The sequence below is a fragment of the Triplophysa rosa genome, linkage group LG7 (genome assembly GCF_024868665.1).
Source record: "Triplophysa rosa linkage group LG7, Trosa_1v2, whole genome shotgun sequence".
Taxonomy (NCBI): domain Eukaryota; kingdom Metazoa; phylum Chordata; class Actinopteri; order Cypriniformes; family Nemacheilidae; genus Triplophysa; species Triplophysa rosa.
Window position 1 is genome coordinate 12,092,993 of NC_079896.1, and position 250,169 is coordinate 12,343,161.

General features: G+C 40.2%; 11 protein-coding genes and 1 long non-coding RNA gene across 17 annotated transcripts; 4 read left to right on the forward strand and 8 right to left on the reverse strand.

Annotated features, from left to right (window-relative positions):
- Positions 1-1,895: 1,895 nt before the first annotated feature.
- On the reverse strand, positions 1,896-16,466 carry jade3 (jade family PHD finger 3). Its single transcript, XM_057338711.1, has 12 exons — positions 16,264-16,466; positions 12,321-12,383; positions 10,414-10,473; positions 10,213-10,292; positions 9,962-10,119; positions 9,600-9,790; positions 9,297-9,508; positions 7,880-8,047; positions 6,402-6,518; positions 5,862-6,320; positions 4,794-4,911; positions 1,896-4,681 (listed from the first exon to the last, which is right to left on the reverse strand). Exons 3-12 carry the CDS (start codon positions 10,460-10,462, stop codon positions 3,837-3,839), a joined length of 2,397 nt encoding a protein of 798 aa, XP_057194694.1. The 5' UTR covers positions 10,463-10,473; positions 12,321-12,383; positions 16,264-16,466; the 3' UTR covers positions 1,896-3,836.
- Positions 16,467-16,762: 296 nt separating this feature from the next.
- Positions 16,763-25,799, reverse strand: rp2 (RP2 activator of ARL3 GTPase). The gene is made up of 5 exons (XM_057338939.1): positions 25,405-25,799; positions 21,438-22,106; positions 18,342-18,456; positions 17,863-17,948; positions 16,763-17,771 (listed from the first exon to the last, which is right to left on the reverse strand). Exons 1-5 carry the CDS (start codon positions 25,579-25,581, stop codon positions 17,688-17,690), a joined length of 1,131 nt encoding a protein of 376 aa, XP_057194922.1. The 5' UTR covers positions 25,582-25,799; the 3' UTR covers positions 16,763-17,687.
- A 2,431-nt stretch (positions 25,800-28,230) lies between these two features.
- On the forward strand, positions 28,231-87,259 carry slc9a7 (solute carrier family 9 member 7). The gene is made up of 16 exons (XM_057339095.1): positions 28,231-28,627; positions 39,210-39,412; positions 40,165-40,242; positions 46,619-46,695; positions 48,159-48,271; positions 48,375-48,480; positions 49,521-49,661; positions 49,868-49,974; positions 50,383-50,471; positions 52,805-52,918; positions 55,331-55,442; positions 55,795-55,948; positions 69,645-69,708; positions 74,791-74,873; positions 76,313-76,418; positions 86,884-87,259. Exons 1-16 carry the CDS (start codon positions 28,252-28,254, stop codon positions 87,145-87,147), a joined length of 2,187 nt encoding a protein of 728 aa, XP_057195078.1. The 5' UTR covers positions 28,231-28,251; the 3' UTR covers positions 87,148-87,259.
- A 116-nt stretch (positions 87,260-87,375) lies between these two features.
- On the reverse strand, positions 87,376-95,826 carry chst7 (carbohydrate (N-acetylglucosamine 6-O) sulfotransferase 7). The gene is made up of 2 exons (XM_057339096.1): positions 94,013-95,826; positions 87,376-90,106 (listed from the first exon to the last, which is right to left on the reverse strand). The coding sequence occupies exon 1, from the start codon at positions 95,277-95,279 to the stop codon at positions 94,020-94,022; it is 1,260 nt and encodes a 419-aa protein (XP_057195079.1). The 5' UTR covers positions 95,280-95,826; the 3' UTR covers positions 87,376-90,106; positions 94,013-94,019.
- Positions 95,827-95,948: 122 nt separating this feature from the next.
- tubgcp5 (tubulin, gamma complex associated protein 5) lies at positions 95,949-114,982 on the forward strand. Its single transcript, XM_057339094.1, has 24 exons — positions 95,949-96,616; positions 97,168-97,310; positions 97,504-97,557; positions 97,643-97,751; positions 97,837-97,933; positions 98,023-98,102; positions 102,659-102,794; positions 102,878-102,995; positions 103,117-103,206; positions 103,480-103,573; positions 105,366-105,627; positions 105,842-106,044; positions 106,161-106,276; positions 106,378-106,646; positions 110,217-110,415; positions 110,608-110,796; positions 110,888-111,070; positions 111,199-111,283; positions 111,380-111,500; positions 113,197-113,348; positions 113,489-113,614; positions 113,838-113,926; positions 114,080-114,180; positions 114,380-114,982. Exons 2-24 carry the CDS (start codon positions 97,177-97,179, stop codon positions 114,424-114,426), a joined length of 3,054 nt encoding a protein of 1,017 aa, XP_057195077.1. The 5' UTR covers positions 95,949-96,616; positions 97,168-97,176; the 3' UTR covers positions 114,427-114,982.
- An 862-nt stretch (positions 114,983-115,844) lies between these two features.
- Positions 115,845-153,797, forward strand: cyfip1 (cytoplasmic FMR1 interacting protein 1). Of its 2 annotated transcripts, none has more exons than XM_057337283.1 (31): positions 115,845-116,076; positions 123,447-123,567; positions 123,702-123,791; positions 124,506-124,583; positions 124,936-125,037; positions 125,115-125,296; positions 126,344-126,440; positions 126,638-126,766; positions 126,948-127,052; positions 127,663-127,754; positions 127,888-128,005; positions 129,802-129,924; positions 131,210-131,335; positions 131,701-131,867; positions 134,355-134,502; positions 136,417-136,570; positions 136,668-136,824; positions 137,002-137,098; positions 137,209-137,285; positions 137,892-138,000; positions 138,072-138,191; positions 138,596-138,795; positions 141,648-141,735; positions 146,246-146,389; positions 147,830-147,920; positions 148,652-148,782; positions 151,766-151,838; positions 151,957-152,051; positions 152,519-152,757; positions 152,839-152,986; positions 153,073-153,797. In XM_057337283.1, exons 2-31 carry the CDS (start codon positions 123,451-123,453, stop codon positions 153,235-153,237), a joined length of 3,762 nt encoding a protein of 1,253 aa, XP_057193266.1. In that variant the 5' UTR covers positions 115,845-116,076; positions 123,447-123,450; the 3' UTR covers positions 153,238-153,797. The 2 variants fall into 2 exon arrangements, with proteins under 2 accessions (XP_057193266.1, XP_057193265.1); XM_057337282.1 differs by having other exon boundaries at positions 115,845-116,072.
- On the reverse strand, positions 141,857-147,919 carry LOC130556362 (fibronectin type III domain-containing protein 9). 3 transcript variants are annotated; one of them, XM_057337289.1, is made up of 4 exons: positions 147,808-147,919; positions 145,207-145,526; positions 144,050-144,200; positions 141,857-143,799 (listed from the first exon to the last, which is right to left on the reverse strand). In XM_057337289.1, exon 4 carries the CDS (start codon positions 143,706-143,708, stop codon positions 143,058-143,060), a length of 651 nt encoding a protein of 216 aa, XP_057193272.1. In that variant the 5' UTR covers positions 143,709-143,799; positions 144,050-144,200; positions 145,207-145,526; positions 147,808-147,919; the 3' UTR covers positions 141,857-143,057. The 3 variants fall into 3 exon arrangements, with proteins under 3 accessions (XP_057193272.1, XP_057193273.1, XP_057193274.1); XM_057337290.1 differs by lacking the exon at positions 144,050-144,200; XM_057337291.1 differs by lacking the exon at positions 144,050-144,200 and having other exon boundaries at positions 145,207-145,370; positions 147,808-147,902.
- Positions 153,798-153,923: 126 nt separating the features above from the next.
- nipa2 (NIPA magnesium transporter 2) lies at positions 153,924-159,914 on the reverse strand. 3 transcript variants are annotated; one of them, XM_057337286.1, is made up of 6 exons: positions 159,805-159,914; positions 158,288-158,515; positions 156,708-156,764; positions 156,522-156,612; positions 156,026-156,186; positions 153,924-154,919 (listed from the first exon to the last, which is right to left on the reverse strand). In XM_057337286.1, the coding sequence occupies exons 2-6, from the start codon at positions 158,424-158,426 to the stop codon at positions 154,270-154,272; spliced, it is 1,098 nt and encodes a 365-aa protein (XP_057193269.1). In that variant the 5' UTR covers positions 158,427-158,515; positions 159,805-159,914; the 3' UTR covers positions 153,924-154,269. The 3 variants fall into 3 exon arrangements, with proteins under 3 accessions (XP_057193269.1, XP_057193268.1, XP_057193267.1); XM_057337285.1 differs by lacking the exon at positions 159,805-159,914 and adding an exon at positions 159,197-159,319; XM_057337284.1 differs by lacking the exon at positions 159,805-159,914 and adding an exon at positions 158,597-159,130.
- Positions 159,915-160,269: 355 nt separating this feature from the next.
- Positions 160,270-162,383, reverse strand: nipa1 (NIPA magnesium transporter 1). The gene is made up of 5 exons (XM_057337287.1): positions 162,108-162,383; positions 161,957-162,004; positions 161,771-161,861; positions 161,452-161,612; positions 160,270-160,999 (listed from the first exon to the last, which is right to left on the reverse strand). Exons 1-5 carry the CDS (start codon positions 162,220-162,222, stop codon positions 160,494-160,496), a joined length of 921 nt encoding a protein of 306 aa, XP_057193270.1. The 5' UTR covers positions 162,223-162,383; the 3' UTR covers positions 160,270-160,493.
- Positions 162,384-186,446: 24,063 nt separating this feature from the next.
- LOC130556646 (polyadenylate-binding protein 3-like) lies at positions 186,447-203,617 on the reverse strand. Its single transcript, XM_057337841.1, has 9 exons — positions 202,824-203,617; positions 199,653-200,261; positions 199,460-199,575; positions 199,296-199,377; positions 199,113-199,208; positions 198,809-199,030; positions 198,601-198,718; positions 198,415-198,512; positions 186,447-186,773 (listed from the first exon to the last, which is right to left on the reverse strand). The coding sequence occupies exons 2-9, from the start codon at positions 199,833-199,835 to the stop codon at positions 186,447-186,449; spliced, it is 1,242 nt and encodes a 413-aa protein (XP_057193824.1). The 5' UTR covers positions 199,836-200,261; positions 202,824-203,617.
- A 15,315-nt stretch (positions 203,618-218,932) lies between these two features.
- LOC130557280 (uncharacterized) lies at positions 218,933-220,473 on the forward strand. Its single transcript, XR_008963285.1, has 3 exons — positions 218,933-219,557; positions 219,926-219,961; positions 220,256-220,473. It is a non-coding gene; the product is annotated as an uncharacterized LOC130557280 (long non-coding RNA).
- Positions 220,474-242,023: 21,550 nt separating this feature from the next.
- LOC130556860 (zinc finger MYM-type protein 1-like) lies at positions 242,024-245,370 on the reverse strand. The gene is made up of 3 exons (XM_057338179.1): positions 243,559-245,370; positions 243,378-243,480; positions 242,024-242,785 (listed from the first exon to the last, which is right to left on the reverse strand). The coding sequence occupies exons 1-3, from the start codon at positions 244,380-244,382 to the stop codon at positions 242,258-242,260; spliced, it is 1,455 nt and encodes a 484-aa protein (XP_057194162.1). The 5' UTR covers positions 244,383-245,370; the 3' UTR covers positions 242,024-242,257.
- Between the last annotated feature and the right edge of the window lie 4,799 nt (positions 245,371-250,169).

Below are 250,169 nucleotides of genomic sequence, written 5' to 3' on the forward strand. Positions count from 1 at the left end.
CATTGCCCTGATGTTGGAAATGAGATTGTTTATTGTTGTAACTATTTCCTTAAAGCCATTTTGTATTTTGTGTAGCTCAACAGAACTATATTGCACATCAGAACTATATTCTTTGGTTTTATCCATTGTGATGAATGATTAAGGGGGTTTGGGCTTTGTGTTACTAATATTTATTCTCCTGTGCAACAAGAATGACTGGACAACATCATGTTTCTAGTCACCTTTGTGTGCTAAGAAAATTTAAATATCAATGGGAATATACTTGGGAGATATTTTACTGATAAGAATTCTAAGGGTACCAATAATTGTGACCAGTGTATAAGAGAAAAACATTTTTTCATAATGTGATATTCCCCCTACTTCAAATTGTTTTATTTTAATGAAATGTTGGAATATTGTAGATTTTTTGAATAAAAGATCAAAAGGAGAAACAATGCAGATTTATTTTTACAGCCTACTTTGCTCATATTTACCAAGGGTGCCAAATGCCAATAATAGTGGAGGGCACTGTATCTTGGCTAAATGAGCTCAAAATATTATTTCTACTCTAGTCTGGGATTTAAATTATATAGTTATATATTAATATACAATATATCACACTTTTATTATTACAAATGAGTTTGGATTAGGGTTGGGAATCGTTTCAATTTTATCGATTCTGATTCCAATTCTGATTCTGCTTATCGATTTCGATTCTTATCGATTCCCAGTTTCGATTCCACAGTTGAAGTAAACATTTAGATATCAACCTTTATGGTCATTTAGCCTGCTTATTGACTTGTTTGCAAAATATATTTATATATTTATGAGCACCGTTTTGTGTATATTTACACATAGAAACACACCTTTTCTGATTTATTACAATTTGTATTATCATAGTTGAACTACATCATGGTTAAACTGCAGTTACTATAATGCAACTATGGTTAATTTGTGATTTCTGTGCTTTTAATGCAAATTCTATAGCTAAACTATGCTTACTATAGTAAAAAATATTGATAATTTTCATAAGGGCTTTTATTGAGATATCAGCAGATCATGCAACGCATGTACTTTTCTGAAAATATGCACACAGGAATTGATGAGAGGAATTCAAATTTTAATCTCAAGTATCCGATTCCTATTCCTTTCGATTCCGATCCGATTCCTAGCCTTTCGATTCCGATTCCAAATTGGAATTGATTTTCGATTCCCAACCCTAGTTTGGATGTTCTTACAAATGCTTCTTCAGTGGAACACAAAATTAAATGTTACATAGTTGCTGCATCACTTACTCATCCTCATGTTATTCCAAATCTGTATAACTTTCTTCCGTTGAACACAAAACATGATTTTATTTTAGAAAATGGCTTAGTGGTTTTGTGTCCAAACTGTGAAAGTCTGTTTGAATTTAAACCGAATTTTAGAAATGTGACTCTGGAATTATAGAATATTGCTTTGCCGTAAATAAAACAAGTAGTTCTATCGAGTGGTGTCAAAGTAATAGGAATACAATGTGATTTCTTTCAAAAGGGACAATTTGCAGGGACAATCTTGCTTGGATGTTGCTTATCACCGTGTAACACTGCTGGAGTCATTTCCCGTAAAGCTATTAGAATACATAACAAAAACGACAGATTGATGAATCTGTTTGATGTGAGTGCACATACAGATGAAAGTAGCACTTCCTTTAGGATTCGGATACGAAATAAGCTAACAATATCAATAAAAAATGTAACTGGAAAAACTGTATAGAGAACATGTTTTAAAAAGTACAAAGCTGGTTTTACTGAAAACTATACCACTTTATTTGGCTACTTTGGCAGGTCATGTTAACACTTGAGTAGTCTTTAAGGCCAAAATAAGGTCAATTTCTCCTGAGCTAAACACTGCAATGCATGACATGGTTGTAAAACTTCACTTCATTACAGGTCCAATTAACAGACCATTTCTTGTGCTGCCAAAAGACATAAAAATGGATTGGAGTAAAACGCACACTGATTATTAAAATAATAGAATTCCAAGTAAAGAAATTAGACTGCCACTTTCTCTTTAAAACTCTGGGCTGTCATAATAAAAGCTTTGATGCCTGTGATCAAATAACATTGTTTATGCGTTTATTCAATCTGATGTGATTCGTTCTGTATGCGTGCGAATGCACATCATACAGCACCGGATTACTGACAAATGATACAATTAACAAGTCATTTATTAATAAATGAAACCCTGACAGGGTATTTAAACAAAGCAGTCATCTTTATGGTGAAATTGTATTTATTATCAAAGCTCAACAAATAACGTTTTGTTGATAATATTAACATATGGCGATGGATGACTGCCTCTGTAAATTAATGTTTAAAAAGGGTATCATTATATTTAGCATTTCCACATATTTGTCGTTTGAGTAGCCTAATATGTTTTTGTGAACTTGCTGCATAAATTTAAGCTAGCATCATGGCTAACACTTTACAATAAGGTGCTATTTGTTAACAATTAGTTTATGCATTAGCTAACATAATGAACAATACTTCTATAGCATTTATTAATAATAATTCCTGTTAATTTCAGCATTTAATAATTTTTTTAAATCAAATGTTGTCACCGTTTAACATTAGTTAATGCACCCTGAACTATCTTTAATAATTGTATTAACATGAACTATAACATTAAAAAGAATTAATAAATGCTGAAAAACTAAATTATTTATTGTTAGCTAATGCATTTACTATGTTAACTAATAGCACCTTATTGTAAAGTGTTACCGCATCATCCACCAAATCTTAACATTTATTTTAAGAATGCTGTTTTCTCTGACATAAATGCATTAATTACAAAATCATCAAATTAATAGCGATTAAATATTTTAAACTGCCCCAGACTGCAGATAAACATTTTCAAATAAAAAATGTTGTCCCTGTCCCTGCCATCAAATAGAAGACTTTGAGTATCACATGCTGAGAATGAAAAGACTACGGAAATCCTTTGTTTATCAGTCAATAAAATGAATAAATCAGAATTGGGGATCTAAGTAGACCTTACGATTTAGGAAATGGAAATTGCAGTTGGACGTGTATGTGTAGGTATTGTGGTGTCTTTTTTACATTGATGCGAATTATTGTAAGACAGTAAACGCTGTGGGACGTGAGAGAAGTTTTGGAAGAAATTCCAAAAATAAAGTGAAAATTGAATTGAAACACTTTCTGTAAAAAAGCAGCAAAGATGACTAATCCTCACATTAAAAACTGGCAATGCAACAAAGCAAAAAACGAGAGAAAACGGCAGAAAGGGAGATAAAATAGACAAATGAATTGACAGCCAAACTCAGATACTCAGAACAAACATTTGTCCCAGAGTTCTTAAGTCTTTATTTATTTGCATAACCATATCGGTAAGAAAGTAGGTTTCATCGCGTGGAAATCATCTCAACAGATTCCACATCTTAACACAAACTACTATGTACAGTCTAAAAACTGAGGTTCATTATTTTTTTAAGTCATTATGTATTACATAAAACCTACAGTACAAGACCAAGTTTATATGGTGTTCTTTACCGATACACTATGGTTTGGCAGCAGTGATACCCATTATGAAAAAAGACAGACCCATCGTGAAAACACACGAGTCTGTGCCAATCGACCAGAGAGAATTGTTTGGCACTTCTTTTCAGTGAGAAGTGATTCTACACGGCTCACACAGGAAGGCTGAGGTCTGGTTCTGTAACGCCTCTTTCCAGTGACTACCGCCTGATCCTCAACAGAGGAGACCTATTTTCCAGAGGGCGAGTCCGACAGTTCTGATTACCGGAGTATTTACGGTAATTTGTGGCAGTGGGTTTGAGCTTTTGCTTTTGAAGATTGTCACCTTTGCACTGATGTCCTAGAGCCAAACGACAGTTTTGTTCGTCCGGATGATTTGACGTAATCCCCAGCAGGACTCCTCTGGTTTTGCACTCGCCCTCCCTGCCGGGACCGTCTCTTAGCCTCGGGCTCAGAGTCACTGAGCTCTGCGTCTGGGCAGTAACCATCGGTCTCCTGGTACGCTCTGCTGCCCCCTAGTGGCCGCTCACCCGAAACAGGTTTGGTGAAGCCGGAGGACTTGCGTGCGTTCTTTTCGAAAGCCCGGAGGTCCTCAGTCCGTACTAAACTGACAGTGGCCTCTTTTAAGGATCTACTGAAGTGCTCCAGGGCGGTTTTGTGGAAGCCACCTGCTTGAACTTTCTCTGGAATGTCAGTACCCGTTTCCTGTTCGGTGGCCACCTGGCAGGAACTGTCTCTTTGACGTACAGGCTTCTCAATAATGCCATTGGATTTCGGTTGACGGGATTTCTCCTGTTCGGGTTTAGCTTTCTCATTGGATGCCTGACCGTGGAGGGCCGCGTGCAGCGCCAGGGGTTTGCCCGTTTGCTTCACGGCCAAGGGGGGAGTGCCGCCGTCTCTTCGAATGTAGATGGAATTAGGGATGAGACCGTTAACGCGCTCCTCCGTCCGGGCCCGACCTTGATGGAGCTGAGGCTTTCCCTGACCGATGCCTCCATCACTGAGGTCATACACATTACCACTGTTATCTGGGCACAAAGGTCCGTTGCCAGATTTGGTGCTGGTTTTGCCATTTCCAAGCGACACTTTGGGCATTTTGAGTTTTAAGGTTAACCTGGGAGGAGGGTGGATTAAGAGGTTCTCTAAACAACCAGAAACTGGAAGCCCTGTCAATGAAAACCGAAGAAATTACTCAGCAGTCCCGCACTCATCAGCATTTCATTTATCATCACTTAATCATATCATTTGTGTTTCCAAAAAATATCAGGAAAGCGTTACCTGCAGACAACTCTTGGTTGATGAGCTTGACGTGAAGATTGAAGATCTGCTCCTGAGCTTTACTTTGAGACAACTTCAGTTTTTCTCTTCGACTCACCATGTAGCACAAGTTCCTCACCTGATAAAACAACACAGGCATAAAGATCAGATCTGTAAGCATGCATTACACTTCCCGCATCTGTGGAACGTACATTTCAGCTGACACAGCACCATATTATAATATTTACACTGCATATGTACGCAGTTTCGACTATTTTTGTTGCCCAATAAAGCCATCTTTTTGCAATAGTTATCTTTTATGAAGGCAACATAAAAAATAAGCGATTTATAACTTGGATATGCTTCCCAACCAACCAGAAAACATTCACTGTGAAGGCATGAGTTTACCTGTTAGTAACTGATAAACAGAAAACAGTTGGTTAGTAACAGAAAACAGTTGGTCCCCATTGACTTGCATTGGTTTTGTGTCCACAAGTCAATGGGGACCAATGGTTTTTGGTTACCAACATTTTTCAAATGATCTTCTTTTGTGTTTTGCAGAAGAAAGAAAATCACACAAGTTTAATATGACAACAGGGTGATTAAATGATGACAAAATTACAATTCCTTTCATTAGTAATACAAAGTTTCAGTCACATCGATATGTTTGCCAAAAAGTTGGTCAACTAAACTGAATCTGATTGAGGGTTCAGACACAGAAGTGGTGACTGAACTTAGTAGATAAGCTTACACCCCCAGTTGTATAGTTTTTTATGATTTTAGCCACTCAGTGTAGAAACTAAGAATATCAAGGTTTAGCTGGTTGGCATTGCCCTGTAAGCCTTTGTTGGTAAATGCCATATCTACAACTGGCAGCAAAAAAAGCTTATTTATGCACTGACAAAATTATGCACATCTTGTATTCTGATGAATTACATTTTTCAAGCAATTTTGAATAATATATTTTTCATTTCATTAAATCACGGTAAATATTTTGAAGTGACCAATTTGTTTTGTAGGGACAAAAGGAATAGTTTTCCCAAACACAACACGTAAAATCTTATTCATGCCAACACCAGGAGTACCCACCCGCTCCAGGTCCTGGCGCAGATGCATGAACATGCGCATGCGTGTGTGGATGCTGTCCTCCTGCGGCTGCAGCAGAAGATTTTCATTATCGTCTTTAGGTGGCAGCAAAGCCTTGTTGAAGTTGCTTTTCCTCTTCAGCTTCCAGTACTGAAAGATGAAGTCCAGAAGGTGAAGAGGGAGCCCCAGATCCTGGGCCACTTCTTCAGGATGCGCAAGCGTGTAAAACTCCTCCTCTAGCTCTTGGAGCTTCTGAGCCCTCAGGCCCAGTTTCTCAGTCTCGGTTGGGGGTTTGTGTCGGGCCGGACTCAAGCCCGGTTCTCCGGCTTTGGGTTTGCTGTGCTTCAGGCAGTAGGATTTAAACTTGACTTCGTCACCTTCATCCAGGATGGTCTTCATCTCCAGATTGTGCTCGAAAGCGCAAGTGACGTGGAAAGGGATGGTGCAGTTTTTAACCGAGCACTGGAAGGTGAGTGTTAAAAATATTAATAACATACATTCTAGAATACAGAACCACTGTTTTTTTTTGCTCTCCGGTGTTACCTGAATGCAGGCTCCTGTCTTGATTTTACAGACACTACAGATGAGTGACCAGCGACTGGGTGGAATGTGTGACACTTTGGTGATGGGTTCCATCCTTTCTGGACATGCGATGCTCACCTAAACACACACACACAAATATTTAAATGTATTTACTTTGATAGAAATGTAAATAAATACATACAAACAACATTAAAGGGATCATAAAAACCCTAATTTTACCTGGAGCAAAAATAATTTACACAGTGTAACACATTTTTTTCGCCCGACCTTTTTATAGTTCTTGTACAATTCTGTGGTGCTAATTATTGTGGTAATATTTATTTTCATGTAGCATCAATGTTTTCGTGTAAACAAAAACTTTTTTTACAAATTAAAAAAAAGATTTTCAAATTGTCACTGTCAGAAAATTCTAGAAATTTCTGTAGCACAGGAAGGGGGGATGAAGCGATGATGGGTGACTACGTCTGGAACCTGGTTCGTAAGGACAGTATAGGCCTTTTTAAACTGCGATTAACCCCGGGTTATCTTCATTCTAAAGCCCGCTTTTAACCCCGGGTAAACGAATGTTTCACACTTGTAATTTTAAATTTACCTCATTTCACAAGATGTGCACAGTCACAGAAATTCTGTGCGGTGTGTAAACAATCCTTGGAGTTTTTTATTTATTTGAGCAAGTAATGTCTTGGAAGCTTAAAACAGCTAAAAAAGAATTTGCTAGGCGTCATCTTTTCCCGGATGCGGAACGAGGTATTCGGTTATTTAAAGGGACCACACACTATTTTTATTCAGTCAGTTTGACGCTGCAGTATTTATCCAATCATGACTGTTGACACCGCAAATATGCAAATAAGAATGTTAACCCAGGGTTTAGTGATGTACAGTGTGAAACATCAGGTTATGAATACCCAGGGTTATCTCTTAACCCCTGGTAAATTATAAGCAGTGTGAAACAGACAACCCAGGATTCTGTTTACCTGGGGTTAAGAATAACACGGGATTAACGATTTCAAGTGTGAAAAGCCCTTATTAGTCATAAAAGACAAAAACGATCAAATGTACACTTCTGAAGTTTTGGACTACTCATTTGAGTAACTTATGTTGTTTTGAACTCAGTGTTATGCAAGTACCTTGTAATTTCTGTTTATGAGTAATAATACTGAAATGAATAAATGTGTGAAAATATTTTTTTGCTTTTTTGAGTACAGTCAATGGTAAAAAAAAATGTATGTGATTTTTGTATTCAGCATGTTAAACTTCATAAAGAAGCAGTAAAATTTTAAGCGAAACACAACTTTAAAAAAAAAGTGACATTGGGTTTTTTCCCAAATCCAGGAAGATTAAACTGCAAAAACAGCTTGTTCTGAAATGAACTTTGTGACTTTCTAAAGTTACAATGATAAATATACCAACACATTCAAGGGCGTAAATGCTAAAATATAGTGTTGCTGTGATTCCATTTAGCTTGTGACACAACTTACTTCAGGTATCCAGAGTGCACAGCTCACATGAGCCCATTTGGTGCCCGCCCTGGTGGCCTTCATGGCACCCCCTCTTTTGGGACACAGAAGGCACTGAGGAGTGATGCCAAGCACACATGTCCTGCACAGCCAGTTTCCAACTGGCACTTTTACAATGCCATAGCAAGCCTAAAACAGAATAAAAAAATACGAGTTTTTTAATTTCAGGGCTCAGAGCGTTATTACAAAAATGTGATTTCAAAAGCATACAGGATACAGTTAGACAAAAAGCATCCACCCGTTCAGAACTTCCTGTTTTTGATTAAACATTCAGACAATTTTTTAAAATTGTATTAACTGATGGCAATATTAAGCTTACTTTATATGAATAATCATTTATTCATTTAGCAGATGGTTTTATCCAAAGAAAACAGAAAGCATTTAACGTTTTGCCTCCAAGGAATCTTGTAGTTAAAATATGTAGAAACCTCCATAACATTTCCATGACTTGAAAAGGATAGTTCACCCAAAAATAACAACGCTGTCATGATTTATTTACCCTTATTTTGTTCAAAACCTGTGTGTGACTCTTTCTTCCGTGGAACACAAAAATATATATTCTGAAAAATTTTTGCTTTTGCTTTGCGTGCACCAGTTGTGGCCTAATGGTTAGAGAGTCGGACTAATGACCAGAAGGTTGCCGGTTCGATTCCCAGGGTCGGCGGGTTACAACTGAGGTGCCCTTGAGCAAGGCACCTTACCCCTACTTGCTCCCTGGGCGCTGCAGTGATAGCTGCCCACTGCTCCGGGGGTATGTGTGTTCACTACTCTCTGGATGGGTTAAATGCAGAGGTCACATTTCGTTGCCTTGTACTTGTACATGTGCAATGACAATAAATTGAATCTAATCTAATATAATGAAGTAAATGGGGCCAACGTTGTCTGAGTACCAACATTATCCAAAATGTTAAAAAGAATATTTGGGTATACATGAGCCAACAAAAAAAGCATAAAAAACAAACCCAAGGAGGATTGTTTACAAGAAGGATTATTAATGAAACTAAGGAAGTAGAGAATGGCATAAAACGTTTTTATTATTATTAATAATAAGAAATCATTAGCAGTGTTAAACAGTTAAAAGTTAGGTATTAGTCAAGTGTATTTGGAAAAGGTGTGTCTTCGGTTGTTTTCTTAAAGTTTCACTACTTGCCGAGCAAACAGAATTGTTTTAGTTTCACTCCAAATGGTGACTGAATGTAATAAAGTCTGGTGATTTTGCCCGTTTGCAAACAAAAGCGTTTGTGATTTCCTTCATTTAATGAGTCCATTTTAAAACAACGCTGCACGTATGCAAACGTTGACTTTGTTCTTTGTTACTCTGTCTGGAAAAAACAAGTTTGGCCTCATTCTTAGTACAAACCAGTCTTTAGTGTCTCACCTGGTGTACACAAATGTTGCATTTGTCACAGAAGACCATGTCATTGCCTTCCTCGCTGTCAGGCGAGCGACACACATCACATATAACATCCTCATCGTACTCTATTCCCAAGCCCTCCTCTGTCTCAATGGCGTGGTTCATGTTATCATGGCACTGCCTCTCCAGGGCCTCCATCACCCGCTCCACTGTCAACTCATCCACCGGCCCATCACCTAAAAGAAACAAATCATACTATGAAGATTATGTTGGGTTTTTATAAGATCGACCTCATCAAACTGAACATGGTCTTTTTTACTGGCTTACCCATCTGCCCAAGTTCTGCATTGAGCTGCTGGAGCCAGTATAGATCCATATCATCAAGATCGTATTTGCACATAGCCTCTGCCAGCTCCTTGATGTTGACGTAGCCCGTCTCCGTAGAGTCCTGACTCCAGCACTGAATATACTTCCTTGGTTTGGTGAAAAGGATTTCCTTTGGCTTCTCTGTTATTACTCTAGAAAACACAGTAAGATCACATATAAGTGGTCTCATCTATCGTAAAACCATGGTACTTTTTCATTTGTAACTTCTATCCAAACCACCCACGTTTTTACGACCGTATAAAAACAACCATTCGCAGGTGAATGGCATTGTGGGTAAATAAAAATGGAAGCGAACATCATACCTCACAGACGATTGAGGGATGGTATCCGGACTGGCGGTCACCTGCACGCCTTTTTCCCATTCCTGCTTCCAGGTGTCAGCCAGCAGGTAATAATCCTCTGGAGACACATGATGAGAGTCTGGCAGCTTCATGGCACTGATCAGGTCTTTTCTGAACACCTGCGTAGAGAGAAGGTCCACACATCACTTTAGCTACTGACGTTATGATCAGGGCAAATACAAGGTGATACAAATACAATTTTCTGTTCATACCTCTGCCGGTTTCTTCTGAGCAGAGGCGGGGGTGCCCGGTTTGCTCCCATACTTGTTAGATGAGAAGGACGTTGAGGGACCTTTCCAACACAGTGGGAGAAAGAAGTCAAACAGTATTCTGTACTACTCTATTAATGCTCCATGTATGGTTGCATGACAACTCAATTCAGGAAGATTTCAGTATGGCTCAGTTGTACTTACTCTCATTGTCTGAACTGTCACTGCTGCTTGAAGCCCTGAGTCGTTTCATCCTGACGTATCCTGCAATGACAGATAAAAGCATCCTTTAACTTGCCCACTAGAAGATGCAGTTCCAAGCAATGAGGGTTTAATATACACTTTAGACAAGGGGCTTTCAAACATTTTTGTCAGCCAAACCTCTTTGACCTAAATAATTTATTTGAAGTACCCCCTGAGAGGTACTTCTATCTATTGACTTGGAAAAATAATGACAAAAACCCTTTTTAATTTGGTTTATCTTGAGTTTTCTCCTTCTGGCCGAAAATGTGAGTTTAGGGAGGCAGAGAGACACCATGTCTGCACCGGATGCGGCACTATGCGATGCAACATGTGGCTTGTTCTAATGGGATTGTCGCGTCGCACCGCATCCAGTGTGGACAAAATGTTTAATTATAATGGGTTTTAATGCGTTCTATTGTCTTTTGTCGCATTGCGCCGCGTCCGGTGTAGACATGGTGAGAGAGTTTGTAACCACTGTCACTCTTAAAGGAAAATCTCAAAATCAAAATTGTGTTCTTTTTTACTCACCCACATGACGTTCAACATGTTTTAAGACCTCCTGGTGTTTTCGGAACACAAATAGATATTTTAGGTTAAATCCGAGAGATTTCCAGGCCTCCTCATAGACATCATGGTTATAGTTGTTGTCAAGCTCCAGAAAAGTACTAAAGACATTAAATTGGTCCATCCGTTCATAGTGGCTCAATTGAAATTTTTTGAAGCGACGAGAATACTTTAAAAAAGTAGTAAAAATGTAGTAAAACAAACTGATTAACCGATAATTTCTCCTCTGTCTTGTCAGTCTATGGTGCGCGTTCACAAGAGCACTTCGACGCATGCGCATTTGGTGGGGGCAAACGCCGGCGTTCTGACTGACAACCAGGAAGCGCAACTCTGTGTTTAAAAGCAGACGCACGCTGTATATAAGCTGATCTTCGCAAAATGTCTGATGATTTCGATATTGAGGAAGACACTTTTTTGTACAAACCGAATGTGCATGCGTCGAAGTGCTCTCATGAACGACTGACAAGAAAGAGGAGATATCGATTAAAGTCGTTATTTTGGTTTGTTCGCACATAAAATATTGTCGTTGGGTCAAAAAAATTTCAATTGAGCCACTAAGAGTGGATGGACCCATTAAAATTGTCTTTAGTTCTTTTCTGGACCTTGACAACAACTATAACCAAGATGTCTATGAGGAGGCCTGGAAATCTCTCGGATGTCCCTAAAATATCTTTATTTGTGTTCCGAAGACGCCAGGAGGTCTTAAAACATATTGAACTTCATGTGGGTGAGTAAAACCTAACAATATGAACTTTTCCTTTAAGGTCGTCACGTTTTTGCTTCTTTGCCGAAAGACGTATTTACGAAATGCGCTCTGTAGCGCAGTTTGTCCATTTAGGGCTACTGTAGAAACAACATGATGAATTCCATGCAATGGGACCTGTGGTGTATGTAGATAGAAATAGCTCATTCTAAGGTAATAAAAACTTAGTGCTTCATAACGCTAAAAACCTCCTCTGAAGACATAGTTATGTATATTATATTGCATTTCTGTCAGTAGATCCTCCTAAATATTATACATTGGACCTTTAACATGTATAGTACTAAGTGTATCCAACAGAAATACATTTGACAATTCACTTTAATGTGGTAGTGGTGGAGTACTGTACTGTAACACAGTGTCTACACCGGATGCGACACAACACGACACGCGGCTTGTTCTAATGGGATTGTCGCGCCGTGCCGCATCCAGTGTGGACAAAATTTAAAATTATAATGGGTACTAATACGTTCTATTGTCTTCCGGTGTAGACACGGTTTGAGGCGGTTTAAACGGTTCCTGTTGTTCAGCAGTTTCTACTCACCATAAATTTAAAGCGCATGCTACTGTATTCATCTGCCGTGCTTCTTCTGCTGCCTGCTCATGCCTGGAAAACAAAGAAACACACATGGGGAACAAGCTGTAAATAAAAAAGTGAGATGGTCAGTCAGTAAAGGGTCTATGAAACAGTCTGCACAGAAAAGGCTGCGATTTATTTTGCCTTAATACCCGAGAGTGGCCTCCTTAAATAAATATTAACCTGTCTCGCTTGGAGCAATTGCAGCCAACCCATCCCACATATATAAAAATATGCCCAGACACACTTTTAGCGCAGTTTACTAGCAAGGCTCCTGAAAGTAATGACATTTCAGATTTAATTTTTACTTAGAAAAAGATAAAAACTACCTCCATTAGTTAGGGGATGCACCAAGCTCATGTACTCGTACTCGTAATGACACGCCGATACCAAAGACCGATACCTCACGTGACATACATGGAACCCTATGATTTCCGCAATGCGGAAAACGCGGACGGAATCTAGGAATCCAGGCATTTCCTAACAAGAAATTAGCGCTGAACAGCTAACGTAACAGTTAACGAAATATTCAGATACTGTTTAAATATGTATTCTGCTTGTTTTACGTTACCGTGTGTGAAAGAGTGGTGCGGTTGCGTGTACTGAACCGCTCTTTGCAGCGTCCCGTCAAAATAAAAGTCCGGTTGACTTGAACAAGTTATAACACACTCACATTTTACCACATCACCCCCCTTACATTTTTTATAATTTGACCACAGAGAGTATTGTTTACTTTAGTAAACTGAAGTAAATGTGCTAGTAAAATGTAATGAAGTAAATGTGCTAGTAAAATTGTGCTATCATAAAAAATAGAACTTGATTAAAAAAATAGTACTTAAATTTAAGTAGACCTAAAAACAAAAGAAGAAAATGTACCAGTAAGATACTGGTTTATTAACATTATTGTACATTATACAGGCATCGGTTATAGGTATTGGCGAGTACCAGAAAAAAAATATCGGTACTCGTACTCGGTCTTTAAAAAATGGTATCGGTGCATCCCTAATTGTGCATAAAGGATTCTGGGACCTATCATAAAACCTTAATGTTTGTTGATGAAAGGCAAACTTGGACAGTACCACCTAGCAGTTATGAATATGAACATTAAAACAATAAATACAATTTATTTTACATGCGGTCATTGTTATCACGGAGTTGGACATTTTTGTGATAGTCTGACACATCAGTTGTTTCAATATAAGCATCAGTGTTCCAGTACTGACACTATAAATACTACAGACTGGAAACGGCACAAGAAGAGTTGAGATGGAATTTGCCTACTTGGCAGCATGTACCACAGTGAATTAAAAGCGGAGGCATGGTCACTTAATACACCCACACAAAAACAGGAACCCAAAGGTTTTCCAGCAATTTTACTGTCTGCATATCAATCCTAACAACACCTTATAAGAAAAGAAATGAAGCTTGCATTACACAGCTATAATTTCAGCCCACAGGAGAAACCGCCCGATTCTGACATAAAAGATACAGTATTATGTAAGGGTTTGGTATACAGGATGTAGTGGAGGCGTCAAGCCAGACCCCCTAGAGTCCAGAGACTGCAGCTGAAGCAGCGAGTGTAATAAAAAAGCTTGAACAAAGTTAAAAGTGTGCTCCTACACATAATGACCTACATTCACAATAATAAAAACAATATGAGGAGTATTCAGCATAGGCTCAGTAAAATAAATAGACAGGCAGTAACAAGCACCCACATCTTAAGTAAATACAGCTATATAAGAACAACAGTGTGCTTTTGTGCTACATTAATACGCAAGTGGTCTCAAAATTAGAGATCCGCTCCTTGAAATCTGCCTGAAAGTGGTTACAGAAGCTGCATTTAAAACATTACAACCAGGCATAAATGCCATCATTGTATATAAGCTGAGCATTTGTAAAATAAATTGTTCACGGTCACCTGAGATGTTAATATTAGGTGTAAACAGCTTTAATCAACAATCATTTTCATTATTATTACCAAGTGAATTCACTTTAACCTTTCTAATATTTGATGTTTTGTGATATTATAGATTTATTAGCATAATTTAAAGGGACAGTTCACCCCCCAAAAAAATCAGTCATCCATATATCCTCATGTCTTTTATTACCAGCGGAACACAAAAGAAGATATTTTGAGAAATGTTTGAGAAGTAGTTGTGTCCATCCAGAAGTCAACGGATGCCAAACTGTGTTTCTGTACTAACGTTTTTTTTTAAATAGCTTGAGTGTTTTGCAGAACAAAGTCGTGCAATTTTGGTATAATTTTCGTTTATGAGTAAACTACCCCGTTAATAGCACAATTATAGATCTGTATATATATAAAAACAAGTTCTCCATAAGATCAAATCGATCAACTTGAGCCCGTTTCAATGAATTAAGTGCAGACTATGACCACCGGTTTCTGTAACGTCAGACTACGTAACCAAAATACATGCATCTTCACCCGCTACCTGAAGGACTTTTGACATGGAACTAAAGCCACATTTGTGACAGCAACAGACATGCGGACATCTGCTTCTGACGCACAAACTACTTCACACACACAGTCTGGATGATTTTAAAAGAAGCATTATTAATAATGAGTGCGAAGGATCTGCTAGCCTGCATTTTAGAAGTGAGAATGGCAAATGATGTAATAGAGATTTGACCAGGCAGAGGCTGTTTTAAAAGAAAGTTGTGGAAAGGAGAAAACCTGTTCTGTTGATCACAGGCTCGCCTTGCTTTGTGGTCCAAAATGGCAAGACAAAATGACAACCATGGAAACCAACCCCCACCCCTATGGTGCCACGATAAAGCACAATGCTCTGCCCAGAACGACCACCCCACACCCCCTAGCAGATCATCGACTGTTGAGAGCCATTTCACCCCACAACCCATCTCACAGTGGGTGTTCCAGCAAACCTCCCCATTTACACACGCGTGTTTTCTATCTTGTTTTGTAATCTGCTTTGTTTGATGCATCTTCTTAAATATTTGCATTATGTTAAATGAAAATGACTCTCGATAAAAACCATGCTGTGGGTTAAAGTCTACGGTCAGGGATTTCGCGGGAACCAGAGAGGGAGGACGGAAGCTCGGGGAGGGCATTCCCGCATTCCATCAACTGTACTTCCGCTCCAAACTTTCTGTTGCACTGCGGGTGCAACTCGCATCTGAATTACATGAATTTTTGTAGTGTGCCAGTTTTTAACATTCGACAGTACATAACACTTTATATTTTTCAAATTTAACGTCTTATCTCTCATCTCGCTTTAATGCCCATTCAATAATGCTCAACGTGTATACACATGTATCGGGGACAAATAAGTTTGTGGATGCAACTACCACAAGACATAAAACAACACTTTCTAAACAACTATCACCCCCTCCCTCTGTAAACCGAAAGCCTGATGCAACGAAGAGAAATATATTTAGCAATCCTTTGTACACTGTTATGAGGATTTACTTAACAAAGTTAACATGCACAAATGTACATTCATGCCCATGCAATTTATCCAGACCATGCTGGGTGAACTTTTAAGTTATCCAAGTTCACAGAACCAAATAAATATCGGAGCACACAAAATAATGGTCGGTGTAACGTACAATAGCTAACGTTGTGTGAGCATTAGGTGGTGGTGTCCTCCATTGCTGAACGCTTGAGGGATTCTTGACGGCCTTGGCGCCAAACTCGAGCCGCCCTACATGACGAATACTTTACAGTGACTACAATCACTTCCACTCCCGTAATAACCCAAACGTAAAACTTAAACGCAATGTATTGGTATCGCTAATAACGTGTCGGTTTTCCGGACGCTGAAATCCCAGTCATAAATGATCTGTAGAAAGCAGCAGGCCTCACTGCCTGGATAACTGGAACACTGAGCCCTATGTGGAGACACGAGCAGTATTGTTCGCGCTGCACCCTTACCTCGTATCCAAAAAATCCGCTGTTACCGGACGATCACACAACGCAATGGGCTTCGCAAGGCTGTCTTCAAATCAGCAACGGTGAAATAAACAGAGCAAAAGTATTTTCCTTATTTTTTTCTTTTCTGTCCCACTGTCAATATCCCATAAGCAGCAATCACCCTCTCTCCACGACACAAGAGCACTATTGTGCTGGCCGACCGCTGGGTCCTAAACTCCGCCCAGTTCATGGCTCTACTAACTGAGACTATTTAGCATATTTCTATCCAGGGAAAGTTAAATGTCCCCAATTGCTACTTTGGAGGGCCAATACGTTAATATTCAGGACGCATGGCAATAGATAAATCATAATGTTACGTCCAACAAAAAAAGCAGGGGAAAAAAATCAGATATTTTGTATGAACAGTTGCAGTATGCACTTGATTTTCTTAATACATTTGTTTTCCAGATTCCTGTAATTTAGCTTGGTGAAAAATGAGGCATGAGACTACATTTTTGAACAAATGAATGTATTGACAAATCACAGCTTAGATTAAATTCTAAAAAAATTGTCTCTCACAAATAAAAAGTACACTGTGGTTATCTTAAAAGTACAAATTTGGTCACAGCAAAAAACATTTCTACAAAAATAGAAGTGTACAACTAAATCTCCTGTAGAATGTTCATTTCAATTTGATAAGTAAATGTATCGGTTTCTATTTAAATTCTTTTGAGTGTCATTTGTGGGTTTATAATAAAAAAATACTGAAACAAAAACATTACATATCGAACACAAAAGGTTGGTCAAAGTCATGCTATTATAACAAAATGAAATACATGACTACGTGCAACCTAATCTAACACATTAATATACTGTAGATACAAAATCTAATTCAGGACAATTAATGTTTTCTGGCATGTGACATTTACAACATTATACAACAACTATAACAAATTTTACATCTATCCGGTATACATTAATCAGTTATACAGATATGTAATGGAGACATGGATACAAACAAATCAAGGTAAAACTCTATTTCCTATACATTCATAAAACAATTCAATAAATATCTTTATAATCAATTGTACGGTTTTCAGCATAAATGACAAAAGTGTCCACAGCCAATGTTTGATTAGACTCCAACATTCCAGTTCTGTTGGAGCTGATTCTCCATCTAAAGGCACTTGCCTTCCTGGTTTCATTCAAATGACCTGATTGATTACATGCCATTATAACATTATGAAAATAGAAAAAAATATTCGTCACACAGAAAAATACAAATTGTATGGAAAAGTAAAGAGTGGTTGTAACCCCTCAAACTATTTAGAGAACTCTGGCTTGCCATCAGTGTTATGCCTTACTAAAAGTAATTCCAATTCACAACACTGAAATTACAAAATATACAAATAGAAACCCACATCAAGGTGAGATGACCCTCAGTTTCAAAGTCCCATCTGCATGTCAGCAAAGTTGAAAAAGTTGTCAACGTCATGCGAGGACGTACTTTTGCTCTCAGAAACAAACACCTGCAAGAAAGCAGCAGAAAAAATGTATGCTGATCTGAGCACATCCTCAACAAACAGACTTGTGAAATAAACAACTTCCTGTTGAGTTTACCTTAGTCCCATTGAACATTTCGTCAGCCATGGCTCGGCATGCCTCCACCACGCCATCTCCATTTAGCTCAAGGGCTACCACAGATCCTGCAGGAATACGGATCAGAACATGTAGATCAGTGGTTCTCAAACTTTTTCGTTGTAAGGCCCCCTTTGTGTTAAGTGCATCGCTTTGCGGCCCCCCATATAAAGACGTATAATCTTAAACTTAGAATTTTAATTAAACCAAAAACATTCAGTTATACAATGCTGGAACCTCAATTCTTTTGGTTGGTGGTGTCATTTTTCTGATGTTTGATTGCATAAAATCTATGATAAATTTCTATATTTCATAAAATGCCAAAAAATCTGTGGCCCCCTGGATCCATCTTGGGGCCCCCCAGAGGGCCACGGCTCCCAGTTTGAGAACCACTGATGTAGATTAATACCTACAAATGGGATTTTGTGTGTGACCTTATAAATTATATTGCATTATGGCACCTTTGGTGATCCACTCAGTGAGGCCTTCAGCGCTATTCTGGAACACTCGGTTCACATCTTCAGGGCGCATGGAAACCTCTTTGGTTTGAATGAGGACCATATCTTTTGAAGTTGCCTGTTAGATGGTGGATACAGAGAATATTTTGTTAAAGAGTAATTATTACAATGTCCTTAAATTTCATGCAGTGTGTAATGTTGCTTTTTGTGAATGTAAGCAGTCTGCCAAGTTGTAAAGCCGAACGTGAAAGAATAACAAAGTTACTGGCTTGGGCCTTGGGGAAAAAGGTGTTGTCTCTGAATCACGCGAACGAGTCGTCTGTCGTTCTAATTTCAGTTCCGGGTTAGAATTGCGTCACTCTGTGTAATGCCCGTCTACGTTCCATTTGCGACACTGCACATGGTAGACCAGTCGCAGCAGAGTAGACCATCTGACCAGTCAGATAAGAGTAGGCTGACAGAAAGGAGGGGATTAGACATATGAATCGCCGACCGAATCATTTGAGAGTCAGTCAAGAAGTGAGGTAATAATTATTGCCTATTATTAGAAAATGAAAGTGTTTTTACACCGTGTATGTACGTAAACTTGTTGTTGGACACTCCATAAACCAAAGTAGGACCTTAAAAATCACGAAATATTTACTCTTTAATGTAAAGGATTGGTAAATTAGCTTAGTTATCCATATACTTGCTAACTATTGGAAGTGGGTGGACTTGGATTTTTGTGTTTTGTTTAGAACTAAAAGGAAAAATAACACAGTAACCATTATATATAAATGCTGATTCCTGTCACAGAGTAATTCATGGTAACCCAAAAAGCATTTGTTGACTATGCCTAAAATAATTTTACTGCGGATTATCAATGTAAAGCAAAGCTTTAGCCTTCCTTTTTTGTTTACAGCCAAAGGAACAGGGGTTCCCAAAACCTATTTTTATTTAGATAACTTATTGAAGTAATAAACTAAACCAGTGGTTCTCAAACTCTCTTGGGGGGATTACACAAAGGGGGCCTTACAAGTCTGAGAACCACTGGACTAAACATATATTACAAAACCAATATGCAGCCTGTTTTTACACATACTTTATTAATAACCAAAATCAATCCATTTTTTGGCCACATGCCCATTAGTAAAAGAAGAATAAGAGTTAAAAACTGAAGTAGGAATAACCCATTTCCGTTTTTCTATTTATATAGGCAGAGTAACTGAAGAAAGCCAATTTCATTTCCCAATTAGCATGGCAAATGCTAAACAACAAATTGCTATAAACAACATTATTCCATTAGAAATTAAACTGGTGGCATACCAACTAAAAGCCTCTACTGTGGCAAGCCTTTCTTTAGAAAGGTGATGCCATTCTTCCTGCTTCACAAATTTCAAGCTCGTAACATGAATAAATTCATTGCTTAAAGTGACAGTTCACACCAAAATGAAAATTCTGTCATCATTTACTCACCCTCAGGTTGTTCCAAACCTGTGAAAATTTCTTTCTTCTGCTGAACACAGAGAAATGTATTGGGAAGAATGTCAATAACCATACAGATCTCATCCCATTACTACCGTATTAGGGAAAACAAATACTATGGGAGTCAATAGGGGATGAGATCTGTTTGGTTACTGACATTCTTCCAAATATCTTCCTTTGTTTTTAGCAGAACAAAGAAATGTATACAGGTTTGGAACAACATGAGAGTGAGTAAATGACAGAATTTTCATTTTTGGGTGAACTATCCCTTTAACAAATGAGCCGCTGTCATACAAGACCAAATTCTACGAATTTAAATGGGGGAAGACCAATATCTTCAAAATCACTTGTTAGGGTCACAATTATATATTGCCAACCAAATATTAAACTTGGCCAATTGTACCGTAAATTATGTTTCTTAAAGGTCCAGTGTGTAATTTTTGGGAGGATCTATTGACATAAATGCAATATAATATAACTATGTCTTCAGAGGTGTATAAAAAGCTTACACAATGAAGCGTTATGTTTTTATTACCTTAGAATGAGCTATTTCTATCTACATACAACGCGGGTCCCCTTGCATATAATTCGCCATGTTCTGTCAGCCGTCGTAGTGTATTGAACGGGAGGGGGAGGGGTGGAGTGAGCGGTTGGTTGCAATTTGCAACCTTGCTGCTAGATTTAATTTACTGGACCTTTAAACTCAAATTATGCTACAAAACACTTTTTTAAGGTTTTAGTGCATGCGGCAAGTTGGTCAGTATGTGAATATATGAGCCCCTCTTTCAGAAAATCGTTACTCTTTAGCAATAGGAACGCTCAGAGATGACGTATTTTTGTATGCAAAACCCAAAAGCGAGTTAGCAGTTTAGGACTTCCGGTTCCATCGCTCCAAAGTCTATGGGTTTTTTGAATGGGGTTTTGGTAAATCACCCGAAATAAGGTCTGTGGTAAACAAAACCTCTGAATATGTTCACGTTTTAATCTATGACATTAAACACACCAATAATAACCCGCTTGTGATTTTTTTGAAGCCTTATTGTGTCTTAACAACGGCGGTTGCTAACAAGTTGCTAAAAGTGACTACTTCCTTTGGCAGGGACGTAAAACGTCATCGCGCATATCAATTTCACAAATAATGCAACATTGGCACAAATCTCTTAAAACGTAGATGCAGATTCATTCACGGAGTAATTACTTACCAGGGAACACATTTTTTGTGTTAGTCTGTTTATAGCCTTGTGCTAGCTTTTTACTTCTGGCGATTGTATTTCGGCTTCAAAAGTAACAAATGTGGTGTTCATTTGTAAAGATTATCTTGATAGACAAAACGTGTAAACATCATAAACCGTTGTTAATCACAGAGCATATTTTTTGTGATCTTCCAAAAGTCTATGGGAAAATTTCATAGGCTTTCGGGTCGAGGGGACCACCACGGCACTTACTTCCAGGTTAGCCTACAAAAATACGTCATCTCTGAGGTACTGGATTGGCTCTTTTAACTGGAAGACAGAGCATATTCAGCATTTTTCCCCATTCATAATAATCGAACTACCACGTCTTGTAGTCTGTGGATAAGCACCCATTGTGGCACCACAAAATTCTACCAGCAAACTTTATGAAACCAGCTCTAACCTCATCAATAAGCTTGCGGGCATTTGCCGTGGTGTAGTCTCCAGCAAAGAACACAAACAGGCAGGACTCTTCGCTCTCTTTACGCCGGCCTCCTTTGGTCAAGGGAACAATGCTACGGCTTGCTTCAGTAGAGATTCTCACAGACTTGAATTCAGATTCAGAATCCGGTAGAGGCACATGCTCCAAGACAGAAGCATCCTCGGGCAGGAGACTCCAGTTGGTCTCTCCAGAGACAGGTGTAAAATCGTGAATATTGCTCCAGTTGTTGTTGAAAATGCTGAGGCCTGCGTCTTTAAAGTGGAAAGCCAGCTCAGGGTAGTAGTACTGGAAACAGCCAAACTTCATGCCCGTAGACGACTCGATGATGGGCTGGGTGGCGCAGCACAGAAAGATGTCCATTTTCTTGCAGTCTCTGGTGCGGAACTGCTGGCAAGCCACCACACACTTGATTTCCTTGCAGTCTCTGAAGAATACGCTGCCTTTGACAGGGCCTAACACTATGCGGCAGTTCACACAGTCATCGATGGTTATAGTTGCCGAATGGTCAAAAACATAGATGTTACAATTCTCACAGTCCTGAATGACAAACTGCTGGCCGTTGAGTTTGCCTGGTAATCGACCCACGGTTTCATTCTTGAGGCCTGTCAGCATGAAGTCCTTGGGATCAACCTGCATTAAAAAACACGCCAACATTAGAGAAAAGTTAATAAATTAAGAACTTTAGAAATCAAGTCAAGTTTATTTTTCATAGCACTTTTACAATTTGCATTGTATCAAAGCAGCTGACGCTATTTTTGGTCTCTGATTTCACAGTTTTAAAACAGGATGTCCTCTCTATTAGAGGTTTTATTCATAACATTTCCTTTTTTTGAAAAATTCTAGAGGTGTAAGGTGTGTTGTAAACTTTAACCCTAACTATTAAAACTGGGGGGGGGTAACTTATCCCCCACCATTTAAGCAATGGACACTCAAAGGATACTTCACAGTTATTTGAATAGAAGATGCTAAAACCTATAGACTTAAAAAAGCACCTGGGGTCACATCTAGCGACCCAAATGATTTGGGGGTGGAACCTTTTGACTAGGGCCAGTAAGCATTGTGCCAGATACTTATTCACAGGCTTAATATATTATCTCTTCAAAATATGTTTAGTCACTTTTTTATTTAATGTACGTTGGAGTACACACAGTACAGCATCCATCCTCATGCAGTCTCTCTAGACTTGACTAGTTACCCCTGCCATCCAGGGAACAAATGAGACATTTGGGAATGATCAGCCTACCATCACATCACCCCAGTGTTGACAAAATGCGGTAGTAAGACAAAACAAGCTTCTAATCCGTCAGATCAGATACTATCAAGGACAATACTGCCAAGTCAATATGATCGAAACTAAGGGTGCGTTTACACTTGGCATTAACATGCGACCTGTATCTGGATGTTGTCCACATACACATTGAAATGACAAGTGTAAACGCGCTTCTGATCGGTCATGTCATCCGATCAGCGTGTCCTGATCCAGAGGTAGTCGAGGACGCATTGTGATCGGATCTCAGTGTAATGTAAACGCAATCCAGACAGTTTATCTACATTTACCGGTACAATTTCACAGAAAACCCCACCCGCTATCATTATTCTCTCGTCTGTCCGAAACCTGTCAGACTGCGGAGCAGCTGAAAAATGCAGCGGAAAGTTACTCTTGCTCCCGAACGTTGCACAGTCGTTCATTTTCCCACGAAATTATCATGGATACTTTAACCTACAGAGGATTTATGTCAAATCACACGAGATGTTTTACTTGACCATTTCAGCTGTATCACTGCATTTGTGACTGCCATGAATGGCGTTGACTCGCACACACAGCGCCAGCTTAAAACGCATCATTTGTTTATTTTCATGTCACAGACACGAATGGCAACACTAAACCAGCTTGTTTCTAACATACGTGTGTGTGTTTACTGTAGCCTATACGGCGTAATCAACTCTCCGGTTCCTCGAGGGCTGCTGCCGCTTGTGTCTCGTACGGCTCTCACTAAATCGTTGGTGTTTCGAGTCTGACGTCATCACCCAAACGTGTTTTTTCATCAATTTTAACAATCATAGGTAGTTTAGATGGTTAGAGTAAGGTTAGGGTTGGGGTGTGGGTTAGGGTAAAGGTTTCGTAAGACTTGAAACACCAAAGATTTAGTCAAAACCAACAAGCCACGCCCACAGATCTGACTCGAAAGTACCGTCCCCGGAAGACAGATTAAGCGGCAGACGGGCAGCTTGAAACGGAGCTCTGAATACACCGTATATCATTTACACACAGAAACAAGATTGTATAGTGTTGCTAATAGCTGATGTCAGTAAACACGCTATTTAGGGCGCAGACCAAAGAAACGACGCGCTGTCACTTTCAGCCGAACCAACCCAAATAGACGAGAACGATGTAAGTCGCTTTTGATCATAGGAACTTCGGCCTACTTATGTGATTATTTTATGTGTCTGTGACATGAATAAACAAATGATGTGTTTAAAAACACCGTTAGAGTCTGTGTGTGCGCGCTAGTGAAACCCGCCACCGCTCAAGTACAAAAGCTTGTGTCATTTTACAAACGTCCTCTGCTTATACTTTCACATATAAAGGCGTCTTTACACAGGCGAGTTAATATGCGGTGCGGTGCCCAAAGAGTGTTTGTTAGCTAGGAAAATCATTTAAAATGTTGCATTTATAGCCTATTATTGCTTTTATCCTAAAGTATGCATTGTTATTATTAGTGTCAGTATATATATATTTTGAGTTTATATTGTTTAATTTAAGATATTATTTCATCAGCATATTGTTAGAACTGTGCTTTTGTGGTTATGTTCAGCATTATTTCGCATTATTTTAATTCCTGTGTAAATGCATTTATGCCGCTTTAGAGCTGCATTAACGCTCTGTGTTTTTGTGGTTATGTTCAGCATTATTTCGCATTATTTTAATTCCTGTGTAAATGCATTTATGCCGCTTTAGAGCTACATTAACGCTCTGTGTAAATACTCATTTTCGTGGTTTTAAGCCGCTTCAGATTCGGTATCTGTGCCGCCTTTGCTGTGTAAAGACGACATAAGATCATTAATCGTTTTAACCGCTGTTTACTTCCCACCGCTGCCTCGAGTTCAACATGGCTACGTATCAAATCTGTAACATGCTCATCCTCCCCGTTATACGTGTTGTGTGAAATCTCCCCGCACCGGGGCTATTTTTAAATTGCAGGCTTATTAAAATAATGGGCGGGAAACTATAGAGATCCGATTAGTTATCCAGATGTGGAAGCCACTTGTTGACAAGTGTAAACGCGCTGTGTCCTGATTGTCTGAAGATCCGATCTGCTTGTTCGGATCACCGAGATCGCATGTTAACGCCAAGTGTAAACGCACCCTAATAAAAGCTGTTTGACTTGTCCCATTCCTATTCTGGCTTCCAATTTGAACTCCAAAGCCTTGACCAGGCACCATACATTCATACATCCGGACATCTCAAAGCTTTCGATAGTATGAGCAGACAGACACTCCCTCACTCCCTTCCTCTGATATATACAGTCATACATTGATGTCGACACATTTCTTTGCTAATCCCTACCGCAGCGTTATCTGGACAAGCAAACAAGTTACGTGCACTGACTTTAAGCCGATAATAAGCTGTGTCTATAATTTACCATAGCATGTGAGAGATCGTTGGCTATCGAAAGCAACAGTGGCTGGTAATTTAGGAATAAACACTGACCAAGAAGGGCCGAACCCCTCGCTACGCATGTCGTAACTACATTACACGCACCTCGGCTAGTACGGGGCTTTAACATGGTGATTTCAGCTAACACATATGTCATTACAGTTCGCTACGTTTACGTTGGTTCAAGCCTAACCTGAAAAGAAGTGATATTTGTGCATATAGCATATCATGTTCTGGATGTATGTGGGTCTTAAAATGCAGCTCATGTACCTTTTCTCGTTTGTCCCAGCTGTATTGCTTTGGAGCCTCTTGGTTGCTGTTGCTGCCGAGCGCAGTGTTGTTAGTTTCGGGTAGGTCACTGCCCGTAGCGCTCTCGTCCCCAGCGGGCAAGACACTGTCCTTTTCAGGAGATTTTCTCCTCGGTTTTTTGGAAAAGAAGCACCCCATTTATGAAGTCAATAGGGCGAGTCTCGAAATGTACGCGCAAATATTCAGCGATGTGTCAGCGCGCTCCTCCTGTCGTAAATGCCACGCGTTTGTGAAATACTCTCGGTCCGCAACAGCAGCAGATGTCTCTAACCCTCCCCAGAAATTACTCAAGTACACGGCACGCAACCTGCGTGCTTCCCGTTTCCTTGACCCGCGAGTCAGCCAATCGGTTAGGCGGACCGCGTTACCAGGTAACAGCGAATCAAAGCTGACCCGCATCTATGAAGTCATTGGGGGTGGGTTGGGGGTCTTTTATTTTACCGCTGCCCTGCCTTGTCTGTCTACCTGACCTGTCTATTTTTATGCAAATACAGCATTTATGGGCGTGAAATATAATATTGGTGTACATGATTGTTGTTTGGTTTCGTATAGTCTACTTGCAGTCGATACCAGGCACAAACCACAATACTGATTATTGATTTAAAGGGATAGTTCACCCACAAATGACAAATGTCATCCTATACTAATTGCAAAATCTTGTCTTTCTTCTGTAGAACACAAAAGAAAATGTTTGCAGTAGTTGACAGTCCTGAAAAACCGCACCATAAAAATCATACAGTAATTCACTTTCTGTACTATAATCTGTAGCCATGTGGTAAAGATTTAAAAATTAAAAGGGATAGAATGAAAATTCTGTCATCGTTTACTCACGCTCATGTAATTTCATACCTGTATAGATTACTTTGTTCCGATGAACACAAAGAAAGATATTTGGAAGAATGTTAGTAATTTTCAGTTCTGGGACATTATTGACTGTAGTAGTAGGAAGAATTAGTCAAAGGTGCCCAAGAACTCTTTGTTTTCCTAAATTCTTCAAATGATCTCATAATGTGTTCAACAGAACAAAAAAAGACAATATTTTTTCCTATTATGGTAGTGGATGATGTCCCAGAACTGAATATTGCTAACATTCCTCCAAATATCTTTCTCTGTGTTCATTGGAACAAAGAAATGTATACAGGTTTGAAACAACCTGAGGGTGAGTACATGATGACAGATTTTTCATTTTTGGATGAACTATCCCTTTAAAGATTATATTCACTGCGCCTCAACAAAGCTCTAAAACCCTATGTGATATGAGTATATTATTTACATTTGGCATGTGACAGTGATTTAAAATGACAGGAAGATAAGTAATGTATGACATAATTAATTTTTAAAGTGAACTATTCCTTTAATTATTTATACATCAATACACACATCCAAATTTTTTAAATATGCACCCAGTTAATAGATCTACCTCTCTGACAACCCCTTCATCAAATGTGTCAGTTTGTCCTGTCAAATAAATATCAGTTCAGTACACACCAGCAAAGAACCGCTAACATCTATTTGTTATGTTTTCACTGTGAGGTTTAACTGCCTGCTAAGCTTTTTTTCATAATAAGAGGGAAGTAACACAGCAGCTAGGGGTCATTTGCTCTATATCATGTGGTTTGAGAAAAAGCACCCTTTCACTTTCAGTTGTATCACAGCCTATACTTTACAATAATTTAATTGCATAAATAACCACTGCCACTAACTTTGAGACGAATAATGTTAAATATATAAGCTTTTGTTTGAGGATTATGAAAAGTAAATAAAATAAATAAAGTAAAATACTTAAATGACAGATTATGCAATATAGTATATAGTTAGGATATGTAATATATATTTGCTAAGAGATCAGAAAATTGGTTAAATTTTGCCTTTATAAAGTGCAGAGATTGTTGTTAAATGCTGAGTTTAACATTACACAAACTGTTGTTTTGGCATCTGCTGTATGTGCACCATTGCACTTTTCTGTGAATAAACATTATACAAAACCATTATTTTGTAGATTGAACTACTTTTGAAAATACATTTACCAGTAGACATTATGAACTTACTTAAGGCTTTAAGTGCCATCTGATAAAAACAGTTAGGGATAAAATAATTTCAGTACTATAAAGTTCGTTTTTACAATAGTTCACTGAAATATGAAAATACTCTGCCATCTAATAATATAATATGCCATCTTAATTTAATGATAAATGTGCTTTTTGGAGCTTTGGCGTGTTTTCTTCCATATAAGAAGATAACGTTACAGCATTTCAATATGTTCAAATGTGTTTGTTTCAACAAAGTTATTTACATCATGGGATGACATGAGGGTAAATATCTTTTGAGTGACCTATACCTTTAAACACGGAAAATATGATTTAGATTTTTCATATTGCAGAGGAAGTGTGATAACATGCAGAAGAGCAAAAGGGAAATCTTAAGTTCCTGTTTGCTTCCATCAGTTTGACAGCTAGACCTTGGAAGCAGTAATAGGGCTTCAACAGCTTCAAAACAAGCTCATAAGTGATTGAGACATGTAGATGGTATTGCATCAATCTTTTAAAGCATTTGTCTTTAAAAAGTAATCAGAAAGCCACCCAAAAAATAAAACTGTTTTAGTGTACATTGTGAACGATTGACACTGACGTCAGTGTGATTTAGATACATTTTTAAGACACTATAACATTGTTTTTATGTTGTTTATGAAATTTTGATGTAATGTGCTGTGTCCTCATCTCCGGCATTTTCCTCAGCAGGCGTTTCTGCTGAGTAGCCTATCAGTGTGTGCGTGTATCTTTAAGAGCCTGAGCTGCTGGCTGCTGTGTGATGCCTCTGCCTCATTTTCTCTCTGACTACCTGACGCAGCTGAAGCAGCGAGAGTGTGGAACTGCAAACCCGCCGCCAGCATCCAGCACCATGGAGGCGGCCACAGCACCAAAGCCATGGACAGCCTATATACTCGGACACAGCTCACTATTTCCTATGTTAATCTTCATTATAAGCCAATGCTGTCGGATAAGAGCAGATGACGGCGGCATGGAGGAACTTGCCACGGAGAAAGAGGCAGAGGAAAGTCACAGGCAGGACAGCGTGAATTTACTCACATTCATTTTGCTTTTGACACTCACCATCCTCACGATATGGCTCTTCAAACACAGAAGAGTGCGTTTCCTGCACGAAACCGGGCTGGCGATGATATACGGTGAGTAATAAGTGTTTTCAAAGGCAACGAAATGCGTTAAGACATCGGTTGTGTCTTTAAACCTACTGAGCTGTCTACCTAGGCAGGTTTTTTGGGGTACCGTAGGCGCGTTCATCCAAGCTGACTCATTTGTAGACATCACGAGCACATATTTTTGGTGCATTTATTTACTGTCTAGGTAGGAAGCATGCTAGGATTTGAGACACGGCCATCATGTAAGCGCTTAGCTAAGCCTCATATGAATGAGCTTGTGTAGCCGCTTGCTAGCTAGAACGAGTGCTAATGGAAACCTGATGGACCGTATATCACTATTATATTACAGTAGTATTGCTGTTGGTATTGCGGAGTGATTGTTTATATGGATGTGGAATAGTTTTATTTTCTAGAACGTAACATAAAATCTGACAGACACTGGATTTACAAGCAACACATCGTATTGGTAGTGCATAACATCTAACCCAATATAGATGCACTTGCATTTTTGTGATGACATGTGCAATGGTCACAAAACCACTTTCTAACTTTCTTATTCTTTCCTTATCACTGTGCTGACAGTCATGGAAATTGGAATTCAGTTTTTGATATATTAGGGAATTGTAAAATGATATATTCCAGGCCGGGGAAGATGTCCTGTCATGGCTCTTCCAAGCTTGGTAATGGCATTGGAGAGTGCCCCATTTTTTGAAGCCTTAAACGCATATATATGCGTTCAAAACAGTACTTTTTGAGTACTTGTATATAACATATATAGATGAGAAAACTACACATGTAATTGTGACACACTGGGTTCACATATTTCAAGGATAAATCTCATTGGTTCTCGGATACGTGATTCATTTTTGGGTACTTTTCCTTTAAAACAGATTCATTTTCAGTGTGCTAAATCAGACCTCTCATATAACTTAAAAGATTCTTATCACTGTTATGTCATCCCATTGAGCCAGTTGTAGGATGTATGCATGTAATTTCATTGCTTTTTGCTGCGGCTCAAACGTTGTTTTTGGTTCTAGATTTAAAGCAGAGCTATCATGCTATGTCATGCATCCTGACTTCTTTACACTGTTAAAGGACTCATCGGATGAGCACTTTCAACAAGTTGGTATGATTTATTAGGGTCTTCATGAAATGTCTGGAACATATTTTGCTTAAAAACACTCAATGGCTGTGTAAAAAAAACCTTTTTGCCTCATCAAAAACAGCTTTGCTCACAGCAACCAGTTTTGGTGCATGTCTCTTTAAATGATAGTGAGTTACAGCGCACCCCACCCCCCTTCCGTCCTGTGTGTCAACACAACACACATGTAGTACTGCCATGGCAATGGTTTAGCTAAATTATGTTTCCTGAACTCCTCTGCGGTTAGTTTCGTTTTAAACGTCTCAAATCATTCGTCCGGAGACTAAAAAATCCATCACAGCAAACAGCGCATCCTAATGCGCTCACGTTGTGGGTGGATGCTTGCCTAAAATCCACAGAATGCGCACCTGCAGATCTTAGAGGTATTACGTGGATTTTAGCGCTTACGTTACACACAAGAACGTCAGAGCATAACTAGTATGCTGTGACAGATTTTTCAGCCTAAGGACGAATGATTTGAGACATTTAAAACGAAACTAAGCGCAGTGTTCGCCCCTGTTCATTAGCAAAACAAACAGCGTGCCACAGCTGAACATATTAACGCACATAATGTATTAAAGGAGTCATATGGCGCGAATTAGTGTTTTTCTGTGTCTTTGGTGTGTTATAAGTTGCCCATGCATGTATTAGACACGTAAAATTGCAAAAATTAAAGTGTCGGAACAAAAGATGCATTCTACTTAAAAGCGAATGCTCACCCACCAGACCTGCCTGAAACGCCTCGTGTAACCACACCCCCACAAATCTACGTCAGTTCGTGGTATGATTTGACTAAGACCGCCTAAATGTATACGCAATTAAGGTGGGCGTACCGGTCAGTACAATTGCTTTGGAACCTGATGTTCCAAATATGGTAAGAGGTATTACATTTCCGTCACACGCTTGCAGTATTCGACCAATCACTAAGCACTGGTTAACTGGCCAATCATAGCACACATCGCTTTTCAGAGCGATGAGCTTTGTTAAAAATCTGCGCGTTTCAGAGAGGCGGAGCAAAGAGGAGATACAAACATGCATGGTATGTGGAAAATACAGCATTTTTTAACCTTAAATCGTGTATACACATTGCATTACATATAAAACAAACGATTATATTAGTTTCAGCCATGTCATACGACCCCTTTAACATACATACAGCTAAACTCCAAGTGCCCATTTGCCAAATAACATATAAATATAGAGTAAGTTTAACACTGGCTTTTGAATATGTTTAGCCCGTGATTGACTTAGCTCCCTTCCCTATCATATGCTAATGTTATCCTCCTATATATACGGTACATGTACGTCAATTCAGACTGTTGATAATATTATAATAAGATCCTGATTTTATGTCACAACAGGAGTGAAATTTGAACGGCTCGATTATTCTCACATGTTTGCAGGGAAAGGCTCATCAAAACAAACTTACTGGGATCTTGTTTTTCACGGTTTCTGGTTGCTAGATGCACCGGGGACCCGATTATAGCACTTAAAAACAGAACAATTTGGACTCCTTTAACATGCTGGCTTCTCATGCTTAACATGATCAACTGGTTAAAAAACAAGTTGGACCTATGACGTAGTATTTCTGTACTTGACACACACCCCCAGCACTCCCAACTTGTTTCGTAAAGTTTTTTCTAATTCTGGATCCCTGTGTCGTCGAAGGGATCCTATTCCTTTTATTGGCCAAAAGCAAGGCGAAGGCGAGAGAGCCTGCCCACGAGCCAACCGACGAGCGAGACCCGCTTACCATCAAGGTTATCTGCACTGCGTCAAGATGGGCTGCGCTGCAACTCGTTACTCTTGCGATAGTGAAGTTTAGGTGTGTCTGCTTGTTCACGGCATTTCAGTGATAGATGTTATATAAACGGTGGATATAACGCAGAACTTGGAGATAGTTCGAAACTGATAGATGGCGCTAAAAGATGCCGGACATGAACTGCACGCGGTAAGTCAAACTAAGTCATACGTCTGTGTTTTGTTTTGCAGTGTACGTGCATAACGTACAGAACACTAAGGGATGATGTGATGATTTCCGCACGTAAAAAAATAAATATGACCTCACGTTGTGTCAATCACATTTACACACTGCCTCCGATATTTTCGACCGTCATAAAAAAAACGGACTGGGTTCGATTTTCTGCTTTTTCGCATCCATAGCAATCATTTTGAGAGGCGTTTTAACATTTTGAAAGGCGTTTTCAGAGACACCGTACATACGAGCGCCAAATACGAAAAAACGCATATGAAAATTTCAGACTGTATGTGCAAAGACCTTAAGACTGTGCATGTAAACGCACTCATTGTGTCTGTGGGTATCATCTGAACTATAATTGTAAGTGTCTTGTTTGTTTTCATGGTTATTCTCATACCTATCCTGTGTAATTGGACTAATTACCATTAATCACATTCAGTATAAAAGTTTGTGTTTACATAATATATGTCTGTGTACTGTGCTTTTTTGTATTTATAAATACATTCACGTACACAGACATGGATATATTTAGGAAATATTTGCATGTGTATATTTATATTAAACAATTATTGATTTTTATATTTAATATTATTCTTAAATATATACGTGTGTGTGTGTATATTCATAAATACAAAATTAATAAAATGGCCGATATGTTATGTAAAACACAAACCTTTACGCTGCATCCGATTAGCCACGGTTAATTGTTTAGCAGCCCTAAATTAGACAACAATTATTATAATATTCATGTCTCCCTTTCTTATTATGCCAACTTTTAAAAGGACCACATTCAACAAGTTGACATTTGCTATAAAATCCTGGGAATACAGTGTAAATGTACAGTCTAACTTGTCAGGTTAAGATGTGCTGAATACATCCACAGTATGTATACACTTACAGTATATGGTAAAATGTACAGATGTAAAACATTTTTGTTAAAATCGTTGCTATTTTAAACGGTATAGTACAAAATGATTTTAAAAGCCATATGTTTTAATGAGAATTAAAGGGGTTTCTTGCACAACATTTTGCTTTTATCAGGAATGAATTTAGATGCTTCTGACCAAAGCAAATGTTTACGTGGTTAAAGGGATACTTCACCCAAAAACAGATCTCAACACCCATTGACTACCATAGTAGGAAAAATTACTTTATCATTTTTTTTGTTCTGTTGAACATAAAAGAAGACATTTTGAAGAATGTAGGACAGCAAACGGTTCTGGGGCACTTTTGACTACCATTGTTTTTTTTCCTACTATGGTAGTCAATGAATGTTGAGATCTGTTTGGTTATAAGCATTATTCCAAATATCTTTCTCTGTGTTCATGAGAACAAATAAATTTACACACATTTGGAACAACTCAAAGGTGAGCAAATGATGACAGAATTTTCATTTTTGGGTGAAGTATCACTTTAAGGCCAGTTTTGCTTTAAGAAAAGGAATTCGCTGTATTACTTCCTGAATTTACTAACCCGGCTCTTATACTCTCATGCTTTCCTATCCATCAAGCGTCAGGGCTTCTTCTATTGTTTAATTAGCTTTGATAGTATGCACTTCTGTGCTATTAATCTGCCTCATTCTACTCCTCATCATTGATTAATAATTTGTCTATCATCGATGTGTCTTTTTGAGATGCATAATGCACAGCAACATAAAGCAGGTTCCAATTCATGTGTTGTTGCATTAAACCCGCTTGGCTCAGGGTTGTATTTTTTCCATTTTGAATGGAGCTTGACACGCTCTCACAAATGAGACACCTGCTCACGGGTTGGACAGATGCCTGTGTTACAGTTGCGTGGTGCGTTTGGTTGGCATTCTACACACATTTTCTACTGTTGGAAAGTATGTTGGAAAGGGCAGTCAGGGGCTTTCTGCTCCTCCATTTCTGTCTCTGGAGAGCATCAGACGCTCCCGGTAATTTTGTGTAATTTTGTCAAGCTGTGGTGTACTGTAATGTACTCAGCTGTACGTTGGAAGACAAACACTAAGCTGCATTAGCAGGATTCTGATTGGACAAGAGATGTCTGAGGTCACTCATTGTCTTCGCCCGTTTCTAAATGTGATGCTTACCCAATTACTAAGGCCATGCATGCATGTGCTCATTTAAGCCTAAAAGCACACAGTACAAAAATCAAAGGAGCTGAGGGTGTTTGTGCCTTTTTGTCCTTCAGCTGTAAAATCGCTCTTCTGTATGTTGAGTTTGGAGTCATACGTTGTCTGGATGCGCTCATACACACTGTACCGTCCCTGAACATTCACATCTCTCCAATCTAATTCAGTTTTAGGGCAGGCATTAGGCTAGATGAAATATAATATGTTTTGCTAAAGAAAACAGGATTAATACAAAGGGCTTGACAATTTTTAGTGTCTCCATGTTGTAAATGTCACACTATCTTATCCTTTTAACTAGATCTGTACTTGTATCTGGGCCCAATGTTATGCAAAGATTTTGGCTTTGGGATATAGATGTATTTACATACGCAGTGTATTTATGTAATGATCAGAGCTGTCATTCTGCATGTTCCATGTGTTCCTGTTTATTTAAAGGGGTCATATGGCGCGAACACATGTTTTTACGTGTCTTTGGTGTGTTATAAGTTGCCAATGCATGTATTAGACACGTAAAATAGCACAAATTTAAGTGTCGGAACAAAATATGCATTCTATCTAAAAGCGAATGCTCACCCAGACCTGCCTGAAACGCCTCGTGTAACCACACCCCCACAAATCTACCTCAGTTCGTGGTATGATTTGACTAAGACCGCCCAAATGTATACGCAAGTAAGGTGGGCGTACCGGTCAGTACAATTGCTTTGGAACCTGATGTTCCAAATATGGTAAGAGGCGTTACATTTCGGTCACACGCTTGCAGTATTTGACCAATCACTGCGCACTGGTTAACTGGCCAATCATAGCACACCTCGCTTTTCAGAGCCATAAGCTTTGTAAAAAATCCCAGGGTTTCAGAGAGGCGGGGCAAAGAGAAGATACAAACACGCACGGTATGTTGAAAATACAACGTTTTTGAACCTTAAATCGTGTAAACACATTGCATTATATCTAAAACAAACGATAATATTCGTTTTCGCTTTGTCATATCACCCCTTTAAGCTAATAACGATTGTTTTAAAGGGTTAGGTATGGCACTCTTTGACTAATTGTAGATGGGAGTATTTGGCAAAGTTGTTTGATAACAGTCATTATTATTTAAATGTTTTATGTGTGATACTCTCAGCTCATTTAACATATTTTGTCATTTCACAATGAATTTCACAGTTTTCCTCTCAAATTTAACCTTTATAAAGTGAGCTTCTGTTGTTGTGACACTGTATGTATTAGGTACTTTTAAAATGAAGTTGTGCGAAAAGGTGGTTATCACCTTTGTTCTTGTTTTTTGCTCTTTAGCCCATACTCTGTGTGCTCTTGTCTTTCCCTGGTACTGGTATGGAAATACCCTCCAACAGATTTTACACAGCAGCGTTATGTTTTCTCCTTGGCATCACAGAAATAAATCTGAGATTTACAGGGTAAATGCGCAAGTTGCAAATGGGCTCTTCCAGCATTATGGATGTGACATTTTGCGTTATGGAGGTGACATAAACAAACGCGTGAATGTATTTGTTACCAGTGTACTAAACCATCTCTTTATATTTGTTGGTAGAGTCTAAAAATCATAAAAATATCAGTTTATGCTATGCACTAGTTTTCTTTAAAAAAAAAAAAAAAGGGAAATAAACCTGTGTTATGGATATGACAAAAAAGACACTGTTTTTGAGAGACAGCATAGGCTACTTTGTAGGATTTCTGTTAATTAAAATGTACAAACCAGAAGCAATAATTACCAACAAAAACAAATTGGGAAGGGGTGGCCCTTTATTGAACAAAGTGGTTGCTATATTTTTATTTTCATTTGTCCATTCATGAGGAATATGTACTGTTATGGATGTGACAATCCTGAAAAAGGCACTTACCTTAAAAACTTTGAGATCTCACATGAGTATTTAATACTAAATATTGACATCTGTGCTATCAATGTAGTAAAAATCATTGGTAAAAATTATTTTTTTTCATGGAAAAGTTGACTTTTACATGAAATTGCCCAAATATTATTACACTTATATTAACATTGCTAACGTAATGCTCTATCTGTTGAGCTGTAGGATTTTTTTTTTCAGAATAACACCTTTTATCAGTCCTTATATCCTACCCTCATCTTTCAGTATTTAGGGTAATGGGAAGTCCCTCTCTAAAGTATCCACGTCATTGGTTAAGCCAGACGTTGACAGGTTAAACCACACAAAGTGCCTCAGTGTTTACAGTCTTTAGGGAAATCCACCTAAAGATATTTTACTTGGTTGTCTCTTCACATTTAAGTGTGAAAGTATTGTAAGTGTCTTATTGCGAGTCTTACACTGCAACAAAATGACATTCTTACTAAGCATTTTTGTATTGTTTTCTAGTAAAAATACCTTAAATAGGGATGGAACAATAATATCGATATCGTGTTATCGCAATAGCAAAATTGTCTAAATATTATCGTGGTCACATGACTGTATGAAACGATAGGTCTTCCGGGTCTAATAGGGGTGTGACGAGACACTTATCCCACGAGACGAGATGAGACACGAGACTGGGTTCACGAGACGAGATGAGATTTTTAGACTTTTTTAAAGAAATCCTCAATGCTGAAATATATAGGGGAAAATGGTCTTTTATTCACCTTAAAACACAAAATCCAAAAAATGCAGTCATTATAAAATCAACTTGTACTTTATGAAACAAATAAAACTTCTATGGTAATGAATTATATTAGTAATAAACAATATGTAAATACTGCAAAATGTTTTGTCACAAACTCACCTTGGCAGTAATTGCACAAAAACATGCTTTGTTTTCTTAACAGGTGCAGCTTTTAGTAAAGAGCTGTGGCTGTTTTCTCTATATGCTTTTGCATAGTGCTCGACTGCCGTGTTAGCAGAGGTGGCGATCATATCACAATGTCAGTCCTCCTTCCTCCACTGACTGAACCCTCATAGCCTTCAGAGAAACAGTTAAAACTACATAAACACATCATGTTTTATCCTTACATTGCACATAAGTAAGAGACAGATTATCTGTTTTTGAAGAGGTTTGCCTGTGAATGTATTTAAAGTGGCCATTCCCTGTGATGCCAAATTTCAAACTTTAGTTAGTGTGTAATGTTACTGTTAGAGCATAAACAATATCTGCAAAATGATAAAGCTCAATGCCAAGCGAGATATTGTCTTTAACACAATTCGCTTTTCAAGGACTACAGAGAACGGCTGGAATCGGACTACAGCCCTTTACTTCCCAGGTACATGATGTCACTATTCGGAGTTTTTGAAAAACCTCCGTCCAAAGGAATACGCCAAAAAAGGGGCGAGGCCTTCCTTAGAGAAGAGGAAGAGCTGCTGGAGTAGTGTTTGGTTATCAGAGATTGTAAACATTTGACTGAGCTGCGCGATTATTTCATTTCACTTTCATCACAGTCCTACAGCTGGTAATAAGAATTCAGCTACACACATTCTAAGATAACCAACGGTCAAATAACAGCTTCCATGACTTTATCATCGGCTGTGAAAGCTGTTCTGTGTAACACTGATATTGTGTGTGTATTGCGCATACCTCTAAAGTCCTGCTTGCAAATGTCTCCTGGTCAATCTGTTTGTTTTATTATCCAACTTGGGTCCAATATAAAAAGGCAGAAGTAACGCTTCTGTTATTAGTGTTAATTAATATAACCGGTGATGCCAATCAGTCCAGTGTCATTTCCCTCGCCATTCACAACAGCCTGAGAAGCGGAAGCTCGCTGATATGGTGTGGGTGGGACATCTTCAGACAGACGCTCTAAGCGGGGAACCAATCATGACAGACCTGGTCAGCTTTACCAATCAGAGCGTTTCGGAAGGAGGGACTTTATATAAACTGGAAAAAATCCAGTCATTTTGTGAGAAGAGGGACAGCGGTGAAAAATAGACTTGAAATACGTGAAATATAAATCGTTTTTTGAAACTTGAAACATGAACATCCACTGTTAAACACCCAAAAAACATAATCAAAGCTTCAAAAACAGCAAAATAATGCCCCCTTTAAAATACCGTAATGTCAAATTGTATGCTCCCAAAGCTCTGCTGGCAGTGCAAACCACCGTAAACACTCGTGCTTATGCACGAGGCACTGCAGACGCAAAAGATGCAAGCGAACGTTGAAACCCGTCCGTCTAGCGCGTTTACATAAAAAAAAGTTGTGTATTCTGGCAATGGTCTTGCGATACGATACATATCACGATACAATATATTACAATATATTTCGATACAATACATATTACAATATATTGCAATAGTAAAAAAAAATGGAGCTGAAAATACAGCTTGCTGTGGACCACCTTGGGTATTTTTTAACCTCCCAACACCCACCAATAGAAAACATAGTAGATACCATTATACACTCAACAAAATTATAAACGCAACACTTTTGTTTTTGCCCCCATTTTTCATGAGCTTAACTCAAAGATCTAAGACTTTTTCTATGTACACAAAAGGCCTATTTATCTCAAATATTGTTCACAAATCTGTCTAAATCTGTGGTAGTGAGCACTTCTCATTTGCCGAGATAATCCATCCACCTCACAGGTGTGGCATATCAAGATGCTGATTAGACAGCATGATTAATGCACAGGTGTGCCTTAGGCTGGCCACAATAAAAGGCCACTCTAAAATGTGCAGTTTTATCACACAGCACAATGCCACAGATGTCGCAAGTTTTGAGGGAGCTTGCAGTTGGCATGCTGACTGCAGGAATATCCACCAGAGCTGTTGCCCGTGAATTGAATGTTCATTTCTCTACCATAAGCCGTCTCCAAAGGTGTTTCAGAGAATTTGGCAGTACATCCAACCGGCCTCACAACCGCAGACCACGTGTAACCACACCAGCCCAGGACCTCCACATCCAGCATCTTCACCTACAAGATCGTCTGAGACCAGCCACCTGGACAGCTGCTGCAACAATCTGTTTGCATAACCAAAGAATTTCTGTTTAAACTGTCAGAAACCATCTCAGGGAAGCTCATCTGCATGCTGCGTCCTCATCGGGGTCTCGACCTGACTGCAGTTCGTCGCCGTAACTGACTTGAGTGGGCAAATGCTCGCATTTGATTGCGTCTGGCACTTTGGAGAGGTGTTCTCTTCACGGATGAATCCCGGTTTTTACTGTACAGGGCAGATGGCAGACAGCGATCATGGCATCGTGTGGGTGAGCCATAACCCTAACCCAACCATTGAAGAGGAGTGGACCAACATTCCACAGGCCACAATCAACAACCTGATCAACTCTATGCGAAGGAGATGTGTTGCACTGTGGTGCACTGTCGCTTTAACAGTTGTGTGATCAGTGTGTTTGTGACAAAAAAGTTTTTGTTTGTGTACTGTATATGTGAGTGCTTTATCATCGTCTCTCTGTCTGTGGGCAGGTCTGTTGGTGGGTGTTATTTTGCGGTATGGCATCCCCTCCACCAGCTACCATAACAAAACTCCTCCAAGCTGCTCTCTGAAGCAGGGCCCTGTCAGCACGCTGCTCCTCAACGTTAGCGGAAAGTTTTTCGAGTACGCACTCAAGGGGGAGATCAACTCCAGAGAGATCCATAATGTGGAGCAGAATGATATGCTGCGCAAGGTACACACACATGCACACACACACACGCACACATGCACACACACGCACACATGCACACACACGCACACACACACACACACACACACACACACACACACACACACACACACACACACACACACACACACACAGCACACACACACACAGGCTTTGGTTGACTATCCCCGTGGGGACAGTCCATAGGCGTAATGTTTTTATACTGTACAAACTGTATATTCTATCCCCTAACCCTATCCCTAAACCTAAAGATCATAGAACACTTTTTGCATTTTTAGATTAGTAAAAAATATTGTTCTGTACAATTTATTAGCTGTTTTGCCCCTGGGGACCTCAATTTTGGTCCCCACAGTGACACGAGTCCCCATGTGTTGGTGTGTATTCAGGTTTAGGTCCCCACCGGGATATACAAACATGAACACACACACACACACACACACACACACACACACACACACACACAAACAGTGACGTTTGATACACCTGCAGTACAGGTTAGACATGCTACATGTTCATTTTGAGGTATATCTAATTAATTTAAATCAATGTTATTTTTGAACTTTGACTAAAAAACAGCCCAAACAAAAACCCTATGAAACAAAATTGGTGAATGACATGAGGATGAGTAAATAAGGACATATTTTCACAACATTTGATTGAAGTTTTTCTTTAACTACTCAATGGAATAAATTATATGAAACCTACAGTTAAAAAACACCAATAAAATGTTTTATTTATCTACTTTTTGCTTGCAGTTGACCTTTGACCCAGAGGTGTTCTTTAACATTCTGCTACCTCCCATCATATTTCACGGTGGATACAGCCTCAAGAAGGTATGAGTTACAGCTTTCACTTCACCTGTTCAGTAGGGTGTTCATCTCTGAAAGCTCTTCTTTTTCTCTGTACATTAGCATATTGTGAGATATGATCTAGTGCAAGGCAACCTGATATCTGTTATCTCACTGTTATGCTCAAGTGGAAGTTTAACTGCAGGGCAGATGTGTGATTCAGACCACGTTTATGTGATTTGAGTGTGATTGGCACCTTCTGATGTGCGTCATTGTGTAAATTATACTGGGCTTATTTTAACACGCAGTCAGTCTTAACCTTTGTGTAACCGGGTTCGGTTTTAGTGTTTAGCATTATTGCTCCTCATGACCTCTTAATCAATGGCTTACAGTGTTTTTGGAGCCTATTTATGGAACTATCACAAAGCTCATTGGCACAAAAACAGTTTTGGCATGAAGACCTATGAATTACCCACATACAGTATCTGCTTATGTATTTCACCCTTTTGTTGCTTCAGCAGCATGTCAGGTGTATCATGTATATCATTTCTGGATTCCAGAGATTAAAGGAATAGTTCACTTTCAAAATGAAAATTCATTCCTTTTTCATAGGCCCTCTTGTCATTTCAAACCTGCATGACTTTCTTTCTTCTGCAGAACACAAAAGAAAATATTTTGAAAATGTTGGCAACTGTTGGTCCCCTTTGACTTACATTGATTTTGTGTCCATACAGTAGAAGTCAATTGGGGACGTTTTTTTGGTTACCAACCAGGGCTGGACGTTAACTTTTTTTGCACATAGCACCGTTGCTTCAAAGGTTTAAAGTTTTGTAGAACAGGCCAAACAGTTGTAGCCAGTGCTTAATTTGTAAATTCAGAGGTGCCGGAATAAGGGGGCGTTGCAGATCTGGCAAGTTAGAGGGTAGGGAGAAGTAACGGAATATGCAATCTCTGTATATAGTAAATATTGAAGTATACGCACTTCACACAAACAGCGGCTCTGTCTAATGCACCCGCCAAACTGTATCGCATGTGTGCTACACTATTAAATTTATACTTAGCACGAACCGATTTTTTCCGTAGCATGTGCGACATGTATGAAGGTGAACTGTCCCTTTAATGTGAAGTTTCACATAGTGCTGAGTGAGCAGGGAGGCCCTGAGGAAATGAGAGGAACAGGTTTCTGCCAGCTGTCTGTCCGCGATAAACAGAAACACACACAGGCTATGTGGGTTTTGTCAGTTATGACCATGTTTCTGGGGTCAGGAAGAGAGACTACAGGGATTAGGCCGTGGTTTTATTTATTTGTGAAATAGGTTTGGTGTACATGTGTGGCGTTATAGGGTTAGAAGGTAACATGTCATGTTTTAGACTATTGTAGCAGAACTAGTGACTGAAGTATTTGCTTCTTTGGATGTACCCTAACCCTTCTCTTTCACACTATGAACGGCATTTGCGTTGGCCTGCCGCAGATCCGTGTGCCACGATCAGCTGTGAGACGCGCCTCTTTTGAATTGTTTTCAGTTGGCAGGGAGCGTTTTGCGCGCTGCGCCTCGCGTTTTAGGCGGAGCGCTTGGAGCGCTCGAAGTTGAAAAAACTCAAGTCTGAGCAGAAAGCGCTTGACGTCATGTGAGCTTTTTTCCATTGTCCAATCGAATGAGTGGAGAGGCGGGGCTTCCCTTGTGGCAACAGAAGTTTACAGATGCTCGGAACGCCTGGAGACATGGAGGAGAAACTTGTTGTGTTGAGCTCGCGCTATAATCCTTGACTGACAGGACAGCGGTTTCGGTGGTTACGTAGCAACATTTAAAAAAACATCTCTTTTCAAAGAGTCACCAAAAGAGCAGCGTGGCGCGCCTCGCGTTTTCGAACATAAAAAGCACGTTCTGTGTGATCGCACGCTTACTCTCTTCCGCAGAAGACAAAAGAAGATATTTTGAAGAATATTGTTAACTGGCCCCCATTCACTTGCATTGGTTTTGTGTCCATACAATAGAAGTGAATGGGTGCCGCCGCTGTTCGGTTACCAAATTTCTTCAAAATATCTGCTTTTGTGTTCTGCAGAAGAAAGAAAGCCATACCGGTTTAAAATGACAAGAGAGTGAGTAAACGATGACGGAATGTTCATTTTTGTACGAACTATCCCTTTAATGCCATTAATGTACTGTAATTGAGTTCTCGATTGTTGATGAGTTGATGTGATAAAGTAATATCATTGATATGAGGAACATGCGTCACAGTTTCAGTTCCTACTTTACTCGCTGAATGGTCACAGAAAGCCCAGAGCAAGCAAACAGCAGTGTGGGAGTTTACAGTCAAGTGCTGCACAATGAGAAACTGTGAAGGAGAGGTCTTAACATCAAATGATCCAGTAGTCACTGAGCTTTCGAGCAACACAGTGACTCAGCTTGCTGTGACTGATAGTCACACAGGGAAATCTATGTGCTTTGACCTATAAACACATTACAGATAGACAAACAGAACTGTCAGAATGAGTGTATTTGCCAGGCTAAGTGCCTTCCTAACGTTCTAAATTAAGATTTCTGTCCTATAGTGCTAAATATATTATTATACATTGTGCTAGGGATGCACTATAAATTATCGGCCATATTGGTAACGGCCTATAATAAAATTTAGGCCATCCTTCGGATGAGACGTTAAACAGGTCCTGACTCCCTGTGGTCATTAAAGATCCCATGGCATTTCTCATAAATAGTAGGGGTGTAACCCCAGTGTCCTGGCCAGATTCCCTCTACTGGCCATTGTCAATCATGGCCTCCTAATAATCCCCACCCTCTGAATTGGCTCTACATCTCTTTCCTCTCCACCTATAGCTGGTGTGTGTGGTTGTACTGTGGCTGCCATCGCATCATCCAGGTGGATGCTGCACACTGGTGGTCGTTGAGGAGAGACCCCCTCATATGATTGTAAAGCGCTTTGGGTGTACAGCAATACACAATAAAGCGCTATATAAAAATGCCTCATTCATTCTTTCAATATATTATAGCCAATAAATCATAAATCATTTCCTCTGGTTAAACTTCTTCAGCTGCACGCTGCTCACAGTTAAAATCCTGTACAGTACTGTCTTTCTGTCACATGTGGCTATTAAGAACATTTTTCTGGGTTGTATAATTTGTTCATTAAATAAAAATATACCAAAAAAGTTGGAAGGTTAAAGAATCGTTAACTAGTAGGGCTGTCACGATTATTAAATAATCGTCTCATCGCGATTGTTTGACCTCATCGCGATGGTTTCAGATCATCGCAATTATTGCAATTATCTCTATAGAAGACACTAGGGGGAGCTATAGTGCATCTGCATATTGCATATTTTATTGTATATATTGTAACTAAAGCATGGTAAGACTTGTAAAATGTACCACCACAACACAATCACTTTAGAAAAACTAAAGCATATACCATAAAAATAACCTGCAGTACAATTTTATATTATTTCAGTGTGAAAACCAGTCTACCAAAATCTCATTAACATAGAAGTAAACTTTTGTTGTAGTCTTTGCAAGTGAGAAAAAAACAGACTAGAAGCTTTTCTATGACTGATAGCATTTTAATGGTGGCTTCACTTCAATGGTGGCCTGATCATTTTTCCTTAATTTACAAGTATTTGGCAGTTGTATTGTTGACAGGTAAAAGCCTAAACCTTAAGTATGATGACCCAATTTTTTCCTATGTATTTCCAAGAAAAAGAACATAGTCTTTATATTCAGAACAATATGGTCGTTTCAAAGCTGAATAAAAAATGTATGAGGATTAAAAGTCAAAACTCTAAAACTGACAATTAATCGCCATAATCACAATGATTTATTAGACAATTAATCGTCAGCCAAATTTCATAATCGTGACAGCCCTATTAACTAGTGTAAAGTAGGCTTGGAACATGATTTTCAGGGAAAAAAGAGAACTAATGGTTACCTTGTTTTCAAATAAAAGCGGTTGTCCACTTTTTGCCTTTTGTTTCAGTCTTGGGGAATTTTATATTTATTTATATTTATATACTGTATATTGGCTAGTGATGCACGATATTGGATTTTTGCCTATATCCGATATGCCGATAATTTCCACCTCAATTAAGCCGATAGTCGATGCCGATACCGATATATGCTGTCTATGCACTGGGCGTTTTTACGCAGCTGAAAGCACCAGGCGCTGGACAGCGTTTTTTCAACCAAGGTGCTTTGGTCGCAATTATAAGCTGCATGGGAAAAAAATAAGCGCCAGCACTGAGCCCGTAGAAAAAAACAAGGGGGTATAGCCCAGTCACTTCAGTGACTGTGCCTTTTCACAGGGCTTGACATTAAGCATTGTCATGTGGTTGTCCTTCGGACAAGTAAACTTGTCATTCACTTGTCCGAGTAAAAAAATTACTTGTCCAACGATAAAAAAAGATATTTCATTTGAATTCTCAATATAATTGTTCCGGATCTAGATTGGTAAAGTTTGCTTCTAAGCATTTTAACTAGTGTCCGCTTTGGCCACATGAATTTGGTTATAGGCCTACTCTCCGTGACTGCTATAAAACAATGGCAAGCAGTAATTATTATTAGTGTTAAGGCTGTAGGTTAACTTTTTTTGCACATAGCACTGGTGCTAGAAAGGTTTAAAGTTTGGTAGCACAGGCCAAACTGTAGGAGTTTAAATCGTCTGTTGTCATCATTAAAAAAATATGCAAGTGCAGTTCATCATGAATAGACAGGTAACTGACAAAAGACATTAATGTTACATACAGATGAATAAATTAGGGCCGTATCCTTTTTAGATTACCTAAATTTGTTTGAATATTTCTCAGTTGTGTATTTTTCCTTTTTAACTATACAATAGTGGTATATTTGTCCACATAAATTACTGCAGTATACTATAGTAAACTGCAGTAAAATTCTTAGATACTATAGTGTTTTTGAACTTTACTATAGGTATATAGTGTTTATCAATTCACTACAAGGGCACTACAATTTTCAAAAGCAAATACTATAGTACACCACAGTATTTTTTGTCTGAGTGTTCAATTTAACGGGACTTTTATTTTCACGGGTCTTCGGGAAGACGCTTGTTTGCAAATAGCTTCACTCAAACAGTAAAGCGCTCGTATAATAAACTCTCAGAGCAACTCTGACTGGAGATGCAGTTCATGTGTTCATATCCTCATACAGCGTTCATATCCTCATACAGTGCAGACGCAGACAAATACTCGACCATTACTCGTGTTGTATGTTAAACTGTGCACGTAATTCACTCAGACACGCAGAACAGCCATTTAAATAAAGGACTCCGCGTCGACATGTAGTTATATGGACTCAGTGTGATGCGCCATTGATTATTGTAACACACAACAAGCACCACCACGACAAACGCACTACACACAAACACACAGCTCTGTCTAATGCACATATTCTTATTATTCTACATGTCACACTGTTGTTATTTTTTTTCAAGTTACTTGTCCAGTCGGGCAAGTAAAGTTATCTCTCACTTGCCCATACAAAACATTCACTTGTCCCGGACAAGCGTTAATGTCGAGCCCTGCTTTTCACATTTTAAAATTATGATAAACGAAATAATTTTAAAACATTTGGAAAATGAATTTGGTAAATATTAATTAAAGAAGCAACAAGAGCATAGGTGTCTTTGAAATGGAGACTACAAAACTGCAGAGACGAAAGTCACAGGGCGGCGCGTTGCATATTATGCACGCTTGAGCTCAAGTTCAGAGTCTACTCCCGATGGACGATGGGCAGGATTCAACTTTATTTTTACTCTGTGTTTTAGTTAAAAACGTTAATCAATAAATAGGCAGTGCGCGGCTGATGGGCGCAGAGATGGATTTCTTTGCGCACTCAGTTAATGTAAGAATGTGCTGCTTTTACAAGCATGATTTAATTACAGCTTCCTTTTCTTTATCGGGCCGATAATTCATTTATAAGCCATTATCTGCCGATAATATCATGCATCCCTAATATCGGCCATATATCAGTTATCGGCTTGCAATGTTTAAGAATTATCGGTTATTGTTATTGGCCAAAATGTATATACCTCACATTGTGCCAGTGTTCCGATCTTTCATTACAATGCATTTTGTATTTTTTGTTTTCTATACTACAGTATAGTGCTGCTATATGCATACACTCTAAAATGTGCTGGGTTGTTTTTGACCCATTCTGGGTCAATATTGGACAGAACACAATGCTGGGTTAAAATCACCCAATGCTGGGTTATTTTCAACCCAATTGGGTTGTCTTTACCCAACCATGAGAGGAAACAAACAATCCAGCAGCTGGGTGATCTGTGGGTTAAAAACAACCCAGCACTTTTTAGAGTGTATGCATGTAAATACATTAAAGCTTTATAAATCTGACAAGAGAGATTATGTTGGATAGTAACATGCTCTTCCTTGTTCCTCCAGAGACATTTCTTTAGAAACCTGGGATCTATTATAACTTATGCTTTCCTGGGCACTGCCATTTCCTGTTTTGTCATTGGGTAAGTCCCCATAGTTTCTACATTACCACAGTGGGGTAGTTGAGTTAACTTGTATTAAATGTAATTTTTTTGTAATGAAAGCAATAAATGTATACCATGCATGCAGCTTTATATACATCCGCGGAAAATATTAAGAGACCATTCCAAATGTATTTTCTGTTATTTAGACCTGTTTCTCCTGTTTTCATTTTCTGCAAATAAATGCAAATAGAAACTATATTTTTGTTTGAAATTTGTTTAAATATTGTTAGTAGTTCACAGAATGAAAACAAAAACTATCATTTACCTAAACACATACCTATAAATAGTACATTCAGAAAAACTGAAAAGAAATTTGAAATGGTCTCTTAATTTTTTCTGTTGCTGTATATATACAATGATTTTATATACATATTCATTTAAACCTTTAAAGGTTTGCTTGTTACTTGTCAAACCTTAAAAGTTACTATAGTTGCATAATATGGGGGCAGGTTTAGGTATGTTTTCACGTGAGCGTCGGATTCTTCTAATTTTCTGCCAGTTAAGCATGATGATGAATGAAGGAAAAGGTTTCTCATTGTTAAAATGCACTCAGTTTAAACTACACGTACAAAGTGTGGGTACACTCATTTTGAACTACATATTCCACATTGTAGAATAACATCAAAGGCATCAAAACTATGTAATAAAACATAAAATGTTTTTTCTATGGGGTTTTTCTATACCTGCACACAGTGCCAAAGCTACCAGTACCTGGTTTAAGGACCATGGTATCCCTGTTCTTAATTGGCCAGCAAACTCGCCTGACCTTAACCCCATAGAAAAGCTATGGGGTATTGTGAAGAGGAAGATGCGATATGCCAGACCCAACAATGCAGAAGAGCTGAAGGCCACTATCAGAGCAACCTGACCTCTCATAACACCTGAGCAGTGCCACAGACTGATCGACTCCATGCCACGCCGCATTGCTGCAGTAATTCAGGCAAAAGGAGCCCCAACTAAGTATTGAGTGCTGTACATGCTCATACTTTTCATGTTCATACTTTTCAGTTGGCCAAGATTTCTAAAAATCCTTTCTTTGTATTGGTCTTAAGTAATATTCTAATTTTCTGAGATACTGAATTTGGGATTTTCATTAGTTGTCAGTTATAATCATCAAATTAAAAGAAATAAACATTTGAAATATATCAGTCTGTGTGTAATGAATGAATATAATATACAAGTTTCACTTTTTGAATGGAATTAGTGAAATAAATCAACTTTTTGATGATATTCTAATTATATGACCAGCACCTGTATACACACGTTACACACACATTACACGCAGGTCTGTGTAGTTATGTTCAGTTAAATGTTCATGCTGAATGGGAAATAGTTTTTCAAGTTGAGTGCACTGCACACTGTTAAAAAAGCAGTTTCAGGTGTGAAAAGACATCTTCTAGGTTTTGTGACTGTAACCGAAACTTTTCTGTTTTCTATTTTAGAAACCTCATGTATGGTGTGGTGAAACTGATGCAGGTTTTGGGTCAACTTACTGACAAGTTTTACTACACAGACTGCCTCTTCTTCGGTGCCATCATATCTGCCACAGATCCAGGTACACCGTCACCATTATCATTCTGACTGCAAAGTCAAAAAACTCTGGTAACACTTTAGATGTTGACAGATTTTTTTTGTCTTTGTTTTGTGTACGATTTTAGTCACTGTGCTTGCAATCTTTAATGAGCTTAATGCCGACGGTGATCTCTATGCACTGCTGTTTGGAGAGAGTGTCATGAACGACGCGGTCTCCATCGTCCTCTCGTCGTAAGTCTCCATATCACTTTCCCGTTCCACTTCTGTTGCTGGAAAAATGACAGTGAAATCACAGTGTTTTCCACAGCAGTTGGTTGGGTTTCCCAGCTGTGTGTGTGTGTGTTGAGGAAATTTCTCACCGTGCTGTTGGAAAGTAGAAGCTAAAGTCTCTGCAGCACTTTGTGATTCAGACCCGTCTAATGGAACTCTGACTCCCCCTTTTGGACAAAATGACCACAATCTTTTCTTTGTCTGATATGTAGTCAAAATGTCACAGCAGAAGTATGTACAGTGTTTAGACTGACATTTATTCACTGTGCATTCTTCTTTTAATTTATTTAAGCATAATCTGAATGTTATCTCAAACCATTTTTTATGCAGTCTAAAGTTTTTCCGTTTTTTTTTAAATGTATTTTATATATATATATTTTATGAAGTTAAATTAAATATGTCATTTATTAAATGACATAAATGTATATCTTTCACAAACGCTCATAAATAACCAGTCAATAATCAGATGCAGATTTAGGTTTAAACACACTTTAAGTTTGAAAGTGAAAACTTACACCTGAATCTAACCAGATTCATTCATACAGCCTCAGGAATGTTATAGACTTGATCAAAAATAAGACTTAATGCAGTGACAACACGTGTTGCTGTTATTTAATTGTAGATCTCATCACATTAAATTCAAAGTATATTTTATATTCAGAATAATATATATACAAAATTGTTGTGGCAGGAAACACTGAATTCTTATACTATACACTGTAAAAAAAATCTGGGGCGCCAGAAATAAACCGTAAAATAACCGTTTTTCTGTAAATTACACGTTTTCCCCATTTTTCTTTTACATTTGTGGTCTTTTTCTGTAATTTTATGTTTTTTGATGGTATTTTAAAAAATACATGAAAAATTATAGAAACGTTTTTTACATTATATGTGGAAAAACAGTGGAAAAAAGATTACAGAAAAATTCTGTAAAATTAGTTTTTTACAGTGTATTTCATTGCTTGTTTTTTGGTAATTGTTTGTTTTGTGTTTGATCGCAGGTCGATTGTGGCGTATCAGCCTACAGGAGCCAACACACACACGTTTGATGCCTCGGCTTTCTTCAAATCAGTGGGGATCTTTCTTGGCATCTTCAGTGGCTCTTTTGCTATGGGAGCTGTTACTGGAGTGGTCACTGCCCTCATATCCCATCCAAATATTGATCAATTCATTTTATCTTGAATGTATTGTGATGTTGTTTTAACTCATTTGCGAAATTAACACTGTTAACATTATCTCCTTAACATCTTTTTGATTTCTTCAAAAGTGCCAGTTGAATTTAATATGTATGTTTATGTTTAGTATGTTAATATGATTGGGATGTGGTTTAAGTTCTTAACTCTATCCACGTGACAAAATTCACCAAGCTGCACTGTTTTCCTCTGCTGGAGACGGCTCTGTTCTTTCTCATGTCCTGGAGTACTTTTCTCCTGGCTGAAGCTTGTGGATTTACAGGTGAGTGATATTATTTAGGGTAGCGAAAACATCAATATCTTCATTTATTTTTTCCCAGAGGACATAAAAAATCACACATCTTGGATCCTCTTTTAGCAGCTGTGTATCCATAAATGAGATTTCCAGACTGGAGAGAAAGTAATGAGTCCGTAAAGTTACTGCTAGTGCACACAATACAATTAACATTTCATTTTTACTGCATGACTCTTTTAAAAGTGAATCTAAAACAACAACGGAATCATGGAATCATTAAACCACATGGGCATCAGTCTAAAGATCCTGAATGCTTGTGGTCACATGTCTTTGTATTGATTGATGGCTTAATCGCTTGTTATTTAGGAGTGCAATCCTGTATTGAACCTGCAGCCCTTTCTGCGCACAATGCACTGATTCTCTTCATTATTTCAGGTGTTGTGGCCGTGATGTTTTGTGGAATCACACAGGCACACTATACTTACAACAATCTCTCCGAAGAATCCACCAAACGCACCAAACAGGTACAAGCTTTTCTCACTGTTACAGGAAATATATGTGTGTGTACATATGCTTTTACAGTTGCTGATAGTTACTGTGCAAGTAAGAACTGACACAATGTACCGGTTTTGATATTAAAAAACATTATTGTCAATATTGTGTTTAAACTATAATGTGGTAAATTGAAACCCATTTAAACTTATGTCTGAAGAGCCACAATGGTTACGCATGCTCTTTTTTTAGCCTTCATACACTTCATATATTGAGTCTGGTCCATGGACCAAAAGGAAAAGAAAACACAAAATGAACAAAATTAGATACGCAATTCTTTTGGCCACAGTTTTCTACTGTAGCTGTATAGAGTAGGAAGTGATGTACATGCAAACTGTATGTGGTGGAACAATGGAACGATTTTGTATACAGTATGTAAATGTTTCTTTAAATATTGTACAAATACCATGGTTCATTTGTATCATACTGTTTATACAGTAGGTTGTACTTTATTTTACAGTATGCACACTTAAAGTTTTCTTACAGCGTACCAACAAAATACTGGTAACTACATGTTACTTAAAGGCATAGTTCACCCAAAAATAAAAATTCTTTCATCATTTACTCACCTTCGAGTTGTTCTAAATCTGTATAAATGTCTTTGTTCTGATGAACACAGAGAAAGATATTTGTAAGAATGCTTAATATCCAAACAGTTCTTGGACCCCATTGACTACCTAGTAGGAAAAATTAGTAAATTACTTTTTTTTATTTTTGTTCTATTCTATTATTGTCTGTGTGTTAGTACGTGTGCATATTGTGTGTGTGGAGTGTTTTGTATGTGGGTATGTCTGTCTTCTTTGTTTTCACCTTTTTCTTGTTTTTGCAGGTACAACTTTAATTGGTTTGCTTATAGTCAATATGTCTTATGTACAGCTGCTTTGTAACAATGAAAATTGTAAAAAGCACTATATAAATAAAGTTGAGTTGAGAGTTGAGTTAAAGGGATAGTTCACCACCAAATCAAAATTTCCACATGTTTTACTCACCCTCAAGGCATCCTGACTGAATATGGGTTTCTTCTTGAAGAATAATGCCGGTTATAATACCCCGTATCATTTTACTTCCAAGCGGTAGAATGGGAGTGAATGGGTGCTGACTTTTTGAAGCATCCATCGATCAAAGAACTGCTCGACATGGCTCCGTGGTCTTAACAAAGGTCTTCTGAAGTGAATCGATGCGTTTGTTTGAGAGAAATATCCATATTGAGATCGCTATTAACGTTGATGTCTAGCTTCCGTCATCTCTCGAATACGTGTGAACCATGTCGAGCCGTGTCGAGCAGTTCTTTGATCGATGGATGCACTTTTTGGAGCTTCAAAAAGTCAACACCCATTCACTCCCATGCTACCGGTTGGAAGTAAAATGATACGTGGTATTATAACTCCGACTGCATTATTCTTCAAGAAGAAAACCATATTCAGTTAGGATGCCTTGAGGGTGAGTAAAACATGGGGAAATTTAGATTCAGGTGTGAAGTACCACTTTAAACTCAAAAGAAGATATTTTGAGGAATGCAGGGCATCAAACAGTTCTGGGGCACTTTTGTCTACATTTGTAGTTTTTCCTACTATGGTAGTCAATGGGGTCCAACAACTGTTGTGTTACAAACATTCGTCCAAATATCTTTCTCTGTGTTCAACCAAACCAAGAAATTTACACAGGTTTGGAACAACTAGAGAGAGAGTAATTCATGACAGAATTTTCATTTTGGGGTGAACTATCCCTTGAATATGTTTTAGGCTTAGAGTTGGTGGAAAATTAAGTTCAATTCATGTCTATGACAAATCCTCAAATAGCTTATATCAATGTTTAAATCAAAATTTAAAATCTTTGCTGTACCATCACACGATGCTCTTATTAGGGTAAAACGTTGGTTAAAAAAATGAAACGGCAAGAAGAAGAAGAGGCAAAGTTGTTGTTTTTTTAGAGCGAGACTGTACACGTCTACTTCAAAAGACGCTTTGATGCAGAGACCCACCAGTGGAGGGATAGTGTTAAATGAAATCCCAGCACCCCCGTGGTGTCGACAGATCAGTGTGTAACGCGAGGGAGAGCAGTGAGGTGGGTGCAGTAATTATGACACCTCTGTGGCACCAGATCTCTCTCTCCAGGGGGTCAGACCCCCGTTATCAAAGCGAGAAGATATTGAGTCACACGGATTGAAAATATCGACCTCTACATCACTCGTATATTTCTTTAGCTCCTGTGTGGTAAAGGCCAGACAGGATGAAACTTTAAAAGTTTCTTTGAAAATGTGATGTTTTTTTACAACTGCAGATCACATGTTTGTTTGTCGTTGCAGTTGTTTGAGGTCCTGCACTTCCTGGCGGAGAACTTCATCTTCTCGTACATGGGTCTGGCACTCTTCACCTTTCAGAATCACGTCTTCAGTCCTATTTTCATAGTCGGGGCATTTGTATCCTCACCGTTCATTTGAAATGAATATTTCAGACGTTGTCTGTCACACGAGCGTGTGCTAATGTATATTAGATGAGGCTTTTGAAATGTAATTAGATCTCGTTGTATCAGAGCAGTGCCAGCTTTCTCCTGTCTACCACCAACATGCATGTCTGAGACCGTATTGAGCGGAGATCAACAGTCTTTGTGCTGAAGCAGCAATGCAGTGTAAATCTCAGTTTAACAGCGCGTTACCGATAATGTGCTCGTGCAAAAACGCAAACCCAAGCAGTTTAAGGGCTGAAGCTAGCTTGCGAAAATGCCTTTTATCACCTGCTTGAAGTATACTGTATACGGTTGTGACTGCAGCACCATACACTGCGTTCCAAATTATTATGCAAATTGGATTTAAGTGTCGTAAACATTTAATTTTATATTGTTCAATTAAACTTATGGATGGTATTGTGTCTCAGTGCTCTTTGGATCACTGAAATCAATCTCAGACACCTGTGATAAGTAGTTTGCCAGGTGAGCCCAATTAAAGGAAAACTACTTAAGAAGGACGTTCCACATTATTAAGCAGGCCACAGGTTTCAAGCAATATGGGAAAGAAAAAGGATCTGTCTGCTGCCGAAAAGCGTCAAATAGTGCAATGTCTTGGACAAGGTATGAAAACATTAGATATTTCACGAAAACTTAAGCGAGATCATCGTACTGTGAAGACATTTGTGGCTGATTCAGAGCACAGAAGGGTTCGTGCAGATAAAGGCAGAATGAGGAAGGTTTCTTCCAGACAAATTCATCGGATTAAGAGAGCAGCTGCAAAAATGCCATTGCAAAGCAGCAAACAGGTATTTGAAGCTGCTGGTGCCTCGGGAGTCCCGAAAACCTCAAGGTGTAGGATCCTCCAGATGCTTGCAGTTGTGCATAAACCTACTATTCGGCCACCCCTAACCAATGCTCACAAGCAGAAACGGTTGCAGTGGGCCCACACATACATGAAGACTAATTTTCAAACAGTCTTGTTTACTGATGAGTGCCGTGCAACCCTGGATGGTCCAGATGGATGGAGTAGTGGATGGTTGGTGGATGGCCACCATGTCCCAACAAGGCTGCGACGTCAGCAAGGAGGTGGCGGAGTCATGTTTTGGGCTGGAATCATGGGGAGACAGCTGGTGGGCCCCTTTAGGGTCCCTGAAGGTGTGAAAATGAACTCTGCAAGGTATGTAGAGTTTCTGACTGAGCACTTTCTTCCATGGTACAAAAAGAAGAACCATGCCTTCCGTAGCAAAATCATCTTCATGCATGACAATGCACCATCTCATGCTGCAAAGAATACCTCTGTGTCATTGGCTGCTATGGGCATAAAAGGAGAGAAACTCATGGTGTGGCCACCATCCTCCCCTGACCTCAACCCTATTGAGAACCTTTGGAGCATCCTCAAGCGAAAGATCTATGATGGTGGGAGGCAGTTAGCATCAAAACAGCAGCTCTGGGAGGCTATTCTGACATCCTGCAAAGAAATTCAATCAGAAACTATCCAAAAACTCACAAGTTCAATGGATGCAAGAATTGTGAAGGTGATATCAAAGAAGGGGTCCTATGTTAACATGTAACTTGCCCTGTTAGGATGTTTTTGATTGAAATAGCTTTTGATTTCAGTAAATATGACCTCCTAATGCTGCAAATTCAACAAATGACCATTTTCAGTTTTTTACAACCTATGAAATGTTTTCAAACTCTGTTGTGCATAATAATTTGGAACAGTGCATTTTGAGTTTTTCATTTTTTAAATAAATACTGTTGTCAGTGGGAGGTTTGTTCAATAAAATTCCAAATGTACCCTAACTGTTGATTACTTGAAAATTATACTGACTGTCATTTGCATCGACAAATTAGGAAAACCAGAGAAAGATATCATTTGCATAATAATTTGGAACCCAGTGTATATACGTTTTTCACTCTTTGATTTGTATTTCTAATCTCATGTACCAATTTTTCTGCATGAAGCAAAACGATCTGTGACGCCCCGTTCACACCGCCAGCGACTGGTAGCGACAGAGCGACTTGATCTCATTCATTTCAGTGGTAGCTTAGTGATATCTGGCGAGACAAACGATAGTGACCGTTGGCGACAGGAAATGGGCGTGTCGACAAAGTTGAGAATTGCTCAACTTTATGCAAATGATGAGCGACTTTTGGGAGTGACTACCAATAGTAGTAAAGCCGCGGAGCTCACGTCATCCGTCTCTTGTCAGTTACTGCTGGGTTTGTTTTTAACTGTTACTAGAGCAACCAAAGCTCAAATGATCGTCTTCTAGTGGTCCACCACCAGAGTCGCTGGTGGTAGGTACGCAGCTTGAGTGACGTACTTTTTCCATCAAAGCCATCAAAATAGAAAATTCTCCTTAGACCACAATTTGACTTCCAGCTAGCCATCTTTATAGGTCGGGCGTTAAACATCTATCCCCTGTCCTTCCTGATAAACCTGGGCCGAAGGCACAAAATCCGTGGAAACTTTCAACACATGATGATGTTTGCAGGTAAGATTACATTCACTTTCTTGCATGACATCAAAACGGTATAGTAATAACGTAAAACGTTTATCGAAACTTTAGGGAATCAGATTTGTAACATGTCCTTTAGTGTCAGTCTGATGTGAACTCTCAGTAGATTCGGCAACCTGCTGAAACGTATTGAAATCTTAAATAGATTTGAAACGAGGTATCGAAATCAGAACGTATCTAATAAGGGCTCTTGATGTGGAGCGGCTCCCTGAAGATCCGCTCAGATTAAAGGCCAACGGAGTGCAGTGCTCTTCACACAACTAAGCGAATGTGATGCTTCTTCTCTGTTTGCATGTATTGTGACCACGTGTGTGTGTTTGTTCTATAGGGCTCAGAGGGGCGATGGCGTTCGCGCTGGCGATCCGTGACACCGCCACATATGCCCGGCAGATGATGTTCACCACGACCCTGCTCATCGTCTTCTTCACAGTGTGGGTGTTCGGTGGAGGCACCACGCCGATGCTTTCCTGGCTGCATATTAGGTCAGAGTTCTGTGTTTTGTTGTCGCCTTGATCTTTAGTTTTATTGGTGGAGCTTGAACTTTTCGTAGAAACGTTTTTTTTATTTGTGCTAGTGAGCAACCCCCCAGAAACATTTACATGTATTTACGTAAAGTCAATGATTGATTGAAGATTTGGGCCTGGCACATTCATGCTAAAAAAGGAAGTTGGAGTTACATTTACATGTACTTACGTAAAGTCAATTTAGCAAACACTATTATTCAAACATAATTTTACTCTAGCAAATGAGAATACTCTACTCTAAAAACATTCAGAACGTTTTAGCAACGTCATAGCAACGTCCTGGCAGCCTGACAATGCCCTAGCAATCACTCTTGAAAATAAAGGTGTTACAAAAGGTTCTTTACAGCAATGCCATAGAAGAACCATTTATGGTTCCTCAAAGAACCATATCTTTCTTATTTATTGTCTGAAGAACATTTTTACACCACAAAGAACCTAATGTGACACAAAAATGTGAAAAAAAGGGTATTTTACCGAACCATACATCCTAAAATGGTACTTTTATGGCATTGTGAAGAAAATGTAAAAACACAGTCCAGCAGGTGGCGGAAAAGCTCAGCGTGATAATTGTTTATCCACAGGCCTGATCAAGCAGGCTTAAACAAATTAGGTCACACATGATAGCCCTTGGAAGACCTCTCATAAGTTTGGGGTGCCGCATGCAGGGTGTAACAAACATCAGTTCGCAGATGATTTCGTACTGCGATCGCATCTGGTTCCCCCCGAGATTTGCTTCCAGATTTATGCCCCTCGTAGAAACAATGCAGATGGGAGAAGAGCTTGAGTTGTTTATCTGGCCGTGCGCTGGTGTTTGTCAGAACATCTCTCAGCAGGAGCTGGCCGGCCTGACTGGGCCATTAATAAAGCTGCGAGTTTATTAGAATAAAGAGGATTATTGATGACAGCTGCTGCAGAGATTGAGAAACTCAGGTTATAATCTACAAAACTGCTGAGAGTTACAGATGCCGTTCGCTGACCATGGTACAGTTAACTAAGACAAAAAACTATCCTCGGCAACGTCAATAGCATTTCTGTAAATTAGTCGGTTTTGTTTAATGCTATCAAATTGGGTCAATACACCTTTAAATTGTTTTCAAACATGAACTAAATGGCTTTGCATGATGGAGAGCTAATGCGCTGGTCTTATGTTGGCTGATTAGCATTAAGAGCGCTCAGGAGTAAGAATAGACGGCACTTATAATTGTAATTGTCTTGAGACTCCCACTGCTAAATAACACTCGTACTAAAGATGCCTCAGTGTTTGAGTCTGAATACATCATGGTTCATGATCACAATGCACAAAGATCTTCTCTTTTCCAGCGAAAGCCCAGCAACCACAACAACATGCAAAAAGCATGAGGAAGTTTGGCGTCTAGCTCTAGGTTGAAGAATCTTTTAAAGGGTTAATTCGCCAAAAAATGATCACACATACCCTGTTTTGTTGCAGTTGTAGTTTTTTGATATAACAAAAGTAAATAGTAAACAGTGGCTGCCAAACTATAAAAGGGTCAAAAAGCACTATAGAAGTCAATACGACTTGTTCTCTGTATGTGCTCTGTTTCTTAATATAATTCAGACTTCAGACAGATGAATATGATATGTGATATGAAATATGAAAATTGGTCATCATCGTGCCATTCCAGATTCGTATATTTTATTTCGTGGAACATGCTGAACCCGATCAATCAGATCTGACTTAAAAGTGGACTGATACGAGGGAGAAGCAATTCTTAGATGAACTACTTCTCAAGTCATCTTTCATTCCAAAAATCTCTAATGACAAACAGAAAATATCATGCCGCCAAACATTAGTCCAAACATCAACGTATAAAGTAACTTAAGGTGTGTAAATCCAAAGCAAATATATGAAAAAATAGAAAAAAGGAACCTTACACTTACAAAAAGGCTTGACCAAAGAAATGAAAATGTGTCGCACTTGAGCGCATTTTTGGCCTCCGTATTATTAAAAAAAAATTTGGTCCAGCCTTTTTTAAAAGTGTCTGCATCTATTTTTATATATTCCAAAAATCTCTGAAATGTCTGCAATACATACAAGTAATGATAGACCGATATTTATCACTGTGGCCGATATATTGGCGATATTTAATAATTATCTGTATCTGCAGATACATTTTTATATGTATCTTGTATGTATTCTGTATACAGAAATTATACATGTGTATATATACATAACATATGTAGGCCTACATAGCGTTAGCATTTTGTTAGCATTGAGTCGTGTGATTGTATGGTCAATTTTAATAATGTCTAAATTTCTATTAATATTTTTCATTAAGCCATGTTCAACTGCTCATGATAATATCAAATGTGGACCTCTTTTGTGTGTCCAAGTCTGTTTTGATGATAAATGCTACTTTACTAGCCACGTAATATGCAATAACTGTTGATTTAGTTTCAACAATTTTCTGTATGTCTTGTCATTTACCTTTATGTTGTATCGATCTCTTGTATCGATGTTGTATCTATCTCTCATTGGCCATTGGTTTTGATCTGCCATCAAAACCCATATTGGTTGACCACTACATACAAAAACTTCTCACCTGGAAGATTACTTGGCTAAATGACTCATTTTGCTAAATGACGCAGCTAAATTATTTATTTAATTAAATTTATGTTATATCAGTCGCTTATCGGCCAATCGACCAGAGTGCTTTCTTAATATCGGTATCAGCCATTAAAAAACATATACACTACAGTACATACAAAAACTTCTCACCTGGAAGATGACTCGGCTAAATGACTCATTTTGTGTCCCTTAAATCCATGCAAATTCTAAAACTGAGTCTTTATTAGCATCTATTATTAGAGGTCTGTATTTTTGCTGCTTTTTAAATGTTTTAAAGGTTTGTTTAAACATTTCAGACATGCGTTCGTGCACATCTGGCACTGTTTGTGTTGTGTATGGAACCAGTGGGTTTTAAAGTAAACAAAATGTGTTGGTTTTGTTGTGTGGATGCGAGGATGGGCTATGTGGTCAGCGGGCTGTTATATTAGCACACGCCTGCAGATGCAGGCAGGTAAACAAATAATTAACTTCTTGTACCTTTAGCTAGAGGAACAGGAGGATGGTAGTGTTTGTTTAGTTAAATTAGATTATGCGTGTCTTGGAACACTGTATTGAGGTAAATGAATCACATCTGTAGACCAGCAGTATATAACCTTATTACATTCACTGGCAAAGGTTTTGTTTTATCTGGAACTTTATTCTGATTTGTTGGTTTGCTTACATTGCTCATACCTCAAATTCTGTTAAATGTGGTTTTAGTAGGTAATGTAAGGACTGGAATATTATAGAGGGAAGATCTGGGGCTTGGATGTTTTGTTTACCATTAGGCAATGACTTGATAGCCTTTCAGAGTACATTAGCAACCACCAAGCAATTCCGCTGCATCCACGACGAACACCATAGCAACCACACAGAAACAAGCTAAAACCCACTTGGAACACCTCAGAAACCACATGCTGCCCACCCGCATCACCCACGGTGACAGGACATAGAGGAAGAAGCACCAGCTGCATTTTTTTTGAGATGTCAGACTTAGTTCAGTTTATCAAATTTAAGCCCTATTCGCACGGGATTAGTATTATCTGGGGATCTCGTGTGATTTAGAAATTACCTCCCCACATCTGTATTTCATGTGGCGCATTTTCACGGGATAAGTGAAGCCTGTGATTTTACTCAAATTTATGGACTTATTTCCCAGACATGATGGCAAGGCTTTGCATATAGTTTGTATAGCCTATAGTTGTATGGTGTATAATGATATATGACCATACCTGTCTGCATTTGAGACCCTTATGGAAAGTTACGAGTTTCCATGGGAAATAACAAAACGAGAGACTCCCGGCCAAAACGACAGTGTTGGCAGGTATGGGTATGACCCAGCACCCGAAATAATATCAAAACACTTCAAAACAGCCTCCATTATTCGCAACCGGTGGATAAAACCTTGAAAAATGATATATGAGCCCACCAAATCAAAGAGATGCCGATTTGCACGGGACTAATATTATCACAGGACCTCGGTGTTCGTCAAAATATGGTAGGTCATTTGTGGGGAAATTTTTACTTTACAAATTACAGACATGGCCGATTCGCACGGGATTAAGATCACAGACAACCTCTGCAATTATTACAAATGACTAGAGGTCCCCAGGTAATACTAATCCCGTGCTAAAAGGGCTTCATCTAAGTTTCATCTTGATGCCAGCAGTGATTTGTACCTTTATGCAAGTTCCAAGTTTTTGAGCTATCAGTAGCATTCTGTCTATAAATATTGACGCTGTACATGCGATTCCCAGATTAAATTTATTTACATTGCACATTTATGATTCCACATACTGTATACAGAAATTGTGGTAGACCTCTGCAAAGAATCAATAACTGTTGAGTATTTTAAATTTAAATTAATACAATTAATATACAGTAAAATATGAATCTAAATTATTATTAATATAAAATATTTTTTTTTATTATAACCAAACTAGGGGTGTCCTCGACTAAGGATTTACGTAGTCGAATCAGAATTTTCATGTCTTGCCTTGTATGTGGGGTTAACAAGGGTACAGCGCAACATTGATGCACCAAAAAACACTCAAACATTAATTTATAGAATTTGTTAAGAACAGGATATACCTTAAACGAAATGCAAAATAAATGTGTTTAGGCAAAATGTCTGATATTCAGGGGAACATATATTCAAAACACAAGCCACAAATAGTAAAATGAATGGACATTTTCCTTTAACATCACGTAACAATGCTGGGCCACTTACTAGACCAGATCTCACCTCAAAACCATTTTTAAAACTACTCGATAATAATGAATTCTTTTTTACAAATGGGAATACAGCACGTTCATTACCAATAAACTACCAATAAAGTTACTTTATTTACCGCATGTAAAGGAGGAATGCAATAAAGCATCTTACCATTTAAACAGTCAAATGTCCCTTTCACCTTTTTTTCTGCGCATTCTTTCTCCGTCCTCCTGACACGCACGCTTGCTTTCAGTGCAGAGAATGACAGGTTCCGAAAGTGATTTTTGTTATATGACTTTATTTTTCTTGTATCATGCAGCGCAAAGTTCAGTCTAAGTAACGAAGTACGTACATTTACAGACAAAGCGTTAATTCATGTTTATATGTCCAAACATTCAGTAAGTGAAAATGTTTGGAAACGGTGTACACATTCATTTGCGAGTCATCTGCGGGTGCGTGCTGCTTCTCTTTACCGGTCTCACAGAAGACGCGGAGAGGCGCGATCATCATATGCGGCAGCGGTTTCGGTAACCAACCCTAAAAACGTCTCATTTCTACACATCATAAATAATATTTTTGGCGGCGCAGTATGTGCCTGTCTGCTATGCCACTGCCCATATAACCAAAATGGCATGACCCCCATTGCATAACACCTCTGTGAAGATTCAACTGTGAGATTGTTAGTCGAATCAGGCTCCTCGTATCGAAGCATGAATCTTCAACTATTCGGGGTCACCTCTAAACCAAACACAGACCGGAAGTCAACTTCAGCCCAGGTGCATACGTCCGATAAAAACGTCTATACCAGAGTAACAATAGCATTAGCATTAACAGGGCTCCTTAACTACCATCCCTCAGACCAAATGTGACATTACTTTACTTTAGTCTCGAAGAACTTTGTTGCTGCAATTTTAAAGATGCATTCTCGTGTTGGAAAGGCAGATAAAAGCACTTGTAATATAGTATATAGGATATGAACTACATTGTCTCTATCTTTCTGAAACCTTGCATGTCCAAATTTGCTGGGTTTTTTTTTTTTTAGGAAAAAACTGTACTTTTTCAATGATTAAGTACTGTGTTGTCACTTCTAAGTTACTAAGTTGACAGGCACTTTTTAATACTTTTTGTTGATAAGATATTTGCAAAACCCATTGACAAACATAAAGGGTGTCTTGTTTATATGGATATATGTCAAAAAATAAAATATTTCTAATACTGACTAAGGCCATGTCAAAGATTGCAGTCTAGTGTTAAATTAATCGTTGAAATTGTTGTTGTTGTATTTCGATGATGAGACTTTGGGTCACATATTATTCGGGATAAAAATGCAGTTTAGGTTTGTACTTTTTAAACATTTCAATGTTTTTTTACAAGATTACATGAAAATATTGACTCTGAACATTAAAAGAGGAAAGTAAAGTAATGAAACATTTGTTGTTTTTTATTTTGTTATTGTCTTATGGCGCGTGAGCTCACTCATAAAAGACATTAATGCAAGCGCACATGCATGCAAAGCAGAAAAGTGAGAGCTCATGCAATAGGAAAATATAGCAGCTATTAATCATTTCCTGTTTCTCTCCCCTTGTAACAATAGCTCACAGCGGGCAGTTGCTTTGAAGTGGTATCATGGTTCATTTGAATGGTTTAGGTAGTAAGGTATTCATTGTTTACAGGTAAAATGTGCCGTGTTTCTTTCACTGTTTCTTCCACCTGAGTCAAAGGCACTCTCAAGAACAGCTGTGCTGAGAATCAAATCACTTTGTCAAGTTACAGGTCAAAGAGGTTTTGAGTTTGTTTATTTTTGCTTAAGATGATCTTGCAAAGTGATTCTTCATTCATATAGTGCACTAGTGTATGGACAGAATATTTCAGGCAGCTGTGTTTTCTGAGCGTTTTGGGATTCCACCTTTAGCCTTGTTCAACAAAATTTGATGGATGTAATTCTCTCCAACACTGGAAAGGGTTTCCATTTCTGCAAATGCACTACAGATGACCCCTGGGCTGGCTCATGCTACATTTGTCATGTTGAGTGAGTGCTATTCTCCAATACTCTATACATGCGCACACATACAGGACAATCTTTGCTTTGGGCGACTGCAGTGTAATCAATGTACAATTAATAAACCCTGATATCTCATTGGGAAAAAATGTAAGAGGAAATGAAAAAGAGGCTTGTGTTAGCTGCAAGAAACAAGCATATTTCGTTGCTTTTATTATAGCTGACCAGGTCACCTGAGATTAAAAAAGGATTTTGTGTAACTCCCTTTTAAAACTGAAATCAGTGTATATTTAGTCTCCTGGTCAATGTTATCTCCGAATGCTGGGGAACAGACACTTCCCATTTTTCTGTCAAGGTCTTCAAATGGACATTGTGTCAGTTGTATCCATTTTATAAACTACAAAAACTACATTCACAGTGGAAAATAACTTTTTACCAGGTTACCAACCCATTGGGCGTCAATAAGCCTATGCTGGGTTGTTTCAGTCCATGGTTGGGTCAAATATGAAAATTTGTTGATGAAACAAGGCAGCAATTTTAGAGTGCTGGCATCAAATCTTCAAGTCCAGTATTAAATACAATGGTACAGTCTTGTACAGATCAAAACTTGTATGGATACTTGAAGATATGTTTTGAGGAGAGATCTACTAATGTATTAGCTGCTAATGTGTATGAGCAGATTTTTTATCAGTTTAAAGTGGGCATGAAACAGAAGCAGCGATTGTCTTCTTTTTTTTTGTATTGTGATGTATATCCAAGTTAAATTGCTTCTAAATTGAGAAAACATGTAGACTTGGTTTTGTCCACTGATTTGATGGAGCGTACCAAACGGACCCTTCGAAGGGCCCTTCGGAAAGGGGGCACCGTACAAACCGTCACTCCAAATAAAGAGGAAATGACGTTGTTTTTATTGCCCCTTTTGCCAAGTGAATTTTAAATGGACGGATTAAGAGGTACAATTGCGTTTTTCCCCTCTAGAGTTTACACATTCCAAGGGAGTAGGGCTTGAATCGTTGTCAATTGCTAATTGCTATGCAGCTAGTCTCTGATAGCCCCGTTACTCGTTACAGGAAGTGAAAAGGAAGTTTGTTTCGAGGGGGGAGGAGCTTAACGATTATGTTGGCATGTGAATTTTAAACAAATAATGAAGTGCACAGATACGCAAGTAATATATAAAAATTACATTTCAGTTTCACAGTGACTTTAAAACTTAAACCTATGTTTAACGACCTGAACAACGACCAGGTAAGCCCAAATTTCAGTCAACCCTTACTTGTAATAAACACTAGCTTCCGTTAAAAGAACGAGCCCTTATTAAATGGATCAAGTGGAAAAATCTCGCGTTAAGCGATTCAGTCACTTTCATCTCCGTTTCTCAGTCAATACTCACATTTTCCACTTCGTGAACATCAACTTTTGTTACACAATAAAAACAATCTTCATGGTTTGATCGATTTAAACAATCAAAAATGACTCAAAACATAGGTATTTTGAATTTGTTATAGTGAATTCCTATGGAGAAAGTCACATGCTTCCACCATCTGCACTTCGTGCAGTGTCGTGATGTCATCAGGGTTTTTCCTGGCTCAAAATGAGGCGGAGGTGGTGCCATCCTGATCTTGTACACACACACACACACACACGTAGGCCTACCGTGCCTTTAAGTGGCTTAACCAAAGTGACTTTGAGTTTGATATATTAAAAGTTCTAACAAAATTAAAAAAAAATGATTTATTTGTATTTGATTTCAATTTGAATCAAATAAAGCATTTTTATAATTTTCAACTAACTTTTCAGCCCACAATAGCCAACTGAATTAACCAGTCTTTCTAAATGAGCAAAGCTCATTCACATCTTGCATTCTCTGTGGTTCACTTTAAATGATTCAAGGATCTCTTATATTCGCTAGTGACTGAAAAGTTCAATAGTTTAAACGAATCGGTTCGAATGAGTCATTCGTGTGCGAGTCGTTCTAAACGCAATGTGCATTCATACTGGCAAACTCGCTGTGTACAGTATACGCTGATTCAATGATCCAACTGCACAGCTTAAGACATTACAATGATGTACGTCATTTTAATTTAAGAAATTTCAAGAAATTAAAAGTACTTGGATGCAAAACAAACAGCCGTGAAACACAGGCTGGCTCTTGTTCTGCAACTCTTTTTAGCACCTCAGTGTGCTGATAACGAAACAGCGCCTCCACTGTGTCGCGTCGTAATGTCGCAACTGTAGTTACAAATGACAGTCTGTTAAATGCACGCAGCATTTCTTGTGAATAGGGCTGTCACGATTATTAAATAATCGTCTCATCGCGATTGCTTGACATCATCGCGATGGTTTCAGATCATCGCAATTATTGCACATCTCTATAGAAGACCATAGGGGGCGCTGTAGTGCATCTGCAATTGCATATTTTAATTTATATATTGTTACTAAAGCATGGTAATACTTGTAAAATGTACCACCACAACACAATCACTTAAAAAAAAAAAAACATATATAAATTACCTGCAGTACAATTTAATATTATTTAAGCAAATCTCAGTGTGAAAACCAGTCTACCAAAATTTCATTAACATAGAAGTAAAATTTTATTGTAGTCTTGCAAGTGAGAAAAAAACAGACTAGAAGCTCGACTGATAGTATTTTAATGGTGGCTTCAATTCACTCCTGATCAATTTACAAGTATTTGGCGGTTGTATTATTGACAGGTAAAAGCCTAAACCTTAAATATATGATGACCCAATTTTTTCCGATGTATTTCCAAGAAAAAAACATAGTCTTGTATTCAGAACAATATGGTCGTTTCAATCGCTGAATCAAAAATGTATGAGAGTTAAATGTCAAAGCCCTAAAACAGACAATTAACCGTCATAATTGTCAAAGCCCTAAAACAGACATTTAATCGTCATAATCGCAATGATTTATTAGACAATTAATCGTCAGTCAAATGTCATAATCGTGACAGCCCTACTTGTGAAGACTCACAATATAATTTTGGCGAGGGCCTGAGGCGGCATGACATTTGACGGAGGCGGCCGCCTCCAATTTCTCTATGAAGGAAAAACCCTGGTCATGTGCAAACAGCTTATATACATAATGCATGTGTTTTTGCTCATTTAAAACATGATCAAAACAGTGATCTATGTTCAAATAAGTGAACAACTGACAAATATGCCTAACAAAATTGCCCAGTTGTTGTTTGTTTTCAGTATCTTTATTTCAATGAAATGTCTATTCAGAATTAAAATGAGATGCCAGAAACCAGTCAAAACAATAAAAACAGAAGCCAGTTGGAGACTCCAGACTGTTTTTCTCAGCATTGGTTTAGATTCGCTTTCTCTATGTTAGCCACTTCTCTCTTTTCTAGAACAGTTCTGGGAGGTTCCACTCACTTTGTAAACATTGAGCTCAACGCACAGAGAGCAAATTCAGAGCAGGAATGTCAAGGACCAGATTGTGACGCAGAAAGCTCTGTAAGCGAACATAATGTAAGACCCAAGTGTTCTGTTTACTGTCATGTGTCATGCACGTTCGTGATGACGTAAGATGAATGCAAACACACCTGGGTTCGATAGAATCAAGCTGAGACCCCAAACCAACGCTGCGAGGGGCATCGGGAACAATCCCGCTCGGATACACACATATTGAGACAGCAAATACTACAGTGTTTCCTCTACATTCCTGGATGTTTAGCAACGGCAAACAACAGGAGAGCACAAGCTCCAGTTTTATACAAGTATTTGCGAAATATGAATGAAACATAAAAAATAAAAATAACGTAACATAAAAAATAAAAATAACATAAAATACACATTACGTATAAAACAAAGCCATAATTAAAAGCCAACCTGTATAATATGCGTGTCATTGTGGAATAACTCCCCTGAAATATTCCGGATGACATGATGAGCTAACTGCTGCAACAGCTAAGGATCCCGCTGCAGTTGTTTCAATCGCAGCACCGATGGTAGCCAATGCGAGGTGCCAGTCCTCCTGCCGCCATCTTGGTCACATTGGTCTTTTAACCTTTGTATTTACTATCTTTCAGACATTTTGCCGCCATGCCGTCTAGCAATAGCAGTGACGTCAATGAAAATTATTTACATGATTTCACCAGCAGCTGATTGGACAGATGTGACCCAAATGTCGCATCTGTCCAATCACCGGCTTATTTTTTGTTTTATTTCTTATGGGCCAATGAGGGTCTATTTTTGGTTCGCGCTCAAGTAAATTTAAAATAAAAAAGATCTGGCCAATCAGAGGCCCCTAAACAAGTGGGGCCCCTAGGCAAGCCTGTGCGTTAATCTGCGCCTGACTGTAGCAGCTATTTGCAAGCAACTTCTTCCTCGGCGGATAATCTCCATGTGTCAGTTCACTTCTGCAGGGATGTATTTAAAACAGGTGGGAGTCACTTTGAAGGAATGTGAATATTCTGTATGTGTGGGCTGTCACTGCAGTTCACATTGAGGTGTCAGAGGGAATGTGCACCCTATCACCCTCTTAGCACAACAACAATCCAGACAAATACGACCAACCAGCAAGAGAAACAGTAATAGACACCTGAAGTGGATCAGTGTTGTCTTAAAGGAGTCTGCAGCTCTCAAAGAAGCCAACAGGAAGGAAATGTTGAGCGTCCACCGCATTCATACTCATCTGCACACAGGCATCAGTGTGCTGTGGTTTAAAGCGAAGCTTGTTGCCGCTTTTTTACATAAAAAATATTGCCTTTGTCATATTCTGACCTATTTGTGACCCTGCATGCCTGGTAACTACAGACCATTTCTCCTCGTCTACGTACAGTTATACATTCATTGTTCTTTCCCTCTTAATTCTCTCCGTTTGTCGTTTTCCATTGTTAGCTCTTCTCAACTTCCACAAGTGTTTGGCTTTATGCCTTTTCTTGTACACAGTTCAAGCTCCCTGCTTCCTCATAATTATAATTTCCCCTTCCCCTAGTAACTTTTGCTGTCTTGTTTCTCAAAAATTTTCAGGGGACCCCTTAGAGCATTCTGGGGTCCCCGGACCCCAGTTTGAAAACCCCTGACTTGTGACAGTGGTTTCTGGGACACAAATAAAATGGGGTATATAACAATAAAAACATGTTATTTTTAAAGAACACGCCATAATGTCTTGGTATCCAAACTAACTGAAGGCAAAACTATGAAATTGATATTTGAGGTTATTTTAAATTTTTAATTATACTTAAATTAAATATGTATGCGTATGTATATATATATAAACCCTCTTTTAGAACAAAATTTATTATTACTTATTCCACATAAGAAAAAAATCACAGATGCTTTACAAAGGTGACAAAATATTTAAAACATATCCCGTGGACATGAGATGGACTCGCAATTCTGGAATGACCCAGGGTATATTTCTGTTTAGACAATTCAGGCCCCCCTCACTATAAACCACCGGGGAATAAAACTCGTCTTTTGTTTTTCAGACAGCCCTACAGACGTGGTAGAAATAATAGCAGCTTGTTAAAACACCCAGTATGTCGCAGATATGCTTCACTAGATCTGGCAGGAGTATGTTATCCTTTTTTCAATCCTGTCCTCACAATTTTAATTAATGTCGCCCACCTCTTGAGAAACTGATATTCCTCGCTCGCTCTGAAAAGATAAGACATTCAATAACGGTTTAACTACTTGTGAGAGAGGAACGTATAATAAGTCAGCTCATTCTGTTTAAATTGGCCCTTGTTCACGTGGGCGGCACTGGATTTCCCAGAAGCGTCTGTTAAACCTCAAGCCAAGTCTAACTTCACAATGAAGTCTCTGTTTGTTCACTGGGTTCAGAAGGCAGCATAAATTCGACCTCATCATATAGCCACCGCTTTAATTGACATGAGGAGTGAAAGACAAGCTATTGCGTCGAGGATCAGCAAATGTACTCAAAGGCCAGAGTGAAAGTTCACCTAATGTATCAATTCTCTCGGCAGGGTCTCGGCCTCTCTGAGGTCTCATGGGTTGTCCTCATATTTCAGCCAGGCATGCAAAGTCTGGAACATGCCGGACTAACAACACAAAGCAGATGTCTGTGTGTGTTTGTTCTCAACAATGATGAAGTAAAGATGAGTTAAAGGCATAGTTCACCCAAAAATGAAAATTCGGTCATGAGTTATTCACCCTCAAGTTGTTCCAAACCTGTGTACATTTCTTTGTTCGGTTGAACACAATGAAAGATATTCTGAAGAATGTTAGCAGCTGAGATTTCTGGCACATCATTGACTACCAAAGAAAAATGATTGTGCTGTTTTTTTTGTTCTGTTGAGCACACAATAAGATATTTTGAAGAATTTAGGAAAGCGAACAGTTCTGGGGTACCTTTGACAACCATTTTAATTTCCCCTACTATGGTAGTCGTTGATGTCCCAGAAATCTCAGTTGCCCAGTTGTGTTCAACAGAACAAAGACATTTATACAGGTTTGGAACAACTTGAGGTCGAATTATTCACGCAGAATTTCATTTTTGGGTGAACTATCACTTTAAGTAGTATGTTTGTTTCCGCATTTCCCACAATATACAATTTTTGTGAAAAATGTAATGGGAAATATTGCCATTGTTGCAAAGCAGCTGTACATGCTCATAGAAAGAAGTAGTTTTGATAATAGAACATTTATAGAAAATATAAACTATATTTTTTGGTTACTATATGGTAAAGTGATATTGATATGTGATACAGTGATATCTCTTTGGTCATGTACGCGAAGTCCATCAGACAGCAGCTGAATAGTGTAAAGGGTTACTTGTGCTGCACACAATGTGTCTGCATTGTGATGGGTCTCGTATTTGCATAAAAACACGCAAGCAATTATATATTTTAAAGACCCTAACATGCATTTTCTGTTTCTTTTAGAGTCGGCGTGGACCCAGATCAGGATCTTCAGCCATGTGGAGACAGTTTCCAGGTCCTGCAGGGAGTAAGTTTGGATTGAACTTCAATAATGTCTGAATGGCAATCAAAGGGATAGTTCACCCAGAATTAAAAATTCTGTCATTTATTAATCGTCATGTTATTCAGAACCTGCATAGAATGTTCTTTTGTGGAATGTAAAAAAACACATTTCAATAGAAGTCAGTAAAGGTCCATTGTTTTGTTACCAACGTTGTTCAAAATATATTCTTTAGCTTTCTGCGGAAGAAAGAAAGTTATACAGGTGACATGAGGGCGAGTAAGCAATTAAAGTATTTTTATTTTGGGGTGAACTATCACTTTAAGAGTTTGGCTACACAATACTGACACATATACACACAGCTATAAATAAATGTAGTTTTTATTAAGCTGCCAAAACCACATGTAAATGTTTCCACAGTTTTACATCTATTCAAATGGGTGTAGGCCTTTACATTTACATTTAGTCAGTAAAAGTAAAAGTTTTTATTGTGTTGCGGAAAGACGCGTTTTCCTGTAGCCTATCTGTACTCAACTGTTGGCAGCCGCGTTGCTATTCTGGAAATATTATTGTTACTTAATACGTCCTAAATAAACTAACGAGGTCAAATGCCTACTACAGCCATTTTGCTTATATATCTAGGATTTTGGATGCAAGAGAAACACAAATTGATAAAATACTGCGGTCACTGTGGTACAATTCCTTATTATTTTCCGTGTGTCAAGAGTGACACAATAAAGCACTTTTGAGAGGCTAACGCCATCGAATTTTAAGTTTGACGTCGCAAATTACAAACATGCGATTAATAATTTATAATTACTTTAATTTAATGACAGACTTAATTTAAATTTAGAGACAAATAATAAAAAAACAGTGCTGTTTCCACATTCTCAGATTTAAGTCGAATAACAGTTAACATCTTACAAACCTTTTCTTTTTGAAGTGTCGATATCCTGCCTTTGTAAATGCATACAGCAAATCTTCTTAGGCAATATTGTCAGTGTCGAAGTGTTTATATCGAAAAGACAACCTCTTGGGAGATTCCTTTACTCTCTGTATTTGGCGCGCTGTATTTCTGTGCTCATGCAGCGTCATAAAACGTGCACTCGCGCAGACTCAGATCATCGGTTCCGCTCCATGTCTTGCATTTTGTTTACCAATGTTGCAATGTATATTTAAAAGAATTAATCACAGTTGTTATAAAGTAAAGTCTTGCCAAGTCATCAAGTTCAAGTCAAGTCAAGTCACGAGTAGACATGTGCCCGGTTAACCGCGGTTACCACCAAATCCTGCTGAAACCGAGCTGGCTGCGATAATGCAAGGTATCGTTTATTTTATTGATGCGTAGCTTGTCCGTGAAGCACGGCTCTGGGATCAGTACAAATGCTGCTCGATCTAAAAGCAGTGCGAGTTTGAGTCGCTTATAACGTGCATTTAAAAAAGCAACACCCATCAAACATGATCATTATAAATATGCTTTATTATCATAAAAATACCTGAGGAGGCTTGAGGATCGGTGATAAAAACATGTCCTTAGGCATTTCCTACTACTACGTGTGTTATGGTCTTCTTCTGCAGTGCGTATTTGGAGTTTCTGCACGAGAGCGCCCTCTGGCTTTCGGATGCAGCAGCATTTTACCGTACTTCACTCACAAGTTGTGCATAAATCACGTGATATATATTTTCGGTTAACCGGGCATATGTCTAGTCACGAGTCACTGGATCCCAAGTCCAAGTCAAGTCGAGTCATTTTCTTTATTTAGTCAAGCGAGTCACAAGTCCTTAAATTTGCGACTCGAGTCAAGTCATGTTTTAAGTCGTTTTTTGAATGTTGTGAGAGATGTGGTTGACTGGACTGAGTTAGGAAGAATGTTCCACCAGGAAGGAGTTGTGAAGGAGAATGAGCAGGAAAGCGACTTTTTGGGTCTTTTTAACTATCATTTATAAGACAATGCCTTTTAAAGGCGCAGTTCTTGAAAATCAGCGGCCACAAGCGTTGTATTATAGTTTTGCAACGAATCTCTGAGTCATTTGCCCACCCCTCCCTTTCGAATTACGACAGTGGCCGCAACAGTAAAAAAAATATGTCGTCTACTGAGACCGCGGATAGCAGTGATACAAGCAACGATGTTTCTTTACAAAGGTAAGGCAATATATTAACGTAATTAATCATTTAACATGTATTCTATTGCGAAAGTTACTGTTACAATTCTATAATTAGATATATTTCTTGCGTGCTATCTAGTACACGCTGAGTAGTGAAGTAACTAAAGTTAGCTAATTGTAAATAGCAACGCTGTTCAAAGCGTTTGATCTGACAGCGACATAGGCAGTTAGGTGTAAGTTAGTAGACGTTTGTCTCCCCCTTTGTAAAGTCAGGAACAACCGGAGTACGTACCGCAGGGACGGAAAAACATTATTCGGAGGTTATATGGCCATTTGTATAAAATGCTAACGTTACCGTTTCAACAAAACAGTTGTTTGGTAAACATTGAAAAAGTGGAAACATTGAAAATGTTGAATTATCTCACCAGTCTAGCAGAAAACAGACAACTTCGGCGTCGCCTTGAAAACATTTGTCTTTCAACAGTGCCTTCCATCTGGTAATAGATACACCGATGTTTATCCTGGATTTCTGCCGCCGTTTGTCTCTAATTCGTCTGGCAGCATCACGTTTGCGCTTCTTTGACGACGGAGATTCACGCTCTGTCGGCTCTTGTGCACAATACGCATGGTCCTCCATTTTATCAAAACTTCTAAGACAGAACAATCAATTGCTTCAGCTAGACGATGACGACTCCTCCTCCTCTCCGTACTACGACTTACTACTTTGTGCGTCTTCAACTCAGTGATGACGCAAGCTGCGTCTAAAAACACACACGAAGACCAACATATACAAAACGCGCTCTGTAGAGCTGTTTGTCCGTTAGAGCTTACTGTACAAAACATGGCTGCGCAACATAACAAATTCCATGTAGATAGGCCCGCTCCCTATGTAGATACAACTGGTTTATTCTTGGGTAATAAAAACATAACTTTTCATTACGTAAGATTTTTATACACATCTAAAGACACAGTTTTGTATGTTATATTGCATTTCTGTTAATAGATCATACAAAACATCCCACACTGGACCTTTAAGGAGTTTTGGACATTTTCCAAAGCATTTTGAAAACAATGAACACAAGCAACTCAAGTGATTTTAGTAGTCTGTCAGCACTGTTGGCCATCCTGGATTTGAAACCCATGGGTCTGTTTAAAGAGTGCATATACTGTACATGCAAGCATTTATGTACAGAGACAGTGTGCTTTTATATCACAAATAGTTACTTAATGGACAATTATTAGAATGGACAAGGCTGTAAAGAACTAGAAACTAATGACATGTCTCTTTACTCCCTGGTTAAGCGCATGTGCCTTTACCAAAGCAATGCAAGCTGCATAGTCTGCAGTGTTTGAGCACACCAGCTTTTGTTTCAGGTGTTTTCATCACGCATATAGGCCCTTTTCACAATGACGTCACTTAACTTCCGCCTTTTCGCAAAGCAGTGTATCATAACATCCGTCTTGCAACAAACAAGAAGAAGTACTTCCGTTTTGCCGTCGCGCTGGAATTTAACAACAGTGGAAAAAACGGACAAACACGTATTCAAGTACTTATCCTAGCACCTTCGCTAACACAAAAAGAAAACAAAACACTTACCTTCATAATCAAACAGGTACTGTTCAACGAAGAATTTGTATCCTTTCTCTAGCTTTGATCTTGCCGTTAACGAAAATTTGTCTGCAAGACGTTGTACATCATCTAGACATATTTGTGGCAGATGTGCAAGGGACTTGGTCAACTCCATTCTGAGGTGCTAGCGGAAGTAACTTCTTCTTCTTGAGTTTTACTGGCGGTTGGCAAACCAGCTTATAGGGGCATTACCGCCACCTTATGAACTGGAGTACTAGCGGAAGTAACGATACACTGCTTCGCGGCAGAACGGAAGATGCGTGACGTCATGTGAAAAGGGCGTATTGATGGTGGAGGACCGGGGTGAGATTAGGGTGGGTTGCAGCGTAGCATTTCTGTGAGTTTTATGTGATAGCATTAATCTGTAATCTCTTTAAGTGTAATGTTACACACTGAACTCATTAGATCAGTTTGAATGAAAACACTGATTGTCGGGAGATCAGAGCAAGATTTGAAGTTTCACTGGCTTAGTAGTGAATGTCAGTTTATATTGATTCATGTTGTGTGTTAATTATTGCTTCAGTTTAAATATCGTTGCTATCCTTCCGAAACCTTGGATGTCCAAATTCACTGTTCGCTGTTCAGCAAATGGCAAAAAATACTGTACTTTTCAAATGATTAAATACAGTGTTGTCAGAGTTGTCAAGCACTTTTTAAAACTTTTTATTGGTTTTATTGGTTAGTTTTTTATATTTGCAAAACCCAGTGACAAACGTAAAGGCTGACTAATAATAATGATTTATCATATTTCATATCACAAAATGTGGTCAATTTCAGAAATCAATTTATAATTCGATCTGTGGGGTATGATTTTGCGGAAAGAGTCTGTTTGACCTCATTTGACTTCAACCCATTGAGTCCGTAAAATTACCTGCAATTTTATGTTTCTAACAGAGGTGGCGATAGAGAGGCAAAGTTACAGATTGCTGCTATACAGCAATAAAAAGGCTTATATTAGATCTATTTAATTATACAATTTACATTAGTGATAAAAAATGAGATGCAAACAACCAGCTCTGTTATTTGGCTAAACTGATGGTTTTCAAATGAAAATCTCAAACGGACAAATTGTCACCTTGAAATGACAAGGTTCTGTCTGACATTTACACATTCCTATTCTTTTGGTTTGACACTTTGATTTCTGCAATTTTACGTGTCTAATATATGCACAAACTACTTGTAACACACCAAAGATAAAGGAATCATCACGTCATATGACCCCTTTAAATCATCTGCAGTATGTTTGTAAGCAACATTTTGGGAGTTTTTCCACATGAAACTACACTAGATTACATAAATACCCCAAACCTAAATCCAGGGATTTAGATTTAGGATTTCTATTATTCTTCCACCTTTTCTCTTTCTCTCCTCAGGACGGAAGCCAGTCAGAAGGGCAGAGCAAGACGAAGCAGGAGAGCGCCTGGCTCTTTAGACTTTGGTACACTTTTGACCACAAGTATCCTTTCAGCCATTCAAAACAACACACAAACACTTTTGTGGCTTTGTCATTAAGAACTCAAGCACGGTTGAGCATTACCTCACTTTCTCCCCACTCTTCTCTATGCTAGCCACTGAAATAACTCGCGAAGAACGTGACATATGCTCCAACGCCTTGGAAAAAAGCATATTGTCAAGGCCTGGAAAACTCTGTAAAGCGCATCTGCATGAATATAAATGTAAAGGGAGAGAGCGGAAGTGATGAATAATTCTGAGATTTTTATTAGGGCGGTTGTTTTGATCAATGATGGAGTTCCTCCGAGACCCTAACTGGGCCTCAAAAGCCCAGATCCGACAGGCTCGCCCTCCTCACACAACTCGAGCTCCGAAAATTAAAACCCGAGCTTTGCACCTCGGTACAAGCGATTGGAAAAGTCATTATGGACGTTCTTTGTACAGAACGTCAAATGAAATAACTCCGTCCATTTGTGCAACGTGTGAGTCTGGAGCTCTCAGCAGGTCTCTCCCCGCAATTATTTTTGTGCTGAGTGCTTTGCTGTAGAAACTGTACCTTTTCAGTGTGACGGTCGTGGGTGGTCGAAAATCTCAAAGAAACGAGGTTTATTTTAACGTTCTGTCGTTGGAAATAAAACGCAGGTGAAAGTGAAAGTACCACGCACGCTGACTTGCAGGTCCTTAAAGCGTACGTCAGTTTGCGGTTTTTTGTGCATTAAGGCTTGTATTTGTGTTACCTCGTCCAAACAGGTATTTAGATCCTTTTCGTAGCCCCTTGAGAGCGTGCTAACTTGTGTGTATGCTGCAAGAGACTCAGGTTGGCAACCAGCCCAAAGTTCTTTCTCTTTGGGTAGCGAACCGTGCTGTCGGACATCCTACGGAGATATTTATTCAGAGCGCATACCTGGCAACCTCTCTAACTCAGCAGGAGACATCCTGCTCTCTGATCCCACTCAAACATATTATACGCTTCCAAATCCATCACATGGTGTACTTTGTTTTAAGCCACCAACACTTCGTCGCTCCTTCTCCATTTGTGTCTGTCAAAAAGATGTTTTAACTATGAACTGACCTGGTTAGAGATGTGTTTTATGTGATGGTAATCTGTTTACCATCATGAGGCTCAGTCATATCTGTCCTGAGATGAGTCTTCGCTGACACATTTGGTGCCGTGCTGAATTTGGAAACTTCCATTTTGAGCTGTGCTATTTTTTATGTGTTTGAATAGGTTTGTTGCTTTGCGTAGCACCAGGTCACTTCAAATGCTTGCTTTAGACGGAAGTCACATTCATAGTTTTAACCTTACCTATTGTCACTCCAGAAGCTATTTAGGATATGTGTTGATTTTTTTACTTTATTATGGATTGTGTGAATGGTTCCCTGGTTCTTTTGCTGCCTGGCATTGGCACTTCTGCAGATCTTTTCTCCTTAACTCAAGCACAGTTACCTGAAACCCATCCTGACTCACAGCGGCCCTCCTCTGACCTCCACTCTTCCAGCCTGCTGTGGTCCGCTGGCTCGCTGTCTGACCAGTCCTCAGGCCTATGAGGTAAAAGCTCACATGCACCAATGAGTCATTCAGTCTATTTATTTACTTACAGTACTGTGCAAATGTTGTTTGTATGGCCAGCTATATTTATCTTTTGGTGTCTTTATTAAGATTCAAACAGAAAGTACAGGAAATATGTACACAAAATGTAAAAATAAAAACACAATTTTAGAACAGAATAGCTTCTTTTGGCAAAAGTCAGTATTTAGTGTGACCTCCTTTGACACTAAGCACATCTTGAACTCTTTTGGGGAGACTGTCCTGAAGTCGTTAGATTAGAATTAGAAATTAGTATTCTATTCCACTAAGGTTTAGGAGAGACAGATTCCTGCTATGATCAAGTGTAGAAGGGGAGGTCACACTAAATAGTTGCCACTTAAGTCTAGACAGTTTAGCCTATAGACACTTTTTTTTTAAACTCAATTAAAATCAATATTTTCGGTTTATATCATAAAAAAGAGATGAAATAATTATATGGTGATTATACCATTGTGTAAACCCCATTGTTAAAATCTAATGGTGGCCTAAGACTTTTGCCAAGTACTGTATTACACATTACTGTATTAACTAGAGATGCACGGAGATATCGGCCAACAATCGGTATCGGTTGATAAAAGCAATTTTTTACGCTATCGGCCAATAGTTTAAAAACAGCTGATGTTTAGGGCCGATATATCCTGTCAATCAAAAGAGGACAGAAAAATGCAATAAATTTGTGCTGTATATAGAAAATGTTAAGAAACATCACCAGTTTGATGTTGAATATTAATAGTCATTCAATTAATTAATTAATAACATTCAGAAAGTTAAGAAATATTAATTTAATCTTCAGAATCAGTATCGGCAGATATCACTGAAAAAACTGCTATCGTTATTGGTGGAGAAATTTGGTATCGGTGAATCCCTAGTATTAATCAGAGGTGGACGAAGTACACAACTTCCTTACTTGAGTAAAAGTACAGATACTACTGGTCAAATATTACTCCACTACAAGTAAAAGTTGTAAAGACAGTTTCTTAAGTAAAAGTACAGAAGTACGTGCTTTTAAAAGTACTCAAGTATTAAAAGTGCATTTCCTTTATGTCAGTTGTGCATTGTTTTATTGTCGTATACCTTATGCTTCTGAAGCAACCTACTGAATACACTGAGTAGCTCACAGTATCAGTGGTATTAAAGGAGTAGTTCACTTCAAAATTTGCCCCCATTGACTTTCCATAGTCATTTTTATTCCTACTATGGAAAGTCAATGGGGGCAAATTTTCCAGTGAGCAACTCCTTTAAGAGCTTTATATGTTTAGCACATGTGTGTTTAGTTTAGATATAATCCTGTATGATCATTTAACCTAATTATCCTCATTAGCCCCCTAGTCCTATATGTATTTATGAGCAGTGTTCTTTTATTTTGTATATTCCCTTTACCAGTTTTAGCAGCAATACGCCCTTTTCACAATGACGTCACTTAACTTCCGCCTTTTGCAAAGCAGTGTATCATAACATCCGTCTTGCAACAAACAAGAAGAAGAAGAAGATCGTTTTGCCGTCGCGCTGGAATTTAACAACAGTGAGAAAAAAAACTGACAGAACACGTATTCAAGTACTTATCCTTGCACCTTCGCTAACACAAAAAGAAAACAAAACACTTACCTTCATAATCAAACAGGTACTGTTCAACGAAGAATTTGTATCCTTTCTCTAGCTTTGATCTTGTCGTTAGCGAAAATTTGTCTGCAAGACGTTGTACATCATCTAGACGTATTTGTGGCAGATGTGCAAGCCACTTGGTCAACTCCATTCTGAGGCGCTAGCGGAAGTAACTTCTTCATGAGTTTTACTGGCGGTTGGCAAATCAGCTTATAGGTGCATTACCACCACCTTATGAACTGGAGTGCTAGCGGAAGTAATGATACACTGCTTCGCGGCAGCACGGAAGATGCGTGACGTCATGTGAAAAGGGCGTATTTACCAGTAAGTAGTAAGGTTCTTGTAAATAGTAAAGTGTAGAAGCCATGTGTTTGTTGGATTTATTACCATTTGTATTTCCATAATTTAACAACAAACATAAACTATAGCTAGTATAATGAAACTATGCTATGTGTAGTTGCTGTGGTTTTACTAAAGATTATTAATTGGATTATGGTACCTATATATAGAAAATGGTAAATTTGTGGATACTGTGGTTTTACTGCAAATACCATCCCTGCCGAAAACAAACAATGAATTTTTTAATTAGAATGAGATTTTTCAATTAAATTCCTCTTTGTAGTGTGTTTTGGGTTTTATTCCAATAGGATTTACCATCCCACCAATAGAATTTACAAGTAGACAACAAGTATCCATAGTACAATTCTCATTATAACCATTAAATCCATTACGTTTTCTGTTGTATTTTGGGCAGGATTCTATTGTTTTTATTTCAACAGGAATACTTCAACTATAGTTACTTCAGTAAAAACATCATTCATTTTCCAAATCGCTTTTAATGATATAGCAGCAGATCAGAAGTTAACACGCACGCGTAGCTCAAGGTGTATGTGATGCTTATTTACCGTTTAGCCATTGTGTCGATCATTTTCATGACAATGTTTCTACGATCTTTGACTGATTGTAACCCACAGATGATTACACCACACTTTAACATGTGCCTTTTTCCTCTTTTATTATTCTATTTGCCTTTTTAGAGCGCTATCAACGATGTAGCAGCGCCTACGTTTACATTAGTTTAGCGGGGAAGATCCCAGAGTTGCCAGATTTGCGTTAAAAAAAAACTGCCAAATGGCCATTCAAAGCTTGCCGGAAAACCGTGAGCTTAGAGAAACTGAAATACTTGGCAACAGTAAAAGGTCCTGGCAGTTCGCAAGCCAGATAAATTGCGCACACAGGAAACCCCGCTGCATAGAAACCATTTTCTACTTTTGGACCTTTTTATAAATGTAGTGGAGTAAAAAGTATGATATTTGTCTTTCAAATGTAGTGAAGTTAAAGTACAAGTACTCAGAAAAAATAATACTCAAGTAAAGTACAGATACTCAAAAACTTGTGTACTTAAGTACAGTACTCAGGTAAATTTACTTCGTTACTGTCCACCTCTGGTATATGGCACATTACCGTTTAACATTTTTATGAATACATTCATGTATGTATTCAGTATATACATTATATATGATACATACACACACACACACACACACACACACATACATATAAATTTATGCATGTACACGAAGGGGAAGGACATTTTCTATGTATCTAATTATGTGTTTCAATATGTTAATGATTGACCGACATTATCTACAAAAAATTGTCATGACCGACTCACAAGCCATTACAAAGCAGACTACCTATTGGATAATGATAAAAAAGCATATAATTTTTTATTATAAATAAAAAAAACACAAAGAGAAGAGAGACCCTCAAGAATGATGGGAAACTGCCAGCGTAATTTAAAAACGACATCACTCAGCCATCTCAATCCTGCAAAACAAAAGAAGCAAAACACAAATATGACCCAGAAAGTTTTGATAACAGTATACATAATACAAATTAACACAAGAAATGTAAGAGTACTCAAATGGACACCCTATTTTACACCCTAATAGTAATTAAAATGAGAAAATGTGCATTGCCAGTTGAAAACGTGGATCTCAGTCTGTCATTTTTGGAACTTACCCAAGCAGACATTAACACTTCTATTAATCGGCCAATTGGTATAATTATCGGCAGATGTCGTAAATCTGATTCCTGGACAAATATTGCCTGATCTGTATATCGGTCAATCATTACCTCACACTGCACATTGTTCTCAGTCTCTAAGGAAGTAGCTCTTTCTGAGTTCCACAACAGCATGTTTTGGTTTCCATAGCATGCTTTCTAATGTTATTGCGGCTCTGTAAAGCCTCGTTTGAAAAGGGAAGAGAGAGAGAGAGACAGACGCACAAAAGCACTGGGGCTTTTAGACTGGACACCGGACTCAGTGCGGCCCGTCACAAAAGAGCCTTTCATGGATGGCACTAAGATGATCGCAAGCCTGAGAGGCGTTTCGTTCCAATATCTCAAGCATGGAGAACATTGCTATTCACAGCGGTCACTGCCCTATTCACTCCCGCAAATTCCACCATTCATCACAAAGCTCATACTTTAGCCGGGAGCCGCTTGGCTGAGCTCACAAACGTCTTGCAGTCCTGCATTGTGTTGTCGGGTCACGGCGAGCTTAAATGTTCTACGGGGCTTTGCCCACCTAACTTCCACTTAACTTTGTTATCTAAACATAACAATGATAACACCAGCAGGGGCAATTGTTATTGGTTTTTAAACCAATAAAGATGATGGTTTTTGGCTTAGGATGTGAGTCATGTGTGTCATGTACATGCTCTTGAACTGGGTCAGTCTCTATAAAGGCCTCACTGTTATTGTATTTCTCACTATATCTCGCTATTCATCTTTAGCCTGCCCTCCTAAATCCTTTTATGTATATCTCAGTTCACTGTCTCTCGCTCTTTCACTTGAATAATCTTTTTATAAAGCTTGTTCTCTTTGTACTTTTCTCACATGTTCCCCGCATCTCCATTCTGCTGCCACGTCACGTTAAAACCAAAGCTTTCATTTCCGTATTCACTTCCTCAGACTCTCAAGTAGTTACTTGTTTTTTTAAGTAGTTGCTTGTGGTTTTTTAATTTATAGTTTTAGGGGTTAGTATGATGTGTATCTAAGGTAAGGTTTCCTACCATCTGATAACATCTTTGATACTGTAGTACAACTTACAAATTACTTTGTAAGGTTTTTCTCTTAAAGAGTACATAACTAGGGATTTTTAAGGTCCTACTTTGGTTTATGGAGTGTCCAACAACAGGTTTATGTACATAGAAGGTGTAAAAACACTATTATTTTGTAATTCAATTCAATTCAATTCAGTTTTATTTATATAGCGCTTTTCACAATGTGCATTGTTCCAAAGCAGCTTTACAGGAGCAAATAAGAAAAACACAGAAAGGTAAAACACAGCACAGTGCATGGTGTTTATAGACCAAGCAAGATCATTATAATAAATAATATATAATAAATAAATGAATAAATAAATAAATGCAGTCTCCCGGTGAGCAAGCCAACACTGCACTGCTCTGCTGTGGCGAGGAACCCAAACTCCAATGATGAATAATGGTGAAAAAAAAACCTCGGGAGAAACCAGGCTCAGCCGGGAGGGCCAGATCTCCTCTGACGTGTCATAGCTGCACTCAGTGACCCCGACCAAAGCCACCGAGCAACGTCCACGAAGAACAGGGAGAGCCCACGAGCCGCGACCCAGGAAGCCCCACCCGCCAAAACCGTGCAGGTCCAACCCGGTCCCATTCCGTGATCAACAACAGACAACAGAGGGACAACCAGGGAAAAGTAGTAATGGCATAATTAACTTTATTCCTCTGTTGTCCGACATCGACCACAAAACAAGACCAACCAGACCAGATCCACACAGTCCCAACAAATGAAACGCCCCGAACCACAACCAACAAGCCCCCCCACTCCCTACAACACCCACCCAGCTACCTCCAATCAAAGTCACTGAGTGCAGCCATAACTTCAAACTGCTGTCGTGTGATGTAAGTTTAGCATTAAATACCAAGTATTGTAAATTTAGCATTTATGTGACAGGTAGTCCGTCTTTGCTCTCGGTTGGGGATGGAATTGTCTGAGCTGGGCCGGCCAGATGGTCGCCTTTTTCTTGGGTGGTGATGGAATTGCCTTGGATGGAGCTGGGATGGTCAGTCAGTCCGCAGGCTCTCGCAGGAGGATGGTACGGGATTTTCCGATGTAGCTGGCGTAATCTCTAGTTGTGGATGGGCATATGACGTTCATCTGGGCCTGGCGGAATCTCTCCCTACCTCGGGATGGGCATCCCGAGGCGAGGGCAGAAACAGAAAGAGAATAATTAGCGTAGCTGCTGTTCATTAGCTATGTATTAGTGAATGCTTGGCTGAAAAGATGTGTCTTTAATCTAGATTTAAATTGGGAGAGTGTGTCTGACCCTCGAATAGTATCGGGGAGGCTATTCCAGAGTTTAGGTGCTACGTATGAGAAAGCTCTACCCCCTTTGGTGGATTTAGTTATTCTAGGTGTTATCAAAAGTCTGGAGTTTTGAGATCTTAGAGAGCGTGATGGGTTGTAGTGTGGTAGAAGCTCTGTTATGTAGGTAGGGGCTAAACCGTTTAAGGCTTTATAAGTAATTAAAAGAACTTTAAAGTCAATACGATACTTAATGGGTAACCAGTGAAGGGTTGATAACATTGGGGTTATGTGATCGTATTTTCTGGACCTGGTTAGAACTCTGGCAGCTGCATTCTGAACTAACTGTAGTTTGTTTATTGATGCTGCAGGACAACCACTAAGCAGTGCATTACAGTAGTCAAGTCTTGAGGTCACAAATGCATGAATAAGCTTCTCTGCATCAGCCACACATAAAATATTTCGCAATTTGGCAACATTTCTAAGGTGGAAGAAGGCTGTTTTTGTGACATTTGAGATGTGATTTTTAAATGACAGGTTGCTGTCTAATATAACGCCAAGGTCTTTAACTGTATTTGTTGGAGTAACAGTGCAGCCTTCAATTTGCAGGTCATAATCCGAAATATTCTGCTCACGTGTCTTTGGTCCGATAAGTAATATTTCTGTTTTATTAGAATTTAAAAGAAGGAAATTACAAGTCATCCAATGCTTTATATCGTCGATGCACTCTGCCAATTTGGATAGTTGGAAGGAATCATCTGGTCTTGATGAGATATATAGCTGAGTATCATCTGCATAACAGTGGAAGCTAATTCCATGTTTTCTAATAATGTTTCCAAGGGGCAGCATGTATATGGAGAATAGCAAGGGTCCTAAAACCGATCCCTGAGGTAATCCATAATTTACTTGCGTTAGATTTGATGATTCCCCATTTAAATGGACAAATTGATGTCTGTCTGATAAGTAAGATCTGAACCATTGTAGTGCCTGTCCCTGAATACCGGTATAATTGTGTAAGCGATCTAGAAGTATTTTATGGTCTACAGTATCGAACGCAGCACTAAGGTCGAGCAGGACTAGGAGTGAGATGTTACCTTTATCTGATGCTATAAGCAGGTCGTTTGTAATTTTAACGAGTGCAGTTTCAGTACTATGATGCGGTCTAAAACCTGACTGGAATTTTTCGTGTATGTCATTATTTTGTAAGAAAGAGCACAACTGAGTGGACACTACTTTTTCTAGTATTTTAGACAGGTAAGGGAGATTTGAAATCGGTCTATAGTTTCCTAGTTCATTGGGGTCTAAGTTTGGTTTCTTGATAAGAGGCTTAATGACGGCCAGTTTAAAGGCTCCTGGGACATGGCCTAGATTAATTGACGAGTTGATAATGTTATAAATGGGCTCAATTGCAACGGGTAATAACTCTTTTAATAATTTAGTTGGTATGGGGTCTAATAAGCAAGTTGTAGGTTTAGATGTTGCAATAAGTTTAATTAAATCTTCCTGTTTTATAGGTGAAAAACACTGTAGCCTTTCTTTTGGGGCGATGGTTGGTACTAATTTATAGGACAGACTTGGAGGTTGAGTTTTTACTATTTTGTCTCGTATGTTTTCGATTTTCTCTGTAAAAAAATTCATGAAATCATTGCTACCAAGGTGCGGCGCAATACCCAGGTCAGGTGAAGTCTGTTTATTTGTTAGTTTAGCAACTGTACTAAATAAAAACCTTGGATTGTTTTTGTTAGTTTCTATGAGGTTACGGAGGTGCTCAGCCTTTGCTGCTTTTAGTGCCTTTTTATAACAGTTTGCACTCTCTTTCCACGCAATTTTAAAGACCTCTAATTGGGTTTGTTTCCATTTGCGCTCCAGTTTACGTGTTTCTCTTTTAAGGGCGCGAGTGGTGCTATTGTACCATGGTGCTGCGTTTTTCTCATTAATCTTTTGTTGACTTCATAGGTGCGACAGCTTCTAATGTATTAGAGAAAATAGTACCCAATTTGCTGGTCATGTCATCGAGCGATTCTGTATTTATTGGTATGGTTATTAAAGGAGTCAGATCTGGCAAGCTCTTTGCGAAACTATCTTTAGTAGTCGAGGTAATTGTTCTACCCTGTCGATAACGAGTTAAACGGCTGATTTCTGCAGTGCGCAGTGTACATGTTATAAGATAGTGATCAGTGACATCGTCGCTTTGAGGTATAATATCTATATTGGTTAGATCGGCTCCGTGAGATATAATCAAGTCTAGTGTAATTATTGGCAGTTATTGTTACCTTACTTCTTGACTGACTCTCAAATGATTCGTTCCGCGATTCATCTGTCTAATCCCCTCCTTTCCGCTAGCCTAGTCTGGTGTGATTGGTCTACCGTGAATGAGGCTCATGAGCTACATTGTTTGGGGGAGAAAAGTGAATTTTTCACGGGCATTCCTAGCAAAACGTAGGCGGGGACTATATGTAATGACGTAAATCCGCGGCGGTTCGCGAATCGGACTAGGGACGACTCGTGATTCAGAGTCGACTCCATTTTTTCCAAGCCAATAACTTTGTTATTCATAATTTTCATGATCTCATGTTATGTACTCTTTAAAATATCTCTGTCTGAAAGGCTGTTGTGATGAACTCAAGGTTTTGTTTCTGTATAACTAAAGGGCTGCAGGTTAACTAGTTCCCGATAATGCTTTCCTTATGGAGGTCAAGTAAGGGATAACGTACAGTTAGCCAGTCATGATTGCTAAATAAATATGATTGCAAACAGGGTAATCTGGAGCCCAATTTGAAGGAATCGCCCTGAGGGTTTGTTTCGCAATAATGCATTTTTTCCTGCTTTTGTTTTATTGACTATAGCCATTTATAAGCATAATAATGGCTATTATTACACAATGCTCTGAATTACTTGATTCTGATTGGCCAATCGCGGCATTCCAAGGTCTGATATTCCCAGATAACAACCGCTCAAAACTAATAACAGTAACTCTGATGCTGCAGATCATTTTGACAGTTTAATATTACACAAAAAATCATTATAAATATGTCCTTAAAAGCAACACTATAGTTTTTCGACCTTAAAATAATGTCTCTAAAATTATTTCAGTGGTAGAACAACTCTTAACTGGACGAATTCTACTCCCGTTGCTAGTTCTGTGTTCGGGTCGGTACACAAAGCCCCGCCCATCCCATCTGCGGAAGAGTGCGACATGGTTTCCAAACTACGTTTCTGCATTCGCGCCATCGTTTCAGCTTAGTCAACAAATTCATGTGTATTACAGTGACAGTATTTACGACACTAGTAACAGATGCACTTATCAACCACATGGGGAACCCTTGAGCAAATGTTCCACAGTGTTGCCTTAATAATATAAATGACATAATATTTACAAATGATTTAACCAAATCGTCTGTTCCTGGCATTTGAACGCCATTGTCTAACCTTAACACCGAAAGCAAACGGGTTTTCTTCGTGGAAGGTCTGCATTCATTTAGCATGTGACCACCTATAGTTCAGGGTTTTTAGGGATTTCAGCCAAAATGAGAATTCTGTCATCATTTACTCACCCTCAAGTCGCTCCAAACCTGTATAAATTTTGTTGTTCCGCCAAACAAAAAGATATTTGGAAGAATGTTTGCAAGCAAACTGTTTTGGGGCACTATTGAATATATTTTTTTAATTAAAAAAAACTTGTACAGGTTTGTAGTTGAGGATGAGTAAATGATGACAGAATGTTCATTTTTGGGTGAACTATCAAAGGATTGAACAGCAGCTCTATACAAATTAAATGGATAGTTCACCACAAAATAAAAACTTTTAAATAATTTACTCACCCTCATGCCATATTGACTGTCTTTCTTTTCTAGAACACAAAATAAGACATTTGGAAGAACGTTGGCAACCAAACAACATTGACCCCCATTGACTTCCATTGTATGGACACATTAAAACATTTCTCAAAATATCTTCTTTTGTGTTCTGCATAAGAAAGATATACACAGGTTTTGAGCAACATGAGGATGAATAAATGGTGACAGAATTTTTATTTTTGGTTGAACTATACCTTTAACTGTTATGTAACCGTGTTTGTTTGATCTGTTGGCACACAGTTTAATCCCTGCTTGTATAATTGTGCTCCCGTCATTTCAACAGCATTCAGTGACTATACGAAGTACCACTTAAACCCAATGATCCATCTATACTAAGGGTTAGGGTTGTACTCCGCTCCACTCACATACTGATTTTCATTTTGCTTAGTCATACACAGTTAAGTGTGCGTACGTGTTTATGAATATGTGATTTAACTGTCATCTAAGAACATCAAAGCATAGCTTCACCTTTTGCTGTCTTTTTGTGACCCCACAGTGTCCCTCATGAACCTTTGTGCTGACCTTTATTGCGTATGTGAGAGTGTGTGTGTCTGTGTACTCCAAGCATTCCTGCCCTCCCTCCTTCACGTTCGACTTGTCACTGTGCCCCGCAGAGCCACGAGCAGCTGCGAGACACCGACTCGGACATCATCCTGAACGAAGGCGACCTGACGCTGACGTACGGCGACACGGCCATCACCGCCAACGGAGCCTCGTCTTCATCCGGCCCCGAGGGATCGGCGGGGAGCTGGGGCGTCAATGGCAAACGCAGCGACAGCACGTCGGAGGACGCTCTCGAGCGAGAACTGGATGCGCGCGAACACGAGTTCCTGAGCCGCGGCACGCGTCTCGTCTTCCCCATCGAGGACAACGCTTGACCCCGCCCCCACTCACATACCACGCCTTTCCACATGCGCTCCATACCTTCACTTTTTGTTCATCGGAACCCCCCTCGACGCCTACAGTGATACATGAAGGGGGATGACAATGTGAAGGAATAAAAATGGAGTTGATTTGGGACGTTAAACAGAGTGGAGGTGGTGTTATTGATGCTGAATCTTGAGACATGATTCAGGAAATCCCTGTGTTAATGTGAGTTACAGGATAGAAATGTAAAACTTTTGAGAATGATGACAGCTCGGGCTGTTGAATGATGTAAGCCCTGTCGTATATGATGATGGACTGATGCTGAACACTAGCTGTGTGTTCCCAAAACCTTCACATTCATACCGTCACACAATGCTTCTTGCTACATTCTAACAAGTTAGCGCAATCATTCTTTGTTTTTCTTTTGCCAACAAACGTAAAAAATTTGAAAGAAGCTGGAACACACAAAGATGGTATTAAAGAAAAACTGTTTTGATGTTTACGCACCAAACCGACAACTCGGTATTATATCTAATCTTATTCAATCTTTTGCATTGAATTAATTCATCATTTTAATCATTTCTTGGATGACTAACTGTAAATACTCAAGGCTGTATGTGACAGGCTATCGAAGTTTCATCTCACGACACATACTCGCAAGTACACTTATCCCGCCCTGTCACCCTTCAATGCACCAGATCAAGTTTACATGCAGCTGCTTCTTGACGTCAAGTCCTGGCTCGTGGCCAAACGTTGTAAATACGAATCCGCAGATCCCCGCAGCTGTGGAGTTTTGCACAGCTGGCCGCAACCCGAGTGTATGACCCATGCACTTTAGCTGCAGCTGAGCTGCGGTCCTCTCATGCATGCATCGCATTTGGAAGCGTTACTTATAATATTAACTTCTTATCCACTTACAACCAGAACAGATACGTGCTGGAAATGGACGTGTGGCGTTCCCTTTGCACCTTTATAGAATATATTGAGCGTTTGTGAAGATGGATGACTTTTTAACGTATGCAACGAAAATTGACAGAATGCTGTTTCTCGGTGGCTTCCTGCCATTTGCGTTCGTATGCGTGTACAGAAGAATCTCGTTGATAATGCAAGTCTAAAGTCCACGCGGATAGGATTTTTTATTAGTTAATAGCTAACGTAACCTCGTCTTAGCTCTGATTGTAGACGTTTGATTCATATTTGGATTTGATGTATCCATCTTCACAACAAATTAACCATTCACTCTCTCCGTTCGCCTAAATAGTCGGGATGATGTTACAGCCGACTCAATAATGCTCGCGCCTGGCCCGACTACTGTTTGCTTTTATCAGGGCCATCCAAGATTTAAACGGAATTGAGTTTCAATGCCATTTTGTTTCAAAGTGGGGATTGAAACATGCGTTAAGGAGATATGCACTATTTAAGACGGAGTTTCTGCTGATGGACTTTGTGTTGCGCAGGTGTTTTGAACCTCGGACCGGTGTTCTGTCGATTTTTGATACCCATCAGATTTTGCTACCCTCGTATTGTGATTGGGTTGGGGGAACACCGGCTGTAGCAAACGACCGAAAAGTGGTGTAATCCGGGAATGAAGTCACGCTGATGTGAAATGCCATTTCCAACCTGACTTATAGCTTTTATCTTGACCTTTGAAGAACTTGTATGTAAATCTCCTAGTAGCATTCCTATTTTCCTTGCTGTCGTGCATGTGTCTGTATCTGCCATATAAACAAACATACAAAGAATCATAAGCTACCATTTTTCATGTCTGTGATGTATTGAACTACTGAGATGCTCTATTTTTCCCCAAGAGTCGTCATTATTGTTTATAATAATTATTATTATTATATGTAAAGATGCACTCGGCCTGTCAAAAATGCATTGAAACTGTGGTATGCTTTGTGGTTTGTTTATAAAAAATAGCCAATGTATCAAAGTGGTCTACGGTAGCAATATCAAAATAAGGTGTTTGTTTTCTTTTATATGTCATTAAATAACCACGAAACAAGACGAGTACGGTTTTTCCTACAAAAATTTATTTACAGGGTTTATTTATAAATAACAAAATTGTTCATCGAGCTCATTTGTTAATTCCTCAAGACACAAGTTCACATGGCTTCGAGTAAATATGTGTGTTTTAAAGGTGCAGCAGACTGAACAGTGAACACTAGTCCACAAAATAACTTTTTACAGCAAATGATAATACTGTCCGTGTTATACTTTGATCAGTAGAAGCAATTCAATTAGATCTCACCCCCACCTGTTTTGTATGATTGCTTCAACAGGTTTTCACCTCTTTAGGTATGCAAATTGTAATCCAAACCTCTGTATAGCCTTCACGTTTACATGCAGATCGACACGGCCATTCAGCGTATACAATAAGAACCAACTGGTGACCTCCAGGGGGAACGGGCACATTTCACACCAGCCGAGGTGTTTTGCGGGTTGTTGAAGAGAAGCTACAGGTGCTTTCAATTCCTTCGACAGGCCTCTCTCAGGATATTCAGTTCATTGAATTGCACTTTATCAGGATGTATAAAGGATCAGGATGAAAAAGCGCAGGCCTAACGTGTGTGCGAAAACACATGTGCGCTCACACACAAAGAGCCGGGCGTCTGTCTCCTGTGGCTGATTATGGGCTGCTGGGGATTGGGGGATTATTGCTGATGAAATCTGGCTGTCAGGACACAGCCAGGACTGAGGCATTTGTAGATGATCCATTCTGTTGATCCATGTATTCACGTCTTCCCTCTGATATTTTTGTTAGTGTCTGTCACATTAGATTCTTGTCAGTATCGTACGAGGTTGGTAGGTTTGTAAGTCTCTATCATAAACCCTACTGTCTTCCACTGTGCGGCACTGCGAGGGCTCGTGGTTCCTCGGTTCCATCAGAGCCTCCCTCGTACCTCCTGCTGTATCTTCATGTCAGGCTCCATTTCTTCTATTCTCTTCTGCTTCCTACCCATTGATCTCCTGCAGCCAAGAGTGAGAAACAAAATGACAAATAACAAACAGATCATAAATGTCATCTTAAATGTCAGAGGTTTGTTATTGTTATGGCTTCATGGTCTGACAAAGGAACTTTGGAAGTTACAAATGACAGTTTAGTCTTAAAGGTGCAGTGTAAAATATTTGTGCCACTTGCAGCAACAAAATAACTGATTTTAAAGGAGTAGTTCACCTTCAAAAAAATGCTGTATAAAGTCAAATGACAGGTATCTTGTCATTTCAAACCTGTATGACTTGTAACAAAAGAAGATATTTTGAAGAATGTTGTTAACAGCCCCCCATTTACTTGCATTGGTTTTGTGTCCATACAATAGAAGTGAATGGGGTGCTGTGCTGTTACCAACATTTTTCAAAATATCTTCTTTTGTGTTTTGCAGAAGAAAGAAAGTCATACAGGTTTGAAATGACAAGAGGGGGTGTAAATGATGACAGAATTTTCATTTTGAAGGTGAACTACTCCTTTAAAAAGGTTTCCCAAACACTACCCAACATGCCATTGTTTGGACAAACAGTTAGTACTGCCCCTAAACTCACACCATTGGTTGAGACTCATGTCAGGTCGCCGAAACAAACTGATTAGAATTCTTTCTAGTGTTGCTAATGGCGAAAAAGAAACTGTGCCTTTAAAGGAATAGTTCACACGAAAATGAAAATTCTCTCATCATTTATTCACTCTCATGTAATTTAAAACCTGTAAGACATAGTTTATTCTGCAGAACACAAAAGAAGATATTTTGAAAAACGCTGGTAACCAAACAACACTGAACCTTATTGACCGCCACTGTATGGACACAAAACCACTGAGACATATCTCAAAATATCTTTTTGTGTGTGTTCCACAGAAGAAACAATCATACACAGGTTTAAATGTCACAAGCGTTAATTCTGACAGAACTTTTATTTCTGGGTGAATTATTCCTTTAAGACCTATTCCCACAAAGAATGAATAGTTACCTAATATTTTATGTAAACAAACATAAAAAGAACCATCCTTTCCTCTGTGGTTTATAGTTGATCAGCCAAAAGTTGCCTATATTATTTATAAAAAGTCTGTTTAACGTTCTTCTTCAGCCTAACAGATGTTTGCTTCAAATGTTTTTGTTATACAATATATCTATAAATATACAGCGCATGTGATCAGGACTATATCACAGAGGTTGTCTTGTGTGCCACCGAGGGACAGACAGAGTACTATACTGGTCAACAGTGTGAATCTGGTGCCAGCATGTCTAAGTTTAGTCATGGCAAATGCTCTAGCGCTCACAGACTGAGCTGGTGACAGGCTCAGGTCAGGGAGGACTGGTCCCTCCGGGGTCTATCCGACACAAAGCGCTCCCTATTCCAGCCTGTTTTAATCACGTGTGCTAGATCTGGGTTAGGTCATACCAGCCCCCCATCACATGCCTCTGATCGCTCTAACAAGTTTGTGTCATTGTCCGTTTGTCTTTTACGCAGCACATCACTATGAAATTAGCATAATTCATTTGTGACATTTTCGCAGCGATGCTTCATACATACTAATGTCACTATGATATTTGAAATAACTGCTGAGTAGATCATTTTGCTGGAAAGTGGAAATGAATTATATTAAGTGCTGAGTCCACAGCATTGTTTGGATTATTAAAGGCTGGATTCAAAATAAAACCGTGATTATGCTGTTCCTGGGCTGTTTGACAAGTTACACCAGCATGGAATTTCCCATAAAGAGAGAATTAGAGTAACCTCATCCAACTGCACCGGTGGACATCAGATCCAAAGTGGAACAACTAAACGCTTCTTTGTTTTTTTTCTAGAACAATTCATGCTAAATGTCACTTGCTTGTGCAACTTTTCACCTCGCCATTGATCTATTGAGAATACAAATTCTAGATTGAATTTGTGTGATACTGTACCCTGTCCTACTTCCTTTAACCAGACTTATTTCCATACCGGCTGTCAGTACATTGTAACATCACTAGGATAGCCACCTGTTTAACCCTCTGGTACTTTTATGTCACTTTTGGTTGAAAAATGTTGCATTTTTATGTTTTCTTTGTTGTACAAAACTTGGTGACATTTGTGGCACTGGCTAAGTCTAAATCAATAATGGATGTGATTCGAAAAGGCTAAATGGTCCCACAAAAGACCCGTATATGAGAATGAATGGGAATATGAAACATGTTACACAGTAATAATAATAATAAAAATGTTGATATATACACTCACCTAAAGGATTATTAGGAACACCTGTTCAATTTCTCATTAATGCAATTATCTAATCAACCAATCACATGGCAGTTGCTTCAATGCATTTAGGGGTGTGGTCCTGGTCAAGACAATCTCCTGAACTCCAAACTGAATGTCAGAATGGGAAAGAAAGGTGATTTAAGCAATTTTGAGCGTGGCATGGTTGTTGGTGCCAGACGGGCCGGTCTGAGTATTTCACAATCTGCTCAGTTACTGGGATTTTCACGCACAACCATTTCTAGGGTTTACAAAGAATGGTGTGAAAAGGGAAAAACATCCAGTATGCGGCAGTCCTGTGGGCGAAAATGCCTTGTTGATGCTAGAGGTCAGAGGAGAATGGGCCGACTGATTCAAGCTGATAGAAGAGCAACTTTGACTGAAATAACCACTCGTTACAACCGAGGTATGCAGCAAAGCATTTGTGAAGCCACAACACGCACAACCTTGAGGCAGATGGGCTACAACAGCAGAAGACCCCACCGGGTACCACTCATCTCCACTACAAATAGGAAAAAGAGGCTACAATTTGCACGAGCTCACCAAAATTGGACAGTTGAAGACTGGAAAAATGTTGCCTGGTCTGATGAGTCTCGATTTCTGTTGAGACATTCAAATGGTAGAGTCAGAATTTGGCGTAAACAGAATGAGAACATGGATCCATCATGCCTTGTTACCACTGTGCAGGCTGGTGGTGGTGGTGTAATGGTGTGGGGGATGTTTTCTTGGCACACTTTAGGCCCCTTAGTGCCAATTGGGCATCGTTTAAATGCCACGGCCTACCTGAGCATTGTTTCTGACCATGTCCATCCCTTTATGACCACCATGTACCCATCCTCTAATGGCTACTTCCAGCAGGATAATGCACCATGTCACAAAGCTCGAATCATTTCAAATTGGTTTCTTGAACATGACAATGAGTTCACTGTACTAGAATGGCCCCCACAGTCACCAGATCTCAACCCGATAGAACATCTTTGGGATGTGGTGGAACGGGAGCTTCGTGCCGTGGATGTGCATCCCACAAATCTCCATCAACTGCAAGATGCTATCCTATCAATATGGGCCAACATTTCTAAAGAATGCTTTCAGCACCTTGTTGAATCAATGCCACGTAGAATTAAGGCAGTTCTGAAGGCGAAAGGGGGTCAAACACCGTATTAGTATGGTGTTCCTAATAATCCTTTAGGTGAGTGTATATATATTGCATGCACATTAAATAAAAACATACAATTCTCTTAAAAATATGATTGAATAAAAAAACGACATTGATTTCACTGAAAATAATAATACAAGTTAGATTTGAAGTGTTTTGTCACTTTTAACAGGGAAGACTTTAAGTCAGGTCCCCAAATAAAAAGCACCATAGGGTTAAAGCACAAAGGACCAAAAATGATTCAAATGAAAATAATTGTCTTTTTTTTTAACTGTAACCACGTTACTGCAAAATCACTTTAAAGTAACATTGTACAGTATGTACAACTGTTAATGACGTGTTGATGTTAATGTAATGACCTGACGTTACATAATTTGGTCTCAAAACCCAGTGAGCTGTCTGCCTGGCATCATCATCATCAAAGCCTACGTAGTTAGCGTCCTGTTGCACTCGTGGACTGTTATGCAAACAGTAAAAAAACATTTACACACCATGCGCTCATGTTTTGATGTCCACGTTCCTCTTCCGATATCTCAGCTGTCTCATAACCTCACTGCAGTAAGCTTCAACCTGGTTCACCTGCTCCACGTTCAGCCGCTCGCGCCAGGCATATATCGCCTCTTTGGCATCTCTGGATGATATGAGGAAGGGTTTATCCGAGGAATAGCCCTGACCGCGGGTCATGTTCACCACAAACCTCTCCATGTCCGGCGAGAGGGTGAGGTTGGAGAAACGGTAGAGTTTCCGCAGCTCTTCCACAGGACTCAAGACCAAATCTTCATATTTGATCTGCATGTAGTTTCTCCTCACCCACGACGGCGCGTTCGCGACCAACAGCATATCGTTGAGCCAGTTGTCGCAGATCAGCTCCATCGCGCTGGAGACGTAGCTCTCTGCACGGTTGACTCTGTTGCTAGGTATCAGAAGTCGCTTGTATTTATCCGTCTGTTTCTTGCTCCTCAGCACCTGTATGCTTTCCTTCACGAGAGCCAGTTTCGACTTCAGCCGGGAATTATGCACAGCCCTCGGGTCGCGAAACAACTGCACGATTTGGAGATTTACATTGGGGTCGCGCATTAGAGGAATCAAAACGCCCAGATCTAAAACCCTCACGTCTTTAATAACCATCACCGGGTACTTTTTACACTCCCTCTCCAACTCTTTCAGATCCCTGGGCTGGCATTTGCCACACACGTCTCCTTGAATCAAACCGATTTCGTGCTTTTTGTACGCTTTGCACAACGGCTCGGAACAAATGACCTTGTTTGTTTTCCAGCCGAATATAAAAGAAGTGCTTATGTTGGTAGATCCCGCGTAGAGTCTTAACACGGAGAAATCGCACCTAAAGAGGGAGTTCATCATATCCCTGACTGCTCCTTGTAAACTACCCGCATCTCCTGGATAAAGAGCCTGCCACATATTCCACATGGGCTCGTATAAATAAAACACATCGGGATGTTGATTAAATAGTTCCCCTAAAAATGAAGAGCCTGTCCTCCAGGTTGCATGCAGGTATATGTGTGTTCTGGACTGACTCCTGTTTCCATCGTCCTCCGTATCCGATGAGTTGCCCGTCCCTTCTCTGGTACTGCTCCACAGGGCGATGGTGGTCTTCAGATCGGGACACTTCTGTTGCTGAAATCCATCTTTTACATGAGGCGATTTGCTCCGGTAATCTAGTGCGTACGGAATCAAAAGCAGCCCTACGGAATATCCTAATATTAAGATGATGTATTTTTTCTGAAGCCTTCTCTTCATGGCCTCAGTGGAGTCTGGGACGCGAATCCCGGCGAACAGCTCGACTCCAGATGAGGCGCCACTTCACGAAGACTACACCACTACAGCGGCAAAGTTTAGCGGGTGGAATCTTCTGTCTCACACCCGTTTCATGACAAATCCCACCTCTCGCGCCATGATTGGCTCGTGGCGGTTTTGTGTAATCAGCATGTGATTGGGCAGACGAGAAGTCATTTATACAGCCGACCCAACCATGGCAAAGAGCAAAATCAAGGCGGGACTTGGGTGGGTGGAAAAAGTACGGGGTGTTGGAAAGAAGTAAACAAGTAGCGACCTATCAAAATTAAAGCGCATATTCTGACATGCTCTACAACTCGTGCACAACAACAATGTCGATCTCAACTGCAATAATAACAATATTTATTTTGATGAAGTATTCATTTAATGTATATAACAACAACATCCCCCTTGAATACAAAATTGAACCAGATGTGTGGCTGCTGACCTTTAAATGACCAACTTCTTATAATACGGAAAACGCTTATAATAATTACAATATATTTACAAAATTATCATTTTGATACACAATAACCAGATGTTTAAGTTTGTTAAACACCAATTTTTAAAAATTGCAGTCATTGAGGTACTTTTCTAGGTGGCATTTACTTTAAGTTTTAATTACTGAATGTACATAGATACAATGTAATAAAACAACAGTACAAGATTTGTACATTTGTGCATTTTCATCATTTATCACCAGAATCAACATTTTAGACCTAAAATAGGCCAAAAGTTATAAAATAGGCCAGAATGTTATAGTTAAAACGGTGAAATAGGTCGAAAACATGTGACAGGGTGATTTAGGGTAAAGTGGAGCACTTTTTGTCAACGAGGTTAATGGAAAAGAGTGTCCCATTTACTCTTAAATGCTCATTCTGTGTGACATGACAATTTAGACGTATAGACAATTGGAGCAAAATGAAAATGATTATAAAAATGGAAAACTATTTATATTGAGGGATTTATAAGGAGATCAGTTGATATTTTGCGTCTGCTCGATAGGTGGCGAGAAATCTCCCGTCTGCTTCATCAACGTTCTTGCGGAACCACAGAAGAAGCGACTGAAGTCATGGAGGCGGCAACGGGGAAAATATTGCGTGTAAAAACAGAAACCGCGATAAATATATTTTGAAGTCACCCTTAATGCCGTCTTCGCGTATTTTTGGGAGACATACAGCGTTCTGTCGCCTTATCTCTGACACGTAGCGAACACCCTTTTCATGGGTTTGTTATTTTGTTAGCCTGCATCCGCCGCTGTTGTCAACGGCTCGCCTGTCACAGCAACACAACGGAACCAGGTTAGTGCTTATACTGGACAAACTACATATGTCACCCTGGACAACAAAACCAGTCTTATGGGTCAATTTTTCGAAATTGAGATATTTACATAATCTGAAAGCTGAATAATTAAGCTTTCTATTGATGAGTTGTTAAGGATAGGACAATATATGGCGGAGATACAGACGTTTATAACTCTGGAATCTGAGAGTGCAAAAAAATCTAAACACTGAGAAAATCGCCTTTAAAGTTGTCCCTCAGAGGCGCTGTAGCAGGCCATCCACTCACAAAAATAACGTTTTTATATATTTAGGGTAGGAAATTTACAAAATATCTTCATGGATCATGATCTTTACTTAATATCCTAATGATTTTTGGCATAAAAGAAAAATCGATCATTTTGACCCATACAATGTATTTTTGGCTTTTACTAAAAATGTTCCCGTGCTACTCAAGACTGGTTTTGTGATCCAGGGTCACATATAAAATACATGCATCTAGAAGTTGAACCCGTGACACAAAATAAAAGAAAGTGAAAACACAAATTATTCTATGCGTGTCTTGTGTTTAGGTTGGGAAAATGGCTCACTGGAGCAGGTTTGAGAAGGATCTGGACTTGGAGACCAGAAGACTCATCTCACATTTAACTGGTATTCAGGATGAGGAAGATCAGAACTATCAAATGGCATTGAAGTTTACCGGGTCCAATTTTAAGTAAGGACTGTTCTTCCGTGTATTTATCACCTGCGCGCGCTTACAATTGCATATAATGAACAGTAGAATTAATTTTCATTGAACAGTAAGATAAGTGCAATAAACAAAGAGATACATAACTCATAAGGAATAATGAAGAAATGAAACAAATAAAACGAATACATTTCTCATCCTGTTTTTTCCCTTTAAACAGATTTCATCGTTTTCTTGACGTCAACAGGCACAATGTACAGCGCTCCATTAATGGGTATTATGCCTGTTTTTACAATTTTCATTTTATTTTTTGCTATAGTTTATTAAACCTAAATGATTGTGATTTCTCTTTCTCTCAGGATTCATGAGAAACTCATGGTCCACTCTGACTTGAGCAAAGCAGACAGCTGGAAGCGACTGACTGAGGAATTCCTCACTTCTCCTCTTCTCAACACTGAGGGAACCAGGGTAGATAATATTGATATTAAACACAGCCTAACTCACATGGATAAATATGCTGATTATCTCTATTACACTGTGCGTGTGTTTACAGACTGATGTCCACTACAGTATGCTGGCATTATTACTCCATCTGTCTGACTCTCCATCCAACACCAACTACTGTGAAAGGCCCAGACTGAAGGAAACAGGTGAGAGTTGTGTTGTGTCACTGTAAATGCTAAATGACTAATATATTCACCCGATTGGTATAAATAATTAAGAATATTGTTTTCTACAGAGAGAGAAGACACATTTGATTGGCCAAAATACTTAATGGAAGGGGAAGATGTTGATACTGGACCCTTTCCAGACACACCAGTAAGTGAACTCATTTACACTATTATAAGACTGGTTCTGTGGTTTCGTAAAGTATTCTTTTTCTAGACGATGCGTGGGTCATTCTCACGAAACCACTAAAACATCATGGCAGTAAAGATTTTAATTATAAAACACAAAAATGTGTTCTCTACCTTGCACAAAGCATAACTTTGACATAGGACTGAATTATTTATGTGTTTTATTGCTTTTTCTGCTGAAATTCTCATTTCCGTAACACGTCCCGATTTGTCTGAGACTCTGAGTGCTTTATGTGTCATAATTTAAACAGAGTAAAATGAAAACATTCTGAAAAAACAATTAGATGTATTTTTAGATGTTCTCAAATGACAAAAAAATCATTTACAGAATATTCATGTATAATAAAAATGAAGAAATAGTGGAAAAAGAAGCGTCAATGACTGAAATTCTCATCCTCTGTAATATTTTTAAGGGACTGATGCTTACACACACACAAATATATTTGCATTAAGTTTTATGTGAAGAAACACATCTAACAGTGCCTTTCAAACGGTTAACAGGTTAGCAGATTACTTTATAAATTACTAGGGGTTTTTTTTAGATTTATTTTTGGCGTTTTGCCTTTAATTGTATGGCTTAGTGATAGAGAGGACAGGAAGTGAAGTGGGAGAGAGAGAAGGGGGTGGGTTCGGGAGAGGACCACGAGATGGGAATCGAACCCAGGTCGCCCGATGCGCAACCGCGCCACGTGTCGGAGCACTGCCCCTGAGGCTATCGGCTCTGACAAATTACTAGTTAAAAAAACATAGAGAGATACTGTATATTTTTGAGAATATCATGTTTGACATCAACCAAGATTTCGTAAGAATCATCCACGTGGATTTATGATAACAGATTAAGATTAAAGGAGTAGTTCACTATAAAATTAAATTTTCATGATAATTCACTTACCTACGTCATACAAGCCTTCCGTGTGTTTATTTCTTCTGTCGAAAACAAATTGAGGCTTTTGAGGAAAGGTTTCCAGTGTTCTTATTCATATACATAATGCACTTAAATGGGGAGCTGTTGGTTAAGGTCCAAATTTCAGTTTCACCGCAACTTCAAAAGGCTCTACACGACACCAGCCGATGAATAAGGTTGTTGTCTAGTGAAACGATTGGTCATTTTCCAAGAAAAAAAATATACACTGGTATATATATACTTTTAAACATAATTATATGGCTTGCTCTTCCTCGGAGTGCCTCCATGTAGCGCGTCCACGACTTCTTGTATGGCGCATGGCGTAAGCGGAAATTCCGACCCAGTGTTTGCGAGTGTGGAGAAAGAAGACCGTTCAAAAGTTCTTGGATGTTGAATGACACGTTATATGTCTTTGTGCAAGATTATTGTTTAAAATGGTCAGGTTGTGCATATCAGGGATGTTTAAATCTTTTGAAACCTACGTCACGCGTAACTATTCCAATGTGATTGTGTAATACGAAAGTCGTGGATGTGCATCGCGGATGCAAGGCAAGCTGTGTATTTATGTTTATAAAGTATCTATTTTTTTTGTTTTCTTGGAAAATTACAAGTCATTTCGCTAGATAACACTCGGCTGGTTTTACAAATTTTACAAATTTTTGTAAGCTGATGTTAACATTTGGACAAGGCATCAGAGATGTGCAGATGTTCTGAATTACATCTGGTTATGATATTCAATACCAACGTAAAATTTAAAAACAGATCAATGCAGTCAAGGCAGGGATTCTCTCAGTTACGCCTCTAAGAAACTGTCGGGATCCATCCATGCATCCAAATGTGCTATGTAAACAGAATCATCTTGAAACATTCTCTAAACTCAAACTTTTCAGAGCATGTACCACCGTTAATAAAATGAGTTGTTCCAAGTACTACCTAATGACCGCCATAGAAAATCACACGAATAAACACTAAAATAAATAGTAGAGCTGTAAATCTTTACTTCCCTCATGATAAGATACACCTCGTCCTCCAATTTTAATGTATTATTAATAATACAAACACTTCATTTATCAGCTGTTTTCAAACTAAAGAACATGTTTTTTCCATGTTTATCAAGTTAGTCAGCAGTAATAATTAGGGATGCACGATAAATCATTGGCCATATCGGTATCAGCCGAGTTGCACTTTTTGCCTTCTATTTCAGTCTTAGGGAATGTTATATGAATATTTAGATACGGTATATCGGCCAATATCTCAGATATCGGCTTCCAATGTTAAAGAATTATCGGTTATCGTTATTGGCCAAAATGTACATATCGGTGCATCCCTAGTAATGATGGACACAAAACACTTTTCTGTATTGCACTGTAAACAGGGCTCTGTAAATGACTCTCATGGAGGATTTAATTAACTGTGTGGGGACTTGCAGAAAGACTACAATCCTTTATTAAAGACAAACAATGTGGAAAGAATATTTAACAAAGAAGATAAGTAAATATATACGTATACATAAACATCAAGAGAACAGCTGTACAGTAAATAACAAACAGATACTAAAGGCTTACACTTCACTGCAACGGCTCTTGTCAAAGTGGCACGTCAATAATAAATCGCAACGCATGCTTCATTGATTTAATCTCGAGTAGATGCAAACCAGTGGTGTAGTCGGGGCCATACACACGCATACGCCGTATGCTTACTTTTTCCACAGCTCTGTTTGTGTATAACAACTTCTAAAGATAGACACAATAGTCAGAAACAAATGTATAATACAGTGCAATGTAAGTCGCTTTGGATAAAAGCGTCTGCCAAATGCATAAATGTAAATGTAACAATTGGTGCATTTCTTAAGAAAATTCACAATATTTCTTGCGGCCCCACCTCCAAAAACCACGTCAAGCGCATCATCTTCAGTGTTGGCAGCGCGCCAACGAGGAGTTCGTCCTGTAAGTGACTGTAAGTGTCCCGCTGAAGCCGTTAGGTAATATTGATAAAACGGCTCACTTTTAGTCAAAGCTGGTTTAAAGGGCGCTCAGCGGCAGTGGCTACTCTCATCTGTTCCGGGCCTCCGGCTCGAGAGAGATTGACACTGAATTCACCTGTTCTCTTGGTCTACTTTATCTCTTTATGATATTAAAGTGCATTGCGAATCTTTGATATCTGTCACAACTTTTAATTCTAGCTTTCTTTAAATGACACGCGGTGAAATGAAACAAAGTACTTCCATAGCCCTACTGTTTAAAATCGCGAAAGTCATAATCCTTACATTTTCTCTGCATCCTCATTCCCTTTACAGTCGTTTTAAACCTCCTCGTTATACGTTTATTCTACATTTAAAATAATGTAGTCTGTTTTTTACCACAACGTTAACTTTATACATTAATATCTTCCCCTTAAATTATTAACAAGTATTGACACAGAGATTGCAGTGAAGACAAAGTTACATCTGTATTCTGTAAAATCTTTCATATGTTTTTACCCAATCTTGTATATGTGAAAATATGTGACGCTTTGTAAAAAATATTGTATTGTGGTCAGCAGTACTGGCATAGACCTTTTTCCACCAACTTGTTTTTTTTTCCAGTTCTATAACTTCATATTCAAAGCATAAGTGAAGAATTATGCATAAATATTTAACTGAAATAATTGTCATATGTTACTAGAAAAACAAAACAAACAAACACACTGACCCCTGTCTTTTGGCCATTTGAGGTCGGGGTTATGGTTGTATAGTATAGTACACCACTTTTTTTGTTAGGACTACACCACTGATGCAGACGCATGTTGAATTAGCACTTTACAGCATTAACAACAGCTTCAACAGCGGTTCAAGTTCATAAATGCATTAGAAGCTTAATGTACACGCAGCTCATCGGAAGAGAGAGAGTGAGAGACACACAAGCGTCTGTCCGCTCCCTCTCTGTGTTTGAACTGTCTTTCACAACTTCACAACTCTTTTCACAAGTTACATCGACCAATGATAAATAAACGATAATTCCTACAACTATATTAAAATTGTACATAGGCAGTATTAAATATTTGAAATTGTATTTAAAACACAAAATGCAAATTAATATATAGCGTTTATAATTTTCTGTCATGTCATGTACCACCAAACATGATATCTGCTCTTCGAGTACCATTAGTGGTACGTGTACCACAGTTTGAGAACCACTGCTCTAAACAATTCATCCATAGATCTAAATAACTAGATGCCGCATTAGCGTCTGTTTCTATGGGCTGCTATACGTAAGTCGTCTGCCATATTGGAATGGTGCGAGCAGGTCCGTTAACTCTCAAGAGCAAGCTGACTGTGTATGATTATGAAAACATATGTATTGCTGTGTAAACTCAAACATGATATCTGCTACACTAACACATGACAACAACAAAAGGTTATCCCATTTTTCGGAAATTTAAATCCCTGTGGTTTTCACAGCCATGGCTCCGCAGTGTTGGGGCATTCTAGCAAACTGTGTGTGACGTCAGTGGACTGCTCCAAGATGGCAGACAAGTCTATGTGCCTGCTTGAATGAGGCATCTAGTTATATATATATTTATGAATTAATCTATACAACAGGGTGCCAGAAATCATTTGGTATTTATCGTAACAGGAATGGTCTGAGGATGAAAGTGAAGAGGATGATAGTCAGCAGCCTTTGAGCAGAGAGGATTCTGGGATACAGTTGGACAGAACTCCACAGGAGGATCACGAGCAGAACGACAAGACCGTCCAAGTTACGTGGACTGGTAAGGGATAGTATTGTCACAAATGTTTGTAGTTGCCAGTTTATGTCAAGACTTCAAGTTCTTACCAAGCCTTGTTCTTGTAGTGGGTGAGCCTGATTCCAGGGCCTGGCTGGAGCAGCATATCGTCACCTCATACTGGGTTCCCAACTCTCCTCGCTTTCCACACAGCCTTCATCTGCATTCCAACCTTTACAATGTCTGGTAAGAGATTCACAGTTAGACACGTACAAAATTTTTATTTCATCACTGGAATGATTTCAAGATTTCATTTCATAAGAATCCTATTCAGGTTGTGTAAGAGTTGTACATTTTATCTTTCCAGGGATCAACACCTTTATAACACTGGACCGCTTTACTTGCCAGAGGAGAAGTCTTTTGTTACAGAAACTCAAGTGATTCGGGAAACTCTATGGTAGGGTTATATCTGCTGCCGTGTTTACATTTCTAATCTTAACAGAGACTTTTTTGACAAAGAAGAATGGATATGCTATGATTGTGAAACTGACGGTATGGGATAAGGGTTGGTATACATGTTGAAACTTGCATGGAAGGAACAGCTGTGGAATGAAGATGTTTGTAATGGTCGATGATGTATCAGTGACATTATCTCAAAAGAAAATGTGTCACACACTGATAGCTTTTACCAGGATGCAGGAAAGATCATGCATTCTTCTCTGCTTCTCAGGCTTCTTTCTGGTGTGAGGAAACTGTTCATTTTCCAGCACAATGACGGCAAGGTGACCGTGAGGAATGATGTGGTGGTCACACATCTAACAAATGTGAGTGGAAGCTGATTCTTTAACATTCTTTCCTTGTCTTATTTTAGAATTTGCAGTGTGGCACATTCAGTCTTTCCAAATCAGACCCAAATATATGGCGTCTGTTTTAAATGTACTGTGTTCTGACTCAGAACTAGGTATAATATAATAATGACATTATAATATAATGTTCTGTTGTTATAATATTTGTAATTACAGTATACAAAGTATTTGAGTTTCATTTATTAAAAATGAAAACAATTAAGATAAAAAGAGTATTAATGTTGAATAAGTATTCTTGCTTAAAGTGATAGTTCACCCAAAAATTAAAATTCTGTCATCATTTACTCACTCTCTTGTCATTTCAAACCAGAACACAAAATATATTTTGAAAAATGTTGATAACCGAACAGCTATTATTAAAGGAGTCATGAATTAAGACATCAATTTTAACCCTAGCTTTTGTTATATAAGAGGGAATCGTATTCAAGCGAACATCTTGTAAGTGTCAGAACTGAAAACGCCCTTGTTACTGAAATTACAACTGTTATTGACACCAGGCCCAGCGAACACCAGGTCCTAGAATGCACCTATCTATCATAGATAGGTTGAACACCGCCTCCACAGAAGAATATCAACGACTACTTCTCTAGCCTCGCCCACTCTATCTGCGCGGAACCAGATAGAGCGAGCAAGCAATAAACATGCCGTTAAAGATGGCAAAATATTGTGCAGTCAGTGCCTGGTTGTGGAAGAACACAGTCGCTGCATAACCTTCCTTCGGATTCCGACATTAGTAATGCGTGGTTGAAGTTTATTTTTCAAGACGATCCAGCTCACGTGGGTAAAACATTGAGCATTTGTTCGCGTCATTTCACCACGGATTCCTTTGTGAACAAGGCACAGGTCGATGCTGGATTTGCGGACAGACTAAAATTAGAAAGCAGTGCTTATGTGAGTAAAACATATTTGTACTATGCGTACAAATGCGTACACTATTGCTTTGTTAGAGATTGCTTGACATGCCCTGATAGCCCTATTCGTACGGGATTAGTATTACCTGGGGACCTCTAGTCATTTGTAATAATTGCAGATGTTGTCTGTGATCTTAATCCCGTGCAAATCGGCCATGTCTGTAATTTGTAAAGTAAAAATTCCCCCACAAATTACCTACCATATTTTGACGAACACCGAGGTCCTGTGATAATATTAGTCCTGTGCAAATCAGCATCTCTTTGATTTGGCGGCTCATATATAATTTTTCAAGGTTTTATCGACCGTTTGCGAATAATGGAGGCTGTTTTGAAGTGTTTTGATATTATTTCGGGTGCTGGGTCATATCCATTAAAACCGAGCGTTTGTCGAGCCGGCCTCAAAACCCGGGTAGAAAATAGCCTATTACATATTGATTTTGATGTTTTTGAATGTAAAAACCACACGAACGTCATAAGTAGACCTCATACAACAGTATAATAAACAAGGCCAATTCATGACATCTGTAATTAATTAGCTTCTATTGTATGGACACAAAACCAATGCAAGTGAATGGCTGCCATTGCTGTTCGGTCAACAACATTTTTCGAAATATCTTCTTTTGTGTTTTGCGGAAGAAAGAAACTCATACAGGTTTGACATGACAAGAGGGTGAGTAAACGTTGACAGAATTTTCCTTTTTGGGTGAACTATCACTTTAAGGGATATTTGATATTTACATCTATGTTAAAAGCTATAATTACATACATGGATTATTAATAAGGTAATATTGCATTACAGTGTGTTACTTTTAACTGATTTGTTATAATTTTATGAACAGAACTGTCTTCACTCAGTCCTGGAGCACATAGCGGCTTATGGACAAGCAGTTTCTCGACTGCAGAAGTTCATCGATGAAGTGACCGGTCACAGTGCTGAGCCCTGCCCTCCAGGTCTCAACCCTTCGTCATCATTTTCATCCTCCAAGAAGAGCTCGGAACCTCCTTTCAGGACATATCAAGCCTTTGTGTGGGCATTGTATAAATACTTCACCACTTTTAAAGAGGAGCTAACTGCTATAGAGAAAGACATTATTGGCAAAGGTTGGTATAGTATACAGTACATTACAATACATATTATTTTACAGAGGGATTAGGGTTTTAAAAGACGTAGAATCATTCCTTTTTATTAATATTTTTTAACATAGCAAAGTAGGGAGGGTGTCTAATAATACACTTACAATCACTTTTATTTTTGTGATAATGATGGTAATGAGTTTAAAAAATGAATGTAATGAAAAACCCTGCTGTCATTTAGATGAGACAGTGACTCTGTCTGCTGTGCTGGAACGCTTAAATCCTCATCTGGCCCAGATTACGATGCTCCACAGAGTGTTTTGCACAGGAGTGGCTGAGGTCCCGTCCGGAACGCCCAATGTGTTACGAGCCTCACACCTACTCAACACCCTCTACAAGGCCATCATAGAGTATGACAGTGTAGGCGAAGCATCCGAACAGTGTGTAAGTTTTTCTGTGATTGGCATTGAGCGGTAGATGCTTGACTTTGTGTGTAATTGCACTACTTCATCCTTTTTGCTGCGTCTGATCCAAAATGATGTCCATTGTATTCCTATCAGGTGGCACTCCTTTTCTCTCTGTGGGTAGAAACGGTCCGGCCATATCTTGAGATTGTGGACGAGTGGATTGTTCATGGTCACTTATTTGACCCTGCCAAGGAGTTTGTAATTCAAAGGTAAAAGAAACACACACCTATATACACTATCATTCAAAATTCTGTCTTTTCATTTAACTCAACACACGTATTTGTAAGTCATGTTTGATGATGTTTATCAGGAACAAGGATGTCCCAGTAAACCACAGAGACTTCTGGTATGCCACTTATACGCTGTACAGCATTTCCGAGACTGTGGAGAGCGAGGAGAGGCTCAGCGACGCAGCCAGCGGAAGCTCTGGAGGAGAGCAGACCTCCAGCAACAAACAGCACACTATGGTGTCCTTCCTCAAGCCGGTACTCAAGCAGATCATCATGGCAGGCAAATCCATGCAGCTGTTGAAGAACCTGGACTGCAAACAGGCAGAGCAGTCGGACGGATCCTCCAGAGGTCAGTGTGTATGAGAGGATGCACCTCAGGCAGTTTATGAGCAATCCAGGTTCTGAATTTCACCAGTATTTGTTTATTTATAAATATTTTAAAGGGGTCATATGACATGGCTAAAACAAATATTATCGTTTGTTTTACAGGGTGGCTGCGGATCCTTAAAAAGTCTTAAATTAAGATTTCCTAATATAAGGCCTTTAAAAGTCTTAAAAAGTATTAAATTCAGATTCTACGGGTCTTAAATATTTTGGTCTTATTTCTGAAAAAAATCTTTCAGTCTGACGGACCAAATGACTGTAAAATCATTGAACAGACCTAAGATTTTTCTCCCCGCAATAGTGACTGCATTGTCACGACTCATCAGAGAGAACTGAGGTCGCAGAATACAGATTAAAGTAGCCCAGCTAGTTTACAGCATCCTAGCTAAATTGTTTTAATGAAAGCTTAATAAAAATGGCTAGAATGATGAGTTCCCATGGTGGTTAAAGCCGGTGCCTGGAAATGTCTACGAGGCAAACTGTGCCGTTTGTCGGAGATGTTTTAAACTCTGTATGAGCATCGAGGTGGTGGAATCACACAGGCACAGAGGGAAGCAATGAGCACGTGAAAGGCCTCCAGCAGATTACAAGGTTTCTTTTCCACTCTTTTTAAATTGTAATGGATAATGTACAGCCGTTGATATCGCAGAGTAAAACCCGACAGGAGCCTGATGCGAAGCGGGGTTAACGTTACAATCGTAACGTAATCGTAACGTGTACATATCCCGCACATTAAACGGCTAACTTTACTTACCACATGAGCAAATTATTGGACCCGAAATTTGTAACAAATACAAACCTCATGCGTGGAAAATGCGTTTCCTAACGGCTTTAATCCAATGCGACATTCAAACAAGACGAACATGCAATTTGGTTAAATCATTTGTAAATATAATCTCATGTGTTATTAATTAGGCATTTGTATTTGTTTTCATTGGTGAATATTTAACTAAACCCGTCAAGATGACTCGCAGCACCCACATGACCCTGTGTTAGTTTATAAAGAGCACTTACACATGTGCACTGTAACTTATAGCCATGGAAAAAATGAAGAGATCACGCCAGCTTTGCCTTTAATTAGCATTTCTGCATGTATTCCAGTCCAGTGTATCTTGAATTTCAACAGAAACAAACCTCAGGAGTGACACAGTAAAGTGTATAATTAATGAAAGCTGTGATTAAAAATCAGGCTTATTCCATCATATTTGACCCAGTCTGTGAAAACCCATCTAAAGTATTTTTTCGTCATTTGCTGTTTCTACATAAAACCATCTCGTGTAAAGTAAAGAACATTTTGTAAAAATATAACCTTGATATATTTATCTTCTTGATATCTTATACTGAGTAAGGCCATGTCAAAGATTGTAATCATAGTGAAAATAATGCTTGAAATCAAATTTGATGCTCGTTATCTCATAATTAGATTCAGAGACTTTAGCCTGGTTTTCTCAGACTGGGTCAAATACATTTATTTTTACAAACATCTTAATACGTCTAAAAAACAATTACGTATTCTGAAAACCAGTTTTCCTTTTTAACTTTGTGCAAATTAATGCAAATATAAAACAATATTTTTGTTTTGAATTTGGGTGAAATTCGGTCAGTAGTTAAGTCTTTAACTTGCTTATATCTAGACACCCTGATTTAGATGTAATGCAATGTTTATACACGATTTAAGGTTCAAAAACGCTGTATTTTCCACATACCGTGCATGTTTGTATCTCATCTTTGCCCCGCCTCTCTGAAACGCACAGATTTTTTACAAAGCTCGTCGCTCTGAAAAGCGAGGTGTGCTATGATTGGCCAGTTAACCTGTGCGTAGCGATTGGTCGAAAACTGCAAGCGTGTGACGGAAATGTAACGCTTCTTGCCATCTTTGGAACATCAGGTTCCAAAGCAATTGTACTGACAGGTACGCCCACCTTACTTGCGTATACATTTGGGCGGTCTTAGTCAAATCATGCCACGAACTGACGTAGATTTGTGGGGGTGTGGTTACACGAGGCGTTTCAGTCAGGTCTGGGTGAGCATTCGCTTTTAGATAGAATGAATCTTTTGTTCCGACACTTTCATTTTTGCAATTTTACGTGTCTAATACATGCATGGGCAACTGGGTGTTTTAAAGACACCCAGTTCGTATTCACGCCATATGACCCCTTTAAAAGATAGATTTTGGGTAGAGAGAGACAGGAAGCAATAGGGAGGAGAGCTTAGACTTGTGTCCTGTGGTTATTTCATTTGGTTACTGTTTAAGTTACTTATTTTAGTTTTGTTTTTAAAGTGCGTAAATTCTATATGTTTGGTTAACTGATAAATGCTTTCTCATTAAAGTCACAAAGTGTTTTACACCGTGTTGCAGTGACAATGATAAATTATTTATCCGTGCACACCTTTATTTTTTTTATTCATTTGCACTCACTATATTTAATCAAAAACATTAAGCTCCCTTCCTCCTCTCAACAACAACTCTTCACCACATGATGTAAGCAACAAAAGGGGGGTAGGACTATACTGACTGTCCAATGGCCAGGAATTTGTAGCCCTCCCCTCCACAACAGACTGTAAACTGGCGTTCAAACCTGCTTTCATTTTGTTACCAACGCCCAACTTACAACAAACCAATCAAAACAGGAAGGTCAAAATAAAGTCCCGCCCTACATTTTTTTTTTAGTCAAAAGCCGATGCACTCGGATATACGTCACGATATGGAAAAGAAGTCAATCGTAACTTCCGTTTCATGGTGACTTTAATAAGTCACTTTGGATAAATGTACATGTAATTTATTTTTGGAAATGATTAATCACGATTAATCGCATCCAAAATAAAAGTTTGTGTTGACATAATTTATGTCTGTGTAGTATGCATATTAATTATGTATTTATAAACACCTACACATACATGTATACATATTTAGGAAATGTACATGTATTTATTTATATTTACCAATAATTTAAATTATATGTAAATGTTTATTCATTTTATATTTTTCTTAAATATATGCATGTATATGTAGGTGTTTATAAATACAAAATTAAAATGCATACTACACAGACATAAATTATGTCAACACAAACTTTTATTCTGGATGCGATTAATCGTTTGACTGCCCTACATTTTTTATGTTTTGAAAATGACTAATTTTTGTGTAGTTTTAGTACGAGTTCTCCAATAGTTATTAGTTCTAGTACGTACAGAGAACATATAATCATATTCAAATAATTAAAAATATTAAAATATTAAAATATAAAAGAATATTAAAATTGTATCAAATGCAGAGCACACAGCAAATGTAAATGTGCTTTACTATCATTTGTAATGTCAGCTCAGTGGCACCTTCCTGTGTAATAGCAAACACTTTGACAATAAATGTAATTCTATTTATTACGTATTGTAATGTACATTTATACAATCTTCTGTTTTGTAGATATTGCATAGTTTACGGTTTTTATTATTTGGTGCATGTTTAATAATGTTTGTTATAGCAAATAGAAAATGTAATAGTCTTAGTATTTCTCTCACTTGTGTTCCTTTGCAGATGCTGAAAGGAAGAGTCTGTACACGCTGTTTCTGGAATCGGTGCAGACACGCCTTCGCCATGGAGAAGAGTCGCCCACAAATACAGTTACCGAGCAACAGGCCACTAAGAAGAGCCTGATCAAAATGCAGTCCATTGTAGCACGTCATTTGGAGCTGGACGACATTCATGACCCCCTGCTGGCCATCAATTTCGCAAGGTAACTAACAGCTGGGACAGAACGTACAGCGATTTGACATCATTGACGATTTGACGTCATTCAATGAGCAGAGGATTCTAAATATGGTTTTAAAATCCTAAACCCCACATTTGCAGAGACAAACTGTCTAGTGTGGATTGTGATTACATTAGCTTGTTTTTCTATCGAGATAATGTGTGTTCTCTCTTGCAGGCTATATTTAGAGCAAAATGACTTCCATGAGAAATTCTCTGGTGGCAGTGTGATTTTGGACCGCTCCTCGGAGTCTGTGACGTGTCAGACATTTGAGCTCACGTTGCGCTCTTGTCTGTACCCACATATTGAAAGGAGATACATTGAGTGCTGTGGGAACCTCATGAGAACTCTGAAAAAAGACTACAGGTGATATGCCACAGAAAAAGCCCTAATGTGTGAAGCTTGCAATGGATTTGTTTTGTGGAGCATTTAGGAATCAGCACGTTTTTTCCCTCAGGCTGCTGGAGTATTTGCAAGCTATGAGAAACTACTTCTTGTTGGAGGCTGGAGACACTATGTACGATTTCTACACGGCTATCTTTGACAAAGTTCTGGAAAAAGAGAGCTGGCAGCAGCTGGCCTTCCTCAAAGTGCAACTGCAAGAGGCTGTCGGGCAGCGCCACCCAGAGGACAGCAGCCGGTAGTGCTTTTTTGTTCATTTTTATCATGTGGTTTACCTCAAACCTGTTAACACTCAGTATCCTCCCCCTGTACTGTACATGGCTGTTGTTTGCCTCTGATTCTTACATCTTTCTTACAATTGTACAGGTTGTCAATATTTCTTGAAACGCTTGACCCTGGAAGAAAAAAACAGCCTGTCAATAACCTTGATGGCCTCACATTGAGTTATAAGGTGCAAACCATCAAAATATTATTTGACAAATGCAGCTTTTCCGTTTGGGCTAAATATTTCTGTTTATAATAATTGCTTTTGAATTTCTCTTATCAGGTTCCATGGCCTGTAGATATTGTTATTAGCTCAGAGTGTCAGAAAATCTACAATCAGGTCTTCCTACTCTTGCTTCAAATCAAATGGGCTAAATATAGTCTAGACACATTGCGATTCAGTGGTGAGTTACATCAGAATATCTCAGTATTTCTTTCTTTGCAATAAAATTGAGAGGGAAGTTTGAATGGACCATTGCTAATAAAAGACACATCAAGAAAAAGGAATAATATCAGTATACTTGAACTGTTTTTAAAGGTGTCACGCCTAATTCCTTGATCCATTGCAACTCTTCAGATGCCATAGATTTTCTCTATATGTTCCATTATGACTTAAGAGTATTGGTGTATCCAGATGCTTTTCAGCAGAGGTGGGTAGAGTAGCCAAAATCTTTACTCAAGTAAAAGTACAAGTAACTAGAGAAATTGTTACTCAAGTAAAAGTAAAAGTCACCATTTTAAAATTTACTTGAGTAAAAGTAAAAAAGTATGCAATGAAAAAACTACTCAAGTAGCTAGTTACTTAGTTACTTTGTATCTGATTATATAGGCCTACTACATAAAATTAATATTAACGCCAATATTTTAATATGACATTTTAATCAATATTTTTAATTATCATAAGCAGATATCTTTGCAATATACTAGAGAGACTAAAGAATAGACAAACACAGAAGAGACAAGCATTTCTGTAAATTTCATCTAGTCCTGATGTCAATGTAGTTTACACAACTTATTTAGAATACTAGACCATGTCAAACTAAAGCATGAACTAAACTCAGAGCATTTCCTAAGATGATCTAGAACATCTGCAGTGCTCTCTTGAATGAAATACACACTTCTGAACAAAGCTCATGTTTTCTCGTGTTGTGTCACGCGTGTGTTGTGAAACGCTCTTACTTGTAAACAAACAGTAAACAGTGAACCACACGCCCATCAACAGGTTTTCTTCCTTCTGTTCTTCAAATGTATATTTCTGCAAGGCCACGTTTCTGTGTCTGACAGGTAACGCGCATGTTGCTGTGTCTGACGAACAGGTCGCGCGGGTGCGCGCATATGGCGTTCATTTATCATTGCTGGCAAACAATATGACACATTTGCAGTTTTGATTGTATAGATATAGATTAATATCCACTTCATCCAACGCTCTTTGTGTTCTGCGTGTTCTTAAGTTTCGCGCTACGAGGAGTGAGTAATCCTGCTTCAGATGATTTATTTATTTATTTATTCATTTATTTATTATAATGATCTTGCTTGGTCTATAAACACCATGCACTGTGCTGTGTTTTACCTTTCTGTGTTTTTCTTATTTGCTCCTGTAAAGCTGCTTTGGAACAATGCACATTGTGAAAAGCGCTATATAAATAAAATTGAATTGAATTGAATTGATGATTCAGATCGTGCTGCGAACTGAACAAATCATTTGAACGGATTCATTAGCCTATTCAAATGGTTTTGCCCATTGTTCAATTAATGCTTTCAAAAGAATCGACTCAAAAGAATCGATCACTCGGGAATGCCCGTAAAAAGAGACGACAACCTTGAAATAAACAACGCGTTTTAAAAAGCATATTTTAAAATGAAGGAACGAAGGAACGTCACGCAATGTAAGTTATGTAACGAAGTAAAAGTACAGATTTTCTATTAGAAATTTACTCAAGTAAGAGTAAAAGTACACACTTTTAATTTTACTTAATAAGTACATATTTTCCAAAATGTTACTCAAGTAAATGTAACGAAGTAAATTTAGCGCGTTACTACCCACCTCTGCTTTTCAGTTTACATGTTCATATGGGATCTTAAAATAATATCTTCCCACAGATTTGACTGCAGCTGCTAAAAAGCAAGAAGGAAGCCAGTCTGAAGAGAGCACAACCAAAGAACCCATAAACCAGCAGATTCACAGGATGTTTCTCCTGAAAGTTAAACTCATGCACTTTGTCAACAGCCTGCACAACTACATTATGACAAGGGTAGGTTTTACAGTATGGAGGTTGGACTTTACATTTTTACATTGAAATTAGGTTAATATAATTAGTTTCTACATTTCTGTATTTGTTTCTTTTTAAGCATCTTTTTTACTTTTGACATTACTAACATCTTTCATCTGCAGATCCTACACAGTACAGGTTTAGAATTTCAACACCAAGTACAAGAGGCAAAGGACCTGGACCAGCTTATCAAAATCCACTACAGATACTTGTCAACCATTCATGACCGATGCCTGCTCAGAGAGAAAGTAAGCCATTTTAATTTTCCTGCCTAGAGGGCACTTCTTGTTTTAAACAAAAACGAAACGCATACTCAAGCGGACATCTGAAACTCTCTGTGAATTTCTGTGTAAGAAAAGTTCAAATCGTGTTGTTACATTCCCTGAAGCAATAAACACACACACACACACACACACACACACACTGAGGTCGTCATAAATTCATGTATGAAACTTATTTTTGTGTCTTCAGGTCAGTTTTGTCAAGGAGGCCATCATGAAAGTGCTGAATTTAGTTTTGATCTTCTCAGACAGATGGCAGGCTGGTTTTGGGGCCTGGAAGTAAGTCCTGTTACATCACTTACGGTTCTTTATAGATGTTCTAAAGTGCAGTTGCAGTTTTCACTTCATTTTTTATCTGGTTTTACTTCCCTTCTTTAGCTTTTTCTATGTCTTTTTGGATTTACAATTACTAATGTTTTTTTCTGTCCTTAGAATCGAGTCGATTGACAAAATGGAGTCGGATTTTAAAAACTGTCACATGTTTCTTGTGACTATTTTAAACAAGGCTGTGTGCAGAGGCTCATTTCCTCACTGTAAGTTTGATAAACATTGATTTAAATTTCCTAATTTCAACACAAACATACATTTATTTGGAAGTATTAATGCATGTACATTTTAAAGGGAAAAATCAACAAGCTGAGAAAACGATTCAAATCTACACTTAATGATACCAAGACAGGTTTATATTTATGCAAACTTTTTTATGGTACATTTTGCTGTGTTCTCTTACAGTGGAATCTTTAGCACTGTCACTGATGGCCGGGTTTGAACAGTGCTAACGCAACAAGGTTATGTAATCCTGAACACTGAACACAAGGCAGATTATTTATTGTACTGCTGTATGATGGCTGCTGTGCTTTTCCTGTTGTCTTCACCAGCATGTCTGACATCACAGGAGACAATGGCTTTTCATTTCTATAAAAGTAGTACTTTGTGTCTGTAAAAAGTGTGAAACTTGTGTTAAATTGGCCTGTATACAGCACAAATGTTGCTTTGTGATACTGTGTAATGTTTTGTGGAGAATCATGTTGTCGGGTATGAAACGCAAATGTTTACCACCGGCTAAAGTGGACATGAGAAAAGTAGACAGTTAATGTGAAGATATTCTAAATATGTGTAATGAAATTGATAATAATTGACTGAAACTCAAATGTAAATACTGTACATAATTTAACCTAACCTGCAGACCACGTGTGTGCAGTTTAGGCCTATATTTGTATGTGTTGTGTTTGCCTAAAGCTGTTTTTCATTGTGCTGAAAGGAAAGTTGTACACATTAAACCGTCATTTTCCTGACTTAATAAAATGCTTTTTTATTTTAATAAAAACGATAATTCTTGACGACTCCTGCTTTAGATACAAGGTATTACATTTCGCATTTTATAATATAACACATAATTAAGCCAACACACACTGCTGAGCTTGGAGCCAAACCCCCTTAAAGACATATTTATGGTTTTCGCATGAGACAGAGAAATTAGTCATTTTATCCAGTGTAATAATGACCCCTGCCATTGCATTATCTCAGTTTCAATACTTTCAAAAGGTCCTTTCCAAAGTCATCAACCTACACGTCTTATTGTTTTGAATATGCAACCTCTATCTGAAAACTACATAGTGTGCCATGAACAGGGGTGTTTGGCCTTAATCAGTGGTTCTCAAACTGTTTTTGTTGTGAGACCCCCTTTGTGTAGAGTGCTTTGCGGCCCCCCAAATAAAGATTTATAATCTTAAAATTTGAATTAAACCAAAAACATATTCAGGTATTCAATTCTGAAACATCAATTATTTTGGTTGCTAGTCTCATTTTTCTGATGTTTGATTGCACAAAATGTATGATAACTTTCTATATTTCATAAAATGCCACAAAATCTGTGGCACCTGGCACCATCTAAGGGCCCCCAGTTTGAGAACCACTGACCTAAATATTATATCTTTTTTACTATAAATTTCATCTTTTACATTCCAAACATGTGAGACAGACATCCTAATGCAAACCACACAAAAAAAATATTTTGTAGAACTCTGGTAACAAAACAACACTGGCCCCCCTGACTTCCACTGTATGGCACGAAACACTGACACGTTTCTCAAAATATCAGCTGGCGCACACACGAAGATGTTCCTGACTGGCTCTGATCCTGAACGCCCCCTGTTGGCGTGTACGCGACAGCGCGTTGCTGGAGTTTCCTGTTGAATTTTCCTGTAGAGCACAACAGAAACCCCAGCTCGAGCTCTGCGCCTGCTACAACATTCACCGCGGGCAGGATTCCTCCGCAAACTTTCGGAAGCGCTCCAAACTTCCGAGGATTAACCGAATAAAACGACTTTACGGGTTTGCCGTCGAACTCCGCAGACTTCGAGATCACTCCGAAAATGCAGTTTTGAATAGTTGGAGCGGATAGTTTGTCCTGGGAAACGTAAGGGTGGGTAAGAGCGGAGCTGTGAATTACTTTCATTCTGGGTGTTGTCTGACTCTTTTTCAACGAGCTTCTTTGGCGTTACTTTAAAACCATCCGCTTTCTGGTAGTTTTCACTGTATTTTGATGTTTGGAGGCATATAATAGAAGCGGTATAAAGGCACGGTGTGTGTAAATTCCATTGAGTTGTTTGAAGTTTCAGGTCGTGGGTGAGGTGGGCCTGAGCGCGAGCGTGCGCGTGAGCAAACGCGACAGAAAGTTGAAGCTTTCGACGCGACAAACTAGAATGCTCCTATTATAAACTAAAGTCGTGTCTTGCGTTTGTGGTTTATTGCGCTTCGTTTATTATAATGCGAGAGTCGTAACGTTAGTGTGTCGCGTCGCCTCGCTCGCTGGTGTGGAGTTGCGGTGTCATCTGCATAGCTTTACTGAGGCTTTGCTAGACACTCTTCAGTAGTGGTTCTGTTTAGGCGTGTTATTATGATACAGTGTTGTATGTTTTAGAGGTATCGTGTATTTGTGTTGAGATCATTTCATGCTCAATTATAACTGTTCATATGTACTTAATATGATTGCAAATGGTCTGACAGTTGAAATAGTAATTAAAATAAAAATTCTGTTATAATTCATTCATACAAAACTTGGATATGACTGTGGGACATAAAACAAGATATTTTGAGGAATGTCTCTGGTTGTGTCCATACAATGGAGGTCAATAGGAAACAGCGTTGTTTGGTTGCCAACGTTCTTCGAAATATCTTTAGTGTTCTGCAGAAAAAAATCATACAGGTTTGGAATGGCATTTATAAGTTATACAAGTGTTTTATTTGCCTCTTTATTGAAGGATTTGCCTTGGATTTCATGCTGGTTGACAAACCTCTAATCCGACAGACAACTTCAGCCAAGCACAGCACTGTGAATTTTTCCAGTATGAACACTGTCCTCAATAGAGATTAACACTAAACATGGATTAGCCACTTTGTCAGAGGTGGTTCTCCATTGAAAATCCTTTTAGTCTGGAACTAAGATTTGTCTTTATCTGTAATACCACCTTTATGGTGTCAGTCCTGTTCTCATCTCCTCAGTTCTTGCCTGTGCTGAAAATGGCCAAAAATGAAGAAAACCTTCACAGCTCTATTTTTGAGATAATGATGATGATGATGCGGATGCTTAAGGAAGTTGTTTGTTCCTTTTTGGTAGCCCAAGTGAACTTCATGATTTAAGCAAATCGTCTAGAACAAATTGGCTTTAATAAATCCAACCAGACACAGAGGCTTTACCCTGATGTACTTTATTGCAGTGGTTCTCAAACTTTTTTGTGTGAGGGTCCCATGCATCCCTGTCGAATGCATCCCCCCCACCCAAAAAAAAAGAATGACAGAAAACTATCCCAATCTTTAATTTAACTTTAATTAAACTAAAATCATATTGAGTTATACAAATCTTTATACAATGAATTGTTATATGTTGCTGGTAATAGCATTGCATCTCTGATGTTTAATGTTAAATTCTGAATTTACTAAAATGTCACTTTTTCTGCCCACCCGGTGCCATCTGAGAACCACTGCTTTAATGTAACGCATTTGGATGTTCATCATCACATGGTGCATGCAAAGGCATTACTGACACTGTATTTCTTTGCAAGCGTGAGTGTGATGTGTTAGTATTTAAAAGAGGAATGTGTCAAAATGTGTTTTGCTTGTGTGGTAAACCAGTGCTCGGTTTGTGTTGTTAATTGTGTGCCACCACGGCTGCCACGAGAGATCGGTGCGACTGCCTGCTTGCTGAAAATGTTTGCGCATACATGAACAGTTTAGAGAGCAAGACGGCTGCATGGTCTGTGCCACAGGTGTTGATGAAACTGTGAAAGATTAGTTTACAGGATAGTTTACCCAATCATTTATTCACCCTCGTGTCATTCCAAACCTGTATGACTTTCTTTATCAGAAAAAAGAAGATATTTCGAAGAACGTTGGTAACCGAACAACACACATTCAACAAGACATTTCTCACAATATCCTCTTTTGCGTTCCACAGAAAAAAGTTGAACGTGTTTTATGTTTTAAATGACACGAGGGTGTATAAATCATGTGTGAATATTCATTTTTGAGTGTACTTTTCTTTTAAGGTCGTATTATGTGTTGCCTTGTCTGATCACAGTCATAAGTACAAGAGGGAATCCTGTTTTCTTTTTAAAAGGGAATTGCTGTAATTTAGTCTCAGTGTAAAAGCTCTCAGGGCAGGTGGCCAGACTGAGGCAGATGGGCGGTTGTGCAGAACGTGACATTGTCTGAAATAGAACTGTTTAGTCTCTTTAGTGAGTAGCTATGACTGTTGCAGATACAGACAGCTTTAAAGTGCAAGTTAATCCCAAAATCAAATTTGTGTTTTTTTTTTTACTCACCCACATGACGTTAACCATGTTTTGAGCACAAATATAGATATTTAGGTGACATCCGAGATATTTCCAGGCCTCCTCAAAGACATCATGGTTATAGTTGTTGTCAAGGTCCAGAAAAGTACTAAAGACATCTTTAAATTGGTCCATCCGCTCATAGTGGCTCACTTGAATTTTTTTGAAGCAACGAGAATGCTTTACGTGGGAAAAACAAAACAAAAGAAACGACTTTAATCGATGTATTCTCCTCTGTCTTGTCAGTCTATGGTGCGCGTTCACGAGAGCACTTCGACGCATGCGTATTCGGTGGGGGCAGACGCCAGCGTTCTGACTGCGTGCAACTGTGCACGCTGTATATAAGCTGATCTTCGCAAAATGTCTGATGATTTCGATATTGAGGAAGACGTGCACTTTTTTGCCCAACCGAATGCGCATGCGGCGAAGTGCTCTCGTGAACGTGCACGATAAACTGACATGACAGAGGAGAATATATTAATTAAAGTAGTTATTTTGGTTTGTTTTTCGCACATAAAGCATTCTTGTTGCTTCAAAAAAATTCAATTGAGCCACTTTGAGCGGATGGACCAACTTAACGATGTCTTTAGTACTTTTCTGGACCTTGACAACAACTATAACCATGTTGTCGGATGTCACCTAATATCGGTTAACCGAAAATATATATCACGTGTTTTATGCACAACTTGTGAGTGAAAGACGGTAAAATGCTGCTGCATCCGAAAGCCAGAGGGCGCTCTCGTGCAGAAACTCCAAATACGCACTGCAGAAGAAGACTATAACACACGTAGTAGTAGGAAATGGACATGTTTTTATCACCGATCCTCAAGCCTCCTCAGGTATTTTTATGATAATAAAGTATATTTATATTGATCATGTTTTACGGGTGTTGCTTTTTCAAATGCACCTTATAAGTGACTCAAACTCGCACTGCTTTTAGATCAAGCAGCATTTCTACTGATCCCAGAGCCGTGCTTCACAGACAAGCTACGTATCAATAAAATAAACGCTACCTTGCATTATCGCAGCCAGCTCGGTTTCAGCAGGATTTGGTGGTAACCGCGGTTAACCGGGCACATGTCTAGTGTATACACGATTTAAGGTTCAAAAACGTGGTATTTTCCACATACCGTACATGTTTGTATCTCCTCTTTGCCCCGCCTCTCTGAAACGTGCAGATTTTTTACAAAGCTCATTGCTCTGAAAAGCAAGGTGTGCTATGATTGGCCAGTTAACCAGTGCATAGTGATTGGTCGAATGCTGCAAGCTTGTGACAGAAATGTAACGCCTCTTACCATATTTGGAACATCAGGTTCCAAAGCAATTGTACTGACAGGTACGCCCACCTTACTTGCGTATACATTTGGGCGGTCTTAGTCAAATCATACCACGAACTGACGTAGATTTGTGGGGGTGTGGTTACACGAGGCGTTTCAGGCAGGTCTGGGTGAGCATTCGCTTTTAGATAGAATGCATGTTTTTTTACGACACTTTCATTTTTGCAATTTTACGTGTCTAATACATGAATGGGCAACTTATAACACAGAAACACACGTATTCGCGGCATATGACCCCTTTAAAAGACAGACTTCTTCTGAAATGTCATCCTTTTTCAGTTTGCGTTGTCTGAATTACTGTAGATCAAAGACATGCTGCTTGCCAGTATCAAAAAGGAACCATGGTCAGCTGTCTCAATATGACTTCCTTTCTGCCTCATGGCAGTTAAAAAGTATTATATGTTATCCAATGGATTTGTGGTTTGTATTTGACCAGCAGGCATTTATATTTGGCTACTTGTTTATATTTATCTGGTGTAATGGAGTTGACAAGTACAGGTCAGGTGTTACATTAAATACTGTCTCAGGGAACTAACACCAACGACCAATGAAATGTTAGCTCATACTGCACATTTTAAAACAGGAACTAGCCAGTATTTCGCCACCTCTCAGCGTGTCACTTTTATTTCTGTGTTGCTGTAAGATCGCAGCTGCTCGGTAAAACGGCCTCAGCAGAAGCAGCTGTCTAGCATTGTGGGTGTGTGTCTGTGTTTCTCCAGTTTATTCTTTGTAGTTTGCAGTGCTTTAATCTCAGACTTTCTGTTCGTTCTGCCCCTTTCCTGCAGTCCGACGCTTCCTGGTCATTTTGCTTTTGACTTCTATCCACGTCCTCTCTGTTTCTCTGTCACTCTCTCTTACACAGAACTGGCCTCTGTTTAATCGTGGCATTAGTGTTTGTCTCAGCTAATCCAATGTGATCAAATTACTTATATCTCAAATGCATCTACTGTCTGTAACCATTTGTTGTTTTTGGCGTGTGGTCTCTGATCACGTGGCTACATGCATCCCTTATTTCACCATTTTATTGCCACATGTTGATCAAGTATAAACATCATAAGTTCATAACTTGATTATATCAATGATACAGTGAGGGAAATAAGTATTTGATCCCCTGCTGATTTTGTAAGTTTGCCTACTTACAAACAAATGAAGGGTCTATAATTTTTATGGTGGGTTTATTTTAACTGATAGACACAGAATATTAAAAAAATCAGGAGAAAAAAATGTTATATAAAGGTTATAAATTGATTTGCATTTCAGTCAGTGAAATAAGTATTTGATCCCCGAGCAAAACATAACTTTGTACTTTGTGGAGAAACCCTTGTTGGCAAGCACAGAGGTCAGACATTTCTGATAGTTGTCACCAGGTTTGCACATGTGTCCGGATACATTTAGTCCACTCCTCTGTCAATCTTTAAGGTTTCTTGGCTGTCGCTCAGCAAATTGGAGTTTTAGCCTCCTTCACAGAGGTTCTATAGGACTAGGGTCTAGAGACTGGCTAGGACATTTAATGTGCTTCTCCTTAAGCCACTATTTGGTTGTCTTGGCAATATGTTTTGCGTCTTTGTCATGTTAAAGGCTCATCCATGACCCATCTTCAGTGACCTAGTTAAGGGGAGGAGGTTCTCGTCCAAGATTTTACGGTACATGGGCCCGTCCCTCAGCCCCTCAATGCGGTGAAGTCATCCTGTATACCTGTAGCAGAGAAAAAGCCCTAAAGCAGAATGTTTCCAACACTGTGCTTCTCTGTAGACATGATGTTCTTGGGCTCATAGTCAGCATTTCTCTCCCTCCAAACACAGGAGTCCATTTTGGTCTCACAGCAGTGCCAGCACTTTCGCCAAAGCCTTTTCTGAATCATTTTTATGTTCATTGTCAAACTTAAGACGAGCCAGGCGGGCCTTCTTGGGCAGGAGGACCTTGCGGGTGCTTCAGGATTTCAGTCTACTGTGGCATAGCGTGTTACCAATGTGTTACCAATGTTTTGCTTGCTAACTGTGTTCCCAACTGTCTTGAAATCATTAACAGGCTTCTTCCGTGTAGTTCTGGGCTGATCTTTAACATTTCTCATGATCATCTTTACCCCATTGGGGAAATATTGCAGGGAGCTCCAGAACAAGGGCATTTGATAGTTATTTTGTATATCTTCTATTTCCAAATAATCACACCAACAGTTGTCTCCTTCTCACCAAGCTTCTGTCTGTAGCCTATTCAAGGTTTGTGCAGGTCTCCAATCTTGTCGCTGACATCCTTTAAAACCTATTTGGTCTGGACCATGGTGTTGGAGAGGTTGAACTGGAAGATACAGATTCTGTTGGCAGGCATCTTTTATATACATAACAAGCTGATTTAGGAGTACTTTCTTAAAGTGACAGGACTAATCTGTGGTCCATATAGGCACATAACCAATCTGTGGAGCCAGAATTCTTGCTAGTTGGTAGGGGATCAAATACTTATTTCACCGACTGAAATGCAAATCAATTTATAACCTTTATATAACATTTTTTCCCCTGATTTTTTTAAATATTCTGTGTCTATCAGTTAAAATAAACCCACCATAAAAATTATAGACCCTTCATTTGTTTGTAAGTAGGCAAACTTACAAAATCAGCAGGGATCAAATACTTATTTCCCTGACTGTATATGTAGTGCCGTTTGTGAACTTTCTGAATTTTAACAATTATAAAATTGTTTCCTTTATTGATCAGGTTGCAGAACATTTCAGAACTTGTCTTCACCTTTATTTTGAGCTAGTCATCACATGGTGTGGAGTGTGGAACTCTGGACACTTCACACACTCAACGGTCGTGTAGCAGAAGGGAGGCGGAGCTATCAGACGCTGCTCGAGCAAAGTTCTCCTATGTGAGAGATTGCAGTATTTATGTGAAACAAGAATAATCTTTTTTAATAGATTTCTTTCCTCTTTCAATCTCTCGTCGTTTCAGTGTCCTGTCGGCCGCTTCTGTGTATGTGTCATCATTATTAAAACAGGCTTAATGTTTTATTCTGAAAGAGGAAGAGAAGGAACTTGGTGTAGTAATGTAGATTTCTAGCACTGTAGTAGGAAACTTTCGTGTTGTCAGATCTGTGAGGTGTGAAAAGTTGCCCTGCAGATGCAACGGTAAGGAAGAGAAGTCAGGCTTGTTTTATGATATTTTTTCCTGTCATATAAAACCTCTTGCTTGTCTTTACTCTGTTGCCATGGTTTCAACAAACAGTTCCTTTATTTTGATTGCTCGATATCAAAGCCTCTGAGATGGTGTTTTGTACAGAGCTCTGGTTATGACGATGATGAAAGGAAACCGTATCTGCAATATTGTGAACTGCCAACTAAGTGGTTTTATATTCTAGAAATAACAGTTTTTATTCTTTTGGCATTTTTGAAGTATTAAGTAGCAAAAATTCTATTGTTTCCAATTATGTCAACACTTTTAAAGTAAAAGGGCAATCCAAGCACACTGCATTGTGGGATACAGCATTTATTAAAAAATAAAGCAGCATACCAGCATACCAATTTAAATGAAAAAAACAACTTGAGGTTAACTTGTATATAGCAAAAGCAAGTATTAGCATGTTTAGCCAAAGTGTGTTTGTTACTCACATTCATGTCATGTATTTTGTTTTCTTTAGAGTCATGACGTCTGCAGTGACTCTAGAAGATGCTCTGTCCAACGTGGACCTGCTGGAGGAGCTGCCTCTTCCAGATCAGCAGCCCTGTATTGAACCTCTGCCCTCCTCCATCATTTACCAGGTAACACCTGACCTCAGATCAGCTCTTCAACCAACAATACATTATAATACATTCTTCTCTAACTGTTGTAAATAAGTTCAACAACATGATTTATTTCTTACACTGCTTTTAACCGTCTGTTTTGCCACCCTCAGCCCAACTTCAACACCAACTTTGAGGACCGCAATGCATTTGTGACAGGCATCGCCCGATACATCGAGCAGGCCACGGTCCACTCCAACATGGTAAGACCATCTTCAGTCTATTAGTTTGAGTGATTAACTCCACCTCCACACGCTGTCCTGCATTAAAGTGATAGTTCATCCAAAAATAAATATTCTGTCATTATTTGAAGATTGTTGTTAACTGGCCCCCATTTACTTGCATTGGTTTTGTGCTCATACAATAGAAGTGAATGGGGGCCAGTGCTGTTCGGTTACCAACGTTTTTCAAAATATCATCATTTGTGTTCTGTGGAAGAAAGTAAGTCATAAAGGTTTGAAATGACAAGAGGGCGAGTAAATGATGACATAATATACTGTTTCATCAGAGCTCTAAAAATCTGACCCAGACTTTTCCACCTTGCCAGCTCCCTGGAAGCCCTGCTAAAAGATTCTGTCAGTGGTTTGAATGGTTTTAGGTCGGCCCATTAGAGGCCTTCATTGTTCTCATCCACCGTGCTGATTTGGGAAGCTGGCCAGATGGACTGTGTGGCTCTGAATCGCTTTTGTATTGAATGTGTACTGCTGTGGGCTGTTAGTGAAGGGTTATAGCTGTCAAGAAGCGTTTGGCATCAATGGGGAATCGGTGTACACCAATGTATGTAAAACAATGTGGGTTAATATGTTTTGTAGGAATACGTTTAGTATGTTTTGGGAGGGTTTGCTACACTTTTGTATGTTCAATATATCTGTATGGATTTAGTTGGTTTTTCATGATGAGATCTTGCTGTGTTGCAGAATGAGATGTTAGAGGAAGGTCAGGAGTATGCTGTGATGCTCTACACATGGAGGAGCTGTTCAAGAGCCATTCCTCAGGTAACGGAGTTCCCTCACATACAGGCTCCCCATGGCACAAGGTTTCTTGCCCACAGGCTTTAAAAAACTGACTCATAGGACTGCTCTATTATGATAAAAACAATTAGATTATTATTAAATTATGTTAGTCAATATTTCACAATTATTTAACAGGGTTACTCATTGACTTGAAAAAGGTATTGTATTATTGCATTAAAAAACATAATAAACGTGTCTTTTTAACACTGAATTAAACTGTAATACATTATAAAAAAATAAACATTAATTCAATATTTTGGTTAACAATATTCAACATATCTGACTATACACGCAGTCTGATGTAATGACCCCTCTCCATCTGCCTTTGTTTTAGGTGAAATGTAATGAACAGCCCAACAGAGTGGAGATCTATGAGAAGACCGTGGAGGTGCTGGAGCCAGAAGTCACCAAACTGATGAACTTCATGTATTTTCAGGTAGGCTTGGATCTGATGTCCTGGATTTGAATACCAACGCACGAGTGCTGATGTCCTGTCTCACGTTTCTCTTTCAGCGGACTGCGATAGATCGTTTCTGTGGGGAAGTGCGTCGGCTCTGCCACGCCGAGCGTAGGAAGGACTTCGTGTCTGAGGCCTACCTTCTCACGCTGGGGAAGTTCATCAACATGTTTGCGGTGCTGGACGAGCTTAAGAACATGAAGTGCAGCGTGAAAAATGACCATTCCGCATACAAGAGGTAACCACATACTTTTTACTGAGCACTAGTTCTGCCTGTAACCTTGGTCATTTCCGCATATGGCCTCTGGATGGCAGTAAAGCTACACCTGGATTTTGCTGGTCAATCCTCATCTGCATTGACTTCGCATTCTTAGTTTTGTGGTCTCTGTCAAGCAGAGATGTAAGGAGTTGATCTCGAATATATTTAGAACTACTTTAGAGTAACTCAAGTTGAATACCAAATATTCAGATAGATATGTATATTTACAAGATATAAAGATTATATGCCTGATGGGAAAAAATGAATCGGTGATGTAAATATGGATTTGTTTTTCTTATAGTGAGGACAAAAAATCAGTGATAGAAGGCAATGATGATAAATAATGCAAACAGTCCTATGTATTATGAGACGGTCATATTAGCTTGTACATCATAATTGAAGTTGTCATGTAATTACGATGTTATTATGGAATGTGCATAGTTTGTTGAATTTACATTAATGCATTTAGAGCAGTGGTTCTCCAAATGTTGGCCGTGGCCCACTGGGGGGCCACAAGATGGATCCAGGGGGCCACAGATTTTGTGGCATTTTATGAAATTAGACATTTTTCATAGATTTTATGCAATCAGACATCAGAAAAAAGAATTGATGTTCCAGCATTGTATAACTGAATATGTTTTTGGTTGAATTAAAATTCTTAGTTTAAGATTACAAGTCTTTATTTGGGGGGGCCACAAAGCGATGCACTCTACACAAAGGGGGCCTTACAATGAAAAAGTTTGAAAACCACTGATTTAAAGAATAGAGATGCTAGAGGTGTTTTGTGCTTTCTTGTACAAAGTGTGTGGTGTGTTAGTGTGACTGTGTTGATTTATTATTTTCATTGCACCCACTTTCTAAACACACTGGAAGAAATGTCATATCTGACATCCTCTTTTTCACCTAATGCCAACAATTTTCTCATTTCTCTCTTGCTGCCTCATTTTCTGTCTTTCCCACGTAAATTTCTGCCTCATTTGATTTTTCTTTCTCATGTATTGTATAACTGTTTTCATCTCTTGTCAGAGCTGCTCAGTTCCTGAGGAAAATGTCGGAACCGTCCTCTATTCAGGAATCACAGAACTTATCAATGTTCCTGGCTAACCACAACAAGATCACTCAGGTACATTAATGCATCTGTGAAGTGACTTCAGTGTATGTATTTAAGCACATATACATTTAATAAATGTATGTGTATGATGGATATAAAACCCATGACCTTAGTGTTGCTAAGGTTAATAGCTTTTGTGAGGTTTGCCACCATGTCAGGCATACACAGTATGTGTAAGTTATTAACATGATCTGGTGTCTGTGTTTCAGTCCTTACAGCAGCAGCTTGAGGTGATCAATGGATATGATGAGCTACTGGCCGACATTGTTAACCTCTGTGTGGAATACTATGAAAACAAGATGTACCTCACCCCCAGCGAGAAACACATGCTACTCAAAGTAAGCATGGGCACGCATGACATCACCCGCTACCGGATAGAACATCCAGTAAAACTGATGTTTACTGTGTATTCACTTAGTTACATGTATCGTACATCTTAAATGTTGTCAAGTGGTTTTTTCATCAGGGTCATTTTTGAATGTTTTGAATCATAAATTTCTTGTGTTTGATGTCTTATAGGTGATGGGCTTCGGTCTCTATCTGATCGATGGAACCAACAGCAACATCTACAAACTGGATGCTAAGAAAAGAATCAACCTTACAAAGATTGACAAGTTTTTCAAGGTTTGTATGTGTGCGTGTGCTTTTCATGTGTATGGAATAAAAGGCAAGTCGAAGTTTAATAGCTTTTATATCTAACACCTGAAGAAAACAAATTGCTTTTATTCACCTATCCATCAGGATTGCAAACACAGTGACTCAGGGATCCAAAACATAATTTTAACCACATTTGAAGGTGGTGAGAGATGCTTGTGACCACATCGCATTCATACAGTAAACTATCGTTTGTCGTGATGCATCCAGTGTGACAAAAAAGGCCGCTGACCTGTTGCTTTGAAACATATGCATATGCTAACACAGAACATATAACTCGAACACATCAGAAACTTAGTTAATAAAGTCCAGATCAGAGAAGTATTTTACTCAGAATGTCATCTTGCAGAGGGATAACATTTGAAAGTGTGTTCGGCAGCAACCATGTGCTTTCTCATTACCTCGCATGTGGTCAGCTGCCCCCCTTCTTGTCAAACCACAAGTGACATGCTTGATGCATGTTAATGACATGCAAACAGCCATGTGTCTCGACTGGTCACATAAAACAGATGTCAATACCAGGTGTAAATGGGGCCAATCTGATTCAAATCAGAATCTGAATTCTGCGGTGTCCCTACAGCAACTGCAGGTGGTGCCTCTGTTCGGTGACATGCAGATTGAACTAGCCCGCTACATCAAAACCAGCGCTCACTATGAGGATAACAAGTCCAGGTGAGTTCCCCTAGAAGACACGGTGCTTATACTGGGATGTGACCTTAAATTGGAATGTTTTATCTGCAGATTAGTTTTAACTTGCTTATACGCTTCTGTTCTTGTTTCAATCTCCTCCTTCTGTATTTTCCAGGTGGTCGTGCACATCTGCAGGCAGTAGTCCGCAGTATAATATCTGTGAGCAGATGATTCAAATCCGTGATGATCACATGCGCTTCATTTCTGAGCTGGCCCGGTACAGCAACAGCGAGGTGAGTATATTGTTACGTAGACTGATGCCCAGGTCTTTTTGAACAAGTGCAGACTCTCTGTTCAACGTCCACTGACTCATGCTGCTGAGATGTTGGCAGGGGGTGAAATGACTGGTACCAATCTGCCAAATGACTTCCTCAACTTGGTTGGATTAGTTCTACGATTAGTTGGAGATTTTGGTCATTTGTTTCGTCATCCGGTGATTGGCAAAACCAAATGGTCCTTTTAGCATCACAAAATCAATGACTCCTACTGTATATGTATTATGGTTGGGCTGACACCAAAATGTAATCGAAACAGAAAGCGATTATAATGCTGCTGCGGAGCAGGGTGTCATGATGACCCTGTAGTTTCTTTCACGATTACAAGATTCCACATGGTAATATATTATGTAAAGGGAAGTTCACCCAAAAACGAAAATTCTTTCATCATTTACTGACCCTCAGATTATTCCAAACCTGTAAAAATTTCAAAGGAAGATATTTGGAAGAATGTCAGTAACCAAACAGATCTCATCCCCCATTTACTGCTAGAGTAGGGAATATAAATACTATGGGAGTGAATGAGGATGAGATCTGTTTGGTTACTGGCATTCTTCCAAATATCTTTCTTTGTGTTTAGCCGAACAAAAGAAATGTAAACAGATTTGGAACAACCTGAGGGGTGAGTAAATGATGAGTGAATTTTGAGTGAACTATCCCTTTTCTATGAATTTACATTTGAATAATTTAAGTTCCAATAGTTGGTATCAGTGTACTCTTTTGTTATGATCTATCTTAGTCTTAACTTTTATTTTCTGTGAACATTTGGCAGTTAAAATTAATGAGCCTTCGAATTAGATTCTGTAAAACTAAATCTCCTTTAGACATGCTTTAATAGTTGGATTCATACAGCTTAATGAGAAGCAGACGCTACCGTGCCTCCGCTGTTATTGCCAAACTCATTTTCGCTCATGTTAGAACATCAATACGTGCAGGAATATTCATTAACTGTGGGAGGGCGAACGGCTCCCGCTTCATAGAAGATTCCCTTTTCCACGGCTGATTGGTTTCACAGCTCAATCTTAGCAGCTCAGAACTCGCGGTCGATCAGAACACTCCCGTGGTCTGAATTCACATAGATGAATATGGAGATGTGAGGGGAGGTGGCCATTCTGGAGTGAAATTAAAATAGTAACGCACACAACTAATGAGAAGGTATCGTCATCCGGAGGAGTCTTTCTTCAGACAGGCTGTCTGTGATGGGAGAAGAGGGATGGATTCTGTTCGCATTTCCCAGCTCTGGTTGTCAGATGTCAGAGGTTTTGACATAGTTCTTGTGCAGCAGAGGCACATGTAGAGGACATTTTGTCTTCGGTTTATTCATTTGAAATGCTTCTACTGTACCTGTAGTATGAGATCAGATACTGTAGTGATCTAAAGCAGAGCTTTAGAAATTTTTGGTCTGACTTTGACCTTCCCCTTGCAAGCAAATTCAAAGTTTTGGTATATGCTGCTCTTTGTATTTTATGTAGATAACCTCATTAATCCGGTGTGAGAAAATGGTGTAATAATATAAAGATAATGAACAAAATAAGTAAATCGTTTTCTAGAAGATAGGAAGTTTACTTTGTATTAAGTCAACAGGGTTTCTGTTTTTCTCCCCATTTTGTAACATTGTTAGTTCAATAAATCTAATTGGAAACCTTTTTTAATTTTGAGGAAAACAAAATAAATAAATCAAACATTCCTGTGTCATTATTACCTTGCTTGAAGACATTTATTTATTATTTGATATTATCTTGTTTTTTCCTTAGGTGGTGACGGGTTCAGGTCGGCAGGAGGCCCAGAAGACAGACTCTGAGTACAGGAAGTTGTTTGATTTGGCTCTCCAGGGCTTGCAGCTGCTCTCTCAGTGGAGTGCACAGATCATGGAAGTGGTGAGTGTGTCTGTCACACCCAGATTTATGTGGCCACTAGCAAGAAAACTTCACAGATCTGGTGCTTGGCTCCTAAATTGACCGTGTGCTGTGTAGTTGGAAGTTTGTGGGTCTTAATTTAGTTTCACAATTCAGTCAGAGCCGTGATTATACATGTTTGATCTGTGAAATATTCCAGTCTCATTCATGCTCTCTCTGCCAGTGGTTTTCTGTTAGTCTCCAATATATTTTTCTGATAAAACCCCACGTTATCAATCCAAAGCAGAATAGCCCCATGTCCAAACTTTGGAGTACCGCTCCTGAGATTTGTCTCAGAGGGGCAGATATTTCTCAAAGGGAATGCACTGAATTACATTTTTTCGAAAACGACATTATTTTCAAAATCTGCTCAGGAAGCAATGGTGGTCGAAGAGTGTTTTGTAAAAGGTGTTTTGATTATTGTAGTATTTGATAGACTGTCAGCGTGCTAGAACCTTTTGATTTCATTGCTAAAAATGAAGAAAAAAGCAATTACATCCTCCCACAAGTTTTTCTTTCGTAGTGGAGAAATGCTATTCATACACTTCATATAGATTTCCATCCCAACTGGCTTGAGGTACTTGTTTGCATTCTTCTCATTGTTTATTTTCTTCATCTCTTGTCCTCCAGCAGATACTCAATATAGACCCCAAGCTCTTGAGAATAAAACATCCACTGTCAGAAACGCCATCATGTCAGTGGCTCTTTTCATAAGAGCCCAGTTTCTGTGATTCTCAATTATGTTTTAAACACAAACGTGAGTTTTCCCAGAAACGTTCCTGTTCTGTTGCTAAGGAGAGCTATTAACTCTGCACAAATCATCAGTCAGAAAAGCCAGTGAGTCACACTCGATGAAGACTTCTAACTAAACAATGATTTTCCATACCAGCCCACCCCTTCACCAAAGAGAGACTGACTTTATTCATCACAGTGGATGTTTCGTGTAGCTCCGAAAGACCAGCCTTGTTTTGAAGTTTTATTAGATTCATTTCAAATTCACTTCACTAAATGAATTTGTTTATTAGATTTTTGCTTTCAAACTAAGTGACGTCTCACACTGTCGGTCATGTCAAGTACTGTTGCCATGGACACAAACAGAACTGAGTTCTTGTCAATTAGTAAAATGAATTTGTATGAAATTAGTCTTTGTAACTAATGAAGTATCGAAAACGATAGACCATGGGTTTTGAAATTTGTGGCTGTTTGTTTGATGACTTGAATGTTAATATGCAAGTATACAGATGAGCAAAATATTTTCCTTTTACAGTATTCCTGGAAACTGGTGCACCCCACAGACAAATACTCGAACAAAGAATGCCCCGACAATGCAGAAGAGTATGAACGTGCCACCAGATACAACTACACTAGCGAGGAAAAATTCGCCTTGGTGGAGGTCAGTACGCCTGCAAGTTCAGAGCTGTGTAGCATACAGCTGCTTTAATGCCACCATGAGCTTTGACGTACTTTCGTATGTGCTTTGAAAGCAAAAGAGATCAAAAACAAAAATGCACGACTTCCTTAGAGAGATATTTCAGGGCTATTACACCAGGTCTGAAATTTAAATATTTATTATTCAAATTTAATTGTAAAAAAAAAGTATTAGTAAATCCTGGAATTAGCATGAACTAAGATGAATAAATGCTGTAGTAGTATTGTTTATAGCTAGTTGTTAATAAATACAACCAAATTGTAAAGTGTTACAGAACCTTGTTGTATCTCTACGATGACAGTAAGAAGCTTGAGTCTGGTTGTGTTCAGGTCCTTGCCATGATAAAGGGCCTGCAGGTACTGATGGGCCGAATGGAGAGCGTCTTCAACCACGCCATCCGTCACACCATTTACGCAGCCCTGCAGGACTTTGCTCAGGTGACGCTGAGAGAGCCACTTCGCCAGGCCATCAAGAAGAAGAAGAACGTCATCCAGAGGTACAACCCAGCACTGAGCCATCTGAAAGGAACAGTATTCCCAAAAATTATTCAAAGAACAAATTAGGAATGTTACACTTTTGGTTAACTGTTCTTTTAAAGGGGTCATCGGATAAAAATCGGACTTGTTCTGTGTTTAAGTGCTATTATCGGGTCCTCGTTGCATCTACCAACTCATAAAATGTGAAAAATGACAACCCAGTAAGTTTGTTTTGGTAAGCCTTTCTCTGCAAGCGTATGAGAAATCGAGCCTATCAGATTTCGCTCCCCTTCTGACGTAGGAAGGGGTTCTTATTAGAATTACACTGCCCATTAATCTGAACGTTTCCCCCCCACGGTGCTTCCGTCATTGTTGTTTTTCGGAAGCAACAGCGGTGAACTTGTTCTGACGTCATGGCATAAATTCACGGAAAACTGAATGTTGTGTTCTTGGCTGCACAGATGAACACAAATCCTTATTTGGAGTCCCAGCCTCGGAGTAGACAAGAGAGCAGTGGATTTATTTTATTTTTAGCGAAAATCCCTCTGAAATTGCACGAATCACTTCAAGCCATAGTGCTTTATCAACCTGGGACAGTACAAGCAGGATTAGCTTCCAAGTTGTTCCTCAACGAGTGAGCGAAACCAACTGAATGAGGCGAAGCTGCCGATGTAAGTAATATTTATCAACAGTCTGAATTGACGTAAATGTACAAGACCGTATAGGAGGATAGCATTAGCATATGATAGCGAGGGGAGCTAAGTCACGGGCTGAATAGAAAATTCAAACCCCGTGTTAAATGTTTTTATTAGGGATGCAACAATACAGCTCACCCACGGTAGAGCTGAAGATCTTTGCCCGGACCCGACGGTTTCGGTCGGGTTCGGGCTTAATTTCTATCATTTTACACGGGCTCGGGCCGGGCTCGGGCTTGCGTGGTAAATGAGCGGTTATGTGATGCGTTCCGATTAGCGCGAGAAAGATGCGAAAATGGATGCTGAGGAGGTGAAACGGAGGCTTGCCTCTGGCGATTACGTTTTGGTTGCACCAGCAACTAAAGCAAAGTCTGAGGTGAGGAAAAGTTTTGACCATGTGCATAATGAGAATAATGAGCCAGTGGGATATGTGAGATGTTACGATGTTACAGAGGACTTATTTCTTTGTTCCAACTTCCAAGTGGCCTATAGCCTACGTTAGTCATTAATAAATTATGTTAAAACATGTATAAATGACGCATTCTTGACAAAAGCTGTGTGCGTGCGCACATTTGAATAGCCTAATGTCGGGCTGTAAACGGGTTCTGGCTTTTAAAAAGCTGTCAATCAAAATGTACTTGTCGGGCTCGGGCCGAATTCTGTCGGGCTCGGACCCTGTCGGGCCTAACTTTTAAGGCCCGATTACAGCTCTAACCCACGGTTCAATACGAACCTCGGTTTTTCACCCACGGGTTTCGGTTCGGTTCGGTTCTGATGGCTTGGCACATTAAAGTGTTTTTTTTCATTGTTCTATGCTTATGTGACAGGAACAGTAAAAAATTAAGAAGAAAAATTTCTTTTTACTGAATTTTACTGAAATTCTCTTATTTAACTTTACTTATTTTATTTGCCTTAAGCAAAAATCAACTTGTACAAATTCCTGGCTCACAGCAGTTTTTGGTTTACTGTTCATCAACATGCCAGTAAAATAAGCTTCTTATTTTAAGAAGAGGTTTTGCACATCAGAGTATTTAAAATGACGTAATGCTAAACTTGCGATTGCTGTAATGGAAGTAAATGTGCGGTGCGTGTAACACTGCAAACACTAGCGCTCAATGGGAAAGGCCAAAGATAATATATTAACAAGGTGCGCCACTGCGATTGCAATAAATTGGAAGAAATGCAATGCTAAGTAGCTGCCTGGAGGCGCTCTTGCTATGACGTAAATGCTGTCCGAAAGGCCACCGAGTGGCATGACTTTCATTAAACAGACTTTGGCATGGTGCCGTAGACGTTCTTTCCGCATGTGCTGGGTGAGAGCAACGCGAGTGTGCTGCTTTCGTGTGCAGTGTAAAAATACATTCTTGATGTGCCAAATTCGGAGATTATTACTTTAGTACAACGGGCATACAATAAAGCCAGCCCGCGTCTCTCAACAGCACATTGCTTCTTGTGTTGCAGGCAGCCTCGCTTCACCGCCCGACCACCACTCGCTATTAGATACAGACAAACACGGACCGAGCCAGTTCAGAGTGTAATTGAGCGCACGCAAATAATTTAAACGCAAAACCGGAAAACTGCAATTCACTTACACGTATTGAACCGTGGAGATCTTACCGAACGGTTCAATATTATATTGAGTATTGTGGCATCCCTAGTTTTTAAGCAAAATATGTTACAGACATTTCATGAATACCCTAATAAATCATGCCAACTTGTTGAAAGTGCTCATCCGATGAGCCCTTTAAATGGATGTGATGTCATATTGCTGTGGTGAAGAGTCTGTGTAGTCTGACAATGATGTTGTTGCAGTGTACTACAGGCCATCCGTAAGACCATCTGTGATTGGGAGGCGGGCAGAGAACCTCACAATGACCCGGCGCTGCGGGGAGAGAAGGACCCTAAAGGGGGGTTCGATATCAAAGTTCCCCGGCGCACCGTAGGACCCTCCAGCACTCAGGTATGGGACCCACCTTTGATATTTTCTCATGCAGCCATAGAACAAATCCTTAAGGCAGACACAAACACTTTGACACACCTCTACTTAAAGCATTGCAGATTTGAGGGTTCAAATCTGTGTTTGCCTTACACAAAACCTCGGCTGATACTACAAACCATCCCCTCTAAAAAAAACTATGCAAATTCTTATTGTTACGATTTCAAATATCATTATAACGCACACACACAACTTTATCCAGCATCATTCAGAAGAGCTTGTAATCCTCCCCTCTGCCACAAATGTTACATTAAACGTGAAGTGTCAAAAGCACCTCTGGGATTTAGGCTGTTATCATTGACGTCTCAAAACATATCAGTTCTTTGCTTCTAGCATTTTTGAGAGAATTTCATACAAAAGATTTGATTCACCAGCCGTTTCAGTTTGGATTGTGAAAGTTCCAACTGTGTGCTGTGTGTCGTAGTCAGTTCTCGACATTTTGTTGGTTTGAATTGAATGCAGGTCTTTGATCAGAATTTGATCTGCGTCGTGAGGCTCAAGGTTCTTAACAACAGTTGGATTGATACCAAACTTTTGCCTTTTGAGTTGTTGACAAATTAACCTCGCATGTGTCCTATGACGTAGCAAGGATTTAACAATGAATATAAATATTATTAATAGTATTTTATTAAAGCAACACTTTGTAGTTTTTCGACCTTAAAATAATGTCTCTAAAATTACTTAAGTGGTAGAACAACTCTTCACCGGATGAATTCTACTCCCGCTACTACCTGAGCAGCCTCATAGCGGCTACAACCACGCTCTGTAAGTTCTGTGTCCGGGTCGGTACACAAAGCCCCGCCCATATGACTGATAGCATTTTATTGGTGGCTTCAATTCACTCCTGATCAATTTACTTAATTTACAAGTATTTGGCGGTTGTATTATTGACAGGTAAAAGCCTAAACCTAAAGTATGATGACCCAGTTTTTTCCTATATATTTCCAAGAAACATAGAACATAGTCTTTATATTCAGAACAATATGGTCGTTTCAAAGCTGAATATAACATGTATGAGAATTAAAAGTCATAGCTCTAAAACAGACAATTAATCGTCATAATCGCAACGATTTATTAGACAATTAATTGTCAGCCAAATTTCATAATCGTGACAACCCTAGTATCAAATTACTTTACAAACAACTTGCATTGGTTTTATGTCCATACAATAGAAGAGAATGGGTACCACCGGTGTTCGGTTACCGACATTTTTTTTGAAAATATCATCTTTTGTGTTCTGCTGAAGAAAGAAACCTATACAGGTTTGAAATGACAAGAGGGTGAGTAAATGATGAAAGTATTGTCTATAAAAGTACTAAATATTCAATAAATCTTTTTGCGTCTTTTGCGAAAAAACATGTGAATGAGTTTAGTTTAACATACAGTATAGTACATAAGACTTTTCATGTTAAAGGTGCAGTACAAAATTTGGGATTTCTACAAATTTCTTAAAAATTACAGAAGGGTTGTGACTTCTGTGAACGTAGTCTCCTGTATTTGAAAACAGTTCCACGCTGACACACATACACACACAATTTCAGAATGAAGCTCAATTCTTTAAATGCAGAGTTACACACAATTCCTTTGATGCCTGAAACTAAATCTCCGTCTAAAATCTCTACTAAAGGCCGTGCCACCTGGTGCCCTCCATCAGCGTGATAAAGCACTCAGAACAGAATGCAAAATAGATCAGTCTCCATTTCCCCAGGGATACCACCCACCTGTGGCGAGATTATGAACAGAATGGAGATATGGGTCTGTGTGCGGAGGGCTGGATGAAAGCACGCTCTGTTATGTGGCAAGAATAAAGATAGAAAACTTGAAACAGCAAAAGAAGTTCCTGTCCGTTCATCAGCTTCTCACTGTTCTTCTGCATAGCTGTATATGGTCAGGACGATGCTGGAGTCTCTGGTCGCTGATAAGAGCGGATTTAAGAAAACTCTGCGCAGCAGTCTGGAGGGGCCCACCATCCTTGACATCGAGAAGTTTCACCGCGAGTCCTTCTTCTACACTCACTTGCTCAACTTCAGTGGTAAGACCCCATCCAGATTTGAATTTGAAGGATGAGAGATGACTGTAGTAATGTATTGGATGAGGTCAGAGGTCATTGATGTTTTGCCGTGTTTCAGAGACGCTGCAGCAGTGCTGTGATCTTTCTCAGCTTTGGTTCCGTGAGTTCTTTCTGGAGCTCACAATGGGCTGCCGCATCCAGTTCCCTATTGAGATGTCGATGCCCTGGATCCTCACTGACCATATCCTGGAGACTAAAGAGGCTTCTATGATGGAGTAAGGACACACAATACTGCACGTGGCCACAGAATCACTAAAAGCATTATATTTTAAGGTTCTTGAAAGAACAGCCTGGTACTACATTTTTTAACCCTATAGCAGCAACTGAAAATATGATGATACTTTTTTGTCAGGAGTCGTTGAGACTAAAACAAATCTGTCTTGTCTGCACAGATACGTGTTGTATTCATTGGACCTGTACAATGACAGTGCACACTACGCTCTCACAAAGTTTAAAAAGCAGTTCCTGTATGATGAGATTGAGGCTGAGGTAAGATCGTCATCCTTTGAGGAAAAAAAGGAATACCTGTTACTCTCTTCCTCTTTGTATGTTTGTCTGTATTTTACTTGATGGCTTTCTGACCTTTATTTCTGTTCCAGGTGAATCTCTGCTTTGACCAGTTTGTCTACAAACTTGCAGATCAGATTTTCGCCTACTACAAGATTCTTGCCGGAAGGTAGAAACAGTTTTGCTCTTTTGTCCTCCTCGGTTGGTGTACTTGTAAGTCCGTATGAGCGTTTGTTGAGATTTAGAATTTGAACTGAATGTATTTCTATGGGACTATTCACAGCTTTGACAAACATGTGAATTTACTATTTATAGGTATGTGGTTTGGTAAAATAGTAAAAAACAAAATTCAAATCTCAAACAATATAGTTTTTATTTGCATTTATTTGAAGATGATGAAAACTGGAGAAACAGGTCAAAATAACAGAAAATATGTGTTTTTCAGATCTCAAATACTGCAAAGAAAACAAGTTCATATTCACTTTTAAGCAATACAACAGTAATATTCGTCATGTATTTAGGAAAAGTTCAAATTATTTTTTTAATGTGATACCTTGATTCATGTGTCTTGTCATGCTGTCAGTCTTTCACATTGCTGTTGGATGACTTTGTCACTCCTGAGGTTTGATTTTGTTGAAATTCAACAAACACTGGACTGGAATGGCCACAATACATCTAGAAATGCTGATTAAATAAAAATTTGAAATGGTCTTTTAATTTTTTCCACAGCTGTATCTGTTTGTGTTGAATTATTCGTAACGCCATTTCTCTGTAGTCTTCTTCTAGATAAGAGACTTCGAGCTGAATGTAAGAATCAGGGAGCCAACATCTCTTGGCCTACTTCCAACCGCTACGAGACGCTGCTCAAACAGAGACACGTTCAGGTAGGTTAGTCTTCATTCTGTTCATAAACATTCTGGACTCCAGTCCTCTCATATTTTCTTCTGCCTTGCAGCTCCTGGGTCGTTCGATCGACTTGAACCGCCTGATCACCCAGCGAGTGTCCTGCATGCTTTACAGATCCCTAGAGCTAGCCATCAACCGCTTTGAGAGCGAGGACCTCACTTCCATAATGGTGCGGTATTAGTCAAAATCTTGCTTTTATGAAAGTTGCTGTTACATACGACTTCAATTTGGGGAAATAAAGGACGAGCCATTTCTCATACAAGAATAGAAATAGAGAACAGCAGAAATAATTCAGTCCTGTCTGGCTGTGCCTGTGTGCATTTGTATTTATGTTGACATTTCATTGAGTAGACGTCTAACTGTGACATCTACATTTCAAAATACTGTGAAATTGCTTCACGGCTCGATATCAGTTTTCATGCAAACTATTGTGGGGTGTTTTTGTGTTCTGGAAATACAAATGCATTATGGGTAAATGTCATTGTGGTTTTACAAAGTGAGAACGTGTTTTTTCTTTTTTTGTGGAAAAAGTTCTGCGTTCAAATAATTTCTCTTTTCCCTGTCTGTCGTAAGGAGTTGGAGGGTTTGCTGGACATAAACCGATTGACTCATAAACTTCTCAGTAAGTTTTTGACACTGGACAGCATCGATGCCATGTTCCGGGAGGCAAACCACAACGTTTCCGCACCCTATGGCAGAATCACCCTGCATGTGTTCTGGGAACTCAACTATGACTTCTTGCCCAACTACTGTTATAATGGCTCCACAAACAGGTACTGCAGTGCACAAATTTCCACATTTCTTAAAGGTGCAGTGTGTCATTTTTTGTGTTTGATTTTGTCCCGTCACAGTTTAATGTACATTAACGGATAAAAATAAGCATTTCATGCATTCGCATGTTTTGTAAAGGTTTTAGCTTAATGAACTCTAATATACATATATATATATATATATATATATATATTTGAAAGTATGTATATATTTTAGGGCTGTCAACGTTAACGCATGCGATTAATTTTTTCAGATTAACGCGTTAAAAATATTTAACATAAAATATTTTTTCTGTCATCATTGTCTAGCGTTACATTATATAATCACGCTCTTATTCATATAAAAGCCTTTAAACTATCTAGGTGCAATTTGAAATGGTTGAATTGACAAGTCCAGTATAGATTGACAGCTTCTGGCTGTGGAACACGGCTCAACATAACGCGACAGCGGTCCCGTCTGATAAACACATGGGCTAAAGGCTGCATTAGAATCTGTCAGACAGTACACCAGTATTAACTTCTCTTTCTTGCTTGAATGAACAAAAACACACAAGATTATGCCAGAAAGCTCATTTTGTCTAGTATTTTCGCAAGCAGTCTTCAACGAGTTAAATAAAGTCTTAAATGAATGCAAAGAGTAGTGAAAATAGTAAGCGAATTTAGACCTGCCTAGATCGGCAGCTCTTAAAGGGGCCGCGTTCTTAAACGTGCTGCTGTGACTCCGGTCACTAATGTTTATCAAAGAACAAAAAAAAGAAGAAATCAATGTGATTCTGTAGCTTTAATGAAGATTCTTCTGTATTTCATGTATTTTCAATTCAATTCAATTTTATTTATATAGCGCTTTTCACAATGTGCATTGTTCCAAAGCAGCTTTACAGGAGCAAATTAGAAAAACACAGAAAGGTAAAACACAGCACAGTGCTTGGTGTTTATAGACCAAGCAAGATCATTATAATAAATAATATCTAATAAATAAATGAATAAATAAATATATAAATAATTTATTTATGTATTTAGCAGTAAAGACTGTAAAGTGTTTGAGAACTTTATTTATTGTCATGTATATTTCCTACCTGGTAGACAGGTAGGAAGGGCACACTTATTATAATGGGTTTGATTAGTAGAAAAAAAATTTTTTTTTAATAAAGACATCAGTTGCAAAGCCAACAATATTAGAATGTTTACTTTCATTCAGAAAATGATGCTGATATATATATATTTTTTTATTTCAAAGAGTCCATCATAGACTAAAGAGTCAAACAGATATTTTAGTGAAATTCTTAGTGATTGGGTTTTGTTATAGAAGTGTGGACCTGATGCAATATCAGTTCATTATCTATCAGTTAACTAGACGTGTTTGAGATTAAAAGACAAAATGCACAGAACATCCCTTTCATCACTTATCAAAAAGCCAAACATGAGATACATGAAGATAGATCATTGCTTTAATCACTTTTTTTTAAATGTGTTAATTATTTAATTTATTCATTAGTTAAAAATCAGTCTATATGTAATTTGAATAATTCATTGTATTTAATATACAGTTTATTTCAACCAGAAAATGACTGATGTTACAGACAGCTTTTACACTTTTTCATACTTATTTAATCAATACGGATGAAACAAAGACTTTTTGTTTGAAGCACAAGAACAAACATTTTTTTGAAGTGAACACATATTCTGTGTTTCATTGAAGAGTGTTTATCCCCCTCTGCCACTGGATTTATCACTTGTTTTGTTCTTTTGAGTTCATTTACCAGCAAAACGCAGAAACACAATTATATTTTTGAGCGCAAGATACAGTCTCAACCATATCTTTCTGTACATTTTGGAAACATCACACTACCATCAGCGGATGCTGAAAACTTGTGAAATAGAAAGAGAGTGCAGTGAAGTACCATAGTGAGGTGGGAAATATTTCAAGGATTGAACTGACTAGGAATGAAAAAGCAAGATTGAACTAGGACCGAAAACGTTTACGGCTGTGTTCAATATTTGCAGTCTGTTTAAAGCTTAAAAGAGGTCTGATGTCACTTGCTGAGTAAATGAATGCCGTTTCAGAGCTGTTCTTAAGCAGCATATTGTTTTCTGTACATTTTTCAACATAAAACATTATTTCCTACAACTGTGATTCTATAAAGACACGCTTTTAAATGACTTCACAATATTTCAATACAATGGTTTTTTTGCATGCACAAACAGTTGTATTGAAGAAAACGATTCTGTAGAAAGAGTTTTCTGACATTTCATTGAGAATGCAGGGAATGCAGAATGACAGACAGTCTCATGCTATTCAGAGCAGTTAGACCTGTTGATGACTGACAGATGCATTACAATAGAATATTAAAGAGATTTGCCATCAGACATCAGTTACGCTCTCATACAGCTCAGAGCAGGTAGGAGGACCCCTGGAGGCCACAATCAATTCTTTTCTCTCGTTTCTAGAAGCTCACATTCACATTATTGGCATTGTCACAGCATGCAAATCAGGTCGTTGCTTATTGCTGTGAAGAGGTTTGCGTGAATGACTCGGTGTTGTTTCAACGGTGATTCTCTAGAGAGCCACACACAGCTCACTGATGCCCATCAATACCCGCCCCCATCATTACCCTTGCACCCAAGGCACTTACACCAGCACGTTACAAAGAACTGTCAACAGCCGGTCATGTCAGAGTCGATATTTGTAACTTTTGTCAGGTTTACCCTAGAAGCACTTTGCTGTCTGTGTGAAAGCTGTCAGCTGACAGTTTTGTCCTCGTATTGTTACCTGTGAATCAGTTCCGAGTGGACATGCTGAGCCCTGTTTGATCGAACGGAAATGACAGTAGACACACCTTTCTCTCTCATTTTAGGTTTGTTCGCACTATACTGCAGTTTTCACAAGAGTTCCAGAGGGACAAGCCGCCCAACGCCCAGCCACAGTACCTGTACGGTTCAAAGGTGGGTATGAAAGAATTTACACTACAGTCCTGGATCAACATGCATTCACAACATGCCTTTAACAGATCAGACTTTCTGAGCACAGATGTTTTTTATTCGCAAGAGACATAGCTAGGCTTTCAGGATCTTCTTTTGTGCTCTGCAGAAGAAAGAAAGTCATACAGGTTTGAAATGACAAGAGGGCGTGTAAATAATGTAAATCATTTTCAGGTGAACTATTCTTTTCAAGAAACAATTTGTTGTAACATACAGTATGTACATGAAATATAAAGTTTAAGATGCACCACTTAATTTCATGCTTTTAATTTGCTGGATTTTTTGTCTTTAGAAGACATTTCTCCATCATTTGAGCTGTATTCGTTTCGTATTTTTGTGTTGATCAGTTCGAGTAAAGTGATTCCAGACATCTAGACGCAAATTCTGTTTTGAACATCATTTTGAACATTTTTAAATCTCAGTTGGAGTCATGGACGGTGCTCAGGACGTATGCTCGAAACAGCCTTTTACGTTACAGTTACTTTATAATGAGTGTTTCTAGTATTTACAGAATTTCTGACTAAATTAATATGGTTTTATATTTATAATACAAGTGTATTAATCTTATACTGCAAGTGACAATTTACAAAGAATTAAAATATTCACAGTTTGCAATTATATAATGAATGAAGCGCATAAACATTTATGACGGTTTTTTACACTCTCAAAATGAATGTGTTATGGACACATGTTTGTGTTAGCCTACTAAACACTTTGTTCATTTTTTGTTGATTTTGTGTTAAATAAATAAAAGGGTCATAACAAGTTGAGTTGAAAGTAACCCAAAATGTCTTGTCCTAGAAATCGCACAGATTGTGTTTTTTAAAACTTGACCATTAATCACCATAATCGCATTTAATTATTAGACAATTAATCATCAGCCTAATTTTATAATCGTGACAACCGTAGTCGTCTTTAAGTTGAAATCCAAAGATGTGGCCATTCATTTGATCTCAACATGATGGTGGGCAATCATTTTAAAGATACAATTAAATTCTTTAGGTGCAAATATAAATCTTTAATTAGTTGTTATTATTAGTAATAAATAATAGTTTAAGAGAAACCTCCTTTAATTTTCTTCAGTAAGTTTTACATTTTTGTCCATTTGACATTTAAATGCTAATTTGACCTCAACAGCCTTCATCATCCACGCCACAATTATTTAGACTCTCAAAATCAAATTTTCTCAAAACGGTTTCCATCTCAGTGATCGCCCTCATTACGTGGATTATAATAGTTTGAACTCTTGGGGTCAGTACATTAATGACCGTTAGAGACCCTATTTATTATGACTCAGGACCAAAGCTCTGTGTAGAATAAGGTTTTCCAAGTTCACAGCACGGTCCTTTACCCTGCTCTATTCGATAAGGATTCTCAATCACCATCGCGTTTTGAGAGTCCTCCTCGCTACAGCTTGCCGCATACAGACTTTTGCATCCATCGCTTCCCATGATTCCACCCAAGGGGGTCAGCGCAAGCTGAGAAGGGTTTGAACCCGGCTGGTTGCCTCTTTCAGAGTCTCTCTTTGCGGGACATATGGTGTGGAGACATCCCCAAAGCAGAGCCACGGCAATGATCAGGAGGAGGATGCTGCTGGCCAGCCAAACTCCCATCGCCAACTCCCTGCCGCCTTGCCCGAGCTCGGTGTCCTCGTCCAGGGTACTAAAGACCTGGCATTGCTCTTTTGTGGGATTGGCGGACTGGCAGGTGACACAGAGGATGTAAGTGGTCTGCGGATTCAGGTTGCCCAGGCTGGTAGACGTCTGGCTGACGGGAATCCTGTCCTCGCGAAGGAAGCTCTTGCGCGTGTAACCCATCAGAAGGCTGTTCCAGTTGGGATGATACATGACGCTGTAGAACGTGTCTACACAGCCTGGAGAAGAGGGCCAGTTGACGACGGCAGAGGTGGCCGTGATGTTCTGAACGGTGATAGTCATGTTGGGGTTGTTTAGAGGACTCGTTCCCTCATGCACAGACTGTTTGAGGGTAAAGGCCGCTTGGAGATGACATGCAGCAGTATTGAAAGATCTGGAAGAATAGAGGAAATTAATTTGGTTTAGTTCCAAATCAGTAACCTTGAATGTAGCACACAGCAATACATGAATAATGGGCTTGCTTTGGGCATCAAAGAAGAATAGTCTTCAATTGGTGTTTAAAGGTAAAATTGGTTTTGAACTGAATTGTTTTGTGTCTGTAAGGTACAGTCTGTTTTATTGTTGGCTCAGGGCTGGAATATAACAGAATTTCATCATTCTTAGAAAAACTGAACATGTCTTGCCTTTTGCATTAGTCTGTACTGACTTGCATTGCTTTTCTGTCTAATTTGTCTTGCAATAGTTGGTTGAGCTTTTGTTATAATATTTCCATAATTTTCTGTTTTCTTTTACGTTATTAAGTACGACTGGCTCCCTCTGTCATGGCAGCTTTATCTAGAAGAGAAAAGTAGCAGGTTATTGAGAACAAATGAGTGTAGGGAACAGATTTGTTTATTTGTATTGTTTTCTAGACTAGGTATCAAGGTATCTAAAGCAGGATTATTTGAATGAGTTGGAGATATTTTCTATTGACGTTACATCCATACATCAGCTTGCCAAAAGGAAAGGGATTCTATGAGGTCATGATTATTGAATGACACCAGAGCACAATCATTCTTTAAAGGAATAGTTCACCCGAAAATGAAAAATTCTGTCATTTTTACTCACCCTCTTGTCATTTCAAACCTGCATGACTTTCTTTCTTCTGCAGAACACAAAAGAAGATATTTTGGAGAATGTTGGTAACAAAACAATTGCAGAACCCATTGGCTTGCATTGGCTTTATGTCCATAGAAGTCAATGTGTACCGCCATTGTTTGGTTACAAACACTCTTCTGCAGAAGAAAGAAAGAGGTTTGAAGCAACATTAAATGATAAATGTTGTCCTTTAATTTAAATTTATTTCATGTATACTGCTTTAAGAATCTGATGGCTTAAGCATGAACAAACACAGTTTGGATTAATGCCATTTGATTAAGACATCTTCAGCAAATGCTGTTTTTCATGTCCATGTGACATTTTTAAATGTCAATTGTTTTGAGAACAGTCATTATTTTGGGTGATTTTCTTTTGAATTGCATATTACATTTGAAAATTAAGTTGAATATAATGTGCAAAATGGTATGTGAGTTTAAGCTCAGTTACACATACACTAGTCTCTCATGTATTAGGAAAACAGCATCTCTACAGATCATCTCTTCCACCCACACACACACACACACATCCCTCTTTTCAATGTTTTTCCAATCCAGACTGTTGAAAATGATTTTTCTTTGCCATATTTTAACTTTCTGAATTCCAACATTTCACCACTTTATACAGGTTATCCTTGCATGTATTTGTAAGAAAATCAAGGGTGAAACAGGTGTGTGGGTCAGTGATAGTGAGAGAAAGATCTTACCTTGACAGATGAGAAGAATCACTTCATTGATAGAACGTCTCGCTGTTGCTTTGCAGACAGAAACCTACTTGAAGTGTTTGGAGACTTTAACCTGTGGCTTCTTCTGACTGGCATGTTTCAGGACTTCTGCTAGAGCTCACATCCACAACACTGCACTGAAAAAGCTTAGAGAGAGAGAGAGAGAGAGAGAGAGATTTGTCGGGAGGGGGCAGACGCCACAACACTGCACTGAAAAAGCTTAGAGAGAGAGAGAGAGAGAGAGAGAGAGAGAGAGAGATTTGTCGGGAGGGGGCAGATGCCACAACACTGCACTGAAAAAGCTTAGAGAGAGAGAGAGAGAGAGAGAGAGATTTGTCGGGAGGGGGCAGACGACACAACAGCACTTTGCGTAGACTGAATTTTAAGCAGCATTACAGCTAAGAGAGAACACGAACTGTCTTGTTCGCCCACCTCTTACTCATCCTTTCTGTCCGTGATTGAGGGAGCGTGCGGCTGTTTTTATCACACGGTCTGTTCTGAATTACTCGGACTGGTGACCTGTCTCCCCTGAGTCACTTCAACACCACCTACAGCCTGTGTGTGCTTATGAATTTATGATGAATCTATGAATCGAACAGCTGCGTACTAAATAGAGAAACGGCGAAACATTTTTATGTTTGGTTTCTTTTTTTATTCCTTTGAGCATTACCCTAATCAAAGGTAATGGAACTTGTGAATTGCCCCAGGTTGGATCTACACCCCTGGATTTCCACAGAATTAAATTGGCCCGTCATTGTCAAAGATTACACATCTGCCTTAGCTTACGTGCTTTTTTTAGAATATTGTGCTAATTTGATCAAACTTTCAATTCAGGTCTGGTGCTTTTAGTTCTGTTTAATACATTTGCCCGTGTATTATGCAAAATTGAATCGGCACCCAAAAGGGTATAAAAAAAAAGAGGTTGAAGATGTACAGGCACTCATTGCTGTGTGTGTACTGTGGTCAGGGGACTAATTATGATCATGACCTAACTCACTTTTTCTTTCAATATTGAACGCAGGCCCTGAATCTGGCATACAGTAGCATATACAGCCTCTACCGGAACTTCCTGGGACCTCCACATATCAAGGCCATCTGCAGACTGCTGGGATATCAGGGCATTGCAGTGGTGATGGAAGAGCTCTTAAAGGTCGTCAAGAGTCTGGTACGTGGACAAGCATTGAAATGAACACTTTTATAAAGATCTGTGGCTTTTTGCAAGACCCTACATAATAGATATAAACCGTCGTGTACCTATCAATAACTCATACTGTGGGCAGAAATACATCTTGTAACAATTATTATGTGTATGATCACAATTTCAGTGATCATGTTTCTTGTGGATTAATATGATTGAAATAATAAAATCCAATAAAGATGGTTTTTCAGAGATGCACCGATATATTGGCCAATAAACAGTATCAACCACTAAAAGCATTTTTCAGAGATTCACCGATATATCGGTCAATAAAAGCATTTTTCAGAGATTCACCGATATATCGGTCAATAAAAGCAATTTTTCAGAGATGCAACGATATATCGGTCAATAAAAGCAATTTTTCAGAGATGCAACGATATATCAGTCAATAAAAGCATTTTTTTAGAGATGCACCGATATATCAGTCAATAAAAGCATTTTTTTAGAGATGCACCGATATATCAGTCAATAAAAGCATTTCTTTAGAGATGCACCGATATATCAGTCAATAAAAGCATTTCTTTAGAGATGCACCGATATATCAGTCAATAAAAGCATTTCTTTAGAGATGCGCCGATATATCAGCCAATAATCTGTATCGCCTGATTAAAAAAAGTTTTTTACACTATTGGTTATCGGCCAATAAATACAGCTGATGATCAGGGCCGATATATCCTGTTAATTAGAAGAGGACAGGAAAATGCAATGAACTTGTGCTCTGTATATAGAAAGTGCTACGAATGATGTCCAATATTAATAGTCATTATATGAATTAATACCATTTAGAAAGTTAATAAATATAAACTTTATATGTAGAATTTAGTTACTGCAAGTTAATATAACCACCCTACCATCAGTATCTGCATCTGCAGATATCACTCTGGAATATTTGGCTATTGATATTGGTGGAGAAATTTAATATCAGAGCATCTCTATTATATTCAATTACATAATTTTCAATTCAATTCAATTCAATTTTATTTATATAGCGCTTTTCACAATGTGCATTGTTCCAAAGCAGCTTTACAGGAGCAAATAAGAAAAACACAGAAAGGTAAAACACAGCACAGTGCATGGTGTTTATAGACCAAGCAAGATCATTATAATAAATAATATCTAATAAATAAATGAATAAATAAATAAATGCAGTCTCCCGGTGAGCAAGCCAACACTGCACTGCTCTGCAGTGAGCTTTCTCATACGTAGCACCTAATTTGACATATAATAACTTTATTACTATGAATTGTATCAAAATAACAATTTAACTTTTTTATTTATAAAATATAAATGGTGTTTTTTTTCATCAGTACAAATATTTACATGCCTAATTTAAAAAATTAAAAAATATTTTCACATATTAGCAAGCGTTTTGATAAATTATTTACTCTTCGGTTCTCTCCGATGCAGCTTCAAGGCACCATCCTGCAGTACGTGAGGACCCTGATGGAAGTCATGCCCAAGATCTGCCGTCTGCCTCGCCACGAGTATGGCTCACCAGGTGAAAATCACACTTCTTAGGAAACTCTTAATAAGCCTTCTGACCCCAGCGCAGCTTTGATCCCGTGTAAATATCAGCTTCCTCTCTCACAAAGTAGAAGATAACCACTGAATTATTAAGCTTATTTAAGTCCTGCAGGGCACAGTGTGTCGGTCACACGCTGGGTTTTGTAAGCAGAGCTTACACAGCAGGGGGTGTTTCATAAGACCTAATCAGACCCCTGTAGAGAAGAGATTAGTAATTGCCTCTCTCTTTCTCTTTTTGTTATTTTTGGCTGGGTGACCATGCTGAGGTCAGTGAAATCATGACTGTGTCTGATTATGTGGGCTTCAGACAGCCTGGAGAAAATGAAATGAAAGCTGTATTAAAATAATGCAGAAGTAGTCCAATGAATGAGTAGGATCGGTTTTGATGTCTCACTATAAGGTGTTTTGGGATTGACATTTTAATTTGTACAATGATAAGAAACACAACACCTACTTTTTACTGAAAGAGAACAAATATTTTTCCCATTTAAAAACATTTTGGTGAGTCTCGAGAAAGATTATACCTGTCTAGGTGTGTCCCAGGATGAACAAGTTTGGGAAGCTCTATATGAACATATTCACTGTACATGGGGACAAATTAGGCCTATAGAATAATTTGTATCTATTAAAACATTTAAAAACTCAAAACAACCAAAATCAAGCGGTCATGATACTGAAACCATCGCACTTGTCTCCTGAATTCAGGTATTCTGGAGTTCTTCCACCATCAGTTGAAGGACATTGTGGAGTACGCTGAGCTGAAAACCGTGTGCTTCCAGAACCTGAGGGAGGTCGGAAACGCTATGCTCTTCTGTCTACTGAGTGAACAGAGCTTGGTATGGAAACAACATTACACAAAAACCCCAACACTTACTCTCCATACCATCACCCTTAACTCAGAATGAACACCCAGAGCTTCTTTGGTATATTAAGAAAGGCATTTGCGGGCAATCAACATAAATGATCATCATTGTGATTTGATCTCTAATATTGTCTTCATGCTGTGATGAGTGACACAAAGCATCTCTAACACCTGAAGTGCTGTAGCAACCTCTACCAGATTGGACTTGGTATGAATTATTTAAAGGGCTCATGAGAGGAAGGCAGTTTATACATAAGACAAGTACACAGCACGATGCGTGTAGGACATCTGACTGACAGGAGTTACAAACGGCAGACACTGTTGTCATGGGAACGTACCTGCAGTTACATGTGTCAGCACTTCAGTGCCAGTTTAACCTTTTAAGATGCAGATCAGCTTTAGGGGCCGTTTACACGAGACCGTTTTCAACTGAAAACGCAAAAAAATGTATGCGTCTTGGCCTTTCGTTTAGACGGAAGTGGTGTTTTGGGGGACTGAAAACGCAAACTTTTGAAGACGGGTCTCGGTGCAACTTTTTGAAAACGCCGCCTTTTTCGTTTCCATATAAACTGCAAGGCGGAACTTTCCGATGACGTCACGTGCATGTGTATTACGCACTCGGTCGCGCGAGTATAGCCAAAACAATATGGCGGCTTCCCGTACTGTGAGCTCTTGCTGCTCGACTATGGCCCTGTCCCAAATGGCGCACTCCGGTCTTGTGGACCTCCTCTGAGTCCACACTTGGTGACGTCAGAAAGTGCAGACCTATAGGGCACTAGGCACGAGTCCATAAGGGTACATGGGAATGCATTTTGAGACAGACTTGAGGTCATCACACCGGAAAAAGCAAGCGGTGCTTTCTAATTACTCTCGCGGTACTTTGTTGTCATTCGCTGATCAGTCTGCGCAGCGCCTCGTGAAGTCGACCACTTGTCCTACTGTTGTTATTTGGGACTGGAGCTGCCGGTTTTTATTGTTCTGTATTTCATATGTTTGTATTTCATATGTTGATATGCCACCCGAGCATTATGCAATAGATACTTATGTTTGTAATGCATTCATTTGTCATGACGTCATGAATGTACATTTATTAATTTGTTTACACTATACTTAATGTGCATAATGTGTTCTTAATATGCATATATGTTGTTATTTAATATTTCTCTATAATACAGAAGCTGTGTTGTTCAGCTTTACAGAGCCCAGAGACAATATAAATCTACAACAAAACATGGCTTATTACCTTAAGTAAGAAAATGCACTGCATTAAAAGTTTTTATTCTTGAATAGCTGGCTTAATAGAAAATAAATAAGCAATAATATGAATAAGTAACTAATTAATACATTAATTTAGAATTTTATCAAAACATATATTTAAAAATGTATCCGTCATGTTTACGTATATGTCTGACATCCACGACATTCCCATCCGTTGTGTGATTGGGCGCTCGCAAGGATTCCTGGGTAGGGGACTTCAGTGGAGTGTCACTCAATGCGGGCTTCACCAAAGACCGCATCGAGGGCACAAAGGAGGCGCTCGCGTGCAGACTTCTGAGCGCTAAAAAGACAAATGGGACACCCTACGGACTCGTAGACTTGGCGAGAACGCGCAATTTAAGTCCACGAGACCGCAAGTGCGCCATTTGGGACAGGGCCTATGTATTAACGTTTCCCCAGCAAAATGTGGATTTGCTGCACCAATAAGACCAGCGGAGACGCACTATTTTCATTCGCCAGACTTTAAACACACATCGTCGACCAACGGTATTAAAAAGCACTTTTGCCTTATAACTGTGCATATGTATGTGCCAAGGCACATCCTGCTTCTTTACACAACAACATAGCCATCCACTGGCCTGACGTGCATACTACCGCGTTTTAATCCGTTTTCCTGGATCCGTGTAAATGCAGACAGTTTTAATAACGCTGTCATGTGTACGTGAAACTTTTCAAAAACGCAAAGGAAAAACCTTTCCGTTTTTCATCTTGTAAACGTGGCCTTAAATAGCTCTCGTTGGAAAATCGTTACTAAAGGAATAGTTAACCCAAAAATAACACATTCTGTTTTGTACTCGCCCTCATGCTGTTCTGGTCTCGTTAAACTTTCTTCTGCGGAACAAAAAAGAGATTTTGACCAGTTTTATTATACTGTGTGCATTAGTAGGGATCAAAACATTCAAAAGGCTTTAAAAAGGAAATTAGCATAAGTCATCTGTACAATTTAGTCTTTTGAAGTGATGTGATAGCTTTTGATCAGAGAAGACTCAAATTGAAGCCCTATAATGATAAGCGGCGTGGAAACTGTGTCTTTCACAGCATCTAATGTGTTTGAGTTGGTTCTGATGGTTTAAGTCTTAACAATTAGTGCTCATCTTAAACCAATAATGAAGCTAATATGAAAACTAAGCTCAGTTTAGAAATCCAGTGATATCTCAAGTGAAGGGTTTTATAGATGGCACATCACTTCAGCATGATTAGGAATAACTGATGTATAACTAGGCATTAAAGACTTTTTTATGGATGGGATGAGCTGTTTTTAATGAAACATTTAAAACCTTTAAGCTTTACTCCCAATTATGGAATAATGAATTCTGAGAATAAAAATTCTGAGTGGTAACACTCGAGGGTTGTGTGGGGTTTTAACGCACCTGCTTTTCCTGATGGCAAGGTTAGTGCTGTGGACGCCATCGGTTTAAATCTTTGCATTCTAATTTAAATGTCAAAAGCCTCAACTTCATCTGTAAGAGCTTCAGCAGTCCTTGTGTGACTGCATGGCTCCATCTACTGGAAATGCACTTGTAACCAATCAAATAAAATCAGAGGATTTCCATGTCACGACTATAGGGATCATGATACAGTGGAATGGTATGTCTGGGTCACTTTGTCCACAAGACTAAAATCTGAGATTCTCACATGCTTCAGTTTCTGTAATGAAAGGCTTTCCCTCTCTCATGCAGTCTCAAGAGGAGGTGTGCGACTTGTTGCATGCAGCACCCTTCCAAAACATCTTGCCAAGAGTTCACGTTAAAGGTATTTGATGTTTGCATATGTTTACAGAGTATACTAAACTATACAAGTTTAGCATGTTATACATAAATAGTTCCTCACATTTGACCAATAATCCTTTTATACTCCACACCGTATGCAGAAGGTGAGCGTCTGGATGCAAAGATGAAGCGGCTGGAGGCCAAATACACAGCGCTCCATTTGGTGCCTCTGATTGAGCGTCTGGGAACCCCGCAGGTGGGTAAAGCATCACTGCATTGACAGCCGCTTTGGATGATTTTCATTGCATTACCGTCCCCAAGACACACATTTGCTTATTGCCATTACATCACCAATTACACACTTAGCATCTGCCTTGATCTAATTTCTTTTTATTAGTTGTTTATTGACGAGTTTTGTCAGAGGTAATTGAAAAAATAGAATTTTTTTTCAATGCAATCGTCAATTAGCGAATTTAATGTGCACAAAGTAATTTTTCCACTTCAATTGTACTCTTAAAGCTACAGCAACTCTATAGACAAAAAGTTACACATTGATGATACTGAGACACTTTTGTATTGCCATTTGAAGTATTAAGTAAAAAATTATATTATACAATATTATTTGTGACCCCCGTCTGTGAAATCCAGACTATAGTTACATAATCTAAACTTTGAGAGGAGGACAAATCTTTTTATTCATTGTACCGAATAATTTCTCATCAGCAAATTGCCATCGCTCGTGAGGGTGACCTGCTGACCAAAGAGAGGCTGTGTTGCGGACTCTCCATGTTTGAAGTCATCCTGACTCGCGTCCGCGGTTATCTGGACGACCCTATCTGGCGCGGCCCGTTGCCCAGCAACGGCGTGATGCATGTAGACGAATGTGTGGAGTTTCATAGGTTGTGGAGCGCCATGCAGTTTGTCTACTGCATCCCCGTGGGAGCACACGAGTTCACTGTCGAGTGAGTCACTGGATTGTTGTTTTTTGGTGTTGGCTTTAACCAAATCATGCAGGTTTGAGAACATCGAATTATCTCTTCCAGGCAATGTTTTGGAGACGGGCTGAATTGGGCCGGCTGCATGATTATCATGCTACTCGGACAGCAAAGACGCTATGATATCCTGGACTTCAGTTACCATCTCCTCAAGGTGCAGAAACACGACGGCAAAGATGAAATCATCAAGAGCGTGGTGAGTTGAAAATCAGTCTTCTTAACCAGTTTATGTTAGCCATAATTTGTAAAATATCACATTTTAGTGTGATCTTCCTTTCATAGCCCCTCAAGAAAATGGTTGACCGGATTCGCAAGTTTCAAATTGTGAATGATGAGATCTTTGCCATTATGAACAAATACCTGAAGTCTGGGGACGGAGAGAACATGCCTGTAGAACACGTCCGATGCTTCCAGCCTCCAATCCATCAGTCACTGGCCAGCAACTGAGACGACTGTGCACCAGTTTAAAGCAGAAGGGTGTCATGATAGTGGGGAACATATTTAGGGAAGAGTTTAGTCTCTGGGACCAGATTCACTGTCACATTCTACTCGCAGAGTCACCTTTATTACACAAGCCTGTAGTGTTCACAGAGGAAATTTGTAACAATATTGGTTTAGCACATCTCAGGCAAAATATATTGTAAGCCCGATATCAACAAAAGTGGCCGAGTTTCACTGTGCATTTTAGGTCGTTCACGTATGTGCCTTATTATAGACATATGACTATTATTTTTTTGTTAATGTTAGCAGAGTGCAACTCATTTTCATGTTTTATATTTGGGGACTGCTGTAGGTTGGGAAATGGCAAAGTGGGATTATCAATTGATTAATCTGTGGTGAGAAACTAGTTGTGTATTTTCTGTGGTGGTGGTGTTGCATGCTAGGTTGTTCTTTTATTACCCTGAAAAACTTTCAGCGTAACCAAGTTCTTACTCTCGATAAACAAGTGCCTTTTTGTATTTGAGTCATGTAATCAAGTTTTAATTAAATAAAGGTATCAAATCTTGGTTTAAGATTCATTTTTGCTCAAAAGGAAAACAACAAAACAGATCACCTCCCAAACCCCCGTTATAGGTGAATTGTTCCTTTAAATAAAAAGAATGGCTGCACTGTTGACAAACTTAGATAAGGCGTTCTCCTTCCACTTGTATATCTTTATTACAAAGTCAACACAACTAACTTTTTGTAGAAAGAAACTTGGTGCATGTAAATACAGATATCTGTACATAATATATCATAACAAAAGTCTCTTAAAAACGTACAGGTATATATTTACAGTGCTACATGAGGAATGAGATGAAGCCTTACCGTGTAGTCTAATCTGAACCAAGAAAGTAAGGCAAATAAAACAATAACTCTTAGTACAATCAATTGGTCCATCTTTTTTGCCTCAAAAGTTGATTGTCTTAGGTTTCTTAAATCTTCAAAGAAAAATTCTAGATGTCCAAAAAACTGCTGCAGACAGGTTCCTTTTTAACCCTAAGAGGACGTCAGAGTACCGTTTCTTCTGGAGACGCTGTCAAATGACATCTCTCGATCTCCAATGTCCTCAGTGTCTTCATTCCGTAGCAGTTCATAACTGGAGTGATTATGAGCTGCCATGCCGTTTGAAATGGGTCCGTTCCTCTCCTCTTTCCTAATGGACACAGGCAGGGTGGCCAAGCTAATGCTAAAGTCCTTAAAGGCGTGCAGTAGGAAGATGCCCACGATAATTGTGATGAAACCACTCAACGTGCCGATGATGTCATCGGTGGCCATGTGTTCCCATTCTTTGAACAGGATGGCGGAGCACATGAGCACGGAGGTGGTGAAGAACACGTAGTAGATAGGCGTCACTAGAGATGTGTTAAATATGTCCAGTGCTTTGTTCAGGTAGTTGATCTGTGTACTAACACAAGCTATCAGGCTCAGCAGCAGCAGCCAGGCCAAAGGGTTTCGTGCCACTGGCATCCCAGCAATGGCCTCCTTAATGGCGATGCCCAGTCCCTTGACGCAGGAAACGGACAGGGCGCCGATCACAGAGCAGATAGTGATGTAAACCAAGATGTTGGTCTGCCCGCAGCGCGGGCCCAACACGAAGATGAAAATGAGAGCTACGATGATGACAGCTGTTGCGAAGACCACAAAGCCTGAAGATGGATGGAGAAGTGATACTTTTTGAATCAAACTGACAAATGGATGCATGAAAAAACACAAATTTGTCAATAGAAATATATATCCGCAAGTGAAAGGTCTGTTTCACTTATGATAATAATTACTAGAACAGCCTTTTGGACTTATTGCCTTTTATGACAACATTCAATGTTTAATTGAACATCTACAGTCAACCCAAAAACTATTCAGACACCAGATATAAGTTTTGAGATTTTTTAATAGTGGGTGCAGGACACTCTAGTTCAGCAAAATAAAGAAAAAAATATTCTTCATATAGTGGACTACCAGTAAAGTTGATAAAACATTTGGGACCAAAAATTCCTTTCTATCAAAGTTATCGGACATTAAAATGAATTTGTTCTGACACAGTTTAACTCTTGAGTTCTTGTCATATTTTATTACCATTTTCTAAACTATAGCGAATAAACTGTGATAATGTGAGAAATGTTGAAGGTGTCTGAATACATTTTGGTTTGACTGTTTTTAAATTAAAGGGATAGTTCACCCAAAAATGAAAATTCTGTCATCATTTAACCCTCAAGTCGTTTCAAACCTGTATACATTTCTGCCAAACTAAAAGAAAGATACTGTATATATATATATATATATTTTTTGTCACAAGAATGAGCCGTTATTCCACTGATTAGATGAATCACGTTACGCGTTTTGTCCTCCCATAGAGGTCCATCATAAGGAAACAAGGCAGCGCAAACTAAGAACATAACATTTTTCTGACATCATGCTGATGTTTGATATCGGTGTTAAAAAAAATTTGGTTTTCCCTGGTCGTTGTTCAGGTACCTAAAGCCTTAAACTCTTCCTTACAGTATTGCCTAATGGACTCATGCGGGAGAAAGTGCTTAACGTGAGATTATTCACTTTATCCGTGGAATAAGAGCTAGCCTTTAAGGCAAATAAAAAAACAAATACGATTTAAGTCAGACTTAAGCACCTGCATGACATTTTCAAGTCAAATGACTTTCAAAGTGCATGCAAGCAGACTTGCGGTGATTGCTGATTGATAAGAAGCGTCACATTTCAAAGCGGCCCTTCGTTACCTTGACGTGATGTCATAGCTTACCTGGATCAACCAGTTTTTTGGCCATGTCTTTTAAGCTGTCAATCTCTTCCTCTTGAGGTGCATGTATCACCATGGTAGTGGAACCCAGGATACTGAGAAGACAACCAAGCTTTCCATGCAGGTTCAACCGCTCCGTCAGAAAGTATGAAGACAAGACCGCACTGCAAGAGCAGAAAACACACAACAACTTAGCGTCCTGCCACCATTTAGAAACAAGTAGTTGTGCTAAGGCTCAGGAAACAATACTCAGTAGGCAAGTATGATTCCAAGTGCTGTTTTATTCATACATTACACTATCTGGAAGCATTAACTGATGCATACAGGACTAATTGCTTTCTTTCAAGATGGGACACTGTAAAACAGCTGATTTGACACAATAGTTCCCAGCGCAAGACAGTATTATCTTTCCTAAGCAAAGCAGCATTAAAACCTTTCACCATCCTTTTCCCTCCTATACTATTTAAACCCTGTCTGTGACAATAAGCAGTTCACAAACCTCACGAGTACACTGAGAGCGCCGAGAGGAGTCACAAGGGTGGCGGGAGCAAAGGCGTAGGCAGCAAAATTGGCACCTTCACCGGCCCCCACTGTCAAACCATACAAATTTCAAATAGTTACCGTCACCAGACGAGCTCAGCCGCACAAAAACAGCTTGTAAACTGTTGTCATGTAGGTCACTTACTTGATAACAGGCCTGCCCACCACAGCCATTCTTTTAAGTATGCGTGACCACCTTGGCCTGAAAAGCAAGAAAATTCACATTTTGACATGTGAAGAAAAAAAATCACACCTGAGTGTTGTTTATTTTGAGATTAATGGCATTGGCTAATAAGATGATTCACATAAGTTAGGGAAAGGGTTGGGGCTACAACCCAGTTAAAGGTAACCAAAGTTGGCCAAACTCTGAACTTTGTATTGCTTACAAACAAAACAAATAACAACATTATCAAGTAGAATCAAATGTCAGATATGTTGTTTTTAAGTTTGTGATACAGTACACAGTACTGTATAGAACATTTAACATCCATAAAATATTTCTGTGGAAAAACATTTTAATTTAATAAAACATTTTTCAAACATCTAGTGGCAAAAGGTTCAGACTATGAAAGGGGGATACAGAAATTATTCTTTCAAGCGTCTTTGACTTAAAGGTTTTAGGGGAAGCACAAATGGCTCATCTATGGCATCGCTGTAAAAACACGCTAACACCTTTATTTTTATGTGTATGTGAGCACAGAAGGTTAGATAATTCTTAAGAAATTTCACATTTGAAAGACCTGTTTCCTATCTGTGATTAACAAAAATGTACCTTTTTAAAACAAACGTTCAAAAATGTTGCCTCAATTGAAAGAAATGTAACTCTTACAAACCTATATAAATCTGAAGGTGCTTTATAAACTGTCCTTCCAAAAACTTGGATGTCCAAATTCGCTGTTTTTCAGGAAATGGAAAAAACACTGTCCTTTTCAACTGATTAAATACTGTGTTGTCGAAGTTGACAAGCACTTTTTAATACTTTTTATTGGTTAGATATTTGCAAGTGACAAACTTAAAGGGTGACTGACCAATAATAATGATGATTTGTGATTTATTCAAATCACGAAATATAGAGATACAAGATTTTAGAAGGACAGCAGCTATATATCTGTGCAAACATATTAGCTTCTTTCATTACATAGCAAAAACTTTTGCTAAAAATGTTTTTAAATTTGAACTTCAAATGAAAAGGTTTTGATTTATTTTTAGTCACAACATAAGAGACTAATGCCCATAGTCACATTTGAGTTATTGCGTCAGTGGATTATTATTCTAAAGCATGAACAATATATCATTAAATGAGTAAATGACTCTAAACATTTGAACATTAGTGTACACTTTCAGTTAATTGTTTATTACAAAAATATTTTGTTAAGTCATTGGATTTATAAAAAAAACATAAAAGATTTGTATGATCAGGCTTTTCATCATATAATCTATGAATGTCATGTTTAATAGATTAAAATATCTCAGTATGTGTAGTGTGTGTGTATGGAAAGTTAATGATTAATAGATGTGAGTGGCTGCTCCGTGATTTCTACTGTGCTGCACCTTTACGTTTAAACAATGACAAACCTAAACAGGTGTGCCCAAACAAACCATCCTAAACACTTTCTTGTCCATACCAGTTAGACGTCTCTGACAATGGGGGTACAAGTGTGTGTTTTGTACGAAACCACTGGTTTATAAAAGGTTACTAGCTAACATACATTAAAAGTTACCTACCTGCTCGCATAGAGCCCTTTCTGGCCAGTCGAAGAAGTCCTTTCTTCTTTAGAATAAAACTACCCCCGATAAATATACTGGAGCTTATGGCCAAGCCGAGGCCTATATAGAAATCGTACTTTCCTCTGTCTTGTCCCATAGTGTCGTCGGTAGAGTTTCCACCTGTCACATTGACATAAACGCATAAAAGATTCACCCCAGAGGAGCAGTCCTGGCCAACTGCGATACCTGAGAAATAAGAAAAAAACGAAATGAGTACATGTAATTCATTCAAAGTACGCAAATAGTTTCAGAAACACTTGACCATACCGTTTTTGTGAGAAACATTACAGACATTACAGCTCATACGATCTAAGTTTGTATTCATGACAACACACACACCGCTCAAACACAGAATGAGGAATGACAGCTGCATTATCTCTACAGTGTAATGCAGCATGACTAACATGACGACATACGCAGAATAAAACAGGAAATGAGTTTAGAAACCACGCCGTCTTCAGGTCCTACTACACGACAGCAGGCTCGTGCTGTAACGAATGTAATGTTATAAGCTCAATTACATCAATCGGTTATTCGCCCTAGTGTGAAGTCGCATTGAAAGGTATTAGACATGAGCATCAAGCTGATCCAGCAAACTTTCCGGTAACGTTACAAGTGAGAGCAGGAGCTACCACCGAACAACACCCGTGTCCCCTTAAGTTACCCATGTGTACAGCAACTAACGTTACATTAATGTCAATCGCGACATTGGGTGGGATTCACCTGACATACAACATAATGACAACAACCCTACTCAAACAGCCAAACCCAGCTGGATAGCCTAGCCAACTAACGTTAGCTCCATAAATGAAAGCAAAACATATATCTTAAGATCACGCACGGCTAACGAAGGTTGCGAAGTCATACCTAGTTGTATTTAAGCGATCAACTCGACATCGTGTCGGGTCAACATATATTTCACAAATTTGACTTTCACATTTTCTCGCGACCATGAAATTCAGAAGCGACGTTGATGGGAAGATCCACCTACACGGTGAAAGAGGGCGCATGCGCAGAGTCGCAGACGTTCTTTGATTGGTCATCTGTCATCTCACGTCCTGCGCCCATATCAGGCGTTTAAAGGTTGTCACCAAATGTACGAGTATGAAAACTTGTTTTTTGTTATATATGTATCGGACATGTGTATTTTCCCTGGCTGACACAAATAAAACGGAGTTGATAAACACTAAATTAAAACAAACCAAGATATATAAAAACGTTTACTAATCAAAAGTATTACGAAACACCGATGGATTGACAACGCTATAGCAGACATTTAGTCTGGTTGCCTCGTATTTAAAACAACGTAAGATTCAAAAAGAAGTTAGTTAACAATTAGTTTAACGATTAACGAGTAAATGATCACGATATGCATTCGGAGAAACCATACGATATACCACATTTAAAACTAAAGTGACTATGAAAACAATTAACAAACAGCGTAACTGGCATATGTAATAAAATATAATACTCACACTTTAAATAAAAAAACTCGTACTTCTTTATTGATTTCCGTTCTGTGCTGGGACAGGATCAGGATGCGCATAAAACTAGGAAGCAAACTCATGTGAACAAAGGTGACAAACAACACCCCCAACTGGTCGTCATCACAGCACGTGTAGAATGACATTAAATTATTGATGACTTCTCCCAACTGTCACCATGGAGTTATTCCAGGCAGAATACATTATTTTATATTACTTATAGTAGTTTATGCTAGTTAGTTTATCAGCCATTTTGTTTTTATTTATAAAAGTAATTAGCATAAATGTATAGTTTTATTTGCATTAAACAATCAACCACTCACTGTAATCCATAATAAAATGGAAGCCACATTATTATTCGAGTTAAACACAAACACGTATATACACATCAACAAAATAATATTTTGATAGTCAAAAAAAGCAATTATTTATTAATAGCTTAAATTAAAAGTGACAAATAGCAATAAAGACATTTATCATTTTAAAATAGTTAATGTAATCTAGTATATAAAATGTTGTGCAAGTTTTCTAAGGCTAAAGAAGTACTTAGTCCTTGTTATGCTGATAAAGAACCCTCATTGGGATCTGCACAGGTTAAATACCCATTAACACTTGGCTTGGTTTAATCTTAATATTCATATTCAATATCCTGACAGTTAATAAAAAATATGAAATACAAGCTACTCATTTTTAGCTTTAGTTTGGCTCCAAGCAAGTTTAGCTTCTTGAGAGATATGTAATAAAGCAACACCTACAGACACTGTGATAAAACCACAAAGAATCCCCAAACAATCCACAATACCAAGTGCTGTCCATTCCTTAAAAAGAATAGCAGAGGCCAGGATGACACAGGAAGTGAAGGTCACATAGTAGATGGCCTCAAACATGCTAGAACTAAAATTCTCTAAGGCTTTGTTGATAAAAGTAAACTGGATCAGTATACTGACGATAAGAATTCCCAGCAAACTCAGGAAGAGGAATAGTGCTCTGCTGTCACTTGAAGGCGTCCCACTAAAGGCCTCCTGGGCAGCCAGTCCCAGACCTTTGCTACTGGGCACAGTAAAACTCCCAAGGAGAGAACAGATGCCCACGTACACCATAATGTTGGATTTTCCATGAGTTGGAGCCAGCCAGCCGATCAGAATTATCAGTAGAAGAACCACCAATGCGATATAAACCAGGAACACTGAAACGTGGTACAAAAATATTTGAGAATATACGATTATTTCGCAATTTATTAATTAATATAATAATGAAACATGGATAGCAAATTCCAAAGACAAAAGAGACCTTTACCCAGCAATATATAAAAACTGTCAAATTAAACAAAAACTTAAGAATTTCACTAGCAAATTCTATTTTATCAGAAGAAAAAATACAGTTTTTACATGACTCTATAACAATTTATCTTTCTTAGGCATCTCAGTCTGTTGTGTAACACCGTGTCTACACCGGACGCGACAGGCGCGACGCGAAATGACAACCTGCTTGTCGCGCCGCATCCGGTGTGGACAAAATTTTAAATTATAATGGGTTCTAATGCATTTCTAATGTCTTGTTTGACGTCACGCCAGTCGCGTCCGGTGTAGACATGGTGTTAGCAGGTCTACTCCTCAACTACAGGGCTCACATTAATACCTGGGTCCATCAGTCTCTCCTCTAGTTCTGCTCTTGATGTGATGTTCTCGGACTTGGGTGAATGGATGATGAGTACAACCGAACCACAGCAGCACAAAGCACAACCAAGTTTCCCAATGAGATTCAGATGTTCTTGTAGCACCCATGCAGCCAGAACGGCCCTGGTTAACCAAAAATCATATAAATCATGACATTCCATGTGACATTAGATGACAGAGATGTAAATAAATGTAAAATAAATAAATTACATCGTGTAAACAAGTCATGATCTAAAATTTATTGGATTACTGGATTATTAAAGAATAAAGTCTTAACTCACCCAAAGAGGACACCCAGGGCCCCGAGCGGTGTCACCACAACAGCTGAAGCAGCATTATATGCCAAGAAATTTCCTATTTGTCCCACAATCACTGTCAAATAGAAGTCAAATTTAAATCGACAGATTAACAATAGTAGCACTAACACGTTACTAAATTAGCAGTAGTACAGCAATACTGTCACTCACTTGCAAATGTACCACACCACCACACACAGTCAGTTAGGTAATTCCGACCTGCAGTGATATGAGGACATACAGATTATTTATCTGATCATTCTGTATAATTATTTTTCTTTGGGATTGGGTAAGGATATTGGGATCCTCCAATTTGAAGTACCTGATTTGCGGGCTCGTAGCATCCCCTTTTTCTGGAGAACAAATGTAGAACCATTGACAAAACTGGATAGAACTGCAATCACAACACCAACGACTGGAAATGCAGCTCCGTCCATAAATTTAATCAAGATGGTTTTATGAAAATAATACGTCAGCCTACACCCGATCACACTTTTGATTTTGAATGGCTTGTTATATTGTGGACTTTGTCATTCGTTTAGGAACGTAAACCAACATACAGCATGAAGTGAGTAGCGATGGACGGGAGATCCCGGAAGTTCATTTTCTTGCTGTGTTACAAACTACCGACCTCTACTGGTTAAGACAAATTATCAAGCATATTTGTCATTTAAAATAGTTGATGGGCTTTGTAACGCAGAATGAAAATGATATGCAATCTGCATAAATATATTCGTGTTTTCCGTTTGTCGACACCTGGACAAAACCTGCCCATGAACAGCTTCAAGGTGTTAACAGCAGGTGGCGTATCAATATAAATAGTCTAAAGTATAACGTGCCGTTGGTGTGCCGAAAACACACTCCCTGCCAGAATCGCACTGCCTTCGCGTGCGCGCGCGTGACGTCACTCGATGCCGCCACTGTTTTACAAAGGCGATTCTGGTCTGTAACTCGCGTTTTTCAGTCATCGTTACGAAAATGTCACATTCTTAAACAATGTAAGCAATACAGTAATATTTATGTGATTTATTTAAACTTAGTTTGGATAAATGTCTTATATTTACATATGGAGAATAAGCATGTAGTGGATAGAAATAATGTTGGATTAAACTAAATCGACTTTCTTGTTGTTCCAAATGACTGTAAACAGTAATGCATTACTGACTGAATCAACTCAGGAATCAAGGCAGAAAATTACATGTAGTTGAGGGCACGCACTGTAAAGAAAGCAGACACATCTGACAATATAAAATAATGTATAAATTCTCACATTGAAAAAAAAAAGGTTTTAAATGGCGTACACTGACATTTTTTAAACGGGTAAAGACAAATGTTGAACCTGCAGAAAGATTTATTGATTTAAGTTTAAAAGGTAATGTAACATGGGGGGGGGTATAATGCTCTCTATAATGCTTTATAATAGTGATAGACACTTGTCTTTTTCAGGAGACAGACTACAGATCAAGAGATGTCACCAGCATCAGTTTTCATGTGTCTCTGACATTGCAAACCTGAGATTTGGGGGGTATGATTTCGGCAAGCCTTGCCAAAATCACACCCCCTCTCTATAATGCTTTATAATAATGAAATTGCTATGAAATTGGTCTTAAATTTCATTCTGCACGGTATTAAAAAGGTCTTAAAAAGTCTTAAATCTAACTCTCAGAAACCCGCAGATACCCTGTTTTTCGGCAGGTTTTCAGTTAATCTCCTCGAAAGTCATCTTTAAAATTGGCAGCAGGTGGTTTAATAAATCTTAATGAAGTAATTATTGTTTGCACCACGCACTCTTGTCACTTTAATTTCCTATAGCAAAACAGAAATGGAAAACTAGACACTTCCCTGATAGCACACATACATCTGGCTTACGTCTTTTGACGTCTGCATTTACATCTGCAAGACATCTACAATACATAGTTTGCTTATCTGCAATACGTCTCGGAGATGTCTGCTGTCAGACGTCATATAGACATCTAGATGATGTCTGTAAGATGTTTATGATTTAGAATGGATGTAAAGCTGCTCTTTCTAAGATGTTTAGCAGATGTTTTTACGCAGCAGATCTCCAGATCTTTAGCAGACATATTACAGACGTTCAGACGTCTCCGAGACGTATTACAGATGAGCAAACTATGTATTGCAGATGTCTTGCAGATGTAAATGCAGACGTCAAATAGACGTAAGCCAGATGGATTGTGCTATCTGGGTTAGAGCTTTCCAACATTATATAGTTTTGTCAGGGGTTTTTTATGTTTGGCATATATTAGCAGTTGAATAGGCTTGTGACAGTTAAAGGGATACTTCACCCAAAAATGAAAATTCTGTCATCATTTACTCACCTTCAAGTTGTTCCAAATGTGTATACATTACTTAGTTCTGATGAACAAAGACAAATATATTTGGAATAATGCTTATAACCAAACAGATCTCGACACCAATTGACTACCATATTAGGAAAAAAACAATGGTAGTAAAAAAAGTGCCCCAGAACTGTTTGCTGTCCTACATTTTTCAAAATGTCTTCTTTTGTGTTCAACAGAACAAAAAAAAGTAATTTTTCCTACTATGGTAGTCAATGGGTGTTGAGATCTGTTTGGTTATAAGCAGTATTCCAAATATCTTTCTCTATGTTCATCAGAACAAAGTATTGTATGCACATTTGGAACAACTCGAAGATGAGTAAATGATGACAGAATTTTATTTTTGGGTGAATCATGAGAATTGTAATGTTTTATGTAATTTATATAATACCTTATACCATGGGCTGTTTGAATACTCGGTTCTGATTGGTTGGAAGGTGTGTATTAAAGCCGTTTAATGAACAGGTAGTTCCAGTCAGTTTGATCAACATTTGAAATTAACTGACGAAAATAACTGTCATTTTAACATGTCTGATCCAAAATTACACCGTAAACATCAATAACAGCTTTAACTTGGCAAAGGACCATGGTATAAGCGGGATAATCCACGGCTAGTCATGCATTTAAGTGTTTTAATGCAGTTTGCAGAGGCAACCTCCACGTTGTGCATTGAAACCCTTTAACACAAGGCTAGCCGTGGATTTTATCTTACATATTATAAGTAATAATAACTTCTTGGATTCATGTTTAGTGAATTGTTCATAATTCAGTGAAAAATCATGAGTGCTTAAACAATTAAATGTATATGTTTTGACAAGGTGGCACAGTGTGAAGCATGCCAGTCCAGCAGACCCTCGATAAAAATGGAGACGGAATACACGCCAATTGTGGTATGATTTGTTTTCTATTACAGACCCACAAGATTGAGAAGTGAAATATCTCTTTGGAAAAAAAATACAGGAGAAAACCAGCTACAGTATTAAGCTCTATTACATAGGGCCTAAAGTGTTTAACAAATTAATTAGAGTGCCACAGCTCATTGCCGACTTAAACTAACGGTACTGGTGATTGATTATCAAAATATTTTTTATGTTTTTTTGTTAAAGGGGGGGTGCGTATTAAGTAAACGATATATTAAAGGAGTAGTTCACTTTCAAAATAAATGTTCATGATAATTTAATCACCCCCATGTCATCCAAGATGTTTATGTATTTGTTTCTTTAGTCGAAGGTTTTTGATGAAAACATTCCAGGATTTTTCTCCATATACTGTAGTGGACTTCAATGGACTCCAAAAAACTGATGCTGGTGACATCTCTCGATATGTAGTCTGTCTCCTGAAAAAGACAAGTGTCTATCATTATTATAAAGCATTATAGAGAGGGGAGTGTGATTTTGGCAAGGCTTGCCGAAATCATACCCCCCCCAAATCTCAGGTTTGTAATGTCAGAGACGCATGAAAACTGATGCTGGTGACATCTCTCGATCTGTAGTCTGTCTCCTGAAAAAGACAAGTGTCTATCATTATTATAAAGCATTATAGAGAGGGGAGTGTGATTTTGGCAAGGCTTGCCGAAATCATACCCCCCCCAAATCTCAGGTTTGTAATGTCAGAGACGCATGAAAACTGATGCTGGTGACATCTCTCGATCTGTAGTCTGTCTCCTGAAAAAGACAAGTGTCTATCACAGAGTCGGCGCCACGAGGGGGTATGGCCCGGTCACTTCAATCATGTGCCCCCTCACTTTTTAAAATGATAAAAGACGAAATCATTTAAAAAACATTTGGAGAATGAATTTGGTTTATATTTATTAAAGAAACAACAAGAGCAGAGGGTAAAAAATAATGTATTTATTCGTTAACAGAATTTAAAGACATTGTCTTGTGCTGTACTTTCATGTGTTGTTAAAAACACAAGCTAAAGGGCTACTTGCATCCAGCGGCAACGTTTCTGTATGCATTGCTTAACAAGAAACGGGCATTATTATTATGCAGATGGTGACAAGTGGAGATACAGGCTGTCTATCAGAAAGCAAGAGCTCGCTTTTTAGTGTTGTTATATTGATGCGATCGTTTTGTTAGACATAAAGCTCTACATAAAGCCTGCTTTTGACATTTTTCTATATATTTTTTTCTATATATGCGTCTAAATTAATAATTTTCATTTATTAACTTCCGCTGAATGTATGTAGGCTATGATCGGTGTATTTCCAGTTGTTTTTGTCAAAACGTCATACAACATTTGCTCTCCTCCACACTGTAAACCCAAACAGTATAACTAACTTATAATGGAAAGTACCTGGTACTCAAAATGTGCCAAAAAGTTGAACTAACTAATATTTTTGAGTTCATTCAACCTCTATCAGAGATTTAAGTTAACAGTAAAACATTTTTGAGTTTTTACAACTGCGCTAAAGTTTAGAGCTTAGGGGACGTGAAAAAATAGATGCAACCCTACTCTAATATTTAAATTTCAAACATATGCCCTCTAGTGCCGGTTTTTACCTAAATGTGACGTAATCGCTGAACGTGCACCACTCAGACGCTTTCACTCAGATACCCAGAGTCCCAGACGTTCGCACTCGCAGGGCACGGCAGTTGGATTCGACATCAGTCCAAAATATGCAAGTTGTGGCCTAATGTTTAGAGACTCGGACTTGTAACCCAAACGTCGCCGGTTCGAGCCTCAGTACCAGCAGGGATTGTAGGTGGGGGGAGTCAAGGATTAGCGCTCTCCTCCACCTTCAATACCACGGCTGAGATGAGACCCTTGAGCAAGGCACCGATCACCCGAACTGCTCCCCGGGCGCCACAGCAATGGCTGCACACTGCTCTGGGTGTGTGTTCATGGTGTGTGTGTGCACTTGGATGGGTTAAATGCAGAGCACTAATTCCGAGTATGGAATACCATACTTGGCCACACGTCACTTCACTTTCACTTTTTCAGCTTTTCAGCAGTTTAAAATAATGTTGCAGACTAAGTAAAGTTGTCAGTACTCAAAACGTTGAGTTGCATTAAATTAAGATGAACCAAACACTAAATATATATTTTTATTTAAATTAATGTTTATTTAAAATTTACAGTTACTCAAATAACTAGCTATATGCTCACTAATGATATTTAAGTTTGCAAACTTAAAAAAATAGAGGCAATCAGCTGCCTCAAATTTTTTGAGTTAGTAGAACTTATCCGGGTTTACAATGCAAGTTTATATAAAAAATTAGCCTTTCAGTTTCGTTGTCTTTCATACAGTGTCTTTCATGTCTTTTAGTTCAGTTCAATTTATTAGCTTTGAAAAAGCTATGCAAAATATGCAATGCTGTCCTCGAAATGGACATTTAGAATTGTTAAACTTCAAAACGGCAGCGCACACTGGATGAAAAGCTTTGTATGTAATGTTACAACTCGCAGGTATTGCGCACCCATAGGCAGGATTTAACTAGATTTTTTATTGTGTTATAGTTTAAAATGTCTGGCTCTCAATGAAAAAGGCAGTGCGCGGCTGACGTGTGCGGACATGGATTTCTTCGCGCACTCGCTATGTGCGAATGTGCCGCTTTTACAAGTGTGATTTGGTTAGCCTACCTCGTTGCATATAGATCAGGTTTTCCGCGATTATCTCTGATAAAAAAGTAAATTGTTAAAACTTAAACTTGAGAAGAAAACTGGGGTATGGCGGAGTGCCGCTTCTTATCACCAGAAGAGCCGCACACTGAACCAGAACAGAGCGAGAACTCAGCCTGTGCCATGTCTCAACCTCGAATTGTCCAACCTGTCAGCTTTTCATACCGCAGGGCAAAATTTAGGATATAATCTAAACCACATCGACAAAATAAACAGGTAGGATGATTTTACAATGCAAAATACCCTGTCAGACAGTCCTACCAGTTTAAAATGAACACATTATAAATTTACATCGTAAATACCCTGTCAGATTATCCTACCAGCATAAAAGAAACATGATTAATTTACAGCGCAATACCCTATAATTGTACTACTAGTACTAAATAAATATGTAGGCATATAATGATTTAACTACGAAAATACACAATCAGATTTCCGTAGCAGTATAAAATAAACAAAGTAGGCCTATGATTTTATAGCGCAAGAAAATGACGTAACATTGATGTGCGCATGCCTGGTAGGATAATCTGACGGGTAGAATGAAATTTCGGGACACCAGCCCCTTCTAAACCCTGCCCCCCCCTCACTAAACATAGCAGCCCCCTCACTTTGTGCCCCCTGGCACCGACTCTGGTCTATCATTATTATAAAGCATTATAGAGAGCATTATACCCCCCCCCATGTTACATTACCTTTTAAACTTAAATCAATAAATCTTTCTGCAGGATCAACATTTGTCTTTACCCGTTTAAAAAATGTCAGTGTACGCCATTTAAAACCTTTTTTTTTCAATTTGACAATTTATACATTATTTTATATTGTCAGATGTGTCTGCTTTCTTTACAGTGCGTGTCCTCAACTACATGTAATTTTCTGCCTTGATTCCTGAGTTGATTCAGTCAGTAATGCATTACTGTTTACAGTCATTTGGAACAACAAGAAAGTCGATTTAGTTTAATCCAACATTATTTCTATCCACTACATGCTTATTCTCTATATGTAAATATAAGACATTTATCCAAACTAAGTTTAAATCAATCACATAAATATTACTGTATTGCTTACATTGTCTGAGAATGTGACATTTTCGTAACGATTACTGAAAAACGCGAGTTACAGACCAGAATCGCCTTTGTAAACCAGCGGTGGCATCGAGTGACGTCACGCGCGCGCACGCAAAGGCAGTGCGATTCTGGCAGGGAGTGTGCTTTCGGCACAACCCCGTTCCTTAAGGGTCTTTTATAAAAACCAATTTCAAAATTTCTCGGTGAGCTAACAACATTAACGATAATTTACCCTGTGTTGTCGAGATCGAATGCAATATACTGTAGCCACGTTAACCTGAACTAACTAGCAAACTCCAACTAACTAGCATAGATAACAAAATAGTATGATGACCTATTTACGTGGAGGTTAATGTTGATTCTAGCCCGTGTGTGTTGTCATATAAATCTACAAAATACAACTACAGACACCTCTATGTCGATCCCTTTTGTCTGGTAGAATTATAATTTAGCCTATACAGTGAGGGAAATAAGTATTTGATCCCCTGCTGATTTTGTAAGTTTGCCTACTTACAAACAAATGAAGGGTCTATAATTTTTATGGTGGGTTTATTTTAACTGATAGACACAGAATATTTAAAAAAATCAGGGGAAAAAAATGTTATATAAAGGTTATAAATTGATTTGCATTTCAGTCGGTGAAATAAGTATTTGATCCCCTACCAACTAGCAAGAATTCTGGCTCCACAGATTGGTTATGTGCCTATATGGACCACAGATTAGTCCTGTCACTTTAAGAAAGTACTCCTAAATCAGCTTGTTATGTATATAAAAGATGCCTGCCAACAGAATCTGTATCTTCCAGTTCAACCTCTCCAACACCATGGTCCAGACCAAATAGGTTTTAAAGGATGTCAGCGACAAGATTGGAGACCTGCACAAACCTTGAATAGGCTACAGACAGAAGCTTGGTGAGAAGGAGACAACTGTTGGTGTGATTATTTGGAAATAGAAGATATACAAAATAACTATCAAATGCCCTTGTTCTGGAGCTCCCTGCAATATTTCCCCAATGGGGTAAAGATGATCATGAGAAATGTTAAAGATCAGCCCAGAACTACACGGAAGAAGCCTGTTAATGATTTCAAGACAGTTGGGAACACAGTTAGCAAGCAAAACATTGGTAACACATTGGTAACACGCTATGCCACAGTAGACTGAAATCCTGAAGCACCCGCAAGGTCCTCCTGCCCAAGAAGGCCCGCCTGGCTCGTCTTAAGTTTGACAATGAACATAAAAATGATTCAGAAAAGGCTTTGGCGAAAGTGCTGGCACTGCTGTGAGACCAAAATGGACTCCTGTGTTTGGAGGGAGAGAAATGCTGACTATGAGCCCAAGAACATCATGTCTACAGAGAAGCACAGTGTTGGAAACATTCTGCTTTAGGGCTTTTTCTCTGCTACAGGTATACAGGATGACTTCACCGCATTGAGGGGCTGAGGGACGGGCCCATGTACCGTAAAATCTTGGACGAGAACCTCCTCCCCTTAACTAGGTCACTGAAGATGGGTCATGGATGAGCCTTTAACATGACAAAGACGCAAAACATATTGCCAAGACAACCAAATAGTGGCTTAAGGAGAAGCACATTAAATGTCCTAGCCAGTCTCTAGACCCTAGTCCTATAGATCCTCTGTGAAGGAGGCTAAAACTCCAATTTGCTGAGCGACAGCCAAGAAACCTTAAAGATTGACAGAGGAGTGGACTAAATGTATCCGGACACATGTGCAAATCTGGTGACCAACTATCAGAAATGTCTGACCTCTGTGCTTGCCAACAAGGGTTTCTCCACAAAGTACAAAGTTATGTTTTGCTTGGGGATCAAATACTTATTTCACTGACTGAAATGCAAATCAATTTATAACCTTTATATAACATTTTTTTCCCCTGGTTTTTTTTCATATTCTGTGTCTATCAGTTAAAATACACCCACCATAAAAATTATAGACCCTTCATTTGTTTGTAAGTAGGCAAACTTACAAAATCAGCAGGGGATCAAATACTTATTTCCCTCACTGTATTTCATCAATAACACATAAATCAGGAGCAAACTACATAACTTTGGTTGCTCATAGATAGCTCAGTGACTCCTTCTAGATAACGTGACCTTCTCCACCACTTAATGATAAACGATTGTCATTTGACAAGGCATCTGCTCAATTTGATAAAATATTTTTTGTTTGACAACTGAAGCATGATTCTTTTGCATGCTTGTATTTCAGAGTACATCACAGTTCCAGCGTACAAATGATGTAGGCTGCCAAACAAATGGTCCTATTGTTTTATCTAAGGGAACACAGCTGTCTTTGAAAACAATGAGGTCCCACCTTCGAAGCAAAGGTAATGTTACTTACAATTAAGTGCATATGTGCTGTATTATAAGGACAGATAATTGTGTACTATTATTGCTGCTATTTGCACTGCTAATCATCAGGATCCGTTTGCGCTGATGGACAGAGAAGATCTTTTGCCAGGTTATTGAAAAATGTGATGTGTCACCATTATGTCCCTTACTAATCATTTTTTTTTATTTAGGCGTACTGGTGACAGTGTCGTCCCAAAGTGTGGTGGTAGACACCACAACTACAGCCATTTACATCGACACCAGTGAAGGCGTCAAGGCCAGCCAAAAGACCCCGTGTTGAATTGGAGCACGATCAGGAAATGGGGGATGTTTCCTCTGCAGTCACTGATCCACAAGATTCCACATATGATCCTGCACGGTCTGTTACAACTGAGACAGAATTATCACAGATTTTGTAAGTACAGTAATATTTCTTTAATAATTTAGCAATGTTTTCACACAAACTTTGTTTTCAGCTTTTCAAAAACAGGCACAATATTTTTTTGTATATTCTTTCAGTGCCACATCAATGCCATTCCATGAGGATGCAAAATTCATAGTACAATGCCTCCTTAGCCTGTTCGAGAGTTGTCCTATTTGCACCAGGGCTTGTAATGTCCACCCAAGCCATTGATCAACTGTGCCCTCACTGTGACTTCTTTAGGCAGTGGATGAGTCAGCCTGTCATTGGCAGCACCCATGTGGGCAACCTTCAGTTGTCTGCTGCCATCTATTTCAGTGGAGCTTCCTTTCTGCAGATGCAAAAGGTATCATATACTAAAGTTTGTACACACCTAATTAGTCAAAGCTAGGACAACTAATCTTTTTTTAATTATTTTAAAAGGTGTTTAGGGCGATGTACCTGAAAACACATAATACTGTATGATGCTTTTAAAACATGGGTCTTCAACCGGGGGTCCGTGGAACTACAAGGGGTCTGCTAATTACTGTTTACTCACAGGCAACTTTTTATAAAAAAAGTAAAGCATGGGTATATTTCAACCAATGTTCTCTTTAAGCTGCACATGTACGTTCAGTTTAACCAATCACATCTGGGATAGGGAGACCTCACCTGTCAATCAATCTACAGTTGAGATCATGTGATGGCTCGTGAGCAGAGATGGGCAGTATTTTAATGACATGTATTTGAAATACGTATTTAATTACTTTTGTGTATTTTGTAATTTGTATTTTCCTTAACAAAAAAAGTCTAATGTAATTTGTAATTAAATACTTTGAAAGACTGTATTTTGTATTTTAAAATACTTAAATACTTTTTAAAATATGTAATTTTATTCTTGCCTACAATAACTTCACCAGGCAGTGGTGGCACCACTGTTCCGAAAGTGGTGGGGCAAATTTTGATACTGAAATATGTAATAAAATTTGAGCTATCAATAATAATTTTAGCTAAACAGCTTGTGGCACAGCAAATGCAAGCAGAACACAAATATATATTTTTTATTTTATTTTATTAAACAGTAAGGAACCCTGTTCTAGACTTTGGTGATCTTTCATTCCATTAAAGGATACTTCACATCTCATTTCCCTTTACTGCCATAGTAGGGAAAATAAATACTATGGGAGTCAATGGGAATGAGATCTGACATTCTTCCAAATATCTTTAGAAATCTTTATAATCTCTAGAAATGTATACAGGTTTGGATCAATCTGAGGGTGAGTAAATGATGACAGAATTTTCATTATTGGGTGAAGTATCCCTTTAAATTGCTGAAAATATTTTAAGATGATAATATTTTAAGGCATGTTTAAGTATACCTTTAATACCTTTAAAAATGTCAAAGTTATTGATGTGCTGTAGAAAAATAGATAGACATTCATTGCTAGATTTAAAGTGATTCTACATGCATACATGACTGTTTCCAGGGAAATCAGTTTAATCATCTTTTTGTCTGAGAAAAGATGTAGATGTACACCTGTCATTTGTCTATAAAACATACTGTGCAGTTTGCTTTTAACGCTATACACTCTAAAAACAAGACATTTTGTGTTCATTTAAGGACAAAGCATTAATGTTGTTCCTTTAAATGCAAGCAAAAATGAACGGATGATCATAGTGCATCTGGATGAGCGTCAAAGCGCGAGTAACCCACCCACTAGCTGAATTATAAGTTTTGATTGTTTTTTCAACCGAGTCAGACCTGTCTGTTATTAAGTGCATTTGACTTATTCCGAGGCTGCGCACGCAGACCGATCGGCATATGACATTAACGTATTGCAAGAGTGTTTCAAAAGCAACCTTTTCCAATCACTCTCGAGGTACTTTGATTTAAGCAAAGAAAGTAAAGAAACTGCTTTTGTTCTCAAAGTGCTTAAAGGTAAAGTATCTAGTAAAATCTACTATCAGATATCATTCACTGAAAGTCATAGGACAAAAGGTTAGCGCAAATAGCTAGAATTTATCTGCTAGCTAAAGAGTGACTTGTGTTGTCTAGTGGCTCTGCTGTTTTTGCCAAGTGGTTGATATCCTTCGGACACTGACCCTGGGACAACATTTAAATCAACCAATCAGATTTCAGAAAGACGTATACAGTTTATTTTAAGTTTAATCTTCCAACCAGGATTAGATGCTTCTAGACCATTGTTTTTCACTTATCATTTACCTCAGATTTTAGGGGTAAGTTATGGTTTGGGTTGGTGTTTAGGTTTTATTTATAAAAATGTTGTCCTGACTCTGAGGACATCAACCACTTGGCAAAATCAGGTCGAGCGTTGTCTAGTGATGCCGGATCGCAGTAATTTCTGCGGGCAGGTGGTTCAAGTAACAAAAAATAACATTCTGATTAATTGCGGGTGGGTTAATTAATATTAACAAGATGCGCCACTGCCATAACAATTAATGGGAGGGAATAAAACGCTCAATATGGCCGCTCTAGCGAAGGAACTCCGCCCTCCAGTGATACGAGCCAATCATCAATCAGTATTGACTGACGATTCTCTGGGGCGGGGCTCTCGTGAGGCGCTTGCCAGGCTGTGCATGCACAATAGATGAATCAATCTTGAAAAAGATGGTTTTTAATGGAATTTAAGCTTAGCAAACCCAAGTTATGGTACAGTTCATGTCAGGTTTAATTATTGATAGGACATATGCTGTTTAATTGTGATTTTTGCCAGCGATTTACAAAATATCTGCCTTCCCCCATTAAAGTAGATAGGACAGTGGACTTGCTAATAACTGCCCAGAGGCGTTACAAAGATGGCCACCAAGTGGCACGACATCCGTAAACGGACTTTGGTCGTGGGAGAATGAGATAAATCAATAATGATAATAATATTAAAATGACGTGAAGGCCTACATATTTATGTAAGTGTGTTGCTAAAATCTGCTGTTCTGCTGTTTAGAAATCTTTTCTTTCTTCTGTGTATCTAACGCCACTGTTACTCTCGCACTTTAAATGATTTCTTGTAAACAAATATTGTATTTTTGTATTTTCAAATTACAAATTACTTGTATTTTAATTAAATAAATTTTTCACAGCAGTATTTTGTATTTTATTTAAATACATTTTATGAGTAAGTATTTGTAATTTGTAACTAAATACTTTTTGATGTATTTGTGCCCATCTCTGCTCGTGAGTGACGGGGTTTTGGCACGATAAAGGACCAGATTTTGTATATTTAAGCTATCGCAATGCCAAAGTGGCCCAAATATATGTTGCATGGTAGGGAGAGTAACTCAGATCTCACAACGTGGATTACACATGTGGTGACGGACGATTCGAAGACTTTGTAAATATAACTATAACTGAATTCACAGCAGTTGAATGATTTAATAAAAATCAAACTGAATATGAGATTCTATTAACGTTACTTCTGTTCATCATACTCCTCTTTGACAGCTTCTGGACTGGCTAAATTTTGCATTATATGTTCTGCAATATATACTTCCTGAAAGACGTACTGTAGTTCTGTCAGATGTTAAGGCAACTCTCAAGGTAAGCGCATTATTGTTGCTGCTGTTCTTTTTTTGTTCTGTTGTATGTGTAACCCCAACATCTCATTAGAGATGAAGAGGACTCAACACCAAGGACCAACCACAGTCTGTCTCTCTGCACATAATATTTATTTAACAATAATCAGAATTGGCTAACGGATAAGTGGAATTGGCAAAGAAACAGAATAAACCACAAAATGAGAAACATAACAATAGTACATCTATAGACCACAGGGTCCCCCCAGTTATATTACATAGCGAATACTCTGCCAATAAGTGCACACTCACACTACATCACAGAGAAAAGAACTCAAAATTCACTTCAAATTCAAAACTGCAATAATTCAGCATGAAGGTCTGGCTATGCGAGACTAGCTCTTACCCAACCTTAAGTTCCCACACCACATGGTGCCTCAAAGAGGAAGCCCCTAAAATTGGACTTTTATATCAATCTGACCTGTGGGATTTGTAGTCCATCTCATTTGGAGTCCCTATATCTTCTACCCCATTACAATACACCCCCCTAAATTTCAATCGATCAATCAGACGTCGATCACACTTCTATAACCAAGGTCGGAAAAACAAGGTATTTCTAGACTTTGAGAGCTCTGTCATAGGGAGAGATAACCCCTTAGCTGGACTTCCCTGCACATCACCGACTGAGGAAGATGATATAGATTGGTGTGCTGCCCAGCCGTTGCCCGTGTTGTCCTTCTCACCTCTGGCTGCAAAGACTGCTGTTCCTCTTGACATGGTGCTGGAATCAACTCCAAATCAGGGCCACAGTCTTCTACTTGGGGTGTAATAGACTCATCCCCCATAATTACCCCAGGGAATTCATCTGAGATCATGACATGAGTCACATTCCCTCCAAAATCTTCATGATTGTCACCCAAAGGGGGAAGTCCCAGATTTTCAGCTTGTTCATCTGATGGAACATACACTGGTCGCAGCTCAGTACGGTGAAAATGTCTCAGTTTACCACCACCAACAGGAACAACAGCATAAACTGACCCTTGACCTTCAGTGCATTGAACAATTCGATACATTGTTGGGTCCCAAGCATCCTGGATCTTGCTTCTGCCCGGATGACCATGAGCTTTTCGATATACCAGCTGGCCTTCCTGTAGGGACCTATGACACACTTTTGCATCATTTGTACGTGCACGCTGAGCTGCAGCCTTCTGAAGACGAGTTCTGGAATTATTAAAAATCTTTTCCAGATTATCTCTATGATCAGCCATCCAGTCAATATTTGTTTGACCATACTCCTCCAATCCTATCATAAAATCTACTGGTAAATGTGCCTTTTGACCAAACATCAAAACATAAGGACAATAGCCTGTAGACTGATGCTTTGTGGTGTTATATGCAAACACCACCTGAGACAAATGAGACGGCCAATCTCTTTTTTCTCAGCTGGGAGGGTTCGCAGCAGATCATGCATGGTTCTATTGAACCGCTTGCACTGACCATCCCCCTGTGGCCGATATGGTGTAGTGTGAGTCTTTGTAATACCATAAATTTTACAAAGTTCTCCAATCAAACGACTCTCAAAGCACCTTCCTTCATCTGAATGCAACTGTCGTGGGACATCCAAACCTATAGAACCACTGCTCCACCAATACTCAAGCCACAGTCTTAGCAGTCTGATCTTTAGTAGGGATAGCCTGGGTAAATTTTGAAAAAACATCTGTCATAATTAACACATTTTACATCCCATTGGATGATGGTTCCAACAGCATGAAATCAATAGCCAAGATATCTAATGGTCGATCAGCAATCAAATGTCCCATGAATGTACGCACCTTCGGTCTAACTATCTTTGATAGGGTGCAGCGCTGACATTTTCTACACCAATCCTCAACATAGCTATACATCCCTGGCCAATAGCATCGAGCCCTTACTAACCTTCAAAGGAGTCAAACTCTGCAAGTTGATTTACCCACCTTTGTTCCAGTGCTCCCAGCTTTGCTGTTTGCAAGTGGCTAAGAGGGTTGTTATCTGTATATACGGTACATTTATTGCCCAGCAAATATTCCAGAAATTTTTCAGTTACAGACCATTTTAAAGCCACAAATTCCAACTTCATGGAACTATAATTTCACATGTTTCGCTCTGATGGCCTCAACCCTCTACTTGCAAAAGCAACTGGTCTACATTTGCCCTTGTGCTCCTGTGACAGCACGGCACCCAAGCCTTGAAAGCTAGCATCTATCTCCAAAATAAAAGGCTGGCTGAAATCAGCATAAGCAAGCACAGGGGCACTGGTCAAAGCTATCTTAAGGGTCTGAAATGCATTCTCACAGGCTTCCACCCACTTATCCCCCAACTCAACTTTTGGCCGCTTGGTTTTCTGTGCCCGAATGACCTGTGCTACTAAAGTGTTCAACGGCTCTGCAATACGCGAGAACCCTTTTACAAATTGTCGATAATAACTTGCAAAGCCTAAGAACGACCTGAGTTCTTGGAAGAGTCTGTGGCCGTTTCCAGTTTGCCACTGCAGCTATCTTATCTGGATCAGTCCTGACTCCTGCAGTGGACACAACATGTCCCAAATAACGTACTTCAGAGCGAAAAAAACAACAACATTTGAAAGTTAAATTTAGCATATGTTGTCTTAAACGACTTGGTACCAATTCCAACCGCTGCAGGTGCTGTTTTACTGTTGTCGAAAAAATTATCACATCATCAAGATAGAGCAGTAGGGACTGAAAACTTTGGTCACCAAAAATTCGCTCCATGAGCCGTTGAAAGGTACTTGGCGCATTACAAAGGCCAAAGGGCATACGTAGAAATTCAAAAAGTCCGAAAGGAGTACAGAAGGCAGTCTTAGGACGATCAGCTTCAGCCACTTGCACTTGATTATAACCGCTTGCTAAGTCCAATGTAGAGAACCATTTTTCCCCAGTCAGTGCATCCAGAGACTCCTCAATTCTGGGAAGAGGGTAAGCATCCTTTCGAGTCTTTGCATTTAACTGGCGAAAATCTACACACATTCTTAAGGAGCCATCCTTTTTCTTCACCAGCACAATCGGGGATGCATAGGGGCTGCAACTCTCCTTAATGACCTGGCTCTCCAACAGCTGCTTAATGTGGGCTTTCACTGCTTCTAACTGTTTAGGGGGGATTCGGCGATGGCGCTGATGCACTGGAGCATCATCCAACACAGGGATGTGATGCTCTATTAAGGAAGTGCAACCCAAGTCTCCCTCATCCTTAGCAAAAACATCCTGATATTTATACAAGAGATGCTTAACCTCTTCTCTTTCTGACCCTGAGAGCCCAAGTAACTCAACTCACTCCAGCTCGCTGTGATTTGAAACAGAGGCAGACATCTGGTACTGAATAGCCATTTCACCAACATTACCCAGCAAATTTTCTTCAAAAGAAATTTCTTTGTCAGATTGATTAATCACCTCAGCACCAACCAAACTACCCAACTTTACTTTTGCAGGTAAATATACGGTCTCTGTACTAACATTAACTATTATTATTATATACAAACTATAATGATAATTAATACTATTCCATTATTGTTTTGATGATTTAATTTTTTATTTGAATTACTTCTCAGGGTTTCTTACATTTTCTCCCATGCAGTTAGAATTGTATTTGATTATACTTCACTTTTAATTAAACCAACTTAATTGAATTTGAACTTTGATCAAAACAATCAGATTGTACTCTTTAAAAGGTTTAGGATTAACTCTCAATCGCCTAATTTTTGTATTTCAGTTATTCATTTAATGATTTAACTGACTTTACTTTACTATGACTCCATAGCGCCCCCTACCTATGGGCCATGTCATAGACCTTAGTGTGGAGACAGTTCACCGCCGAACAAGGAAACCCTCCTTCTCTATCCTAATCTCTCTCTATCTTCACTTATGTGGTTTCGTTTTTCTTCTTCCTATCAGAGACTGAACCTGTCTGAACATCAGTAAAATTCTTGGTAATTATGTTGATGAACCGAATAGCCTAAGTCACAGAATGACCTCCTAGGTAACACTCTTCAGCAACATTATTCATAGTTTTTCCTGTGTTCACCCACACAAATTATCCGCCCCCGCCTTCACGGCTAGGATAATGAGCGTTTAGTTTGCGTCACTAACTGACCAACTCAGTTAAGCGTGCAACACATAGCAAACATATTTAGCTCAGCAGATCTGTACGGACTTGCATCTTGCTCTTTGTGTCTTTCTCTCTTCCCCTGTGTCTCAATATGTCCAGACCATCCAGTCCTGTCACCTGCTAGACCAGCTAGAGACCAGGCAAAGCACTGCGACGGACTCCTGCCTGGGACCAGCAACTGTGCTGAGAGCAATTGGTCGGATGACCTAAACCGGTGAAGGGACCACGATCTAAACCAGAGCTACAACTACAGAGAGCCAACAAACTCATCTGAAGTGCACAGCCAGGATCATCAGTGACCACGACCAGATCGTCCTACTAGAGCCAGGAGCACGTGCAGAACCGCCTACACCAGCTGGACCTGCAAATGACAGCGGATGAAGAGTACCAGAAGCTACAGGAGGAGATGAAAGCTACAAGAGTCCTTTGCAACACAGACTGAGCGAAGAGAGCAATTGGAGCAGACGCCAGAGAGGAGCTGGTAGGAAAACTCCAACATGCAGAAGCTCACTTCATAATGGCCCTGGCAGACAGCAATACAATGCCACGGCCTATAAAGGCCATCTGCAACAGTCCACGCTGAAGTCCAAGCCATGACTCAGCAATGAAACCAAAAGGAACTGAACTTAGCTTGCAGACTACAAGGAGAACAGACAGGAGAATGCAACAGAATCTCTCCTGTCCAGCCCCCCAGCTAAAAGCCCAAAGCTACGAAGGGGGGGGGGGCGAAAGCCCACTGTTCACACCTTACTAGCCAGCAAACACAAGACGGGTGGGTGTTATGAACGACTCAAGAGCCAAGTGCAGGGTAACAAGGGCTCGAGCGCTCGGCCGTGAGGACCAGGGGAAAGCACAAAAAGATATTTTGATCCAGCAAGGGGAGGCGATGGGATATTGTCCGAGCAATAATCCAGCAAAAGGTAAAAGTAAATCCACCCAGCGAGGGACAATGAAAATCCACTTGATGTAGGTACAGGGCAGAAGCCAACAAGGCCTCTCAAAAACTCACGAGATGCAAGACAGGGCAAAAATCCACTTGATGCAAGACAGGGCGGCAGCCCACAAGGCCACTCAAAACTTGCGGGATGCCAGACAGGGCGAGACCCAACAAGGCAATCCAAAAAAAGACTCCACTAGGCAAAATGGAATGAGAGCAACACCAGCGATCCCTCTTAATCGACGGAGAAGTCCACTGCTTTAATCCAACAGACCCAGAACCGGAAGAGATCAACTGAGCAGAACAGCAGAGCTGCGAAGACTCGTGCAGATAACCGGAGGTCTCACGGAGCAGAAGGCGAACAGTCGTAATCTGCAGTGGTGGTAGAGGGATCCCTTGTGTGGAAGAGCCGGCAGCCGATAACGCTGGAGTAAAACAGAAAGCAAGGCAGAGGCAGACACCCGGTGTGGTCAAAAAGCTCTGGAGCCTAGACAAGACAGGAAGATATCAATAAAGTGCACACGCACTACAAGACAAGACTAGATATTATTTGGACAACCTTCAGGTAATTAAACCAAACGGACTGACACAGGACAAGAGAAACACGGGGAATATTAAGGAAATCAAACAGAGAGATAACGAGGGACAGCCGGAAAAAGAGCGGGAAACCAGAAACCTAGGTGAAACGAGGGACACAGTAATGAAAGAATTAACAAGGTAACAAGAGGGGCGGGGTCAACGCGGACTCCAGACACATGGCGAGCTGTCACAACAAAGCCATGTGCCTGACATGACACAACTGAGCACAGACAGAAAGAACCCACAGGTGCTAGACCCGAGACCTGACAGGTGGGGCAGGGACCATTCAAAAGAACCTGCAGACACACACCCTGCGTGTCCCCACAGACCCCAGCAAGCTGGCCAGAAACATGACAGCTGTCACCACTAGATGCTGCCACCCTGAATACTGCAGGAGGCCACAACAAACTCCTACCTGCAAAACATTGACTCTCAGGCAGGAACACTGCGCAGTGTGACCACACAAGACAGATCACCTGCTTAGGATCACCTCCAACCTAGAGGACCACAGCATCCTATGCCAGCAGTTAGAAACTGTCAAAGCGGATTACAGCAGCTACAACACCTCTGCTACAGCCAGCATCCGAGCCTACATGAGAGGACGAAACAGGCAGAAAGGGAAGAAGACTTCCACGCAAAACTCTCCTTCCCCAGAAATCTACAAAACACTGTGAGTCATCACCTAAGCTCTACGGCCTTCTTCTGCCAAGATCACCTGATATCTGTGGAACTCAGCCCATAAGGCCTACAGAAAACATAGCGCTGCCTCCATAAAGACTGTTTAAATCTTGCCTATCTCTGCACATCACAAAGAACTGATTCTGGAGGGTGCACCACAGCAGCAGATCTTCAGCAGAGACTCAGCAGATGTTACAGCCTGCCAAGAACAGCCAAGCACCAGACAGGATACCCTGAGACAACATGGAGCTGACCACTTTCGTCGGACCCGAAAGACGGCGCCCCGTGGAAACCCAGCTGGCAACTTAGGAGCCACTGACCTGTTCCGTCCCAACAGTCATCAAGGAATTCATCTCAACACCATGGACGACACCTGTCCAGAGAGCAAAACAGTGCAACTACGTCTGAGCCAGCAGAGATCCTGAGGACATCAAAGGAGCTGATTCCACAAGAAACCTCAACAGGAGGATGTAAAAATCCAAATCAGACTCTTTTCATCAGACTGTCTTTGTGTCGACCACAAAGACAGTCATCCTAACACAAGATGAGCATGTCACCAAGACCACATCTCAGCAGACGGCTAACTACCCAGAACAGGCCGAGACACACACATACGGCCATCAACTGAGGTATGACTGAAACAAGAAGTTCCCACACACCTGACCAGCGGCTCCACAAGCATGTACACCCCATGTACATACCACGGATGGACATACACCCTCTCTTCACCAGCAAAGACCTGCTGAATTGTTTTTGAGCCTCTAAGAAACTTTAACCATTACAAAAGAATTGGGCTCAAGTACGGTAACTTCCGCTTTCCAGCCAGCCAACTCATCTGAAATGCATTGCCAGGTCACAAAAGTCAGGCATGACATCTCAGCTGGTCGCGAGAACTCAGTCTCAAGGTCGAATCAGCCGACGACCCAAACGTTTCCTGCCCTTACATGCCAAAGGCAAATCACCAAGTGACATGATGATAGCAGGCACCATAAAGGAACTAGGGGCAGATATCTCAGACATCAGCTTTGCACTGTTCGCACGCTCTCCACGACAACACCAGCATCAGACATTTCCTCTTCTGTCAAGTGCGCGCAGTTTCCATTGGACTCCTACCTGGCAACCATGGCCATGGCCCAGGACACCCGTGCTTTGAACTTGAAATGGTAATGACCAATGCTGAACCTGCTACTTACTGGTTCTCGCAAACCTCACAGCCCCATGGGGGGCCCTGTCAAGTGTGAGAACTTTCTACTAGACTAGAACAGCCCAGAGCTTTGCACTCTGGTGAATAAATGAGACTGTAGCACTTGCATTCACCAAAAGGGGTCACTGTTCAGCTCAACACACAGTGTGACCAAGCCTTCAACCACACATATTCAATGGAATACATGGAGCATGGTCCACTCTGGAAGCCACACACCCTTTTTTACTGAATACGTCATCTTTTGCAGCGTGCATACTGTACAAGTGAGTACATTTACCAAAGATTTTGAACAATGTCTTTATGAAGAGAATGACAGCAGGTTACCACTCCAAGGAGATGGACCACGCCTTGCACCTGCCATCAACGGCCAGTGCTAGAGCTGCTCTTCACAAAAGACAATGATGCAGAACTAATGTCAACTATGTGGCCCCACTCACAGAACCACATGACATTACATCCCAAGCTAGCTGCATCCTGGGCTACACAGAACACCACCTACAAGGTTCGTGAACTGTTAAAAGAACTGCCCACTCATGTAAATGAGCGCTCAAGACGGTACCATGTGCACACCAAATGGCACCTGCGCTTCACCACATGCCTGATCTACCCCTGCTGAATGGAGTTCCATTTGAAAGCTGGACTTGCCAAACACTGCCTTAACACTGGTCTACACTGACAACGTGACCAGAACGAAAGGGGGGTAGCCAAGCACCAGCAGAAACACGGCTCTTACCATAGCCTGAGGTCAGACGGCACCACCACAACTCCAACTCCAAGAGACTCCAACCTTGTCACGCCCTACACCACTCACCAGTACTTCAATGAAAAACACCGGAGTGTGACACCTGCTTTTGCCCAGCAATCACTGCAGAAAATGTGAAGGCCAGAGAGCATGCTGCACCCGGCAAGATTCACTAGAGGAACGTGATGTGAGTGACAAGATTTTGTATCATAACTTTGCCCAGCTATGTGAGACGTGGGGGGGGTTAGCTAGACAACGCCACTCCCCATGACACAGCACTACAGGCATTTGCATGGAAGCCAATCATGCCATCCCACCTGCTGTTTCATACAGGACTGCTGCTGTGCATCTCCATGGAGACAGGAAACACTCGAACCAACCTGTTGCAAGAACCAGCAAACAGGTGCAGGGCTGCTCTCCCTTGATGTCCAAGAAGGATGGAAAAGATGAAAAGGTACACAAGTTGAGACAATGCCCGACCACTTGGGAACATTCTCTGCCTGTATGTCGAGATGCTGGAGACCAATAGGAACCACCAGTCATCCCGCCATCATGATCCAACTATCCATCGTCAGCTGAAGTTTACACTCAAATTTCAGCTCCCGAAAAGGGGGAATATGTAGAGAATTTAGCAGGAGCCAAATGGTCAGAGTCATTTAAAGAAATGCCATAAACCCCCTCCACTCTCTTTTGGTCTTTTGATGTTGATATCAAGAAACCAGGACAGAGTCAGATCTAAATCCAGGGGGCCTGGACTTGGGTTGGTGCTCTCACCGAAAGTGTTGATAACCCCGTTTGTTTCTCTGTGGGATATTTTACGACTCCTAAGCTTCAAAGCAGAGGTGGGAAGTCTCTCTGTCTCATCTGAAACTTAACATCTGAGGCTAACCAGAGAAACTTCTCTGACAAATAGGAACTTGTGTGATTCAACTGTCCTTTTCTATAAATACTGTATATCTAAATATCTAGGTTATATGTTGTCGCTCTTGCCATTTTTAAATAATCTGTAATTGTTAAATAGGCAAGTTAATTCAGGCTTTGTTTGTATTCGTACCTCCGAATGAATCATGTCTTGATGCACTTCAAAAACCTTAGCATATTTGATATATAAATGTTTGTCTTTGCAATTCCTCCTTGTTTATATACATTCACGAGTTCACCTGTGCAGATAATAAAATAGCAGGGGTAGTAAAGGTATGCGTATTTGGCGTGCTCGCCGGTTCCTTCCGAACCCGGTTCGCTCTCTCCCCCCAATAGGGGCGAGTGCGCCGAGCTCGGAAACGGCCGAACCCAGAACTCACCCCCCGGAGTCCTGCTAGATATTCAAGTTCGGGGAGAGGAGCCGGGGAGGTGGAGGGATGTTTAATCCTTTAGAGATGGTTTCAGGTAGGATTCCTGGTCTATTTATGTGCTGGTTCGCTTGAGCTGATAGGGTGTAGAGTCATGATTGCTGATAGCGAACCAGCCGGTGTTAATTATATGCTCCGGCTTCTCCCAAACTTTGTTAATAAAACATCATTTCACGAGTTCACCTGTGCAGATAATAAAAAAGCAGGGGTAGTAAAGGTATGCGTATTTGACGTGCTGTCCGGGGAGCGGGCTCCGAGCTCGCCGGTTCCTTCTGAACCCGGTTCGCTCTCTCCCCCCAATAGGGGCGAGTGCGGCGAGCTCGGAAACGGCCGAACCCAGAACTCACCCCACAAAGCTCATGTAAACGCTGGACAGCAGCCGGGTAGCGCATACACCCCATAACGCTATACTTGAGGCTTCCTGGATGGTGGCTTGCGTTCGCCAAGGGGCCTGTAGGTCTTGCAGACCCTGATGGTGCGGGTGATGCTGTGGCCGCTAGATTTGTGAGCTCCTGCAAGTGGGGGGTCTGCTGTGATCGTGGATCGAGATCCTGCTCCTGCGGGGTGGCTGATGCTATCGAGTTGCTGGTTTATTATTGCTGGGTCTTCTGGGGGGGTTGGAAGGGAATTTTGCCTGCTGCTGCAGGGCACAAGTTGGAAGCACAGGCCCCTGCGGGGGCGGTCGCTGTGGCGATACTGGCTTCATAGTGCATGGTGTCAGCTAAGGCAGAGCTGCGGCGCTACTGGCTTCATGATGCATGGTGTCTGCTGTGGCAGAGCTTGGTTTGGAATCGCGGGCCCCTGCGGGGGTGGTCGCTGTGGCGATACTGGCTTCATAATGCAAGGTGTCAGCTGAGGCAGAGCTTGGGTTGGAAGCACGGGCCCCTGCGGGGGTGGTCGCTGCGGCTATGCTGGTTTGTTTTGCATGGTGTCTGCTGGGCAGAGAAAAGTTTAAAGCCATTGGCCCCTGCGGAGGCGTTCGCTGCGGCGATGCTAGCTTCGAAGTGCATGGCGTCTGCTGTGGCAGAGAGAAGTTTAAAGCCATGGGCCCCTGCGGGGGTGTTCGCTGTGGTGATGCGTGGCGTCTGCTGCGGCAGAGCAGGGGTTGGAAGCCTGTGGGCAGTCACTGCGGTGACGTTGGCTTCTAGCATGGGGGGGTAGTCAAGCACATTCTGCTGCGGCAGAGAGACATATGAAGCACGGGCCCCTGCGGGGGCGGTCGCTGCGGCGATACTGGCTTCTGGCATGGGGGGAGGGAAGACATTCTGCTGTGGCAGAGTGAGGGAAGAAGCACAATACTTCAGGGGAAGGGGTAATGGAGGCATGCAAGGGATTCTATCGGAGGGTAGGAAAGACGTTCTGCAGCGGCAGAGTGAGGGATGAAGCACGGGCCCCTGCGGGGGCTGTCGCGTGGTGCGATGCAGGCTTCTGGGGAAGAGGATGGGGTAAAAGAAGCATGCGAGGGAACTTTGGGAGGGGAAAGACATTCTGCTGCAGCAGAGTAAGGGAAGAAGCACAATACTTCAGGGGAAGGGGTAAGGGAAACATGCAAGGTATTCTATCGGAGGAAAGGAAAGACGTTCTGCAGCGGCAGAGTGAGGGATGAAGCACGGGCCCCTGCGGGGGCTGTCGCTCAATGCGATACTGGCTTCTGGGGAAAGGGATAGGGTAAAGGGAACATGCGAGCGAATCTATTTGGGGGAAGGGAAGACGTTCTGCTGCGGCCGAGCGCGATATGGAAGCCGGGCTTCTCTGAGTTTGAGTGGTGTAGCGATGCTGTTGCTTGCTTGCTGGGGAAGCTTGTTAGAAGGTTGATGATTGATGCTAAATGATTCGGGTGACAAGGGTCCTGTGTGCTTCCCTGATGAGGGCGCGGTCAGTCCGGATGTAACTTTTGAAAGCGTCTGAAGACCAACGGCCGAGCGCTTGGATCTGGAACTGTGAGAGGCCCTTTTGGGCGGCCGTGGTTGCCACGCCGATGCGAAATGAATGGCTGGAAAATAGATCTGCTGGAATGCCTGCGTTGAGCAAAACGGATTTTAGGTGTTTTTGGAACCAGAAACATGTAGCAGGGTGGTTTAGGTCGTCTACGAAGAGAGGGTCGGATGGAGATTTAGCCTGTGATGTTCTGAAGCGGATGTATGCTACTAGGGTTTGGAATGGCCGGATTGAGGATTGAAGCTTGAAGATATATATGAAATGACCTCTTCTGGCCTGATCGGTCTTGCTTCGTTTAATAAAAAACGAGATGGTTTCCGAATCGAGCACTGACAAATCCGAAATAGTGGGGTTGATTGAGGGGTCGAAATTGGACGTAGTGGTGAATTCTGATCCTCTGAGAAATCCAAAGAACGCAAGGATGAACATGGCATTGAGTGTGTGCGCGGTGTGCTTGGTGTGGTAGCCTCTGCGGAGAATTGAGATACATTTGGTCAGAACTTCTAAGGTGATAGGTTGTCTGGCGTCTTGGTGGGTGGGTTGGGCTCTCTGGATGCCTTTGATAAGCATGGATGTTTGAGAGCTAGCTATGGCTTGGGAGGGAGCATTGTAAATTAATTTGTGAAAAAATTGAATCCCGCTCAGATAACCTTTGAACGAACTTGCTTGAAGATGTTTGTTGTGTTGAGGAAGAGATGAATGACATGATGGAGAGGAGAGAGAAATCTGGGAAGGAAATGTTGTATGCATTATGAAATGCTTTGAAGTTTCTCCATGCCATGAGGTATGAAAGTAGGGTTCTGTGGGAGACGGCTTGAATGATTGCGCTCAAGGATGCATCTATTACAGTTTTAAGGGGGTGGTTTAATTGAATGTCAATTCCGAATAGGGAGTGACAAGCGTTGGTATTGGGTCTGCTTCTGGTGCCAACAGCCTGAATTTCTGAAATGAGAAACGGGAAAGGGCATCAGCTATCTGTTTTTTTACTCCTGGGACGTGCTTGGCCGTCAGAATGAACTGATCGCACGCAGAAATCAAAATTAGGCGTTGAGAAAAGGCATTAAAGCGGGAGAATGTGAGCGGCCTTTATTAATGCAATGTACCGTTGCTTCGTTGTCGCAATGGACCATGATGCTGGAGGCGGACCATTCTTTCCCCCATAAATGGGCCGCCGCCACTAACAGATACAGCTCGAAAAGTGCTGATGACGCGAGGGACTGCGGTAAACTTGTGAGCTGGGGCGGCCATGTAGACGCGAACCAGCGACCTTGGTAATATCCCCCAAAACCGACGGAAGGAGCTGCGTCGGTAAATAAGTGTGTGTTGACAGGGAGAGAGATCATGTCGTTGTAAAAGAGAGAGATACCATTCCATCGTTTGAGGAATTTAATCCATAGACTGAGCTCGTCGCGGCATGAGCTGTCTAGATGGATTAAATCCTCCACAGCGTGAGCGGAGGATGCGAGGGAGAGGAGATGCGAAACGAAGGGGCGACCTTGCGGGCTGATGCGCATCGCGAAGTTCAGGTGGCCGAGAATTGATAATAGCTCGCGTTTAGAACAATGCGGTGTGTCTATGAGGGAAGAAGCGATAAAAATTGTCCTATCGATTTTTTCCTTGGGCAAGGAAGCTTGGAACTTTAGCGTATCCAATTTAATGCCTAGAAAGTCGATGGACGTGCTGGGTCCCGAAGTTTTTTCAGGTGCGAGAGGGATGCCGAGCTTTGAGAATACTTCTTGGACTTTGGAAAGATGTGTGGCAGGGATAGATTCTGGCGGCGAGATTATTAGAAAATCGTCTAGTAGGTGGATGAGGTAAGGAATGGCGTAGTTGTTAGAGAGAATCCAACAGATTGCCTCTGACAACATGTCAAAAATCTTTGGACTGCTTCTACATCCGAAGGTAAGGCAGACGGAAAAGTAAAATTTTCCATGCCAACAAATGCAGAAGAGATGCCAAAAGTCTGGGTGTATCGGCATTATTTTAAAAGCGGACGTGATGTCGACTTTAACCAGCCAGGTGCCGCGCCCGGCCATTTTGATAAGCGTAATAGCTTGTTCGACGTCTTGGTAATGTAACGAGAATTCTTCGAGCGGGATCAGGCTGTTAATGCTTGGAAAGGGGGAACCGTGTGGGGATGAAAGATCGAATATTAAGCGCTTTTTCCCCGAAAATGTCTGCGTGGCTACGCCGATGGGGCTGACGCGAAAAATTGAAAATGGTGGGGCGGTAAAGGGACCGATCATGAATTTATTGTCAATCTCTTTTTTGATGAGGTGATCGACGATGTCGGGCTCTGCGAGTGCAGAACGGAGATTAGGGCATATGATGTTGTGAGAAAGGGAGCTCGCGATGCCGGGATTAAAACCTTTTCGAAGACCAGACAGAATGTATTCTGTAAATTCATGATCGGGGTGGTTTCATAGTTCAGAGGATAAATGCGACACATTGACAGGAGTCGACAAATAATTGTAAGATTGTTTATTGACATTTTTGTGTACAGGGCAAACCAAGCGGGCGTGGGCACCTCCACAAAAATTGCACACATGCAGAAAGCGGCATCGTTGTCTCGTGCAACGGTCCGAGTTGACGTTTCTGAAAGCTTCGTGCTTTTGTGTGTTGGTACCCCCTGCTGTGGCTGAACGTGCTTGCCGGTTTAGCTGGCGCGGAACGTGAGCGGTGGAGACGGGGGGAGGCGAAGCCTGGCGATGGGAAAAGGCGGGGGTGACGAGGGGACAAGCTGTGGTGTTGTGTTCCACTGAGCGACACATGGCGCAAGACAGATTCTGGTACCCCAAAAACACCCTGTTGTGAAGATCAGTGTCCAGTGCACCTCAGTATGGGCACTGGTTCCACTGAGCTACCCTTATTACACATGTAGCCGAAAACAATCTGTGATAAGTGTAAAAATGCGTCCCCCCCATAAGAAAGCATGAGCTCCGCGACTATGGCAAGATAGTCGCCGAGCTCACGTCTCCTATGGGGGAAACTCGTGCAAATGACTTCGATATATCGTGAGAAAATTCCAGGAAGGACAAAATGCGAGGATGACTATGGGACGTGTTTTTTACGGTAAATGAGAGGTCGCCGTGCGTGATCTGGCACTCGGCTGACGGAGGTGCGAGTGGTGACAATAAGTGAAATAAATCTACGTCCGCACCTACTAATATCTGCATCCTGATGTTGGTGGATACTGGAGGGGGTTCCAGAAACGGAGCGTTGGGGGCCCAGACTTGCCGACGGCCCACTGCGGCGGCCTGAGGTTGGTAGTCCTTGCCCTGCCGCGGAGGTAGTGGGCCCCGACTGGGCTTGCGAAGAACCTGGCGCCTGATTGAAATCCTCTGCGACTGCTAACTGTACAACAGAGGATGTAGGCAGGGCCCCTGATTGAAGAGATTGGTAGAGGCCGTATAGCTCTGCCTTGTTGAGCCGCTTGCTGGCGGTGACGTCCCGTTTGGCCAAAGCAGTTCAAAGGCCAGCGATGGTCCGTTTCCTGATAGCTGGGATACGCAGAAGCGTATGACGACGCTGGCGAGGGAGGAGGATGTCTGCTTGGCCATGGCGATGAAGTGCAGCGGCGCTTCAAGGTGCGTTTGGCAGCCTAGCGAGGCTGGCGGCCTCGGGTTGGAGCCTCGGGCTCCATTTCTGCAACCTTTCCAGGTTTGAAAAGCTGAGGAGCGCTTGAATTCGCCGGAGTTTCCTGCTGATCGGAGCTATCGCTTACGACCGAACTCGAGGTATCCGACATGTTTAATCCTTTAGAGATGGCTTCGCTTGAGCTGATAGGGTAGAGTCGTGATTGCTGATAGCGAACCAGCCGGTGTTAATTATATGCTCCGGCTTCTCCCGAACTTTGTTAATAAAACATCATTTGTGTGACCATAGAACACTTTCTTTTCATTATGTTATAATTTGGAACGGTATTTTGTAAAGTTGCCAGGAGGTCATAAAGATGCAAATTAGCTGTTGAGTGGACAAAGAACCTCTTCCCTGCTCAACTCTGATTAGTCGATTCAAACTCAGGTGGGCATGCCCTCTCATGAAGTTAAATATCGAGCCTGCTCTGAAAAGACTCTCCTTTTTACTACCGGCCCTCAAAACTTGGTCCTTGGCGTCTCTTCAGAGACTGCCCTTTTCCCCCCACTGGGAGGAAAGAAGGAACAATGGACTTCTGCTGCCATGCACACCTGGCAAAGCCACGCGATCACGAGGCCTGCAACTTTCTGCAGGACTGCATTCTGAAACCTTTTGAACAATTCCATCTCTACACGCGCATACGGATATTGGTCCAGCACAGAGCTTGCAAGTATCCGTTTCTATTTATAGAATAGCTGCGTTAAGTCTGTGCCTCTTTGTTAAAGATGATTTTATTGGTGTTCAGAAATCGCTGCCATGCCCTCTCTCTCTCTCTCTCTCTCTCTCTTTCTCTCTCCGCGCTTCCTAGCGCATTTGTGTTAAATGTATTTGTTTGTGTTATGCGATCGTCATCGTTTTTTTTACCATGTAGAGTTTAATAAACAACCATATATATTCGTGATGAATATTTGTGATGGGTTTTCTGTATTCACGCTCACAAGCTTGGTCCCTTTTACTGTGTTTCGATTCGCTAACCTTTGCTCTAAATCCTGTTTGGTAAAGTCACGTTACTTATGGCCATGAAATAATGTAAAGTATATAATATTATTGATGCATTCGCGGGACAAATGCATACAAGTATTGTTATGCTTTATATTACTAATCAGAGACCGTAAAATATGTATATTTGATCACGATTATTATACGTATTTTCCTTTGAGCTAAACTAATTCCTTGACTGAAATTGATGTTTTAAATAACTAATTTCATGGATATGATCTTGATAGATCTGGTGGAGAACCATATTTGGTGAGCTTTGCTCATCAATATAATAACGTTAGCTAAAACCGCTACAATGTCCAATAAAACCAGACCAAGACGGATCATTAGTTCTCTGGCACTGCAGCAATGCGTCCTTCCAACCTGCAAACTTCAAGTGTGGGACTGAAAATAAAGCAGCGCCATGTTCTTCGAATAATACGTTATAGCACTGCCCTATAATATTTATACCCAACAGGCGTGGAACCAATTCTTTCTTTTTAGATGCAACATTTTCTGTGTCTTTTACAACCAATATACCTTGTTTAGATAGAATTCGTCTTAACACATTGACATCAGTTTCAAAATATCCCACATAGGGGATGTCCAAGCCATTTGCTGCTTTTAGCTGAAGCCAACCACACTTTTTTAGAACATCTGGTGCTAATTGTTGAAAATGTTGGTCAAAAAAAGACTCCGTTATTGTTGTCACCATTGACCCCGTATCCAGCAAACATGAAACAGGAACTCCCCATATTTGAACAGTAACAGTGGGGCATTTGCCAATCAGACGTTGTACCACTGTAGGACAGACCACGCTACAGGTTTTTAAACCACCTGCTTCAGTAATCTGACTAGTGACAACAGGGGAAGTAGGTTGCTCACTTTCCTCCACAATTGTTTCTCTCGTCGTAATTCTGGCTGACCTAAGATCAGACTCAACAGACCATGGCTGTCTGCAATATCAGGCAATATGACCCTGTTTATTACAACGTAAACACCTTCTAGAAGCATTTTGCCTTGACCCAAGGGTGGAGGGTCATTACTCAAGGGTTTAAGAGAATCTAGGCACTTGGTAATCTCATCAATTTGGGCTTGTTGCTGCTTTAACAGCTCCTTGATTTCACTTAACTCTGAAGATTCTTTAAGATTTGGGGATTCTGTTATTCTACCATGAGCAACATTACACCATAATTGAGCAGCGGAGGGAGGAACTTGCCTCTTCCCTTCCTCATTCCATTTTATAGCTTCACTTCGAACATCAAGCAAAGTACAATGTGGGGTTTGTTTTACCAAACGTTTAAGTTCACGCTTAAGCCCAACATCATTTACATGTTCCACAAACTGATCACGAAGAACTCTGTCAGAATTTGGTACACCATCTGGACAATTTGCAAGAATAGAATCCATTAAGGACATCAGTGCATGAGAAAACTCAACTGCACAAATGTTTGCTTGGTACCATACATACTTCTTAACGCCTTAAATATAAGTTCTGGGGTTTCTCGTTCAGCTGCTGGTCAGAGTTTAATCTCCATTCTGGCTTCCCCACCCAAATGATCAAGCAGAAAAGTGACCCTTTCTCGTACAGTCCAACTCCCATGTCCAATGCAGGCCTCAGCCTCTTCAATCCAGTTCTCAATGATCAAATTAGAGTCCGAGTCTCTGAAAAACCATCGACACTTCCGTTCACGAGGAAAGTAAATCACTCTATTGAAAGACATAGAGGGTGGAGCATTAAGATTGGATACAGACGGAGTCTGGGAGTCACGGCTGGATTCCGTACGTTTCATTAATTGTTAGTTTGTAGCCTGCAAAAGACGCATCTGTTCCTGTAACTCCATCAACTCCTGCTCCATAGCTCCGGTGTTTATTCTTGCACGATTGCCGTTTACTTAAACAATTACCTATTAAATACCGACACAGAGTGGCTACAGACACAAAAGGTAAAAATAAAAAATATATAGAAAAACACACTGCAGTGCTGTCTAAGATAAAAGACCCTGCCGAGTGCCGACTACACCATTTGTAACCCTAACATCTCATTAGAGATGAAGAGGACTCAACACCAAGGACCAACCACAGTCTGTCTCTCTGCACATAATATTTATTTAACAATAATCAGAATTGGCTAACGGATAAGTGAAATTGGCAAAGAAACTGAATAAACCACAAAATGAGAAACATAACAATAGTACATCTATAGACCACAGGGTCCCCCCAGTTATATTACATAGCGAATACTCTGCCAATAAGTGCACACTCACACTACATCACAGAGAAAAGAACTCAAAATTCACTTCAAATTCAAAACTGCAATAATCACCAAAATCAAATCAAAACACTTATATCCCCTCACCTTAGCAGAGTAATTCATATGGCATATACAAATGAGAACCCCACAGTTCATTGGTCTGCAATGAACAACAAAAAAACAAAAAAACTATCAAAACAACCAATAACTTCAATCACTTTGCCATACAGAACCCAGTTTAACATTTGGATCATATCAAAATACCCATTAAGCCGCCATTGTTTCTAGTAAAAAAAGTGAAGTAAACGGCAATTATGCATTCTCTGAAAGAAAGAAGCACAATTTATAATTGTGTTTTGTCATATAAAAGATTTACTATAGTTTACTATAGTTAAAAACATTTACAATCAAGTATAAAACAAATTAAAATATAAAACGTTAAAACTCGATTCAAGGATTTAGTAAAGATTAATACCTGTATTTAAATGCTTAATTCTCTGAAGCACCCAACACATGTTTCTCCAAACGGGCACTAAAACACAAGGCAGATATAAATATTAAAACCAAGCAAACTCACTATAGCAAAAAGATTTACTAAAATCACTACCTGTGCTTTTAAATAGGTATGCTTAATTCTCTGAAGCAACAAACATCATGTTCTGAAGGGGCACTCACCAATTCAGTTCTATTAATCAACTGGTCCTTTTCTCAGCTCTTACCTAGTCTCAGCCTCAGACGTCACGCCCACGATCCGTTGGCTGAACGTCTGATACATTTGGCACACTTTTTTGGAAACACTTCGACGAGTTCGAAGTCGTTGTCTGATAGGTTAAATTCCACAGGATTTCCGGGAGACGTGTGTGTCGCGTTCTTTTACGGTCCGCCGGGAAACAAAACAAAGCGGTCCGATCGAATTAGAAAGCTTCCGTGTTACATCAGTGACAATGAGCGTTCATCAAGACCGACTAAACGCTGCTTTTTTAAAAGTATGCGAGGTTCATAGTATAGATTCTTTAAAAGACGTCCAAGAGTTTTATTTGAGGTACTTAGTGAAGTCAAACAACTCACGTCTCGCAGGGCTGCTGCATTCGGAATCAGTAAGTAGCTTCTTCGGTTCTTGTGTAGGCGTCGATGGTACACGCCGTTTCTCTCGTTTTATTGCACGTCACTTACAAGCAATTTCAGTCGTACTACCCCTTTTGAAACGCTGCTGTACCTCATCATTAAACTCCGACAAGAGGTGCAAATCGCCAAACTTGTGTTGTGGATCTTGCCAACAAACTCCTCCAACACGACCGTAAATTCAGCTTTGTCAAGAGTCGAAATAATCTGTCTTTATTAGTTTTAGAAACTTTGAAATTATCTAAACAAAGTCTACATATGTTTCCTACCGATTTCTTAGGTGTTTTGCTAGCCGGTGCTCTAGGAGACTGAAGCGTCATTGTAAAAGTAAATTTGGAGACGATCGAGAATGAATGATTTACTAGTTGCACATCGGTCTGTTATTGTGGGGACATTTCCACGCCTCTAAATATGACGCCGCACAAAACTATACTGGATTGGTGGCTTCACCTGTCAGTCATATACGCCTTTTTCACAATGACGTCACTTAACTTCCGCCTTTTTGCAAAGCAGTGTATCATAGCATCCGTCTTGCAACAAACAAGAAGAAGAAGAAGAACTTCCGTTTTGCCGTCGCGCTGGAATTTAACAACAGTGAGAAAAAAAACTGACAGAACACGTATTCAAGTACTTATCCTAGCACCTTCACTAACACAAAAAGAAAACAAAACACTTACCTTCATAATCAAACAGGTACTGTTCAACAAAGAATTTGTATCCTTTCTCTAGCTTTGATCTTGTCGTTAGCGAAAATTTGTCTGCAAGACGTTGTACATCATCTAGACGTATTTGTGGCAGATGTGCAAGCCACTTGGTAAACTCCATTCTGAGGCGCTAGCGGAAGTAACTTCTTCTTCTTCTTGAGTTTTACTGGCGGTTGGCAAATGTTGGACTTTTGAGGCAGTCCTGCATGTTCAAAAATTTGTACAGAGACGTTCTCCAAAATCGATTAGAAGTTTATTATCAGATGTAAAAAGGAGTAACAAAGCTTTGGGTTGTCAGACGATCTCCTCACTCCACCACAAGCCAACAACCCAAATTATTCAAAAACACACATATTTATTCAGTATTTGACGTCGTGCTCATCTTCTGACTCCTCCTTTTCTCTAGGGAGTATTGCTTCTTGGCAACCAATCACCGTGAACCAGTTTATCTGACTCCGTCCTTTTTTCTTAGTTCCTGCAAAACAACATCTCACAACACATGTTTTACATCCTGTGGTCAGTCGCTAGTTTTGAGGAATGTTCTCTAGAGACAGTTTCTTTTGGGGAGTGTTCCCTAGAGACAGTTTCTTGTGGCCGGACAACATACCAACATTCTTAACATTCTTTTAGTAAAAAGAAAACACTCAATCATCTAATGCTTTTAATTATGTAGCGTTGTTTCTTAATCCTATGATTCATTAAAACACATCACAACTCATGATTATACTTAAAACATATGCAGTGGATTGATTCATAACATTTCTTTTCTGTGTGACGCTTTGTGTGTGTGTGTGTGTTGACTTAGTTAAATTTATGGTTCCAACCCCCACTTATCCTGTCTCACTCCGTTTGCCACAGTAACTTTTCACTGAGTAAAATAGCAAGCATATGATAAAAGCACACAGCTTAATGATTTAATGAAAGAAAACACATATTGATTATATTGATAATTAAATCATACTTTTACTGAAAAATATTTCCACACAGTACAAAGTCCATTTCAAACTGCACTTGGCAAAGAAAACTCAACATGAGGAGGAAAACATTACTGGAAGCGGAAACAAAGGTGAAACTAACCTCGAGTTGTCATCACGCGGTTTATCAAGTGTCTTATTTTTTTCCGCAATCGCCGATTAAACAAAACAATAGCGAATAACGACGGGGAGAAGATGGTGGAGAAGAAAGATGGGGTACACTGGCTCGTCGAGGGCAGAACGGAAGATGAAAGCGTGACGTCATGTGAAAATGCCATTACTGTGCGTTCACGACCGCCGCCGCCGAGAGCGTCAAAGTGGCCGGAAGTCATTCATTTTCAAGTGAGCCGGCGGCGAGCAGCGCGCGCGCTCTTGGCTCGTTGAGGGCGTCAAGGAGAGTTGAAATCAGGTCAACTTTATGGTAATGAGCTATGACGCGGTTCGGCGGCAACCAATCGGAACGTAGAAGTCCATCTCTTGAGATGATTCCAGAGAAAGCAGCCCTGTAAACTTTGGTTCCGACCACATTAGTTCCCAAGCAAAATGGAGGAGAAGTTGATAACTGCTGTGGCGGGTTTCCCAATCCTATACGACGCGTCCCTGTTTGCGTACAGGGACATAAATAAAAAAAATGATGCGTGGACCAAGGTGTCTGAGATTGTTTGTGTTCCTGGTGAGTTGCTGATGATTTTACGTCATTAACGTTATACATTTTCTGTAAATAAGCGGAAATTTCATGCTAACTTTAGCGCCAGAGAATGCAAAACAGAATCAGAATCAGAAGAGCTTTATTGCCAAGTGTGCTTGCACACACAAGGAATTTTCTTTGGTGTTGGAAGCTTCTAGTACAGACATTCAACACAATGACAATACAATATAATACGATTTACAGTCTAAAAGATTCTAAATTGTGCATATATAAAATAAAGACTATTTTACAGAAAATGGGGGATAATAACAGTGTTACTGCTGCAGAGTATTATTTCGTTAGCAAACGTGTAACTACAATAAAGTTTTTTCCACCGATCAATTTCTTGTGGTCAGTCTGCACAAGATCAACAAGCTTGTTTGCTTTGAGGCCCCTTTAAATACAAGATAAGATTTCGATCTACGTCAGAGCGCCCAAGACTCTTTCTACAGCGTTGTTGGCAGGGCAGCCAGAGCGATTTTTGACGCGCTCAACGGCGGCGGTCTGAACGCACAGTTAGGCTTGTTCGACTTGATGCGGCGCCGCAAGATCCGACAGGCGGATGACATCAAAGTACCGCGAGAGTAATTAGAAAGCACCGCTTGCTCTTTCCGGTGTGATGACCTCAAGTCTGTCCCAAAATGCACTCCTGTGTACCCTTGTGGACTCGTGCCTAGTGCCCTATAGGTCTGCACTTCCTGACGTCACCAAGTGTGCACTCAGAGGAGGTCCACAAGACCAGAGTGCGCCATTTGGGACAGGGCCTAGCTCTTACCCAACCTTAAGTTCCCAGCCCACACCACATGGTGCCTCAAAAAGGAAGCCCCTAAAATTGGACTTCCTTTTATATCAATCTGACCTGTGGGATTTGTAGTCCATCTCATTTGTAGTCCCTATATCTTCCCCATTACATGTATCAATGAATTGCACATTTTTGGCTGCCGTGGTCTGTGAATGAAGTTCATGAACGAGTGGAAAATGCATACTCAGCTTTCCGAATCCGATTAATTATAGTAGGCACTTTTTGCACAAAATGTGTTTTTTGAGGGCTAAAGTCATTGGTTAATTTCTTGATTGTCGCTTTGAAGTGGTTTCTGGACATATTTTCGAACTCTCTTTAATGCTATGTTTAATCCGTTTGACCTGTTTTCCTGGTTTAATTATATTTTTTCATCTTGTCATAGTTAGTTTTAAGGAGATAAAATGGTCATTATCATCGTTGATTGACATTGCAATACATTTCTATCACATTATTTTGGCAGTTAAAATTTGGGCTGGTTTTTGTTGGAGTAGGTGGGTTTTATTGAGCCTTTGGGCTGAAAATTGTCCACCCAATCTGGCAACACTGGAAGCATGAACACTGACCCAGTAATCCAGAATGACCTGAGAAACCAGCAGGCGCGGAGGCTGAGTATGAACAGCATCCAACAGGACGACAGGCATCAGTGGGCAGAGACTCTCACCTGTAGACAGGTAAAGATGTACATCCTCTATAAATACTTCGGAGTGAATAATAATGTGAATATGGAGGGCTGATGAAGCGTCATTTACAGGCTGAGAAAGATATAAAGAGGCTACTGACTCTGAGCGAGGACAAACGCTGCTGCCTGTTGACTGACGGGCTGGAGCGCCAGCTGGTTTTCAGGGTGAACTTCAAGGCGTTTTGAACCTGTCGAATGCATAAAATGAAGTTCAGCTAATTACATGAATTGTTATTGGATTTCAATCTCAGGTAACCTGTAATAGTGGCTCATCTCACTTGAGGAACAGCAGACGTGAACTGTCCAGCAGGAAGTGATTCACTGCTGCTGTCCTGCTTCTCAGGCTGGGTCTTCTGCTCATTGTGGCGAGACAGAGTGACCCGCAACGCCCTGCCGGCAACCATACGCCCGTTCATGACCGTCGCGGCAGTAGTCGCATCTTCGAGGGTGAAGAAGCTGACAAATCCAAACCCTCTGCTGCGTCCGGCCTCCATCATCAACTGAACAGAGAGAAGCGCTCGTGGAAGTCTCTCACTTTAATTGTTATTTACCAAGCACAATAAAACGTAATAAGCGTCGTACCTTGGCACTGATGATGCTTCCAAAGGGTGAGAACGCTCTGTACAGCTGCTGCTCACTGAAGCTATAGGGCATGTTACACACGTACAGACTCAGCCCCTGTTTAACAGACAAGATCCAGTCAGTTACACAAGAACATTTCAACATTCACTAAAGATTTGTTAAGTGATAAAAGGGTTTGGATACCGGGTAGTGCCTCTCGTTGTCCTGAGCCATGACCTTCGGCTCAACATGACGCTCTTCAAAGGTCTTAAAGTGGCCAATGGACCTTTAAAACACGAACCAAATGAGCTCAACTCTACACGATTAGACGAGACAAAGTACAAGAAGTACAACTGAGATCCACTTACACTAGCTGGTCGTCCAACAACATGCCATCAAGCGCTTTGATGGCCTTCTCTGCCGCTTCAAAGGTGGCAAAGTGGACGAATCCATAACCTTTGGATCCATTTGCATCACAGACCACCTTGGCAACCAAGATGAATTCAGACGTCAACACACGATCTGCCTCATATAAGAAAACAATCAAACTGCAGCCATTACCTTGCAGGACAGGATCTTCCCAAAACGCGAGAAGCTGTCATAAAGGCAAGCACCATCGATGCTGCTGGCCAGACCCTTGATGAAGACGTTCCCGACCCCAGTCGTCCTCAGAGTGGAATCACGCTGGGAGAACATGATTCGCATGGGTCTGCCCAGAAGATCCTGACACATCAGGGCGTCCATCGCACTCTCAGCTGAAAGACGAGAGTTTATAAGAGACAAGACGTAGCAAGTTTATTTATATGGCACACTTCATACAGCTTAATTTAAAGATGATTTAAAGGGGGGGGAAACATCAAAGAGAAAAAGACACAGGACTGTAAATTACAAATTCAAAATGTTTATTAGCAAGACGTTAAGGTGAAGAATGGAGAGATAACTTACCACTGGCGAGGTTAACAAAGTTAACATAACCATACCGCAGGGATCGCCAAGTCGCCCTGTCTCTGCAGACCCGCACGGACTGGATCGGACCGAACGGGCTGAACGTCTGATGGAGGATGAACTCGGACACTTCTGGATGAAGATCCCCCACGAACAACGAGGCGATCTGATCCCTCGGTACGCCAGCTGCACAAGAGTTTCCTCCGATGAACGATGTCATCTGACCTGTGAAAATAACCAACTCACAGAATGAGAATACGTTAAATACAAGAAATGTTAAAACAAGACAAAAATACGACAGTAAGTAATTCAGATGAAAGTGTATTGTTAAATGAATGAATTAACGAAATGAATCTATTCATAAAAGTTCAGAAATGTAAAAGCAAATCTGCAGATCGCTCCGTCTCATCCAGCGGCTCGTCAAACGAATGTTTGATTTTTGTAGAACGTATACGCTACGCGGTCGTTGCCTAGTGACAGATGTTTCGGGCGATACGCAGATGACGACATACGTCGTACGTCGTTTTGTAATTAGACCAAATCTATTTGTTTTTAATACTAATCGTGTTAATAAACAAAAAATACAAACGAAAGGTAGCTTTAGTAATAAATTATTAACAAATCGCCGGATAGTGTTGTTGCTTTGTTGGAGTCCGATAAAAATGAAGATTCTTTTAACATAAATGTTTTTTTTATGCGTGACCGAAAATCACAATACTAAAATAAAACATCGTACAGTAAAAACTAAAATGATCCAATTAAAATAAAAGACCCAACTGGCCTAAAAAAATAACAAAGAAAACGAGCAGCGGAACTAATACGCGGTGACGTAGGCTCAATGAACGCGTTCTCTGAAGCTGCGCATTGGCCCACAACATAACCATACGATTCATTTACTACTTATATTCATTTATTGTTCATCTAATTTATTAATGTGTTGTTGTTTTTATTACTAAAACTAGTCATTGGACTTTTGTTTTTAAGGCGATTTTTAAAGTTTAAAGAATTAGGCCGATGTCAAATTCTACACAAAATGACGATACGGACGGATTTACAGATATATATTTCTCAACTTTTATTAATGCGTTTTTATTTAATTTTCAGCTTTTTAGTGGCGTTATTTTGTGTTGTATTCACTTATTTACCTCTGTGAGTTTAATATTTTTAAAGGTTCTTTGATGACCTCGTTCATATGTTGTTTGCGCATGACGTCACGTCACTGCTTTTCTGAAGCGCAAAATGCAGATGGAGAGCAGTTTATGATCGAAAATTCACGTCTTGCGTCCTTTATGTTAGCTCGAATCGATCGAACCGAGAAGCCACAAGGGACTTTTAGCGTACCAAAAATAGTAAGAGGAAAAATACATTTGTTGACCGATATAAACGCAGGGAAAAGGGGATTGTAAACCGAGCCGAGTCGGATAATGCTCGTGACAAGTGAGTGTGCGTGTAGTAGTGACCACTTTGTCAAAGGTTTAATACAACTTTCATAGATGATGTAACGTTATAAGGTGATGGGCTCTATGATGTTGAACAACGAGGCTCTGGGTTTTAGTGTGTCATTGACTTCAGGGAACTGGCTCTGAAGACGCTCAGTTAATGTCTTATCACACGAATACTGTATGTTGGAGCATGTTGAAATGCAAATAAAGCTGTTTAAAAGCCAAATAACTTTCTTGTGTTCATTTATATCATTGTCTAAAAGCTAACTTGCGTTGAGAAAGTATCCTGCAAAATCCCACTAAACATATGCAGGCTTAGCTCTTAAAATGAATGTTTGCTTTTTACTTCGATGCATTGGGTGTGTGCATTCATCCAAAGTGACTTTAAGTTGCATTCAAGTTCAATATGCGCGTTCCCTGAAAATCCAACTCATGACCTTTGTACTGCCAACACAACCGAGCTACGAAACCTTTTTTTTGTAGGATGTTGTGAAGGACGTTTTGTTTAACAATTCCAACTTTTCACTGAAAATAGGCCTATAGGTGCTTTCCCCCCATTTGTTTCATCATGTAAGGAATGTCTCGGTCAGTGAAGGGACTGAATTTATTTAATAAAACATGACTACTCAGAATCAGAAGAGCTTTATTGCTAAGTGTGCTTGCACACACAATGAATTTTCTTTGGTGTTGGAAGCTTCTAGTACAGATATTCGCCACAATGACAATACAAATATAATAAGATTTACAGTTTAAATATTCTAAAATATGCATATATAAAATAAAAGACTATTGTACAGAAAATGGGGATAATAACACACAAGAGACATTGTACAGCATAGTATATAGTAGAATATACATATTAACAGATTGTATGTACACTTGTGCAAATGGATAATGTTATAAGTAGAGGTAGTATTATATACATGCATAGCCGCGGGAACGTATTTTAAACAGGGGGGCTGTGATTTTTTTGTTGGCAGGACTGAAGTTATGACTGTGCCATGGACGGAGCCACTTAAAGTTTGTTAATAAATAACGGCAACTATGTGCGAATGCGAAATTAGCTGCTGCCGATAATAAAGAAGGATGCCAGTGTGATTATAAGAGACATGTAAAACAAACACACACATAAATAAATGTTATGTATGCATATAGCCAAAGCACAATCTGCTGAACGAAACTACAAGCTACGCGGCGGCAGCTTAACATCAACTTGTGATAAACCTCCATGGGCAAACAATTCACATGATTAAACACAACTGCACAATCAACTCGTACACATACTGACTGTAGACCTATCAGCCACAATCTCATATAAATAAAAATAAATAACCTTACTGCTTACCTTACCGGCCTGCATGCAAAACCCCAAATGTGGCCTTTCTTTCTGGGTTGATGCTGATGAAGTCCCGCATTAGTACGTTAATGTCCAAACTATCCAGTATATCTCCATGAACATGCATCAGGGCAAGGTGGGTCAGTCTTTTTTGCGTCATGGTTGTGCGTAACCATGTTTTCAGACGGCGGAGAGCGGAAAATGTTCTCTCCGATGAAGCAGCTGAAATAGGGAGACTTAAGCAGAGCTTAATAAGGTTTTCGACTTAGTTAAAAAGAGCCCTTGTTTGTGGATGGAGATTGGATATGTTTGTAGCTAAGTCTCTAACTGTCTTGGGAGAATCGGTGCAGAGGTCTCCCATCATTTTCAGCTGAATCTCCAGTCGGGCTTTATCAAAGTGCAACGGAAGGTGAAGGGAATCAATATCCACTTTTTGTTCCTTGTTTGCTGCCTTTATAAGCACACTTTCTCTGAGAGCTGCTGTTTTCATACCTTCTTGATCAAATCTTCTTTTTATTTCTGCTGTGACCAAGTCCACAGCTTCGTAGAATTCTCGTCTCCATGTGTGCTGCGCAACTTGTGCATCTTCCTCTGGCCCGGCTGCATGTCGAAAACGGCCTGGTGTTTTTGCCACCCTGCGCTCTCCTGGCATTTCAAGACCCGCTGTGGATACAGTTTGTAGCATTGTATCTGATACTGGATCATTCCGAAGGGCATCCATGCGCATTATAAGCAGTTCAGCACAGTTAAGGGCACCCAGTGCGCTGGCTTTGGTATGCTGCAAACTCCTGGCCACCGACTCACACGGCTCGAATATTGCTTCACAACAGAGGAGTCCATAGTAGGTTTTAGCTTTCATTGCCTGCCTGAGCAGGCCCCCGATCTTTGCTATGGTGTCTCCTCTCACAGTTTTGTCTTCCTTAAGCTGCTCCAGTGTTTTGATTATTTCTCTGTATGCACTACACACACGTTTGACAGCTACTGTTCGTATACACCACCTTGTTGGACATATGGCAATCTCACGTTGAATAGCGCATGCATACAGCTGAATGATTTCATTCTGGATTGTGTCTGAGAGCCAGTTATCACTCCTCTCAATCCACTGTCTTTCTCTTGGAAGGTTATATGTACGTTCAAGCATCAGTTCATACAAAATGCCATCACGGGTGCTGTCACCCCTAAAAGCCAATCCTTTCTTTCCTAGGAACAACACTGACCTGAACATTAGCTCCAAAACATGCCTTACTGTGTCTTGGGTTTGGCGGGAAGCGTCAGATAAAAGAGCAGTAATTGGGGTATTCTGTAGAGCAGCGATTTTTTGTATGGCATCGGTATAAAGTTTAGATTTTTCGTGCTCGTTAAATTTTTCTGTGGCCTTCCGCCAGTTCGAGAAGCCTCCTTTGACAAAACTGTTGTCAAACCTCACACTGTCTTCACGGATGAGACGTTTCTCCACTCCTTTTACACAGTTAAAACAAACAACGCGATCACCTTCCTCAATGTAATGTAGCCACCTCCATTTGTGGAACCAGCCCACATTAAATGAACGAAAAAATGTCTCTTTTGCATGCTGCCTTACAGGAAAACTGAAGTTAAATGGTTGGTGTGGAGTCACTGTTAGAATTAACGCGGCTCCAGTGCCCAGAGGCGGGTCGGGCGGGACGGTCGCTTCACTAGCTTCGGACGTGCTGCTGCTGGTGATAGGCCTGCTCGGCGGTTTCGGGTTAAAGTCCGCTGTTTCATCCGCTTGACCTGCAAACTCGCCACAGCAGAGCAGTGCAGTGTTGGCTTGCTCACCGGGAGACTGCATTTATTTATTTATTTATTCATTTATTTATTAGATATTATTTATTATAATGATCTTGCTTGGTCTATAAACACCATGCACTGTGCTGTGTTTTACCTTTCTGTGTTTTTCTTATTTGCTCCTGTAAAGCTGCTTTGGAACAATGCACATTGTGAAAAGCGCTATATAAATAAAATTGAATTGAATTGAATTCAAACTCGAGTTCTGTCTCTTCTGGCTTTGTTTGGGCTTCGAAAAAAAGTCTAAAATCCGTTTTTGCGCCATTTTCACGAAAAGACCGCTCGTGACACTTGACCTTCACTAACGAATGCCGTGTGACGTCATGAGACAATTGCGTTGGTATTGCTTACCTTTTACAGTTTAGTCATTAATATTTTAAATGAATGTTATTTAAAAGGCAAATTAATAAAATATATATTTTTCTTTTTTTGTTAACATTTTTTATTTATATATTTTTAACGCCGTTAAAAAGTTTTCTTTCACTCGACGCCAGGGGGTGCTGCAGCCCCCTCAGCACCCCCACTTCCCGCGGCTATGTACATGTAGAAATAAATAATGTAGATATAATAAGGCACTATAGTGCACACTATAGGAGTAGTGGAAGTGGAATATTGCTCTTAAGGAGCAGTTATCTGTTTAGGAGGGAGATTGCCTGGGGGAAGAAGCTGCTTCTGTGTCTGGAAGTCCTGGTGTTGGTGCTCTAAAGCGCCGGCCAGAGGGCAGCAGATCAAAGAGTTTGTGTGCTGGGTGTGTGGAGTCAATGATGATTTTTCTTGCCCTGTTTTTCACTCTGGAATCGTACAGGTCCTGAAGTGTGGGCAGAGGAGCACCAATAATTTTCTCAGCACTACGAACTGTCCGTTGTAGTCTTCGTAGGTCTGATTTGGTGGCCGAGCCATACCAAACAGTAATTGAAGTGCACAGAACAGATTCGATGACCATGAGTAGAACTGGGTCAGTAGCTCCTGTGGTAGGTTGAACTTCCTCAATTGCTATGCTGGGCCTTCTTTACAATGGAGTCTATGTGGGACTCCCACTTCAGGTCCTGAGAGATGGTGGAGCCCAGGAACCTGAATGACTCCACAGTATCCACAGTGCTGTCCAGGATGGTGAGGGGAGGAAGTGATGGAGGGTTCCTTCTGAAATCCACTATCATCTCCATTGTCTTGATGCATTCAGCTCTAGGTTGTTTTGACTACACCAGGCAGCCAGCTGAGCAACCTCCTTTCTTAAGCAGATTCATCACCTCTTGAATAAGGCAATGACTGGGGTGTCATCTGCAAACTTCAGAGTTTGACAGAAGGGTCTGAAGAGGTGCATTCGTTTGTGTAGAGTGAAAATAGCAGTGGAGAAGAACACATCCTTGAGGAGCTCCGGTGCTGATGGTACATGTGCTGGATTAAATTTTCCCAACCTCACTAGCTGCTGCTGTTCGACAGGAAGTTAATAATCCACTGACAGGTAGAGGTTGGCACAGAGAGCTGGGTAAACTTGGGCAGAAGAGGTCCAGGGATTATGGTGTTGAAGGCCAAGCTGAAGTCTACAAACAGGATCCTGACGTAAGTCCTGGTCTGTCTAGGTGTTGTAGGATGTAATGCAGTCCCATGTTTACTGCATCGTCCACAGACCTGTTTGCTCGGTAAGCAAACTGGAGGGGATCAAGAAGGGTCTGGTGATGTCCTTCAGGTGGGCCAGTACAAGTCTCTCAAATGACTTCATGACCACAGATGTTAAAGAGTACATTCCTCGAGATCATAAAAAATACATTTCATGAAGTGTTTAATTTTGCCGTGTTTGAATGTAAGCAATCTGCCAAGTTGTAAATCCGAAGGTGAACGAATAACAAAGTTATTAGCTTATAAAAAAGGTAATCGACTCTGAATCACGCGAACAAGCCATGACCTGTCCGAATCTTTAACCACAATGTACCTACGTCACTAGAAAAATCCCCGCCTACTGACTGCGAAAACTTAACTCTCTCCTCCCAAACACTGTACTAGCTCGTTCGTGACGTGTGCATCATGTCTAAGAGAAGCTGTGTTCTATGTAGTGAAACTAAGTCAGTCTTATTTTCACTACCAAAGGAAGAACTTCGAGGAAAAAATGGTTACTATTTATTTTTCAAACGACACCAAAGGAGTATAAACCGAACGTTTTACTTTGCGCGCGTCATTTTACCGAAGATTGCTTCATCAATCTTGGCGCCTTTACTGCAGGATACATTAAACGTCTTTCCTTAAAAGATGTTGCAATACCAACTTTATTTGGACCTGTAAGCTCCACCGAATCACAACCTGTAAGTGTGACTCTTTATTTTTGTCTTTACTTAAAATTAAATTTGTGTGACGTTATCTCATGTCTGTGTTTAGCTAACGTTACCGTTATTTTTGGGGTTGTTACTGTTTGTTTACCTAACGTTAGCTATAAACTCGTTGCGCTAATGTAAGTGTTCAACCATATTAACTCGCAAAGTCTTTATTTCAAGAACTGCGTGGTGTACTATAGTTATAATAACATCTGAAGATACGAACACCGTACACTGTATGCCGTGATAACTAACTGTTACAAGAGAAGTGTCTAAAACAGTCCTTTTTCTTACTGGCATCTGTATAAGGATTAAAGAATGATTCGTCAGACTCGGGCTCGAACTGGTAAGGTAAAATCGACGCCATCTCTCTCTATACACTGTTAATATCCAACCACCTGCAAACCGTAATACAGCAGTAATGATAGGCGGTCCATTTGCGACACATGCTGAACGCGTTTGACCAATCACAGCAGACTAGACCATTTGACCAATCACAGCAGACTAGACCATCTGACCAATCACAGCAGACTACACTATCTGACCAATCAGATCAGACTACGCTACGCTGGCGGAAAGGCGGAGATTACACAGATGAATCGCGGAACGAATCATTTGAGAGTCAGTCAAGAAGTAAGGTAATAAAAACTGCTTATTATTACGAAATAATAGTATTTTTACATCATGTATGTACATAAACTTGTTGTCGGACACTCCATAAACCAAAATAAGCCCTTAAAAATATTGAGGAATGTACTCTTTAAAGCAATAGGCCTGTAGTCATTAAGTCAGGGCTCCAGACTAACTTTTTTTACTAGGAGCACTGCAGCCCCTGACTGAAAATTTTAGGAGCGCAAGCAAAAAAATTAGCGGCACACCTTAAATCAGCCTGCATGAAATTATTCAAAATTTCCCCAAAATAACTGTATTACTGATACAGACAAATAAGTTAACTTACTTACTTGACAGCAGATTTGGTTCTGCCTATTTAAAAAGAGGCAGAGTCTAGAGAAGCTTTGTTATTGATTGGTGCTAAATAGAGATTGTAATCTGAATTAATTTGAACCAACAGAAATTGTGCTTGTCAAAAAGTATTAATTGTTTTAAGTGTTACACGTTAAAGCAAAATGAAAGACCTCGTGTTATTTTCTTACGATTATTTTATTGTGCATTAAGGACACTTTCCTCATGTTCACAACACAATGTAACGATAACTTCAAATACAACTTTACAAGAGCATTCGCCTGTCGTTCGTTCTTGCTGTGAACGGATTTGAAATGATCCAACGCTGTCTCAAGTAATCCACAGATAAATGACGTTTCCTGAACTCCTCCGTGGTTAGTTTCGTTTTAAAAGTCTCATATATCAAATCGTTCGTCCTCGGGCTCAAGAAATCCGTCACAGCAAACAGCGACTAGTAGTAATGCGCTCACGTTGTGTGTGTGTAAATTTGTCAATGACGACCTGGATTTTGCGCATCTGCGGAAGCGGGAAACGTCCGTGACGTGAGTGACCCGCGCAGTTGACAATCACACACAGCCTGCACTGGTGGCGGCCGGGTCGCGTTCTACTCGTCTCTCCACATAAAATAACAACTAGAAGAAATTCCAAATTTGCAGGTCGCACATGCGCGAGGACTTGTAAAAAATGCTCGCGCTGTCTCACTAGTCGCAAAATGTGACCATTTAGTCGCAGTCTGGAGCCCTGCATTAAGTCCAGAGATTTTGGGTTTCTTCTGTACAGGGATGATGGTGGAGCGTTTGAAGCATGAAGGGACTTCATACTCACAGTGAGTGACAACTTCAGTATCATCAGGCAGGGCGGTCGCATGGGACATCTCACATCCAACTCTGCTTCTCTTGGCTGCACACACAAACATACATAACTCTATTATTTTAATACTATTAATAGCTTTTATTCTGTAAACTTGTCATTCGGGATGTGGAAGTGAGATCAGAAGAATCAGACACCATGCAGAAGCAATAGAACAAAGTTAACGTTACACCTGCTTCATCGTCTCCCTTCCGATAAATACTGAGTATGAAAGGAGTTGCGTGAAAATAAAGTGCATTCTCGTTTATTTCTGAACTTCTGTTTAAATGTGTTAAAGCTGTAAAGCTGTAATATGACAGGCAAATGACACTACACCGCTTCTGCATTGTAAACTCTGACAAACAAGTTCTCATTGAAGCCTTAAAAGGATCCCTGGGTATAGAGCGATGTATGGCTTAATATATGAACAATGGCATTGACTTTATAATTGTGAAATAAAAAACAGTGTAACTGTTACAGTATTCACAAACGTTGAAAAAATATTTTTACTTGGAGGCCGCCATTTTTTTGCTTCAGAATCTGTGATGTCAAATGGTTGCGACCTAAACCTGTTCTCTTTCGCAACAGCCTGCCAGCCGGAAGAACGCGTTCAGTAGACGTCTGTTCAAGGTGAGCGTGCGTTAAATCATAGCTTTAAACTACCGCCTTTGAGACATTTAAGACTATTTAAGACATCAGCATCCACCATAATCGTATACTTTATACATTATGAGAATATACGGATAAACACAATAATAATGCTTGCGGTTTGGTTATTTATTGTGTATTAGAGCACACGTGAATATTAGTCCCCGTCAGCTAATGACCGAGGGAGACAATAACGTTAGGCTACTGATGTTGATAAATCAACATCAAAAAGTCAAAATCTGGATAAAATGCATTGTATAATGGCTAAAACATCATGTATATGATAAATTCGAAATGATTTTGGTTATTAATATACATGTTTGTGTTGTTTCTGACAAACAATATTAAAATGTAGGAAAATACACCAAATAGCATCTTTATTTTCTTTCTTCTTTTAGCATTATATAAAAGGAGGAGTGACAACAGTAAAGGACGAGAGAGAACTAGGCCTGGACTTTACGTTATGTTTTATTATGTGTGACCGGCAGTCGACCGTGAGGGAGCTGCCGGCATTTTACTTTCGTTTTGTTGTTTGTTTATTTTATTAAAGTTTTGTTGTTCAACGTTCGCCGGTTCCCTCCTCCTTCTTCCTTGTTGTGAACATTGTTACACACACACACGCACGCACGCACGCACGCACGCACGCACGCACGCACGCACGCACACACACACACACACACACACACACACACATATATTATCCTACAGAACCTTATATTTACTGACGAACTGATTAGTGTGTCGGTGTTTAGTTTGGCTGCCTAGCTGTGCGTGCAACCAGTTTACGTCATCGAAAAAGAATATGGCGGCCTCCTTAGGTTAAAATGAGTATTACATTTAGGGTTTTTTTAAGAACTGAAAATATTTGATGTGTTTCTAACGACAAATGCTAGTAGTGTAAGGCTATTACAATGCATTAAGCCATACATCTCTCTATACACCGGGTTCCCTTTAATAAAAACTAAGGTTCAGGACAAGTAAATTGTTAATGCTGCAAATCCCTTAAAATAATCAAACAATCTATATTAATAATAAAAATAATACACAGAAAAGTATGTATGTGCAACAATAACATGCATAATAGTGGTAATGTAATGTCTTTACATAATATTACTGTGACAATAAGGGTTGTTTCTATGTAAATAGTAAAAATTAGGGCTGTCAAACGATTAATCGCACCCAGAATAAAAGTTTGTGTTCACATAATATATGTCTGTGCAATGTGCATATTAATTTTGTATTTATAAACACATACATCTACATATTTAAGAAAAATATAAAATATAAAAATTAATAAACGCTTATATATAATTTAAATTATTGGTAAATATAAATAAATACATTTAAACATTTTCTAAATATATATACATGTATGTGTATGTTATTGTGTTTAATTATACAAAATGAATATGCACAGTACACATACATATATTATGTAAACACAAACTTTTATTCTGGATGCGATTAATCACGATTAATCGTTTTACAGCCCTAGTAAAAATGTTTACACATTTAGTAAAAGGGGTCCCTCCCTGCTCCATACATCTCGGGTCCTTGCCCCGAAAAACGTTGCAGACCCCTGTTTTAGAAAACATGCCAGGACATACCTTGAACCTGCTATCATCCACAAGTGGAATAAGGAGCAAAATTTGCAACTGAACTACCTGAGGCAGAACAATAATGTCGTTAATTTATCTTACTATTTAAACAACTATGCGTTACACAAGGCCGTGTAAATATGCAGATGAAGAAGTGTGTCTGTCTGATACATAACTGTTGTATTTAAAAATTATTATTTACTTTATTTTTAAATTGCAGGACATTCTGCAAAGTATGGGAGCTACACCATGATGGACTTGCAGACCAACAACATTGTAGACATACAGCTGGTGCAAGTATTTGAAAATATGTGTACTTTAACAGCAGACTATGGATAACATACTCTTGTTATGTACTACTACTTATAAATGGCAAGTATACTACTTATTTAATGTCATGTTGGCAGTCGACCCCTTTGTCTGTAGTGTCAACGTGTAAAAATCTGTGAACATTTCAAAGAGAAAATACAGCATACATAACTTCATCACCAAGTTTTACATAGAGCGGAACAGACTTCTACTTTTCATACACACTTCATAATATGTAATTTATGGAGATATTACATATACATTTTATGTTTGTTTGTACACAAAGTAATGAGGTAGGGGGAAGCTACCACATGGAGAAGGAGGGCATTAGAAGAAGCTTTGTAACGGTTTCAGCACCACCGGCCACGCCCCCCATGTCGTCACCGCCAGCTCGCTTCACCCGTTTCCTCTCCCCGGAGTTCTGAACTCAGTTTCCCAGCATGCACCGCACATCCACCATTTTTGATTAGTCCACACCTGCATCACATCATCAGGATTCTATTTAAGTTTGCACCTTTTTGTTCTTCCCTGTTCAGTCTTGTTGTCTTCACTGCAATTCTATACCCCGATAAGTATACTTACCTGTTTTTGGATATTCCTGTTTTTGAATACTTACCTGTTTTTGGATATTCCTGTTTTTGAAATACTTACCTGTTTTTGGATATTCCTGTTTTTGAAATACTTACCTGTTTTTGGATATACCTGTTTTTGAAATACTTACCTGTTTTTGGATATTCCTGTTTTTGAAATAAACTCCTTTTTCTTATCTACCTCCGTGGTGTGCTCTCCGTCTACCAGAACCCTGACAGTAGACTGAACCCCACACCATGACCACACCACAGACTTCTCCCGGTCCTTCACCTCCAGCTCCCTCTGATCCCCTCTCTGAACTGGTCACCCTACTCCGGAACCAACCCGCACCTGCACTCCTTCCGTCTAACCCACCATCGGCGTCTAGTCCCATGGCCCTACCCAACCGATATACTGGCTCCGTGGAGGAGTGTAGCGGGCTCTGTCTCCAATGTGAGCTCTACATACAGTTGCACCCCGGTCAATTCTCCACGGACAAATCCAAGGTAGCCTTCATCATCTCCCTCCTGAGCGTTAAGGCCCTGAACTGGGCATACGGGATTTGGCAGGCCGGAGGTCCACTTACTACTAATCTGAAGTCTTTTCTTGAGCACTTTAAAGGGGTCTTTGGCCAAGCAATGGATTACCTTTCGGTGCACGATCTACTGCTGAGGCTTCGACAAGGACGCCTTTCAGTGGCGGATTATGCCCTCCAGTTCCGCACCCTTGCGGCGACCAGTGGATGGAATGAGCCGGCGCTTGTCTCGGTCTACCGCCAAGGGCTACAGAACTCTATCCGATTACACATGGCCATCTACGATGACTCGGTCGGTCTGGAGGCTCTCATACAACGATCCATTAGTATTGCCCAACGTCTGTCAGCCTGTTCGCCATCATCACCCGGTACATTTCCTCCACGGGTTACTACCTCTGCTTCCCGGACTTCTTCAGACCCAGAACCCATGGATGTGGATCGTTTTCGACTATGTCCTGAGGAACGTACACGGAGGCGGAACCTTAACCTTTGTCTGTACTGTGGAGGGTCAGGTCATCGCCTAGCCGTCTGCCCCGTCCGTCCGGCTCGACCAGCGGTGAGTTCTATCCATACACCGGCCTCCTTACCTCACCTTGCTCTTACCCAAGTGGTCATTATTGCACCTAACTTCTCTGTTCCAGTCCACGCCCTGATTGACTCTGGAGCCGCCGGGAACTTCATTTCTCTGAATCTTCTTACTCAGTTGGGCTTCCCACGCCTAAGGAACGAGAGGACCATGTTTGTGCAAGACATCCTAGGAAAACCGCTGGGCCGAGGTCGGATCACACACCATTCCCCACCCATCACCCTTCACATCTCTCCCAGGCAATGGGTACTGGAGGGGTCCACCTCCGATATCGTCCTGGGAGGACCCTGGCTGATGGAACGTCAACCTATCGTGGACTGGCGCACTGGCATCATATCCGGATGGGCGGGTCGCACCGCCAACACCAGGGTCCCGATCAAGGAGGAAGCTTTCCTAAAACCGGTACTACCCATCCTAGCCACTACCGTCGAGAGTCCTGAGGTCCTCAACTCCGGGGAGGTTCCCGTAGATTATCGGTCGTTCCAGGACGTCTTCTCCAAGCTGAGGGCTACGGAGCTGCCTCCTCACCGGCCATGGGACTGCGCCATTGAGCTGCTGCCTGGGGCCACAATGCCCAAAGGAAAGATCTATTCCTTGTCCATCCCGGAGCAGAAGGCCATGGAGGAGTATATCGAGGAGGCATTACAACAAGGTTTCATCCGACCGTCTGTCTCCCCTGCCGCGTCAAGCTTCTTCTTCGTAGGGAAAAAGGATGGAGGTCTTCGTCCCTGCATAGACTATCGGGTTCTCAATCGTCACACCAAGCGCTTCGCCTATCCTCTTCCCCTGATACCTGCCACCCTGGAACAGTTACGCCATGCCACATTGTTCACCAAGCTGGATCTAAGAAGCGCCTACAACCTGATTCGGATTCGCCCAGGTGACGAATGGAAAACGGCCTTTGTGACTCCCAACGGTCATTACGAATATAAGGTCATGCCCTTCGGCTTGGTGAACGCCCCAGCAGTGTTCCAGAGCTTTATGAATGAGATCTTCCGGGACCTGCTGGGGAAATTCGTTATAATTTACCTCGACGATATACTTATTTACTCCCGCTCTCGACCCGCTCACGTTACCCATGTCTCCATCGTCCTCCAACGCCTACGCCAACATAAACTATACCTGAAACTCGAGAAATGCCAGTTTCACCAATCCACCATACAATTTCTGGGTTATATCATCTCTTTCAACCAAGTTACCATGGATCAGGGGAAGGTGGAGGCGGTCCAGAACTGGTCACAACCCCATACGGTGAGGGAGATGCAGCGGTTTTTAGGATTTGCTAATTTCTACCGGCGCTTCATCGCTGGATTCAGCTCTATTGCAGCTCCCCTCACCGCCATGACTGGAAAAGGCTCGAGATCCCTGTCCTGGAATCCCGAAGCTCTCAAAGCTTTTGACCAGATGAAGCAAGCCTTCTGTACTGCTCCTACCCTACTTCTACCCGACCCAGACCTGCCTTTTCTCGTGGAAGTGGATGCCTCTTCGACCGGGGTAGGAGCGGTGCTCTCTCAGCGGCAGGGGAAGCCTCCTAGACTCCATCCATGTGCTTACTTCTCCCGCAAGCTATCCCCGGCGGAGTTAAACTACGACATCGGGAATAAAGAGCTCCTAGCCATCAAACTGGCTCTGGAAGAATGGCGACACTGGCTGGAGGGCGCGAACTATCCCTTCACCGTGATCACCGATCACCGTAACCTGGAGTACCTCAAAGAGGCCCGGAGGCTGAATTCTCGTCAGGCCCGTTGGGCACTCTTCTTCTCACGGTTCGACTTCAAAGTGACTTACCGACCTGGCTCGCAAAATGGCAAAGCTGATGCTCTCTCCAGACAACACTACGTCACCCCAGATTTAACCGAACCTGAACCAGTGCTTCCTCCAGCCCTGTTCGTCTGCCCCATCCAGTGGGCCCTCGACCGGGACATCGCTGAACTCCAACACCCTACTCCGCCGGGAGGTCCCGAGGGTAGGATCTTTGTGCCATCCGAGCTCCGCACTACCCTCGTGGACTCTGCTCATTCTGTTCCGGGATCAGGACACCCAGGCAGACAGCGCACCCTCTCGCTCATCTCCGCCCGATACTGGTGGCCTGGGATGACTCAGCACATCGCCCGATTCGTCAAAGGATGCTCAGTCTGCGCCATCGCAAAGACACCACGTCGCCTGCCGGAGGGAAAACTACTCCCATTGCCCATACCCCAACGACCGTGGTCTCACCTCGCAGTGGACTTTATCACCGACCTGCCCCTGTCTGACACATTCACCTGTATCCTGGTGGCAGTGGATAGGTTCTCCAAAGCATGCAAGTTGATTCCCCTCACTCAGCTCCCCACTGCACTAGAGACGGCTGAGGCCCTGTTTACCCATGTGTTTCGCAATTACGGGCTTCCTGAAGACGTTGTGTCAGACAGGGGTCCCCAATTCATCTCCCGGGTCTGGAAGGCCTTCTTCAGAATACTGAACATCTCGGTGAGCTTGACCTCCGGATATCACCCTCAGGCGAACGGCCAGGCTGAGCGGAAGATACAGGACATCGGGAGGTACCTGAGATCATACTGCCATACTCACCAACACAGCTGGCACCGTTTCCTACCCTGGGCGGAGTACGCCCAAAACTCCCTTCGACAGACCTCAACCGGTCTCACCCCGTTTCAGTGTATCCTAGGATATCAACCTCCCCTGTTCCCCTGGTCTGGAGAACCCTCATCGGTGCCAGCTGTCGATCACTGGTTTCGGGAGAGCGAGAGGGTCTGGGACTCAGCTCACCACCACCTCCAGCAGGCTATCCGCAGGCAGAAGCTCCATGCGGACGCCCGAAGATCCCCAAACCCCCAGTATGCCCCAGGGCAACGGGTCTGGTTGTCCACAAGGGACTTACGCCTGCGACAACCCTGCCGGAAGCTGAGTCCCAAATACATCGGACCATTCCTCATCACTCGACAGATCAATCCCGTCACCTTCCGCCTCCAGCTGCCCAAACACTACCGGATCTCCCCCTCCTTTCACGTTTCCCTTCTCAAACCCTTTATTACTCCTGTTTCTGTTTCCTCTACAGACCCTGCTGTAACAACAGATCTGCCTCCTCCTCCACCACCTCTGGACGCCGCCCAACAGATCTTCAGGGTAGAGGAGATCATGGACTCCAGGAGACGGGGAGGTCACCTCGAGTACCTAATCAACTGGGAGGGCTACGGACCTGAAGAACAATCCTGGGTACCACGGATTGACATTCTAGACCAAGCACTCCTACGAGAGTTCCACCAAACCCATCCTGAACGTCCGGGTCCTCGACTTCGAGGTCGACCCCGTCACCCTGGTAGGTCCGCTGGAGCGGACCATGGAGGAGGGGGTACTGTAACGGTTTCAGCACCACCGGCCACGCCCCCCATGTCGTCACCGCCAGCTCGCTTCACCCGTTCCCTCTCCCCGGAGTTCTGAACTCAGTTTCCCAGCATGCACCGCACATCCACCATTTTTGATTAGTCCACACCTGCATCACATCATCAGGATTCTATTTAAGTTTGCACCTTTTTGTTCTTCCCTGTTCAGTCTTGTTGTCTTCACTGCAATTCTATACCCCGATAAGTATACTTACCTGTTTTTGGATATTCCTGTTTTTGAATACTTACCTGTTTTTGGATATTCCTGTTTTTGAATACTTACCTGTTTTTGGATATTCCTGTTTTTGAATACTTACCTGTTTTTGAATATACCTGTTTTTGAAATAAACTCCTTTTTCTTATCTACCTCTGTGGTGTGCTCTCCGTCTACCAGAACCCTGACAAGCTTGGATCGTCTGGAGGAAAGCGGTGTACAGTTAGACTGCATTGTCACTGACCGTCACCCCCAGATACAAAAGTTCCTAAAGGATCATAGTCAAACACTATTATGACGTCTGGCACATGGCGAAAGGTAATGCTTGAATATTGGTTGACAGAAAATACATTTCAGATATTCATGGTTGAAGTACCTAGCCATACTTCTGAAGAAGCATCAACAATTTTTTTTCAATCTGTGATATGTTTTGCCTGTAAATTTTACTTCATTAGGATTGTCGAAGGTGGAGAAAATTTCCAGAGAGCAAGACTGTAGTTTGGTGAAGAAGTGGCATAAGAGAAGGTCTGATTCAGGACCAGAGAAGTTAGCCAAATGGACATTCATACACACATTCTAACCCAGCATTCCCTATGTGTCAACATGAACAGAGGTTGTCTAAGAACCATAGCAAGTGGTTTCAACCAGGTGTGTAACCTCAATGTGTGTTATTAAAAAACTCATAAGCATATATGGGGCACGTTTTGTTAATCCTCCAATATTCATGTGTTGTATCAGTAACATGACACTGATTTCCCCCAAGGTTCGAGAGCACTGATTAGGCTACATAATGCCATGATAAACAAGAGAGTCCTTTTCAGATGTGGACACAAAGTTATATTGCACTTTGCACCCAAAAATGTTGTTTTCCCCTTCATCGGAATGCTATGCAGGTATGTCTTCTCCCTCAGAACTGAAAATGCAAACCTGTTTGGGGCTGTTCTAACTAAAACACCTGAAGTGAAGTGCTTTTCTGTTAAAGTTTACAGGTTACAAAATAGTATAGCTGTACTGTATTTTAAAATTGTATTTTTAATTTTAGTGTTAAATACAAACGTTGATGTAGCGACAATGGCAATATCAACAATTTTTAAGTTTGTTTGTGTTGTGCATTAGGTTGTACCTAGTCTCAGCTTCAGACATCACGTCCATGATCCATTGGCTGAATGTCTGATGCATATGGCACACTTTTTTGGAAACACTTCAGCACGTTCAAAGTCGTCATCGGATTGGTTAAAATTCACAGGATTTCCGGTAGATGTGCGTGTCGCGTTCTTTAACGGACCGCCTGAAAACAACACAAAGCCATCTGATCTAAGAAGTAAGCTGTCGTGTTTACAACGGTTGCTATAAGAATTCATCACGATCGACTAAATGCTTCTCTTTCCAAAGGCTAAGAAGGGAGGACATACCGTTAAACCAGTAAAGACAGAGCCCACATTTTTGCACATTTTCCAAAAAATATTTATTTTAAACAATACTTACAAATGTGCAAATAAATAAAAATAACTTATGTACGGTATGGTCGGATCAAAGTTTACCATCTGTGATCGTAAAACACAGGAACCTCTCAGCAGGACTACGACCAGGCACCAACAAGTCTGGTCAAATGTCCTATTCTCAACACCTTCATCACTGACCAGGACAGATTCGGATACTCTCCCCTAGACTTCAGAGGAGGTTCTTGGGGCAGGACAATACTGTTCACCAAAGTGAGAAAAGCCATGTGGCCCCCAGGGACTGAGAGCCTCAAATTCTTCCAAAAGAATGTCTCCTTCTCTTTCCTTAGCCACAAAAGACTGCACAGTAAAAATAAAAGGTGCCTCAAATATCCTGTTGTGTACTCAAAGAACCTTAACTGTATTTTAAGTGCAACAAAGCTCTTTTCCTCAATAAAAGGGTTATGGTGGAACCATCTATAGTCTTTGTGGTTCTTCCAGGAACCTAGAAGATTCTTGAATAACCCCACACAGTAAAAAGAAAAAGTGCCTCAAATATCCTGTTGTGTACTTAAAGAACCTTAAACTGTATTTTAAGTGCTCCAAAGCTCTTTTTCTCAATAAAAGGGTTATGGTGGAACCATCTATAGTCTTTGTGGTTCTTCCAGGAACCTAGAAGATTCTTGAATAACCCCACATTCAGTTGTGAAGTTCTGGAGTCACCTTTTCACTACACTGGGACCTCAAAGTGCTTTGCGGGTTATTGAAGGAACTCCAATTCTAAAAAATGGCTCTTGTAAGATCTGTAAACTTGTAAGTGGTTCCTGGAGAATCTCTCTTGTACATGACAGTATCTAGAGGAACCCCACAAAATTCTGATCTGATCAATTAGTGTCTGATCATTTTGATGTTTTATGAGAATAAGAATAGTCCAAAGTTTGGTTTTTGGCCCCTGCTAAGTGAACACACGTTTTAAAATCGTGCACATGATTAGAAAAGGCTAAATGTTATTTTGAAAAATTTCATCAAGCTTTTTGATTATTTTATATTTCTTATTTGTATTATATGATTAATTATATTAATATATTATAAATAAACATTTTTATTCTATAAGTAGATCCTAAGTCACTGAAATCTTTTGAAAATGTAAACGTTGTTGTGCTTTCCATCCAAACAAACCGCAGCTGCTCTGTGTGTTTATTGTGCAGTCTCGCCCTCCACAGTACTGTGGCGCTGTTGGCCCAATGTCGCAGCGTCAATGCATGTGCCATGTGGCGCTTTCGTTAGTATGTGTGTTTAACTTTTTCCAGCTCTGCGCAGACCGATCACCTTATGACAAAACGCATGCGGACTTAGAATAACATCTCTAAAGCATACAGAGCAGTCAGTTCACAAATATCTCTCACTGTGCTTTGATGTCGCCGATCCGTCTGCGATCAAACATCAGTGGCACGAGTGTTCACCGGTGTTGTTCCGCTCGCGCGACAGGCGGGAATTCAAAATAACGGATCGCAACAACCTCTCGACTGTCCCATTGGATGTAAGTAAAGTCAAAATATATAAATAACTTAAATATATTAACTATATACTATTTATATAAATGTATACTCTGACACGTCTTTAAACCATTTATTTACACAGTGTAGGCAGCGCATGTTTTAGCCGAGATGCTAACGAATATAAGTTAAGATGAAGCTTGTTTGGCTAACGTTAATGGGTAACGTTAGTGTTAAATGACAAACAATGACGTTTAGACACTTTTAGCTATTATGTTCACTTTTAGTGAATGTATAGCTCTTTTTTAACTTATTGATGTTTGTGTTGAATTATTTTCCCACCCATGTTACATAAATTGCCTGTAATTAAATATTTTTATCATTCAGTTCTGTTTTTATCCTTTTAACTCAGAATTTTCAGTATTTTCCAGTTGAGCAGCAAAAAAATGTAAGTATTATATTTATTGTGATATTTTCATTATTATGTTATTTGTTATATTTGCACATGTAAAAATACTCATTGACAATGGAAAATCTGAATAAAGTGGATTATTACAGTTGTTGCTATAAATAGCCTATTGTACTCCTTAACCATAGACCAAAACAGTGACTTCCAGGCATTGTAATATTTTGTTTATTGTTACATTTGTAAACCAATTTGTGATGTGCTAAATGATTAAATTTAATGTTTTATGAGACATTATCTAAATCCCTCTTTTTGGTCTCCATGTCTTATTCGCAGGGCAACCAAGGCCAACAGACCAGCCCACCCTGATGCTCATCCTTGCACTGCCTGGGACACCTAAGGCCAACAGGCGCAGCTCCTGTTCTCTTTTTGCCATAAATACTTTAGCAATGCAAAATTGTGAAATGTACTATAGAAATAATTTTTACTTTGACTACATGGATCCTCACACCACCTGGTAATAGCAGGAAACCCATTTGGAGAGAACAGCATTGTTTTCTATAGCTCGTAAGGACTTGCTATTTGGCAAATTACAACTTTACCATGGGTGTAGGCCTTGCTATGAGAGACTACTTTTTTGCTGGACTTTTTTACAATTGTACAAAGTATCTGAAATATTTCTGTATGTACAGTATATTTAAAATTAAGGCAAATTATTTGGTTAGTTTTGTTAAGATAAAGACTTTTCATTTATAACAATATCACCAACACAATATTAATTATACGTGTGATTTCATGAATTTAGGATGGTAATGTTCAATATTTACCATTCTGTAAATATTTATTCAATGTAAATTGTTGTTGTTTATCAATAAACTGTTGTATTTGATTTAGTATTTCTGCTTATTAAAATATTGTGAATAGCAAATATAAACTGTGTATTGGTGCTTTGAAGCACCCAAGATGGTTCCAGACCATTTTAATAAAAGGGATCCCCAAGAAGCCTTGGAGGGTTCCTCAGAGAACCGCCCTTCATTAAGCAGTGCCTTGAGTTTACCCTGAGGGTTCCGCCAGCGTGGCAATGTGAAGAACCCCAAATGGTTCCTCAAAGTACCTTTAATTTTTACAGTGTGGTTTAAAGTGTATACACATGAATCTCCACGCTGTACGCTTGTCTCTATGTTATTCTCCTTCACCTATAACCTCAAAGGCATTTGTGCTTAGTGGTATTCTGTGTATATTTACATTCTTGTCGAAACTACAGGTCAATGTAATTGTAATCCCTTCATGTTTCATATCTACGTGTTTCCATTTTCATGTCTTAGAATATGGTGTATAGTAGGGCTGCTCAATTATGACAAAAAACATAACCACGATTATTTTGGCCAATATTGAGATCCTGATAATTTAACACGATTACTCATTAACTTTTAAAACAACATAGAAAATAAATAACTTTGCTTTTAAACTGTGAATTCAACTGAAAAATAAATGTAAAGAAATAGTACAGCTGAACCACTGTAAGGAAAGGGGTGCGCTGTGGATTTATACCACAAGAAAAGAGAGGATCCTTGCAAAATGGAATGTGGCACAATAATCGTTTTACCTCGATTATTTTGTTTTTGTAATTGTTGAAGGCCAAAATTGATGATTACAATTAATTTTCGATTAATTGCACAGCCCTATTTAATAGAACACGCTAGGGCTGCTCGATTATGACAAAAAAACATAATCACGATTATTTTGGCCAATATTGAGATCCCGATTATTTAACACGATTACTCATTAACTTTTAAAACAACATAGAAAATGAATAACTTTGCTTTTAAACTGTGAATTCAACTGAAAAAGAAATGTAAAGAAATAGCACAGCTGAACCACTTTAAAGAAAGGGGGTGCGCTGTGGATTTATACCACAAGAAAAGAGAGGATCCTTGCAAAATGGAATGTGGCACAATAATCGTTTCACCTCGATTATTTTGTTTTTGTAATTGTTGAAGGCCAAAATTGACGATTACAATTATTTTCGATTAATTGCACAGCCCTAGTGTATAGCACAGTAATGTATTTTATACCATACTCATTTTATTCTATTCTAAGTCTATTCCTGCTCCAAACTCCCAGGCGACCATAAATGCAAATGAATTAGTGTGCCGGACAAAGAAACATGTTTTCGCGCCCAAAACTATCTCATCACATTGGATCGCCCACCTTGGAGGGGTGTGACGCCCTCTGTGTTAAAACATCTGAACATGCAGGAAAGCTTGCTCTTTTGTGTATGTTCGTTCGCTTGTGTGCGTTCGCGCTCGTGCGCGCTCGTGCGCGTTCGCTCGCTCGTTTTCTTTCAACCTCTCGAGACCTGCCTCTCCTCAGAGACAGTTTCTCTCAGCTAAATCAGACGGACTCACGGCTTGCTCCGAACACATCAGGACCCTTTGATACGCGCGCCAGCACGTGTCCCGAGAAACAAAGAAGCCAATGCAAGTATCTGAACTATTGCTAACCAGTTGCGTATAAGCTTTGCCCCTTTTAAATAAGGAGATTTGTCCTTGATGGTTCGTGCAGATGTGAGTAGCTGATTTAATACTGCCATTTTTCTTTACTTTATCTATTTCTTTCATTCTCTACTGTTTTACGTTTTTATGTTTGTTTGTTAATGTTTGGTCTTTGTTAGTAGTTGGTTTTAGTTCCCCCGTAGTGTAGATAAATAAACCGCATGTGTATCCACGCTCAAATTGTTTCTGTGTTTATTTATCACATATCAAGGTCACTTAAACTGCTTGATTTCGTTAAGATTTCTGAAGTGGTACTGTACTACAGTAAGAATATTGTTTTTCCAAGGCCAGGAAAGTAATATTTCTTAGAGTTAATATACGACCTGCTGATCACTTGCTGGACGAGTACATTTAGTAAGTCGCTGTTATTGGCTCTGCTGCATCAGGTAAAGTGTACAAAATAATCAATGGTTAATCACCATTAATTATTTGTAGGTTACTGTGTTTAAATTCATAGTTTCCTCAAAATACACTACACTTATCACAGGCTATGTCAAAACTTGATGGACGGTGTTTTTGAAGAGGTTGTCTGTGATCCCCTTCCATATCTGGATGCTATACAGCGGATTTCTGTGCCTCAGTACCTGTCTGCTCAGCATGACAGACCTTCCATGGTGGAAGCCATTGCTGAGCATGTCGCGTTTCAGTCGAGGGGGGATCTGAATCCAACATATTGATGACACGTACACTCTGTCCAAGCAAAGCCCAGAACCAGCTGACAAACCACCTGTAGGCCAAATGTCTGCACTGCCTGCAGGAACAGAGTGAGTGGAGAGGAAAGCACATATTGTTTGTTTTAGTATTTAACTTTTGTTATCTGTCAGGGCCGAGACTCGAACCCGGGTCTCTAATGTTGGAGGTGAACTCTTTACACCATTGCCACTGAGGAATGGGGAACCCAAAGGGAGACGCGGTGGATGTGCGGTGGACCGTGTACGCCGGCTGGCCCCCAATAATGCGCGGAGGGGGAGGAGGTTTATCTGGTGGAGAAAATTGAGAACACAAAACAGGTTTAAGGAGGGAGACATGAAAAGTAGGATTTATTCGGAGGGACCTAGGTAAGTGTAATTGGTAAGTGACAGGGTTTACTTTCCTAGCCATTTTGAAGGGCGCAATGAATCTTTGGGCCAACTTCCGGGACTCGACTCTGAGGGGAAGGTTCTTGGTTGATAGCCACACTCTTTGTCCCGGGCGCAAACTCGGGGCAGGCCGGCGCCTGCGGTTTGCTTGCCTCTGGTATTGCTGCGCCGCTTTGATTAGCCCCCGACGCGCCCTTGACCACATCTGGCGACAACGTCGAATGAACCTCTGGGCAGAGGGAACCCCAACATCGACCTCTTGATCCGGGAACAGTGTGGGGAAGTAGCCGAACTGGCACTCGAAAGGGGAAACGCCAGTCGCAGAGCTACGCAGGGTGTTATGGGCATATTCATCCCACATGATGTACTGAGCCCAGGAGGAAGGTTTCTTAGTGGTCATGCACCTCAGCACCATCGTCTTTCCGTCTGACCGTTGGACTCTGGGTGGAACCCTGATGAAAGGCTCACTGAAACTCCTAAAAGTTGGCAGAATGCTCGCCAGAAGCGAGAGGAGAACTGAGGCCCTCGGTCAGAGACAATGTCCAGTGGGATGCCAAACACTCGGAAGACGTGGGTGATAATCTATTTGGCAGTCTCTCTGGCAGTGGGCAAGTTGGGTAAAGGAATGAACCTGGCAGCTTTGGAAAACCTGTCGACGATCACCGTAATGGTGGTATTGCCTTGGGACAGAGGGAGTCCAGTTACAAAGTCCATGGACAAGTGGGACCAAGGTCTCTTAGGAATGGGTAAAGGGTGGAGCAGACCATGCGGCACCTGGTGAGTAACCTTCCCCTGATTACAAGTGGCACAGGTGCTGACAAAGCCTTTGACGTCCTACTTGATAGTGGGCCACCAAAACCTCCTTTGGAGGAACTCGAGGGTGCGGTCTGTGCCCGGGTGACAGGTCAGACGAGAGGAGTGACCTCACTGGAGAACTTGTGATCGGACTCTCTTAGGCACAAACAAGCGATTGGCAGGGCCTCCTCCTGGGTCTGGTTCTTGAGTCTGGGCTTGTCTGACCAATCCCTCGATCTCCCACCGTAATGGGGCCACAATCTTGGAACTCGGAATTACAGGTGTCAAAGGTCCTACTTGGTGACTGCTAGCATATACTCGGGACAGGGCATCTGGCTTGAGGTTCTTGGAACCTGGACGATAAGACCGAGTGAACTGGAAGCGGTTGAAGAACAACGACCGGCGTGCTTGTCGGGAGTTGAAACGTTTGGCCTGCTGAATATACTCCAGGTTCTTATGGTCGGTATGTACTTGAAAAGGGTGTTTAGCCCCCTCGAGCCAGTGCCTCCACTCCTCCAGAGCCAACTTAACACCCAACAGTTTCCTGTCTCCCACATGATAGTTCCTTTCCGCAGGGGAGAGGCGACGAGAAAAGAACGCACATGGGTGAAGTCTGTTGTCCTTGCCATTCTGGGAAAGTACTGCCCCCACGCCCACGTCAGAGGCGTCCACCTCCACTATGAAAGGCTTGTCTGGGACCGGGAGTGTGAGAACAGGTGCTGAGGTGAACCGGTGCTTGAGTTCCTTGAAGGCCCCCTCAGCCTCGGAGCTCGAACGGAATCTAGAGTTTCCTCCCTTCGTAAGAGCAGTCAATGGAGCCACCACCGAGCTGAAGTTAAGGATATACCGGCGATAAAAGTTTCCGAAGCCCAACAACCTCTGCGTCTCCTTCACTGACGTGGGAGTGGGCCAATCCTTCACAGCTCCAACCTTCTGAGGATCCATCTGAATGTGAGCAGGCTTGACGATGTGTCCCAGGAACTGAACTTGAGTGGTGTGAAATTCACTTTTCTCCAGCTTGACAGAGATGGTTCTCTAATAGGCGGCTGAGGACCTTAGGATCTTAAGCGTTTTGCCGCTTCACGTCCACTGGCGGGATGGTCGAAGACTCTCTTGAACTCCTTCTCGAATGTCGGGTAGCTTGAGCAAAATGGGCTTTGGGTCTCCCAAATGGCCGAAGCCCAGGCAAGGGCCTTCCCAGACAGGAGAGTTATCAGGTAAGCAATCTTGGCCCGGTCTGAGGGAAATGAGGATGGCTGGAGCTCGAAGGTAAGGGAACACTGGGTGAGGAACCCCCGGCAGGCAGCAGAATCTCCCGTGAACCGCTGAGGTGGGGGTAATCGAGGCTCAGCATGTGGAGCTGGTACTTGAGAACTGGCCGTGGGAACAGGTTTGGCAGTATGAGGAGCATCCGTAGGTAGAGACAGCTTGTCGAAGATCTGTCGAATGGATGAGATGAGGTCTGATAGCAGTTGGGAATGTTTTACCATCAGGGTCTACTGTTGAGCAAGCGCCGCTTCATGGCGTTGGACAGAGTTCTCGTGTTGAGTGATAGTGAGTAACAGGTCTCGAGCAGTAGGCATCTCCGGGTCCATGATGGCTTGGTTTTTCTGTCAGGGCCGAGACTCGAACCCAGGTCTCCGGTGTTGGAAGTGAACTCTTTACACCGTTGCCACTGAGGAATGGGGAACCCAAAAGGAGACACACACACAGTGGTTCGAGTAGAAAGAAAATAATCCTTTTAATATAATCCCAGAAGGCTACGTAAAAAAAACAGGAGCAGCAAAAAACAGGGTAACATAAACAACTCCGAAGAGGCTGAGCAAAAATAATGTTCTCTTTAGAAATCAAAAACGTAACAGAAGACGTGGCACACATTAACTAAGCACTCTAGACTAGAGACAACAAGGGTGACTGGCTACAACAACGTTAAAGACCAAGCGACGAGACAGGGAACAGAGAACAACTTAAATACACAGGGGTAAATGAGGCACATGTGAAAACAATGACACTAATGAGAAGCAACAGGTGAAAACAACTCAACTCAACTTTATTTATATAGCGCTTTTACAATTTTAATTGTTACAAAGCAGCTGTACATGAGACATATTGACTATAAGCAAAATAATTAAAGTTGTACCTGCAAAAACAAGAAAAGGTTGAAAACACAGAAGACAGACATACCCATATACAAAACACTCCACACACACAATATGCACACGTACTAACACACATAGACATAGAGACACACACACGGATGCGCACGCACACACACACACACACACGTACGTACACAGACAAGTACGCACACACACACACGCTCAGTGAGAGCACACATTTAGGATAAAGGAGAGAGAAGCACAGGTCAAATATAACAGATAATAAATTCCTATATGCAATATTAATTAAGTAAAACTTTAAGATTCTAAAGCAGCCCCCCCGGTCAGGCAGATAGTGCAAAAACAGTATGCAAACGGTGGCGAGGAACCCAAAACTCTAATCGAGAAAAAAAACCTCAGGAGAACCCAGGCCCAACCAGGGGATTCCAGTTCCCCTCTGGCAAAAGCTGCTGCCTCTGCACAAGCTCCAGAGAACTTGCACAACAAGGCTAAATAAAATAAATAAACTTAATAATAAAATAAATTGTAGTTTAAGATTATCATTAATAATCTAATAGCATTTGAAGTTTTGTGGTGAAGACATGTCAAGAGACCGCGTCCTTCTTTATCCAGCTCTATCATCTCAGCTCTTGTCAGGTCCCCACTTCCCATTCTCCACTCTACCATCAGGTCAGGCCATGAACTGCATCCTGCTCGCTGTGGTAACCTTGGAACAATGAGACAAGACTGGCTGAGAGTAGAGTACTGTTCTGTACTCTTTGATGCAACAAGTACATCAGTTGTGTTTTTGGTTCCGGTTGATCTAACTAATGCAGCCTAAACCCTCTGAAGATTTATATTATGGAAGAGTAGTGTATGCAAGATTAAAAAGATGCGTCTTTAGTCTAGATTTAAACTGACAGAGTGTGTCTGCCTCCCGGACAGTGCAGGGAAGACTATTCCAAAGTTTAGGCGCTAGATAGGAAAAGGATCTACCACCTGCACTTGATTTTGAAATTCTAGGTATTACCAACTGACAGGACGCCTGAGAGCGTAATGCACGTGAAGGACTGTAATACAAAAGGAGTTCATTCAAGTACTGAGGAGCTAAACCATGTAAGGCTTTATAGGTAATAAGCAAGATTTTAAAGTTAACGCGATGCTTTATAGGTAACCAGTGCAAGGTTGACAGAACCGGGCTAATATGTTCATACTTTTTTGTACGTGTAAGAACTCGAGCTGCCGCGTTTTGGACCAATTGGAGTTTTTGTAATAAGCCTGCAGGGCAACCACCTAACAGTGCATTACAGTAATCTAGTCTTGATGTCATGAATGCATGAATTAACTTCTCTGCATCTGAGATTGACAGCATATGACGTAGTTTAGATATATTCTTAAGATGGAAAAACGCAATTTTACAGGTGTTGGCGACGTGGCTCTCAAATGACAGATTACTATCGAATAGAACGCCAAGATTCTTTGCTGACGACGAGGGTTTTATGGAACATCCGTCAATAGTTAAACAGTATTCTTGGTTGTTACTTATAGCAGTTTTCGGTCCAATAAGTAACACTTCCGTTTTGTCCGAGTTCAGTAATAAAAAGTTGTTACTCATCCAGTTTTTTATATCGACTATGCATTCCATTATTCGATGGAACTGCTGTGTTTCATGAGGCTTCGAGGAAATATAAAGTTGAGTATCATCAGCATAACAGTGAAAGCTAACTCCGTGTCGCTTTATTATATCTCCTAGAGGTAGCATGTATAATGCGAAGAGCAGAGGCCCTAAGACTGAGCCCTGTGGTACACCGTACTGGACTTGCGATTTGCGTGACACCTCATTGTTTATTGCTACAAATTGAAAACGGTCGGATAAATAAGATTTAAACCATTTCAAAGCTATTCCCTTAATGCCGACATAATTTTCGAGTCTATGTAGGAGTGTGCTGTGGTCAATGGTATCGAATGCAGCACTAAGGTCTAGCAGCACCAATAACGAGATACAACCTCGGTCAGACGCCAATAGCAGATCATTTGTAACTCTGATCAAAGCAGTCTCTGTACTGTGACATGCTCTAAATCCAGACTGGAATTCTTCATTGATGTCATTCCTTTGGAGGAAGGAGCATAATTGAGTTGAAACTACTTTTTCCAGAACTTTAGATATGAAAGGTAGATTCGATATAGGCCTGTAGTTCCTTAGTTCTCTAGGGTCGAGTTGGGGTTTTTTGACAAGGGGCCTTATAACAGCCACCTTATATGCTTTAGGCACATGTCCTAATGTCAGAGATGAGTTAATAATACCAAGAAGAGGATCTATAATTTCTGGGAGCATCTCTTTCAGTAGATTTGTAGGTATAGGGTCTAGTATGCATGTTGTTGATTTAGATGATCTAATAATTTTAGACAGCTCATCTTGATCTACGGTATAAAATAATTGCATTTTCTCCTTAAGGGCGCTGTAGTTAGTTTGTTCAGCGGGTTTCACTTCTGATTGCATTGTTATAATTTTTTCTCTAATATCTTGGATTTTATATGTGAAGTAGTTCATAAATTCATCACTGATATACAGGATCAGAAGTCACTGACGATTTATTTTTTGTTAATTTAGCCACCGTGTTAAATAAAAACCTAGGGTTGTGCTGGTTTTCTTCTATTAGTGATGAAAAGTAGGCGGATCTAGAAGTTTTTAGGGCTTTCCTGTATTTTCGAATACTATCCTTCCATGCTGTACGAAATACCTCTAATTTAGTTTTCTTAAAGTTGCGCTCCATTTTTCGGGCCGCTTTCTTTAGAGCCTGAGTGTGTTCATTATACCACGGTGTGGGGCTGCCATTTTAAATCTTCTTTAAACGTAGTGGAGCAACTTTGTCTAGCGTTACCGAGAAGGTGGAATTAAAATTTTCAGTGTGACATCAAGACAATGACATCAAGTGGCCAAAACCAGAAACAACAGTCCCGAATCCTGACAGTTATCATGTTATTATTGGGTCTGCTTTGTATGATGCCGAGGCACAATAAAAGTGTCACATCAATAAGTATCTGTCATTAGTGCATGTTTCTTCATTTATAACAGATCAGAAAGTATAACTGTGCAATGCACTGAACTCATAATGTAATATGTAACAGAGCCCAATTCTATATACACAACATGAAGCAACTGTGATATTGGCCTTACCTCTCCATCCCTCTGAGTCTCAAACGCCCATGGTCAGCTCGATAAACATTCATTGCATTTTGCAAAGAATATATATTTAAGCACACAAGTACAAGGCCGGGATGGTCTGTCATGCATATGTCTTTAGGAACTTGGCTCATTCTTCTTGTGACCTGCAAAAGGAAAAAAACATAATGGCACTGTTATTCACAGTAGTCTTTCATAGTTTTGAAGTAGCAGAAAACTAATATATGTACTATATAATATATGTATACATGTAAAAAAAAATATATGTACTGTAATTGTGATTTCACTGCAACATATAAATTTCTCGCGGGGCAAGCGTGCACAATTTATACACGTACACCTGTAAAAATATATTTATAGACCATTATGTAAGTTTATGTTTTACTAATAGGTTAAGATGGTATGTCCTAATCACCCTACAGCAGCGTAGAAGTAAACATGACAATAGCAATATTAACATGGAAAAGTTCTATACCTTACTTTGGTTGGCTAAATAAATTTACACGACAGTAGGCTTCACTTAAATCTTTACAAACAACACATTTACGGGCTGTTCAGTTCGCAGTTCAGAGTTCTAGATACAAAGTGAAGAAGCAATCATTGTAAAATCATATGGTGTCACATTAAATTAATTACAATGTTGTTACAATGTTAAAAACAAAGTTGTGACTGGTGAGGTTATGATTTAACATGCAAAGTTAATGCTATGTGCTAACGTAGTTAACGTTTAGGATTGTGGTGTCGTACACCAAAGTAAAATAATATGGTAACCAAGTAATGATATGTCAGTTATCAGACTTAAACATGTTATTGGTTCACGGTTATGTTAAGGTGTCTGATTGGAGCAACTAGGGGATGTTCCGCCTCTGTCAACCGGATATAAAAAGGAAGTCTAGAAAGCACGAGGTGTGTTCCGGTGGTTAGAAAATGGCCACACGTGTTGTTAACTGCTGTGTACAATAAAATATCTTTGTGCTGACGATATTGTTTCTCGCCGTGTTCTATCCGGTAACTTCTTAAGAGGGACTGTTCTCTCAGACACAACAGTTTTGGCGACGAGGATGGGATTGTTACGGAAAAGACAGAGTTATGAGTAACTCCGATGAGGCAGAAGACAGAGTCAGCACGTTAGAGGACGACTACGGACAGTCAGTAAAAATGGCTTTTGGTAAGCCCGAGGATTTCCACTTTGATGAAAGTGAGGAACAGTTTGACGCCTATTTAGAAAGGCTAGAACAGTATTTCGCAGCTAATGGTTTGAAAGACACTGATGAAAAAACGAAGGCAGTTTTCTTAACGATTGTGGGGAAAAGGACTCCCAGTTTGTTGATGGACTTATGCACACCCGAAAAACCATCGCAAAAGACTTGCACAGAGCTGATCGAGCTGCTAAAGAATCACTTTGTTCCACGGACAAATTTTATTTGCGGAAAGATGCAAATTCCATGCGAGGAATCAACAGGAAGGCGAAACAATCAGTGAGTACGTTGCACATTTGAGAAAATTGTCAGGTACGTGCAAGTTTGGACAGTTTTTAGATGAAGCCTTACGCGATAGATTCGTGTGTGGGGTGAAAAGTGCGGAGCTGAGAGATCGTCTGTTGAATGCTGCACATTCTAAAGATTTGACCCTGGCACTTGCAATAGAGATGGGCCTGGACTATGAAGTGACGTGCAGAAGCTCGCAACAGTTCGCGCCAAGGACGTACAAGACACATGTCGTGGAAAAGAAGGGCTCCGTAAAACAAAAAGACGTGACAAAACCGTGCTACAGGTGCAACGGAAAAGGGCACCAGCCTGATGCTTGTAGATTCAAAGATGTTGACTGTCGCGAGTGTGGTAAAAGAGGACACATCGCGCGAGCCTGTCGATTGCGTCGGGAGGGGAAATTCGACACCAAGCCTGCCAGATGGAATAAGCACTTGGATGCAACAGTGTTACGAGATAGCAGTGCGCCGTCGGTAAAAAGGCCTTCGCGGGACGCGAGGAGCAACGATCCGTGTACAGCGGATAGCGTCGCACCCGAGCGCGAGAAATATTGCAACGCACCCCAGCAACAAAGAGAGAGATTCGACAACGCTGCGGAGTCACAAGCCAGCGAGGTTCGCGGAGGAGGTGATATGCAAGGGACAGAACTGTTTGCTATAGAGACTAAGCGGGACAAAGTAAACAAACCTTATTATGTCTATGTTCGAATCAATGATGTGCGTGTGAAAATGGAGGTAGACACGGGGGCAGCTGTTTCTGTGATTTCAGAAAAGTTGTTCAACCGCAGATTTCGTAAGGTAAAGCTGTCGCCTGCTAACTGTATTTTGAAAACGTACAGTAAAGAGTCACTTGAGCTTAAAGGTAAAATCACAGTCCGAGTAAAGAGTAATGAGCAAGAACGCTTACTAGATTTGATGATTGTAAAAGGTGATGGGCCTTCTCTAATGGGTATAGACTGGATTAGTCTCTTGAATTTAAACTGGTCCAAGGTTAACAAACTAACCAGTGAGACAGTAGAGGAGTTGTGTGACAGATACTCGGTGGTTTTTCAACCCGATTTGGGGATGCTTAACGGAATCAGTGCTAAACTTCATGTAATGAAAGAGGCTGTGCCAAAATTTTGCAAACCTCGCACTGTACCGTATGCTTTGAGAGAAAGTGTCGAAAAGAACCTGAGCAAGTTAGAAGAAGAAGAAGGTGTAATCTCTCCTGTCAGTTACAGCGAATGGGCAGCTCCTATTGTGTGTATTCCTAAAAAGGATGACAGTGTACGCATATGTGGAGATTACAAAGTTACCATTAACCCTTGGTTGGAGGTAGAGCAGTATCCCTTACCTAGAACACAGGACCTTTTTGCTAAATTGTCAGGTGGTCAAAAATTCACAAAATTGGATTTGTCTCAAGCGTATCAACAGGTTCCTCTAGAGGAAAGCTCTAAGCGCTATCTTACTATCAATACACAAAAAGGGCTGTATGCTTATAATAGGCTACTGTATGGTGTTGCTAGTGCGCCCGCAATTTTCCAAAAGATAATGGATCAGATATTGCAGGGGATGGATGGTGTCATCTGTTATCTTGATGATATTTTAATTACAGGACGTGACACACAAGAGCACATGGAAGTTTTGGAAGAAGTGCTAAAATGGTTACAGGCGTGTAACCTTAGAGTCCGAAGAGATAAATGCGTGTTTTTTCAAAGTAGTGTCTCTTATTTGGGACATATCATTGATGCAGAGGGGATTCACCCCATGAAAGAAAAAACAGACGCAATAGAAAAAGCGGCTGTTCCAAAAAATGTGACAGAACTCAGATCTTTCTTAGCTCTGTTAAATTACTATGGCAAATTCATTGCTAATCTTTCCACCCTCATTCAGCCCATGACAGAGCTGTTGCATAAAGATGTGCCTTGGGTGTGGTCTGAGAAATGTCAGGCAGCGTTTCTGAGTGCAAAACGGCACTTGATGTCAAATACTGTACTAGTTCATTTCGATGCTGAGCTACCGCAATACGCCTCATACTACTACTCACAAGACACCTGCAGAATTATTTCTAAAAAGGTCAGTTCGAACCAGATTGTCTCTGGTCAAGCCGCAATTTTCTCAGGTAATACAGTGTGATCAATCTAAAAACACTTACAAGCCCCGTAAGGTCCGAACCTTGACAGTTGGTCAAGCGGTTTTGGTTAAAAATTACAGGGGAGGATTCAGGGGAGGAATTTCAAAAGTACTGGGTCCAGTAACTTATATGGTTGATGTAAATGGAAACTGTGTAAAGCGACATGTTAATCAGATGTTGGGTAGTACACGTATGTGTAACAGTGAGTTTGTTGAACCATGCCTGGTTCCGGACGGAGGACATTGGAACACTGAGGAAATTGACATGGACATTGCAAAGGACAATGAAACTGTTAATTCAACAAGAACGGAGACTGCATTGTTGGCCGATAACGCCATAGGATCGCCATCTACTTCAGTAGAAGTCAATGAAAGACTTTCTGAACAAACTCGTCCTGTGCGTAGCAGGCGTGCTCCACAGAGGTTGAATTTATAAAAGAAAAAGAAAAACCTGTTTTGAAATTGTATGTAACATACATAAAGGTAATCTGTGTTTGTAATACAATATGGTTAAAGTGTTAAGGTTATGAGAAGAAATAAGCTTACAGGGGAGGAGCTGTGGTGTCGTACACCAAAGTAAAATAATATGGTAACCAAGTAATGATATGTCAGTTATCAGACTTAAACATGTTATTGGTTCACGGTTATGTTAAGGTGTCTGATTGGAGCAACTAGGGGACGTTCCGCCTCTGTCAACCGGATATAAAAAGGAAGTCTAGAAAGCACGAGGTGTGTTCCGGTGGTTAGAAAATGGCCACACGTGTTGTTAACTGCTGTGTACAATAAAATATCTTTGTGCTGACGATATTGTTTCTCGCCGTGTTCTATCCGGTAACTTCTTAAGAGGGACTGTTCTCTCAGACAACAGAATTGGAGACGAGGTGGGATTGTTACGGAAAAGACAGAGTTATGAGTAACTCCGATGAGGCCGAAGACAGAGTCAGCACGTTAGGGAGACTACGGACAGTCAGTAAAAATGGCTTTTGGTAAGCCCGAGGATTTCCACTTTGATGAAAGTGAGGAACAGTTTGACACCTATTTAGAAAGGCTAGAACAGTATTTCGCAGCTAATGGTTTGAAAGATACTGATGAAAAAACGAAGGCAGTTTTCTTAACGATTGTGGGGGAAAGACTACAGTTTGTTGATGGACTTATGCACACCCGAAAAACCATCGCAAAAGACTTGCACAGAGCTGATCGAGCTGCTAAGAATCACTTTGTTCCGCGGCAAATTTATTGCGGAAAGATGCAATTCCACGTGAGGAATCAACAGGAAGGCGAAACAATCAGTGAGACTTGCACATTGAGAAAATTGTCAGGTACTGCAAGTTTGGAAAGTTTTTAGAATGAAGCCTTACGCGATAGATTCGTGTGTGGGGTGAAAAGTGGGAGCTGAGAGATCGTCTTTTGAATGCTGCACATTCTAAAGTTTTGACCCTGGCACTTGCATAGAGATGGGCCTGGCCTATGAAGTGACGTGCAGGAGCTCGCAACAGTTCGCCAAGGACGTACAAGACACATGTCATGGAAAAGAAGGGCTCCGTGAAACAAAAAGCGTGACAAAACCGTCTACAGGTGCAACGGAAAAGGGCACCAGCCTGATGCTTGTAGTTCAAAGATGTTGACTGTCGCGAGTGTGGTAAAAGAGGACACATCGCGCGAAGCCTGTCGATTGCGTCGAGAGGGAAACTCGACACCAAGCCGCCAGATGGAATAAGCACTTGGATGCGACAGTGTTACGAGATAGCAGTGCGCCGTCGGTAAAAAGGCCTTCGCGGGACGCGAGGAGCAACGATCCGTGTATATCGGATAGCGTCGCACCCGAAGCCGAGAAATATTGCAACGCAACCCAGCAACAAAGAGAGAGATTCGACAACGCTACGGAGTCACAAGCCAGCGAGGTTCGCGGAGGAGGTGATATGCAAGGACAGAACTGTTTGCTATAGAGACTAAGCGGGACAAAGTAAACAAACCTTATTATGTCTATGTTCGAATCAATGATGTGCATGTGAAAATGGAGGTAGACACGGGGGAAGCTGTTTCTGTGATTTCAGAAAAGTTGTCAACCGCAGATTTTGTAAGGTAAAGCTGTCGCCTGCTAACTGTATTTTGAAAAAGTACAGTAAAGAGTCACTTGAGCTTAAAGGTAAAATCACAGTCCGAGTAAAGAGTAATGAGCAAGAACGCTTACTAGATTTGATGATTGTAAAAGGTGATGGGCCTTCTCTAATGGGTAGAGACTGGATTAGTCTCTTGAATTTAAACTGGTCCAAGGTTAACAAACTAACCAGTGAGACAGTAGAGGAGTTGTGTGACAGATACTCTGTGGTTTTTCAACCCGATTTGGGGATGCTTAACGGAATCAGTGCTAAACTTCATGTAATGAAAGAGGCTGTGCCAAAATTTTGCAAACCTCGCACTGTACCATATGCTTTGAGAGAAAGTGTCGAAAAGAACCTGAGCAAGTTAGAAGAAGAAGGTGTAATCTCTCCTGTCAGTTACAGCGAATGGGCAGCTCCCATTGTGTGTATTCCAAAAAAGGATGACAGTGTACGCATATGTGGAGATTACAAAGTTACCATTAACCCTTGGTTGGAGGTAGAGCAGTATCCCTTACCTAGAACACAGGACCTTTTTGCTAAATTGTCAGGTGGTCAAAAATTCACAAAATTGGATTTGTTTCAAGCGTATCAACAGGTTCCTCTAGAGGAAAGCTCTAAGCACTATTTTACTATCAATACACAAAAAGGGTTGTATGCTTATAATAGGCTACCGTATGGTGTTGCTAGTGCGCCCGCAATTTCCCAAAAGATAATGGATCAGATATTGCAGTGGATGGATGGTGTCATCTGTTATCTTAATGATATTCTAATTACAGGACGTGACACACAAGAGCAAATGGAAGTTTTGGAAGAAGTGCTAAAACGGTTACAGGCGTGTAACCTTAGAGTCCAAAGAGATAAATGCGTGTTTTTTCAAAGTAGTGTCTCTTATTTGGGACATATCATTGATGCAGAGGGGATTCATCCCATGAAAGAAAAAACAGACGCAATAGAAAAAGCGGCTGTTCCAAAAAATGTGACAGAACTCAGATCTTTCTTAGCTCTGTTAAATTACTATGGCAAATTCATTGCTAATCTTTCCACCCTCATTCAGCCCATGACAGAGCTGTTGCATAAAGATGTGCCTTGGGTGTGGTCTGAGAAATGTCAGGCAGCGTTTCTGAGTGCAAAACGGCACTTGATGTCAAATACTGTACTAGTTCATTTCGATGCTGAGCTACCGCAATACGCCTCATACTACTACTCACAAGACACCTGCAGAATTATTTCTAAAAAGGTCAGTTCGAACCAGATTGTCTCTGGTCAAGCCGCAATTTTCTCAGGTAATACAGTGTGATCAATCTAAAAACACTTACAAGCCCCGTAAGGTCCGAACCTTGACAGTTGGTCAAGCGGTTTTGGTTAAAAATTACAGGGGAGGATTCAGGGGAGGAATTTCAAAAGTACTGGGTCCAGTAACTTATATGGTTGATGTAAATGGAAACTGTGTAAAGCGACATGTTAATCAGATGTTGGGTAGTACACGTATGTGTAACAGTGAGTTTGTTGAACCATGCCTGGTTCCGGACGGAGGACATTGGAACACTGAGGAAATTGACATGGACATTGCAAAGGACAATGAAACTGTTAATTCAACAAGAACGGAGACTGCATTGTTGGCCGATAACGCCATAGGATCGCCATCTACTTCAGTAGAAGTCAATGAAAGACTTTCTGAACAAACTCGTCCTGTGCGTAGCAGGCGTGCTCCACAGAGGTTGAATTTATAAAAGAAAAAGAAAAACCTGTTTTGAAATTGTATGTAACATACATAAAGGTAATCTGTGTTTGTAATACAATATGGTTAAAGTGTTAAGGTTATGAGAAGAAATAAGCTTACAGGGGAGGAGCTGTGGTGTCGTACACCAAAGTAAAATAATATGGTAACCAAGTAATGATATGTCAGTTATCAGACTTAAACATGTTATTGGTTCACGGTTATGTTAAGGTGTCTGATTGGAGCAACTAGGGGACGTTCCGCCTCTGTCAACCGGATATAAAAAGGAAGTCTAGAAAGCACGAGGTGTGTTCCGGTGGTTAGAAAATGGCCACACGTGTTGTTAACTGCTGTGTACAATAAAATATCTTTGTGCTGACGATATTGTTTCTCGCCGTGTTCTATCCGGTAACTTCTTAAGAGGGACTGTTCTCTCAGACACAACAGTTTTGGCGACGAGGATGGGATTGTTACGGAAAAGACAGAGTTATGAGTAACTCCGATGAGGCAGAAGACAGAGTCAGCACGTTAGAGGACGACTACGGACAGTCAGTAAAAATGGCTTTTGGTAAGCCCGAGGATTTCCACTTTGATGAAAGTGAGGAACAGTTTGACGCCTATTTAGAAAGGCTAGAACAGTATTTCGCAGCTAATGGTTTGAAAGATACTGATGAAAAAACGAAGGCAGTTTTCTTAACGATTGTGGGGAAAAGGACTCACAGTTTGTTGATGGACTTATGCACACCCGGAAAACCATTGCAAAAGACTTGCACCGAGCTGATCGAGCTGCTAAAGAATCACTTTGTTCCACGGACAAATTTTATTGCTGAAAGATGCAAATTCCACTCGAGGAATCAACAGGAAGGCGAAACAATCAGTGAGTACGTTGCACATCTGAGAAAATTGTCAGGTACGTGCAAGTTTGGACAGTTTTTAGATGAAGCCTTACGCGATAGATTCGTGTGTGGGGTGAAAAGTGCGGAGCTGAGAGTTCGTCTGTTGAATGCTGCACATTCTAAAGATTTGACCCTGGCACTTGCAATAGAGATGGGCCTGGCCTATGAAGTGACGTGCAGGAGCTCGCAACAGTTCGCGCCAAGGACGTACAAGACACATGTCATGGAAAAGAAGGGCTCCGTAAACCGGATATAAAAAGGAAGTCTAGAAAGCACGAGGTGTGTTCCGGTGGTTAGAAAATGGCCACACGTGTTGTTAACTGCTGTGTACAATAAAATATCTTTGTGCTGACGATATTGTTTCTCGCCGTGTTCTATCCGGTAACTTCTTAAGAGGGACTGTTCTCTCAGACACAACAAGGATGAAGTTCTACTTTTGACGTTACAGTTACATTTTGCAGGTCCATACTTAATACACACAAATAAACTTACCACTAATAAACATCCATTTTCAATCTCTGAACAATTGGTTGTTCCTCAAAATCTGTATCTTCATCTGATTCAGGCTCAAACATATAAGGTTGGATGCCTAATCCTTCCATTGTTCATGCCGGACATTATTGTTCTGTTTGCTGTGTGAGCAACTGACATGAGCCACGTTGTGAAATAACCAATCAGAGCAGAGCTCAACATTATTATTCATGACCCTTCCAAATAAGGCAATAACATACCTTTTCTGTCATGGCTCTGCCTCTATTAGTCATGTTTTTCTTGGTCCTGTGGCAGAGCCATGACAAAGCTTTTGGTTATGTGTGGAGAGAAACATATTATTGCCCTTTTGACAATAATATGCGTTCTCTCCAGTGTCTCGTCATTGGCCCCGCCCTATCTCGTTTCCTGTATTGTTTCCCGGCCGTGTCTGATTACCCTCACCTGCCCTGTGTCGTTATCCTTCATTTGTCTTTCCTATTTAATGCCCTCTTGTTTCATTGTCCTGTGCTCTTGCGTTGTGGATGCATGTGTACCGTGTTCGTGTGCTCCTTGTCTCTTTAAATCCAGCCTTGTGTTTTGATGTTTTGACGTTTGGTCATGTTAGTTCTTGTTATTTTGGTCCTGCTGTTTTTGCCCCCTCGTGGGAAGTACTTTTGTTTCTGTTTTTATATTTAGTTCGGTCTTCGTTACCCCATTGTGGGTTTTTGTTTTGTGTTTATTTGTTATTAATAAATATGTGTTTAACCCCTTCACCACCGTCTGCCTGCATTTGGGTTCTTTCCTGCCGTTCGTGACACTTTTCATTCTAGGGACAAATCCTAGTGTTGTAAATGGACATGTAAAACCGTTTCTGGATAATTTTTGCACTTAATAAAGCCACATACCTTCTATGTAGATATTAGAGAACAATTTATCATATTATTTCAATACTTAATGGCACCTTTAACTTTTTATATGGTATTTTTTATACAAAAAATATAATGGTTATATATTCATTTTATAAAAGAAATTACCCTGCAAGATGCACTTTAACATTTCTTCCATCTTTTACATTAAATTACAAATTGACCTATAAATTAACATGGCAACATAGAAGGCTGCAAAACACCTTAAAGGTCTCATGAACTGGGCTTGTTTACTGTTGTATGAGGTCTACATATGACGTTCGCGTGGTTTTTACATTAAAAAATATCAAAATCAATAAGCAATAGGCTATTTTCTACCCGGGTTTTGAGGCCGGTGTTTTGTCGAAGTCTGTTACCCCTGTTTCCTCAGCGTTGTTTCTCATAGCGCCTGCTACGCAAACAGCGTGCAGAGGGCGGGCACGTGCACGTTCTACTGGTGTTTTTCAATTATTTTGTAGATCAACGCAAAATGTTGAAAAGCAATATAAAATACGTTTAAATTAAATAAGGATGAATTTAAATACATTGTAAAATGGTTATTTATGTGTATGGTGAAGATAAAAGAGGAGTATAGCATACAAATACGATTCTGAACGCATACGTTTCTGAACGAATGAATCGCTTTGAATGAATCGGTTGACTGAATGGATCAGTAACTGACTTACTATATGATACCTGCCTCCACCTACTGGCGGTTCCTTTCCATTGAGAAACAACATTGCATATTTCAATTGTCTATCGAAAATATTTCAATCGAAATGGCAGGGTGCATGTTTTTGACACTTAGGGTTAGTGTCACAGCCAATTTAGCATAACAAATGTTACAATAATACTGTATATATACATTTCTCATCATTGGGAAAAGGGAATGCATTTCGTCAGCTATTTTTTTCACCATCGAATTCTGTGTCCTCCTTGTCTTTTACTCTAACTGTCATGGTTCTGCCCCATCTTGTCTTGCTTTTCTAGATCTAGTGGCAGAACTATGACAGAACCTCTTGTTTCAAGTGGCGAGGGGCATTTTGGCACTGATTGCCTTCCATACTCTCCAGGTCTCTCATTGTTCCTGCCCTCTTGTTTCCTCGTTAGTGATAATTATTAGTTCATGCCCCGCACCTGTCCCCTCTTGATTTTGATCCCTTATAATGCCCTTGTGTATTCTGTCCTGTGCTGGTTCATTGTATTCTCACTTGTTTCATGTGGGTGAGTCCTTGGCTTGTTAGTGTAGTGGTTATTTTTTTGTCCTGTCTAGTTTAGTTAGTCTATGTTCCTGTTTATCTGTCATGTTTATATCTTGTTATTTTACCCCCTCGTGGGTTTTTGTTTTGTTTATTATTTAAGTTTTGTTAACCCCTTACCCGCTGTCTGCACCTGGGTCCTCTGTCCGTGTCTCACCTCCACGTTCATGACACTAGCATGTTGTAATGTTTACTTAAACTGATGTAGGTGAAGCTCCTCCCACAACTGGAACAGAAACAGCTACTTTAAAGCTGTTGATCAAATCAACATTTCTCATCATTGGTGTAAAGGAACGCATTTGGACAGCTATATTTTTAATCGAATTCTGTTTCCTCCTTGTTTTTTATTCTAACATGTCTTTGTAACGCAAAATGAAAATTATATACAATCTGCATAAATATATTTGTGTTTTCCGTTTGTCGACACCTGGGGCCTGTACCATGAATGTTGCTGAACAAACTCAGGGTTACAGGATTAGTTTTGGGTTAACAAAACCAAACCAACGTGATCAAGCTTTGTTGGTACCATGAAGCAGCTAATGGAGTTTCTTTGTCAACTCGAGCTTTGATCCTGAAGCTAAGATTAGTTCGAGCGCGTGTGCACATGAACGAGTGACGTCGGCATCGCAAAACCAATCGCGTTCAACATGGATAGAGCGAGTTCTGTATGTTTCTTAGGAAATAATTATGTGCAAATATTAGTAACACAAAAATGTATTTCAGCCACGGAGTAATACTGTTTCTGCTGTCTACGCAAGAGAGAAGTATTTCAGAAATACTGCTGATCGAGTTAATGCGCATGTTAAAAGACTCTATAGAACACACATTTACTGTAGTATACTATAGTAAGGTAAATATTACAGTAATGTAATATGATGTATGTGTATAATGTGTGCGTGTGCCCCCACAGTGGATGAAAATATCCTGCCTTATATTAGTTATCATTTATTTTACCTTTATTAATGAGGATGAAGCACATGTTGAAGAGAAACTATCTGTGCACTCTGACAGAGTTAAAGAGGGCAATGTACTGTAGGCTTCTATTTAAAATGGCACACGTGTGAATGTGAGCATTATATTTTACGTTACTGGTGTCTCTGTTATTGTAGGACATTTCACAACCTTCCCCAGAAACTGAAGTGTCTACCTCCATAGGTTACAGAAGAAATGTGAACAAAATACACTAGAGAAGCTGATTCTTAAATAAAGAAAGCTAAATAAAAAAATGCCAGTATGTGAACTTAGTAGTCAGTTGAATTATACATTTAAAAATCTGATGGTCATCTCAATCCTGACTCTGGTTTGACACAGAACCTGAAGGGGTTCTGTGGTCAGGATAGCAAAAACCTCTGGCATAGGAACCCCTGTCTCCCACCAACAGGCTATCAAACAGTCCTGTCATAGAACAAAGAAGAGAAGATTGTAAGCAGTGGAGGCTGGTGCTAAAAATATTTGGGGGGGCGCAAACAACAACTGTCAGTAATGCAGGACTATAAATAGCCATTAATCAGGTGATGTATCATTATTACAGTCAATGTTAATACATGCAAATAAATGTACTATGAATCAGTGAATTTGAATTGAATGTGGGTTTATTATCAGTAATGAAGTAATCAAGGTAATCATTCAAAAAAAACACAACACACTATAGTTACCTAATCATTGGCCATTAACACTATTTGAAAATAAATTTTGCTCTCCTTTCTTTCTGACTTGCAAATTTCTCAATGACCTTCTGGTTAAAGTCAATGATCTCAGTCACCATTCTCTTCTCCATTGACAGCATGGCCAATGCATTTAGTCTCTCCTGGGTCATGCTATTTCTCAGAAAAGTCTTAACTCTTTTCAAAGTTGAGAAACACCTCTCAGCCTCTGCTGTGGTCATGGGTGTGGTGATGAGGATCTTTAGGAGAGTGACAGTCTCTGAAAAGACTTCTTCAAGATTGTTCTCCTTAAACAGCTGCAGTAGGTCCACAGCACCACAACAGGTTCTGAACTCTTCCTTGCAGTAGATGAGACTAAGCTCTGTCTTTAGCTTACTCCCATTGAGCACTGGATAGGCCTTCAAAGTCCTACTCAGTGCATCTTCAGGAAACGCCACTGTGTACTGTTCAAACCTGTCTGCTTGCAGCAGGGTGGCACTAACGAGGTGGCTTGTGAAGCAGAACCGTTCCATGGTGTGTTGGAGTATGGTGTCACAGACCTACAGAGTGAAGGACAAAAACAAAAATGATGTAGTGATGACAAAATGTCAATTTCAACTGCAACATGATCAGTTGTAAGTCATAGAGAGACGGAGACCAGTTTCAGTGTTTGAATCCCTGATTTATCCAAACTTCATACATATGGACTAGACAAACATGCCAAGTTTCATGAACTTCTGATGCTTAGGGCGCTAATAGCATTTTTTTATTATCAGCCATTTTCATATCAATCAGATAAAAAGGGCACACCACTAGAGGAAACCTAAGAATAACAAATCTATTTAGATCACTATTTAAAGACTATGAAAATGGTTAAATAGATTGACTTGTAGTAAAATATGCATTGCAAATAAATGTAGTATAGTTTCATAAAGTTTAATAAAGCCCAATATCAAAGGATCTACTCTTTGCTACAATATTTAAGCAAAAAAATTATAAACTCAAAGACATGAGAACACATTTAGTACCCAAAGAGGGTAAATGAAACCATGCCGTTTAACTTGTTGTTAATATTTACTTTCTTTTTGATAGCTTCCTTTGATAGCTTTTCTATGAAAAACTGCAGAGTAACAAGGACTACAATAAACTTACCTCTGTTGCAATCCGTTCATGGACGTCTGGACTAAGCAACCGCCGCCTCTTTGGTTGAGAAGCTCCTTCACTGCTTTGGTTAACCAGAGAATGGAGAGAATTTCTGCAAAGGATTAAGAAAATGTATGACTAATAACAATAATAATGATAACAAATTCAAAAGAAGGAATACAGCTGCTACCTGATCTTCTGTATGTCCTGCTGGAACTGCTGGATGCTCCCCTTAATGTGGACTGAATCTATGTCCTTCTTCTGGAGTTTGGCATAGAGGATGTCCACGTGTGGCATGATGTTGTGGAAAAGTTGCAGAAAAAAATTAAAATCCTGATCCTCCAGCAGCATGGCAAAGCCTCCTGCCTCTCTGGTGGTAACAGGGTCAAAGTCACCTGAGTCTCGAATAGTTTCAAAACAGCGAATGAGGCCCTCTCTGTGCTCAAACACTGTATTGATGGCACGGCTGTGGAAGTTCCATCTAACACTGCTTGATGTTGGTAGTCTATGGGCAACTACTTTATCAAGAACATCTGTGCGCTTGGGTGATCTTGAAAAAAAGCTGGCAAATCCTCCAAGGTTAGAAAAAAAAATTCTAACTTTGGGTATGTGAGAAGTGGCCTTTTGCATTATTAGATTGAGCTGATGAGCATAGCAGTGGATGTAATGGGCATTTGGGTACACATCTTGAATCTTCCTTTGAACACCTGCAGTGGCACCTCTCATCACGCTGGCTCCATCATACGCTTGGGAGATGAGTTTACTCTTCTGATCCTCTGGAAGGATGACAGTAAGATGCTCTTTTAGTGCTGTAGCGATGGAATCAGCTGTAGTTGAATGCAGATGAATAAAAGCAAAAAACCTCTCCTGTACGTTGCTTTTGCCATCAATGTAGCGCAGCACAAGCACAAGTTGGCACTGTGTGGCAATATCGGTGGTCTCGTCGGCCTGGATTGATAGAAAATCGCTGTTTTGTGCTTCTTGGATTATGTGTTCCCTCATAACAGACAACATACAGTCCAACAGCTCGTTCTGCACGGTTTTCGAAGTTCCCTTAAACACAGAGGCATTCTCGAGGTGCTCTTTCAAAACTCCATCAAGAGAAGCAACAAAGTCGACCAAGCCACGGAATATCCCGGGTTATCTGAGCTCTCGCTCTCATTGTGGCCACGCAAAGCCAGCTCAAATGCGCCACAAAATTTTACACAGTCTATTATTCTAGACAGGATGTGTCGATTTTTTGTGACCTCTTCATTGTGCCTTCTAATGCCAATCCTGTAGCCTTCATCTAGCTGTTCAGCAATGCTAAGCTTCCCAAAAAACTGGAGCCTCATAGCGTTGTCAAGATGGCTGCGGCTACTTTCATGTCGCTTGCACTTATCAGAGAGATGTTTTAAATCGCAAACCCCTGTTGTTGTCCACAACGTTTCGGTGCCAAGACTTTGAAACAGCAAACAGGGAAAACAATAAAAGGCATGACTTACATCGCATCCAGCTAGCCAACTCCGTTTTCCATAAGAAGTGCCGGAAAAGCACCGAGTGTAAGATCGACCGCGATCACTTGACTGCTGCTGAATTTGCAAGTTGGGTCGATCTGGTCCAAGCTCCTTGATCCGTTTTTTTTCTTCATCTGAACGCCTTTGGAACGGGTATTCTTGTAAAGATAAAACCGAATTTTCTTTCATCTCGAGATAATTTCGCTTGCTTCCACGTTAATCAGTACCTGTCAGTCAAATGACAATCTGCTGAGCGGTAATGAGAGGCGTTAAGAACGGTCCAATCACATGAGGCCCAAAATATAAAAACAATATTGATTCGCTTACAACAAAAGTGGGAGGGTTTGGGGCGCAGAGTGCTGCGCCCCAAGGACGATTTGAAACAAGCCAATTAGAGCTCAGCCTCAAATCACATGCTTTTCAAAAATGTTCGTGCCTACATACACACTCGTTTGTCCGGCGCCCCGCACACGTATGAACAAAATACAATTTTGATTTTTTAATAAATGATAATATGACTAACGGTGGAATAGTACGACTACATTATTTTATTACGTTATTAATTTGCGATATATATTAAACTTATTGTTGGCATATTAAAGTAGCTTTCTTCTCTGGATAACTTTAAGGGGGCGGCGCCCCAGCGCCCTCTATTGACCGGCCGTATGAAATTGAATTTTGGTCACATATTTCATTCATTTAAAGGGTTTTGTACGGTTCCCCATTTACTTTACCTTCCTTAAAGCACTGACACAACACAGATGCATTAGGGAATTAAAGTATTAAAAACTTCTTAAGCCGTGTTCAGACCTGACTTTTTTTTCGAAGCTGCTAGCGTCTGTTTTACATTATAATCCTATGGAGTAAATTGTGTTTTCAAAAAACGTCCTGAGCGCTTTTTTAAACGCCAGCGGCGGCGTCTTTTTCTGCAGCTCAGGGCGACTTTTTAAATTGACAAAAGTTAAACTTTTCTGAAAAAAACGCCCTACGTCAAGCTCCTTTTCACAGCTAACCAATGACGAGTGAGTAGCGAGACCTGTCGTTTCCATAACAACATGCGAGGAAGGTGATTGGTTGAGCAGAACTGGCTATGTCTGATGGCAGGAAAGCAGAAGTATTAGCAGAGACATTTGTGAAAGTGCACAGTAATGCTAACATTTCAAATGACATGATGAAAATAAGAGAACAGAGTTTGAGTAAAAATCTGCATATCCTGGAAGTTAAGGAGCCTTCTGGAGATACGTTAGACTCTAAGTTCACTTTGTATGAACTGAAAAGAGCGCTTACAGGCATCAAACAAACTTCTCCTGGCAGAGACGAGATTTGTTATGAGATGATCAAGCAGTTATCAGATCACTCTTTAAATATTATTTTGAGTTTGTATAATAAGGTGTGGGATTTAGGAAAGCTACCATGTGAATGGAAACATGGGGTAATAGTTCCAATTGCAAAACCAGGAAAGGACCATACGCAACCTATAAACTACAGGCCTATAGCCCTATAATTTCAAATTTATGCAAGATTATGGAATGCATGGTAATGAGCAGGTTGGTCTATGTTATTGAGAAGAGAGACATCTTTTCTCCCTATCAAAGTGGTTTCCGAAAAGGAAGAAACACAATGCACTCAATTCTATGTTTGGAAGCTGACATAAGAAAGGCACAGGTAAACAAAGAAGTTTTAGTTGGTGTCTTTCTTGATGTAGAAAAGGCATATGATATGCTGTGGAAGGAAGGACTATTAATAAAATTAGAAAGATTAGGAATAAAAGGTAAAATGTATAATTGGATTATGAATTTTTTGTTTAACAGAACGATTCAAGTTAGAGTGGGATGTGCTTATTCTGACATTTATAATATAGAGAATGGAACTCCTTAAGGAAGTGTAAGTAGTCCTATTTTATTCAAGTTAATGATTAATGATATATTTTCTCCGGTTGAAACAGGGATAGGGAAGTCTTTATATGCGGATGATGCTGCATTGTGGAAGAGGGGAAGGGAAGTAGAGATGGTAAAGAAGCAGATACAAAATGCAGTTAAAACAATAGAAAACTGGGCAAATGAATGGGGTTTCAGGTTCCCTATCGAGAGCGGTCTCTCGACATTGCGGAATCTTCCGCATATGGGAACTCCTCCCTTCTCACCTCTCCTGAAGTCTTATTGGATAACGCCAGTGAAACTGGCCAATTGTCGTGCTCGCAACCGAATGTAATTACTGGCGACCAGACAGTATAAATACAGTGCACAGCGACAATACCTCAGAATCTTCTCTTTCACGCTGCCATCGTTGATATCGTCAGAAGCTTCTTCATCCGATGGCCGCCTTCTGTTGTCTTTGCGCGGGTCCCATGGACCCGCAGGATACGCACGAGCATTGCATCGCCTGCCTGGGCCTAGCCCACGCTGAGGCGGCGTTCGGAGAGTCTGATTGCGCGCACTGTGCTGACCTGCCGGCGCGTGTCTTGAGGACTCGCAGGAACGTTGCTCGAGGATTATTCGGGTCGAGGCCCACTGCCGCCAAAGGGCCGCTGTTGGGCCCACCCATGCCACGTGGTGGAGGCGACGACCCGGCTCAGGGCCGCCATCCTCTGCCGTCGCCTCGTTCCCCGGTCATTTTCACTGAGGAGAGCCTTCGTCCCCCTCCCGCCATTGCGGATGCCATTTCCTTCGGCCTCGACGAGAAAGACGATGACTCTATGTCCATCTCGGCCTCGGTGAAGGACTGGGCGGAGTCGGAGCAGGACCGCAACGACTCGGAGAGCACCCCAGACCTCCAGGAGGAGTTCGTGAGGGTGCTGGAAAAGGCCGTTAAGGAGCTCGACCTTAGCTGGAGCGCCCCGGAGGAGCCAGCTAAAAGTAAGCTCAATTCCTGGTATTTTCAAGCGGGCCGCCACCAGGCTGCACCGAAGAGGAGTACTCCTTTTTTCCCTGATGTGCACGAGCACGTGGTTAAGTCGTGGACGGCCCCTCAATCGGCGCGAGTCCACGCTGCCACACAGGCTATGTTCGCCCACGTGGACGGGGCGGAGGCCCATGGTTATACCCGCATGCCGCCCGTGGAGGAGACCCTCGCTGTACATCTGTGCCCCTCCTCCTCTTAGCTGAGCGCGGGACAAGGTCTGCCGTCGAAGCCATGCAGGTTTACCGCCCACCTCGCCGACAAGGCGTACACAGCCTCCGCGCTGCACTCGATGGCGGTTCTACAGGTCTTTCAGGCGAAGATTCTGCAGGCGCTGGATGGGGGCGCCTTGGATGCGGACGCTGTGAAGGACCTGAGGGCGGCGACGAACTTTGCGCTGATGGCGACGAAGCGCACCGCACAGGCTATCGGCAGGTCGATGGGCTTCATGGTCATCCTTCACCGCCATTTGTGGCTGACGCTGGCGGACCTCAAGGACGCTGACCGGAAGTCGCTGCTCAACGCTCCCATTACTCCCTCTGGTCTCTTCGGGGATGTCGTGGAGTCGGTGTCGGAACGCTTCGCGGAGGCGCAGAAGCGCGCAAAAGCCATGAGCCACGTGCTTCCTCGCTGTTCGTTGCAGCCGGCGCCAAGAGCGAGATCCTCGTCTGCTTCGCGCTCTTCCCACAGGCCGGCTAAGCAGCCCGCTGCCGCGGCTTCGGCTCCCCGAGACCCTGGGCCGGACGTCCGGCCTAAGCAGTGGTCTGCCCCAGCTAGGAAGAAGTACGGGCCAGAGGTGTAAAGAGTACCTGAAAACCATACTTGAGTAAAAGTATAGATACCTTGCAGCGAATATTACTCCATTACAAGTTACAAGTCACCAATTCCAAAACGACTTCAGTAAAAGTCTTAGAGTATCTGATTTTAACAGTACTTGAGTATTTTACTCATACTGAATGTAGGCTCAAAGAAGCACTAGTCCTCAACACTTAAGACACATGTCAGTGGAAAAACTAGAAACATTTGATTCGTGAGGAGAGCAATCGCATTTAAATCATAAGACTGAACACCTCAAAATTGCAACAAATCATGTCCTACACCAGGGGTATTCAATTAAAGTTCCAAGAGGTTCAGTCTTTATACTTTCTTCCAAACGGAGGTCTGGACAATATGTTTTTTTAAATAACAAAAAATAAATATTTAATCAATTTAGCCCATTTGGATATATATATATATATACAGTATATAAGATATGATCTTTTATCAGGCCATTTATTTTATATTTTGATATCCACAGTATGTATGTATTGTAGGCTCTGTGGCTTTAGGGGAATGCCCTCTTAATAGAAGTCTGATCATTAATATTTGTAAGAAAAAAAGCTACAAACAACAAATTTAATGTAAGAATTAAATTGCTCTCATCATAAACAGAAAACAAAGTTACTTACTAAATTATCCTTTCCATGCCTTTCATACCAGAACTTCTCTTTAAATTCCCAGTTAGAACAAAATGTGATCCTGCTGGTGAAAACCCAGCGAGTCTTTTTACTGTTTTCTACATAAAATCATCCTACAGAATATTCTGTGAAAATACAATATCTTCAATATTGACTGAATAATGTCATTTCAAAGATTAAAATTTTAGTTAATGCTTGAAATTAATCTTTGATGCTTGTTATTTAATAATTCATTCGTTTATGAGACGTTAGCCTGGGTTTTCACAGGGACACAAATGTTTACATGCTGATCAATAATGCTAATTGTCACGGGTGTGGGTGGTGGGTGAGACAACAGACAAGGAGAGAGGACCCAGACAGCGGGTAAGGGGTTAAACAAGGCTTTTTTAATGAATAATAAAACACTCAAAACAAAAACCCACGACGGGGAAAACAAGGGTATAATAAGAACAAAGACTAACTACACTAAACAAGAATAAAAATAACATTAACAAACATATTACACAGGACTAAGCTACACTTAACAGGACAAGAACTCACCCACACGAAACACGACAGAGTACAATGAACCAACACAAGACAGAGAACACAGGGGCAAAATAAAGGGATAAATCAAAGGGGAACAGGTGTGGGGCATGAACTAATAAACAACCAATAACGAGAGATACAAAAGGGCGGGAACACAGACAAGGACCGGAGAGAGTATCGAAGGCCGACAGGGTCAAAATGACTCTCTCCACATAAAACAAGAGGTTCTATCATGGTTCTGCCACTAGGTCAAGAAAAGCAAGACAAGGTGGGGCAGAACCATGACAGAAGCCCCTCCTTAAGGAGCAGCATCCTGATGCTCCTCAAGGAACAAACAAGACTACACAGACTGTGACAAAAACATAACTATACAAAACACGACCAAAAACGTGATACATAGAGAAAAAAAAGTCCAAACAAAA

Bases quoted from the DNA above. Each gene is read 5' to 3' on its own strand.
- jade3 (XM_057338711.1), bottom strand. From the start codon at position 10,462: ATGAAACGACTCAGGGCTTCAAGCAGCAGTGACAGTTCAGACAATGAG. The intron at 9,509-9,599 runs GTAAGCCAGTAA...TGTTTCTTTTAG, and splicing joins TGCAGAACTTGGGCAGATGG to GTGATGGGCCGGTGGATGAG. The intron at 4,912-5,861 runs GTGGGTACTCCT...TTGTTTTATCAG, and splicing joins TGCGCCAGGACCTGGAGCGG to GTGAGGAACTTGTGCTACAT.
- rp2 (XM_057338939.1), bottom strand. From the start codon at position 25,581: ATGGGGTGCTTCTTTTCCAAAAAACCGAGGAGAAAATCTCCTGAAAAG. The intron at 17,949-18,341 runs GTGCCATAATGC...GTATTCCTGCAG, and splicing joins CACTGAGTGGATCACCAAAG to GATCTGTGGTAGCCCTTGAG. The intron at 17,772-17,862 runs GTAAACTCAACA...GCTTTCTTGCAG, and splicing joins AAATGTTCAATGGGACTAAG to GTGTTTGTTTCTGAGAGCAA.
- slc9a7 (XM_057339095.1), top strand. From the start codon at position 28,252: ATGCCTCTGCCTCATTTTCTCTCTGACTACCTGACGCAGCTGAAGCAG. The intron at 39,413-40,164 runs GTACACACACAT...TTTTGCTTGCAG, and splicing joins AGAATGATATGCTGCGCAAG to TTGACCTTTGACCCAGAGGT. The intron at 48,272-48,374 runs GTACACCGTCAC...GTACGATTTTAG, and splicing joins CATATCTGCCACAGATCCAG to TCACTGTGCTTGCAATCTTT.
- chst7 (XM_057339096.1), bottom strand. From the start codon at position 95,279: ATGAAGAGAAGGCTTCAGAAAAAATACATCATCTTAATATTAGGATAT.
- tubgcp5 (XM_057339094.1), top strand. From the start codon at position 97,177: ATGGCTCACTGGAGCAGGTTTGAGAAGGATCTGGACTTGGAGACCAGA. The intron at 105,628-105,841 runs GTTGGTATAGTA...GCTGTCATTTAG, and splicing joins GAAAGACATTATTGGCAAAG to ATGAGACAGTGACTCTGTCT. The intron at 113,349-113,488 runs GTAGGTTTTACA...TTTCATCTGCAG, and splicing joins ACAACTACATTATGACAAGG to ATCCTACACAGTACAGGTTT.
- cyfip1 (XM_057337283.1), top strand. From the start codon at position 123,451: ATGACGTCTGCAGTGACTCTAGAAGATGCTCTGTCCAACGTGGACCTG. The intron at 134,503-136,416 runs GTATGGGACCCA...TCTTCTGCATAG, and splicing joins TAGGACCCTCCAGCACTCAG to CTGTATATGGTCAGGACGAT. The intron at 138,001-138,071 runs GTAGGTTAGTCT...TCTGCCTTGCAG, and splicing joins TCAAACAGAGACACGTTCAG to CTCCTGGGTCGTTCGATCGA.
- LOC130556362 (XM_057337290.1), bottom strand. From the start codon at position 143,708: ATGACTATCACCGTTCAGAACATCACGGCCACCTCTGCCGTCGTCAAC.
- nipa2 (XM_057337284.1), bottom strand. From the start codon at position 158,735: ATGTTAGTCATGCTGCATTACACTGTAGAGATAATGCAGCTGTCATTC. The intron at 156,765-158,287 runs GTAGGTAACTTT...CTTGCTTTTCAG, and splicing joins AAAGGGCTCTATGCGAGCAG to GCCAAGGTGGTCACGCATAC. The intron at 156,613-156,707 runs GTAAGTGACCTA...ATGGTTTGACAG, and splicing joins GTGGGCAGGCCTGTTATCAA to TGGGGGCCGGTGAAGGTGCC.
- nipa1 (XM_057337287.1), bottom strand. From the start codon at position 162,222: ATGGACGGAGCTGCATTTCCAGTCGTTGGTGTTGTGATTGCAGTTCTA. The intron at 161,862-161,956 runs GTGAGTGACAGT...TCTATTTGACAG, and splicing joins GTGGTGTGGTACATTTGCAA to TGATTGTGGGACAAATAGGA. The intron at 161,613-161,770 runs GTGAGTTAAGAC...TTGGTTAACCAG, and splicing joins GCCCTGGGTGTCCTCTTTGG to GGCCGTTCTGGCTGCATGGG.
- LOC130556646 (XM_057337841.1), bottom strand. From the start codon at position 199,835: ATGGACGCCCTGATGTGTCAGGATCTTCTGGGCAGACCCATGCGAATC. The intron at 199,031-199,112 runs GTACGACGCTTA...CTCTCTGTTCAG, and splicing joins GAAGCATCATCAGTGCCAAG to TTGATGATGGAGGCCGGACG. The intron at 186,774-198,414 runs GTCAGTGTTCAT...TGCTCAACGCAG, and splicing joins AGGTCATTCTGGATTACTGG to GCATTCCAGCAGATCTATTT.
- LOC130556860 (XM_057338179.1), bottom strand. From the start codon at position 244,382: ATGTTGTCTGTTATGAGGGAACACATAATCCAAGAAGCACAAAACAGC. The intron at 243,481-243,558 runs GTAGCAGCTGTA...AATCCTTTGCAG, and splicing joins CAGGACATACAGAAGATCAG to AAATTCTCTCCATTCTCTGG. The intron at 242,786-243,377 runs GTAAGTTTATTG...TTCACTCTGTAG, and splicing joins ATGAACGGATTGCAACAGAG to GTCTGTGACACCATACTCCA.